This window comes from Amia ocellicauda, chromosome 8 (genome assembly GCF_036373705.1).
Source record: "Amia ocellicauda isolate fAmiCal2 chromosome 8, fAmiCal2.hap1, whole genome shotgun sequence".
In the NCBI taxonomy this organism is placed as follows: domain Eukaryota; kingdom Metazoa; phylum Chordata; class Actinopteri; order Amiiformes; family Amiidae; genus Amia; species Amia ocellicauda.
The window spans coordinates 13,934,804-14,223,161 of NC_089857.1; the positions used below are offsets into that span (position 1 = coordinate 13,934,804).

The 288,358-nt window shown below is 38.7% G+C and overlaps 4 protein-coding genes across 8 annotated transcripts; 2 read left to right on the forward strand and 2 right to left on the reverse strand.

The window, feature by feature from the left end:
- Window positions 1-7,972: 7,972 nt before the first annotated feature.
- On the reverse strand, window positions 7,973-15,767 carry anxa3a (annexin A3a). 2 transcript variants are annotated; one of them, XM_066712102.1, is made up of 14 exons: window positions 15,684-15,767; window positions 15,395-15,443; window positions 14,455-14,502; window positions 14,169-14,256; window positions 13,709-13,803; window positions 13,438-13,551; window positions 12,885-12,975; window positions 12,690-12,769; window positions 12,525-12,581; window positions 12,158-12,251; window positions 11,979-12,074; window positions 11,518-11,576; window positions 10,995-11,117; window positions 7,973-8,282 (listed from the first exon to the last, which is right to left on the reverse strand). In XM_066712102.1, the coding sequence occupies exons 2-14, from the start codon at window positions 15,407-15,409 to the stop codon at window positions 8,223-8,225; spliced, it is 1,020 nt and encodes a 339-aa protein (XP_066568199.1). In that variant the 5' UTR covers window positions 15,410-15,443; window positions 15,684-15,767; the 3' UTR covers window positions 7,973-8,222. The 2 variants fall into 2 exon arrangements, with proteins under 2 accessions (XP_066568199.1, XP_066568200.1); XM_066712103.1 differs by lacking the exon at window positions 7,973-8,282 and adding an exon at window positions 8,776-9,967.
- A 1,409-nt stretch (window positions 15,768-17,176) lies between these two features.
- Window positions 17,177-144,060, reverse strand: fras1 (Fraser extracellular matrix complex subunit 1). Of its 2 annotated transcripts, XM_066712105.1 has the most exons (74): window positions 143,354-144,060; window positions 137,946-137,977; window positions 95,309-95,416; window positions 94,725-94,817; window positions 93,978-94,137; window positions 93,056-93,189; window positions 92,470-92,553; window positions 90,763-90,864; window positions 89,809-90,000; window positions 88,537-88,626; window positions 86,823-86,861; window positions 86,574-86,721; window positions 81,341-81,484; window positions 80,236-80,370; window positions 76,474-76,617; window positions 75,252-75,392; window positions 74,464-74,604; window positions 73,442-73,615; window positions 71,044-71,184; window positions 70,059-70,202; window positions 66,391-66,543; window positions 65,972-66,118; window positions 65,627-65,773; window positions 64,173-64,313; window positions 63,680-63,820; window positions 63,019-63,159; window positions 62,355-62,625; window positions 61,137-61,221; window positions 55,283-55,603; window positions 51,221-51,377; window positions 50,097-50,275; window positions 48,691-48,807; window positions 48,403-48,517; window positions 46,395-46,532; window positions 45,973-46,005; window positions 44,086-44,217; window positions 43,799-43,924; window positions 43,310-43,557; window positions 42,872-43,023; window positions 41,605-41,767; window positions 41,036-41,168; window positions 40,580-40,770; window positions 40,010-40,163; window positions 37,944-38,207; window positions 37,617-37,805; window positions 37,159-37,278; window positions 36,797-36,976; window positions 35,913-36,037; window positions 35,411-35,551; window positions 34,298-34,525; window positions 33,774-33,887; window positions 32,783-32,933; window positions 31,413-31,572; window positions 30,985-31,153; window positions 30,499-30,745; window positions 29,271-29,615; window positions 28,869-29,029; window positions 28,599-28,746; window positions 27,769-27,974; window positions 27,424-27,580; window positions 26,819-27,019; window positions 26,495-26,682; window positions 25,917-26,192; window positions 25,351-25,583; window positions 24,749-24,909; window positions 24,375-24,589; window positions 22,289-22,439; window positions 21,767-21,874; window positions 21,464-21,623; window positions 21,270-21,386; window positions 20,887-21,053; window positions 20,224-20,429; window positions 19,649-19,795; window positions 17,177-19,500 (listed from the first exon to the last, which is right to left on the reverse strand). In XM_066712105.1, the coding sequence occupies exons 1-74, from the start codon at window positions 143,424-143,426 to the stop codon at window positions 18,910-18,912; spliced, it is 12,030 nt and encodes a 4,009-aa protein (XP_066568202.1). In that variant the 5' UTR covers window positions 143,427-144,060; the 3' UTR covers window positions 17,177-18,909. The 2 variants fall into 2 exon arrangements, with proteins under 2 accessions (XP_066568202.1, XP_066568203.1); XM_066712106.1 differs by lacking the exon at window positions 45,973-46,005.
- On the forward strand, window positions 143,606-156,046 carry LOC136755207 (nascent polypeptide-associated complex subunit alpha, muscle-specific form-like). The gene is made up of 5 exons (XM_066711692.1): window positions 143,606-143,713; window positions 143,962-147,289; window positions 151,035-151,167; window positions 151,515-151,645; window positions 155,922-156,046. Exons 1-5 carry the CDS (start codon window positions 143,606-143,608, stop codon window positions 156,044-156,046), a joined length of 3,825 nt encoding a protein of 1,274 aa, XP_066567789.1.
- A 123-nt stretch (window positions 156,047-156,169) lies between these two features.
- smad2 (SMAD family member 2) lies at window positions 156,170-181,209 on the forward strand. Of its 3 annotated transcripts, none has more exons than XM_066712107.1 (11): window positions 156,170-156,716; window positions 159,817-160,189; window positions 172,434-172,523; window positions 173,341-173,534; window positions 174,113-174,247; window positions 174,655-174,729; window positions 175,428-175,481; window positions 176,315-176,527; window positions 177,109-177,246; window positions 177,667-177,811; window positions 178,844-181,209. In XM_066712107.1, the coding sequence occupies exons 2-11, from the start codon at window positions 159,954-159,956 to the stop codon at window positions 178,965-178,967; spliced, it is 1,404 nt and encodes a 467-aa protein (XP_066568204.1). In that variant the 5' UTR covers window positions 156,170-156,716; window positions 159,817-159,953; the 3' UTR covers window positions 178,968-181,209. The 3 variants fall into 3 exon arrangements, with proteins under 3 accessions (XP_066568204.1, XP_066568205.1, XP_066568206.1); XM_066712108.1 differs by having other exon boundaries at window positions 174,655-174,717; XM_066712109.1 differs by lacking the exon at window positions 172,434-172,523.
- The last annotated feature ends 107,149 nt before the right edge of the window (window positions 181,210-288,358 follow it).

A 288,358-nucleotide genomic window follows, 5' to 3' on the forward strand; every position in this document is an offset into this window, starting at 1 on the left:
CACCTGTTGGCAAGTTCATTACATACAACATAATTATATCCTATTTATTTCTAATTTTCTCAACTAAAAATATAAATGCTAAAATGTGTCCAGTTTCAAAATTCTTTGGAAGTCCTTCATGCCATTGATTTGTCTTTTCACTTTCCTGCGTGTTTCATTTATTCAGGGATGACCAGTTGTATTTATGAACCTGAATATCTTAGTAAAAGAGAAGGTCTTGATAACGCATGTGACACTTGGGTTGGGTTTCTGATAATATACACTTCCCCAGCTGCTTTCCCATATTTCACAGTAGAGAGTTAAATTCCATCTTTTGTCATGCAATGGCCTTGTTATGGAAGTGGGGGAAATGACATGCTTATTTATTCTGTATTCCAGGAGGAGATTGAGTTCTTTTGACATTAATTTGTATTGCAGGTTTCAGTCCAGGAATTATTTTGGTCATTAACCTGAACTCCTTTGCAGAGAAGCAATGTATGCATATGCATATATATATATATATATATATATATATATATATATATATATATATATATATATATATTTCAATTCAATAATTTATTGGGAGATAAACACTTTAAGAAAACACATGAGAAACTGTTAGATTTACTGTTAGATCATGCTTTTTTATCACTGTAGTGTCTGGAGAAGGAAAGACACTGTGTGAAATCTTTGTCCTGGCTCCCCGTGACACAGTTCTGATCTCCATTTGGAGCCTGAGAATTCTGAAAGTATCAAACCCACTTGTGCTGTGTACAAGGAGACAAAAAGAACCCACATTAGACGGGGCACAACAAAGCACTGGATTATATACAGACAGAAAGCAAACAATGCATTTCTCTGAATGGTACTGGCTCACTACAGTAACAACACTGGAAACTTTGTGCTTCCTCCTTTGAACTCAGTCTCGAGCAGGAATGTGTTTACACTGATCTGCAAAAAGTATAATTATGAAGTAGAGCGTTTCTATGTGGTACACCTGGCATCGTCTTTAACAGCAGAACGTTTCAGAGTTCAGAGAACAATGCGTTTCATAATTTTCAGAGTTGTAGAACTCCTGAATAATGTTGAATTTCAGCAAAGGACAACAGAGAGTACTGGTGTTAAGACATGGTTAGCATCCCCAAGGTGTAAGAAGCATTCAAAATTATGTCAAAGCTTAAACAGCACAGAGTACTGATACCTTTACAGAAATGATGTACATTGACTTAAAATTGGCATCTAGAAGCATTATTATTATTATTATTATTAATAATAATAATGCTTCTAGATGCCAATTTTAAGTCAATGTACATCATTTCTGTAAAGGTATTGATGTTAGGCTACTTTTAATCTTATTATCCAAGTGTGGCTAAAAAATAACACAGTATTGCTCCGACAATGTGGTCTGCATATTCATCTTTGTGTTGACGATGTAAGTGTTACGTGACAATCTGTGCAAGTTAGTAAGGTATTATGTTTTTATCATAAACTTAATTTTTCCTAATTTATAGGGTTTTCTCTTATAGTTAAACATTGTTCTAATTCTTCTAAATGACACATCAACCGTCACTTAGGCTAGTAGCCGTCCTGCTTGTAGGCACACAAGAGTCAAAAGATCCTGCCATGGTAAGCTTGTAAACTGAAAGGACGCCACAGCTATTACATCACGCTTGGAAGTGGTTCCTGGAGAAATAAAAAGAGATGAGGCCATCTTATGCCAAAGAGATTCAGAGAATGACAACAGTGCTGGGAGGACAACTATATGAGTTGGCAGCTTCTTCAGGAGGAGCGAAGGCAATCTCTGGCAATTATATGGATTTTAATGAAGATCTATTTTGCCTTGAGGCATTGCTTCACCTCAATAAGCAATAACCATGCTCCTGTCTGGTCTCATCAATAGGGGCTGATGACATTTTGATCATTTCATTTCAGTTGCTTTTTACTTTGGTCTTTATATAATATGTACAGAAAGAGTGTCACTCTAACCACCACAAAGTCTCATGCAGTTAATAATATGAGAAAGTAATACTTTGTGTACAGCTGTTCTTATTTAATTATCTCATATGACATATGGTATCCATTATCTTACGTACCTCTTGCTGTGAGATAAATGTTTAAAACCAGAATTGTTTCTTACAGTGACCTAGGTGTCCTGTTAAGTGTACAAATTCAATTAAATATGAATCCAACTCCAGTAAATAAGTTGCTAGTTCAAAATGTATTTTAACACATTGTCTTTCTCCAAACCTACTTTTATTGAAACTAGAGACACAGGGCTTTCATTATTCCTAAACAGCTGTTTGCTGTTTCATTGCTATGAATACATGCTTTCATTAGGTTTGTATTTGTGAAGTTTTTGTGCTGTTCTTCTTCTGGTTTATGTTGTTTGAAGACTCAAGTAAAATAATAATAAACAAATCTATAAAACAAGAAAATAATTAGATTACACACACACGCACGCACACACACACACACACACACATATATATATATATATATATATATATATATATATAAAAACAAATCATTGAAGAAGACTATGGGTGACATATTTTACTTAACTGGTTGAAAGTTTTATCTAAGCACTACAGTAATGGTAAAACATATGATTATAAAAACTAACATATTAATAGTGAACAACACTTATTTCCCGAACTGACACAATGGTGGACATTTCTTTCTAGGTCAGGTACAGAGGATATAAAATACAATGCAGTGGAAATCCAACCGTCAAAAACTTAAACATATGTTATGTAGTTCACTGATGTATAGGAAAGGGGGTTGCAAGCTTTGAACTTTTCTTGCTGCTCTCTAAAACAGCCAGTTGCCCTTCCTGATGATCTGTATCCTGTAGTCACTTAACAGACTTCCTGCTGCAGACTGCTGATACATGTTCCAGTTGGGGCCATTGACAAAAATACAGCAAACATACATTTTGAACTGTCTTTAACACTTATCAGATGTCAATAAATATCCGCTACTAGGCATCTGTTTTGCAATATAGATGATCTTTTGAGTTAAATATTATTCCTGACAAAATATGAAAAACAGAATTACATAATTTTAATTTAATTTCATTCATTTTTATTTTTCAACTATTTAATTTCTTTTTCCAATTTACAGAAAGACTAAAAAATGTAGACAATACATAAATGGGCCCAGTCTTTCTTTCACCAACAATAGTGTATTTCAAATCAAATACTTTAGATGTTTGTTTGACAGAAGACTTTCCCATCTGCCTCATAAAAACCATTTCATACTGTGTTTTTAATTGATGCCTGGCATGTGTGAAAACTGGGTCCCCAAAATGATTGGGATCTGCAATGTTATTTGCAGTCTTAGTACATTGAATTTTGATCCACATTGTACAGCTGCCCTATCATGAGAACTGATTGCCTGTGGTATATCTGATAGATAAAAATGTGATAAACTCTTAAATTAATAAATAAGAGTAAGACTATATGAAAGTTTAACTGATAATGTTAGGGGTTAGGAGATTTACAGACATACAGCAAAATGGTGTAAGAGGAAAATACTAATTGGAGCTTCCCTTTTACAATTTAGTTAATGAATTAAAACCAGTTTCTTCCTGAAATTTCAGACTGAAGCTTCTAAGGAGCCTGTGTTATATTTTCCATATTCTCAGGAGGCGTCTCTAACATTCTGCCACTAACACATTTGATTCTTTCTATTGCTTTTACACAGTGCTGCTAATTACACCTTAATAACAGTCTTTTGCATTATTCATTGTCAGCGTGTGGAATTATTAGCAATTATATCATTACATTACATTATTATAATTATATTTATGCACCATCATGAAGAAATTAATCAGCATTTTACTTCTGCTATTCCTAAGCAAAATGCTATTGTTGCTCTGTGCAGTAATTTAGATGGCCACTCCTTGCATGGAGGCCTTTGTAGCGTCTAATTGGTAATCACAACATGTAACAGCATGACTCAGGAAAATGGTGCGGTAACGGCTAAAAGCGGTGTCACTCATTTCATGTTGTTGCAGTTAAGACTATTATTATAGCATGAAGGCCTTTTGGAGGTTTATAGAACAAAAAAATCTCTCTCTTCTTCTGGCACATGGAGATCGTACTACACTGTAATTTTCCACTGGCCTTTCTGCATGTCTCCACAGATCATCTCAGATGGACTTCTGCTGCTCCTGTGGAAATTGTAAAGAAATGAACATGCATTCTGCTTTCTTATTGCAAATCATATCTGTGTATTTAATTTATATGATGAAAATACATTGTAGAAATTAACCTCACCATACATTTTGAACCTATTAAAAAATGTTACTGAAATTTAAACATTACAGACTAAAATATATTTCTGTGTGCCATATATTTCAAACCTATAAAAAGGGGCCAGTTAAGGCACGGAACATATAAGGATTGTGCATTTCTACCATATACTAAATATGTTTGTTCCTTATGGGTAATGAGAGCATCCCAGTGTATTCAGAGCATTTGCCAAGTTTTGGAGACAGCATCTCTACTTCAAATGGACGTCTGTGTAATACCACTACATTACACTGATGGGAAAATAATGAACCTCCCTGGTAATGCTCTATTGCAATAGTCTTAAATATTTGGCTGCAGACCGTGACGGGAGATTAATCCAATAGGAGGCCTTGTGAAATGGGATCTCTGTATTAAAACAGCTAGTCTCTGATGAAATTTCCAGGAATACAGATTCAAGTGAAGCGAATTACTGTCATACATTCACCAGCAAATGCATTCCAGAGACAATAAGGCAACAACACTGACCAACAATCAAGTGACAATATAATGGACAATATAATGGACAAGTTATCTTCCCTTTTGGTTTGACACACATTATTTCACTGCAAGTATTGAAGTTGGATTGGGGTATTTGGTTGGTTACATGCATGTCTGATAAAAAGCAAAAAGCAACCCTTCCATCATCCTTCCCCACATTTAAAAAACCCCTAACACAGCACTTCCTTAACCCACATCACAAGTTGCTATACTGGATCAGTTTCACTGTACAGAATCCAAAGTATTACCAGGAACCGTATTTGAAGTCAGCTAATGGGACCACGGGTCACAGAAACACTTCAAAGTCAGTTCTGCCCTCACTTAGCCAGTGCACTGAAGGGACTGAGGCTTTCAATGCAGGTCACATACAAACCAGGAAACCCTAAATACGCTGGCCTGGCATTGACTCAGCCTGCCTAGTCAGAAAGTTGAGACCGCCTTCCTGTTGCTCACTGAAGTTACACTGGCTGATCTGCCACATAAGCATGATTCAGTATTAACCAACATATCTCCTGTTCCTGAGCCAAATTAAATAAGAATTTTAGTTGAATGAAAACTAAGGAGGAACATAGTACATAAGGAAAATACTTTTTTGTCTTTCTGGAAAGCATTTACCATTATTCGAAGTTAAAGTGACGATGCATTCATTTGATTCCATATTTGTAAATGTTATTGGTGGGTTGTCAGGCTGGAAAGCATAAAAACACTGTTAAATAATTATTTACATAGACGTGGAGACAGTTAACTTTGATGAGTTAAGTTAGATAACTTTGGTGAGGTGTCTAGAACAAATGATGAAAAAGATGGATGACATTGTTTAATTGAATATATACACACTATCCCAGCCACATTGTAGTGACATGTGCATTGCTCACTTATAAATAAATAAATAAATAAATGACAATTGCACTGGTTTCTACTGAGTGTTTTTTTTAAATGTTTCCACTTTATTTACAGATTTATTTACTTATTCCACAGTTTTAATCCCTTACTTCTTTCAAACAGCTTCCTCGGCGTGTGTACTGGTCACTCGGAAGTCCAGTGTCCAAACCACTTACCTGCCCTTCTCAGATAAAAATAAAGTGGGTAGATTGTTCAGCTTTAGACGCCAACATGCTTTTCTACCACTCAATTTCTTCTGGCTTCTGCTCACCATCTTCTGAATCCACACAGGTCCATCTGAAAATATGAAAGAGCACTTCGGGGTTCACTTACTACTGTCTCATCATCATGTACAATACAGAGCCTGTTCACAGTACATTTCAAAAGCTCACTCAGGTAGAAAATGTGTTCTCTGAGGCCGCCTGCAACACAGCATTCAAGCAGCAGCACTGCAGGCCTAGGGGAATTGCTATTGAAATATCTATTGAATTTCATCTTATATATATTTGTATGCTGATGTCTGCAAATAAAGTCGAAGCATATATCCCACGAAATGTACTAACAAATACATTTTGGGGGTGCTTTTCAGAGCTTTAAGCATCTCATTACCATAAAGAAATATGAATATGGTACTACAATCTTTAACCCTTTAAATTCTCCATTTGTTTCTGTATCTTTCTTGTTGTGACTTTTTCAAGTATACCATTTCACTGAACATTTCCAAATTGTCAGAAGGTTTTGTTTAAAGTCCTTGATCCTTTTATAGGTCCCCTTTATTAAAAAATAAAATCTCTCCTGTGTGAAACATGCCTTTCCAAAGTGAAAACAATCTGCTTCAACCTTTAAATGGCAACCTTCTGGTTTTAAATACTTCATCAGATCGTCAATTGATTTCTGACTCAATCATCCACATGCTTAACCACTGCACTTTCTGTAGTAGAGTAGAAGGTATAGTATTAATCTCTGGAAAGATGTGCTTTTCATGTACAAGGATGACTGTGGTTCTCTCAAGAGGATGTTGCACTTAAAACGACGAAGGACAGAACACAATGACTAATCAATGGAGCATCTTTTGCAAGCACTTGAAAATAATTTTAGCTCATGTCAAGGTTAAGACTGAATTTGCATCCAGTGGTTTTAAATAGATACTATCAGAATCATTATTTCCATAGTTTTTACTATAAAGTTATATTTATCAGCCCTTTGTCCATTCAGCGCTTACATTTCCTAAAAATGACCTGCTGCTGATCAGACTGATGACCACAGTGGTTATAATGAATGGTTACAATAAAGCCTTAATTGTAGAATATGCAGCAAATGTCCTGGATGCCTTTCTATTTCACAGAACATCCCACCATTTTTACCTTAATTTATTTAAATGTGGCATGTTTAGGTTCATCTATACTAGGCTATATCCAATTAATCTGGGGGGGGGTAATCTTTGCTGAATGTTGAAGTTTAGAGAACAAAAATGAAGTAGAAGCAGGAATCAGAGTATGCAGCTACAAGTTAACACTTATACCATCATGACATGAGAACTTGCATGAAAAGTAAAAAAAAAAAAAAAAAAAAAAAGTGGTAGTTGACAGATTTACATCCTACTGCTTCCTGAAAAATAGAAACTCATCTTTTTATTGAAAATCGAAACAAGTATGTTCTGAAAGTTTCAATTACGCATCCAGATTGCATCGTCCGAAACATGGCTTTTTTTTTTTTCCTTCCGCCATTAGGAGTAATTTTTATTTGAGAGCGGAGGGCATACTGGTGCTGCAGTTTTATATCAGCAATTGTTACCATCGGTGTCGGGGGTTAAGCACTACTTCAGTAAGACATTCCTCTTATTAGTTTGTCTGTAGCGGAGTTAGACATTTTATCAAAGTTATTTAAAAATAAAATAAACACACTACTCTTCATATACACATTTTATACACCCGAGGCATGCATTCAGGGGACCATCAGATCTCCTACACCTACAGAAGGGATAGGACTTGTCCATGAAGTGTATTAAGAAACAAAATGCAGCACATCCCATTTTATTATACTGCATTGATTTCAGTAATGGGTTAATTACTGATCTTCTGAATTCTCCAAATCTTACATTGAAATCCTTTGCAAATGTATGTGCATTAAGATCATATTGTATTTGCTAGATTTGTGAGGTCACATGGAGCATTTTTGGAGAAATATCTCCATCCAGTAATATCTGGGTTCATTAAAGTTTGAAAGGGTTGACATGAGACAATCCCACGCTGATTGCAAAAACCTTCATCCTGAGAGGCCAACTGCGGGGCTCAAACTCACAAAGCACACAGACGCACTGTAAGAACAGGCTTTTATATGAATAGAATCCATTTGGCTCTAGTGTCACCTCCTGGGGAGAATGTGCAATAGCAAACTATGTATATATTTAAAAAATCCAATTCAATTTGTGTTTAAAAAAAATCAGTTTAAAGCAGTATACTTAAGCATACATAATTCCCCATTTGATTTTTCATGAAATAATAAATGAGTAAAACAGGGTTGTCCAATTCCAAATTAACTTTTCTTCCTTCTTGATCGGGAGGTTTAGTCGTCCCCTCTGCAGACCTTTAGTAGAGCCGTGCCATAGTCTCCAGAAGTATCAGACTAGAATTCAAAACAAATACATAAACATTATAATGCTGATTTTGGCATCTACCTCAATTAAGGAAAAAAAAATGCAATGAATTTATAAATGTACCTCAATATAAAGTTAAATCTGGTCTCTCTATGACCTGCATTGCCACGTTAAACAAATCAGCATTACACACAACACGTGCTCAATAGGCCCTCAGTTGTTTTCTCGAGGGGAGCAGCATCTTACTTTTCCCTTTGTGGTGATTATGTACAAAAATAGAGAAACTCAAATAAGATTTCTGATTGGTGAATGATTCCGTCAACCTACTACTACGTCACTTCTATCACCATTGCAGAACGAGAGATGTGTAGTGCTCAGTTTCAAGAATCACAGACTATTTCAGGAATACATGGTAATCTGGACATAAAAATACAAACCTTCAAATACAAAACATGGGCAGTGCAATACAAAGTCAGGGAAATGATTTCGTAAATAAGTCATCAGAATATTATTAATAAGACATCCTTAAAAAGTATTTTTTAATTTGAAGGAAGGTTTATGAAATGAATCATTGTAAGGTACAGAGTACATAGGACTTTTACATTTCTATATCAGATGTACTATCCTAAATGAAGACACACAGGTTTCACATTGATACAGTTGAGCAGGACAATTCAGAATGGCTGCAGCTTCAGGATAATCACATTTGGTCGAGCAATAATAAAACTGCTACATTGGTTTTGCTACACTCAAGAAAAAAGAAAAGAAAATATACAAAAAAGCTATAACATTGCAGTAAAAAGTACGTAGGCAGCACATTTGGACTCCAAAAGCTAGCACAGTAACACCAAATACGAGCAGAGCAAAGCAAACGTAGAACCCCCCCCCCCATTCTATTTATAGAACTACAGTTTCACTTTCAAGGAAAGACTGCAAAATGATTAACTCCGCATTAGCTTCTGGTCAGCTTATAACTGACAATAGTATTCACTGAAGAATTTGGATTTGGAAGCAGATGAAGTGAAGCAAAAGCAAGTGACCATGACTTCAGCTATCGGGCTTTCAGGTCTGGCAACCTTGCCAGGTTGATCACCGAGACAACCAGAAATATCAAGGTCTGCAATGAACTATTCAGCAAATGTTAAGCCTAGAAATACTATGCAGGTGTTCATTCCGTCTATTGCATTTTAACGGTTTATGCTCATCTACCATTGTAAAACCACAGCACACTATAGCCAAGCAAGTAAAATCATGGTAAAGCATAGAAAAGTATGTTAACCAGAATACAAACCATGCCAAGCAAAGATGCATAGGAAAACTGCCACATTGCGGTTAGAAAAAATCATATTGGATTACAAGCACTATGTGATGATAACCTTAAAGGTCTTTCAACTACTCTCGAGCATGTGGCAATGACGGTTTACTGGAGATGTTTGGTTCCACTGGATTCAGAAAGCAAATTACTTTAAAAATAGTAGTGCACCAGTTTAATAGATGGCTTTATTTCCTCATTTTGCTTTGAGTTATACATTTTACACAATTCTGTCTCACAGCTAAAAGGAGTGGGACAGACAACATTATTTTTGCAGATATACTCAAATGATGTCAGACAGCAGCAGTCTTGTAAAATGTTCTGCCGGTTTGATTCGGCAGTTTAGTCATCGCCAGCACAGATCTTCTGCAGACCGGTTCCATAGTCCCCAGAAACATCAGACTGGAATTCAAGCAAGACATGACATTACCCAGAATACCTTGCTGCAAGGATCTTAACCAAGGGACAGAACGGACAACAGCTGTACAGAAAACTTCTACTTGATGTCCACTAAAATCTGTTTCCCCTAAAAATTCACATCCTTTGCACACTGTCTATGTGCTTCTTTACAAACAAACAAAATAACTCATTGTGATAATAAAGAATGCCCTATAGTGAAGTTAAACATAAGAAAAAAGTTTGCTTCGCCTTAAGCAAGGTGAGCATGTAAAACAACCTCAAAGAAGTGCAGAAGATGCTGGTAACTCAAAGTGAAGCTACAAGCACAAGGCATTGTTTGAGAAATGCTGTGAATACTGATTGAAACGTATATATCCCAACATGAACTGCAATTTCCAATGCCCATTCATTGTCCACAAGATCTATGGTATGTTCACAATGAAGCATTGAAACAATAGGAGGACAAATCTAACCAAACTTGGCTGAAAATTAAATAGTTTACTAGAACTGACCAGTCTGACTGGACACTGCCAAAAATGCCAATGAAATCTCTTCCATCAGACCGTGTGCGAGTCACAAATCGCCATAGAATCAGTGATAATACACAAACGCTAGCAAAAACCTACACTAAAAAGAAACAAATTAAGCTATAATCCACTAGAGGGTGATCTTGCCCAAAATACTGAAGGATGCGTGTTAATTTCCCTCCCAGCACAGATCTAGATTCTAGAACTACACCAGCGTGCAACAGAAGCCTCGTTTCAAAGTCAAGCATTCTTCAGGGAAATGGGGTGATTTTATTCTCCAAGGGTATCCTTTTGTTGGAGAAACGAACAGTTCAACGCTCTAAAAAGACTTTAAAAGCAATTAAAATCCCTGTCTTTGAATCACATCAAGTGTACAGGTTTCTCTCATTGTTAGGAAGGAACAGTAAATGAATGAAAGTGGTTGCTTTACAATTGCTTTTTTTTGTCTTCAAGACATTGAATGGACCGTGACTGGAGTCAACACGACCTGCAGAGAGACTCACCTGAATAAAGGAATGCAGTGAAGTGCCGTACAGCTTTTTGAATTCAGTCCGAATCTCCAGCATGTCAATCTCTGAGCGGCAAACCATTATTCTGGTCAGAGTGTCCTCATCTGTCCCCGCACCCTGCAAATCACCAGCAACACCATGGGATTAACACTGCATACAAGAACTCCAAACGTTCATACAAAACACTGAATGCCAGCTTTTGGGAATCATTCAGCATTTGCAGCCTTAACACTTTCACACGGGTGCTTAGTTCAGCTCTTCACCCCCTCAATGAAAGAGGCACAAGAACTGTTAGCCGTATAAAACCAGGGAGGTAAAGAACATGCATTGCATAAAGCCAAGGCAGACAAAATAAGTATTTTTATTGTACAAGAATACATTCTTGCCAAGTAATTGGATTAATCGAACTTGTGCATCAAATTTCCCAGCCCTTTTTTTAACTGAATGAAATAAAGCACTTTCCAAACTAGTAAGTTACTTTATTTGGAAGAAAGAAATTAAACAAGGCAAAATTTACCTTCATACTTTTGTACAGTCTTTCAGCAAAGTAGGCCGGAACATTTTTCACACACTTCACTAGAGAATACGAGAAACAAAATATCAGTTACAATGATTTTCAGTAAATATTGAAATGCTACAATCAATTGTCACAGATCATCTTCTATGCACATGTCTGATCTAAATTAGTCAACTCTGACACAAAACAAAAGCTGTTCAGCTACTTTCAGACCAAGTGAGTATTTTTAAAACATTTTTATAGTTTATCTGAAACAAAGTTCTAAACTTCTCAGCACAGTTTGGATATTAACCTTTCTTTTGTACAATATGCTGGTATTCAAATATATGTTAACAGCTACCTTTCATGAACACAGTTAGTGTGGAAAGGCTCTTAATTTTCTTGATTTAAGACAACATTGCAAAAGTCTCTTTACAAGGCACATGAAGAAAATGAAATTAAGGCATTTTAGTCCATCATACCAACTGCAACAAGTAGGTCCTCCAGCGACCCAGACATTTCTCCTTCAATGCTTTGCTGAAGGGTTTTGCCACTTACGCTCTTGTACTCCACTAATGCTGTAGAGCAAAACACATGTCAGAAATGGCTGGTTTGGGCATGACAGGTATACATCTATAAATGATTAAGTTTAATACTTTACTTTTTCTCAGTTGAGGGATGCTCCTACGGCACAGAATTTCAATAAACTTGCTTTCATCGGTTCCCCATTTCTTCTCTCCGGCCTCATAAAGAGCCTATCAGTTTGACAAGCGAAAGCGACACTAGGAACTGCCCATTTTGAACACACCTCTTTACGTGCAACAATCATTGTAAAGTATTTTTCTCTTTCATCTTTTAAAATACAAGAAACACATTTCGGAAAAGTAAAGAAAAAAGGGGAACAATTAACAGCTACCACCTCCTTGTTGCATTTTAATAAAAGATTACGAAAAGGCTTCCAACTCTTACTGGAAAACAAAATCCTAAGCCTGGGCTGGAGTCAGAAAAAAACTAAAACAAATATTTACCTTTGCATCAGCTTTTGCCTTGGCATCATCCACATTTGTGGTCTCATCTCTTTTACCCTGTTAAGAATGACACAGAAGCACGAACAGACCACTGATGAACACAACTCTACATTGCGAATAGCACATTATAATGTGAACATTCAGCACAAGATGATCAATACTTACTTCTGCCAAAATCAGCAAACATTTCCCATAGTCCCCAGACACTTCCTGCTTCAGGTCATCTAGCAGTTTCCTCTTGGTCTCTGTCAAAGCCAACATACTTTTTAACAGCATTTCCATGATGATGCTAAGGGCTTTAAAGCTTGTATTGGAAACTTTTGAAATGGAAGCCACACGTATAAAACTCAGAATCCACACCTGACTCGTATGCATCAGACAGCTGCCTGATCTGCTGGTTGTTTCTAGAAGCAAAGATTTCGATCAAAGTGGAGTCAGTTGTCCCAGCCCCCTGTAAAAGTAATACAGCAGAAGACCATTTGAAATTTGGAAATGCTAGTACAGACTCCTATGACTGTTTCAACAATCGCTGGAATATATAATCCGCAAAATAAATGAGCGACCAACATCTTCTCAAGATGCCCAGAGTAAGGAGGTGAACATTGTGGATCAAGACTGATATCCAAAGTATTTCTAAACACAGCAAGGGCTACACAGTGCTATGAAAGGTAACTGTTTAAAAGGTTTAATTTCAGTTTATAGAAAAGGGTACAATAATAGAAGGCTAAACTGAAGCAGAAATTATTAACTAAAGGGGAACCACCTCCAGCTAAACAAGCCTGTCCGATACATGTTGAAGGAACTTTGGCAGATTTATTAGGTGTGGGACTCTTTCACAACGTGGATCAATAAAAAGTCCAAGGTCTGTTATACATGGTTCCTTCATTCATAAAAATAGACACCGATGACTTACTTTAATAGCTCGTATGATCTCTTTAGCATCATAGACTGCTGGGGGCATCACCAGGCCAACCAGCAAGTTTTCAAAGCTTCCACTGAGGTCTCCTTTCAGATCAGCAACGAGGCTCTAAGATAAACAAGTTCTTATTCTTAATTATAAAGATTAAAATTATACACACACGTTCATTATTTTAAACACTATCCACAGAATAACCATGAAAAAAATAACAAACGAAAAAAAGTCAGACAGCAGGAATGCCAGAAGTGAATATCAAAGGTTTTACCCTCCCAGTGGCCTCTTGGTAAGCCTTGCTGATTTGCTGACGCTGTGCATTGCTTCTCTGAGTTAGAATATCAATCAGAGTGCCCTCAGTTGTACCTATAAATTAAAACGCACAAAAAAAACAAACAAAAAATAAACAGAGAATACCTACCTCTCATCTTTTCACATGACCCATTGTTGGCTTTTGTTACGTACAGTGTGGCAAAGTAGGATTTATGTATATTATAATCCAATGATTTGAATATTTTTGTGAGGCACAGTAAACTAATGCAACTCCTGGCTTTCAACAACTATGAATGCATGTTTTGTCAGCAAACTAGACATCTCTGCTGGGATTCCCAACTGAAATGATGCATTACATAATAAACATGTATTTGACCAATTTCAAGTTACAGTATTAGATTAGTGAAAGAAAAATCAGTGCAGCATATTATTCGTTTGATTGTTGAAAGGAACTGTACCAATGCCTTCAATGGCCTTCCGCACAGCCTGGACATCACTCTTGGCATCGAAGCTGGCTTTGGCTGTGATGCTTCCTTTCTGCTCACTCTAGAAAGAGTGAAATACAACACATAAATGTAATGTAATAACAGGAAGCAACTGGATTCAAAGTGTGTGGCAATCTCCTGTGCACAAGGATTCACTATTTTTTTTCCCCCGTTCAAACAGTTTCCAGGAAATGCACTGAAATACATTACACTGCCCTTTCACGAGCCACTCCCCTGTGAACTTTCCCTCAAGACTTACCGGTGTCGTTATAGAACTTGGGGAGTCAAGATACCGGTCCAACTCATCCTAAAATTGAAAAATGCACATTATTAATAACACCCCAGGCCCATTTATTAAGACAGGCTTGATTTAAGATTGGTAAATTGTAAGTCAAACCACTGTGCTCAGAATATGCTGAATGAAACCAAAAATAAGTTATAGATCCTGTTTTGATGGTGTAATTCAGACTCCCAACTATGCTCAAGAGTGCAGAAGAGTTTGAACATCCATCCACGTGATCGGTCTCGACTTGGCGAATTACACCGGGCATCAATGCCCAGTTTGGTCCAAACCCAAGAGGGGCATTTCCTCCTTCCCGATGCTCTAGATTTTGAAAAACTTCCTTCACAATATTGGCAACCACTGGCTGCTATCCAGTCCTGTGCCACGTTTCTCTCATAACCATTTTCTTAAGCCCAGCACACATCAAGTAATGCATTTAATACCATCTGTTAATACATCTGCAGCTTGTTCGAGAAGACATTTAACAGATGTGTTGGCTGTTCCTGGCATCATCAGCATTCACTCTTTAGATGGTAATCTAGGTTATTTAGGAATAGAGACATTCAGAGGCATGGAGCCCAGTGGGACCACTCCTCCCATCAGCTGGATCATGCGACTCCCTCAAGATCACCCTGCTCTCCACTTCTGCAATAACACCTCTGTTTTGAGATGCATCGCATTTCCCTCCTTTCCCTCGGTTCAACACACTGTTGCTCCCTTCATTTAGAGATCTCCCAAGGACAACACAAAAGTAATACAGGAAACGCTAAACCAGGATCAGGGTAACGTCGTCATAAATGAGGTTAAAGCTGGATTCATATCCCAGTGAATGCAGTGCTAGTGTATTGGTTTTGAGCTGGAGTGAAAGAGGCGCTGAATCAAATTAATATACACGAAGCTGAAAGTTAGTACTTACCCACACAGAAGACATGGCAAAAGTGAATGTGCTGCTCTTTAACAAATTACTGGAAATAAAGAAAACGGGTGAAATTAAGAACAAGCCTTGAAACCCACAGTAGAAAAACTTGGTGAACTCGTGTGGCAGTGGGTGTGCCGCCTGTGACGGATCAAGCCCAGGTCACACAACGACCATCGACATGGGCGCGATTCGTACTAAAGAATACACATTACGACATAAAGAAAACATATTTTGTTAACGACGATATCACTTGAAAGGAGACTCGTAGAAAGCGAGTGAAACAGACCCGTCTCTCCTCCGACTGTCCGCCGCGCCTCTCCCAGCAAGCACTGACTCACCCGGAGGACATGACGTCACTGCGCGTCGCTCTGCCAGCCAGCACGGGTTTCATAGCTCAGTAATAACCATACAAACACATAACGACCAGCTGAAGCTACAGACCTGCAATCAATCAATCAATCAATCAATCAATCAAATAATCTGTCACTCCCTGGAACAATGCGGTCTCTGTGTGTTTGCTACATCATACTGTGCAGTGATTCGGCTCTGTGTTCGATTGATTCAAATGCATTGGTTTAATCAGTTACACACTGTATTTAAGATGAACAGGAAAATAGAGTTTGAGGTTCCATACAGTACAAAAACTCATTCAAACACCATGTTTATCAAGTTTCAGATTAGTTCATTTTTATATATATATATATATATATATAAATGGCTTGTGTGAGAGAGGCTCATTAGACATTGCCCTCCTCTCTCTCCTCAATGCAAGGATTCTTCTGTACTTAATGAAGGGAAAGCAGTGTGTGCCTCTAACAGGGAATTACAGAATGGATGTACAAACACCTCTCCGCTCACATCTGATCTTTGCCGAATCTGGAATACAACTGCACAAGCTAACACAACTTTTTGCAAACACTGCAGGCCCAAGGTGTTTCCACATTTTACAGAGTGCTGTATTTGATTGAGTACATATTTGCATTTCCTCTTAATCCCCTCCTGCTGTGTATCCTGTTTATTTTAATGTATTCCTTTTTTTTATTGTTCAGTGCAGAAGAAGCAAACACAAATGATGTTTAACTTTCATCCCAGAATAGCGATGTTTGAACAGCAGCATGCTCTTAAATACAGACTACATCAGGATGTGGTTTCATTCTCTTATTAAATGTCCATAGGAGTATTCATTAAATGGCTCCAGCCAGCAGTGCAGTTCTGTTACTTGAATGTTGCGTTTAAACAAAAAAAATCACCTTTTATTGAATTATAGCCTGGAATTCAAATGCATTAAAATAGTGTTTGTTTGCTTTTTCATTTATCTACACATCCTACCCCACTACCAAGTCCAAATCCTTGGTGCTTCCACCAAGTATTACCTCAGAGGTGGGGACTTATCCAATTAGACTTCCTATGGACACTATGCTAAATGATACTTGAGACTAAAGCTTCCACATCTGGAATTCAGCCAGTGTATTCAAATACCTAAATCAGCTGATTCAATACCATGAAAACTCTAGGATACCTTTCCACACAACCTGCAATGTATCAGTGTTTTCATGATATTCAAACAACTGGATTAGTTAAACAACAGTTATGAAACTATATTAACCACGGAATAACAATTTAAAATGAAGGTTGTGGATATGTTCAACTACAACAGTTTGGGATTTTGGAAAGTTGGTGGGTTTGACTTGATGGCTCAAAGCAAAAGGGGTGGCATCAGATGACTCCCACAGGGACTCTCTCAGAGCAGACACCAAGAAACAGAAGAAAAAAAAAACATTTTTAGTGTGTTGATTTTCTTTTATTACTAAAAACTCATGGAATACACTGTTAACAGTAGGCAATGTAATGGTAGCATGTTTCAATTAACAGAAGTAAATATAGCACCAAACAAATATTGACCTCATTATGTCAGCTGCTTCTGTTACAGTTATAACCTGCAGTAAATAAATATACTGATTGTAGTCAGATAACACCAGTAGTTAATAATACAGAGAAAGTAATAAATTCAGTGCTATGGGAAAATCTTTCCATAGGGTTGTTCATTGAAATGTTAAAAATGCAGCACCATAATACGTTCATCGCAAATGTTAAAGATCATTCTTACTGACTTAATAAAAAAAAACAAAAAACATAATACATTATATGAGGATAATATAATATTATACAATGTAAAATAATATCAAGAAGAACATATCCAGAGAATACAATATGGATGTAGCTTCAGTTTCAGGTTTGGATACTGATCAAATACATATATACAACAAAAATCAAAGCCTTTGAGGATATTACAGGTGTTTTGGCAAGACTTAGGTATATTGTCAGGATAATAAAACACTGAAGTCAATATATATATATATATATATATATATATATATAAATAAATGTCCATATAGTGGTTAAACAGCGTAGGTAATGCTTTAAAGCACTTACATGAAATAAAGGCTGCTAAATCAATTAAAACAATGTATTGTTTTTCGTCACATGGTGGATGATATATAATGTATATGTATATCTATATATATATCTATATCTATATATATATATATATATATATATATATATACACTGTATATAGTATTGCTGCAGTGCTAACTTTTGAAAATATTTAAAAAGTTGTCACAGTTGTCACATTTTCAAATTAAATGACACAGAAACAGGCAGGATTTCCCCGAACACTGATCTTCTCTGCTAAACATTAACACAAATTTAAACACCTGATGCAGACCTTGGATTATCCTGAATGCTTTTAATGTCAAATAATTGCACTTAAAAAAAGCAGCTATTTACACAGATCATCCAGTTCCAACCAACACCCAGAATGCGTAATACTTACATAAATCATAGTGGTTATATTCTAGCTTTACAGTTTCAAAATTAAATGCAGGAAAAAACATAACTGAACAAATCATCAAGTAATAAACAAACCAAGTGCCTGAGCTACCTCTCTTATTTGGGGATGTTTCACTTCAATGATCTTAAAACAAAGAAAGCAATAGCCAAAAGAGATGGTCTACTGATTTGTTGTGTGTGTATCTTACTGATAAATCACTATCTGATACATACATAAATCCCCAGGAACCTCAAACAACAATTTATTCTCATACATCAGGGCAACAAATTAACGTAGAATATCAATAAATACAGAGAAAGTGGTGAGAGGAGAGGTGTCACTGATTCTTCCAGGGGATGTTCAATGATAGATTTTAGATGGTCTTTTTTTGCAGTCAAATTATGAAATCTATTAAATGAAATGAAATCTACAAAACATGTAAATCAGTGTAGGGGTGAAGTCTATAACAACACAGTCAGGCTGAAACGCTGAGATCATGCTGTGCTCTGGTGAGGTAGCTCAGTTGTGAAATGGGTCACACTGCATAGCATAACTGATCAGCACTGTACTCGGCTTCCCTTTTCATTTTCATAGTTTTATAAAAATACAGTAATTCTATTTTCCTTTTCTTATTACAAACAAAGATAGAAAACAAGATGTAAAAACATTCTTCTGTCCATCAGACCTCCGTGCCGTCGTGTAAATTGTTGTGAAGCTTGACCTCCAGATTCACCTGCTTCACCTTGACCTCCTTGACCTTGCAGGCCTCTTGGTTTTTGTTGAGGATGTTGACGTTCCTCACAGTGCAGTGTTTGCTGCTGAAGTTCTTCTCCAGGCGGTCCACATTCCTCAGGCACACTTCCACTTTCGTGTTCAGGGGATACAACTCTGGCAGGTCCTTGGCTGGCTTTTTCTTCTTTCCCTTCCGGCGGCATTTCTTAACCAGGAAGCAGGAGGCTAGGAAGACGAGCAGCAGGAGGGTGATGGCGGCCACAGCGCCCCCGACGGAGCCGCCGGCCTGGGAGGCAGAGGCGACTGCTGCCTCCATTTCCAGCCGTAGCGTCTTCATGTTGGTGCCGTTCTTCACCTGATCCCCCTCGTTGTCATAGATGAGCGATTCATCCAGGGTCAGGCGCCCGGACTTGTCCACCAGATCCCGTTGGTGGCGCTTCAGCTGGTATGTCAATGAACGCTGGAACCTTGGCCCTGAAATGGCCTCGGGGCCAATAACGTATATCACTTGCAGATACCACTGATGCCCAGCTTCCACCTAACAAAGAAAGAGAGTAAATTTCTACTTTATTAGAAATTCATGCTTTACTTGCTGTTTGATTGCAAAACAGCAAAAAAAAACACCTCCAGCCTTTTCCAGTGGTTTAAGTATACAGGAAATCCATGTGTGGTTTTCAGGTACCAACCTTATAGAGAGCATCGACCTTCATTGTGAAGCCATCCACCCCAGGCATTGCTGACATGGACTGCAGATCAGGTATCTCAGAGGCAAACTGAGCATCAAAGGGTACATCATGGAAGTACTGGTCACAGACTTCAGGCTGTTTTCGATCCTACAGAAACAGAGGTCTTTCTAAATACAATCCCAGGCAAAATGTACTTTGGTGACTGTAATGCTTTAAAAAGCTAAATAAAAACTAATTTTACAGACTCAAATCAGTACCAATCTTAGTCATTTTGGGAAAGGTTGTCCATTACTAGAGCTAATTGAGGTTTGTGCAGCTACAAAATGTGTAATATTTGTTAAAAAACAATTTTAAGTCTATACAACTTATTTAAATCACATTATTACTCAAACTTAAGTTTCTCTTTAAATTTGTATAACCTGTTCACATTTCATCAACTAAAAAATACTTTATATATTTTAGTTATGGTATGCACAGTGACAAATCCAGAAATAGGACACATGTTTTGCCTTTTGGAACTTGACATTCATTTCTGTATCAGGGTGAAGGGCACCTGGAGATGAGTTGAAACCTACCAGCAGAAGAAACCTGTGTTTGAGGTGCTTGTTGGGCTGAATGCAGCCGTACTGAGGGCCCTCGTTGTAAAGGGTTCCTGTGGGATCAAAGAAAGGCACATAGCCATCTCTCCCAGTGCAGAGATACACCTTCTCCAGCTGTAGTTTGTACGCTGCATTGAGGTTCTGTTCTGGGTTCCAAAGCACACGTCCGTACAGAATCTGACCTGTTGGACGAGAACAGAGAATACTTTCCTTTAAGGGCAGATCCAAAGAAAAGCATATACAGAATGCTGGACAGCCATTCTGGAAAATGTTTGATCTGCTCCACAAAACTAGAAAGCATGACAGAAGAGGCTAATATTCAGGCGTTTGTATTTGTGTATTAGCATTTCTAACAAAAACATATTGGGTTGCCATTTAACAAACATATGACAGGATCCCACATACAAATGATTGTACTATTAGCTCAGTCTGTTCCAGAGCAGACTCACTGACCTTGAATGGGACTAACAGTTGGATGAATCGTTAGTCTGGAGAACTCTCAATAAGCTTTTCTTTCACAAGTCACTTGCATATCAGTATAAGTGTAACACAATCTGATACACAGCTGGGGAAATAGCCAAGTGCGATGGCTAAGGGGGGTTGTAAAGTATTTAAAGAGCATCAGGTAAATAAATGTACCCATAGAAAAAGCTCCTTTGTAATCCATTTCGGCCATGGACATATCTGCCATGCCTGGATCCATCATAAAGATCTTCTCGTTGTTGCAGAGTTGGAACTCTGTGTTTAAAGAATAGACAACTGGGACTGGGCGGTTGGTCTGCTGGAAGGCAATGGGTACCAGGAACCTGGGATGGAGAGGAGAGGAAGTGTAAATCAAAATACACAGATTATAGAAGAAAACTTGCATCCTCCATAATAATGGAGCGCAAGACTCTAACAAACAAGAGATCTATGAAGAACCCTGAACGATGTTTCTATTCGTAGATGCTACAGAAATCCCCTTCTTCCAGATACACACAAATACTAACACCTTTATTCCTACTACTAATATGGTGAATTACTTCTCTGGGGCATGTGCTGTACAGGAGAGTTGTTTGTCTCCTTGGTCAATCCAGGGCTGCGTAGGCTGGACAGTGCAGGGCACAAGGAAGACGGTGTACTCCCCAGAATAGTCCTTCCTGAAAACGCAGAAGAACGTTAGGTCCTGTTGAGCAACACCATTAAAGCTGGGGGTTGTTTCAGGAGCTTCCATCACCTGCTGTAGGAGCTGGTTGCCCTCCAAAGCTGGTAGGGCGAGTCAAAGGACTGTGCACTCCACAGCAGCTGCAGGTCGAAGTCAATGCCACCCAGGTGATCCGGAGCCATGAGATGAGACTTCTGCCCAGGAAGGGTGTGGTGCTCTAATACAAACTGACCTGAAACACAACAGACGGTGAAGTTAATATAATAGCTGCATTTTTTTACCTCCAATTTTTACTTAATGGCTAGTTAAACAATATATCATAGGAACAGCCACACTGTATGCAGTGATACATGTCAGGGAACACATATGTCCTACCTCTGAACTTGGCATGGGTCTTAAATTCAATCACCAGCCGGCCATCCTCTCTGATGTAGATTCTGATGATCTGCAGCCGGGCCGACAGCACACTGTCAGTCTGTATACCTGCCAAAGCAAGACGTGGAAATCAGAACAGGATTCGATTTGCATTTTTATAAAGATGGCAAAAAGAATGTGCTCTGAGCTGAATATAAATTCCTGTGAAAAAAACAACCTGCAGTTGAACAAGCTGGATTTTCTTATATAAATCTGCAAGTCAGTAAAAATCACTCTAAACCATCCTGAGAATATCTAAACGAAACAAGTCAATGTGTGCATGTTCACGAAGAGCATCTAACAACAGCACTTTAACTTCTGCATGACCATTAAAAACCACAGCATCTCAACAAGCATGTGAAACATCGTTTTTTTCTGGAACCAGAAACAATGACACTTTGACAGTTCTTGTAGCCTTTAGTGAGTAGTGTATCTTTAACTATTACAGATACTCTGGTTCAGACATGACAACAGTCTTTGTACCTGTTCTCCAGAGGACAGTGTCGTAGAAGAATGAAAACTCCATCTCGGTGTGGTGCTCTAGAGACGCCCAGCCTCGGGGCGCTGTCACGTAAATATAGGACACATGCAGAGGCACCTGGACTGTGAGGAAAGACTGCGCAGAGTCCCGCACCTTATAAAAAAAAAAGAAAAGAGGAGCAGATTAGCATTGTTTTTATATACTGGCATCACATTAAACTTAACATTACAAATTGCTGCCAACCCTAGTCTCACACACATGGCCATGTCTTCCGCATTAACATTTCCTTTTTGACAAATCCAGCTATAATAATAAAATGTTGCATGTTTGTCCAATGGATGTTTTTAGGTCATATTTAATCTTGAGAAATGTGGAGTGTCATGCCATGTATAAGTTCTTGACATTCTTAAGTCAACAGAGACTAGAACTGGTTGGGCTTGTATAGCCATGTGATTTCAAATCTTCACAGTATAACAATTCAATATAACAGTATAACAATTGCTACACACTCTCTGCTTATTAATTGCACATTATCTACAAACATGATCAATAAGAAACAGTCTATTTTTAGTTTTGCAAGTCAACAGTATGAAGAGGTACATTTTGTGCCTGTCATTTAGGGATTCTGGAGGTCAGATATATGCTAGTACTGCTGTTACCAAACTTGATGAGAAAGGTATTTCTTCTAGTCAGCAAACATTTAAAAAACAGCTTTGCTATATGATGAGTCTACTAGTTTTAGCAAAACAAGGCTGCTGTCCTTTGCTGTCACAGATACAACAGCATTAGGTTGAAATGCGTTACTGTCATTATGGTACCTCTGGGCTCTAGTCTACCACTGTTCAGGAAGCTGCAGTAGGAATATTTGCATAAGGCTGGACAGCCTGAATGTAAATGATATTTCCACTTTGCTTTGGGATTCTCTGGGATTTATTTCTTTGTCTGAGTCAGTATGCAAATCCTAACAGAACATGTTTTTAATCTCCAGCCTAAATATTTCTTCCAGTACAGTTTTACCATGGAAAAGGACAGGAGCAATACTGTAATTTTATGAACTCCAGAATGTATTTTACATTGTCATAAAACCATTGTTCTCCCTCGGTCTCTATACACAGTCCTTTGAAAGGATTTCAGATCATCAGTATTTTTATATGAAGTTTTTATATGATTTTTTAATTTAATTTTAAAATATTTCACCAAAACAAAAGAAAATTACCAGCACAGAGTGCTAAGGTTGACATACAGACAAAACATGATTACCCATTTGTTTAGTTTTATTAATTCTCAAGGTATGAAACTATTTATGAATTGAAGGGCTAATATGGATACAGTTTATTTTGTTTTGTTCTGTATGTCTCTTCTATTTGTGTATGTATCTGTAAAAGCAGAGTCTGTTTTTGTCATTTATCTTTCTGCATAAACTCACAACCCTTATGCACATGTATCATTGTGTATAAACTCACAGCTTTTATACACATGTATCATTCTGCAAGTTCTAGCAACCTCAAGGCTAATCAGGGCTTTCCAGAAAGCCCCACAAGCCAGGTCCTTGTCAGGTTTGGCATCCTGTACTAGATAATGATCTTATAGTTAAAGAGTAAACAAGTCGAGTGGAAAGTACCCAGCCAGACATTTACTATTATTATTCATTGATTAGCCGATGTTCTATTCCAGAGTGACTAACACATTTTACATTAATTACATATTACATTATTTTTACACACAATGACCCATTTATACAGCTGGGTTATTACTGGAGCTACAGCCCTCCACTCAGGAGTCCAGAGCCCTAACCACTACTTCACATAGTGTGTAGTGTGTATCCATAGTGTGTATAATTTGTTGTCTTTGTTTCTGTATTACTCCAATAGAAATTAGCTGAAACCTTTTATCATTACTGTACATAACTGAATTTTAACTATTTAATTTAATATATTAATTATTAACAACATGGTAAACACACTTTGCTTTACAGCTCTTTATAGGAATCACACAGACTGGTATCATGCTTGTGTCTGAGAATAACATTATTTCCCAAGGCTTAATGACCCTCTGGAAAGAATGGAAACTCAACAGTCTCCTGTGTACCTGGAAATCAGCAGTGACAGAACCCCCGCAGACATCGATGAGCTCTGTCATGTCATAGTAGGCGTCAAACGTCCAGATGCAGCTCTTGAGGTTGAGGTGTTTGTACAGTTGGATGGTCTTGGGCTCCCGGACAGTGGGGTTAAACTGGTAGGGCCGGTCAAACCCAGGGCCAAGAGAGATACTGTCATAGAAAATGTCATCTAGAAACCCCGTCTCTGAAAGGACAAGGACAGATCCAGTGTCTATTTTATTGTTACCACAACTACATTCACATATTTCCAGGAACTTGAAAATACTCTAATATTGATATTGTCCTTGTATCACTAAATGTAGTGCATAAATACACCATCCCTGGGTGCTTTCCTTGGACTCACCAGATATGCCCTGGAGGTCTTTCAGAGTGACCAGGTTAGAGCAGATGTGCTGGTGTCTGTAGATGGACTCTGACAGCAGGAAGTGCAGGTTATGCAATGGCATGGTGGAAACCAGGGGCAGCATGCCATCTTGGTGAGGGATCTGCACTGAAATGTGAATCCTGCAATGCAAAAGGACCAGCTTTGACTGAACAGGTAGGTACAGATTTGATCAAAGAACATCAGTGACAACATCAAGTCATATGTCAATCTGAGCTGAAAAGGATGCTCTACCCTTTTGCATGGGAGAGTGTAATTGTAGATAGATCTCTATTGGTGGAATAACATTGCAGCGCTACTGTGGCAACAACTTGATCTCGACTGCTGCACAGTGTATAATGAACACATTCTCTAGCAGGAGGCGTTCGGGGCTGCAGCTTTTTAATACCCCACCTGTTCTTCCTATGAATTAATACTGATTGATAGAGAAGGAAACAGAACTCTTCATAACAAACACAACAAACAGAAACAATGTGCTTCCAACTCAGGGCTTCACTGGTAAACAGAAATACCTCTGAAACACAGACTGCAGATCTATACAGCATCCTCTATGTTCTACTGACCTGTTGGGATGCTCTTTGTGCTTTACATCAAGATACTTCAGAGTGGCTATGAAGGACTGGGCCTGGAATCCGCGGGCTGTGCCAGCCGCCACAGGGGTGTGGCAGATTGAACCCTCAGTGCCGATGGTGACGATGTTGCTGCGCAGAGGAGTGCCCAGGTGACCTGCCTTGTCCAGCGCCTGGGCCACACAGCGCACGTGGAAACGACGGCTGAAGTAAATACTATCCAAGACCTGGAGGAGACAGAAATACATGCATTATGGCTCCCTTGTATGAAAGCAGAGCACTGTATTTAACCTTGAACAGGCTGATGAATAAAAAAACATATGCATAAGCAGGTATTAAGCCTCCTGTTACTGTGCTTTCGACTGTCATTGGGAAACAGGAAGAATACATACAGCTGAAGAAAAAGACATCTATTGGACTCCACTTGAGAGTATTTAAATACTGATGGTGTCTATCTATCTACTTTTGAACCCATAAACAGAAAAACTGTTTTTCGTTAATAATCATTCTATCAGGAAATACAATTCTGACTTTACATATCACAAAAGCTTGGGACTGACCATGTGGTTGACGCTGGTGTACGGCGTGTTGTCCGTTACAGTCTCAAATGGAGACCTGGCCCCACTCGTGTCGGTGGGGGCAGCAACTTCCCAACTAAAGTGCACTGACGACTGGTTAATGCCGGCTTCCTCGCAGCGCTCCTTCATAAGCGAGTATTTGGGGTAATGGGAATCACAGGGAGTAACGCAGACTAGGGGGTACCCTGGAGATGGAGTCTTCTTACTGCCCTCTTTGGACACCTCTTGAACGTAGTCATAGTCAGACAAGGACACAACCTGGTGCAACAAGGAACACAGAATGCAACATAAATAAGAATTACAGGCACAGTATTCATATCCAGTTTCATATTTGAAACTTTTTCTCAATTTTTCACTTTAGATTAGGGTACATTTATATATTCCTTATAACCCAAAATATAATAACAGAGTATAAACAGATTCCTAATAATCTGATAGTAACTAGCCTCTACTATTGATTATCACAACATTTTTAAGCAATAAAACCTAACTCTTCACTAACACAGTACAATAATACAGATAGATTTTATGCGAAACAGTAATTGCAATAAGGTGCTTACAATAGGCGGGGCTGGCAATATAAGACTTCCTGCAGCCTCCTGATCCAGAATGGTCACTGTTGCCATTGTGATTTCTCCAAGCACCGCCTCCACAGGGTCGTCAGGGCCCAGGACTAATGAGAAGGACTCATGCCACTCCCGGTCCTCGTTGGAGAGAATCTCAACTTTGAAGAGAATGTGGTCCATACCTGGCAGAGAACAGGAGAAACAATCAATATCTTGCAGGACACATGCCGAATTTAATATTTTATCAACAGAAATGGTGTATAAACAATAAAAAAGCAGAATAAGAATCATAATGTGATATATGATTGTAGGACTAACCAGGACTAAACTTGAGCACCCTGCTCGTGGGGTTGTAGTCCACTCCAGACTGGGCGGACCCATCTCTGGTACTGCAGCGCACTTTTGAAGTCCGGTCCTGGTCTCCTCTTCGAATCACTTTGATGTTGAGCACTGTGATGCCATCTGGTCCTGGAGGCTCCCGAACCTGAAAAGTTGTCTCTTCAAATTCAATTGTGGGTGCTAGACGACAGGGGAGAAAACATTTTAAGGTTTTGAACAGTACAGCCTGTTACCATCAAAGAATATAATTCCATGAGAAGCACTGAAGTACAACACTACTGAAAAAATACTGAATTAAGTACTAGAAATCAACTGAATTATGCCATCATTTGTAATATTTGAGCAGCAGTTTAAAGCCGTGGGGCACACAATCATTCCCCTGCCACATCATAGCATTCCTGCCTGTATTTGCTTTCTGCCATCTCATTTGCATATCATACACAACTGACAGACTGCTGCTCTATCTTTTTCGATTTGGGGATTTTGTGAGTTCAAATTTGGGACAAAAGGCCAGGGAGTAATAATCGTTTATTTGTGCATCAGCCACATCCTCTTGCTATAGTCAACGGTGCTCCATGGCCTACCATCCTCGTCGTTAGTGATAGTGATGGTGGCGATGTCCTTCGTGCCAACGGTGGCTCCACTCCAGTGGTTCCCAAGGGGGTTACCCAGGTGCACCTGGAACTCCTCCTCTGGCTCAAACACAGAGTCATCGTTGATCAGGACAGTGCAGTTCTTCACCTGGAAGCAGATAAGACAATTTTGGAGAACAGATCCTTCTCTGTGATACGTAATATGTATTTCCCCTGCATCACTGAAAAAACGAACAAAACATTTTATAATGCTAGAGTTACCAGCTGATAAATAAACCCTAAACGATCATGCCAATAAAAGTAGTGTCCTAAAGTAGGCCCACTAAGACGCAGTACCTTTTCCCCTTTGAGGAAAGTGATGCGAGAGTCATCTGTGTTCCTCCTCTCCTCGAAATCATCCATCACCATAGCCGACTGTGTTCTGGTGTAGCATCGCACCGAGGACTCGAAGGTCAGGTCACCTGTGCGGATGATGGGAATATGCAGGACGCCCTCCTTCTCCTTCACTGTGTAAACATCCTTGCCAAACTGCATGCTAGGAACTGGAAAGAGAAAAGTACATTAAATTGATTGCACCAAAAAATAATAAATAATAAATCTACACACACAACCTTCACATCTCACTGAGGGCTCTGTGTTCTGTATAGGACAGCATTTTAATTATTTGGATGGTTTCTTTGTTTTTCCACAAGGCTGGAGACTGTCTGCAGCTGCTTGCGAAATGCCTTTCTACAGACGTAATTCCCTAGTACAGACCCACAAATCCTAGATGACATTTTGAAAGAGATGGCACTAAACTGATAAGTATCCAAACTTGAGGCCACAATGCTATGTTTGGAATGCTATTATTCTGGAAGAAAAATAATAAATTGAAAGTGTAAACCAAGATGAACTGCTTCTTTCCTGCTATATAAAATAGAAACCTGGAAGCATCTGAAAGAAATGTCTGACAAACTACAAAATTGTGAATTGAATTAATAAAAAAAAAATGTTTTTAAATGTCAAATAAATAAACTTACAGAATATTATACAAGTGTCTTAATATTTTAAAGGTATTTAACTGTACTGTACATGTTTTATAATACCACAAGAAATAAAACCTAAATAGCCAAACATGTTAAATACTGAGTTTTGAAAGTGCAGATTGGGCAGGACGTCTGACATACCATCCTGGAATGTATCTGTGATAATGACTGGAGCCTCAAACGGCTCTGTCAGCACGGCTCCCTGCGCTGAGCTGAGAAACACCACGAAAGACTCTGTGCCTTCGATGGTTGGATTCTGAGTGTCATCCAGTATTGTCAAGCTACAGGTCTGGAAAAACACAAACGCACACATTAAGACCTTCAACTGCAAGAAGGATTTCAACAAGAAATTAACAACAAGACGAGATGAGACAAGACGAGTTGAATCAGTTACAGTTACTGCTGCCTCACCTCCTCTGTTTTCCCAGGTTTGAATTCCACTTTCCTAGAACTGGGGATGTAGTCCACTCCTGGTGTGGCAGAAGGGGGATCTGAGAGGCGCGTGGCACACCACACAGAGGTCACTGAAGAGAGGTCGCTGCCGTGCCTCAGAACTGGGATTTCAATGGTACCTGAAGAAACAGATGAATCCTTTTTTGATATTACATCCAACCATACATCCATGGAAATTGGTTTATTTATCGAGGCTCATATTTAAGACCTGCAATATCCACATTTCTTTAAAAAAGATTTGAGTATTATTCTATATAACTATTCCAAAGAAGACCACACCTTCATTGACCAGTAAGGCCTTACTCAGAAAGGTGGATCTGAAAAGTGAAACCTCCCCTCATCTCAATTCAATCTGTTTACCTGCATCCTCGCTGAATGTAAAAGAGGCGTTCCCCAGGAAAACAGTAGAGGCGTCGTTCGGCCCGTCGATCACCACCTTGGCGCCGGTCACCTCTCCGATGCGAGCGTTGTCTGAAGCGTCGGCTAATACGATCTCAAATTCCTCCTCCAGCTCATACTCGCTGTCGTCGATAAGCTTCACGTCACAGGTGGACATGCTCACACCCGGCCCGAAAACCACACGGTTCTCCCTGGTCATTCCTCTGGATATGAAGTCGGAGCCAGATTCGAGAGCGTGCAGGCTGCTGCCTTGGGCCGTCTTGGGCACAGTGTAACACAGAGCAGACACAGTGCTGCTGGTGTCCCCTGAGAGAAACAGAGCACGGCACTGTCAATGGGACAAACAGCTGCGATCTCTATATTTTCAACTTCTATTTCAACTTTTATGTTTCACGCTCCTATATATAGCTAGCTTGATACAATTTCTTGAAGGTGTAAACACTGTAAAATGAAGTCTACCAAGGTCATACAAAATCTCTCCTTATAAACAAATCTCTGAACTGTGCACGATTTACTGCAGTGTGAATTCTGGAAGTGCTGTTGTGAGATTTATCAAGAACAGATTGATCTCAGAAGTCTGACAAACTCCAGGTAAAGAACTGATAACCAGTTAAGTCCCTGATGTTTAGCTTCAAGTAAGAGTTTTATTTTAATCTACAGACAGGTAAGCTAAAGACAAGTTCATTGCTTGAACAGATGAGACCTTTTCTACTTTTATATAGTGCATATATGACAAGAATAGAAAGATAACCAGATAATGAACAGCAGAGAAACTGTCATCAGGAACACGCAGTCTTTAATTCGAAAAGCCTCTTTAAGAAAAACGTTTGGATTAAGGTAGGGTTAAACCAGCAGAACTATTTTATATTCCATACTTATTGTTCAGTATGACAGGGTAAGCTTAAAGGGTAATGACTGCAGCATGAAGTTAAATACTAAAGATCTGATATTATCTTAATAGCTTCTATATAATGTCAGGATCTATCTCTTTCTAATCTCCAAGTGACAAGGGATTTTTATGGTTCAACATTCTTATACACCTTGCGGCAAAATTAAAACGAAGCTAATAATGTTAAATGAAAGGTAATTCCATTGAGATTCAGTAGACAAAAGAAGCAGTATTAGTCAGGCGGTCAAGCAGAAGGACTTTGAGCCAGTCAGTCAAGATGGTCAAGAGGCCCGAACGTACCTTTCCGCTCAATGGGGGCGAAGAAGGTCCCAGTGCTCTCATTGACATGGTAGGTCTTCTTGTCAAACTGCAGTGTGGGCTCATCCTCTGTGTCGTTGAGGTTCACTTTGGCTTTGGTGACCTTCCCCAGCAAGGCATACACAGGCATGCTCAGCTCCACATTGAAGCTCTCGATGTTCTCAAACACGTGGTCGTCATTGATCACAATGGTGCACACCTTGGTGTCTTCCCTTTCATCAAACTGCACCTGCAAGGCATTGTCACAAAAGCAAACCTAATTTAGACACAGCTGAAGGTTGTGGACCCTAAAGAATCTCACCTCAGAGTATTGCTTATTCCAATTGTAATACTAAAAATGATAAAGAGCGACAAAAAACAAAAAACTACTTATAACTGTTGTCAAACCTTGTGTTTTCTGCACAATCAAAGAAGTAATTGCTCATAAAATCTGCAGTTTTTCCGGTCACAGTCAGTCAAGAGGCCTACCTGGCCGGCGTACTCCACATAGTCCTGCTGCCCAGGTTTTGACCCTGTGCTGGAGGTCGATGTGGCTGTGCCTTGCTCAGTGCGGCACAGAACGATAGCATACTGGTTCAGATTCCCACTCCTCTTCACAGTGACGCCTACGGTGCCGGCTTTCTCACTGACATTGTAGCTGCAAACACAACAAAAAGTTAGACAACAGCAAGACATTTAAAAAAGGGTCTGGTTATCTTCATTCAGATTAATTAAAAACAAATGGTATGTAGAACCTTGTATAGTACATGGTAAAAGTATGTAAAATTACAAACTTTCAAACTGGATTAACTGCATATGAAGTTATAAAATAAACTGGAGTATGCACTATAATAATACAGAACTTTTAAGGCTTCATATTTGTAAAAATGTCATGATGGCACATTACAGAAATGTACCTGGTATGTGAAAAGCTGATGAGTGACCACTGAATGTGGAACACATTGTCGCTGACTATATTCGGCTTGCTGTCTTTCACCAGGAACTTGAAATTGTCCTTAGTCTCGTGGATCTTCTCCTCATTGAGAATATAGCGGATCAGTCCCAGGTTAATGTCAGCTGGAGAATGCAAACCAGATGAACAGAGTTAAAAAAATACACCTGGAATGTACACTACCAGTCAAAAGTTTTAGAACACCCGCATTTTCCCAGTTTTTATTGAAATTTAAGCAGTTCAAGTGCAGTGAATAACCTGAAATGGTACAAAGGTAAGCTGTAAACTGCCAGAGGTTAAAAAAAGAAGTTTAGTTCACCAAAATCTGAAAAATTATTTACATTTCGGAGTTATATAATGTGTTGCTACACCCTCTTAAGCATTATTTGGCAGTGTTACGCGCAGCTCCTGTGCATTGACATTAAACTGTATTCCTACAATGCACACATCACTTGAAAGCTTATTCTCTTGGCTACCAGCGCGCTTCATTCTCAAACACATCCAGTTTACAGTTTCCATGTCACCCGCCGTCATTCAGAGCCCGGGGGTAAACACGCAGTCTGCTCCGGGCCGGGAGATTGGGTCTCATTCAGAGCACAGATCACTCAGTTTTGATCAGATTTCTTTGCAAATAGGCTTGTTTTTTTCAGAACATCCTAACGATTATTTGATGTTCTATCAAATACAGAGAAGTTCAGATCCAATTTTGTAAAATCGTTGTGTATTAGTACACTGTAAATAGAGTTTTCCATGTTGACATGTTGAGCTCTCTACAGGTGCTTCTACCAAAACACGGATGGTCTTGTTTTGATCAGTAGACTATCTGGTTCCAGAATATGCCATAATTGTCATTATCTTCTGAGATTTTGTATCCCTACTCACACCAAGTATCCCTTTAATTTCAGAGTACATTGAGACATTAAACTGCACACATTTCAATAAAAACTGGAAAACGGAGGTGTGCTAAAACTTTTGACTGGTAGAGTGTATGTGCAGTATGAATAAGAACAGCACCTTCTTTTGTACTGTTTTGTAAAAAAAAAAAAAAGACAACCTTTTATTAACTCAGTGTAATTCAATGGGTCATGGGTTGTGATTGATGTACAGTGTTACAAATTTGGTAAACAAGGCTGCTTGTGCTATACTGTAATAAAGTCGTGGCTACACTGCTAGTAAAATGTCATTACAATTACGCTTTAAACTGTATTACTGTAATTTATGACGAAGTCACCATTTATTTGAAATAACTAAAATAAATAAATATGTTCTATAACCAATTCACAAAGTAAAGACTCCAATGAACTGTGAACCCGAGCCTCTTGTTTCTGCCAGTACCTTGAGTGAAGGTTGTGACGGGAACACCAAGTTTGAGCTTCGTCTCCAAGTATCCATGCTTTGGTTCAGCTGTGATTTCGTAAACCAGCTGTCCATCCTCTGTGTCAGGGTCCATTGTGAGCAGCTCTTTCTTTGTGATCAGATTGGTGGCCTGCAATGGGAGAAATCCAATCATCGTAGAGTTTTGTTTGTAAAGTATGATCCTTCACTGGAAAGGCTGGCACCATTGGAGCCTTCCCTTTGACTAAGAAAAAGTGTTTTGTCCTCTAATTTTCATCACAAGAGGTTTTTCTTAAGGATGGGTCATTCCAATAGATACATGGTTGACAAGAGAAAAATAGTTAAATATTTTCTAAGTTGTATCACATTAGATGTTTTAATTTTATTTGAATTAGATAACTACCTGATTAAGGGACAAGATATTCCAAAAAGGGAGCATCAAACTCTAAAAAGGGTCAGCTTGTGCTTTTCTGTAGTATTATTTGTATCCATACCTCACTGTATCCAGCAGATGGAGCCACAGTTACATTGAAAATATCCCTACTGTATTGTAAGTGCTTTCACTTCATTCCAATAGAGCTCCCAGTTCCTTCATTGGAACCATTACTTCATCTAGTAAATGATTTTCAAGATATGTGTATATTTGATAAATAACACAGATGCATTGTTAAAGAAGCCAAAATCAACTGAAAAGGTCTAACGAAGCAGAGTTAAATTACGTTTTGAATTTGGCAAAAGGCTCTGTGAGAGCAGAAAAGCTGAAAACAGTGGTACTGCAGGTCCAGGCCTAAAACTAAAAGGCATTGCTTGTCTTCTGGCAACCAAAAATTTGCATGTAAGACCCACCTGCCCAAAATACAGAAAACATCACTTTTGACCACCAGCAAAAACTGGACTGGACACAAGGATAGACAGTAATAGGTCCATCCTTTTATGTCCATTTAATGACATGAATGAAGTTAAATGTACTGCTGTCCCATCCCCAGTTTACCTTGTTATCCATGTACTCCAGCCACTGCAGCCCCAAGTTGGTCACAATCCGAGGTGTCCCATCATCCACGGGTAGGATGTCTATCTTAAATTTCTGGGGTGCAGCTGTCACAATCTAATGGACAATACAATGCAATGAAAGAGCTCCACCAGGTCCTTTATTAGTGTAACAGTAGAACTGATGGTACAACTTTCTGTGAATTGCTCTCAATATATCCTGTTACCAGGCCTGGATATTGATAGATAAATACACTGATAGCTGCTGTAATTGCATTTTAAACATTTGACACAGCAAAGCACTCTCCTTTCACTGATCACCGTCATTCTGCAGTATTATTGTTGACAGGACTGTCTGGGAGGGAAAAAGCTACAACTGACAGATCACTTCAATGAGAAAACATATCCCAGATGATCCGTGCCTTAATAATAATGCTGCAAACCTAAGAATCTGGGAAGCTGGTAGCCATTTTGTTTTTACATGGAAACCTATCCCTGTCCTGTGTGCAGTATATCTTTCCAGCTCACCTCCTTCTCTCCCTCTTCCACCACAAAGAACATGTTGGTGCCGTCAGACACGGTGAAAGTGAAGCGATCCTTGAGGGAGTTGCTGCCGTCGTGGTTATAGCTGATGCGGTTCTGGTAGATATCATCCATGGTGAAGGTGTTGGTCTGGCGGTATTGCTGCCCGTTATTGGTCCTTTCCACTGAGCCATGACGAGGGGCTTGCACAATGGTGAAAGTGATGGATTCTTCCTGTTGGTGATTGAGAAAAACAACTAGTATTTACTGTCTGTGTGTCCCTGAGGAATAGTACTTTAGGGCCATGGTAATTATGACTGGAGTATTGATTATATTGATTATGTACTCAAATACCAGTTGAGATACTGTGGTTGTAGTCAGGGCCGATACTTCACCTAGATTGTGCCAGTAAAAACTCGACTATATAAACAGGTAGCCATGTAAGCTGTATCGAATTATTATGTCAGCTAAAATACACTAATAAGACACCCCCTCAAGTCAAATCCTCAAAACAGCAACCTCATTCAAGACAAATTATTAAAAAAATGCTTAAATCAAGAATTTCCTTTGATCAATGTAATCACTGTCTCCAAATACATAAAAAGATCCAAGCACATTTCCTCATTAAAATATTTAAACAACATCATGAAAACTATCAGAAATCCATGACCCAGTTTGAATAAATCTGAGAGCGCTCATTTGCGTATGAAAGTGCAGTGTGTAATTCTCACTTTATCAAGTGACTGAAAAACAAAACAGCAAAGATTAAAAAGCCTAGTTACGCACTTAACTCTAATTATACATTTAATGCTTCACCATGTTTCCAATTTGCAGAATGAACCTTCTCAGAACTGTGTATCGCCTACTTGTGACACTTTGTTTCACATTTTTCAAACAGACAGTCTGGTGGGGCATTATACGTGGATGATAAATAGAAAGTAGAAATAAGAAACACTACCTCATTGAATTTCTGTGACATCAGTTAAGAAAAAGGTTCAAATGCAGTTGTGTTCATCTAAACAGTTAAACGAATCTCTGACAACTGTATGTCTAAGACTGAATTGTATTGTTCTGTGCCTCCTGGGCCGAGGGAAGGCTGCTCTACGGATAAGCTGGTACCTCTGTGTCAGCATCAGTTGCCTTGAGCTCAAATTCAGTGATGGTCTTTCTCACGCCCTCCTGCACTCTCATCCCGGGAATCTTAACCAGGGGAAGGGAGTCGTCCACCGGCCGGACTGTGATGTAGAATGTCTGGGCGACCTGGAGATTACAGATGGAGCAATGATGGTGAAGACTGCAGTGCATTGTGGGAGCCAGGACCTCAGAGACGGGAATATCTAGACCAAATTAAGGATAGGCTCTGTACAAATATAAAGCCTTCTTAACCACATTTATATACCCTTCTTCAAGTTGTGCAGTGAACCTGAGTAAATACAAGCGACCTTAAGATTATAGATCTTTTGACTTGTGTATATAAATACTGCATATATATATACACAAATATTAGTTGCCGTTAGATTATTGCATAAAATGAAAAAAAAAGATTGGAATACATCATGGACAGCTTAAGAGGTCACAGAGACAAGTTCGTTCTCATTAGTTTACCACGCTGTTCCTGTACCTCATTAGCGCCATCAGATACAATGAACGTGAACTCATCCGCGTGCTTCTCCTCCTCACTTGTATGGACATACTGAATGCTACGGGATGCCAGATCAGCCTGTGTGAAAGTGCTTATCCGAGTTCCTGAAAACACAACGAAACGCAGACATTTTTGTTAGAAGATTTTTTGTATGTTAGTTTGTTTTGAATTTCTGAATAGTAACAGCAGTATGTGTCACCTAGAATTTGTGAAGTAAATTGACTTTGGGAGGTCTGGCAAAAGAACTGCAAGGGAGGCCTGATGAATTATGAAACACACCTGCTTCAAAACACTGATTCTGCTCATGAGAGAGTGAAAGAGCAGCTGTTAATTTGCTCTCTTAGGAGACATGTATAATGTATGACTCTACTAGGTATTTCTGATGGTTTCAAAAAAAGAGTTATTCTGGAGTTTAATTTATTCTCGACCAAAGCTTTTAACTAATTGGTATAGACTTCATTTTCTACCCCCCCAACCCCCCAACACACACCAAAAAAGTTGTTTAATTTCAGACACTAACACAATTGTTCAGTTTTCCCATGTTACTTCCCCGTCATATATATTTGAATGACAAAAACACCATAAGTTTTTACTCTGTCTAGGATGAATCTATGTGGATTAGTCAATAAAAATGATTTAAAATGAAGGGTAGTTGATGTTTTTGCATGCCGAACTCAGCAAAGTCTGTAATCTTGAAGCAATGTTTCAGACTTGTAGGATTTAATTGTGGCTGAGGCACGACTTGGCCAGTCATACATTGCTGTAGAAGGGTGTCTATGATCCAAACATTAAACAGACCCTTGGTCCTTGCTGATGCCCTGTAGTGAGGCTGTCTAGGGTGTACAATAAACCAAGATTCAGACCTGGGGCAACAGCATGCTCCAGGTATCCCAGCTGCGTCTGCTTCGTGATCCTGTACAGCAGGTCCCCCGGCTCACTGTCCTGGTCTGTAGCCGACAGCTCTAGAGTTGTGATCTTCTTCACTGAGTTCTCATTCAACACTAGCCCTTTATTGACAGTCACAGAAGGGGGGAGTCTGTCCTCTGTAGCACAGGGAAAGAGAACGAGAAGGATCAAATCACATTAAGTTCTGCAAGTTAACATACTATGCAAGGGAGCAATTCACATTTCCTGACTGAAGAAAAACAGCAACTGAAGCAATGTGACACGGAAATGCAACGGACCTTAAAAAAAAATTAAGGAAAGAAAGCAACATGTGACTTACCAAGCACACTGATATAGAATGACTGGTCAATCAGTTTGTTGCCTTCAGAATCTGCCAGGTCAAACTTGAAAGCAAAACTGCCTCCTGCTTCACCCTTTTCATGCCTGTATTCCACAAATCCTGTCAAATTAACAAACACAGACAGTATGAATATCAAAAAGTGCTTCACTAATTTGAAAGGTAGCTACCTGTACAGTAAGGTCACTGACCACACTTTTCAAACTTGTATTACAGAGTTACATCTTTTTGTTCTACGAGGGCAGATATTTCAAAGATAATACACCCGCATGTCTTGAATCCCAAGGTACAACAGTCCTTTTCCAGCTGCACTGCATATATGAGAGTGCATATCAAGAAATGTCTTAACTATTGAGCTTCAAACAAAACACTACTAAGCACAATAACATACATGTATAAATAAATACATACAAATTCCCATCATAGTACTTCAAACTTACCTTTGTTGACATCATCCTGGGTGAAGCTCTTCATAGGGCCCTTGATAGATATCTGGACAAGGTTTCCATTCTTGGATAGCTGAAGACGGCCAACAGTCGGGTCCTTTGTCATGATGTATTTCAGCTCCAGTTGGTCGGAGTCAACATCTGAGGCTTTCAAATGTTGATCCGTGATTTTAGCAACAGAACCTGAACAGTGGTTGAAAAATTAAAAAGCTTAAGCATAGGATCAATCTTACAATTAATTACTCAACAAACCACGTATTGCCACAATTTTCAGACAAAGCACCAAGCATGGGCCAACTGCATTTAGCCCCCATACCATACCTGCAGCGAGCTGAAGGCCTCGGTTAACAGACAGCCTTGGGCCTTCACTCTTCTGCACATCCATTGTGAACTCCAGCCGCCCGGTGCCGGTGTACAGCCCGTCAGTCAGAGAGAAGCGCAGCTCATCTGTTCCCACACTCAGGCTGTCAGGGGTGTACACTATCAGCTCATCCAAGACATCCTGGTAGGTGAAGGTGGAGCCCTGGGACAGGACACGGCCGTTCCCAAGAGGCTGAGCGTAGAACTGTCGCCTGCGTAGCTTACCTGTGGGATACACAGCAGATACACAACATTTAGAGGCTGGTAGATGTACATTTACTCAAAATGTTATGTGGATTTCTGAAGTAAACTAAAGTAAAACATGAAGCAAAGCCAAGTGTGTGCATATATATATATACACTCAGCAAAAAAAGAAATGTCCTCTAACTTTCAATTGATTTTATTTTCAGCAAATGTGTAAATATTTGTATGAACATAAAAAGATTCAACAAGACATAAACTGAACAATTTTTTAGTCATGTGACTAACAGAAATGGAATAATGTGTCCTTGAACAAAGGGGGGTCAAAATCAAAAGTCACAGTCAGTATCTGGTCTGGCCACCAGCTGCATTAAGTCCTGCAGTGTATCTCCTCCTCATGGACTGCAACAGATTTGCCAGTTCTTGCTGTGAGATGTTACTCCACTCTTCCACCAAGGCACTTGCAAGTTCCCAGACATTTCTGGGGGGAATGGCCCTAGCCCTCACCCTCTGATCCAACAGGTCCCAGACGTGCTCAATGAGATTGAGATCTGGGCTCTTTGCTGGCCATGGCACAACACTGACATTCCTGTCTTGCAGGAAATCACGTCCAGCGAAGGTGGGTTTGTGCCCATAGGCCACGTTGTTGCCGGTGATGTCTGGTAAGGACCTGCGTTACAACAAGCCTACAAGCCCTCAGTCCAGCCTCTCTCAGCCTATTGCAGACAGTCTGAGCACTGATGGAGGGATTGTGCGTTCCTGGTGTAACTTGGGCAGTTGTTGCCATCCTGTACCTGTCCCATAGGTGTGATATTCGGATGTACCAATCCTGTGCAGGTGTTGTTACACGTGGTTTGCCACAGCGAGGACGATCAGCTGTCCTTCCTGTCTCCTGTCTCCCTGTAGCTGTCTTAGGCATCTCACAGTACGGACATTGCAATTTATTGCCCTGGCCACATCTGCAGTCCTGAGAACTCCTTGCAGCATGCCTAAGACACGTTCACGCAGATGAGCAGGACCCTGGGCATCTTTCTTTTGGTGTTTTTCAGAGTCAGTAGAAAGGTCTCTTTAGTGTCCTAAGTTTTTATAACTGTGACCTAAATTGCCTACTGTCTGTAAGCTGTTAGTGTCTTAATGACCGTTCCACAGGTGCATGTTCATTAATTGTTTATGGTTCATTGAACAAGCATGGAAAACATTGTTTAAACCCTTTACAATAATGATCTGTAAAGTTATTTGGATTTTTGCAAAATTATCTATAAAAAACAGTGTCCTGAAATAGGGACATTTCTTTTTTTGCTGAGTATATATATATATATATATATACACACTAACACACACACACATGCACATAAAAATTAAATTGTATTTGCTACATCTTCAGTGCTGTGAGATCTGTCTTGAGAAAGGGGAATATAAATCATATTTTAATTACTAGTTTATCTGTCTTGGCTGGAAAAAGGAGCTTCTGCTTAAAGCATGGAACACTGAACTTTATAACCACAGTGCTTAGATGTGCAACTTATACAACAAATACACAGATAAACAACAGACAAATAAATGAGCGAAGAAAACGTAGCCACTAGACTGTAGGCTCTGGAATAGTAGGATAAAGTCATCAATCTGAGATGGGGGTGTATGAATCAGCTTTTTGTATTTTGTCTAATGTCAAATTCATTCATCAGCTACACTGCATTGCAGCAAGGATGTAATTCAAAGGCTTTGTAGGACAAAAAGATGAATATACACTGCTTGCGTGAACTCTCTAACACAATGAAGCACCAGCGTCACCCCCTGAGAGACACTGATGTATGGGAACGACTCACCATAGCCGGGCTTTTTAGTGACAGTGATGATGAGCTCGTTCTCAGGAGTGTCAAGGTCCAGGACCACTAAAGAGGCGTTGGTGATCACCACCCCGGAGGCCTCCTCCACGTGAATATTGCTCACAGAGATAACTGGAGATTTATTTATCTTACTCTGTAAAGCAATACACTAACCATTACAAACAAAGTACAAAATGCACTGTGCAAAATAATGTAAGTGTGCATTACATCGACAACAAGAGAACCAACCAAACCCACAAAACATCCGAGTGTAGCTCAATTTGACAGTGTGTATTTTTTTTTTAACGAAAGGCCTTAAAAGATAGCCCTGCCTTAAGACTTTGTCACTAATGGCTGACAAGGCAGTAGTCATTTTATGTTCTTGCTTTTCTTGCTTTCATTCAATGTTTATTTTATTGAATTATTAGTAATACATACACATTTGTTAAACTCAAAGACTCCTTTGAAGGCAACTCGAAAGGGAATATCATTCTCAGCCTTTATAATTATTAATGCCACCTTACATAATTCCCTTAGTTTTGGAGTGAAGTGTGTGGGTGAAGTAACTACCTGAATGTCAATGTTGATGTTAAAAGCCTCAGTCTGGCTGGATCCATCACTAATATAGAAGCTAAAGCTGTCTTGAAAATGCTCAGCTGTATGATGGATGCTCTGCACGTAGAAAATGTTGTCAGATATGATGTCCTCAACAGAGAAAGGAATATCTGGGGTGACAATCTGTCCACTTCCTGACACTCCACCTACAAACAGTATATACAACTGTAAGTTGTTATAAACAGTATTGTGTTGTGCAAAAACATTCAATCAACTTTCAGGAAACAAAAGCAAGATTTTATTATGACAGCCTTTCATTTGTAGTTGTATCACACCACCATGTCAATCTCAATGATCTGGGAAATCGTAATGCTGTATGGCTGATACAATAGCAAGAGCTTTAAATCTGCACAGTTTTGCTTCTTTGACATTGTTCATCTGAATGGTAGAGCACTTCCACACAGCGTTTACCTCTTTTCTTATTTTCGATAAAGCCGTACTTAGGGGTGGTTATTAGCCACACAAGTAAGTCCTTCTTTGGTGTGTCTGGATCAGTTGCCACTATATTACTGGAAGACAACTTTACTCTGCCACCTTCTTCAACCTGGAGACAAAGTGTGTCAAAAAATAAGTCAGTTATATTTTAAATACTTTGATCAAACTTTTAAGAATATTCATCATGATGCAGCAATTTTGGTTGGATTGATTGCGACAGCTTCCTTCCTTATGTTGCAACATCTGTGTTAGCACATAATTCTTTAGCCTTTCTTGTAAACATGACATTTATTTTCTCCATATCAGTTGCCAAGTTGTTAATTTTTTAAAGTGCTGTTCATCACTTTGGTAGACTGCTGCTTTACATAACAGGACAGTTCCTTCCAGCTTCAACAGCACAGAGCATCTTTCACTTCCAATGGCTTTAACATCACGCAAACATAAAGGTTTTAATACATAACAAACTAAGCTTTTCACTTGTGTGTCAATGTCCTTGAGCAGCCATCAAATTTGAGTTTAATGTGAATATGTGACCCATAGCCTACCATGATGCCACTGTTGACTGTTACCACTGGTGGCTGCATCTGCACAGATGTGATGGTGATAGTGCACATCTGGTTGTCAAGGCGATTGTTGTCCCCATCGTAGACAATGAAGTGGAAGATGTCAGTGACTGGCTGAGTCTCAGTCTCATAAGAAGTAGTATACCTGTGACATTGGATAAGAACTCTATTTCAATTTTCATCAGAATGAATTAAACAAAACAAAACAAAAAAACATTTTGTTCCAAACAAATGGGTTGCCAAAAAGGAAAAAGAGCAAAATAAAAACGTAAAACAAAAATCAACTCAACAGTTTGCTTTTTCAAAACAAAAAGTAGTCTTTATGTGATGATATAATGCTTTTTCCATTCTCAAGCTCTGCCCACCATGAACAATTTAGTTACCTCCCATGGTACATTGCATTTGATTAAGTACCATAAAGAGCAACAAACATTTTATCATGAAAAGAGAGAAACGAAACACAAACACAGATACACTGATCAGTTGAGGACAGCACCTGACTACATTTTTGCAGATTTTAAAAGTTGTCAAGGTACAAACAGTGAAGAGATAAATATTGGAGCAAGACATGGTGATGTACAAAACTAAACCTTTAAAAACCTAATGGAACCTATTTTATCTTAGGATACGAAATACATCCTGCTGTTCAGTCTGTAGTGTGAGATCCATTTCAGCATTAAAAAAGTTCAAACAATACATCATCACGGCACAAAAGCTCTTCGTTAATGCTGATATAATGCCATGATTATCCTTTCATAGGGCCAATTGAATAAAGGTCTACTGTCAGTTGAAGTAGTTCTAATGAGAACTGATACCACCAGCATAGAAAATGAGGAATGAGATTAACTTTTCTTCAATTATGTTTATGTAATAGGTCTGCATTATTTCTGAAATATATTTTTAGGCACCATCACAGTTTCTGCCATTGCATCAGTTACTGTTTGCTATGGATCTGTACTCCAAACAATCTTGAATTGCAGTTCAGAGGCAGTATAAATTATCAACTCTGTGACAGTCTAGCCAATTCACAAAGTCCAACATTGATGCTGCAGAGAAGAGGTTGAGCTGTAGTAACTGTAGTTTGAATAGGGCTGCAAGTCAAACTTTGGCTGCAAGTCAATAATAAAAGACAGCTAAACATTATTATGAAACTATTAATTAATCTTGACAGAAATACACAAAGGATTAAAAATTAGAATACCTTTTTACTCTGAACACAGATCTCTCGTGAACTGTCTGATCACATTACCTGATTGTTTGTCTGTTAATGTCTTCCATACTGAAAGACGAATACTCTGTTAGCTCTTCATGTACTGTTGCAGACTTTGTCTTTGTCAGGATACCATACATTGGTAGAGAAACCAGCTGAATTCTTATCTTGTCATCTGGAGAGGTGTTATCCTAAAAACAAAACACAAAAAACAATATCTTAAGTAAATTAAAGGATATTAAATAAACTTGCACTATCCACAGTGGGGGTCAGGGTGAACAACTATGGTGTGTATTTATCAAAGGACATTGATATATTATAAGATTCTAAACTCAAAAACAACAACAGCAGCATTGATGCCACATTTGAAAATTAATCATTTGATAGAAAATGTATAAATCAACTCAATGAATTAAGATCATAAGAGTCATTAAATTGTATCTTCACATGTGTAATGGGCAGCCTGAGCAAACTTACAACATATGCCAAGTGTGACCTTCTGATGATGGTGGTGCTCTTCTCAGACACCTCCATTGATAACAAAGAGCCAGTCGCCAGCTGTGGTCCCTCACTTCCAGCCCCTGACACAATCACCCTCACTGGCAAAGTTGCAGTGGAAACTCCGTCGGTCACAGAGAATTTCATGCTGTCCTCCTCGGTGGTCATGCCATCATGCACGTACTGGAGAGCATTGCGGCTGACATCGCTGAATGTGAACGCTTCTCCTGTGTGAAACAAGGTGTGGACATGTAATTTCATATCTCCCAAAACATCTACTGGTATAGACTTCACGGTAAATGGGTTCGGGCAGTCAGCAAATACATACTGCTCTTGTTAGGACTTGAGGGCTGTGTAACCGCTTGACTGCCACTTTGTCGATTTCACCTTTAAGTTCAGTTTGAATTCTTCACCTAGGGATTTCCTTCAGTTGGGCAGAATGGCGTCTACATCCAAACAGCTACTTACCGTTTACCATGTCAGTCTGGCCACTGAAATCGGTTTTCATCAGAGTCCCATGCAGCGGTGCTTCCACCAGCTCAAACACAAGGTCATCAGGAAGTGTGTCGGCATCAGTGACAGCCAACTGCTGACCTGAACAACAGACAGGGCATACTTACTGCATATGAAACAGAGCAACCAGGCACACCCAATGATGCTAGTCACAATATAAGAAATGAAAATGTTACATCTGATCCGTTTTCAACTACTAAGTATTTCCAATGAGTTTCAGATCCAGAAGAGGTCAGTCTTACCTACAGGAGCTCTTCCTCCCCGGGTGACCTCAATCGAGGGGTCTTCGATCTGGAACACTGGGGGTTGCTGGTGGTTAGAAAGCAGATGTATGGCGAAGTCCATCTCTGGTGTGGTGTGCTCTCCATCCGACACTGAAACATGGTCACAGTGGGGTCAATGCCAAGCCCCCTCTACACAACCATCTTATTCTACATACAGAAACAGTTTTGAACACCAGCCTCATCATAAACAGTTTCTCTCTCAATTACAATATCCTGTATTAATCGTTTCATCAGTCTTCGAGTGCAATTTGTAATAATTTTCTGTACACGCTGTCCCAGAATCCCCTCAGGTAATAATATTGAAAAATGAAAGGAAATACAAGCAAAGACACTGGAGATTGTATAGCTTGGCAATCTCTCCCTGAACTCTTTTAATTTATTTTAGTTTCAGTAAGGTTCTTAGATGTTAGAATGGAAATATATTTTTAACCAATTTTGAGTAGAATATGGAGTAAGCAACTTGAAGCATACTATGTATTGTCATGATTGTACATCATCAATGAAATGTTAACAACCCAAACATTGAGTAGTATCTTTAGCAGTATCCAATACATAAGAAATAAAGTATGAAAATAAAATGCACATTTCTGATATATTCTTGATTTCTGCTTTTTTCTAGCCGATATATTTAACAGTAGTACCACCCCCAATAATATCCCGATTTACCCAGTAAACTATGATTTCCTTCAATAATGTATTTAATGAAAGGGTTACAGATAATATTCAACTCACAGAGCAGCATGCAGTGACTCCAGTTGTGATTTTGTAATGAAATGTGTGAAGTTATTGTTAAAGTGAATGAATTAAAAGAGTATGTACAAAGTGCAGATGAGAAAACAGTGGTGATGTTAGTATTAGGAAAGCAGAATGTTCTTTGGGTACAAAAAGGCATTTTAACACTGAATTATAATGTGATGTCAATGAATCCTAGAGCAATATATCCTTTACCAGCAATGTACTGGAGCTGTTCAACTGAAACCCAGTGCAATATCAATGCACAAATGGACACAAGCAAGAAAACATGCTTCATAAAGCAGTTTTGGAGAGATGCTAATGCACGGCCAGCAGTGCAAGAGCCACCTGTGTCAGCTGTGCTCTGTTATCAGGCTCAACATGGAGAGATAATATCACACTGGCACATTTGAATGAGATCTGCTGGACTTACAATTATACAGGTGAAATGTAAACACTGTTGTAAAGTGTTAACACGTCGAATGTACCACTCAGAGAGAGGGGTCTTTCATGGAAACACAATGCCTGTAATACCCGCACAAAAAGGACTCTACGACAGGGATAGCAGCCTATTACCCATGAGAAGACTGATAGAAGCTGTTACTGCACCACAAGAAATTATACTCCACTGCAATGGAAACGACTTTTAAGATATTCAGATATGGGTGTAGAGATTTTTAATCTCCAAGTCCATTGTAAATATCAATTCAATTAAACCTGTATGGGTTCAGATAAGAAACAATATGTTAAAACTAGAAAACTGGCCAGCTTCAATATTTGAACATTACAACACTATTTGTTCTGCCCTAGTGTTCTCAGTCACTGGCATGAAGAAGCAGGCTTGATAGGTTACATCATCCAAAGCCTCAGAAAGAGGCTATTAAAGCTGGCCAATAGCGGAGGGCTGGGGGGTGGGGATCAAGTGAAAGAGAGAGTGAAATAAACTCACATCACTGAACACATTTACACAGGAGGCGAAGGCAGAAGTAAAGAGATGTTAGTTTGACAAAGAGAATGATTGCTTTAAATGAAACTACAGTCAAAAGTTCTTTTAAACAAAATGCACAGTGAAAGTTGCAAAGTTTGACCAGAGCCCAAAGATTATTATTATACCTGTAAAATAGAGGTTCACTGAATCAGGCAGACCTGGAAGGACACAACATTGTTACTGAAAGACTTGGCATAGCTAGCAGGATTCTCTACATGTTTTTCAATTAATATACTATAGTGTTATAACTTATTCCAAGCCCACTGCATCTAGTGTAACTGTTCACCCAATTTGAGCAGTTCAAAAAATCTAATCAAACTAACAACAATCTGACAATGTGACTTTCCCCCTTGGGCATATATAAATGCTTTTAAATGATCTCTTTGATTATTTTTGAACTTTCTATTCAGGACAGCTTCCAAAGCATCCAAATCAAAATGAGCTGCAACTACTTTTATCTCACTGATGTCACTTTGATCTGAAGGTCACATGTTCCTAAGCAATGACTGAACAGATACTTGAGGAGAGTATGAAGAACGGTCCTCACCAGAAAAGGAGTATTGGTAGAGCTCACTCAAGTGTGAGGGAGCCATAGGAGGACGGTACAAGATCAAGCCGTCATTGATGTCTGCCTGTGTGAAAAAGTCTATGGGGACATAGGGCCGGTCGTGGTGTTCAATAGTGCCTAGAATACATTGAATGATGATATTATCTCATTGGCATCTTTGAATGACAATTAGAGGTGCCACAATGACACACACACACAAATATAAATTTCTGTACTTGCTGGCATTAGCAGTAAATATGAAAATTCCCACTTGGAAGAAAGTTTTTACAGCATAAACTGTTCATAAAGGGTAGGCCTATGGATAATTGATGATTATATTTTCATCTCATTCCTTCAAGTCTTAGTAACTCATCATAAAACCCAATCTCAGATAACATATTCATAAGAGTAACCACAATTAAATTCCAGTACATAAACTATGCTTTTAATTTTATTTTAAAATGCTGACGTAAACATAAGGCTTGCATAAGACAAGTTTATATATAGTTTTCCTCTTTGAAGATTTTAATTTAGATTACAGGGTGCCCCATAGTTGTGTGTTACTGTATAATACACCAAATAAGATTATATATATATATATATATATATATATATATATATATATATATATATATATATATACACTCACCTAAAGGATTATTAGGAACACCATACTAATACTGTGTTTGACCCCCTTTCGCCTTCAGAACTGCCTTAATTCTACGTGGCATTGATTCAACAAGGTGCTGAAAGCATTCTTTAGAAATGTTGGCCCATATTGATAGGATAGCATCTTGCAGTTGATGGAGATGGGATGCACATCCAGGGCACGAAGCTCTATTGGGTTGAGATCTGGTGACTGTGGGGGCCAGTTTAGTACAGTGAACTCATTGTCATGTTCAAGAAACCAATTTGAAATGATTCGACCTTTGTGACATGGTGCATTATCCTGCTGGAAGTAGCCATCAGAGGATGGGTACATGGTGGTCATAAAGGGATGGACATGGTCAGAAACAATGCTCAGGTAGGCCGTGGCATTTAAACGATGCCCAATTGGCACTAAGGGGCCTAAAGTGTGCCAAGAAAACATCCCCCACACCATTACACCACCACCACCAGCCTGCACAGTGGTAACAAGGCATGATGGATCCATGTTCTCATTCTGTTTACGCCAAATTCTGACTCTACCATCTGAATGTCTCAACAGAAATCGAGACTCATCAGACCAGGCAACATTTTTCCAGTCTTCAACTGTCCAATTTTGGTGAGCTTGTGCAAATTGTAGCCTCTTTTTCCTATTTGTAGTGGAGATGAGTGGTACCCGGTGGGGTCTTCTGCTGTTGTAGCCCATCCGCCTCAAGGTTGTACGTGTTGTGGCTTCACAAATGTTTTGCTGCATACCTCGGTTGTAACGAGTGGTTATTTCAGTCAAAGTTGCTCTTCTATCAGCTTGAATCAGTCGGCCCATTCTCCTCTGACCTCTAGCATCAACAAGGCATTTTCGCCCACAGGACTGCCGCATACTGGATGTTTTTCCCTTTTCACACCATTCTTTGTAAACCCTAGAAATGGTTGTGCGTGAAAATCCCAGTAACTGAGCAGATTGTGAAATACTCAGACTGGCCCGTCTGGCACCAACAACCATGCCACGCTCAAAATTGCTTAAATCACCTTTCTTTCCCATTCAGACATTCAGTTTGGAGTTCAGGAGATTGTCTTGACCAGGACCACACCCCTAAATGCATTGAAGCAACTGCCATGTGATTGGTTGATTAGATAATTGCATTAATGAGAAATTGAACAGGTGTTCCTAATAATCCTTTAGGTGAGTGTATATATATATATATATATATATATATATATATATATATATATATATATATATATATATATATATATATATATATATATATAACTGAATCTATTGTGGGATTCAACTGAAATATTCCAGTGACCAATTTCAGTGTTCGTAAATTTTTTCCATCTCTGACAGAGTAGGAGTCTTTACCTTGCCCCTGCGCTAGGGGTTTAGTGATGTTGTAGATGAGTTTTTCACTTGGGGTTTCTGTGTCCACAAAAGATAGCGCAGATGGTCCTATCAATGTCACACGGTCTTCAAGGGCCTAGGACATTAAAAACAGTTACAGCTATTACTAATAGGAGCAAGACAGTTGTTATATGCTGAAATAAATGATTAGCCATAACCAGAAAAACAAATCTAAAAGTGTCTGGCCTTAATTTAGCTCTGTAATTGTTATACATTGTAACACAAACATGTGACAGAAATGTGTCTTACTGTTATCTGTAGATCACTGCCCGGGGCCAGCTGGGGAAACCCTGGGGACTGAGACATCACTCCAATGCTGAAGGAGTGAGTATCACTGAGTGTCTGTGGAGATCCGCCGTTAGACACCTGCAAAACATAAGAGCAGGTAAGATCCCTGGCAACCAAGGTCCAGTCCATTCTGCCCAAACCTGAGGTTCACTCCTGGCTCTCAGCATCTTGCAAACCAGTCAAATCATTTGGGGTTTTACCTTTTAAGCTAGTGACTATTGTGAATATATCAGCACTGTAAATTCCAGTTGAATATGTTTCAATATAATACATATATGTATATATATATATAAGTGAATGGATGGATGGATGTACATATACTTAGGTGGGAAAGAAGCTGAAGATATTGTTTGAATTAAAAGAACAGGAAACTATTCGTTCTATGTTCACGTAACACTTCCAGAATGTTTCCCAGAATTTGACGTCTGTGTTGCATATAGTTTCTCAAACTCTGAATGAATTTTTCAGCATAGCCCAGAACTGGAATGATGAAGTCTGTCAGCTCCTCTTCAAGGCCCCACTATAGGAATATTGTCTTTACACTTCTGTTTTGATTTGCAGCGATACATATCTGGATTTTAGATGGTGTTTCAGGACTACTATTCTTCTGTCACAATTTGTCAATTACACACCACACTTAAATTTACTCATCATATTATTTTGAAAAAGGAACACAGAGGACAGAGACATGGGTTCCAGTTGAGACATGTCCTGCATTTTTGGAAGTGCAGTTAAAACGATACATTAAAAAAAAGATGTGCATGTGTTGATAAATATTTGCATGTAGCTGAAATGCATTTTTCTGCACATGAGTTACAAACGGACAGACACATTTATCTTACATCTAGTCTTGGTTTTATGTGTTAGTTTTTGAGATCAGTCTGTATTCTACAGAACCTGTGACTGATGCATATTATAATGATATGTATGTATTATTGTGGGGGTGGAGTTCGTTTTGATTCTAAACATATTGTCTTGTTTCATATCATCATGTTGAGAGCGAACAGTTTGTACCTGTGCTGTGCTACCAAGCGGTGTGTGTGAGCAGAGACTGTCGAATCAGACCATTATAAAGAAATCAGTCACACCCTTAAACATGCACATTAAGTAAGGCATAGTCTGGAAATTCTTGATCTTAATCCTATTACTTTTCTGGAACCCAATTTTTTCAGTGAATCCACCTGATAATCTGATCAAATACGATATGACATAAAGCACATGATAAAGGAGCTGTTTTCATTGAGCATATGGTGAAGGACTCTGAGGTAGTGAAAGCTGTTATTCTGCTCTAATTGTGAGACGGTGAGCCCGGGTGTAGAATGAGTCTGTCAGCCCCGAGGTCTAATCTCTGGGGCTGGATTCTTTACCTGGAATTGAAAGGTGTCTTTCTGTGACCCAGAGCCAAAGTGCCTGTACCACACAATGCCCTCATTGACATCCTGCTGAGTGAAAGAGGTGGTTGGAGTGGCGGCCCTTCCGTCGGGCAGTAGTTGCCACCCATCAGCTGGACCATCTGCTGGCATAGGAACCAGCAGGACAACATCGCCTGAAACACAATGCCATGAGGTCAACGGAGACTTGTGTACGCCATTCAGTCTCCACGTGTTGTGTTCGTTACATTGGATCTTAATGACAAAAGGCGTTTTGTGTGTGAAGACATAGATTCCACCTGTTTGTGTATGTCAAGCCAAATTGTCATTTAGAGATATCTTAAATTGAACTGCAGAGATCCATTTAAAGATATCTCAAATTAAATTAGAGATATCTTGAAATTGTGGTTAATTTGAGATATCTCGAATTTAATTTGAGATATCTGCAATTGATTTCCTATCCTATTTGAGATATCTTAAAATAGACAGGAAGTCCATACAAAACATACAGCATTTTCACAGGTAGTCAGTTTGAGATATCTCTAAATGACAATTTGGCTTGCCAAAGTTTGTGAGCTGACTACTTGATCACAATGTTTTTCACAACCACATGTGTGCAAAACTACATCTAACATGTTGAAGAAACTATGGTGTTCGGTCACTTGGTTTAATGTGTAAGAGGAGCTGTTAATTTTAAGTTATTATTACATAGACAAAATATAGCATTAAAAGCTTTGATAATCTGCAGTTCACTTCTTTGTCATTATGTGTTTTAACAGAGAGGGTTTGCTATTCCCATGAGGTTCAGATTACATGCCATGAAGTGAACAATTTTCTTCTGTGAGAAGACAAACAAGTTTCATATGTCTTTATATATTACAATCTATCAGTAATTATATTTCACTTTTACTTATGCTTCACAGCCTGCATGATTCAGTGAAAGCTAATATATATATATATATATATATATATATAAAATATGGATTTTTATTAAATATTAAGAAAATGGTAGGAAAAATATTTGTGAAAATACAGACATGAAATAAAGGTAGTGAACATGTAGAAATACAGACACACAGGCAAAAAAAGAGATTCTAGTACAGTTACAAGCCATGATGTACCATATTTGGGGTTTTCTTCAGGAGTTATAGTGTAGAGAATCTCAGAGTCACTGGAACCGCTGTATTCTGCTTTGAGATATTTTCTGGTGATCTGCAGCATCCCACCTTCACGAACCCAGGTGCTGGGGTTTGAGAGCACATGAGGAGTTTGTCCATTCTACAAGAAAACAAAAGAAACATCAGCAACAAACAGAAAAAAAAATGACATTGTAAATTCTGAGTTTTGGATGAAAAAATACTGTTATGCTAACTTTGCTTTTGTAAGTGAGTCACTGAAAATGTTCTACATTTGCGTTCCACTTGACTCTCATGTGTGCTGTGATATTATTACCAGCCATTTATGAAAAAAAAGCGTAAACCTTACAAGAAAAATGACAGCACTATTATCTTAAAACTTTCACCAAGAAAATAGAACAAGCTCTAAAACAAAGGTAAACATCTGCTTTGTCTTTTAAAGTTGGGCAAATATTGAGCAGATAGGGGAATGACCTATCTTATAACACACATTTCTCTTAATCGGTTTCTGTATTGAAGACTGTCAGCATCAGCCCTTAAAGATCCACACATCTTCAAAATAAGGAATGTTACATTTTGAGAGACATGGACAACTTTTTATCAACTAATTATCTGGAAACTCGGATGATATAACAACATAGCCCTCTGAGCTTTACACTAAATATAAAAGACCAGTCACTTGTGTCTTCACGGTGCAGATTTTGGGCTGGGTGCAAAACACTGCTAGAGCAGAAATCCCATCTATACCAGCTGCTCAGCTGAGTCTCCCTGCAAATTCATCATTATCTCTGTCCTTGCGTGTTGAACATTTCAAACAATATAATTATCAAGGAGGCATATCAAGGACATTCAAGGTCACTTGCAGTGGAAAAGGTTGTCTCTACTAGTGTGGAAATCATATAAAGGAAACCAGAGAAAACATTTAGAGATCTCTCTCCGTTCAGCTGATGTATTGCTGGCTCCCCTATGATTTTATCTCTGCGTATTCAAAATATTGATAAAAGACTGCATGCAAGTATGTTTTCACATTTAATTATCTTTATAAAGACTTTGTACTTCTTAAGTATCTGTTATCTTAAATTTATGTTCAGGTGTGAGACTTGGCAATAAATTAGTTGTTGACACCTAAAACGAGAGTGTACTAGCCAGAGGATTATGAGGTGTCTACTTTGGTTTTGAAGAGCTGACTCTTTGTTATTATTATTATAATCATTATTATTATTATTATTACACAACCATAATAAAAATGTTAAGGAGAACAGACAAAAGTGAAACAAATCGGTATGACTGGAAACACTGACAGCTACATTCCATGGTTTATTATCTTGCCTTCCACTAGTTCAGCAATACTTTTGAAATAAGGGAGTAATGTTAATGTGTGAATCATTTGAATAAAAGATATGCAATGCCCAAAAGTCTGCACAATAACTAATACAGAGAAAGAAGTGTGACATGCTATAAATGCTTTTATATATATGTCTCTCACTGAGGATAAAGGTGATCTTTTTCAAGGGCAGATCTAAATCACAGGGATCTACAAGGTGAGATTAAGGTGCTTTCTGTATTATCTTTAATTATAACATCTATCCGTCATCTTTTCTCCCCCGTACTCTCTATTGTGAAAAAAAAAACAAAAAACAAAAAAAAACTATGTGCCGCATTGCATGAGCCAAACTTGCATCTAAAGTGAAATGTGCTGGTGAAATATCTCTTGCTCTTTGCATATGATGTCCAGGAGGTATTCCTACAAAATGTTGTTAAACAGCAGCTCCCAAGACTCTCTCTCCCCCATTAGCAAAGGCTGTGTCAGGTGTTGTGCCGTTCATATCTTAAGGATATTCTGTTTTCTTCTTACAGGAATGGTTTACAGACTAAAGCACTGCTCCTCAACACTTCTCAATGTTACTTTGAAACCACCCTAGTGCTAAAGTGTGAAATTAGCAAGCTGCATCAGTAAAGCATAAGTCTGCCATCTCATATGGGAAGGAAAGTGATGTTGACATATTCTGCTGAGATGGGAAAAGAGAGCCCTGACTTGCACTACCTTCAGCAAAGCAAACAAAGAAAAGACACAGAGGACTGGTTTCACAGACCCAGATGAGCACTAGTATTGATCTTCCCAATATTATTTTAGGTGGTGTAGTCCAAGAAAATTGCTAATCGAGATCTGTAAAACCAGCGGTAAGTGTTACTTTAGTTAATAAGGTGTAGGTTTATTCACATCCATATGCAAGTAAGCTTTATTCAGTAGGTTGTTGTGAAATGTACATACTAAACCAGTATTTTGTTTTCCACATACAGGGCAAGCGGATTAAAAACAATGATTACATGGAAATATGTAACAATGCACAGCTATGAATAATCAAATGTGAGAAAAGTCAAGGGTGACAACATCCTTCTTGTAAAAATAATGGATTAAAAAATATATGTTTGACTTTGGCGGGAAAACTTAACTTAGGTAGCTTTTACTACTAATCCTGCATAAAAACACTTCCAAAAAGGAGTAGTGTTATGTTTTTTTATTTTTATTTTTTGTTTTCTCCCTTGGCATCAAAGTGAAAGTGAGGGTAAATGGGGTGTACAACCTGGAAGCCAGTCCAAACCCTGGTTTAATCATAGCTGGCAAGGAATAAAAGGTCAATGATTGTTCAAAAGCCTGCAAGTACTAAGATTTAATGCAAACACTAATTGAAAACCGGCCTTGGCTGTAACGCTACAATGATGACCACAAGATTCCCAGGGTGGAGAAAGGCCTTCCCTCATGAGGAATTCCATCATTTAAATCCCAGCCACTGTACACTTCATTCAATAATCCATCTTTGTAAAGGCCTTTCATCAGCAGCAGGACTTGGCAGGCCTGGTTTGCTATTTCAGTTGCAAACTCAGTACTTCAAAGACATTTCCAGTTTGAATAGCTTCACTGAAACAAACTCAATACAAATGTATTATAATGTGCTGTACTGTATACATTCTGATGAAAGACTCCTCTTTCTTTGGCCATTAACCCATTGATGCCTAGTGTCCCATATATGGAGAGGTGAACACGCCATTTGTGGCAATGCAAACAATAAAAAAGAACTAATGGAAGTTGAACTACTGCTCTCCAACAGTTTTATTTGTCCTCCTTTTAACTTATTACATGGTAATTTCTAGTCCTCAATTACAAAATGTTTTTTTTTTTAATTGACTTCCACATCCAAGGAGGCACCTGGTGATTTGTAATGAAGTGAGTTTATTAAGTTGTGAGTATCTATTCTTTGGTGTGCATGAGGGCATGTTGTGCTATCTGCCTTAGCTGTCAATATCCATCAGGTGATACTGATTTCCATCAAACTGAAACGAATGTCCCTAATGTGGCACATGCACAAGTTACTGCCAATGTGAGAAGCAAGCATGCACACCTATAGGAACATCTTAAGCAAAGTATAAAAATGAGTGGGTGGCATTTATGGCACCATGTTGGGTGACCGTTTTGCTAGGTTAACTAATCTGCAAAAGGGCAACGAATATTATGCGCCTTAAAATTTGAAGTATTTAAAGGGCATATCCTTAGAAATTACACAATGGGAATCATATGGGGGCAAGAGCCAAAGGGGACAAAAAGCAATTAGTACACATAATGTGTTAAAAGCTTCAGGAGAGCCATAAAACAAGAGGGAATATCGGAATGAAATTGTGCCTGTGGCCAAAGCAACACTGGGATCAATGGCAATCTGGATGTGGCCCAAAAGACTGCTCATATCTGTCTAGACATCACCTCTTTAGAAGCAGGCCCTGCCATGTTCCTGTTCCCTAAGGCACTTGGAGAGAGGTGATAATTAAGGAAGAATGAGTCCTGGTGTCTTGCCAACTACCCATAACTTTAGGTTATCTCTCCAACATGCAATAATAATGATAACAATAATAACAACTAAAACAACAATAATAATAGTAATAATAATATTCAGTATTCAGTATTATAAATACGAATTCAATGCCTTTAAAGACTGACAGTTAAAGAGTTATTATGAAAGAGATACCAGCAAAGAATAAGTGTCTTAGTTGTACCTTCTGAGCAACCATAACCTGGAAGACTACATTCTGGTAGCTGTGGCCGTCATTCATCTGCAATAGTATAATATCCTGTTGTCGGTCTGTCCCATCGTGGACGTACTGCAGCTGCTCGCGCTCAATATCCTCCAGTCTGAACTGCTGCACTGGCCTGCCGCCATGGAGTCGGACAAGGCGGCCATTTTGAGGAGGGTCAAGAACCACGACCAAAACATCCTGTGGGTTATCATCATCTTGAATCTTCAAAACCGATCTCGTGATTGTAACCGACTCCCCTCTGCTGACCAGCAAGGCTTCATTTGTCAATACATATGGAGCCTATATGAAAAACAAATGAAAAAAGATGCTTTAATCATCTAATTCACACACAGACACATACACTCACTACTGAAAAATGTTTAAATAAGGTTAAATACTGGCCTGTTCTTTCTCTTTAAGGCTCTGATTCTGCCAGTGGCTAAAGGTTTATTCTAGTCTTCCAAGTAAAAGTTTAATCGATGGTTTTTATAGACAATGGTGTAATCTTGTTTTTAATATGCATAGCAGACCTTGTAACACAATGTTACTACATGGGAAAGCATTATGGTAATGGCTGATACACTGATAGATCAATAACAAAAAAACACAACAAAAACTTTACATTTTTTATATACATATACACACACAGCACTGTGCAAACGTTTTAGGCAGGTAAAGTTTTAGGCTGTAAAGTAAGAATGCTTTCACAAATAGACATGTTAATAGATTATATTTATCAATTAACTAACTAAAGAAAAATCTAAATCAAATAAATATTTGGTGTGACCACCCTTTGCCTTCAAAACAGCATCAGTTCTTCTAGGTACACTTGCACACAGTCAGGGATTTTGTAGGCATATAGTCAGGTGTATGATTTAACAATTATACCAAACAGGTGCTAATGATCATCAATTCAATATGTAGGTTAAAACACAATTATTAACTGAAACAGAAACAGCTGTGCAGGAGGAATAAAACAGGGTGAGGAACAGCCCAACTCAGCTAACAAGGTGAGGTTGCTGAAGACAGTTTACTGTCAAAAGTCATACACCATGGCAAGACTGAGCGCAGCAACAAGACACAAGGTAGTTATACTGCATCAGCAAGGTCTCTCCCAGGCAGACATTTCAAGGCAGACAGGGGTTTCCAGATGTGCTGTCCAAGCTCTTTTGAAGAAGCACAAAGAAACGAGCAACGTTGAGGACCGTAGACACAGTGGTCAGCCAAGGAAACTTACTGCAGCAGATGAGACGCATCATGCTTACTTCCCTTCACGATCGGAAGATAACCAGCAGTGCCATCTGCTCAAAATTGGCAGAAAACAGTGGGACTCTGGTACACCCATCAACTGTCAAGAGAAGTCTGGTTAGAAGTGGCCTTTATGGAAGACTTGTGGCCAAAAAGCCAAGCGACTCAATTATGCACGAAAACACAGGAACTGGGGTGCAGAAAAATGACAGCAGGTGCTCTGGACAGATGAGTCAAAATCTGAAATATCTGGCTGTATCAGAAGGCAGTTTGTTCGCTGAATGGCTGGAGAAGTACAAGCAGATACTTATCCATCATGCAATACCATCAGGGAGGCATCTGATTGGCCCCAAATTTATTCTGCAGCATGACAACGACCCCAAACATACAGTGACAGTCATTAAGAACTATCTTCAGCGTAAAGAAGAACAAGGAGTCCTGGAAGTGATGGTATGGCCCCCACAGAGCCCTGATCTCAACATCGAGTCTGTCTGGGATTACATGAAGAGAGAGAAGCAACTGAGGCGCCTAAATCCACAGAAGAACTGTGGTTAGTTCTCCAAGATGTTTGGGCCAACCTACCTGCCGAGTTCCTTCAAAAACTGTGTGCAAGTTTATCTAGAAGAATTGATGCTGTTTTGAAGGCAAAGGGTGGTCACACCAAATATGGATTTGATGTAGATTTTTCTTCTATTAATTCGCTTTGCATTTAGTTCATTGATTAATATAATCTATTAACATGTCTATTTTTGAAAGCATTATTACTTTACAGCATTTTTTCACACCTGCCTAAAACTATTGCACAATACTGTACATATATGGTCCTTTCAACATTTTTTTAAAAGTGAAATATAGCTTTTAAATTGCACAGCCAACAAAATGGATGTGAAAGCCCTGGGAGGAAATAGAAATAACATTTAAGTCACAAAACGTTTAATGGCATTTAATTCATAAAACATTTAATGACATTTAATTCACAAAACAACGTGCAATCAATTTGTTTCCATTTCTTGGAAAAGGTGCATCGATCACATTTCATGTTTCTATTATCTTAATGTTAACAACATACAGAATACCATTTTTTTTTTTTTTTTAGGTGTAGAAAATGATGGAAAACTCAATTTGACCATTTATTTTTTCTAAACCTATATATCAGTAGAACTTTTACATTCAACTGAAAGATGGAAATGTCTGCTCATGTCCTTTATCTGAGCCTCCAGTGCTGTAGTTTATTATGACCCATAACAGATAACTGTTTGCAGTGCCTGTTACCTCTTTGGCAGACCACATGAAACAGGCTAAAGGCCTTATCATTCCCCTCGAGGAGAACATACCTCTCCCGGTGCCAGACTCCAGTGGTATTTATCTACAGTATAGGGCTGTCTTGTTGTGGCTGAGAATCTGCATCACTGATGCAATTATGAAAACAATGGCATGCGATCTACACGCCACTACCTGAAAGCAGGCCCCAAAATGGCAACAAAAAAAAAATTATGACATATACACTACCGTCTAAAGTTTGGGGTCACTTAGAAATGTCCTTGTTTTGCATGAAAACATACATGAAATGAGTTTGAATAGGAAATATAGCAAAATGAATAGGAAATATAGTCACTGACAAGGTTAGAAATAATTTGTAATGAAATAATTGCATCTTTCAAACTTTGCTTTCATCAAAGAATCCTCCATTTGCAGGAATTACAGCCTTGCAGACCTTTGGCATTCTAGTTGTCAATTTGTTGAGGTAATCTGAAGAGGTTTCACCACATGCTTCCTGAAGCACCTCCCACAAGTTGGATTGGCTTGATGGGCACTTCTTACGTACCATACGGTCAAGCTGCTCAATAGGCTCAACATTTCAAAAAAGTTATAAATTGATTTGCATGTTAATGAGGGAAATAAGTATAAGCTTTCCAAGGATGTCAGTGACAAGATTGTAGACCTACACAAGGCTGGAATGGGTTACAAGACCATCGCCAAGCAGCTTGGTGAGAAGGTGACAACAGTTGGTGCAATTATTCGCAAATGGAAGAAACACAAAATAACTGTCAGTCTCCCTCGGTCTGGGGCTCCATGCAAGATCTCACCTCGTGGAGTTTCAATGATCATGAGAACGGTGAGGAATCAGCCCAGAACTACACGGGAGGATCTTGTTAATGATCCCAAGGCAGCTGGGACCATAGTCACCAAGAAAACAATTGGTAACACACTACGCCGTGAAGGACTGAAATCCTGCAGCGCCCGCAAGGTCCCCCTGCTCAAGAAAGCACATGTACAGGCCCGTCTGAAGTTTGCCAATGAACATCTGAATGATTCAGAGGAGAACTGGGTGAAAGTGTTGTGGTCAGATGAGACCAAAATCGAGCTCTTTGGCATCAACTCAACTCGCCGTGTTTGGAGGAGGAGGAATGACCGCAAGAACACCATCCCCACCGTCAAACATGGAGGTGGAAACATTATGCTTTGGGGGTGTTTTTCTGCTAAGGGGACAGGACAACTGCACCGCATCAAAGGGGCAATGGACGGGGCCATGTACCGTCAAATCTTGGTTGAGAACCTCCTTCCCTCAGCCAGGGCATTGAAAATGGGTCGTGGATGGGTATTCCAGCATGACAATGACCCAAAACACACAGCCAAGGCAACAAAGGAGTGGCTCAAGAAGAAGCACATTAAGGTCCTGGAGTGGCCTAGCCAGTCTCCAGACCTTAATCCCATACAAAATCTGTGGAGGGAGCTGAAGGTTCGAGTTGCCAAACGTCAGCCTCGAAACCTTAATGACTTGGAGAGGATCTGCAAAGAGGAGTGGGACAAAATCCCTCCTGAGATGTGTGCAAACCTGGTGGACAACTACAAGAAACGTCTGACCTCTGTGATTGCCAACAAGGGTTTTGCCACCAAGTACTAAGTCGAAGGGGTCAAATACTTATTTCCCTCATTAACATGCAAATCAATTTATAACTTTTTAGAAATGCATTTTTCTGGATTTTCTTGTTGTTATTCTGTCTCTCACTGTTAAAATACACCTACCATTAAAATTATAGACTGATCATTTCTTTGTCAGTGGGCAAACAGGGGATCAAATACTTTATTCCCTCACTGTAGATCTTCAGTTTCTTGTCAATTTCTCACATGGAATAGCCTTCATTTCTCGAACAAGAATAGACTGATGAGTTTCAGAAGAAAGTTCTTTGTTTCTGGCCATTTTGAGCCTGTAATCGAACCCACAATTGTTGTTGCTCCAGATACTCAACTAGTCTAAAGAAGGCCAGTTTTATTGCTTCTTTAATCAGCACAACAGTTTTCAGCTGCAAAAGGGTTTTCTAATCATCAATCAGCCTTTTAAAATGATAAACTTGGATTAGCAAACACAACGTGCCATTGGCACACAGGACTGATGGTTGCTGATAATGGGCCTCTGTATGTCTATGTAGATATTCCATTACAAATCAGTTTCCAGCTACAATAGTCATTTACAACATTAACAATGTCTACACTGTATTCCTCATCAATTTTATTTTATTTTAATGGACAAAACGATATATATATATATAATTTTACCTAAGTAAAGTTACTGTGGTGCAATTTCCATCATATGATTCCTCAATATTTCAGATAAAGCTGTATTTCATATTCTGGTCAAAAGACAATATATTGCTCCCAAAATCAGTTTTTAGAAAGAAAACTCCATTTATACTTTACTCATTTAACAATCAGTCAACCTGAAAAATGTCTGGTTCTCAAAGTAGTGATTTAAAATTGGTTGACAGCATGAGGACTATGAAAATAGATTTCATAGATGTTTCCTTAAACTATTCAGTCTTTTTCATTATTCGAATGGCATTCAAAAGGATAGCAAAGTCAAAATCCAGTGTTGTGATTTTCAGAGGTAATAGAACCATGTATTTGAGGTGATTAAATAAAAATAAATCTCATAATTAAATCTCAGTCTTTGTTATTCTTCAAATAAATGTTTCCTGAGGCCTGAAAGATGTCACTTCTGAGCAGACATCGCTATTTCAGGCAAAAGTGTGGCGCCAAGCAGCATGATCGAAAGGGGAGTCAACAGCAGGCGCTGCATCCCCTGAGAGAGCAGACTTCACTGGCACTGTTTTAAAGATAGATAATCAAACCATCTTAGAAAATCCAAAAAAGAGCTAACAAAAAAATAAAAGAGAAGAAAAAGAAAGCGATAACAACACTTTTAACATCCCCTGATAATACCCATCTGTTCAAAAATTGTAGCCACGTCCGAGCCAGTTGATGCCTTGAAAAACTTACATCTGCCTTTCCTTTGGTCTCTGTCTCTACATTTCAAGTGTGTGCATATTACCAGATCAATCCATAATAAATAAATAAATAGATAGATAGATACATAGATAAATAAATAAATATCCTTTGGCTGACACCCTGAACAACATTCCTGTGTGCAGCCCTCGTGATGAAGGTGCAGGAGCTGGAGACAATGTACAATCAGCATGTTCCACTCCGTCATTGTCTGGCAGAACAGGGGAAACACCATTTATTATCTCAGCTTCCCATTCGAGTCTCCTGCCCAAGCTCCAGAACAGGCTGCCTTTCACTTTACCTGCAGGGACACGGCCTGGGTGTTAATAGCCTCTGGCTGCGAGAACAGCTGGTGATCTCCGACTCTCAGGGAAAACTGGCCATTCCTGCAACAATTCAAGACGAGATGTTAATTAGCTGCCTGCTGAATACAGTTTAATAAATCACCCTCATCAGAAACGTACAGGAACTCTTGTCGAGTCAGCCCTGTTAACAGACAGCACACTTCAGAGAACCCATCCTCTGCATATACACTCCGTTACAGCACAAAGATGCCTAACGGATGATACAGACGTTTTTCAAGAAGACCTACCAACTAGAACTAAAAATAAAAAAACAAAAAAGACCTGAGAACTGGGTTAATACAAAAAAGGTCGAAGCACAAAGGGGCACTGAGCCCTCGATGTGATAGTGGTAATTAAAGCTTGCGAACTGTCAGGACTCATGGAGCATTTGACAGTAGATATGTTTCTTTTCATAGATGTTAAATTAATTGTGAGGTCCTAACAAAACCTAACAAAAAAGTATGTTAGTCCAGACAGTCGACACACTCTCAGCTTCACTGCAGTTCCTTTTATTTAGTCATGTTTTACAATTTGAAATATAAAAGAGATTAGTGAAAATTTAGTACAATCTCTCTCAATCAAGTTTATTTTTTGTCTTTTTAGGTTTACTAATGATACATTATTCATTATAGCCCAACCCCAAATATATCACTTTTTTTTTCAGATGACGTACAAATGCTTTTTTCATTCAGTATGTTTGTTAATTACTTGTAGATGAGAATATCAACAGAAAACGTTGTATCATCATCACCTATTCTTTAAAAAAAGAAAGGAAATAAATGATTGAGACCTTCTGTAATGGATGGACACACATATTTTACTTTTCTATATTCAATGTTTTTATATTCCTGGTGAGCATTATGAAACTAACATGGGCTGCAGCATTTTTTCCTCTTACTCAGAATGCTTTGGATTACTTCAAAGAACCACGCTGATATTTCAATGTCTTTTCAATTAAATACCAGTAAATGACAGATGCTGTAGACACATTAAAACAGAGGACCAATGTAAAGATCACTCATCAGTACCTTGCATAGAGTTGATATACTCAAATTGACAAAATAAATAAAACTTAAAACTTTTAAGTGATTTTAAGTGACACTGTATGCAACAGTCTGACAATCAGGACAGGAGCTGAGAAGGAACTTCAAGTACACACTGCACTTTAGACTCACTTTGATTTTTCCTTGGCATGGACAAAGCGCACCACCTTTTCCCTCAGGTCAGTGAAGGTGAATGTATCTTCCTTGTTTAACTTCACTTCCTTTCCATCAACTAGCTTCACCAGCCTCCCATTGCTGGGGGGCTGCACCAGCTGGAAAATTAGGTTGTCCGCAGCAGTGTCAAGGTCCTGGGCGCTCATGAAGGAAAAGTCCAAAGGCTTAGTTCCCCCAGGCTTCACAATCAGAGACCCATTCACATGCAGAACAGGGGCGTGTGTGTTTTCTGCAGGGAAACATGTAAACATCAGCATGGATTCTCCCCAGAATCAGAACACCACCATCAATAAGACATGCAGTAGAAGCCCGTTACTTTGAACTGCAGATATACTAAAGAAACAACACAAGGTGATGAGAATAATGTGATTGCTTAAACAGTATTGTATAGTTGGGTAGCTAAATTGTAAAACTCCAGCTAAAAACTGGACCACTTTCTCAAAAAGTGTGCTGCTGTGATGCGTTTCCTGTCGTTGGGCCCCAGGTCAACATGTTTTCAGTTTCATAAAAACCAATAGCGAAGCACTATTGTGTGATAATGTGTGACATACTAGTACTCAGGTGTCATAGGCTTGACAAACAAAACTAACAAACAAAAACTAAACACAACAAGCAACATTACCGTCACATGTTCTGCTCTTCCCGTTGCTATAGAACCCGTGTCCACAGTCTGGCACGCACAGGCCGTTCCTCAGGTAGGAGCTCTTGTTGCACAGTCTACACTGGTGTGCGTTCTCACACTGCAAGCAATCGCTGGAACAGTCTGAACAAAACACAGAAACACAAGCCAACAGGCCCGGGCACTGTCTTCAATACTAGGAGATTACAGGATAGACAGACCGAAACGATTGGATTAGTCCCCCTTCACAAACCCCTGTTCTTTGTTCAAATCCAACTGCGTTATGAAATAATTACTGAACATTTTCCATAATATTGTGATTATGGAGCTCTGCCTTTCTATTTTTGAAAGGGATCTAGTTAAAAAATTGCCAAGTAGGTGAATTACACTGGGATTAGGTTGTATTTGTTGCCCCTACATCCCTAAGCACTGCTGCTCTTTCTCAGAAGAACTCTTTTGAAAGTGTTTCAAAGATGCCTCATAAAACAGACCCAACTTTAAACAGAATGGACTGTAAGACTGATGTTTTGAGTAACTGGGCGAGCATAAAGGCGTGTGGGGGACATTTCTGAATTAAATATAACCTAATGCTTATATAATTTCATACAGATAAAATGTGTTGTGTTTTTAAAGAAAGGTGACCATGTATGCACAAAATGCTTACCAGTACACTTCTGGATAGACTTGTCCAAGAAATGCTGCTTGCCACACTCTCGGACGCACTGTCCTTCCAGCACAGCGTACGGTTTCTCACACTTCCTGCACTGGTTTATCCCCTCGCACTCCTTACAATAGTCATCGCACCCTGGCACAACAAACATCATACAACAGGATCAAACATCAGACAACTGGATCAAATTGAATGTGTAGGAATCTGAGCACTGCAGTAAAAAAGCTCTATATCAGGCTTGAAAGTATCCTGGATATTTTTCTTCCATCAAATCCCTTTACTCCCTCAAGCAGGTCTCTTAAAGAAATTCTCCACAGGACATTAGATGCATACAGAAATATGAAAAAAATAAAAAATAAAATAATAATAATAATCCTAATAATAAACAATATATGTGTTTAGGTAACAGCTTTAAAACATGAGACTATACATTTGTATTACACACAATATGATTAGTTATTATCTGCAATATGTCTCCGATACTCACTCTGACACGTCTCTCCTGCTCTGTAAAAGCCAGAGGAGCACTGCTGCACACAGGCCCCATCCTGAAGCACGTAGCCATCCATGCACTGGAGACAGTCTGTGTGCAGTGGGCCTTTACAGGCATTGCAGGTCCAGTCGCACTCTGTAAATGTGGATAGAAAGACTGAATAAGAAACTGCACTCACGTCTGAATCTATAGAGCAGTCCCAGCTGTTGGAAAGGTTTGCAGTAGATAATAATCCTTGTGGACAGAAACTGTATGCCTGATTAGTGTTTAGGCCAGGTCACATCAGTGTAAAACCCTTAATAATGAAAGAAAGTATGAAAAAACATTTTTTTCCCTTTACATGTCATCCTTCCTGAGCACAGCCTTTTATGGCAAAAATGAAAAAATTACCCTGCCATGCATATGAGAAGTATATAAAATATGGAGGCATAATGAAAGGAGATCAGAGGATGGGAACTGACTAATTTAATCCAAAAATTAGTCAGGGTGGAGGTGAACTTTGCACAGCAGGTTTGGTTATCTATTTTAAAACACGATTCCTCCCTTTCTTGTGAAGTGCAAAGATCAAAATGCTGTTTCAAATCCAGTTTCAGAACTGTGACAGAACATGTCCAAGACAAGGAAACAACAAATCAAAAATTCCTTTGAAGTTCACATTACTCAAGACAACATGGTTTCTAGGTAACTGTTTTTTTGGGGGATGGAAAGAAACAGCACGGTTAAACAGCTGCCATGGATCCTGGTGGAACAGAAGTTGTTGCTAATTTAAAATTCTACCGGAAATACAACTGTTTTAACTCCCTTAACTGTAAAATGAAGAATAGCACGTTTTTCTTCAGAAATTAATTAAATTGTCTCTTCATTCCTGTCAATGCTGCAATACTTCCGAGACCAAAGCAATTGAAAAAAGAATGAAATAGTAATTTAAGAAAACTCAATTAAATAAATATGTCAATGAAAAATTTGAGCCTTACTTTATTCTTTACTAAACTGCTGGGAAAAGTTAATCTCTCTACTTATGGAGAAAATCTTTCTGAGTACCAAAGGTCACCATTCTCAATGAACAATGAAGACCACTAAGTTTGCTCCGTCTTGAAATTCAACTGAAAACAACTTAATCCTATTCTAGACTAAACCAAACAGATGATTAAAATCTGTTTTTACTTCTTCAAAGTAGCTGAAGCGTGAGAACAAGTAGATCTTTCTACAACACAACCAGTATATCAGTGGGAAGGAAACAAAACTTCAAGAAAGAGAACAGAATGCTTATTTTTAATTGGGATACAAAGTAGACCTTTACTGGATAAATAACCTCTGATAAAGCACCTCTGCACACTGTACTGTATGTATGTCATCACATATTTCCACTCAGCACAGTTTTCTGCACTAGTCTTGAAGTCAGTTCAGAGTCACTCTAGGCTATGGTTTTCAGGTTCTTTCAGTCTTACCTTTGCATGTTCTGGTGGTGATGTTCAGGTAGTACTGGTGGGCACAGCTCTCATATTGACATTCCCCAAAGAGCAATACTTTAGCTGGATCTCTACAGGAGGTACAGACCCCTGCCATCTCACATGTCAAACACTGCCTGTCACACTCTGTAAACGACACACACAGAACAGGTTAGAAGTACACCTTGTGGATCTCAGATATACCATGTAAAGTCTGAGTAAACTAAAAATATTGTTTTAATATATTGGTATGTGGGCCACAATTGAAGTCATCATTTCAAAGAGTGATTTGAAAGCTTCTTTAATACGGTGGATCCCAACACCTGTTCAGCTGCAGTCACTTACCCTGACAGAGGCCACTCTCATCAGCATAGTATCCTGGGAAACAGCGGGGACTGCACAGGCCCGTGTGAGTCAGCACCAGGCCGCTGGGACAAGAAGTACAGGATGGAGCTCCTTCGCCTCGGCACGTCTTACAGGAGGAGTGACATTCTAGGGTAAGAAAACCAGACACTGCACTGACACCCAACATCGTCAAACACCACAGCCTAATTGGGTAAAGGGGGTTCTTCAAATGCACACAAGTAAAGAGCATTGACACTGACAATATAGACACTTTAATCACAATCTTTTTACAGATTTCAAATATTTGTATCTTCTTATTGTGAAAATATATTACAATCTAGGATGGATGATGTAGGTTCGAGGTGACCGTTTGATGTGCCTCAGCAAAATGAGAGTGTTAATGTAATCGTTTCGCTTACTTTTACAGGCCCCTCGGTCTGCATAGTGCCCCGGACGACAGTGCGGGACACACTCCTCTCCCTGAAGGAGCTGTCTGGGATTCTTACACCAGAGACAGACGTTTCCGCGGTTCTGCCGGTCTGCCACACACCGCTGGCACTGAGAATGGCAGTCTGTGCAAGTCATAGATGAGAGATGCCAGTCAAAACAAAGGCACATTTTTTATCTTGATAATAAATCACAACCATTGAACGCTGAAAATTCTTTCCTTCATCTCAGTCTTATCTATATCGTTCTGATAAGGACTCTGCTTGTTGGTTGGTTGGAAAGCAGACTGTGAAAACAACTGTAGGACAACCAACCTCAATGGAGACTCGGGGTGGTATGGGCCAAGGGGAAGAAAGGGTTAAAGAATACAAGGTACAATTATCATTTATTTATCATTTAGCTCATACTGTTATCATTTCCGTAGCCTTTGTACTTCCATTTTGGAAACCATGGCCTTCTTCAGTACTTGTATTAAGAAATATCGCATTCTCAGGTCCATATGAAACGTTTTCTCACTTTAAGATCCACATACCAATTTTCTGTATAAATACTTCAGCATAAGGACATTTGAGAGAGACAGAGGGGCAGTTTATTAAATCGCACAGCAGATGTGTTCTTGGTGGGGAATTTTATCACAAGAATACCAATGCACTGAAACTGTTTGTTAGCTGAAAGTGCTGCTAGGAGACAGTGACATTACAAAACAACTTGTTTTCCAGCAGCAATTTGCTTTGCCTACCTTTGAAGAAAAGGGTGTAAAAGAAAATTAGCAACACTGTATGTAGAGCAACCTACAATATTATTCAACAGACTGAATAGACAGTAACAGTAAACAACACCACAGAATTTTCATTTACTTCGATGATTTTTTACCGTTTGACCCTTCTGGGGGGACAATAAACATTTACTACAATTAATCTGTCTGGATTACCTATTCTAATCAATGTGCCAAGAACACAATTGCTTTCCTTAAGTTTCTAAAAGGAATCTAATATATTGTTGTAAAAGACTTTACAGGAGTTGGAAGTGTACATCAATACTGTAATCAGTGTTTTATGGTATGGGAATGAAATGTGAATACTAATTTTGTTTTAACCCCCTAGAGAAAAAAGTGAAACTTCTTGCTGTAGAAGCTTAGTATTTTCAAGTTCTCTACAGTATTCACTGTGGGGAAAAAAACAACACATTCATGCTTGGCTTAACATAAAAGTGTGAAGCAAAATAAGTGGTTTTGGAAAATTATGCAAATTAGAATCAGTGGCCCACAACTGTTAAATAGGGTATCATCTTCCTATTTCATCTATTCAATTTTGTGAACAATACAGCAGAAGAAGAAAAACGCTTCTTTTGAACAGAATCATTGCTCACGTCAATTTGAAACATGATAGATGATCAAGTTCTGACTAGACTAAAGTAGCCTCTTGAATTCTGTACAACAATCAAAGGGCTAGACCAGCACAGAGATAACTTTGATTCAGAGTAATTTGTTGGAAATTGTATTGGAGAGAAAAAATCCACAAAGAGGATAATGATTCAAATAGGAGAACCCACACAAGAAATCATCTATTGAGTCCCAGCATGCCAGTGCTCTGAAATGTGACGCACGGCTTTTACAGTGACACCTGCTCAGGTGCTACCCACCTCCCCCCACCCCCTCTGCGCGTGCGTCTGAGATTTCTTCTGCATTGAAATTCACCAGTGACAAGTCTGTGCCAAGCCACTGGAATAATGAAACCTACCCACAGACACCATTAATCTCTGAAAAGACATTCAACAAATGCCCTGCAAGTGAACCTTGATATTTCAAACTCCACCGACTCTGAGTGGCCACAATAGAGGCATGCAAATAAATCACTGCAGGTGAAACAGTGACAATAGCATTCAGTATAAGCATTTATTCTGCCAGTCTGCTGTAACAGCATGTATATATAAAAGCAGCTGTACCCTGAATAAAGAACCAGGATATTTAGAAGAAAGTATTACTCTGAAAAGAGAAGAGTTAAACCTAAAGTAAAGTCATACGTTTCTATAGACAGTATCACACATAAATACACAGGTTTTATATGCCTTATTAGCAATGCCTTCAGTACACCAAATCTCAGCCTGTTACTACTGTCTTAAGGACTATGATCAGTTTTGGCCGCTACAGACAGGGAAAGATGCACTTCTGTGTAGAGAACGCCAAACTATCTGCATTCCCTGCTTTTTTCCGGGGACATGCTGGAAAGCAAAACAATGCAGTTCCATTGTAGCTTAAACCACCACCATGCCTGGATTCTGATTAAAAATGTAAAGTGCAATACTCTAGAGGGCAAATCTCAGAAATAAGAGCCATCAGAAAAGATTTAATGCAGTTACATTAATTCAGTTTCACCTTTTAAATATTAAACATGCACTCAGTTTAAGAGCTGTTTACCATAATTTATCTCATGGGCAGGTCACTACAATCATAATAAATTGTTACAGCCCAGATTCAGGTGACTTTTTGACAGTTTAGAAGACCAACATCGCTTAACCATCAACTTTGATCACTTAACTCGCCGGCTACAGCCTTTATGTTCTGTAAAGTGGAACATAAGATCACAGGAGTTAAAAGTTGTGATATCTTTTGTTGTAAGTTTATAAGACTTAGGGCTAGACCAAATCAAAACGTGAACCTACCCACAAATCACAAAGTACCAAATCTATGTGCTATTACAGTATAATTTATTGTCAGAAGCAGTGCTATGGTGGTGACTGAAGCAGTGGGTATACTCTAGTGGGGGGGTGATTTGGTCGAGGCCTTCATTTCTCCTTTTCTTGTAACTTCTGTGTTATTCTTTCAGATGAAGTGCACTTATGTGGGGTTTATATCTTACTTCATCACTGCCTATAACCACAACCTGACAAAAGAATCATCCAATAAAAAAAAGGAAGCAGAAATCCCATATAGTCAGTTCCGCCGGATTTCAGCAGTTACTAACAATAAAAGCTTAAACTCCTCCAGGGTAAAATCCACGTGGCATCATTTATTAACAAAAGCATTGCACTGGGAAGCATTAGTCAGAGAGAAGCTGTGAAATATCTATAGGAATTCATCTTTTGAAGGTTAAAGCCAAGTATAATAAAGCCCACCATAATTTAAAAAGTAATTAAGATTAAGGTGCTTTGAAGGATATTTTTTAATGCAAAAGCAACTGCATTGGTTTCAAAACATCTTCATTAATGGAGTTCAGTTAATCTTTGAAGAAGGGAGAGTTAATTGCTTGTTTTATTACACAGCTATTTAACCAGCACAAAACATTCAAAAGGTAATAAATGCATATCTTAATTTAGCAATTTAAAGAGCCAGGTGAGGGTTATATCATTGAATAATGTTATGAAAGACAGAAAAGATGATACACTAAGCACAGGAGTATTTCAAACCTGTTTATTAAAGCATGAAACAAAATGGTTTCGAAAGCAGTAATCAACCTTGTGTATTCTATTACAGTATGAAAGTTTCCAATATAAACATATTTACTAGTGGGCTCACGATAAGCACAGCACATTTCAGAGGTGGTTTTCCTCTGTACCCTGCCAGTATGAGGGTGGTAGCGAATTTGATTAACAAAAGGTAAATCCTCACTGGGAGAAAACGATGGGTGATAAAAACACTTACCAACACAGTATCCAACAACATTGAGGTACTGTCCCTCAGGGCAGCTGGTCCTGCAGTAGCCCTCGTGTAGAGTAGCATGGGCAAGGCAAGCAGAGCAATCCGCTTCAGAGGGACCACTGCACTCTTTACAGGATGGGTGACAGGCTAAGGGCAGAGAACAGGTGAGGCTGAAAATCTGTCCTTCCTCAATGTAACACTTGTGTGTATACCTATTCTACCACAGCAACCATTAATGTGGGTTACGGGGTGGGAATCTATACAAAATAATTCCCAAAAGTGTGTTGGCATTGCATCAAGTTTCATTCATCATTCAAAAGCAGCAGCTATCCAAGAACACTGATTGTTTGAAAAATGCATTCTGCTATAAGATTGATAAGGTTTGCTTAAAGCTGGGCACAATGATGATACCTTTGCCATCACAACAACAGGAAAATGACTTCTAGCCTTTAACAGCATGAGATCCGTAACAACATGTGACCAAAGAGAAAAAATAAGTATAGTGCTTTGCCAACAGTTCAGACCTTAAATATGTCTTACAACTCTAGGAAACTCGATCTTTCTTTCTTCTAAAATAACTGACTGTCTGAAAATGCAGTCCCATGGATATTCTATATAATCCTTGGCCCACATATGGGCTACATTAACAAGATAAGACGAAGCTCAGCCATTCTAATCCTCTAAGACTTTTCTGACAACTGCCCTGAGTATCACTTTGCTTGTTAACCTTCTATCCCATTTTAATATCTTATCTTAGTTAAACATAAGCTAAAATGATGGCAACAGATGGGATATCACAACTGCTGTACAGCCACTGTTGTTTTATCTAAGCTATTAAGCATCTGAAGTCTGTTCACATCATTTTCTTTTTCCCCATAGCTACCGGTGTGCCATAAAACACTTGCACACATACTGCTAAGCTTTGCCTTCCTGTTAACTGAATTACATTAGGAGATAGGAGGAACTGGAAGAAGAGGAAGGGACTTACTGCCACAGACGTTATCCTGACTGTAGTGCCCTTCTGGACACTTTCGGGGGCACTTTCCATCATGAAGAACGTTTGGGGGGGCACACGCTGTGCAATTATGGGAGCTTTTCCCCGTACATTTCAAACACATGGAGTGACACTCTGAAAGTTAAAGGGAGAAAAAAATACATGAAACAAGGAAGCTTGATACAGAAACCTCATGAGAAAATAAGGACATCATTAAAGATGGTAAAAAAATAAAATAAAAGATGACTTCAAACAAGAAGAGGGAGGAGACCAGTGACTTTGGAAGGCAACACAAACTGAGTGAGAACTAACAAGTGCGCTGTCATCCTTGTCTGATTTATAGAAAGCTCATCAGAGCCTCACAGAGCCAGGCTAAAGCTGAAGCACTTAGCCCTCTTGGCTTTTCATACCGGACAATTTGACACCTGATCGTTCAGCAAATACAGACAATAGCTACATGCTGAGATTCTTTCGGGGAGAATGTGTCAACGCAGTGACACGAGGACATTCCGTTGACAGTGTCTGCAGGATGACAGCATGTTTGCTTTTTTTTGACGTCTTTTTCTTTTTTTGGCAGCTTAAACTGTCAATAAACAGGAAAAAAGCTATTTAAATCATCAAGATTTTTCTTCCCACCGTAGCCTCAAGGAAACAGCACCAATATACATGGGGACTTGATAATTCACAAAAATCTTAGCTTCAAACAAAGGTCTGCCAATACAGTTGCTTTTGAGAAATTTCAATCTAGACTTTTCGGATTATTGGCTTACTAGAGAAATAACTGGAATTGTATTATTATAATTGCTGTGCCACAACCACAACTAAGACAAGCACTCAGGGGACTGTCACACATCAACCCTTTAAAACAATAAAACAAATGTCAGTGAGGTAATCCACGCCTCCACTTCCAGGTGAACTATTGCAACCCAGCGGCCTCAAAGAAACAATATACCCGTCTTAACATGTTTGCCTACAAAAATGTTAACAATACACATGATATGGTACAGTATTATTATTACAAAAAGAATAGTACTACTCGTAACTATTTTATTTTTCATACGTGTTTTCCTAAAATGATAACAAGGCAAATGAAAACAGGGAAGCCTTGGCTTGTTTCCCCCATTTCCATATTGTAAATAAAGCAGGATTATTATTCTACCCTTGTTTCTTTATATCTCTTATTATCAACAGTATAATATCAACACACGGACATGACTCTATCCATCTCTTAATTAATCTCTCTCTCTCTTGATGCATCTGTTTGATTCCTTATGTACAGCAATATGCAGTCTTCAGTTTTATCCAATCCACAATCTGTCTGGCAAGTTGTATTGTATTTCAGTCTGTCATTTCCAATTTAAAACTGTTTACAGTTAACATGCATGTTTGACAGCTTCTATCTAATTCTATAAGGTTTTGAGAAGAATAAATGAGTGTATACTGCATCAGGATATAATAACCCTAATATTTGCTGTAGAGTGCTGTGTGATTTTGTTTTTGCTCAGATGTATTTTTATCAACAGAACATTGGTTTCACTGTAATAGATCACACTGGGGGATTTACTGTTCCCCTTCATAACCAATCTCCATGGTTTGTCAGAATGTCAATGGGTTTATGGGAAAATAAAGAGTTTTAAAATAATGCATCTAATTATTTGCTTTTCCTGCAAGGCACAGCGTTAAAAATGTCAACACAAACTCTCCCATAATAATAAATGAATCTCAATTCACTATCTCACATGTCAGCATTAATCATAATCACTTTTATGCTGATTTTTTTTTTTTTTAAGGCAGATGTTGAATGATTGTTTCCAGGCTTGGTATCCCTAAGCAAAATGGACAATGATCTCATGTCAGAATGACTTCAGAGGAATGCATTATCTTTTCAAGGATGTGATATCAAGTTTTAAGTATGATGTCACCCAGGTGGTTTACAGTGACAAACAAAAAGTTGACCCTGCTCAATTCAGATTATCTAGCGAGTTTCAAAATACTAATTAAAATATGAGTTCTTACTGCAACACACTAACACAAACAGTGATTGGTTGCTCTAAATAATCAATTGAAAGATTGATTAGATTAGGCAAGAAGTAAAGCAAGTCAAGGTAATAACAATCCACACTGAGACAGGTTTAATACCTTTTCAATCACTCCTTCCGAATTACAGAACAGCTGATTTAAACAGTGGCATTGTACCTCTCTTTTATTTATTTGTTTATTTTTAAGAAAAGCAAAGTATTTCTCAATTCAAATAGATGATACTGTATGGAAGCAAGTGCCACAGCAGGGTGTAACTTTGTTATTCTCAAGAAACATTACTCTGTTACCTTTCTGATGTCAATTCACATGCCAATCAGTGCACTTCAAAACACTGGAACTGACAGATACTTGCCTTTGCAAATCCTGTCAGTGTCGAGGTAGAACTGTGCCTTGCACTCTGAGACGCAGATGCCATGGGGCAGGCCAGCGTGCTCCTGCTGGGAGTGTAGCACCTCTTCTGGTTTCAAGCACAGGACACAGTCTGAATGCTTGGGACCGATGCAGGAACGACAGGACTGGTGGCAGTCTAGAGAATGCAAAAAAAAAAAAATCTTAGCTTGGTTTTCTGCTGGGCAAACACAGATGGGGGTCAATAATTGCACTAGACTGCTGAATTTCCCCTCAACCCAGCAGACAACTGCGATTATGTGCACTGAAGACCAACCAGAGCTTTTCAGAGTGGCCACAAAGAGTCTTGTAGAGCAGTGCTACTGGAACCACATCTCTAATTAGTGTTTCAGCACCTAGATATTGTGGATTGAGGGGTCTACCTCTCCAGTTTGATGAGAGTGTAGCTCCCAAACACTCCAGTTTAGTATTAATTGGTTATTTATTTATATGTGTACTTGTAAACAGAGATGGCCCAGCCAGAGCCCAGACTTGAACTGTATTGAACATCTCGGAGAGATCTGAAAATGGCTGTGCACCGACACTCCCCATCCAACCTGAAGGAGCTTGAGAGGTCCTGCAAAGAAGAATGGGAGAAACTGCCCAAAAATAGGTGTGCCAAGCTTGTAGCCTCATACTCAAAAAGACTTGAGGCTGTAATTGGTGCCAAAGGTGCTTCAACAAAGTATTGAGCAAAGGCTGTGAATACTTATGTACATGTGCATTTTTGTTTTTTATTTTTAATACATTTGCAAAGATTTCAAACAAACTTCTTTCACATTGTCATTATGGGGTATTGTTTGTAGAATTTTGAGGAAAATCATGAATTTAATCCATTTTGGAATAAGGCTGTAACATAACAAAATGTGGAAAAAGTGAAGCGCTGTGAATACTTTCCGGATGCACTGTACATAGACAGGTAGATTAAATAGATGCAGGGAGAGATGCACAGATAGATGCACACATCGATAGCCGGTGCTTTCTTACTTTTGCAGACCCCGTGTTGGGAGTAGAAGCCTTCTCCACAGGCATCCAGGCACTGTCCCTGGTGAAGCGCTAAACTCCCCGCACAGACACTGCACTTGGAGACAGAGGGGCCCGTGCAGGAGACGCAGGAGTTATGGCAGGCTGCAGGGGACCCACGCAACACGGTCAGACAACACTTGCAAACTAACCTAGCTTACTCTGATAAACAAATGACATTATTAAATTTAATTCGGATATGCTTGTATGGTTTTCCATCACTCTGCTGTGAAAGATTTACATCATATTTATTCTTACACTTAGTCACTGCGGGTCATTTATCATGCTACTCATGCTGGTATTAAAACACATGCAGTGAACAATATATATATATATATAACCTGTCAATCCTCTGATTTATGCAGTAAGATTAGTACACTCTTGCCTGAAGATCACAATTTGTGTCTGCCAAAATGAAATGTCTGACTTAATTTTTTCAACCCTTTTATAATGAGCTGTCTCACCTACAATCTAAAGATTAAGAGCATTTGTTTTTTATCTTATTTTTTATTTTTTTACTAAGCAGAATGTTGCGAAACTATGCTGGAAAACTCATTTAAAAATTGAAATATGAGTGATGGAGTGAGTTGTGACTTTGGTAGCCATGCCCAGTTAATAAATTAATATTTACAGTGTGTTCTCCCATTTGGGAAATTAAAAACAAAGACAATACTATGAAAGCAGTACGACATACAAACATAACAGGAGTCAATTTTTAAACACAATTAATTGAAAGTGAAAATCACACTCACCACTGCACCTGCCAGTGTCATCTTGATAATAGCCATCTGGACATTGAGAGATGCATTTCCCATGATGCAGTGCTCTCCCCGAAGGACAGCGTAAGCACTTTGGGTTGTCGGGATAACATATTAGGCAGGACTTTTCACACGCTGCAGTAGTGCAAATTAAAATGTGTAATATGTTTTAGTTTCATGATCATAGATACAAATAGGAGCTTGGAGTCTATGCTAATATACATCTCTGACCTCTAACAGTGTGGCGAAGCAACTGAAATATCTTTTGGAATAACTGGATATAATGAAAAGTAAAAACTATTGAATTCAAATAAATAGTGGTAACACATTAATGTATTAATTTTATACACAGCCCTACTGTGTCTGATTCTTTTTGCTGTATTACCAAAAAAGTAAACAGTCTGGAAGAGAAAGAGAAATAAGAATAAGTCCGTGACTAGAAGGAATGCAACATGCAGACAAGTTTAAACAAGCACAATTTCTTTAGCCAGGAACAAAGAGAGATTTGAGGGGATATGATTGAGGGGCTTAAAAAGCTGAGTTTCATAGACAATGTGAAAATATACAGCTGCTACCATCTCAACTCACATGCTAGGGGAACCAGATGGAAAATATGAAGTACATGTTTATTCAACATAGAGAAGTGTCTTTATTAAAGTATTCTGTGGATGCTAATGGTCTAAGATTCTTCAAGAGACTATTCTCGTTCTGAATGTAATTATGGGTACGTGTGCAATGATTAGCTTCCGTAAATTACTCGCATCAAGTTTCCAGGCAACATTAAATTCCACAGAAGTTAACAGAAACTTTCTTGTTAATGATGATTAGTTGAATACATACAGGGCAAATGTTTATAAACTAAACCTATCCACCAAGTAGACTCCATCTAAAGTTATTATCATTAATATTATTCTAATTATTATTATTTCTAATGCAATCTTGTCTCGTTTTGCTTAGAAGGCAGAAAAAGTTGCCAGTTGGACAGCATTCAAAGGCACTCTGTTTTCGCCCCATTAAGTGTAAACCAGCACAGTATTGTTTTCAGCCGGGCAGATATATAAAAGCGTAGGAGCTTTGGACTAATGAAAAAACATGTTTCATTGTCTATCGTAAGCTTTTTGATGACTTCTGTGTTTTCCTAAGTTTCACAATCGGTAATACACATGCCCAGTGTAAAATGTGTTTTGGAAAATGGGACACTTAATCAGACTCTTACCAAAGCATGTGCCTTGTTTGACATAAAAGCGTTGACCACAGTCAGACACACAGCGGCCATCTTTCAGCAGGTGGGCGGGGTCAGCACATGACAGGCAGCCCTGATCCCCAGGCCCCTGGCAGGAAGCGCAGGAGTTATGGCAAGCTGTAGGGCAAAGAAACAGAACAATTCAGGGCCTTCCAGGGAATACAGGAAGGGTCATAATCATTCAACGTTAACATCATTTCAAATTCACCAACCTTTTATTGAACATTTGAAATTATACACCCAGTGGACCAAAATAAATAAAAAACAGCCAAGATTTATGTGACATCTTTATCTTCCCATAAACACTTGTTCTCAAAGAAGGGTTTTAAGTTTAAGTTGTCACAAGTAGGTTTTTCAGAGCTGCAACCTACTATTCTTACAGGGATAATCAAGCACACTACTCAGCTCTCACTGTGAAAACCAAGGAGCTTCCCGGGGTTTCAATTAACGCAACTTCTAATGCTCTCATTATTGAAAAACACTGAATGAGCTGACAAAGGGATAAGGCCAGATGAAGTACCCCTGGGCTACACATAAATTGTCCAGGATAATAATTTCCAGGAATAAAGTCTCGGGGAAAGTCTGAGCTAACCATTTTGTAGACAATTACACATTTAATTTTCCATTTGGATTCACAGAGACAACATAAAAAATTAATTATTTTTTAATTGCATTTTTTTTTATATACCCTAGAGCTTGTAAATTAAGTTTGATCCTTCTGCTGGTTTGTATATAGGATGGAAGAGGAAGAGAAGGACATGTGAGAGATGAAAGTACAGGTTTTCAATTGTGATCCAGTTGTGGAAAGCGTGCTTGTCATGTACTGAACAGTGAACAATACTTCACTAAGCTCTTACAAAGCCTACTCACATTTATCATACACAGCAACGCTGCACATTGCACACAGACAGACTGCGAATGGAGCATACATTTCAAGGCTGTATTTCATTTACTGCTAAAACTATTCGTTGTTTTTCAAGTATTTCACTTAAAACTGAATTAGAGAAGGGTCCCAAATGAGATGCCTAATATCTACGTTGGCTTTTTAGCACGTATATCACAGTTCTGTACAGAGACCAGGTGTCAATGCCAGAGAGAAGCTGTCCCCAGAAGCAGCTATCTTATGCAATTACAGCAGTTCTGCTTCCCCTGCACACTTTCATTTTAAATAAGCCATATAAAGTGAGTTTAAGACCAATCACTTTAGCTTTAAAGGCAGTGTAATGGTTGTGCTTATACAGCCTTTCTTTCTTTGATAGCAGCATTCACATTACAGCCAACCACAACATGTGCATTGCAGTGTAATGGGGGTAGCTGTGTTGCATTTGTAATGAACTGTGTTCTGAAGAGTGATAGGTGATCCCTGGTTTATTCATTTTTCAAATTTGAATAGTAACCTGACAGATAATTTTGTATCCTTGCTATAGTTCAAAAATAAAAGACACCTTCTACCAAGCCTTCAAGCTATAATGTATATAAAAACTTTCCAAGTCATCACTCACAGTGAATTCACTCACAGTCAAACACATAGCACTCCCCTGCAGAGCTACTGTCTGTAAACAGTTTGTACCTTGCATTTAATAACATATGATTCACACCAGAGGACACCGATTTATAATTTACATAAAACTGCAGTCAGACCTGGAGACCTGAACATGACTTCTAAGAAAATAGCTGCAATATCCATACAAAGCTTCATAACAAAACTGGTTTATATCTGCTTATCTATAAATACCAGATTTGGCAAACTACATTAACCAGTTTTATCTTTCCAACATATTATTCTACATTCTTTTGTTACCTAAATAAAAAATATGGTCACTGAGACTAAATCATGTAGATCGCTGATTTGGCCAATGCAGAAGACAGCAGGTCTTGGCACAAATACACCTAGACAAAACAGATGCACAAAGAGCACTTGGGTGCCATTCCCATGAGTCACAACCGTGGCATCCTAGAATTACTGTAAACTCCAAAAAGCTCTGGCCTGTTGCCAAGAAATCCTGTCAGTTTTACAAAAGTCAAGCAGAGTCGGATCTTTTCCCGAAATAAGATTTCTCATGGCTGGTTGAAAGGAAGTTTGATGGGAGTACATTAACATTGACCCTGATACAATGTAGACTCCCACTGGTAATGTCCTGTGCAATGAAGTCTGGCAGCCTAAGCCACACTGAAACACAACACCACCACATTTGTTCAGGTTGGAACCTTCACAGATTTTGCTCGAGCTGCAAATGTTTCTGTAGCAATGCGAATAATAAAACAACCATTCAGAACAAGACAGAACACACAAAACTACATTAGCATAGTGAGGAATCTTTGATCTGGTAAAGCAAAGTTTGGAGCAATAAGTTTGTATCGCTTTGTCGTATCCATGTCAAACACTGTCAGCTGTTTCTCCTCGTCTCTCTCAGTCTTTGCACAGAAACCTGTTTGCACGGAAGCGTACATAATTTGAATTCTTATAAAGACACTTCCTCTTGTCTTGCAGGATGGCTCCAACAATTTAAAAAGGTAACACCAATCTAATGGGCTGCACAAACCTGATACACCTCCTTTCCTGATTCATCTCAATTTCAACTGATTGAAATTCATTGCATTAGTATGTTCATTAAAGTGTGAAATTAAGCCATAAATCCATTAGATAATTGCAAGCAATGTGTATGAATCCTAATGCTTTGTTTTGCAAATTCAGCAAAGTAGAACGCAGGGAAAGATTGAACTTTGATCGAATTTGAAGATAACAGTCATTTCCTGCTCATCACTATAGGCTTTTCGGAAGGATCATTTACTGGTGTTGGCTTGAAAATGTTACGGCCTTTACGTGTGTAATGAAAAACATTGAATCAGACTCAATCAATGACATTTAAGGAAAGTTGTCTTGGAAAAAGAAGACAACCAGAAATGCATATAGGTCAATGCTTCATTTGAAAGAAGAGGTTGCAATTAAAATTCCTTTTGTGAAGAGACTTTGATGTGTCGTCTATCTCAATATGATTTCATTTTGGTTTTGTTCTGCCTAACGGTCCCAAAATTGCCTTCAGTTCCACACAGTGCCTGTCTTATTTAGTTTAGTCACAGCTGAATCAGCTGCAAATGGGTGGCAATCTCACTGGGAAACTGACTGTAATAAATAACTGAAAACTGACCACATTACCTGATTTCTTATTAAAACAAAAAATAATATAAAAATTCAGGCCTTGGAAATGTTTGTTGGTGTTTAAAGTAAACAAAATAAGCATGACTCTTTAAAGGGGAAAGATTGATCACCAAAAAGTTATTTTACAGCCTGATTTATGTAACCAAATTATTTCATTTGTGTGTGACAAGGTCCACAAGTGCATATAAGATTTTATAAGTGAGAAGAGGAGGTTTTTTAAATTACTTTGCATCCAACCGACCAACCTACATCTTATTTTCCCCCCATTTGAAAATCTTCCCGAATGTCTCTTTCAAGATATCAATACTTTTATAAGAATATTATAAGTTTTATCTATATGTAAATTGCTCTTCCAGAAGTAGACTCGTTGAGGTTCCCCAATTTAAAAAGAGTGATTAATCTTACTGATGAAACTCTTAAAGAGAAATGGCATGTTTATCTTTAATGGTTTTGTAAAGCAGGAACAAATTTGCCATAAACCAAAACATTCTGTGAAGTACGGGAACCCTGCTGGGTGTGTTTAATGTGAAAGCAGGTCATAAGCCTATAGACTACATACAAAACAATGTGCTCACCTGCGCAGTGTGTGTGTTCCTTGTAGAAGCCCTCTCCACACTCTGGCACACACCTTCCTTTCTTCATCAGCAAGGACTTGGCACACACGGTGCATTCAAATTCCTCCTCACAAGCGGCACAGGTGTCTCTGCAGGCTGCATTATGGTAATCACAAAGAAAGCAGTTAAAAAGGTAGATTAGCATAAATGTTTTCCCATTCCCTTACAAACTCAATACTCTGGATAGGTGACCTTCCCTAATATATGGCGAAAAAAGCATTTAATTATGCATACATTTCTGTAAAATAAATACTGCAGGTGGTATTGCTCCGAATCGCATGAATCCGTTTCCACAAGGGGGGGAATTAATGCGAGCTCCCAAGCTCATGTGCTCATTTGAGTTATAGAGTAATTCACTCCAGAAGCAGCAAATCAAAATATAGCCAAAAAAGGCTTCTCGGGTAAATGTTATTCATGAAAATTACATTAGCACTTCCCTTGTTGATTTGGTTTAAAAAGCCTGCAAATGTAACACGAGGACAGCCGCTAATAAAATTACTAGGAATCGTCAGAAGGCTCACTGTGACTTACACTATCACTGACACTGCTCGGCTTTATTAGTAAATATCAACCATCCCAAACACTACAATTCCAGCCATTGTGATTTTAGCTCCAACTCTTCTTGGGGCCTGTTTTCATTGTCGGGGTTACAGAGAGAGAGTTACCCAGCACCCCTTCCGTGCAGATTGGCACCTCCCAATGTATGGCAGCCATGAACCCACCCCTCTGCCAATTTCAACATTCAAGTAACACTTCAGATGCAATCTGTTGTACTTTCAGCACAGGCCCCATTTGACTCCGGCACTGTGGCAGGATGGGATCCAAAGTTAACAACTTTATCTATCAGATAGCTTCAGAGCCTCAGAATGTATTCAGCCCTTGTGTTGTTTTTTTTGGCACATGGTAATAAGGGAAGGGTTATAAAGTGTGCTGAATGTACTAGACGGCCATCACTGCACTGGCTGAGGCAATACATTTACCTTTAGTAAGACAGCAATTCCAACAGGAAAACCAATGACCGCATAACTATTCCATGAGTTTGACATTAGAGGTGTGTGTTTGGTACCTGCACAGACTCTGCCGTTCTGGTAAAATCCACGCTGGCATGTCTGGACACAGTGGCCTCTCTGCAACAGTAATCGTTGATCCCGACAGGAGTCACAGTGGTCAGGGGACTGGGAGCAGGTCAGGCAGTCTGGATGACACTGAACTGAAAGAACAGGACATGAAAATTAATGAAGACATATAATGGTATGCCCAAGCATGCCCTTTACTGCTCTTATCAGTGTAAGATAAAGGCTGATTTGAGCAGGAGAAACTGCACTCACTGGCAACAAGCAATTCTCATATATATATAGATATATTGTGCCAATGTGTCCTTTACCATACACATGAATAGGGAAGATGAGTGTTAATATTCATTCAAATATTTACTGAGTATCCCAGGTAAATTGCAATAAAAACAAATAAATAAGCAGGAGAAGAATTGCATAATATTACAGATAATATTAACTGTGATTTGGATTCAAAATATGAACACAGCAGCTTTGTATGTATTTGTGTATTTTACTAATTGTCAGAATACATTAATTTGATCAGAACTCCTAGAGAAATGCAAATGCAGAATGCAGCAACACCTTAAATGCATTTTTATTTCCCCAACATTCAGAAGCCAAGAAACACATTGGGAAATAAAAGCAAAAGGAGCAAGGAATATGGATTTCCACTGAATTATACGCTTTCTTCTTATTTTAAATGAATAAAACCTTCTGCACTGAAACCAGTCTCCACTCCAGCTCAGACTGAGCCACTTTAAGCTGTAGAAAATGAAATATGTGTTTGAAAATGCACATGAAAGGACCTTTGTAAGCTATTGTTTTCAATGACATATAATTCCATATTTCAGCAGAATTTACCATTTACAGTTTTAGTTACAATGCATTTTCCTATAAGTTAAAAAACACATTTTCCAGTAAACACACAGGTAAATAAATGTTTAACACTTTGGGCACAGACACATAAATCTGTCTGAAAGTGAGTTGTCTGGCAATTGAGATTCTGAGAGTGTGCTCTGGATTTTAAACCCTAATGGCATTCTAGCTGCAGTGTATTAATGTGTGAAGCACCCATTAACTAAGGAGAATCGGCTAGCTTTTGGCTCAGCTGGTTTAGATGTGTGCCAACAAAAATGAGTGAGTATACCTGCTTGGATTTTAATTTCTCTCTAATGATGTTACAGCTAGTTCACCAATTCCATAATTGTGCAGCTACACACACACAGATCTCCAGATCACTGTATAATCTGGCCAGCTTTGTGTCTGACAAATCTGACAGGCCAAAAGATGAGAGAATGTGAAAAGAATAAGTATAAATAAAAGGCTATTTTAAAATGTGACATCTTCATACAGAAAAGCCACACCACCACAGTTCAGAAAGCAATATAAGTTACAGAGCAATAAACTCACTCTTCACTGCAGTGATTCTATTAGGTAATTTGTCCCTACAGAATGCAGTGCTTTCACCAGTCTACCATTGCAAACAAGAATTGTGCAGTATTGGATACACTGAGTCTGTAACTTACCATGATGAGCACTAGACCCTTACAAAACATGGGAAAACTCAACTGTGAATAATTTACACCACCTTCCATCAGACTAATCCCATAGGGGACAAAAAATAATGATTCAATCAGTCACACACTTCACAAACAGTGTAATCTACTCTACTCTCGCACTGAACACGCCTGTTAGGATTTTTCTTTCATATTGAGATTTATTTGGAACTGGACTTTCTTCAGTTTAAAACAAGCTATTCACTTTCAGACTCATTTCTGCCTACCGAGCAAGAACTGCACTGTCAGGACTTTTCTCAGCTGACTCCAAATAAGGTCACATGGAGATATAGGGAACAGGAATGGTTTCTGACTCCAGGGAATTAAACAACCCAGCAGTGGTGTTATTTAACAAGACAGAAATCTAATACTGCCCAAAGAAAGAGGATTTCATTGGATTTCTGGCGTATCGTCTGGTCTTCACTGGACACGTTTACACAATGTATCATGTAATTATAAAGAAAATAATGAAATCAGTGAATTGGAACATTGGTATATAACATTATAACATAGCATTGTATATACACTTACCTAAAGGATTATTAGGAACACCATACTAATACTGTGTTTGACCCCCTTTCGCCCTCAGAACTGCCTTAATTCTACGTGGCATTGATTCAACAAGGTGCTGAAAGCATTCTTTAGAAATGTTGGCCCATATTGATAGGATAGCATCTTGCAGTTGATGGAGATTTGTGGGATGCACATCCAGGGCACGAAGCTCCCGTTCCACCACATCCCAAAGATGCTCTATTGGGTTGAGATCTGGTGACTGTGGGGGCCAGTTTAGTACAGTGAACTCATTGTCATGTTCAAGAAACCAATTTGAAATGATTCGACCTTTGTGACATGGTGCATTATCCTGCTGGAAGTAGCCATCAGAGGATGGGTACATGGTGGTCATAAAGGGATGGACATGGTCAGAAACAATGCTCAGGTAGGCCGTGGCATTTAAACGATGCCCAATTGGCACTAAGGGGCCTAAAGTGTGCCAAGAAAACATCCCCCACACCATTACACCACCACCACCAGCCTGCACAGTGGTAACAAGGCATGATGGATCCATGTTCTCATTCTGTTTACGCCAAAGTCTGACTCTACCATCTGAATGTCTCAACAGAAATCGAGACTCATCAGACCAGGCAACATTTTTCCAGTCTTCAACTGTCCAATTTTGGTGAGCTTGTGCAAATTGTAGCCTCTTTTTCCTATTTGTAGTGGAGATGAGTGGTACCCGGTGGGGTCTTCTGCTGTTGTAGCCCATCCGCCTCAAGGTTGTACGTGTTGTGGCTTCACAAATGCTTTGCTGCATACCTCGGTTGTAACGAGTGGTTATTTCAGTCAAAGTTGCTCTTCTATCAGCTTGAATCAGTCGGCCCATTCTCCTCTGACCTCTAGCATCAACAAGGCATTTTCGCCCACAGGACTGCCGCATACTGGATGTTTTTCCCTTTTCACACCATTCTTTGTAAACCCTAGAAATGGTTGTGCGTGAAAATCCCAGTAACTGAGCAGATTGTGAAATACTCAGACCGGCCCGTCTGGCACCAACAACCATGCCACGCTCAAAATTGCTTAAATCACCTTTCTTTCCCATTCAGACATTCAGTTTGGAGTTCAGGAGATTGTCTTGACCAGGACCACACCCCTAAATGCATTGAAGCAACTGCCATGTGATTGGTTGGTTAGATAATTGCATTAATGAGAAATTGAACAGGTGTTCCTAATAATCCTTTAGGTGAGTGTATATATATATATATATATATATACAGTGAGGGAAAAAAGTATTTGATCCCCTGCTGATTTTGTACGTTTGCCCACTGACAAAGAAATTATCAGTCTATAATTTTAATGGTAGGTGTATTTTAACAGTGAGAGACAGAATAACAGCAAAAAAATCCAGAAAAACGCATTTCAAAAAAGTTATAAATTGATTTGCATGTTAATGAGGGAAATAAGTATTTGACCCCTTCGACTTAGTACTTGGTGGCAAAACCCTTGTTGGCAATCACAGAGGTCAGACGTTTCTTGTAGTTGGCCACCAGGTTTGCACACATCTCAGGAGGGATTTTGTCCCACTCCTCTTTGAAGATCCTCTCCAAGTCATTAAGGTTTCGAGGCTGACGTTTGGCAACTCGAACCTACAGCTCCCTCCACAGATTTTCTATGGGATTAAGGTCTGGAGACTGGCTAGGCCACTCCAGGACCTTAATGTGCTTCTTCTTGAGCCACTCCTTTGTTGCCTTGGCTGTGTGTTTTGGGTCATTGTCATGCTGGAATACCCATCCATGACCCATTTTCAATGCCCTGGCTGAGGGAAGGAGGTTCTCACCCAAGATTTGACGGTACATGGCCCCGTCCATCATCCCTTTGATGCGGTGCAGTTGTCCTGTCCCCTTAGCAGAAAAACACCCCCAAAGCATAATGTTTCCACCTCCATGTTTGACGGTGGGGATGGTGTTCTTGGGGTCATTCCTCCTCCTCCAAACACGATGAGTTGATGCCAAAGAGCTCGATTTTGGTCTCATCTGACCACAACACTTTCACCCAGTTCTCCTCTGAATCATTCAGATGTTGGCAAACTTCAGACAGGCCTGTACATGTGCTTTCTTGAGCAGGGGGACCTTGCGGGCGCTGCAGGATTTCAGTCCTTCACGGCGTAGTGTGTTACCAATTGTTTTCTTGGTGACTATGGTCCCAGCTGCCTTGAGATCATTAACAAGATCCTCCCGTGTAGTTCTGGGCTGATTCCTCACCGTTCTCATGATCATTGAAACTCCACGAGGTGAGATCTTGCATGGAGCCCCAGACCGAGGGAGACTGACAGTTATTTTGTGTTTCTTCCATTTGCGAATAATCGCACCAACTGTTGGCACCTTCTCACCAAGCTGCTTGGCGATGGTCTTGTAGCCCATTCCAGCCTTGTGTAGGTCTACAATCTTGTCCCTGACATCCTTGGACAGCTCTTTGGTCTTGGCCATGGTGGAGAGTTTGGAATCTGATTGATTGATTGCTTCTGTGGACAGGTGTCTTTCATACAGGTAATGAGCTGAGATTAGGAGCACTCCCTTTAAGAGAGTGCTCCTAATCTCAGCTCGTTACCTGTATAAAAGACACCTGGGAGCCAGAAATCTTGCTAATTGATAGGGGATCAAATACTTATTTCCCTCATTAACATGCAAATCAATTTATAACTTTTTTGAAATGCGTTTTTCTGGATTTTTTTGTTGTTATTCTGTCTCTCACTGTTAAAATACACCTACCATTAAAATTATAGACTGATCATTTCTTTGTCAGTGGGCAAACGTACAAAATCAGCAGGGGATCAAATACTTTTTTCCCTCACTGTATATATATATATATATATATATAATATAGTAGTACACTGTTTTATTGACAATAAGCCTATTAAAAGTTATTAAAAAGCAATATTATTATTATTATTATTATTATTATAGTGATCATCTATCTGACACCTTCATCCAAGCCATGTTTATTAGAGGATGCATTTCATAGGGTCAAACCAGGTTTATAGTGATAATGGGGTGAAAGCTTTCTCAGCCCAATTCACAGCTCTCATTGTTCAAAACTACTCTTTAGAATGAAATAATTAATGATCCAGGTGAGTTCTGGGAAACTGCAGCAGGCATGTATTCGATCACATCTTGTATAGTTCTTGTTTACTTACCGGAATGGCATTCTGGGCAGCACTGCCCTTCCACGGTCACAGCCAGTGAGCCAACAGCACAGGTAGGGCAGGAACGACGGTAACACGTAACCTGTGAATCTCTGCACTCGCACTCCTTGCAGGGGCCTTCCTGCCACCTCTCCAGGTTCTGGGGAAAACAAAGGAACAATTTGGGGATTTCCACTGCATCACAAAGGCGTCTGAGAACGTGAAAAATGGGCACTAATACTGTGTCAGGGCTATACTCACAGAAAGGTGTTTCTCTCCATGCAGATCAGACTGCAGACCCTTGTAGAAAAACAAAATGTGGAGGAAATACACAATCAAAAATAAATTACAGATTTTTAAGATACTATAGGATTACAGAGTATTGAACAAAAAAAGACTAAAATCTATTATTGATTACAATTGTATCTTTGCACATATGGTACAAATGTATTTATTTAGTATAGCAGTGATATATTAAATGGATGAAATTAATGGGATTAATTCTTAAAACAGTAGTGGGATTATTCACTAAAACAGAAAAAACCAGAACAGAATTATGGTTTCATGTTTGTGCATATATCTGCCTTTTTCTTTTCGTGATTTCACTACTGATGAATCAGTACAGGAATATGATGCCTTACAAATGGCGACAGCAATCACTCCTGAACAACACGCCATTATTTTTAGAGTGAGCCTCATTTTACTCAACCTGTAAAACTCTTGAATGTATGACATCCCTGAAGATTTCCAGGGCAATGACATCTATTACTCACTTCAAGTATTTACAATTGCATAAATTATCTGAAGTAAACTGGAGGTGTTCCGAACCTTTTTGCCAAGAGAATTTATAGGAGGGAACGGACAAAGACAGCAAATTGGCCCAGTTGGATGAGATACAGCTGGCTGAGCTGATTTGTGAAGGGCTCTTTTGTTCACTTGACTCGTGGAGGTTTGGGAGGTTCTTTCTCAGCCACTGCACAGATTAATGATTGGGTCACATGACTGTCGGGATACAAGTACATGGCGCCTGAGAAGCCCAGGAAGACTCCTTATTTTAGGTATGTTACGACTCTGGCACATCCAACCACAAACAGGAAAAAATAAAAAGTGCCACCTGAGGGAGAACGAATCCCACCCGACAGTGAACAACTAAATTATAGTTAAATACAACTTTTTGTCATCAACAGCAGCTAAACTACCCTTAATTTATTAAGCAAATAGGACATTGACTACAGGCCGGCAGTTTTTGCAAATAAGGGCTACTTGTTCTTCAAGAGAACAGTTACTTGAGAAGAAAGTTAAGGTACTATTTATCCTTATTAAGATAAACCACGTCTCTATATAATGTCTGGAGAATATTGTGTCAATTTAACCGAGTCTGCAGTACAGTGTCAATTCAAGGCACACACTTGTTGGTTTTCTCCTGCTCAAGATGAATGTCAGGCTCTAATTGTGAACTGAGCTTCTGACACCTACTGTCTTCACCAGATCTATGCTACATTTTTCTTATTGATGGCAATGTGTCAAAATAAAGTGACCATTTCAACTGACATCAGCTACACTTGGTGCATGCTTAAATTTAAACTGAGTAAGGCTCGTTTAGATATTATTATGCTGGATTTGTTTTGCATTTGTAGTATTTGCAATTAAGACATCTGCAGCTGAGAATGGAAAACAAATTAGCGTTACTTCAGTCTACCTTAAAATTAAACTCAATAGCTCTATAAGTACATGGTTTAAGAGACTGATTTCCTACCAATTTAACTGAAAAGGTATTTGTGGGACTGATTAAAAAACTATTAGTTCATCTTTTTCAGTTTTATAGATAATTCAGCATTTGTTAGTCAGTAAGTTACACACAGTCCAACATAACATGACAATAAATTACACTCTGCCACACACTCACACTGCTAATCACAGCAACACATGCGTGCACACTGAGGTGTTCTAGATACAATAACTATTATATCTTTACCTCTTTGGCTTTCTCCTTGTACATACAGAAACTGCTCATAGACATGCATTCTGGGCAGCATTTCCCTGGTAGATGAACTAGTTCTTCTCCCTGTTGAATAATTAGAATAGTCTTTACACGGTTGTGTTATGTTAGGCAGCTAAAAGGAAGGTTTCAGCACATTGACAGATCAAATAACTCCCTTCATCAATAAACTGAACTTAACAAACATAAGTCATCATTTACAAAAAAACAGAAACTGGATCCATCAACAAACAGAATGAAGAAACTAATGTGAAATGAAGAAGGAGGGCACCAACGTGGTTGATGTTGCCCGCTTCATAATCGCGGTTCATAATCAGCTTCATAATCATGGCTTCAGAGGAACACCTGCCAAGGGTGGAACATTCCAGACCACACAAGTGAATCATATCTAATGAAGAAAAAAAAAAAAAAAGCATAACAGGGGCCTATTGGATTGGCTGGGGATATTTCATTACATATCTGTCTGAGCACATCTATAGAAGCTCAAGGTAGCTAAAAAGGGAGATAATTGTTGACACAATAGACCCAATGTAACTATAAACAGGGACTACAGCCTTAAACAATCTAAATAATTTCTAGATGTGTTGTGTGCTGACAAAAAGAAGAGCAAAATCTGAAACAACTTTCTTTTCTATATTTATATACGGGAAGTCTGCCAAAAACTAGTTTGTAATGAATGACTACAGTAGTATTATTGAGCTGTACATCTATTAGTATGATATATTATCATAACCACATTATATTTTGGAAAACAAGAAATAAAAACTCCTGTTAAAACACAAAACACATTTTCTCATTAAGGTGCAACTGCAATGCAACAAAAAAGTTGAAGAAAGGGTAGAAAATATAATCTTAAATAGTCTTTTCACGTCATTTACAATCCTATCGGGTTATTCTAATATAAATTCTCAGTCCGGCACTCCTTCTGAATGTCAATACTGCATTCATATCAGTCTTTCAGGGCCGTTGTGAAAATCCAGCCCTGAAAAAGGAACAGAGTTGGAATGTTATGGATCGGTACTAAAAATAAACCAGTTTGGTCTTGAAAGGAAGTGTTATCTTTGTGTCCACTGCTTTATATACACACGCTCATGCTTTTACCTCTTTAGGCTTATTAGAGTGCCTTCCTGCTGTGATGGGAACGATCATTTGAATAATCTTAGGACACTTAATAATGCATGCATATTTTAATAACCGCTAGTGTTTCATGGACAGGATTAATGTAAATGTAGCGAGCGTTACCCTTACCCATGCGCACTGCACTCTGGCACACTCTGCCTTCTGGCACAGGACCTGTCCTCGCTCGCACATGCAGAACTCGCAGCCCGTGCCGTTCCACATCTCGCCATGGTAACGGACCGCGTTCTCGAACAGGCAGCTGCCTTTGGACGACACGCATTCCTCGCAGCACTGGCCGGCGCGCTTCACTTTGCTCTGGCCCTGTGCGTCAGAAAAAGGGGTTTGTTTAGTTTCCCGACCGGCCCTGTGAGAGCATCCTCAATAGCACAACTCATTATGGATTTAGAACAAAGTGCTCACAAAGAGTGGCCCATTTCAGGATATTTCAGAGTACAGTTTGTAACAGAAATCCAAATTTATATCAAATGCAGTTGTAAAATTACTATCTTTATTTCTTTCAGGATCTCATCTCTCAGAGGGAATCTGCTAGTGATGTATCTACTCCACTTAGTGCTTGAACACATTATAAGTTATTTATCCTTAGTAAAGGAGGTTATTGTTTGTAACTTTATCACCCTGACACACTGTCTATTAGACAATATGGAGACCTAAAGACTGAGCAGTCATAACAGAAAGAAGATAATATGCCAGGGTATTTAAAAAAAATAATAATTAATAAATGCAATAACTATTTCTGTGAACAGCTGAACAAGTGAATGATGCCCAGAAGGCCCCACTAAATCAAATGTACTGTACTGTTCTGTGTCTTTAATCCGCTTTCAACTGGTATATTATATTATATACTTGTAAAATCTCTTAGTAATATTGCTTCTCATTATTTTCCAGATGGCTACACTGAAATTAGCCAGGTTGCTATAGTAGCATTAAAGAATTCTCATTTATAAGTGAGGCCCAGCTTAAGACTGTGATAATGAAACTCTCATAAAAACCTGCTAGAACAGCTTGGCCCAACACATGTTTAAGGAAGGTACTTAAGGGGCAGAGAGAGAGACTGTTACTGACCCTCTCGCAGCTGATTGGTGGGCAGGACTGGGTGTGACAACGTGCTTCCCCGCGGTCACAGATACACGCTGTGCACCAGTTCTTCCTCCATTGCTGGCCATGCTGCAAAAGAAAAGGACAGTCAAATCAAGGAACCCAAATGCATAACACCAGCCTTCACAGAAAACCACAATGTTCTGCATAAAAGAAAAATCCCTTGCCAATCTCCCACAACCTCACGCAAACCATAATGAAATTTCTCAGCATGTGCAGCTGAAGCCAAGGGAGCTGAATCAATAACAAGAACGGGGAAATTGTTATGCGTTGGGAAGAATAAGAAAATGGTAAAATGTCTAGAACAGGACAGGTCCCACTGTATTAATTTAACACATTTAGGAATTATATTTCAGTAAGATAAGTATATCTCTCAAGTAAAAGTACTGACAAGACATACCTAAGTCAATTACTAAAACTTGCTATGCATGGCAGATTTTGGAATAAACATTTAACACTTAAATTTAACATCACATACAGACCAGCATTAATAGAATGTTAAAAATATCTATATATAATTGGCCAGTCCATTCCTGATCTTGTCATCTATTATCCATTGTACTGAAAACAACTAGGACTAAAACTAATTCACTAATAAAACCCCAATTCAAACTGAACATTTTGATTTCTCAAATGTTCTTCAACGTTCAAATCTTCAGACAGTAGGTTATTTACAGCATGTTAAGCAGTAACAGAAGCCTGAACCCAAGCCATACAAATCTACATACAATTCAGATAGCCCAGCAGAAATGCAACCCTAACCGTAATAAAGGCCTAAGTTTACTAGGGACTGTAACCCCAGCCCTAGCCCGAACCAAAATGTAACCCCAACTCCATCACTTAACCTCAATTTAGTGCAAAGTCACAGTCAAATTACTCAAAATAATACCCTCAAAACAATCTAAACATAACCGTAAAGCCATTCCTATTATCAACTGCACCCCTAATTAAAACTTATCTTGATAACATTTTCTATTGCTGGATTTTCTTTTTTTTTCTCATGAGATTATTGATGCATTACTGTTAATCACCTGTATACATACATACATACATACATAAAAAACACATTGTGCATTACTAAAGTCAGTCAGTATGTGCAAGTTGAGCAACAGATATGTCAGGTATCTTTCTAAACTGTATAAAGACGAGGATACTCTGCATGTAACAGATGACAGTCCGAAAAAAAAGGAACAAGGAAACAACGGTTCCATGCTGAAGTGTATTTCACAGAAACAAACATGTCCTTGTAAAACCTTGTACAGGATCACACATTCGGCAAGAAAGCAGGATAACAGTATCAAAAAGCAGAAGTCCCCCTGATATGCTGTGCAAGCAGGAGAAGATGGATCGTTTATCAGTGAAATTCTCTGTCTCTCGCACAAAACCTAACGCCTAACGAATCTGCTGTCTGCTGGAGTGAAAATGACGGGCTTATCAACTCGCTGGCTTCCTGCCAAAAAACTTTTGGAGCCAAGGGATCCATCAGTGATTTTAACTTCTAACAACTCTTTATTCCAGTTTTCATGCACCTTCAAAGCCTACTGTGCCTTGTTATCTGCTTAGGCTGGGAGCCAGGAGACAGAGAGCAGCAGCTTTGTTTCTGACACATACACACACACACACACACACACACACACACACAAAAACCTTTGAACTTAGTTTACTCAAGGTTACCTTGTACTCCTTCCCAGACACTAGACAGGAGTTTGGCACACATTGCGGACAGCACTTTCCAGGGTATATCACCAGGTTCTCATGCTGCAAGAAAGGATGGAAGCACAAAGTGTTAATGGTACACGTCAATGCAACAGACCATATGGGCAAAAGATTTCATTTTAGAATAGGGAATTGGTCACTGGAATTCTGGCAGCTTGAAATGGATCGCAGAATTATTCTCAGACGGCCCATATGGTTGCATCTTTAAAAAACAGTCTGCTGGTTAACCAATTAACCGTTAACCAAAAAATAACAAATTGATCGGTCAATCCTATTGGTTAAAACATGTTAATTTGAAATAAACAATGCTAGAGATTAGTATTGGGGGTTTGATCATTCAAGTTATGAGAAGTTTTTGAGTTATACAAATGAGGGCACAATGTTTAGGCTTGTCTGTTAACAGTTAACTGCAGACTAATGAGCATCAATTAACAGTAAAAAACCCACTACACCAACAGACATTTTTGGCCTAGTAGTCTCTTCAGTAAATAATTGCCTCCCAGCCTCTTCAGCCGCTGATGCGCCTGTAAGACAAAATGCTCACCGGCTTGCAGGCCACAGGCTCACACTCCGCAGCATAGCACTGCGTCTCTCCATCTCTGCAGACACATTTCGAACACGGTGTGGGCTGCCACTCTTCCCCATCCTTGTACTCCTGCCCTTCGAAGGAGCAAGACACTGGAGGAGGGGGAGAGAAATAAATACATAAAATAATTGAAGTGGAGCAATTATCTGAGGGATGAACTTGACCACAATTCCTCCTGTTCCATTAGCAGGGCCTATCATGGAGTCACCGCAAGAGGAGATCGGCATTAAAAGGCTGCGTTAACGTTACACATGAGGGCAACCACCTGGCTTAATAACTTTACCTCCAAAACACACACAAATTAACAACAACAACCTTATAATTAGAAGACCTGTCCAAGCACATTCTTTTTTTAATTCTCGGTCAAGTGCGGACAAGGAAATTAAAGGGATGTTTTTACAGTCAGGGTTATTAAGAGCATGTATGGCATGTGAGATCTGTAGAAAAGAATAACATGTCAAAGGCTGAAGGGCAGTGACAGTAGCATGAATGTATATGTGCTTACAAGATGTAAAGTAACTTGAGAATGCTGTCCAAGTTAATATAGGTAAAGTGCATTTGACATACATTTTTTGTATCATTCTTATGAATTCAGGCTAAAACATTGATCTGAGAAGGCTGAGAAATGATCTTCGGTTCGATTGTCAGTTTCAACTGCCAACTGGTATTCCTAACCACTCTGACTGCAAAACCCAGTTCCAGATCATAGAGTGAATTTCATGACGAAAAAATAAATTGATAAGATAGGTTTCTGCCTATTCGTAACCGCTGACACTGTTGAAGATGAATGAAAAGTTATTTGTTCAGCTCTTCCCCCCTGTCTCAAACCAGTGCACTTCCTATCGGTGGAGCATCCGTTTCCCATGGCAGCGTGGCTCACCTCCGCTCCGCACGCACTTGGGGCAGCACTCTCCGAAGGCGGTGAAGCGAGTCTCGTCTCTCGCACAGCTGAGGGGGGAACAGGGTTTGGGGCTGCAGTCCACTTTCCCTTGAGAACAGGAGCACCCGGTGCACTTGGAGCTGCTCCACTGGCTATCATGCTGGAGCAAACCATAAGACAGGGAAGAAGGGGGAAATTACCTTTACCGGTAGGCTGCTAGCTTGAGAGCCAATAGGAATCGAGAAGTCAGCAGGGACGTTTTAACAGAGGAATGCTGCTAAATTTTTCATCATGTTCATGATTTTCACTCCATTAACTAATTTCAGTACCTCAGCTGGGGTACGACCCTATTGTGTTTTTTTTTTTCCTTCCTAATAAGTAGTCTGGGTGGTCGAACCACACCCAGATTCTTTGAATTGTGAGTAGATATTTTAACCGTTTTTTTTTTTTGACATATTGTTTGTCTACAGGACTGCGACAGCTTGCTTAGTAACACAGGTTTTCTGAAACAGCAGGCTAATTCTTTCAGTAAAAGCTGTTTGAATGTGTAGGAATGCCAGCAGAATTGTAAATAGATTTTTAAGTAGCTTGTTAAAGACTGGCATGTCACAGAGAAGGTTTCCTTTGCAAATAAAAACAAAACTTAATGAGCAAGAACAGATACATAATAACAGCCACAAACTGTGTGGCACTATTTTTTTTTCTTTCCTAATGTAATAGTGCTGATAAAGAGTCTGCATCCCTTACCCCATAGATTTGTCCTTCATGCTGACAAAAGCCTCTGGATTGAGGGACACACTCCGGGCAACATTTATTTGGAGGTACCCTTAACCGTTCCCCCTTAGAAGAAAGTTATAAGTTAGCATATTTACAGCATCATTTCTCAATTTATAAAATGCTGTTGGGATTAAGGCTTTTGCAATGAATACTACATTCCTGGAAGAAAATTTATTATTTTGCCATTTGTTGGTTTATCTAATGTTCACCAGAAGATTTGCACTGGGGTATGAACCGAATAATAAAAATAGACCTGATCAATTATTTTTCAGTTATAAACAAAAACATCATGAATAAAGTAAGAGCATGCTTTGTAATGCAGAATAAAGAGTGTTTATGTGGAGTTCAATAAACATTCGGTAGACTAAAGACCCAAGGCAATGATTATGCACAATGCTACAAAACTGATTCACTGTATAATATATCATTGAAAAATAAAATAACTAGTGTAATGGGAAATGACTCCTCATTCAATACACGTCCAATCTGAAGAGAGCATGGGGTAGAGGAGGGATAGGGGGTTACATAATTTAATTTATCCGGAAACACATTACCTTTTGGAAGTCGCACTGGGGATTTTGGCAGTGAGACGTCTTGCAGATGACAATATCGCTGAAACAGCTGCAGTCTTGGCAAGAGTCGGGCTTCCATACGGTATTATTCTGCAGATAAATCAATAAAACCACAAATCATTACCAGGACCTATATGCAGTACCTACCACAGGATACAAGCTAATGCAGCTAAGATCTATCAGGTGAAATATACAACCCTGAAAGAAAAATCATAATCCAAGAAATAAACTACTTTTAATTGCCTACTTTTAACTTAGTGCCCAAAACTGGTATAATTATCTTTTCTCTAAAAAAATACCAAGTATGGGAAATTACCTGGAAGAATGAAGAATGTTGTTAGTAAGGCACATTGATCATATGCAGATTTTACATAATTATTATTCATTTTTATAAATCAATTGTGAGAAAAAACAGAGCTTGCATAAAAACACACTTATTTAATCCTATATCTTGAAAACAACATGAGGAGAATTGTCATCTTTATAAGAAATGGCCATCCACATCTTTCCTCAGGTGATCAGGTAAATTAATCACTTCATATTTCCTAAGAAAAGCAGAAGGCCTCTGGGCTGTGTCTGGCCTTCTGACTCAGCAATCCTGGTCAAGACCCTTTTACACAACTGACTGGCCAGAGGTATGCCCAGCAGCAACACGAGCAGCGTGGAATCATGTAAGACCAACATGTTTACAATGGACACAATGCCATTAGCATAGCAGTGTTTCCTTTGGGTCAGAGAGCTAATTACAACGATATTATTCCAGTTCCAGCAGTTTCCATTGTTGATATGCACATATTGTTTAATCTGGATTCGGTTTCCATACTTGAGGAATAGCTCATCGGTTCAATTGATCCAGGTATCAATCACACACTACAGATACCAGCTGAAGTCTGCATACACTTCTCACAAAACATGACAAGAAGTTGTTGCATTTTGTTTTAATATGCAAACTTTTGTTGATTGTTTCCTAAACCTCCTAAGGCTAGAGGAAACCCTAATAGCACATTCCAAGGAAAATGCTGCATGGGCTTCAAAAGTACGGCCTCCAAACCAATTCCCCAGAGCCTAGGAGGGGAAATAATGAGATCTGTTAAATGTTGCATTACGATAGATGGGACCTGTTCCATGTAAGGCTTTATATACCATACAAATCATTTTAAAATCTATTCACTCTCAGATAGGGAGCCAATGTAGATCTCTTAAAACCAGAGTTATATAGGGCCACAGCGTAGTCCCTGTTACAAAGGGGGTGCCATATTTTAGGCTATTCAGCTGATAAAATGGAAGACCTGAGTAAAGAGAATTACAATAATCTAGTTTAGGGTTGACAAGTGTTTATACTACTCTTGCACTACAGTCTCTTAAAAAAAAATATTGATGACTCCTAATACTGTTTGACCTAATAACCAGTATCACATGGCTGCTTATATTTTGTTGACCTGAGTCTCCTTTGTCAGTGCTTATGGATGTAAAACTCCTGGCAAACTGAATGGAAGAAGTACAGTTTATAAAGCACACATATCACACTACAGATTACTCACATTGAACAACGTGCCATAGAGTACATCCTAGACTGTGATCAAACACGGGGCTGTTGTCAAGTGGTAATTTTGGACAAGCGATGACAGCCATACATTGTAAAGGCCTCCGTATCTGAGATGCCAAGTAGCATCAGTATCTTAATGAGCTTCAGTGAAACCCCTTGTCTTTGTACAGTAGCTGGCTATGATAGACGTGGAGGCACACTTTGAATTCCAAGAGTTTCTCTGGCTAACCTACTGTAAGCGCCTGCTGCAAGCGGTTTGTCAAGTTTGATCCTTGCTATGCAAGCTTGGGATACTTTGTACGAGAATGATGAAATGATACGTGGCATCCAGTATCCTGGATAAAAATACTTTCCAGCAAGCTTCCTGAATCGATTTTCTCAATAAAAACACATGACAGCGGCTTTACAACATAACCATAAAAAGAATCTGAAAACATGTCACCCGTCATAAAAAGATTAGTCAATTTCGCTTGTCATCTGAACCAAAAATTGATTTAAACAAAACTATGACACACCAACAGAAGATACAAAGCTCTACTTTTTTTTTAATGTATTTGTGAGATACTTATTACTGATATTAATAACTTTAAATTAATTTAATTAATTAATCTGAATACAGGTTTATCTTTTGTTATAAGCATGGGGGTCAACTTTTGACACACACAACAACAAAGAAAATTATTTAAAATCTTAATGTTTGTTGAGAATTTTATGTTATTCACCACATAATCATTGATACAAAGTAAACACCAAACATACATTACTTAAAATAAACATCAAGATGACATTCATAAACATAATTCATTAATTTATATATATATATATATATATATATATATATATATATATATATATATATATATATATATATTCGGTTCTATAACATTACTGGGAAATGGCAATGATGACAGGTACTCACAATTACAATTAAATATGCATTTGAAAAGTAATTTGCCTGCAGCATAAACATGGCCATAGTTACTGTGGAAGAATGTGCATTTCCTGAATAATTGAGTAATATGTTAGATGCTGTAATTCTTATGTACAGATTTTAACGTTCCAACATACCATAGATAGCATTTTGATTTAAGTTTGTAGGTTAAGTAGCCTTTGATATGACCTTCTGCAGAGAATGACAAAAACAGCTGAAAACCATGATAGTACTAGATCCTTTTATGTGCACTTAAAAAGCGGCTTATGACACAGACCATGAAGCATTTAAAGACACAATAACTGTGGCACTCTCTATAATTCTCCATTACACGATAGGCTAATGTAGACTAATGAGTCCTGATATAGAGCAGCATTCTCCACATGCCTTCCGCACAGTGAAAAATGAACTGAGTTACTAAACATAAACAGAATGTCTTAAATAAAACTTGCCCATGTTACCCTGCCTTTAGCTGTACTCATGCACTCGTGAACCCTGTGCCCTAAAATAAATGGATGGGGAACACACACAGAGTACTGCTCCCCATTGAGGAATCTTAAGTGTTCTTAGAGGCAATCCCCTGAAGAATATTATTAAAAATGTCAATTTGCCATCAGTGGTTTGGACCAAAATCCTTGCCATTCATTCACCAGAATTAAAATGTTTTTTGTTCCAGCTGGCCAGATCAGACACCCAGGTGGACAAGAGGAAATAATTATTTTCTTTCTTTCTTTCTTTCTTTCTTTCTTTCTTTCTTTCTTTCTTTCAGTTTGCCTTTCTTCCCAAGTCCCTACTTCCTGACAGCTCAAGAAGTAAAAGTATGTTATGTTAGGCACTGCACAAGACCTTATAAAGTTTATAGTTCTAATAAACCATTAGTGTACTGTATCCCTCATTGCTTCTGTTTGGATAAATTCCAGCCATGGGCCAATCTGTTAAGCAATAGGGCACTACAAACCAAGGCAAACCACATATTTAACAAGTGAGATGTTTCGACTACCTAAGAAAGATAGTTTGGAACCCTTAATCTAAAATACTGTTTGATTGTTTTTTATTTGTTTGTTTGTTTGTTTGCCGTCGTGGATATGAAAGTTAGTATGTACTGTATTTGACCAATGTTCATTATATTTCTTTACCATTGTAATATACAATTACATGAAGTAGTGTGCTTTTTCCAGGCTGACTCTTAACAGCTTGAATATTCTGAAAGAAAGAAATTGAAGTTTCAGAGGGAGCAAAGCACAACATCTAAGAAAAGAGAAATAACAATAACATCCAGCTTTGAAAATCGCTCCGTTAACAGGAATTACCATGATTTGTAAAACTGGAAGGGAGATTCAACAAACTATACAAGATTGCTTTGATCTGTTCTCACCTCTGTTTGTCTTCTTTATGACAGGTACTAATTTATCTTATTATTGATTTACATCCTGTTAACTTTCCTAATTGACTATCAATGGTTGCTACTTTATAAAGATGAGGATTTCAAAAAAATTAGGAGGGGGGGTGTAGATTCAAATTGCAAGTATGCCAACACAATGAACTCTGGGTTTGTTCCCATGGATGTCCATGCTGGAGCTGTCAATGTTTCATTCCACCATTCCCAGGTTTCCTGTGGCACTCCTGATGAGACCTAAGCCACCGAGAAGAACACTGCCAGCTGTGATCAAAAGCAAAAAAGGATTTTGAACAACACAGAGAACAGCTCAAGCTTGCTTAAATCATTATCAAGGCAATATAATCCAGGAGATGTAATAAATCATTTTCTCAGGCATCCTGCTGGCATGGAACAGTAGCTGAATGACAGTCTTACTCGACTTACAGTATGAGAGGCCTGAATTTGCTGACGCAAAAATTTAATGAAAATCGTCTTGAGCAAGCATATCCATAGCATGGAGTTGCCTTAAAATAGTATTTGTTAAAATCTGTCTCTTAAAAACAATACCTTGCATTTTATATAGATCTCCTTTCATCCATAGCATGTGAATGTTAGCAAAGAGTAAAGACGGGCTTATGACAATGTAGACTGAGTATTTCGGCAGCAACTGTGGACCTAAGCTTCATGCGATTTCAATTTTGAAATACCTGAGGGAGACTTAACTAGTATCAGTCAGTTTGAAATTTCCACAGTTTATCGATCAATCAAATACACACATTGTATCGTTGCAACAGAATCGGATTGGCTGAACAGGAGGTGTGTGTAACCCATCTTTTTCAGATGTTCTTGCAGCAATCCACCAACACAGACATTTCTCTTACAAGAGATTAGGGAATCAGTAATCATATTGGTAAATACCATTACATTTTCTTTTAATGCCCTGGAAAGCTACATAAAGAAAAATCACAGTGGTAACTGAATATATTTGCTCATGTCATGATCTACTTTTTTTTTTTTTTTTTTTTTTTCCATAACAGGTGAATTAGTGAGCTGGCGAGTTTTGTTTAGTTATATGGGTCATTCTACAGGAATGGGAGAAATTGGAGTTCCAAATATTTTTTAATTTATGTCATTTTTTTTTATTGAAACAATCTGAATTAAGTATTTCAATGTCGTATCTGTATGGAAGTTTACTTGGCTGAGCTGAAATTATAATATTTGTATATATTTGGGGGTTTTAATTTTTTCAAACTTATGCATTTGTCATTACCAAAACACTAATAACATATCTTGTATAAAGAAAAATACACACACCATATTGATTAAATATTATAATATTAATATTAATACAAAATAATCATTCATATTTAGAACATAAACTTAGATTATTTTTAATTAACTATGTATTTTTTTCAAGTGCATGAGGTTTTGTATAGATATTTTTTTATCGTAAAGTAAGTGAGCAGTGAAAAAAACATACGAAACTTCCTTATTATTTCAGACATGCATCTCTGAACCCCTTGACAGTATAACCTTCACCCCTGATACTGCAGCTGCAGTTTTATTTGTTAAAATAGCCTTTGTTGCGGTGATGACGCAATAGTTATGAGGAGGAGCTGTTATTAAAATGAAGAATAATTTGCTATAGTAAGCCACATTCAAAGCAGACATTATGCCAAGAAAATAATTGGATATGCAACTAATAATGTCTGCCTCCACCGTCACAGGCAGCGAACTGATAAGGGAGCCTGCCCCGAGGTGACACAACTCCAGACAGGAGCCACAGATGCCCCTTCAGGCCAACCTGGGCTGTCCAGGAGTGAGGACCACAGTCACGTTCTACCGGGAACTGTCTGCAATCAGCATGTAATAAAAAGTAAACTCTTATGCCCTCCGTTTACAATAGCAATGCTGGCTGCTCTAGGATCGAGGCCGTAATCTACTTGCACAATATATGGCGTGGGCAATCAAGCAACTTGTGTGCCCTCTGCGCATAATGTGGCAGTGGACCCCTGATCCTGCAGTAGAGGCCTACAAATCCTGAACTCTATTTATTTTGAAGACAGAAACCATAAAGTAATTGACATTTACATTATTTAAAAAAAATACATGTATTTAGTATGTTAAACCATGTTACAGTAATGACAAATAATAAACCCATGATTTTCTCATGACATTTGAAGTAATTCTTAAAACAAGTGTTTGAAAGAGATCTACTCATCATGTGCACAAGTTGGAAAATTATAATACCTCTTCTTATTTTCACATGATCAAGGGGTATGACCTAATGCACATTTGAACTTGGGAGCAAAACACTGTTTGTTACAGTAGTGACATATAAAACTATTTATAAAACATTCCCATAGAATGACCCACATAGTCAATATAATATAAAACACACACTATAATATAATATATAATGGTTAAACAGGGTCTCTAGTTCCCCTGAGGAAATTAACTATAATTATCAGATTTTCAACCAGATGTGTAACAGAATAAACATTTAAAGGTTTTTAAATAATTTTCCATATGCATATTGCCTGTGGCATGGCTGTATATCCCTGAGTATGTTTTTGATTCGCTTATTTAGCATTTTGTGTGCTGCATAATATTACAGACAAGCAGATGATAGGTGATATCCATAGACTCTGAAACTTTGCACACACTTCATTGAAAATACATCCTGATTTCAAGGCCTTTCAGTGTTTTCATCTTTACAGTGTTGCAAAATTAATTTTCCCTTAACTCCTTTGATTTTTATGTATTTGCTAACACATGTACATTTCTTGCAATGTGAGCAGACCTGGGGGAAAAAGTTGTAATGATTTGCAGGTTCTAGAAACAGCTGTCATGGTGTTCATATTAGGGTTGTGTTTGCACTTCCAAATTTAAAAATACATTAAATATTAGAGATATTAAAATCAGAAGACTGAACACGACTCACCAATAGAAAATGTATTAGGAAACTGAGTGAAAACATCCTACTTTCTTCTTTGACTAATGCATTTTCTCTAAGAATTTAATCACTAGGGACTAGAGGCAGTACCAACACTGGCTTCCACATTCTGTCTCATTAGCGAGTTTTCTCTCTACGCTATGGCTTGAATCTGAAATGTAAACTGCACACAGGTTCAATTTTAATCTTCTGGCACATATACATAAAGTACAGAAAACATTACATGGATCTGACTCACCAGCTCCAGAATGCAATACATCAGTCATGTCAAACTACAGCTCGGATAACTTTAACACCTTCCATAACTCAATTTAATTATGATTATCAATAACTTATAACTAATAAGTCAGTAGAGCTCCCGAGACATCTGGTATTTATTATTGAGTAGAAATAGATCTGCAACAGGATCAATAGCCATTGAAACGTAGCAGGTGCTCGCTCACACAGGTTCACTAAAGCTTTAATACAATTTGAGGGAGCTGAAGTCAACGCAAGATTCACAGTTCTACCAATATATATTTTTTATGACCTACATAGACATAATACATAGCTGGACTACATATCTAATTTTAACCTGAAGAGTAATTCATTATCTTATACTGTCCACCAGGTTTCACAGATGCACCCTGGAACTTGTCTCCACTAGTGCACTGTTAGCTCGTAATGCAGGCAGATTTATGGGACCATGAGAAGTGGGAAGCTGGCCAAACATCCGACTTCCTGGCAACGTTGTATTTACTTTAATTGGAATTAAAAGTATGTTTTGCAGAACACTGATTAAGAAACTGTTGACCGAATTAAACTCCCAATCAGTTCTCCTGTAGCTGGTTATGTATACAAACCTAACCAATAAGTCGCCTGATACATACATATGTGGTGAAATTAACCAAACTATGCTGAGGATGTTTTCATGAATCTGTCGAGAACCTGCTCAGTGTTAATACCTTATTAAAACTGAATTTTGAATGCTCCCCTTCCTCATGTAAATTTCTGATATCCTCAGGTTACTACTAGATCTGGGACAAATAGAGCTGTTTGGATATTTTACCCGTGATTTATTTAACTAATTTAGTTGTATTTAAAAATATTAACAAATTGAATTCAAAGTAAACAAGAGGGAAGCCGCTTTGAATTCAGGCCAAAAATTAGGCTTAAATTGCTATTTGGTACAGTGAGATATTTTAAATTAGTAGTCTCTTTGCTGCTGGTTGTTAAAATGTACCAGTGTATAGACCTCAATTTATATTACCAGGAATATGAACGTTTGTATAACATTGCTCATGTATTTTGGTTGAATAATTAAATAGAGCTTAGATTAAAGTCGATGTTGATGTTAAATTATGTTATGTGTTTGTTTAGAAATAGTAACAAGTTGAGAAGCACCAGTAAGGGGGTTCAACATTAGGAAACAGTACAGTCTGAACAGTAAACTCGAGAGACAGTATAAGAGAACATGCTCAAAAGAAAGATACATTTATGCTGTGTTATAAATCAAGATGGGTGTGGCCCTATATCCCTGTATGGAAACGAAGACACAAGCAGCACGTCCAACTGGAGAAACCAACCAAACGTATCCCTCTCCATTAAAATCCACTTAAGTCACAATTCATCTCTACAATGATGCTTAATAATAGAAAATATTTCAAGTGCTCAAAATGTATAATTATTGAATGCGACTCTCAGGATTAACATAGCTTTGAGGCATGGATTATTAATTAATTAATTTATTTGTTTACAGTTCCATAATCTATACATTGGAGAAATGTGTGGCGGACATAGTGTTACTAATGGAAAGCAGAAGCCCTGAAATTGCCATAAAATGTCCATGGATTTGTGAATTACTGAAATGGATGGATCTTTAGTCAGTCAGCAAATGTACAATAACTTTCAGTACTTTACCCGCACCTGTTAATACTTTGATCTCCTTGTGATTCATTTAAATGGAAATCACATATCAAAATGATTGGGTGAACTGGCTGCAGTTTCTTCACATATACACTGTTTAATGTACTGCAAGGAAGTTCAGTAAATGTGAGCTGCTATTATTTTACCATTAATCAATACAAAAACCTGGACAGAACAAAAAGCTGTATAGGTTGGATAGTTGGTTGCAAAATTGTAGCCTATTTGATTTGAAATAGCATATTGATTCCCTTTTGTGAAAAACTTCCAGTCTTGAAAATCATCCTATACAGCAGAAAAAGCAACATCTGCCAGGAAGCAGCATATACACGTGCTGAGTTTAAAAACTGTTTTAGCAGACAGGACTGCACTGGTAGATTTATCTCACTGATTGCAATTGTATAAACATTACATACAATTGGGTGAATTGGCTTGTATAGCGCAGAATGGGGCTAGAATACAGTAACTGTTTTCTCCTACGCAACAAGAGAGTTAAACCCAGCTCTGTTCTTCCAGTCAGGAGTTTGCCTGAGAAAGGTTAGTATTGTGTATCACAAGAGCTACCGGCTAGAGCTTTGTTAACTCCAAATGGTCAATTGGAAGCAATTACATTTTTGGTAAAATTACAGTAGCAGAAGCTACACTTTAGTGTGGGATCTTGGCAGCAAAATAATATGGCTTTAATTTCAAATATTCAGTCCAATTAGTCAACAATGGCCAGGCGAGTGAAATTAAATAGCAGGAAGGACCTGGGAAGGTCGAGAGATTAAGAAACAGCTCAAATAATAATTAATGAAGAACAAGCAGTAGGTGGGAGTAATTTAAATGTGTACGGCTTTGACCTTTTCTAAGATTAAAAACACTGCACATACACAGTATCCCAGAAGGCTTCTACAATGAAAGCACCTCAACAATGACTCCAGAAGTCAGCATTTTTACCTCCACAAACAAGTAGGATTTTGAATAATTTATTTTTTTGTCTCCAATACAAGTTCATTCTAATGAGATATAGAAATAGTTGTTTTTTTTGCTTCATGTTTATAAAATCTAGCGGGCATAATTCAACAAGATTCATGAGGCCTTTCAGTTGAAAATGTACCAAACAACATCTCCCTTTTGGAAAAGTTAAAGATATCCATGGAAACAATATATGCCCTTTAGGCACGTCACTATATTTTTAAAGGAGTGTTTCCTGGATTTGGCAGGGGTAAATCAAGCCTTGTAGGCTGACTGCTTCATTAAGTTCATGCAGTTGCACAAAAGGTCAACTTTTTCCCCCCAGAAAAACACACCGGCACAATGTTATTTTAGGTACACATCCCCTTTAAATTCTTACTGAATTATTTTTTCTATGCCTGTTTTGTAATGTAATGTTAATGCTGTTTGTCACACTGGCCTTTGCCACAACACGCTGCAGGCAGAATAATCGATTTAATTTATGAAGATTTTAATTTATGGTACTAGGGTGGAGGGGGACAAGTTTCTGTAGGAGGGCAGTTACCAACTCGCCTTTACTACTACTACTTCATTTGCCTTCTAATATGCCTGACACTGACAATTTCACCAAAAGGAAGCTGAAATGGACTTCTTCATTATATCCCATACTGCACAATACTGACAAGGTGCAACGTCTTGACATTCTCATTGACTTGAGTTCATTTTTGTTCCATTTATTAAACCACCATATGAGTTTTGTGAAGTGCCCAGAGTGCAGACAGTTCCAGTTCCCTAAAGCAATACATTATTTTCCCAACAAAGCAAAACCATAACTAATAATTTTAATTTTGACAAGAGTTGTCAACGAGTGGAAACAAAGCAGGCCAAACATTGTTTTTAAACATGTTAGGATTTATGGAGAGGTGGTGCTAAGACTGCTGGGAAACCATTTCAAGCGCTGAAATGCTTGTTTTTAGTTAACAGAAGTAAATTACATCATAAAGCACAGAGGAAAGCAAAACAGCCTCCAATGCTGTATTCTTTGATTGTTTGTAATTGCCTATAAAAAAACAAGTCCCTTCACACATTTAGACATAACTGTAAACATTTGTATGGGTCTTTCTGTATGGTTCTTTTAAACAGAATCAATTTAGGCTTTCTTTTCAATATACTATAATTCTGTAATACAAAATTACTTTTTAGCATCGTTCATTTACTGATTTAGCTGAGCACTGTCCACACAGGACTATGCAATAATCACTTCCAGACAATGTTCCATGTAATCAGAAAATATAGTCTAATTAATTAATTACAGAAAAATCACAGGGGATACAGTCTTCATGCTCAAAAAAGCATGTTCATACATTATGCAACTTTTTCATCTTGTTTCTCTCTTGCGATGATCTCTGCTTACATCACTCAGTTTGAATCAGGATTTACAACACCAGAATACTCATCCATTGTAGTTTTAACATGGCAGCAGAGCAGATATTAAATTAATCTTAAATTGTTAATGAGGAAATCCCAGTTAAGACCCAGACATTATCTAAAATAAATGTCAAAGTCTATTCATCAGCTTTGTGTCTCCCTAAAGAAATCAAACATGGCTCAACTTTGCAATTCAAGCTTCAGATAACAAAAAGTATTCAACATTTCATTACTTTCATCAGTAATATTATCAGTAGAATCCAAACTTCTCATCTCTTTCTTTCCTAATGCTGTGTTCACGTAGTGTCGCCTGCTATTTAAATGCATCATGACATGCTTACCCGTTTATTAACGAGACTTTTAAAATAACAGAAAAGGGCTGCAGACTGTGAAACAGGTTAGTGTTAAAGGTTAATAGACTAGAGCAAGACTCCACTGGCTAAACTAAACAGACAGAAGAGCTTTCCGATTGATTAATGGGGCATACAGTAAGGCATATCCATGCTGCTGAAAATACTTTTATTAATGGAAGAGAAAAATTTTTGATTAACTAAGATTTGGTACAATACCGTGGCAATATTCTGACAAGTATTCCATAAAAAATTGGGAGGAAAAGAAAAGTGCTGCCTTCTGAGAGTCTAGACACCATCACACCCAAAGTGCCTCAGTAAAAGTGTAGTGAAGTGCACCGCGGTAAAACCACAGTAATGTATAGATAGACAAAGTGAAATCAAGGTAAAGCTCAGAAAGGTATAGTAAATCACAAGGCCTATGACAGCTTTAAGAGACTGACACAGGAAGTGGCTGGCATGTCATGATCAGTGCAGCAGGTGGAAAGCAAAAGTTCATTCCACGCTTGAGCAGTCAAACCAAATGGCAGCAGATTTTTACAGCGTTATAAGGTTTACCCAGCGGGCGTCCACAGAGGTGGAAATTGAAAACAGATGGAGCCGTCAGCTCGCTGCAGGCTGACTGCCCCCCATTCAACGCATGACAAAAAACAGAGCAAGCACCCAACCACCAGCAAGGATTTTTCCCATCAGGGCTTAAATGGGGTACTAATTTATTTTTTCTGTTTTTAAGTTGTTTTTCTGTCCTGCATTACATATTAATTGCTTCATTAAATTAAGAGTTGTTTCTTGCTGTAGGACAGTATTTAACCATCACAGAATAGGTAGCATTGCATTATTTGAGGGGGGGGCAATCAAATGTGACACTATTTGGTTTTCCCAAAACACTAGAAGTTAGATCAGAGACAATTTTCTTAATTACTTCTGTGAGAACACTAATTCAATAAGAAACAATAAGAGAGAAGCACACAGAACACAATTACAAGCTTTGCAACAATTAACACAAAAGTGCAAGTGATGAAAAGGTATTCTTTTTGTTTGTGCAATTCAGACATCAAGCCATGCCTTAATAATGAATAATGTACCATGTGACACAACTGCATATGTGTATGCTGTGTTTTCAAATGATATTCAATTATATACATTTTAATAAAATCACTTGGTTTTACATTTACATGTTACATCATCTCTATGGCTGGTAGGTAGTTTAAAAAAATATCAGCCATGTAATTCATATTCACGTATACCAGGTAAAGAGTTATTTTTATGCAGAAGCAAGTTCACATGTTAAAGAAACTCCAGGCCTTGGGTGATTTTCAGACACTGAACAGCCCCTGACCAAGCCGGGGATAATATGAAATAGAGCTTCAGAAACCCACAACAGGGCAAAGACTGTACTTTATGACCAAACAGGACAAATCACCGCTTTCACAGCTTAATGTCAACACACATGAAACTGACTCACACCACTTGTGATGAAAAGTGGCGGAAAAAAATGGTCATGGCACGCTGCAATAGTATACCGATAACACAGCCATAATATGGGTATGTCCTCTGCAGTCATAAAATATATATAAATACATTTTAATATATCAACGTAGATATTTGTAAAACATTTAGTGAAATACCAATTACTTACCAAGAATCGAGAGTGGACTAGATATTTTCAACATGAAGTGATCCAAAGAAGTTTTGGGTAAGAACAGCGCTGTTCATTGTGAAAGGTTTCAATTCACATTATAGTGTCACACTGATCATCTGTCTTGTGGGCGGCAAAAATGTTTATCTACCACACAATATGTGTACAACAGCGAAACAGATCACAGCACACTGCAGTATAACTGTGGAGCTCTTATCTTGTAAATTGCATTTTTCATCATATTTGAGAGGGGCTCAAGAGAGATACAGGATATCCTCTAGGGAATGAAAAAGTAAGGGTTGTTTTCTTGAATTTTGTTTATGGCTTTCTGTGTTCTTGGTTGGGCAGCCTTTGAAGGAAATGGTAACTTTGCATAGCTTCACTGCATTATGAATATGAATCATCTCCAAACGTATTTGCTTCAAAGCAGCATCCTGCACAATATACTATACATTGAAGTGTCAATTTGAATTATTATAATCCCAGGATTTGAACTATTAATATTACATATCCTTTTTTAAGAGATATTTTATGATAACATGAATATTTGATGCTGTAAATGTTAAATATAACAGAATGTGAACACATGCAAGTAGCAACAGGAGTAATTTTACAAATAGCTTGATAGACAGCAGACAGAACTTTTTCATTAGCATGAGTTAATGAGTGCAAATGTAGAAACTCCTCATAAAATGACGAACTACAGGTGAAGGAAAAGGAGAAGAATATATTTAAACTAAGACTGAACTAACACAGGCTCCAAAATTGTGTATTGCCTTATCTGCAAACTCACAACCAGACCCAGTTCACAAGTGGAAAGGAAATCTATTTGTGACCATCTGAACCCATTTTTAATTAAACATAAAGCCTAGGACTGTTTAAACTATTGGAAGATAAACCATGTCAGTCAGAAATATATACTATAGATGTAAGAGAAAACTGAATTGTATCAAGCATAGCTGCAAGAAAAAAAATAATCAGCAAAAGGGTCTATGGATTAAAATTTTCGTCTTTCCACAATAAACTTTTAAAACCAGGGTGAGAGCGATTAATTTCTTTACCAAGAATATCAATTGATAACGATATCTCAGATAACGTCAGAAAAGATTTTACACTAAAGTACAGTCCATCCCTGATTTAACTGCCTTTCAAGCTGACTAATTTGTAATTGACTTCCACAGCAAGTTCGAACACTTTGCTCTTTAATTACATTTTTATTGCAGAATGTTAACACAGTCTCTCTAAAAAGCTAAAGTATACCTTACAAGTGCCAAGTCATGTAATCGTGTCTATAATGGAAGCTGCATCTGTTGGCCCAGACCCTATGCAGCAAAACAGCTGTTTAAAGTGTTCTGTGCCCTAGAGCTGTTCAATCCAGAACACAATTACAAGATTACAGTTTCAGTGTCAGCTTTGAGGCAAAATTAAGCACCATAAATCTGTTGCTTTGACCAGTTTAGAGGGAATCATGAGCAGAAGAAAGGCACAGATGGGAAATATAAAGGAAAGGTTTACAAGTCATGGCAACTGTGCTAATCAAACCAAATATGCTGAGAACACAGATATTTTAGAATAGTTCTTACTCTAATCAATGGAGTCATAGTCAAATGTTTTTGTTGTAACTCAGCTCACTCAGCAGAAATATGTATAGCTTTGTCTAGGCTGAGTCAGCATTCAGCCAACTCTAAAAATGTATAATTGATAAATGTGCACTTTAATGAACAAAGTTTATCAATTGAAACCATATATAACTGTTCCAAATGAAGGATGTGACTTTTGACTACAACTGTACATCTTAGAGGTCATAATGTGACGTGATATAGAAATAAACTTTCATTTGTTTCCACACAACAAGTAACAATGCTAGGTGTCAGACATTGATGATAACTGCACATCATTTTCAGCCATGACAGCTCTTGATTAGTCCTCTTAGTTATTCTTGTAGCATCCCAAGTGGCAAAACCCATCTTCTAGGCTAGTGTTTAGAGCATTGAAGTTCCTGCTAAATTCACCCCAGGAAGGTAGACCGTTCAAGGTATTTGGACAGTGATACATTGGGATAAAGGTGTCATACACATGGTCAGTCAGGGCATTAATAATTCAAGACTGTACTGATAACATGCCCAGGACTCTTGACACCTAAATCTACTTAATTAAGACATTTTACATGATACTGTTTGAGCTACACATTTCTTGAAACTGAACCTATTGGTCTTGGTCCACTTATATAAGATCAAGATTTAAAATAATTTACTGTCTTTCTCTCTGTTTCCGGTTTTCTTTTTGATTTTACACCCTGGACTGATTTCTCACTATTGTACATCAGTGAGGGGCCAGCATGGTCCAGTCACAATCACATACATTTCAGCTGTTATACTTGTCAAAAACTCATGATGATGTATAGCTGTAGTTATGTTCAATGCGTGTAGCTTAATGCATTTCATTATTTTTAAACTGATTCTATTAACATGCAATGCCAAAGCATTTTGTAACCATGCTTGAGGAAGACCAGGAAAAAGTCTACACAAAACACAGTAAGAGAGGCATACAGTTTAGGAAATACAGCACATATTTCAGTACAACATATTTCACATTCCATTTTCCAAAGGAATGCAATGCCAGAAATAGAAGCACTGTTCTGTTCAGTGATTTATTTTCTTTCAGATTTCTATTCACTCATTAAATAATACTTCTACTATTCAAATAATAATCATCATCATCATCATCATCATCATCATAATATTATTAATAATAATCATCTTTGTCATCATCATCATATTTTAAACAATGCTTCTCATAGCTCAGATCATTATTTAATTTAAGATAAAATGTTCCCCTTCAGGCTATGAAGTTACTCTTTAGTCAAAGCAGGTGTCCCTTTATATATTTAATTCAGGGTCTGTCCAGATTTAGCAGACCCACAGATACCCCCCTTTACTGCCTGTGGCATAGTTTATTTTGGTGTTCAGGCTTTTCAAGGCATCAAGAAAACAGCTGCTACTGGCGCCAAGCTCAGAATGTGTAGAAGCCTATTTTAACTATGTTGTAACTGAATATTGAAAGAAACCATTGAGTGAACAACTCCCCTGTCCCCACCCCTTGCTATCCCAGTCACTTGGCTAATGATCAGACTGGCCATTAAATCGATCAATAAGGGTTGTTAGTTTAACTGTACAGTAATAATAATATTGCATTTTGTTTATATTAAAACCATTGATAAGTTACTGTAGTTACACTACACAAATAATATATAGGGAACATTTAAATATAAGGTAACTCAACTGAATTGTAACACTAACCCTGTTCCTGAAGCAACAACCCTCACCCTAAAGATGTTATCTGGTAAACAAAACAAGTTCCAGAATGAGGGGGAGATGCTATCATTTGACATTTTTCTGCCACTACAGGTAATTACATGTACATTTATTACCTTTTTCTCAATTAGACTGTATAGAAGTCTAACAATGTTATCTCTGCCCTGAGCTCTCAAGATGGCAGAAATCCCACACACTGCATAAACCACTGTTTTGGTTGAGCCGGTTGGGCGCTCCGTGTGTGTGACTCTGGTTCTCTGGGGTGGGCCGGTAAAGTCACTTCAAATCTGGTGTCCAGTCACTGACTACAGAATCAAAGAAATTACTCCAAAAATGTAAACAACTGCAGAGCAACGATACCCTGGCCATGTCCGACACCAAACCTGCCTCTGTGTCTTTGTCTTGAGTGGAATGTAACTGAGTTCATAAAATCAGTGAAAGGAAGACGCATTAACAAAGATGTAACTCCACATTCCTTTTGAATGCGCCACTGCATGAGTAAAGGAACTAACATAATAATTTGTGTTTCTTCTATAAAAAGGAAAAATAAAGCAAAAAAAGGAAAATACAAATGTGTTAAAACGAATTAATTTATCTAACTTCAAAGACAACTCATTATAATTTTTGTAATATTGGAAATTATACATTTTTATACACTCTTCCGTAGCTTATATCAGAGCAACAAACAATAAACACAAGCTAAAAGCAGCTCGTGCAAAAAGCAAAAAATACCTCATTAGGTGACTTGTGTGAGGAAAACTGGAGACTGAAATTGGAGATTGGTGCAATGAGTTGTTCAATATTTAATGCCAAAGAACCAAACTGCAAGATACACATCATAAAGAACATCTTAAGAAAAAAGATCACTAGGCAGCAAAGCTGTACAATGTAGCCTTAGTTTTAATAGTGTTACTTTTCATCCTAGTCATGTGAATGAACTTCACAAACAAGGCCCATTTTAGGAGCTTAACAATACCATCATCTCTGCTTGATCTTTCCAGTTGCCTCCTGTCTTCACTCTTATAGGCGAGATTCCCTGAGGCTAACAACTTGAAATATATTTTCCCAAAGTTTACATACCCTGATTTATAAATCATGTTAATATTAATCCGTGCAAGAAAAGCCACATCTCATAGTCAGAGGATAGGTAATACTTATAAGATTTGATGATAAGATACACTGTAGACTGTTTATATATACATTTGTATACGGGTAGGTTTAATTTGCTTCTACTATAACCTGAAAATCGTTTTCACACTAAAACAGTTGAATGTCTGAAGGAACTGCCTACAGAAAAAAACGTTGTACCATGAATAGTATATTGAGGGTTTGTTCATGGCTTGACAACCACTATCTCAAACAAGATATGGAAAAGAACCACATAAACGTGCTATGATCTGTTCAACTGGAATTTGATCTTCTGACTAACAAAGAGGATTTACTTCACCTCCCCATTCTCTGTGTGTATTTTAATTACTCCAGGTTGTACATTCAGCATTTCTGCAAGAGTTGAGCAAACGTTCAACCTCTCCTCCTACCACTCAGGTTCAGCTGTGAGCTTTGTGAGTGTGCACTCCCTATCTCAATAATATAAACAGTGATAGATCAGCCAGAGCAAAAATACACTTCAAACTGGGCTGTCTTTCACCCTGTCTGGCATGCTCTTGTTTGCTTTGTCATGCAGGATGGACACCATTAGCAGAGCGGAGGTAGAAACGCACAACCGTTAGGACTGCAGCAGACACCTCGACATCTGCTCAAATCTTTCAACAATCGGGGTTGTGGAGTTTGAGACATAAGATCACACATAGAGGTTATGACACGAATGTCAGAACTTAACAGTACTTAATCCCCAACAATAACAACAATAATAATAAAAAAAAACTCCCGTGAAAAATGTAAACAGTGAGGCATAAAAACTGCTTCAATGGAGGTATTAAAAAATGGGCATACTATCTAAGAAAGTGAAGTCCCTGTGATACAAGGTTATTATAACTAGAAAACTAATTTATACCTTTGGGTTCTGATTTGGGTTTATGTGCCCATTCTTGATTATGTGGGACCAAATTCACCAGACGTTTGTTATAGTTTTTGTATTCTACAGCAATTTTAGAAATGATTGACCCGAATTTGGAAAAAGATTTCACCTGAAAATTTTAACTCCTAGTTAAAAAGTAGGTTATTCATTTATTTGCATAAACATATGTATTATATATACTATAGATAGATGGATAGACAGATAGCAATCATTACCTGCTACTAGACATGCTAGTTTATGTAAAGATATGGGTAGTCAGAATATTATGAAAAGGTATCACATGAATTGTTGATGAAGTCTTAAAGGGAAACAAACAGCTAAGGAAAAAATGACTAATTGGTAAAAAAACAAAACTAAAAATAAAACAGATTTGTCTCACACTGAATAATTCAAAGGTTGTTTATATTTTCCAATTACGTTTCACAATTTCACATTATAATTCCCATTCTTGTCCCAGGACATCTGGTACTGCAAACACACAGGAGATTGCTGTTGTGCTGAAGGGATGGAGTATTACAGTTAACCGCACCACTCCCAGTCCTAGATGAAATCGAACCTCATGCTATATGCAAGTTCTGGGTCAGGTACTGCACTCCAGTCAGAGGGTTTTCAATAACCATCTTACTTTAACAATCAAACTGCATTAACTCAATATTTATTGCTTTATTCTCGAGCAGTTTTAGGAACTCAAAAGTCTGGTGAAAAGCTAGGTGGGTCCTCAATAGCTACTACAACGTTGTCTGGCCCAAACAAAGGTCTATTTTGTCGAACTTAATCTGGGTGTGTCAGGTGTATTGTGAAACACACAAACACACATACACTCACCTAAAGGATTATTAGGAACACCTGTTCAATTTCTCATTAATGCAATTATCTAACCAACCAATCACATGGCAGTTGCTTCAATGCATTTAGGGGTGTGGTCCTGGTCAAGACAATCTCCTGAACTCCAAACTGAATGTCTGAATGGGAGAGAAAGGTGATTTAAGCAATTTTGAGCGTGGCATGGTTGTTGGTGCCGGGGGGGCCGGTCTGAGTATTTCACAATCTGCTCAGTTACTGGGATTTTCACGCACAACCATTTCTAGGGTTTACAAAGAATGGTGTGAAAAAGGAAAAACATCCAGTATGCGGCAGTCCTGTGGGCGAAAATGCCTTGTTGATGCTAGAGGTCAGAGGAGAATGGGCCGACTGATTCAAGCTGATAGAAGAGCAACTTTGACTGAAATAACCACTCGTTACAACCGAGGTATGCAGCAAAGCATTTGTGAAGCCACAACACGTACAACCTTGAGGCGGATGAGCTACAACAGCAGAAGACCCCACCGGGTACCACTCATCTCCACTACAAATAGGAAAAAGAGGCTACAATTTGCACAAGCTCACCAAAATTGGACAGTTGAAGACTGGAAAAATGTTGCCTGGTCTGATGAGTCTCGATTTCTGTTGAGACATTCAGATGGTAGAGTCAGAATTTGGCGTAAACAGAATGAGAACATGGATCCATCATGCCTTGTTACCACTGTGCAGGCTGGTGGTGGTGGTGTAATGGTGTGGGGGATGTTTTCTTGGCACACTTTAGGCCCCTTAGTGCCAATTGGGCATCGTTTAAATGCCACGGCCTACCTGAGAATTGTTTCTGACCATGTCCATCCCTTTATGACCACCATGTACCCATCCTCTGATGGCTACTTCCAGCAGGATAATGCACCATGTCACGCAGGTCGAATCATTTCAAATTGGTTTCTTGAACATGACAATGAGTTCACTGTACTAAACTGGCCCCCACAGTCACCAGATCTCAACCCAACAGAGCATCTTTGGGATGTGGTGGAACGGGAGCTTCGTGCCCTGGATGTGCATCCCACAAATCTCCATCAACTGCAAGATGCTATCCTATCAATATGGGCCAACATTTCTAAAGAATGCTTTCAGCACCTTGTTGAATCAATGCCACGTAGAATTAAGGCAGTTCTGAAGGCGAAAGGTGGTCAAACACAGTATTAGTATGGTGTTCCTAATAATCCTTTAGGTGAGTGTATATTGAAATAAAGTGAACACAGCATGCTGGTCTGCAACACTAACCTGACCCTCTGGAACTCATCGTGAAACACAAAAACTAAAGAGTAAGGTCTGAATATTTGTTTATTTTGTATTCATCATATGGTGAACAACGTTGCACATGTATTGATGCTCCGAACAAGATCTTCAGAGTATCTTTGTGCCATGCTGTCTGTTGGATACCTAGGTCTGTACATCTGCTGATGCTGTGTGATATCTCCAATAGTTGGAAAAATTGTAAAAACTAGCTTCCCTGCTTTAATTCTGAGGAACAAACTGGGCCACTAATTGGATGTGACGACGGTGATGCATTTTCCTTGCAGTTTGAAATTCAGGCCATTCAAGAGCTATCACACACACACCATGTGGAAGAATCAAACTTAAATCAAAGCATGATTTATTCGACAGAAGTTATTGTACTTTAAACAAGTTCTTGCCTGTTTGATTTCATTTTAAAAGTATAATTTATTATGTTTTGGGCCAAGAGTAAACATTATTATAGTAAATCTGATACCTTGCAGACCGTGTGGAACTCTTGAGAGTAGACATGCTAAGCACTAGGTGACTGAACACAAACACTGAAGCTTTTACAGGGTATTCACATTTAAACCAACACAATCTCCTCTGCAAACGGAAGGATGCCAGCAATGACAATAAGGCTGTTTAAATGTCCTATACACCTCCCACACAAAGCGTGACCACAAAGTAAAGAAAGCAGTCTGGAAAAGAAGACCATTCAGGTGCTTAATTTGAAAAGCAAACTAGATGCCAATAAAGACATCATGCAGGTGGAATGTTTTGCCTTTCAATTTAATCCTTGAATCGTAAATTATTCCACTACATAATATTGAGAAATCAAAAGGGCTCAGCAAAATGTGATTGTCTTTATAAATATGTATGCACCTAAAAAATAGTCTTCTTTAAATGGAGCAGGAGAAAACTGGGGACTCTGAGTGGTTTTCTGTTGGGTCAAGAGAACGTTTTTCAGCTGTGATTCAAAAAAACTGTGAAAACAGCATGGCTGGTGAAAGCATTGCTTATCAATTATTCATATTCTTATCCTGCGATTTCAGGACAGAGCGTGCGCTAATTCCCCTGTTGTGCTTCTAAAATTTATTTATTTTAAACTAGAGAAGCTTTCATCAGGTTACGCACATTTTATAGAGAAATGTGAACAAAAAACATGTTAGAAACAGTCTTGCTACTTACATTCAGCTTATGGGTTTGTACAGTTTACCGAGGCTGTTATCTGGAGAAAAGCAACTAAGGTTCAATACAAATGTTCAAAACTGCTAAGGAGCACGTTGCCATTTTTAGTGTAATGTTTGTGAATGCAGTGAGCATAGCTGCTCAAAAGGAATAACATAGAATTAAAATAGAATAAGTTATGTGTGGCCCAGCAAGCTCCACAACAGGATGCAAGAAAACTCAATGAAATGCACGGTTTCCCGAGGTCTATGGATTGAACTCATGCCATCCGATTACTGTACATGCCCCCCAGACCTCTGGCACTGCATAAGGCTAAGTGGCTTGCTCACCCCCAGAACTCTAGGCATCTACTCTTAATGGCAAACATCAAAGAGCAGCTCAGATCCCGCTGGCTGGGCTTCACAGTAGAGCCTGTCAAGGTCAGGGCTAACTTTGAAGCACATCGTTCCTTTTATATCACAGAATGCATTGTTGGGAAAAGTTCCATGTAACCCTGACTCGCAGACAGGAGAGACGCATACCGGATAAGCAGCACATACCTACTCTTCTAATGGTTTTATTTTTATGGTCTGTTGTCACTCACACCCTGAAGGTTAAGAGAAAGGAAACAGTATGAGATACAAGATGGGAGCAATGCCAAGCCTTCACCATCTAACTCCAACTCAGGTCCTGGAGATCTGGAGCTCATTTAATTAGTCTAATGTGCTGAGTAACTGGATGAAATTAATACTTCAAGGCTGCAGATGGTGGTAAAGGTAATGCATCAAAAGAATCTATGAAGCCATCAACCGTGAAATACCTTACACTGATGTCATGTGTGTCTAATTGTTAAAATAACTGGGTTAATTAAATAATGTGGGGCTGCCCTTGGAATCTACAGGGACTTCAAATTAAACTGGGAAACTTCCTCATGAATGGGATCATTTTCAAATTCAAACTAGCTGGATGATTATTTCCGGTTTGTTTTTTGATTATTATTATTTGTTTTGTTTTGTACCTTTGCTTGAAAAACAGACTGCTCGTGTTCATGTATAACTTTAGAAATGGAAATCAGCCACCTATTGCATCACACCGAGAGCCTTTTCAGGTTTTATAAAGTGTGAAATACTTTAAAACAATGCAAGCCGACATCTGAAAGGCGAGTGAGGTAGACTTAATGCTACAAATCCCTATACTGCTTTAAAAAAGACAGGGTACTTGCAATACATTTAGAAGCACAATGCAACACTGGTCAGAATGCCTCTGCACCCTCAGACAGACTTCAGATCAAATTATGTGAACGGCATGACGTTTCCCACCTATCAGTTGAGTGGAGTTTGGTCACACTTCAGAGAATATGCTGCTACTACTAACCTCTTAGGATACATAAAGAGTGGCTTCAAAAGCAAGAGAGAACAAGCGCGGCTAACAATGGCACATTTTGTACTTTTCACTTCCTTTGTAAACCGGTAAGGAGCCCAACAATAGCTTCATTCACGGTTTCCATAGGGCTCACTGTAGCTGGATTCTGGTCATAAGTCATCTTCAAACATCCTTTTGTAGGAGATATGTAGTTAATGTAAACTGACACGAAGCTCCTCATTCCTCTTTCAATGCCATGCAAATTGTTTGAAATGTCTTACACAGATCATCCTTCTGGAGAATGGCTGAACACCAATTAACTCTGAAACTCAGTGCCTCCCATTTCTATACTCTTAAACAGGTATGAAAAATGTAAAAATGTGAAATAATGCTACTTAGTGGGGTTATTTCTGGATTATTCTGATGGCACATATTAAATTCCAGACTCAACATAAATAATGTGCTTGTATATTCAGTGGATTTTCATATGTACCAGCTAGTATTTGATCCCCTGCTGATTTTGTACATTTTGCCCACTGACAAAGAAATGATCAGTCTATAATTTTAATGGTAGGTGTATTTTAACAGTGAGAGACAGAATAACAGCAAAAAAATCCAGAAAAACGCATTTCAAAAAAGTTATAAATTGATTTGCATGTTAATGAGGGAAATAAGTATTTGATCCCCTATCAATCAGCAAGATTTCTGGCTCCCAGGTGTCTTTTATACAGGTAACGAGCTGAGATTAGGGGCACGTGCCCCTAATCTCAGCTCGTTACCTGTATAAAAGACACCTGTCCACAGAAGCAATCAATCAATCAGATTCCAAACTCTCCACCATGGCCAAGACCAAAGAGCTGTCCAAGGATGTCAGGGACAAGATTGTAGACCTACACAAGGCTGGAATGGGCTACAAGACCATCGCCAAGCAGCTTGGTGAGAAGGTGACAACAGTTGGTGCGATTATTCGCAAATGGAAGAAACACAAAATAACTGTCAGTCTCCCTCGGTCTGGGGCTCCATGCAAGATCTCACCTCGTGGAGTTTCAATGATCATGAGAACGGTGAGGAATCAGCCCAGAACTACACGGGAGGATCTTGTTAATGATCTCAAGGAGGCTGGGACCATAGTCACCAAGAAAACAATTGGTAACACACTACGCCGTGAAGGACTGAAATCCTGCAGCGCCCGCAAGGTCCCCCTGCTCAAGAAAGCACATGTTCAGGCCTGTCTGAAGTTTGCCAACATCTGAATGATTCAGAGGAGAACTGGGTGAAAGTGTGGTCAAATGAGACCAAAATCAAGCTCTTTGGCATCAACTCAACTCGCCGTGTTTGGAGGAGGAGGAATGACCGCAAGAACACCATCCCCACCGTCAAACATGGAGGTGGAAACATTATGCTTTGGGGGTGTTTTTCTGCTAAGGGGACAGGACAACTGCACCGCATCAAAGGGACGATGGACGGGGCCATGTACTGTCAAATCTTGGGTGAGAACCTCCTTCCCTCAGCCAGGGCATTGAAAATGGGTCATGGATGGGTATTCCAGCATGACAATGACCCAAAACACACAGCCAAGGCAACAAAGGAGTGGCTCAAGAAGAAGCACATTAAGGTCCTGGAGTGGCCTAGCCAGTCTCCAGACCTTAATCCCATAGAAAATCTGTGGAGGGAGCTGAAGGTTCGAGTTGCCAAACGTCAGCCTCGAAACCTTAATGACTTGGAGAGGATCTGCAAAGAGGAGTGGGACAAAATCCCTCCTGAGATGTGTGCAAACCTGGTGGCCAACTCCAAGAAACGTCTGACCTCTGTGATTGCCAACAAGGGGTTTGCCACCAAGTACTAAGTCAAAGGGGTCAAATACTTATTTCCCTCATTAACATGCAAATCAATGTATAACTTTTTTGAAATGCGTTTTTCTGGATTTTTTTGTTGTTATTCTGTCTCTCACTGTTAAAATACACCTACCATTAAAATTATAGACTGATAATTTCTTTGTCATTGGGCAAACGTACAAAATCAGCAGGGGATCAAATACTTTTTTCCCTCACTGTATTCATGCTTGGCCTTACATATCTGACCTGTTTCTTCGAAGGATTTTCCTGGATTTTGTTTGATTTCATACAAAATGATCCTGCTGTCCATTTCGCCAAGCCTATCTTAGGAAGTGACAAACATGTAAGACCCCGTTCACAATTGAGATTTAGGCTGCTTTCGATGCAGACGATTGCACACTAATGCAAAATATTTTTTGTGATTTAATGTGGATGTCCTAATAAAGGTGCTTCGCTTTCGGGTGGATTGTATAACAGCACTTTTAGACTTGCAGAACCGCAGATAGACATTTGAAAAGGGAAATATATGAATTAGATTCCCCATTGAACCAGCACATTTTTAATTATTTTAGAAAGTTTCAACTGCAAAGGGTTAAGATTACTTTCAAATAAAATATAGAACCGAACAATAGCCAATCGATATTAATAAGTTGTGATTATAAATACAGCGCATACACCTGTAAGCAAACCTAATGTCCTGTATCACTGGTTTGTTTGAGCAGATTTGTTTATTCCCGGCATGCATTTCGTTGAGGCCGGCTTTTCGCCCGCATATGTGATGCACTAAAACCGCAAGTGTGAACGGGGTGTCTGAAAAAAGCCGGACTAAATTTGAGGTGCCCAGGGCCGGCATAATAAGTGTTAACCTTATAACAAGCACAAGTCCTGTTGCTTCATGTCCCTCAAGCTAAGAATTTCTGCATGAATCACTCAGGTAGTTCACTCAAACCATCTGCCTCACAAGATTGTAATGTAAATGTATAGTTAACAGAACAGATGTCACATAACTCATAATGTTGTCAATAATTGTTCCTAGATGTGGGTAACACAAATAGCTAAGCTGAAGCACACACTGGGACGCATGTTAAAACCATGTAAAAAGTAATTAAACTGCAGTATCACCTTCTTCACAAGTATTGCTATAATATGTCCAATCTAGATTATTAAATTACAATAAATATAATAAGTGTTATTATTTCATCAAAGTATCATATGCCTGTGCTAGCCACACTTTTCTAAAAGATTTAAAGGGTAACATTCTGAGATGTCTCGTTTGAGATGTCTGTGGTGTTGTGTGACTTATGAAATAGAATAGGACAGTCCTGAAGAAGAGTCTCTTATAGCAGTCAGTGTCCTGTCTGAGAGGAAACTGCAAGGCGTTTCCCTCCTTTTCAAAACTCTCCTACCCTGTTTAGTGTAGAATAAATGTCTTCTCTTATTGAGGAACAATGAACCGAGTCTCTTGTATGAATTTCTCATGACTGCTGTTGTGGCTCACCTCCCTAATCCAAAGCCATTACCTTCCTTATAATCAGTGACTGCAGGAAACATGAATGCCAAGAGCCAATAGTCATTCTCTTTTCTTTTGTTGAATGTGAAAATCCTTTTGCTTACTTTAGCCAGCAGGCTGATTCTCAGTAAGCCCATTAGAAACCCAGGATCATCCCTATCATATGATGGAAGTTAGGTTTCTCCACTGTGATAAGAATGTTCAGTCAATTTCCAGGTTCTGTCGCCCCGGGGAAAGACTCCCTGGTTCCGCTCCTGCACTAAAAGTTACAATGAAACAGTCAAAAGTGGGGCTGGCTGTTCTTAAGCAAGACTTCTTCACATAACAATACTACCCTTAAGCTAGACAAAAATTATGACCCATCATTATTTTAATGGGATTCCATACATGTGATTAACACTCATGGTAAAATGTGTTGATACATTAATACTAACCGTGCTGACAATATATACCAGTATATTGTTCTTCTACAAAGAGCTGGCTACTGGGATACGTGCCTGTTTTATTGTATTGAAACCAAGCTTGTGTTACTTTAAACAGTTAATGTGGAGCATGCAGAAGTGTTGACAAAATGTGTTAGATCAGATTACATTTCCAGCATTCCAGTTTGCTCAAAGGTTCTGATCTCCACGCTTTTACATTATAAAACCTTATTAAAAAGATAAGTTTGCTATGAAGTCATTTCTGTATCACGAATAGTCTAGGTATCAAATAAGTGCCGCCATAAAAGCAGGCGCCTTTTGGACAGCTTTCGGACTTTTTATCTTATTTGAGATTACCTCTGGAGCAAGCTACGCGTTAAAAAAACTACTTACACTCCGGAGACATTTGGAACAGGGCCATTCTTTTTACTGTATGAGATTTAATCTGTTTCGTTAAAGTATTACTGCTTTCCTCCCATCAGTCAATCAGCTGCATTAACAGTGCAGCTAGCTGAAGCCAGTTTGCTCATTCCTGTGACCCACTTTTCATACCTTCTCCTGAGATACATTATTTTGACAAACGCCACTGCAAGCATTCTTGAATCATAATGTAAGCTGCCTACTTGTAAAGGTCAGACTCTTGCTCTTTCACAGAGCATCCACTATCAGCAGTATTGAGGGGGTACATTTTAAATGGGGGTATATATCTACAGCATATACACATGTACGTATTAAGTGCTGCTGTAATGGTTGTAGTATGCTGGGCTTTCCCGTATTAAACAAACAAGACCTCTCCTTCCATTATTCATTGTAATTTGAGATTCCAAATTCCAAAAACAGCTTTGATATGTTTAAAATTTTAAGAAACACATATGTGTGAGTGTTTCAAAGTGATGTAATTGTCTATATGCATGATCAAAAGCAGTAGGTTGTTACTGGGAGCATGGAGAAATCAGAAACTTTAGCCTGCAGAGTTTTTTAAAAAGCAACCCAAAATAAAGCTTTAGAAATATGTAATGTGCATTTGACACAGCCAAAACACTGCAGTACAATAACACCAGTTAGCCCGATGCCCACTCTAAACCAAGATATTCCTGCAATGCGCTGCAATGATGCTCTATAAGAAAACACGGACGCTGTATCTCTTTAACTGGTTTCCCGAGACTCAAGTCTAATGAGCTACAAGACAGCCCATTGTTATTCTCATAGAATCTGACCAGAGCCAATCCTCTGGTGATTTAGTTGCTGCGCAGTACAACACAATGCAGCTGACAGCCATTTCACAGAAGGAATTAAGGTAGATCAATATTTCACAAGCAACTATCACAGTTTGAGGGGAAAAATACAGGAAACACATTAGATAGAGAAGAGAATTCAACTAATTCTGGCAGAATGAAGTACGTGGTTTGACTTTCAGACAAACAAAAGCAAAAAAAAAAAACATAAAAAAAACTGTCCTCAAATTGCCATTGTGTGCCTCCGAATAGACACCTTGTGAGCCCTTGAATTCCAGTCCCATTACTGATCCTTGGGATTGTGCCTAAGACTTTGAAATTTAAATGAAAGAGCCCATCTCATAATAACAGATCAGGGCTCAGCTTAAAAGCAGCAAAGAGCAGCTTGTTTTTCATATTGCACACAAACTTTTGTTTTTTATTGCTCTTCTTAAGGAAATTATAGTTTGCCCAGAGGTTAATGCCTGGGGTTCAGTGGTTACTGAAGACTTTGATTCCAGGTGTTCCTCCCAAAACGAATAGCTTTCCTTTTTCCATTTTCCCCAGCTGGAACCTAATGTGTAATTTAAAAGATTAAATAATAAAATTACCATATTTTGAGGGGGAAATAATCCAAATAAGATGATTCCTATAGTATACAGCATACTGACATGTGTAAATAAAAATTGCGGTGTGTTTTTATATTTATTTTGATTTCAATCTGTTCTGTTCCGTTCATGCCTACGAGGGGTAACACTTGCAAGACAGACATTAAACTGTGCTGAACCAGACTCATGGTCTACTTCTGACTACATGTGTACATCGGTATATAAAGGCATTCATTGTCTTCTATGTGAGAAAGGAGGTATAGCGAATGAGCACAACACTACCATCCTGTCTCCCTGCCTTTGTGAAGCACGTCAAACACTCAACTATTCTGGCCATCTGCCAGGGAAGACCTGAATCACAACAGTGCTCGAATGCAAAGACAAGGATGTTGCTTTGAAATAAAAGCAGTAGATTGTGCTGTCTTTTTCTGTTCTTTCCTGTGGCAATTGTGGGCCACAGTACCAGAGTATTGATTTGGTTTTTTTTTTAATTGTTGGAGTCAAATGTTAAATGTGCACTGTAGTTAAGTAAGCATATTTGAACAAACCATTTACAAAATATTTGTAGGCAGCCCTCACTAATTGAAAATACTAGATCTCATTGGCAATTTGGGTTTCCCATGTTGCATTTTATGTGCTGCAGAATAAGGAATATATATGTAATTCAGGAGCCAGTATGTGTGAAAGTGAGAAGTGCTTTTCTACCATATGGAGCATCAAAAGAACACAAACCATTAGCATGACAGGGAGCTGAGTCTTACAAGCAGGCCTGTCAAGAGACACAGAGCTGGTTGTCTCCACCATCCTGTTTGCTTATGTTCAGTTGAGTTGATACAATTTATACAGTGGAAAACAACATCTGGAGACCACAGTTCTTTACAGACATAGAAATCATATTGATGGTCATACAAATAAAAAAATAACTTTTGGAGTTGATCTGAGCTCAGGACCACAACATCCCCATAAAGTTTCCACAGGCAGGAAAAGCAATTGAAAAACAATATATTTTCAATATGGTTGCATGATTTGGTTGCATATATACACGATGGACACCTAAATGTGAGAATTAAAATTCAGAACGGGACTCTTTTCACCAAATGACCCTGTTTGGTCTTAATGGTCTATATTCTGTAGGCTGAGATTTTTATTTTCCTATTCATTCTTCATTCTACAATTAAAATATTAAACATTTTTGGAGGGACATGCAGAGACCTAACCACAACACTGATCATATTACGTGTACTGTTTCATAGAATTGACTGAAGATTCAGAACATAGGTGCAGACGCCTATTAAAACATGTGGTTCTTCAATTGTGAATATTAAGAAGATTCATAACAGCTGGGTTAGATGCAGGACTATTGTGCATTGTTGCCGCAGTCAAAGAACTTGATCTGATGCATCATAGTGTCACAAGTTCATGTCACTAATGAACTGTTCCCAAGCTACCTAGCCCAGCAGCACATCTGAAGCTCAAGGGCTGTTTACTCCTCATACCGCTAACAGAAACCAGAGCTGCTGACTCAACCCCTGCACCACAGGCAGCAGGGCAGTCCCTGTGCAGTGGACAGATAAGGGCTGTTTGCACATGCAGAGAAATGAATAGTATGTGCCAGGTTAATTTAACGCCTTACTTCAATTAAAGGCAATCAGCTACTTCTAATGCCACAACATGCAATATATTGAAGCTCCCCCTAATGCTGAAATCAACAGCCCCCTGAAAAAGGCTGTCTTTCTGCCTTGTCCTTTTTTATGTCTTTATCAAAGAGCTTAGTGGCAGCTTTGTAATTGTTCAACACAAAATAAAAATACGACTCAGAGCACTGAAAAAGCGCCTTCAGAGGCAGGCTCTGTGAAGTTGGTAGCTAAACCCATATATCTGGGATAATGAATGGACGGATGGATGGATGGATGGATGAATGGATGAATAAGACCATGATTTTGAACAGACTGAAGGTGTCCTTGTTGTACTGAAAGCTCCAGCAATCTTCAATTTAGAGACTGGGCACAGTTCAGCATCTTTTATAAGCAACAAATTTACTACCACCCACAAAGCATTCTGCGGCTCTCTCACATTTCATGCACCTTCCACCCAAGTAAGATTTAAGATCAACTCACACAAATGCGTCACTTTATGTCTCCAGCATAAAAGAGTCTGAGAATCTGTTGTATTAAATCACATTCTATGAAAGTAGGTCCCTGTGTGTGTGTGTGTGTGTGTCACATAAAAGGAAAGCACATTTAAAAGCAGAAAGCACTTGAAAATAGTAGGAAGCACATAACTGAGCAATTCAACAATGTGCAAATGTATTGTATTATTATTTGTATTAATTACATATACTTTGTATATATACGTAATTCTTGAGGAAATGTAAATTTTAACACTTTTCTCTTTACTCCCATACTGCAGTTCTGTTCCTTGGCACAACTTAGAATTAAGGTCACAAACCTCTGCTCACATCACTTAACCCAAGACATACATGGTCTCATGTTCTCACTTCTGAGGATAAAGGTTTTAAATTTCTCTCCAAAAACATCCTCTTGGGGTTTGGTGGGTTCACAGGAGAACTGCAGCATCGGAATGGGTGTTTTCCAGCTGGTTCCAGCTGGATTGAGTTACTCATCTGAGCTGTAGTGAATTTTAACAACTAATTGGTAATTTAAACAAAAATGACACTTTAAAATGCTCCACAAAGGATATGAAGTTATAAAACCTCCATATGCAAAAGGTATAATCAAAATAAGCTCTTAAATACTTATTTAGAAAATACACTACTCGTCTACCAATAAACGTGAGATCAATTTTCATATTGTTCACAAACTGGTATATAATATATACATTATTTTTTAATGTTCTTATTTTACTGGACACAGACCTTTTACACTCACTGATGAGGGAAGTAAATCTATTGGCAAAGCACAAACAAATAAATATTGACAAAGGAGACCTCTGGAAGAAATCCACTGTTTGGTGCAACTTTCCTAAACCAATCTCTTATGGAATTTAAGACATGTTGATCTGCTTAGGTTTAATTGAGCATATGGGACCTACTCTTACATCACAGATTGCCCAGTGAGTGTACCAACACTGCAAATGTTATCAAAGGGCAAGACCAAATCAGAACTTTGACCTTCCCGCTAATCATAAAGTACAAACCTGTGTCCTATAACTTTTGCATTTATTGTACTTTCTTCTACTTATAAATCCCAACACAAAAGGGTATAAGTTTGTAATTGACATTTCCCGGGTAGGTCAAGGTTTTGATTTGGTCTGACCCTAAGTTTCAAATTTTTTAATGTTACAAACCACTTGTTCATTTGGTTGCTAGTAAATTTGAGATCCATTTGGTAGTACAAAAATCTTCTGTGGATGAAAGACTGTTACAAAAGCCACTTCTGTTGCCATTCTTAGGCCAGATGACCCTTACAAATGCCCTTTAGTGATTAAGCACAGACAGTCCTATAATAAAATGAGTTACAACAAGTTTTCAAACTAACTAGAGGGCAGAGCACATTCAAAGAGCCAGGACTAGCATACAGCAATTCAGGTTTCTTTGTTGTAGTTAAGTCTAATTGTCTGAGAATGTGACAAGGTATACATTCTCATGAGCAAATTGTTGTTGTTTTTTTACTTTAAGAGTATTTGTCCATATTGTTTCCTGTATCAGTGCTATGTACACAACAAAACATCAGATTTAGATATTGCTATTGCAAACTCCATACACTACAGAACTACAGAATCAGCCGTATACATATATATACATATATATACAGATACATACACACACACTCATTGTATTTGTTAGTGTGTAGATGTTTGGGGAATCTCATTGTTATCAGAAAGGTAAGGTGTGTGCTAATCTTGTCCTGCTTGCCTGTGAGGCAGAGCAGATGAGCCGAGTTTTTCTTCTTTTCACGCGGTGCACGCAAGGGAACCCGCACGAACACAAGAGCACTGGCAGCCCTCATCTGGCTCCAGACTGAGTGAAAAAAACATTGATCTTTTATGTCAGCCCACTTCTGGGGACTAAACAGTTCACACTTAGCCGACTCCTGTGTACGTTCCTTTGTTCTCTCCTCTGCAGGATCACTTGAGGAAAGAAAAACAGAAAAGAAAACAAGCAGCAAAAATAAAATTAAGATTGTAAACAGCAAAAAATATTGCAATGCCAAAAGAATGGCAATGAAAATGTGTTTGAGGTGTATTGGAAAAATGAAATATGTCTAGCAGTATATATAGGAAAGAAAACTATCTTAACAAAAAAACAATCTCATAGCATGCAAAAAAGCAATAGAAAAACAAATTGCCCAGTATCTCATGGTAACTTTACCACTTTAGTGCACTTTTTACATGATTTTGCTTTACTATCGTTTTAGATTGGATTCCTATGGGATCAACATGCCTTCATTGCAGTTGTGAATATCATGAAATACTGAAATAAATGTTCCTAAGGCATATTTATTATAGTACGGCACGGCTTCCTCATGGTGCAGTGTAGCAAAGCACAGTTTAGGTATACTGAACCCGTGGGAAACGTTTACCTTAAAACTAGTGTAAAAACCCAATGTTGAAATTAGCAAGGTAATGTTCAAGGTTAAAATCACACCAAAGGGAAGAACAGCAATGGCCTGCCGTCCATCAGCTTGATGCTGACAGATTTCAAACTTAAGCAAGGCTCAGCTTGTTAACGAATGTGATGAGAGATGATGCACGAAATAAACGGGAGCACAGGTCATCATTATGGCACACAAAAGCAGCGCCAATGCCTAAGGAAGGTGGTGAATTCTCACATTACTTTTGACTCCCACTGCAGTTTACCAACAGCTGTTTTATGAAACACGGTGGCATAAATTGTCTGTTTGCTAAGTTCAGTTCCCAGAGTGTTCCCAGAGTAGCTTTAAGTGCCTTTACCTTTCATTTGGCTGGGAGTTTGTCATAAAGTGCTTTGGGATCCTTAAAATTAGATGAAAGGCAAATGTAAATGTGAGTACAGTCCAGTGAGTCATATACGCTGTTAAGAACGAACTATGTAATTAAATATGTGAGTAAGTTAAAATAAAACAGACAGTCAAAGCTTTAATAAAAATAGCACACTATCAGACTGTCTTGTTATTCACTTTGTAATACTGTACACTGAAATGTACAATGTGGGCAGTATCAGACGAGACAGTAGAAGTCAAGGAAAGAAAGTGTTTTTCTACCCAAGAGAAAGCAGACCCATGCCTTAGTAAATGCAGCTCTAGGAGGTCTTGGAAAAATACAACAATATACTTCTGCCTGTGTGGCTGCAGCCAGTTAACAAACACAGTCATATTGTTTACAGTAAAAACTTAAAGACTTTATCTGTTTATTTTTAAGATCACTTTCATAATGGTCAAATTGGCAGATAGTTTTTCTTCGCACATCACCTCACCACAAAAACATACACATCCTCAGAAATGTGCAGTTAGGTCATCCAAGAGGTTAAAGGGCACATGGGGGGGAATCAGTGAAGCTACGTTTTTAATGAATTTAACTTCCTGTTTTAAGGTACAAGGAACCTTCATTATATTGGCATCTATTAATGCAAGATTAAATTGCTTTTGTTTGGTTTATATTATCCTGCCACTGTGCCCACAAGAGAACAATTTAACAAGATTATTTGAGATAGATATAATATTACAGTTTCCATTAATGAGGGTTGGCAGATGGAAAGGATATTTGGTCAAACAATCAGAGCACATTTATCAGTCTTCTTTAAACACTGCACTCATGGTCTGTAGCAGAGTAGAATTGGCAATCCAAGACTGTGGAAAGAACTATATGAAATACATAAACACGTATCAACAGCCACTGTTGATAAAACGAAACGAAAATAAAACGACAGATGAGGAAGGATGAGAGTAAGAAAACAAAGTGCGTCAAGCAAACACTCCACAAATTAAAGCATCACACAATAAATATGTTGGCATGAGAGTCTGGCTCTTTTATGTGTTTGTCCATTAGACATGCGAGTTGTTTGCCAAAGGTTCCAAAACACAAAGATGGTTGGCTTTCATTTGACAGTGCCTTAGTTCCGGTCACTGAAAGCTGCACACAGGCTGTGAGCCATCATTAGCAGAGCTTGTAAATCAGTAGCTTCACAGGATTATGAAGCACAAAGACACCTGCGCAAATGCTTATGTCTTTCTTTGCTATCAAAACATACCACATTAGTAACTTTTTAAAAGCTCTCTCTATTCATTATTTTTCGACAAGTTGAAAAGAAATATGTCTCACTTTAGCCAGTTGAGGTTAATGAGTAACAAGCTTTACCTTGTGCAAGAGGGTCTGCATAACATCATCATTTTCAGGTCAGTTAGTAATTAATAACAACAAAAGCTCCCCAGACTGCAGTGCAATTTGTAATTCATGGCATTCCTGTCCTTAGAAATGGATGCAACTTTGAAACAAAAGACAAACAGAAAGCAGTAATATCTTGGAAAAATGTAGGCCATACTTTGCACACAGCAGATTGGGAATGTCTCAGTTTCTCAGTAAAACATCTCCTTGACATCTCCTTGTTTAGTGCACAATTATCAGACTTTTAAGAAACCTGTAGAACAGATGGAATTTGCAAGACAAGCAGACAAACAAACAAACATATCTGTGAGGCAATGGCTAAAGTTATTGAAAAGTTTTCTTTCAGCACATTGGAGTGCACCTCTTAAAGAAAAACAGTTTTCTGAGGTTTGACCAAAGTCATTATTATTGGTAGCTTTAGGCTGGCTTTACTCTTGACATTCGATGCTAACAATAACTACCATCAGTAACGGCTGGCAGGTTTTTGCCACATTTTCTAAACTACATTTATCAATGTAATGCTGGTATTGCTGTACTAAATGAATCTGGTGACTGGAAACTTTGATTATTCAATAGCAAACAGAGATGAGGATTTGATATAAAGCAGGCTAAGCACTATGCACAGTAAATATTACACAGCAATACGTTCTCTGACACTTTTTGGTAACATTTCACACGACGTTACTCACTATGTTACACAAAGCTAAATATTTACTATCAATACCAAAGTCCCAATTTTCACCCCACCTTTAGTGAGCATCACAAATGTTTTGGGGTAAAACAACATCAGAGAGACATAGGTAACACAGGCACAAACAGGATATCCAATTAAATTGCTTTAAAAACACTCCTATTGTCAGCCTGCAATTGTTATGGACCTGACTTATTCATAAACATGCCAAGGCTTTGTGAAGTTATGTCTGAAGTCTTCCACCTACAGGGATTCCTTCTATAAATGACTGTGTAGGAGATATCACCATTACGACAACAGCCTGAAGCAAAGAAGCCTCAAAGAAGTACAAAAGAAATAAGAATTCAATAATACAACTCATGTTTACATTTTTACGATTTGAAAGAAATGTGTACATTTTTGTAGATCTGGAATATTGAATACTGTTCACCACACATGAATTGATTCACTTACAGCGTGACTCTTCGAATGTATAATGGTCATGTACTGGCAGATGTTAGACCTCACAAAGATCAATGGTTTCAGGACAAATAACTGTGAAAAATGTGTCTCATTTCAAGGGAGGGGGGAGATGGCAACTGTGGTGCTATGACTGGGCTTTTATTTGATGTAGGGCTGTGCGATATGACGATATATATCGTATGACGATAGAAAAACGTCTATCGTTTCATATTATGCTATATCGTTTATATCGTGGTGTCGCAAATCCCACTGTTTACGGCAGTATTTCTCGTCATTAGAACGCTTTGCGTTCTTCCCGGTTCTTCCACACGTGTCGGATGCGGCAAGAAATGAGCATCAGAAACACAGAGACATGAGGAGAGAGACCCGACACACAATAACCAGCACAACCAAGAGATGCTTTAATGCGCATGCGCACACGCTGCGCCCCGCTGTCGTCGCCGGGCTGAACTCGATCTGCAGGCATCTCCACCCCCGCTAATTTATAAAAATAATAATAACGTTTGTTTGCATTTTAATAAATTGTAAAGCAATGCAAACAGATGCAGAAAGTATCATTTTGTTTTTATTAAGATGGTGAAGTGGTAGAACAGTTTTTATTTGTATTATTATAACTGTTTCGTATTAACACGTGTGTAGTTGTAAGTAGAATCGAGACGCGACAGTCAGAAAGAAATGTCTGTCCAGCAGATGTTAATGCGCCGCTATAGACCCGGCTGCGCTCAATCTGCCTGAATCTGGACCTTTACTGCGCATGTGCTGCGTGATCACATGACTTGTGTTATTGTGCTTATGTGACAGTAAATCATACTGTGTGTATGTATATATGACGAAACGCGTAAGCATTATGATGTTCACTTTTTCTCTAAAAAATCATTTTTGAGACATCGGTGAATATGGACTGTTTTTATACGGGAGCTGCTGTACTTCCTTGACCGGATAATTGTTCTATATAAAATCCCTGGGATAAGGCACCCCGCCTTTAACATTTATTAAAACTATTGTAATGCCAGCTATTTTTAAACTTATGTGTGTGTGTGTGTGTGTGTGTGTATATATATATATATACACAGTGAGGGGAAAAAGTATTTGATCCCCTGCTGATTTTGTACGTTTGGCCAATGACAAAGAAATTATCAGTCTATATTTTAATGGTAGGTGTATTTTAACAGTGAGAGACAGAATAACAACAAGAAAATCCAGAAAAATGCATTTCTAAAAAGTTATAAATTGATTTGCATGTTAATGAGGGAAATAAGTATTTGACCCCTTCGACTTAGTACTTGGTGGCAAAACCCTTGTTGGCAATCACAGAGGTCAGACCTTTCTTGTAGTTGGCCACCAGGTTTGCACACATCTCAGGAGGGATTTTGTCCCACTCCTCTTTGCAGATCCTCTCCAAGTCATTAAGGTTTCGAGGCTGACGTTTGGCAACTCGAACCTTCAGCTCCCTCCACAGATTTTCTATGGGATTAAGGTCTGGAGACTGGCTAGGCCACTCCAGGACCTTAATGTGCTTCTTCTTGAGCCACTCCTTTGTTGCCTTGGCTGTGTGTTTTGGGTCATTGTCATGCTGGATTACCCATCCATGACCCATTTTCAATGCCCTGGCTGAGGGAAGGAGGTTCTCACCCAAGATTTGACGGTACATGGCCCCGTCCATCGTCCCTTTGATGCGGTGCAGTTGTCCTGTCCCCTTAGCAGAAAAACACCCCCAAAGCGTAATGTTTCCACCTCCATGTTTGACGGTGGGGATGGTGTTCTTGGGGTCATTCCTCCTCCTCCAAACACGGCGAGTTGAGTTGATGCCAAAGAGCTCGATTTTGGTCTCATCTGAGCACAACACTTTCACCCAGTTCTCCTCTGAATCATTCAGATGTTCATTGGCAAACTTCAGACGGGCCTGAACATGTGCTTTCTTGAGCAGGGGGACCTTGCGGGTGCTGCAGGATTTCAGTCCTTCACGGAGTAGTGTGTTACCAATTGTTTTCTTGGTGACTATGGTCCCAGTTGCCTTGAGATCATTAACAAGATCCTCCCGTGTAGTTCTGGGCTGATTCCTCACCGTTCTCATGATCATTGAAACTCCACGAGGTGAGATCTTGCATGGAGCCCCAGACTGAGGGAGACTGACAGTTATTTTGTGTTTCTTCCATTTGCGAATAATCGCACCAACTGTTGTCACCTTCTCACCAAGCTGCTTGGCGATGGTCTTGTAGCCCATTCCAGCCTTGTGTAGGTCTACACTCTTGTCCCTGACATCCTTGGACAGCTCTTTGGTCTTGGCCATGGTGGAGAGTTTGGAATCTGATTGATTGATTGCTTCTGTGGACAGGTGTCTTTTATACAGGTAACGAGCTGAGATTAGGGGCACCCTAATCTCAGCTCGTTACCTGTATAAAAGACACCTGGGAGCCAGAAATCTTGCTGATTGATAGGGGATCAAATACTTATTTCCCTCATTAACATGCAAATCAATTTAAAACTTTTTTGAAATGCGTTTTTCTGGATTTTTTTGCTGTTATTCTGTCTCTCACTGTTAAAATACACCTACCATTAAAATTATAGACTGATCATTTCTTTGTCAGTGGGCAAACATACAAAATCAGCAGGGGATCAAATACTTTTTCCCCTCACTGTATATATATATATATATATATATATCCCATAACAATATAACACAGATAATAGTAATCACGCAACACTTGCGCTGTAATGTGTTGCATTCTGCATATATTTACCATGTCAGCCTGCATGTAGTATTTGTTAGTTTTGCTTATTGAAGGATTAACAAAATACTTGTAGTTTGAATGTCTTTGGTCTTAATTTGTGGCTTGATTGTATAAAAAAAAAGAAATATCGAGATATATATTGTGTATCGCCCAAACTTCTAAAAAATATCGAGATATTATTTTTAAGTCATATCACCCAGCCCTAATTTGATTCTTTAAATGAGATCAAAACATAAATCTGACAAAAGTCATCTAACCAACATGAATTGAACTAAAAATAAATCATCTCCCTCTAGAAAACAACCCATCACACAGAAATTAAAAAATAAGAGTAAAGTTCAAGCATTTTTCATTTAAAACCTGTCCAGAAGCTTTTAGGCGGCAGACCTTTTTATGCTCATTTTCCTATCATGGCTCCTCACTTCATCTCCCCCATAAAATCTGATAAAATGTTGATATACCAAATTTCTGGATAGTTTGATTTTCACTCCTGAAGGTAAAAAAAAACAAAAAACAGTAATAATAAATAAAACCAAAGGCTTCCTCACTGTGTAAAGGTACAACAAGATAGGTTAACACCTTTCAAACCAAATATGTATTAATTTATTTTTATTGCCATTGATATAATACTAGTACATTAAGGGATTCTGTTTTTTTACTTTAAGAAAACAGTTTGCGAGCAGCACATCCTTAAGGAAAACTCAGTGTCACAAAACAGTCCTGTTACTCTCTAAAGCAGGAAAGTGTTCATGCTTGTTTGAGAGAACTCTTAAAATAATAATATTCAAATATCAGATGACATTAAAGTAAGTGTAGTATCGGAGTCTCAGTGTTTTAAGATTTTCTTCAAAATAAATACAATAAATCTAACCACAAAAATTTGCCTTATTTAAATGAGTAGACCAAAACACTTATTTAAACCAGCAAAACAAATTCAAGCCTAATTGTTTTTAAACTACCTCCTTTTTCTACTGTATTTTGACAAACTGTCCTCTTGTTGAAGATTTACAAATCTCTCGTCTCAGTTTGTTCCGACTTAGAAGGAGATAAACACTCATAGGATAACATTATGAGAGTAACAGATCAAGTAAGGTCTTGAAAATATAATTATCATTATTGTATTTTGAATAGCTATCGAGCCACAGTCAATGGCTTAAGTGCAGTTAGCCCTCCTTGGTAGGATAATATTATGACTCTCAGCTCATGAGCTCCCATTATTTTAACTGCCAGAGTGTTTCCATTATAATGTATGGTGCTACCCAACTGCAGTGTGATAATATCCCAGAGTCCCTGAAAGCTTTCACATCTTAAAACAAATAGGATTTTCAAAACAGTAAATCTCAAGATTAAAAATTCAACCGTGGCAATACATAAAAAAAAAACAAAAAAAACGTTGTACTAGGCCATCCTGTGTGCTGACAAAATTAATGAACAGTTTCCTCTGTGCTAAATGCTTAATTTATGTTTTATTTGAGATGCCTTGGATTAGTTTAATGTCTAGTTGCGACTTCAATGTGTTCTCGATGGTAAAAACATCTAGAAGCCTAAAAAGTAGACACTTTATTTATGTATGGAATAAACATCCACGTTTCAATAAATCACCTTTATACTTTCCCAAGTCAAAACACACCTATATATCAATTTACAGGGTACAGTACGAAAAAATGGAAGTGGGACAGATCCTTTTTAACTCTGGCCTATATTTAAATCCCTGAAGGAAATACTATTCACAAAGAAATGTCAGGAATGCATGGCCTGGGGCACCAATGAGAGATCTGGCTATAGTAATAGTTGGGTATAGTAAGATGAAGAATTGAGCATAAGCACTATATATTACAAAGAATGAACAATTATGGGAGGATGCTGGACTTCACTCAACCAGACCTCAGTTCAATCATAATCAAAGGCTGCATTACTTTTTCATCTCAATTATACCTTTCCACGTGTAATCACCTCCTTGACCTCTGGACACATCCAGTCATTGTGTCTGCTGTGCCAGGTGTATGCATTATCGGCGAACATGGCATATTCCGCAGATTACTTTTGCTTTCTTGCTTTGTGTCGATGCGTCACTGGCGTTCGCGTTAAAAGGTTATCATGCAGTTTTAAGTGCTGCTAGGAAAATTAAGGTGTCAGTATTGGAAGCCATTACACAGTAGGGATAATTGCAAATGTGTCCTATGGTAAATGTCAGAGAACTGTCCTCTAACTTTCTTTTTACAAAATATAAGTATTTGAAAGCGGGATACAAATCCTCAGTGTACTTCCCAATGCCATTCTGGACTTCCTGCCTAGAAGACTCTGTTGTCCAGTGTCTGTCATAACTTTCCACCTCGTTAGTCAGAGCACACCTACCCTGATGATGAATTCCTTCCTGGGGGTATTTGGATTTCCAGTGCAGTTTCAAGGGAGTTTAACAAAAGATGTGTGAATGTGAGGAGATACACAGGTTGAGAATTTCAAGGACCTATTGTTACTGTTATTTATTTGTTTCCCCCCTCCAGCACTATCCATTTAATGTACCAGGTGTGTGCATCTTTCACAGACCCCTATTAATCTCTGAACTCTGAACACAGCCTCTTCCTGCTTATGCTAAAATACACGCAGTCTCCCACCTGCCTGCCTCCCCACCCCGGTATCATCACTGTATGATTACAGCCGAAGGAGCCACTGTAGCACTGAAGAGGAACATCACACGCGTGTTACCGAACACACTGCTCTCAAACCCGTATTTAAAAAAGGAAATCGAAGACTCCCCTGTCTGCTCCTACTCTTGAAATAAACACGGTGGCAAAAGAAAGAATTTGAAGTTACCTGTTATTAACATTTTTAACCATCTTTTCTGCATTTGTAACAGTCCGTTTTAACCTTTTGAAGTTCTGTTCTTTAGAAGGAAACACTTTTCTTTCTTTTTTTCCCCAAATGAAAGGCTTTTTTTTAATGCTGTTTTCTCTTTGTAATTGTACTTTACACTACACCACGTATTTCCCGTTAACCACATTTTAATTACAAGCTGCTGAATGACTATTTGGAAAGAAATTGTTTTAAGACCTCCACTGAAGTTTTTACATAATCTCCAAACAATCTGAGCTGAAGGTATTTTTGTCATTGTTTCTGGGGGGCTGTTTAGGAATCCCCTTCTGTGATAATCCCATGGTCATACAATTTGAGTAATTGGTTTAAATATGCTGAAAATAATCTCCCTCGTTCCTCCGAGTACTGTATATAAGTAATATGTGTGATTGAATACTTATTAAAACTTCATGTTGAGAATCTATGTCATTGAGAATTACCTTAACCAACTGGGGAAAAAAACAAAACAAACCAAGGTGTTGTCTTTCTATAAGGCAATGAAAATAAAAATATCCAATTACTTATAAGCAGTAAAATATATGTGACCTTTTAAACACGGAGCACAGTGTCTCTGAATTTCTACAAGGGAAAATTATAGATATATCAAACGAAATGATCTAGTACTGTTTTTATCCCATTAACATTCACAAAGTCAGCAGGAGTGCATTATTTATGAAGCACATCTACTCGCACAGATCTGAAGCAACTGTTATGTCTAATAATCTTGATTGATAGTACATGAAGCCACTGCTACTGCCTTCCGAAATAGTGCAACGATGTGCCAGTGCATTATTTATGACAAACAAAACCTATGAGCTTAGCAAATCCCTTAATATCATCATTACTTGCCAGTAAATATAACAGCAATCAGAAGTCTAGGGGAAAAAGTATGAGTAAAAGTCTAAAAATAATATTTATTTTTATAAACAAGCAACAACATACCGCAAACAGGGAACCCTGGTAGAGACATGCTCCTGTAAGAGAGGAGAGAGAGGACTATTAATAGGTTACATTGTGAAAACTTTCAAAAGACTCCAAACATGTGGGCTAGCCCTGTGAATGGGAAAGGTCATTAGTTCACACAGAAATACCCGGGCTCAGCAGTGACCAATGGTTCAGTGCTGATTCACAACAGGTTTAAAACATGTTGCTGCTCTAAGGCCATAGGGTCAAGCAAAGAGGGGTTTCGGAGAGGGGTATTTGAACTGCCTCTGAAAGATATTACAATATCCCGCTCAATACTTTAGCTAGTTTACTACACTGAAAGAGAATTCCACCATTAAAGGATCCTCTAACTTAAGGTTATAACACCAAAAGACATTCACTTTAATAGGCAACTTGTCTTTTTTAAGTATTTAAGCAGAATTAAACAACCATGTGTTTCACTCTTTCTGTTACATTGGAATAATCACAAGATGCTTTTGAATCAAATAAATGGGCAAATGCATTCAGACTTATTCACAACTTTTTAATTCTCTAAGCTGCTGAAATGCGATCTCAAATGCAGGCCAATAATCATTAACTTGCATTAACTGTTTATTATTCCAGTGGTCAAGCGTAGCATCTTAATTTTCACTTAGTGTTATTTTAACTTTAAATACAAATTTAAATAAACACACATTCATTCATTCATTCGGAAAAGGACTTTCCATTATATAAGTGAGGGTTTAATCGCATTGTGAAATAGCGGAAACATATGCATCTCCAAGAGCAAATGCAAATATCCATATTCTATTTGAATATAATTTGATTAAGCCAAATCTTAAGCAAAGTGCTCTAGGCTGTTGATTCATCTTAATATCCCAAGCAAGGTTTTAACTACAAGTTCTGCATTATAAAAATAATAAACAGCATTCGTATTTACAGAAATCCTAGAACGCAAGTCATTTTTCAGGCTTTAGGAGACTAGAAATTGGTCTTAAAGTTTAGTACACGCTGCCTGGTGGTAATTTAAATCTCTTCACATTAGTGGATTTCAAACAGCCCTAGAGGCTTAATAGACTGTCAGATACACAGTTATTATCATATGAGCAAAGCCCAAATGTCAGTAGCAATGGTGTTAAAACGGTACATGAGAGTACATGAGCAGTTGATATAAATGAGAAAGTGTTCACGGGAGACAGACCATTTTAATTGTAAATATGTAGCAGCTAACAAAGGGAAAGGAAAGGAAGAAAAGCTTCACATTCAATGCTTAACGAAGACCGAGACATGACTATGGCAGGCATTCACATTTTTTGCATACTTGTTATGATATAAACTTCAACACATTCAGTCTATTCGGACGCGGGGAACAGAACAAGACACTAAAACACAGGAATGTGCTGAAGACGTTTGAAGATTACTTGCCACCACATAAGTGCTTTGAGACTGTATGCTCACTGTCACCAAACAGGAAGAAATAGGGACCTTTCTGGCACTGGTGATTTACAGGGACCACAGCTTGATGGGTCTGATATGCATCATCTGCATGTGTTGAGGGTATATGTTAAAGTAGTGGTTCCCCATTCTAATCCTAGAGGACCCCCTAACCTGTTAGTTTTTGTTCCAACCAAGCTCATTACTTAATTGAACCTTAATTGAAGTCACAATCTGCTTAGATTTGACTTTTTAAATGTGTAATAAAATAGTTGGTTATTTAATAAGCTATTTATAAACTTCTATACTTAACTTAAAACCCCTACTGTATAAAATAAATGTAAAGGGTCTGATTTATGACATTATTAATTCAATTAAGGGTTAAATTAAGTAATTGAGAGCTCAGTTGGAACAAACAACAGCAGGGTAGGGGGTTGGGAACCACTGCCTTTTTTCACTGGGGTTGTGGGGCTGGGTCTGCATGGAAGTTTACCAGGGTAAACTTGCATAAGGGTGTTTTGGTGTATTTCATGCATAAGAACATAAGAACCTCCCAGTGCTTTTCAGTCCAGTCTCGTCACTATATATAATGAACTGACTGAGCACCTTTGGGACTTTTCAAGAGCAACATCATCTGTCGCCACCACAGGCTCTTCAGTAACTGGAGGCAGTTCTTATCAGGGAGTGGAGCAGCACACCCCTGGCTATTTTTCAATCACTCACTGGATCAATGAGGCGGTGCAGTCTCCTCTAATGGGCATGAAATAGAGTAGTGATTTGTGACAACTATTGAGGCGATCCAACATGTAAGATGAGTCACTGGTGATCAGTGTTCGTCATGTCATTATTTTGATTCTAACTGGGCTTTAGCTCAAGACAACATTTTGCTCAAGCATGATACACTAGAACAATTTCACCAGCCCTGCAAACATGTTGGGAGGAATTCCATCTGGGCAAATGTTATATATTAGGCCTACCTCTAAATGTATTAATACATCGATTTAGACATGAAAATGCCGGTGCACATTCAGTGTTCATTTATTTTTCAAATTAAATGTGTAACAGTCAGTTCTGTGTATATATACATTTCAAAAGCATATCAGTCAAAAATTGTGTTCTAATGTATTGATTTTTGTGTAAACATATGGAAAATAAATGCTGAAACTGTGGCTGTTTCAAAAAGCCCCTGGAAGTTATTATAGAAACAATCCAGTCAATACCATTTGTCATCTTGTGGAAAGGTATAACAAGGTCTCATGAAGTGATTTCCACAACTATACTAACAAATGCATATATGCAGGCTAAAGGAGTGTTTTTCCCTAATGTTCGATCACAGGAGGGTTCAGGAGATTACTGGGGTTCTTCAATAAACTCTGGCAACACTGATTTGACTTCTCCAGGGTTACCTTGTGTCAATCTGTTGGTCTGTGGCAGAGTTCCTTGGAGGAATTATGTGGCTGCCAAGTTAATCAGCATCTTGTTTTGAGGTTGGATGAAACAGTTGTATTTGTATATGTATTTATCACTGTTTGGATATAAACAGCAGCTATATGACAGGCAGAGATAGCATTTAGCTGAAATTGAGAATAACGGCATCTCCTCCGTGAAGCATGAAAGTGGATCGGTTTTGGTTTGGCGCTGTTTGGCATCCTCTAAACCTTTTATACTTGCCTGAATTGAGGAATAAGTGGATTTCTGGTAATATCAGTGTATTTCTACATAATAAAAATGGTACCCTCTATCTAGAAGCTTGGTTGTACAAGAACTTTCCAATGAATCTAAACAATCAAAACTGACAAGAAAACAGCATGACAAACATTTTTGAATGCCCCTCACAGTAGAATGTGTTTGGTTCGAACTGAAGAAAGAAGTTCCCAAGTGCAAACTTTGAGGAGTGCCAAAGGAGGATCCAAAAGTAGTCAGGGAGGAAATTCAGACATTGTGTATGTATATGTAATAATATTTGACACAAATGTAATTGATTAACATGGATAGTCAATATGCTGCACAGATGCATCTCGTTTCAGATCAAGGTACTTAGAAACACTGTACCCATGTAACTGAATTTCCAAGAGTTAAAAAAGTATCCATTAGGTTTTAATATGTCATTAACAAAACATATTGATATCCAAGTGGTTTGTATACAGCCAGTTCAGCAATTACTGTAAACAGGTATTGTGCACCTATGGATACACACTTTAGAAAACCCTTTAGTATGACATTTTAACAGTAGGGTAAGGAAAGGATGGTAATGCAGGGGAGCTGTATACTATATTATTAATATAACTTAAATGCAGTAGGTAAACAATTGCAGGCATTACTGAGTCCATATTGCCATCCCTTCCCATGGTGTAATAGATGAAAAGACACATCTTCTGCATGCAAATTCTCCTGTGGGACTGGATTATGTGATATCAGATTACAGCCAAATCTGATCCCTCAAAACCGCATAATCATATTAATAGGAAATTCACCTTTGACTACAGAGGTGCTAGAGATGAGGTGTTGCTGTGTTATGTGATATATTGCTGTTAATAACATCTCCACTGAGACAAAGAAGTCATGGCTTACAAGCTCGATACTTGTTAGTTGAAAGGGATAGATTTACTTTACACCACGGTTAAGAGGCAACAAGGGGGCGACTGAGATGGGGAAATACTGATTTTATTTTTAACAGACACCGCATGGCAGTTTTCATGAATGTGAAGAAAAACATCAACGTCTGAAATGAATAATTTGAAGACTATTGTCAAAAATCAACGCTGAACTCAACACTCGTCTAAACTGAATATAGGGCAAAGATGCTAAATCTCCCATCACTTGTCAATCAGTACCTCTGAATCTTGAAGTGACATTTCAGTCACAAACCATGAATGGAGCTGAAGCCCTGAATGAGTGAAGCCTGTCTTTCCTTTCAAATTAATTTCAGCACCGGATTCTTTGGCATTCATAAATAATGCCAAGGTTATTGGAGATGTTATCAAAGTAAAGTAATGGACTGTATTGAATAGTACACATGCCGTCATATCAAAATAACTGGAAAAGACACTGCGTGGGATAGAGATAGGTGGTGCAAGGATTTAATATCCTAACAATTAAAAAATAATTTAAAAAGTGAATTTCATTATAAACCTCTGATTATATAGCTATTAATGGAAGTTATTTGTAATGTGCGCTAGTTCACCAAGCTCTAATGCTGCTCAGTTCACCACTCTACACACTATTGTTTTGCATAATTAAAATTAACAATCACTGGCTATAAAATAAGCGCAAATTGACGAGCAATTAATCCACTTCCAATTAAAGATAATTGAGTGGCGTTACAGGGTGGGAAAGGGCGTGTGAGCAATACAATACAAATCGTTACGCTGTGGTGCACAAAATGAAACTCAACAGCCCCGATCAAAGAAAAAACGTGACATTTAAATTCAATGAGAAATGTTTAATATCAGCAGTGTTGATGCGGCCAGCACAACACAGACAAACTACCCTGGGAAGTTTGGACCCGAAAACCATCCATCCCCCTTCTAAACAGGGCAGTCTGAACGCAATAAGATCAAATGCAATGTCCCACTAAACCAACTGCAGACTGAAATAAATGCAGCTTCCAAGCAAGTGTCTCTCGGTCCGTTTGCTCACGTCAAAGTCACGGTAATTAAAAATAAACAGCCTAATGAGGTGCTAAAAAGCCCAATGCTGTTTGCTCGATGTCGAGTCCTACACGAAAACGAAGTTCTCACGACACAAGACGGGCAAAGGGAGATCTATATAAAAAACGACACGGGTTGACATTAGTTATGGATCTTCACATACAGCCTGCACTCTTGGTCCACGTTTCCGTACATCTATTGCACTGCACTGAGCTATGCGCTTTATTCTCCCGGTTTGACTGCTTCTAGCTAACCTTAGACATGCAGTGTTTCCATTCCCATTCCCATGCTTTCGGCTTTCCTCCTGTGATTTTAAAAGTATTTCATTTGACTCATACTAACCGTGTGTCCCTTGAGGTTTGGTAACGCAGCCAACCAGGGCAGCCACGGCGATCCACACATTCAGGAAGTCCATGGTGGTCGGTGGGGAAAGCCGCAATACATCCAGGTGGAACAAAAGTAAAATCCCGATCTAGTGCAAAGGTGAAAGGCACTGGGTAAAAAGCATGCTGAAGCTGCTGCTTTGATCTAACGGTGTGTAAATATACTCCCAACCCGCAGACAACCGTGGGACCCGAGGGGTCGCGGATCGCTATGCCGGCTGCACGGAGCTGCGCGTTAATAGTGGCTGCTAAGTTGGATCCTAGCAGCAGCGGAAGGCGCCCCCACGAACCCGCTCACTTCTCCAGGGCAGGTGGCAGCGTTAGTCCGATGGGTTTCTGCTGCAGTTCACTTGACACGCTTGCATGGCACTAGTGTGTAAGCAGATCTGTGAACGACGAGCCTATTTCTAATCTAACGCAACTCAGAAGTGCGGGGGTCTTCCCTGTCCGGACGTCTCGTGTAGTCAGGTGCTGTTTTGTGTGGAAAGAAAGCGAGCCCCTACTTTTCAGCGCTTCACTCCGGCTGCAGGTCGTGTCTGGGCTGATCCGGCTGTTGTTGCAATATAGTTGTGCCCCCAAGCTACGCGGTTTGGAGAAGCGGGGGGGTTAATAATACGCGGAACAACGGCAAAAGAAACCAGAGGAGGAAAGCAAGCGGCGCTGCGAATGAAAGGCTCGCGCAGGCTCGGGAACACGGGCAGCGCGAGCCGGGGCCGGGATTCCTGCGGGTCACGTGGGAGCAACCCGAGCCCAGGACCCCCGCAGACCGGCCCTGTGCCCCCCAGCCCCCCAACCCCCCAGCCCCGCAGACCCGCAGACTGGCCCTGTGCCCCCCAGCCCCCCAACCCCCCAGACCCGCAGACCGGCCCTGTGCCCCCCAGCCCCCCAACCCCGCTACCCGCAGACTGGCCCTGTGCCCCCCAGCCCCCCAACCCCCCAGCCCCGCAGACCCGCAGACTGGCCCTGTGCCCCCCAGCCCCCCAACCCCCCAGACCCGCAGACCGGCCCTGTGCCCCCCAGCCCCCCAACCCCTCAGCCCCGCAGACCCGCAGACTGGCCCTGTGCCCCCCAGCCCCCCAACCCCCCAGACCCGCAGACCGGCCCTGTGCCCCCCAGCCCCCCAACCCCCCAGCCCCGCAGACCCGCAGACTGGCCCTGTGCCCCCCAGCCCCCCAACCCCCCAGACCCGCAGACCGGCCCTGTGCCCCCCAGCCCCCCAGCCCCCCAACCCCCCAGACCCGCAGACCCGCAGACCGGCCCTGTGCCCCCCAGCCCCCCAACCCCCCAGCCCCGCAGACCCGCAGACTGGCCCTGTGCCCCCCAGCCCCCCAACCCCCCAGACCCGCAGACCGGCCCTGTGCCCCCCAGCCCCCCAACCCCCCAGACCCGCAGACCGGCCCTGTGCCCCCCAGCCCCCCAACCCCCCAGACCCGCAGACCGGCCCTGTGCCCCCCAGCCCCCCAGCCCCCCAACCCCCCAGCCCCACAACCCCGCAGACCCGCAGACTGGCCCTGTGCCCCCCAGCCCCCCAACCACCCAGCCCCACAGACCCGCAGACCGGCCCTGTGCCCACCAACCCCGCAGACCCGCAGACTGGCCCTGTGCCCACCAACCCCCCAGCCCCCCAGCCCCGCAGCCCCCCAACCCCCCAGCCCCACAACCCCGCAGTCCCGCAGACCGGCCCTGTGCCCACCAACCCCCCAACCCCCCAGCCCCCCAGCCCCGCAGCACCGCAGACCGGCCCTGTGCCCACCAACCCCCCAACCCCCCAGCCCCCCAGCCCCGCAGCCCCCCAACCCCCCAGCCCCACAACCCCGCAGCACCGCAGACCGGCCCTGTGCCCACCAACCCCCCAACCCCCCAGCCCCCCAGCCCCCCAACCCCCCAGCCCCACAACCCCGCAGACCCGCAGACCGGCCCTGTGCCCACCAACCCCCCAACCCCACAGACCCCCAGCCCCGCAGCCCCACAGACCCGCAGACCGGCCCTGTGCCCCCCAGCCCCGCAGACCCGCAGACCCACAGACTGGCCCTGTGCCCCCCAGCCCCCCAACCCCCCAGCCCCGCAGACCCGCAGACCCGCAGACTGGCCCTGTGCCCCCCAGCCCACCAACCCCCCAACCCCCCAGCCCCGCAGCCCCCCAACCCCCCAGCCCCACAACCCCGCAGACCCACAGACCGGCCCTGTGCCCACCAACCCCCCAACCCCCCAGCCCCACAGACCCACAGACCGGCCCTGTGCCCACCAACCCCCCAACCCCCCAGCCCCACAGACCCGCAGACCGGCCCTGTGCCCCCCAGCCCCGCAGACCCACAGACCCGCAGACCCACAGACCGGCCCTGTGCCCCCCAGCCCCGCAGACCCGCAGCCCCGCAGACCCGCAGACCCGCAGACCCGCAGCCCCCCAGCCCCGCAGACCCGCAGACCCGCAGACCGGCCCTGTGTCCACCAACCCCCCAACCCCACAGACCCCCAGCCCCGCAGCCCCACAGACCCGCAGACTGGCCCTGTGCCCCCCAGCCCCCCAACCCCGCTACCCGCAGACTGGCCCTGTGCCTCCCAGCCCCCCAACCACCCAGCCCCACAGACCCGCAGACCGGCCCTGTGCCCACCAACCCCCCAACCCCACAGACCCCCAGCCCCACAGCCCCGCAGCCCCGCAGACTGGCCCTGTGCCCCCCAGCCCCCCAACCACCCAGCCCCACAGACCCACAGACTGGCCCTGTGCCCCCCAGCCCCCCAACCCCACAGCCCCACAACCCCGCAGACCCGCAGACCGGCCCTGTGCCCACCAACCCCCCAACCCCCCAGCCCCCCAGCCCCGCAGCCCCCCAGCCCCGCAGCCCCCCAACCCCCCAGCCCCACAACCCCGCAGACCCGCAGACTGGCCCTGTGCCCACCAACCCCGCAGACCCGCAGACTGGCCCTGTGCCCACCAACCCCCCAGCCCCCCAGCCCCCCAGCCCCGCAGCCCCCCAACCCCCCAGCCCCACAACCCCGCAGTCCCGCAGACCGGCCCTGTGCCCACCAACCCCCCAACCCCCCAGCCCCCCAGCCCCGCAGCACCGCAGACCGGCCCTGTGCCCACCAACCCCCCAACCCCCCAGCCCCCCAGCCCCGCAGCCCCCCAACCCCCCAGCCCCACAACCCCGCAGACCCGCAGACTGGCCCTGTGCCCACCAACCCCCCAACCCCACAGACCCCCAGCCCCGCAGCCCCACAGACCCGCAGACCGGCCCTGTGCCCCCCAGCCCCGCAGACCCGCAGACCCACAGACTGGCCCTGTGCCCTCCAGCCCCCCAACCCCCCAGCCCCGCAGACCCGCAGACCCGCAGACTGGCCCTGTGCCCCCCAGCCCACCAACCCCCCAACCCCCCAGCCCCGCAGACCCCCAACCCCCCAGCCCCACAACCCCGCAGACCCGCAGACCGGCCCTGTGCCCACCAACCCCCCAACCCCCCCAGCCCCACAGACCCGCAGACCGGCCCTGTGCCCCCCAGCCCCGCAGACCCACAGACCCGCAGACACGCAGACCGGCCCTGTGCCCCCCAGCCCCCCAACCCCCCAGCCCCGCAGACCCGGAGCCCCGCAGACCCGCAGCCCCCCAGCCACGCAGCCCCGCAGACCGGCCCTGTGCCCCCCAGCCCCGCAGACCCGCAGACCCGCAGCCCCGCAGCCCCCCAGCCCCGCAGACCCGCAGACCCGCAGACCCGCAGCCCCCCAGCCCCGCAGACCCGCAGACCCGCAGACTGGCCCTGTGCCCCCCAGCCCTCCAACCCCACAGCCCCCCAGCCCGGCCCTGTGCCCCCCAGCCCCGCAGCCCCCCAGCCCCGCAGCCCCCCAGCCCCGCAGCCCCGCAGCCCCGCAGACCGGCCCTGTGCCCCCCAGCCCACAGGTTTGTTGGCAACGCCACCTAATAACAGAAAAATATGAAAACTTAAATCCAGCCGTGCCTCTGTCGCATGCACCTTACTGAGATGAGTCACTCCAGTGCTATAGCCATCCACCCGGGCTGTAATAAACACAACGTGCATGTCTTGAAATATCTACTCATTTCTCCTTCTAGAAGACTGGGTGGGTGGTCCCGGTCCCTGACTGGATTTTGTCCTGATCAATTATTCTGAATGTACTGATTTGTTATTGTTCTTTCTGTAAGTGTACTATAATAATACTAGCTATCTCTATTATTGTAGTTATTTTGAATCTATAATGATTGGCGTTTGCAATTTAGGAAAAGGAATTTGTTCCACTGAGCTCAGTAAATTCAACTACCTAAAATGATTGTTGTGAACTGAAATGTTACTTATTTAAGGGGCATGCCGCTGGTAAATCGTTCAAATCACGTGATTCAATTAAACAGTTTTAACCAAACCAAGGATGTTTATTAAATATGGTTTCACTAGAACACATGACTGTGTTGGCATTTTTATTCTGTAACCCTAAAATGCAAATCACATTTGGCACTGAAGGAGAGATCAAAGGTTTAGTTCAAGGTCATACCTGGATCAAGCACATAGGGTTTTCTATTTTTGTTGTATAGTAATTGCCACCACTAAGGCCTAAAAAAGCCGTCAATATCCCATGATCCATAATCCTGAGCTGAAAACAGATAGCATTTTTGGAAACTTCATACATAGTTTCCTGTCTTTGTTCCATAGTAATATTACCCATGTTTACAGCATCCTGGAAGGAGTAATGAACTCTCCAATATCTGAGGGTACATTGCAACAGAGCCAACATGCAGTATCTGGCACTGGAAAGGTCAAAGGTCAGACATAATGATATATTCTGAAAGATAACCTATGCTTTCCTTTTAGTGTTCAATTGTAACTATGATTTTTTTTTTTAACAAAGTGGGCCTTGTGGGCCTGTGTCTGTATTTAATAATACAAATTATAATACTTCTAAATGTATTTCTATTTGTGGTGGCTCCTCTAAATATCTGTACACCTACTGTACAAATACGTACTGGAGCTATTGAATATGTGTACACAATAAACAAGACATAATGTAACACATGAGAGGTAATATTGTTATTATGATCAGCTGCAGGCACCCCCCCTCCCAAGCATGGGGAAAATATAGGTTGTTCTCAGCCACAGGGAAAAGTACCTGTTGCTGTGATATTTAACTACCAGGGAAACTTTGCCTGGTAATTATTTTCTTAATCTTTAAAATAGTTTTCTTCCTGCCGATTGTGATATAGGCATACATTTGATTAGACAAAAACATGAAGAAGGCAAATCATTATTCCCATCAAATTAACAAGGACATCCTTGATTTTAATACTTTTCTCTGATTATATATTGTGCATTAAAGCAACAGAAGTGAGATTAAGCCATTAATAAAAACCCACTCTTACGAAATGCAGTTTTTAAGAAGACATCAATTGTGCATACAATCATTCAAGCTCGCTCTATACAAATAAATAAGGCCAGAATAACAGCTTTCAGTCAATCCATCATCTGCAGACAGAGCTTAAAGCAAAACATCTGGGATCCCTGGTTTTGAAACCTGCAGAAAGTAATTAATATAATTTCAGAAAATCGTTTTTTTAAACCTGGGGATTTCCTCGTTGATATCACACAAAGCAAAGGCATGGCTCCAGCTCATGAAATATTTACAATCAAATTGCATCCCGCCTGCCTATGAAAATAAGTAGAGTGAGTGCTGCTTTGAAGTTAAAATCTCCTCAGCAGTTTTCATCCAGGCCATTTTGTACATATCAGCACCAGGCAGCAGCCCCCATCACAGACCACTTCAATGTGTTTAAAACTCTTACGTCCAGCTGCTGAAGGATCAGTCCACTGACCCGTTCCCTTGCCAGTAAGCAGGACAGCATCAACAAGTGAAGGGCTGTTCTACAATAAAGAGCTATGTAAAGATGTCTGGAACAAATAATTATTGAAGCTAGAGTTATGTAATATTTTTCACCATTAATACCCACTATGTTTTGTTTTTTTCTCAGAGAGAAAGGGAGAAATAACCTTTTACTTCTCTGCATTATAAGTCCAAAAGGAAACAGTAGCATTAAACACCCTTAAATAACTGCAGTATTATATATGGCAACTTTTCACATTTAAACGTATCTGGTAGTTTGTTCAATACCTCTGGATCTCAGGGAACACTTAAGAGGAAATGCAATAAAACGTATTTCATGCATCTGCTCACAAGGTTTAACCAGACATACAGGCTTGACAGGTGATGCATATTTAAATATTATAGGTTTCATCTTGCGTGGCTTTTATTAAATGAATGGACTTGACAACCAGATACCAGAGGCATTATAATGTGTGGCCAATTGAATATATGTGATGTGTAATGAATGTAACTAGTGTAAGTAGCACACATTGTGAATAATGTAAAATTAAACATGTATGTTTTAATAGAGACATTTGTTTTTATTGTGCATTGATTTACCAGTCTATTTTTTTTAAGATTTAAAAGGGCAGACATTATGAATTAAAAAAGAAGGCATTAATACTTAAAAATAATATGCTAGTGTTAACTTGTAACTTGTAAACTTTAATGTAGATAGTGCCATCTAGTGTTGCATCTAAGTACAGTTTCTGTATCATTTCTGATTAGAGCAAATTGATCTGAAAATGCATGTTTATTGCAGTAGTTTAAATTAAATTACATGCAAATTATCTGGAAATACTTTATTTGCATAGGACAATACTTTTTGCATGAATTATGATTGAATACGTATTATTGTGTATGTTAGTATGACTGATAGTTGAGCAGTTGAGGTACAAGTTAGTTTAGGAGTAGCATCAAAGCAGAAAGTGTTACTGTCAGAAGCAGTATACACGGTATATAACAGATTTTAAATCCCTGTATACAACCCATTCAAAATAGAACAGACAATAAGTTAAGAGATGGAGAAGGGAGGGCAATGACTCTGGTTTATTCACAGGGCACAAGTTTATTATTATTATTATTATTATTATTATTATTATTATTATTATTATTATTATTATTAATCCCATTACCTTAGCTGAGGTTTTTCTAGATAGTAAGTAAGCACAGTGAGAGCCTCATTCATCCAACGTTATTATAATGATTACTATTGATATTATTAAGCCATGTTTAAAGCATAACCCATTTCATATACAAATACCCAATAAGGAAAAGACACAAAGTGTGGTACAGGACAGCCAAAAAGTGTCACATAGGAACCAAATATATCACATGCAACCAAAAGGCGTCACTCACAATAAAAAAAATGACATACACTGCTCAAAAAAATTAAGGGAACACGTAATCATCACAGTATAACACCAAGTCAGTTAAACTTCAGGCATATCAAACTGTCCAGTTAGGAAGCCTAAGTGATTGTGAATCAATGTCACCTGTTTTGGTGCAAATGAAAGTGATAACGGGTGCACTGGAGAGGCAACAGCAAGACACCCCCCAAAAAGGGAATGGTTTTGCAGGTGGTGGCCACAGACAATTGCTCTCTCGTTATCCTTCCTGACTGATTCTTTTCTAGTTTTGTGTTTTGCTAGTGTCCTTGTCACTACTGGTAGCATGAGGCGGTACCTGCAGCCCATTCAGGTTGCAGAGGTAGTCCAGCTCCTCCAGGATGACACATCCATACGTGCCGTCGCAAGAAGGTTTGCTGTGTCTCCCAGTAGAGTCTCAAGAGCATGGAGGAGATACCAAGAGACGGGCCGTTATACGAGGAGAGGTGGACAGGGCTGTAGAAGGGCATCAACCCAGCAAAATGAGCTTCAGCGGGCTACTGGTGTGCATGTTTCTGACCAAACTGTCAGAAACAGACTCCATGAGGGTGGCATGAGGGCCCGACGTCCTCTAGTGGAACCTGAGCTCACAGCCCAGCACCGTGCAGCTCGATTGGCATTCGCCAGAGAACACAAGAATTGGCAGGTCCGCCATTGGCGCCCCATTCTCTTCACAAATGAGAGCAGGTTCACACTGAGCACATGTGACAGACGTGAAAGAGTCTGGAGATGCCGTGGTGAACGTTATGCTGCCTGCAACATCATCCAGCATGACCAGTTTGGCGGTGGGTCAGTGATGGTCTGGGGAGGCATATCCTTAGAAGGTCGCACAGACCTCCATGTGCTAGCCAACGGTACCCTGACTGCTCTTAGGTACTGGGATGAAATCCTCAGACCCATCGTCAGGCCTTACGCTGGTGCAATGGGCCCTGGGTTTATCCTGGTGCAGGACAATGCCCGGCCTCATGTGGCCAGAGTGTGTAGGCAGTTCCTGGATGACGAAGGTATTGATGCCATTGACTGGCCCTCACGTTCCCCAGACCTGAATCCAATTGAGAACCTTTGGGACATTATGTATCGGTGCATCCGACACCGCCAAGTTAGCGCCACAGACTGTCCAGGACCTCACTGATGCCATGATCCAGGTCTGGGAGGAGATCCCCAAGGACACCATTTTGGTGTCCAATGACCATTGTTATGTCATTTTGTTCTCAACAAATTACACAATGTACAGTAAAGATTTTGATCTTTAATGTATTTCATTCATCGATATCCGATGTGTGATTTAGGTGTTTCCTTAATTTTTTTGAGCAGTGTATATGACAAAATAATGTCAAATGCAAGCATGCAAGGAAATAGTGTCATTCACAGCAAAGAAAGGTCATATGCAACCATAAATTATCATAAGAGACCACAAAAAGGAAATACAGGAGCACAAAATGCAATAGGGGTCTAAAACGTATGATATAAAATATATGTTATATGTAAAAAAAGAAGTGTCATACAGGGCCAAAAATTGCCATAGGGGACTAAGAAAGTGTCACTACAGACAAAAAGTGTTTAGGGCACAAAGTGTAATAAATGTCTTTACTCTCATTCACTGTACTATAGTAATATGTGCTGTACAGCAGTGTGATGCAATGTCCTGTAATGTATTGCATTTTACTGTAATATGCTTTAGAGTTTACAGATTACAGTCCACTGTAGGAAGTTTCGTCTATCTAGTGCAAACGCTGTGGGATTAGTTAGTGATTGAATAATAATCACAACAACAACAGAACAGTAGTGATGTTACATACAGACTACTATAACCCAACAAAAGTGTTGTGTGGGACAATAGTGTGTTGTAGGGGACAAACACAAGTGTCTCCTCATCCAGCTCTCCTTAAATAACTCTTATTATCTGCCAAGCCCGTTCCCTTTACTGAGTTTTTTGCATAAGTATAACCAGGGATTTTGGATACTGCAACACTGATAACATTACCACCAGAATTGCTATATATAATCAGTCCACACCAGTGTTTGTCAAAGTGCGGTCCACACCCCGTCCAGGGAGTCCACCAGCTGATGCAAGTGCAGGTTGATCAGAAAATAATGACATCTGTGTACACCTTGTTTCGCACTTACATTTTTTATATTTAAATCTACGAACTTGTCTGAAGAGAAAAGAAATTGGTCAATGCATACTACCAGTGGTCACAGAAACAGCAGACGACACAAAAAGCATGGAATGATGTGTGCTTGGAATAACAAGAAGAGATAGAAAAATAAATTAATTGATCTGAGAAAAAACAAAATACACAACATTATTGAAAGAGTGTAAATGTTAAAATGGCAATGGACCGGACACACTGCAAGAAGAACAGATCAAAGGTGGATAATGGATTGAATGGATCCCAAGAGATAATAAAGACCTAGAAGACGATCATATACTTTGCAGGAATGACATGGAAAAGAGAAACAGTAGATCGAAGCAAGTGGGCTTTCATCCAGCAGTGGATCGATATAGGCTGATGGTGATGGTGATATATCTATATAGTAGCTAGCGGTATTTAATATATATATATATATATATATATATATATATATATATATATATATATATGTTCCAGTAATATGAATCATCTTCTATTGCTGTTTATTTATAGATAAGCCAATGGTTTTGTTACCAAGGGTGAGGGACTGGGTGGTCCGGGGACTGAATGGTCTGTGGATGTGTTTGCATTGGCTGAGTGGGGCAATAAAGTTTGAGAACCACTGGTGTACGCCAACCTAGTGGAATGACACACTGACCAGGCTCTTCTGAGATTAACAGGGTGAAGAGCAAGAGAAAAACAAACAGTTATTTATATCAATAACTGATGTTTCTGATGTCCATCCCAATTAATGGTTTACACATCTAGTACATCTGAATGTGTGTGGAATTTAAACTGTTATTGGGAATTGTATATGTCACTGTCAGTAAGGAATGTTTTCTGATAATTGTTGATGGGATACAAATTCATATACTAGTAAATGTGTTTTTTTTTTCATTTCCTTTCACACTCTCCTCTGTATTCTACAATTTATGTTTTTACTTAAGTAGTTACTTACTGTAGTGTTGAAACACAAATCGCTCCTCTCAAGTTCCTATAAACAAAACTTGACTGTACTGACACAACTTGAAATGTTAACTAATTAGTTCTACAGTAGCAAAACCACACAGCTGACATTGTAGTCTCTATTTAGTTATACGTAGTATAGATTTTGATCCACCAGGTGTCTCTAGACTCTAATTTAAGTAGTAATCCCTCCCTTTGTCAGAGAAAACCACAACCACCTAATCTTTCCATGGCCAAACTTCAGTTCCTTTACATTTCAGCAGTATTACAGATCTCCTAATTATTGGATTATAAGAACAGGGTACATTTTATTCTGGATTTGTTATATTCCAGTAGGCAGATGACGTGTAAAAATCAAAGTAGGAAGGAAGGAATCACTGTACAACAGGAGATGAACACACTTCTAAAAACTTATAGTCATGGATGTCTGTGCACCACACAATAGCTTGCCACAATACACATGGAGTACATGCTAATTTCTCCTTATCTCCTGACCAGACTTTGAGAGTTCACAGGTATGCAAGTCAACAGATACTAGATGAAAACAATGAGATAGAAGTACGGGGGGGGGGCTTCTTCTCCACACAAAGAAGGGTTGAAGGGATGCTTCAATATCGGGGGGAGTGGATCTGTTACTAAGCAACACTGAGCGGGGCTTGCCGCAGACCCAGACTGTGTAAGAGTTTGGTTCGCGTGGTGCCTTCCACAAGCCAGGGTAGCAGACTCCACCCAAAAGCACACAGTTTCTCAGCCACAGAATGCCAGGACCTCGTCAGTATTTTATAAACAAGCACAAACATCACATTACAACTAAGGCATTCAAGTCCTGGTTATTATTTTACACAGGTGCGAACTAGAAAAGAATGACGATAAAGTGTTCAATAACCTTGACAAAACAGGGGCTGTTACAATGAACAGAGGAATTTAAAACAACATTTCTCCAGGGCCTGGTAGTTTTTTTTTCCAATTAAAAATCAAAGTGAGGGCTGTTATTTATAGACCATGAACTAAGATATTCAACAGATGTTTCAAGCAAAGGATAACCATCAAACAGAGAGATTTTGAAACATTACTTAAACTTGAATTAGGGAGCTGTCCATATGGTAACATTATTCAATGGAGTAACAAGGCAGGTCTCGTGTAAGTAACTTGTTAGGTTTCTTCAAACAATCAACTGACAATGGATACCAGTACATATTTGGAAAAGACACCTTGGATAAACAGGTCTGCTAAATGACTAAAACAACTACAACAATAGTACTGTTATTATTAGTAGTAGTAGTATATTTAGATTTCCAATAGGTTTCTGATAAAGTTGCCCATGAAAGAAGCATTGATTATCTAGCATTGAATACTAGAGCAACCAAATGAGCATCATGGGCTGATCACTTGTGCGTCACCTTTTCTTCACAGCAGTATCCCTGAGGAAACAATTGAATGAGAAGATCTATGGGAAAGGCATCTAAATGATCTCAATCATTTACATATGTTTTCACACTGTCTCCTCTCTTGTAAATGGGGTCATTTTAACACATCATGAATTATTTAAGCCTAGTGAATGATTAGACTATTGGGTCAGGGAATGGTGGCCGTGCAAAGGAATTTAACCGAAGTGCTACTAAATGCTATTGGAAAAATGACCTTTCTGCATTGACTAGTGTAATTGTAACGTATTGTACAGCACAAAAACAAACTTATTTAGAGCTTTTAAGTGGTCTAAATCCCTGGGAAGATCTTATCAATATGCACTGAAACGTTTAAAAAGCAGGCTGCTCCAGCACAGCACCCTGTATCCTTAATGTTTTGTGTTCAATAATTAAAAAAAGGAAAAGTAGATTATGCTTTTTTTTTTTTGGATCCCCACTGTTCTATAGGATGTTATATAACTATCGCATAGTTATTATCAAATAAATCAAATTCAAATGGGTGCTTTCATTGTTACCAATGCACACAGACACAGACTTCAACTTCCTCTCCGGAGCTGCATCAACCACGTGTCCTGCCTTTTTTTGTCAAACTTCCTATCCTGAAAGAAAGCCCTATTTTGTCTCCGCAGTTCGGCGGAGGAACACAATAGTGCTGCAACACAAATGTTTTGAGACGATTCACCATAACCCACTGGCCTCCTAGCCCCACCCCCGTATGAGCCCCATCTATTATGATGTCATCTGATCGACAGCTGCAAGGGCCAACCGCTACCCGCTGTTGTGGGGCTACCAAAGACTGACACCCCACGCCATCGAATCAAAACGTCGAGGGGGCGTACACATCGGCAAGTTCCGGCTTCCAAACAGAAAAGTATGAGTGACAGCTCTCTAGGCCAACGCGAGGAAGGCATGTCTCTGAGCCGCTCGCCTCGGATGCCCGTGCTATCCAATGGGCTGGCAGGAGGCGGGACTAAGCGGGGAAAGTGTCGCGTCGTGAGCGCTGGGGATAGGTAGGTTGTTGTGTGCGAGGCCGTCCGTCTGAGAGAGTGTCGGTTAGACTAGGGGAAAGAAAAAAAAAAATCTGAAATATTTTCTTAACAATTTCAAAACCAGTCGCTTTCCTTTTATTAGTCTTTCGCCCCCTAATCCTTTTCGCATGGTATGGGGAGGGGGGACTATATAATCTGGAGATAAACAAGGGCGGGTTGGAAACATGTTTTAAACCTGTTTATTTTTCTCTGCCAGAAAGTACCGTAACCTATTATTCGGATTTTATTGGATTGGCATTTTATTTAAATGGAGATCTAACCATAAAGCAGCCAGCAGCCCAGCGGAATCTAGACAGGGTTGTTGTGTGGTTGAACATCGGGGGCGGTTATGTGTTTATCTCCCGGGTTTATTGTTTCATTGTGGCTCCATAAGTAGCTGTAGGATTGTGGGGCTAATCGGACACAACCTGATTAAGATCAAGCAATTTTATAGAGCAGCATATCCACTTTAAACGTGGGACTTGATCCTGTATCAGCCTTAAATATAAACCAAACGAGGTGAGTGGCTTTTCTTTTCTTTTCTTCCCCCCTTCATTTATTCCTTTTACTCTAAGCATGATGTATCTAGTGTTGGCCAGTGCACTTTAGCAACGGCCCTGGCCTATTTTCTCTGCTTGGCTAGATACTTCCAAAAATAATCGTGTTTGCATGTTTAATTGAACTTATTCACTGATGCATGTTTTTCTGCTTCTTGTAGTGTAGCGTCAGGCTGTGTTATTTAATTGATTTAATGTTGTTTTCCAGACAAAGTCCATGCTTAGTAGGTAAGCTGTAAGGATACGAGCTGACGATGCCCGTTACGTAACGGCAACTGTTGCTGATCGCTAGGCACAAAAAGGATGCAAAAAGTTACGTTTCTTTTACATCAGTGACTGCTAAGGGACTTAACTCACGGGCAGGAGTCCTACTTGGGTGTCAGTAGTTGAAATGAAAGCCTTTAACATGTTTGTACTATTTTGTGACCCATGCCTGCAGGACATTTTTAAGATTACAAGGAAAAAAAATGAAATAAGACAAACCATCCAGTATCCTAAGCTGGTGGGCTACTTGCTGCTGTAGTTTCCATTATCTGGTGTGTGTTGTGTGTTGCTGCTGATTTCAAAATACAAACCCTAGTGAGAGGAAAGTCGCATCGTGACAGCCCAGCGGGGTCTAGATCATCAGGTGCAGGCAGCGTGTGTTCTCCCTAACAGACCGGCCATCTGCATTGCATATTTAACATGCATTTCTTAGTGTGCTCAAATAATGTGATTTGAGGCAATGCAGATGAATTGCTTCTGTTATGGACAATATTGAACACTCCACACAGGGCCAGATTGTCTCTAAATGCTGCAGTTAGTGGTCAGATTGTGTGTCCCATGAATTGTATTCAGGCGAGGTTGCTTGTATGTCAAAGGCTACTATCTGAACAATTGTATTTAGTCAGTGACACCCGCTAATCTGTTTTGCGGGGGCTTAGAGCTTGTGACATTGAAGGATGACGCTCTTGTGTGCTGCTTAATTAAAACCCGTCTTGTCTTAAAAGTGTAATATGAAATGTGGCCAAGAGCTTTGTTGATGCAGTCCAAACTTTGTTTCATAGTAAAAATGCCATCGGGATGACGCAATAACCACTTTGTCACTGATACCAGCGTTCTTTCCTCTTTAAGTGTTCCACACTCGATTCGGAGTTTAGGCTTTTTCACAGCCTTCATGACCATACAGCAATTCTTATTGTGCCAAAGTTGTTATCTTCCTTTTAATGGGCTTAGAGTGTTCTGTAAGGCATTTAGTCCAAAAAAACAAAATTAAGGAAAATAAAACAAAAAACCAGTATTACCAGTCATGCCTGTTATGTTTTGAACATGAAGGGACATAACTTAGTTAACAAAGAAATTACATCTTACAGTTGCAGATGGACATTTAAAGCTGTGTACTTCAAAGCAGAGTAGTCCAATGTATGTAAAAACAAAAAACTTTCAGAAATGCATAGCAAACATGTTCTCCATTACTAAGGTCCATGTGATATAGTTAGCCAATTTTATAATCATAATAAAACAAATGTTTGAACATTTGTGTGTGTGTATGTATATATATATATATATTATATAGACTTCATTACATAGACTTTTTTGATGTGTGCACAGAAATTTAGCTTCACTCTTGAGTTTAAATGCATCTTCCATTTGCTTCTCAGTGTTTTGTCCTACTTTTTGTAACATTCAAGGAGTTGTCGGCATTTGTACTGTATTGTTTCTCCTTTCATCTTTGCAGCTACGTTTGAGTGCATTGAGATTGGTGCATTTCCTGGCAGCTGCAACTTTCTTCAAATCCTCCCATAATATTTTAGTGGTATTCAGGTCAGGTGGCTGTGATTGCCAGTCCAGCGCTTTGATCAATTTCCTCTCCAGGATGGCTGTTGTTGACTTGACTGTGTGCTTGAGATTGGGGTTTTGCTGAAATATGACAATACATCTGAGGAGCTGCAACTGCCAGGTATCATTACAGTCAGTAGTGTGTCTTCGAATGTGGCAGCATTTTAAGTTTTCCTTCCTCCCTAAAGAGGTAAAGCAGATGCACCCCCACACTTGCAACTGCCATCCTTCCTGATAATGGCCTGATAACCTTTTCATTTGAGGCCTCTGCATTTTAGTCTCTGTGTGAGTTCTGATTCTGCTTTGGATTCTCTTTAAGTCATTGTCAGTGTCTTGGGACACTAAGCTCTGAGTTCTTGCATTCATATACTAAAACCTTTACCTTGGATCATGGAAATTGTGCTTTATCGGGTTTCTTTGACTTTTCTGGTATGAAAGGAGGTTTCAGATTCTGCAAAATGATGTAGGTTCTGGACGTAGGATCTGCTGTTAGTTCTGAGTTGTTGCAGGCCTCTGAAGCAATTAATCATCTTCCCTAATGTGCCCTTTAGCCCTTCTAGAAGAATCATAGCACAAGTTATTTTTTAGTTTTCTGTTAATGTTTACATTGAGTCCTGATTTGTCTTATCAGTTCAGGGATAGGGACAATAATGACCCAGAAGTTTGTTTAGTTTTTCGTGATGAAAATAATGAGATGCACCAGATTGGACTGTAAAAAAGCCAATGTATACATTATATTTACAATAGAAATAAACTCAAAATTAAGTCTAAAAATCTAGTGTTTTGGAAAGTTTACTGCTGTTGTCCAGGACTTTAGTATGAAATGATTGATCACAGTCTTTCTTTCTATTAGTATGGTTTTTAACCAGGTCTTAAAGCCTGGGCTATTTTTAAAAAGTTGATGATTGAAGAGCAATGGGCCTGAAATAACTGATACTGACTGGAACTGAAAAAACGTAAATGCAGACTGTGGGGAGTTTAGGCTGTATGAGTTGGTGGGAGGCAGGGGTGACTTAAAAGTTTTGTGATGTGTTTTTGTTACAATAACTTGAGTTTCCTGAATGTCAGCAATATTTTCTTGTAATGTGATGTGTGTAGTCTTCTTGAGGAGGAAGGGGGAGGGGGATGATGAAAAAAACAAAAAAAAAAAACAGGGTAGGACATGCAGCAGAGCAGTGCTAAGCTTTTGAGCCTGGATTTTGGGACATATCTCAGCTTTGTGGATTTCTTTTGTCTCCACTCAGGTCCCCTCCCCCCTCCCCCTTCCCCCCTCCCCCCCAAAAAAAAGAAAACCCACAAACAAACACAAAAAGCCGGTGCCGAGAGGGCAGGCTCACCTCTTCTGGTTGCTCGTGTCTCTGCCTCTCGGGGAAACTCTACCATGTCCTCCATCCTGCCTTTCACCCCCCCTGTGGTGAAGCGCTTGTTGGGCTGGAAGAAGTCGGCCAGTGGGTCGGGCGGCGCGGGCGCAGGCGAGCAAAACGGGCAGGAGGAGAAATGGTGCGAGAAGGCGGTGAAGAGCCTGGTGAAGAAACTGAAGAAAACAGGACAGTTAGATGAACTGGAGAAGGCCATCACCACTCAGAACTGCAATACCAAGTGTGTCACCATTCCCAGGTAAGGACCGTGGGGGGCCAGGGACACTTCTTGGGGGCTGGGATAATGTTTGAGAAGGGCTGTGTTTTGTTTTTTTGTTTGTTGTTTTTTTTCCCCTTCTTCTTGTTCTTTGCTGATTACAAAGTCTGCAAGTAAAATTTAATCTTAGCTGGGCAGCTTAGTTAAGTGGAGTGGAGACCCCTTCTGCAATCAAAATCTTAAACCGGATTTCTTCAACAATCTTCTTAGTAAATGCATCCAAGGCCCATTCTACCTATTAGCCAATTAGCCAAATGCTGTCCTTATATCCTTTTTAAACTGCTTTAATAAGTAAACTGGTTTAGACAAATGTATTTGTTAAAAAAAAAAAAGAGGAAGAGAGAAGGGGGGTGAGTAGTATGGCTGGCTGACTGGCTAATATGTCTGTGCATATTAAATTACTGGACCAACATTATGTTCAGCCTGATTTTCTGGTTAATCCTTCTCTAAGACAGAAACAAGGCTGCCTGGAAAGATTGTCACGGGACTATAACTTGTATTAATCCTGTAGCAGTCTTTACAAACATCTTTTCAAGGATATTGTGTTTTTCAGGAGACCTGTACTGTTTCTGTCTGCATCTTTTTTAATGCAACTCTGCAGTTTCTACATGCAGTTGTAGTTGGAAATATGCACCCGTCTGTAGAAAAAATGTATTCTGTATTAATTTAGTTTAATATTTTCTATTAACTGTGGAGTGGCACTCACACTTTCTCCTGAAATTAACTGGAGTGTTTAGTTTCCTCCAGGCTGATGTAGGCTTCATCAAACTGAACAGATAGTTTTGTTTAATATACATTAAACATTACTTATATTTATCACATGTATTCACATGGAATATACAAAATGTTGCTGCCTGTAAACTTTTCAAACATGCAAACAAAACACGGGGGGACAAGGAGTGAAAATATATGGATCAAAATTGTAATGCATGATGGGAACAAACGCAACATATACTAGAATGGAAATGGGCATTGCCCCATCTTTGCTGACTTGATTGCAGCAGTTCCCTCACTCATCTTTGAACCAGGATTATGGCTGCCAATTGTAACCAAAACATCTGTGACTTCTCATTTTAAGGAAACAAAACCACAAATGTAGGTGGCAGTCTGATCCCCTGTTTGCCAGGTGTTTTAACTATACTTTTAATGCTGTTTGAGATTTTCAAGAACAGGTATAAATATGTATTCCTGAACATAATAAACAAAGAAACATTTCCGTTGTGAGTCTTATCCTTGAAACCATCTCGTGAGGCTTTTACAAAGTCTTCCGTAGGTCCTACCACAAAGAGTGCTCTTTATCTTGGCTTAAAAGTAACCCAGTGAGGTAGTATCTCTTCAAAGAGAAATCTTTAAAAGGTGCGAGGCACCATGTTTACCGGGCAGCTTTGACTATTGAGAGATTTATCACCTTTTCCCCTTAATATGTGCAAATCTTGTTTTCCAAATTGTGGTGATGAAATGCGATGGTGACTAACATGCCTGATTAAAGAGCTTCACATTTCTCATCAAGTGCATAATTTGTGGTGATTACAAAAACAAAATTCATACATGAAAACCCTTTGTGTTTTTTTTCTTCAAAAGCAATCTTAAGCACTGTGATAATTGAAGTATTTTTCTTCCTATCTCCTAATTTTTAATTCCAAGCAGTACACAGAATGACTGGGGATGTTGGCACTGCCAGCTTCCTTACTGTGAAGCACAACATTTTGCTCCAATGAAACTTGATGCTGGATTACAATTAAATATCCTTTCATGTCTGTACATTTTTAGAGATTATTATTTTTTTTTGTTCTCTCCCATGAGGATACTTTTTAAAATTGAGCTTTGGCAATTTCAATAGGTCTTGTTTTATTTCATACCTCTGTTGGCCTTGTGCTGTGTGGACACCTCAGAAATGTTGTAAGACTTTAAATTGAACAATACAGTGCTTTGTATTTGAAGAAGGCATGAGTGATGTTGTGCTTTTAGGAGTGTGATTTGCACCCCTTGACTTCTGTCCTTGCTCTCTATTCACAGTAAATTATGTTGTAAAAGAACCAAGTACATAACATAACTGTTCATGAAAAGTTTCTGTATTGAATTCCGGAGAAAGGAATATTGCATTACAAAATTAAAAGCAAAATGAATAACTGCTTTGTGAATTAATGGTGAATGGGACTTATTCTAACATAGCTTTAAAAATTGAACTGCCAGTAACAAAGAAAAGCAAAAAAATATATATATATAGTGCCTTTCCTGAGGCATGCAGCCTTTTGATCTCTTGGCATATTTCTTCTCTGCTTGTAAATTCCAAAGATCCATGGTTAACCATGAGATGTGAGTATTTGTTTTTCTGTGCTTTCCTGTTCTTCCATAGTTGTTCTAATTGTTATGGAGGAAAGTGTGTGAGACATAGGAAGGGAGTGTAAGATGATTAGAAAACCAACAACAAATTGCAACAGAAAATGTTATCTTGGCTTTTAGATTCAGTGTGAGCAACTCTTAGTGAAGGAGTTGTCATTGTGAATTATGCAGGAACTACAGAAGTTTGGAAATAGGTGTTGTCCCTTAAATTAAACTGTCCCATTGCAATACCTCTTTGGGAGCTAGTCTTGAATATGTGTGACACTGCACATTGTTCTCTAGTTTTATCGTACTTTCCTATTACTTATTTAAAGTAACCTTGAATGTATACAATCCGTATAGGGGGAGCAATTTCCTGTACTGCAATTAGTTTACTGCATCTAATCCTAAAATTAGCCCTAGAAAAGAGAGGGAGAGAGTGTCCTTTAGGAATTGGTCCAATGACAAAAATGACTGTTGGAAGGATGACGAACCCCATGCATCCAATGCAAGTCAAATAACTATAGAGGTGAGGTTTTCCATTCATCCTTTCACCACTTTTCTCCTCTTTCATCAATGCTCGAGTTGCAAACTAATTTGACTGTCTTCTAAATTGCGCGTTTTTAATCAGGAAGTGGGTGGATGCGGTGCCACTGAAGGAGATGATCACGGAGTCAGTAAATAATAGCCAAATCTAACATTTTTGTGTGTGTGAGACACCTGTCCTTTGTAGCCATGACAACAGGGTTAGCTGGTTGAATCGCCACCCTATTCCTCAGTCTGACCAATTAGGTGTAACGGGTATGCTTGATTACAGGAGCATATATTTTAGGTCAGTCCAATTGCCATGATATGAGCTCACTTGTGTAATTTACACCTGTTAAACTATTGATAGATTTCAAGTGCTATGATTGAGCTAAAGAGGATTGTTTTTGTTCTTTGTCAAAAATCTAAATGACTCCAAGCCTGATGTTCTATGAAAACTGATTTAATATAGTTACTGTGTGACAGAGTATAAAATAATCTTAGTGTTAGTTATAATTTCAGCTTTTTGTAATCATATACTGAACTTATGTCTGAGTTTCAGTGGTTTTCTACCTTGTATGGGAAATGCTGGTTTGTGTGTTAAAGTATAATCAGTCATTTGAACACTGCAGGTTTTATTTCAGGCAGCTTTGCCAACAAGAAAAAACCAAGACCATGTGCTACACTTCCCTTTGCTTATGATTGGAAATAATGTCCTACTACATACTGCTCTATATTCAGGACAATATGGCTTGCATAACAAACAAACAAAGAAAAGCAGTTTTGCAGGCAATGATATCAAAACCAGATTATGGTTACTTAATATGGGAAGGAATTTAACAAAGATTTTTTAAATCTTTGATCACCCTGATGTTTGAAAAACTTGTACATGAATAGGCCACTGGAAAAACATGAGGCATGATACAGCATGAGACTTTCCACCAACGGCTTGCTGACATACAATCTTAAGAAATGGAATAAAGAAAAGCACAATTGCACCCCTCCCCCCTCAATTAATGCTGCACTGAGATCTTCAATTAGATGTATTTTTGTAATATGTACATGTCTTACTTTATTTCTGGAAATTGTCTGAAAGGCACTCTGCCACAAAATTCAAAACCGTATTTCAAAACAGCTCTGACTGTAAAGAGATAATTATTGTATCGCCCATGTTCAGAATAAATGGTCTGATTTACTGTAAGTAGGTTTGGTCACTTCTCATAGAAATTACTAGATGGCAGTAGTGACTGGTTTAACAATCTGTTTTTATTGGTACAGATGTGGAATTTGAGTGAAACCAGCATTGATGTGGAAAACTTGTTTTTATTTACCTTAGGGTTATAGAAGGCCCAGTCATTCCTCATTTTACACATCTTTATTAGGACTTTCACAGACATGGCTTTGAGCCTGGTCAAGTTAGAAATTGTACTGGCACTGTACATGACTGACTATAATATTTTATATTTTTTATGGATGTCTTATGTCTAGATTCTAGATGTGTAGCAGGATGAACAAAATAACTGACTTTTAATGATACTGACATCATATTTGGCCTTGAGAGAAGGTTGTTACAGTGCAAGTTGAGTGACAGTATGGAAGGAAAAAATCTGTGGTGTTTTGGAGATAATGTGAAGATTTAAAATATGAGAACCTATGGATGGCCAGGTGTGCATCCAATATTCAACCTCAATATGTGTTATTTTTGGTAAATGGAATTAATCAGAGCCTGCATACAGTGAATCTTTACTCTTTCTTCCAATGTTTCCAATGTTTTAATGTTAAGATTCATTGTTCAGTCTATTGTAATTGTAATCTCAGTGCTGTGGCTTATTTTTTTATCCCCACTGTAGAGAGTGTGTCCACCTTTTATATAGTTCAGAAAAATTGGTCACAGTGGATTGGCTAGCATACTCATTACTGCAGATTGTCCATCTAATTAACAATGGGTTATTCTGAGTTATGTATGTATAAAAACTAAAACTAAGCACATTTAAACTGTATGTAAATCACCAAAACTTGATTTCAAGTAAATTCAGAAGGTTTAGTAGATGCAACAACTTTTTAAACCATGTTAGTGGTTTGTAAGAAAGTGAATGTCATAAGTATGTATTTTCTTCATACATGTAGCTAGGCCCATCAGAGAGCTTCTTCTCCATCAAGACACTGTACCTAACAGTGATGAGCAGATTAGAAATTCTCATAAAGAAATACAGAATTCCTTTTATTAGTCTGGAGTTTGGAAAACCTTAACCTCCAGGGTTAACAGTAACCTTCAGGGAATGATTATCAGAGAAGCCCTTTGGATTAAGGATATTTGGGAACCATGGCATTTCTACAATTTTTCAGGAACAAGATTGACATTCAATAAACTACTGATCATCAGACAGACTACATTTGGGAGAACACTTTCACACATATTGCCTTTCTTGTTTTACTGACAAGCAAAAACCAGAAGCTTCCACAAAATACAAGACTGGATTCAAAATGCTCATTCATTTGAAAATGACTAATGAAGCCTTGAACAATTCATTTACTGTGTTTAAGGCTTGACTGCTGTTGTGTTTCGTTTGCTGAGAAGACTCCACAGTGTTACCAGTGGAAATTAATGTTTGTGTACCGGTTTAATATCAGAAAGTGCTAATTTCTGCATTTGAAAACAAAACTACCATATACAGAACTGAATAAGATATATTTACCCCCCCTGCCAAGTACTTGGATGCAGATGATTTTTGCAGTTATCTGTAGATGTACCTGGCCATTGTTTCATGAAGTCACTTTTTCTGGATCCATGTTTGCAGAATGGATGGAATTAATAGAATTGCTCCACAGTCCTTCCCAGCTGCTTCTGTGGTTGATGTAATCCCACTTATGGAAAGCTTTATTTATTCATGGCATGTGCTGTGGTTACTGTATTATGCATAAACAAATAGAGAAATTTTGTCCAAGTTCAGATGCTACTACCCAAAAACATAAGTGTGCATATGTATATATAGGCCTGTATGATATTGCAGGGATTTTCCCCCCTTTCTTCGCTCCAAGGGACATTACTAATCAACTTGCTTAATGCCTCAGTAAACCATAGTATTTGCTGTGTGCTGCTGACTGTTTGATGCCGTATCCATTGATGAAACTAAATCTTTCTCTGTTTTATGTCAGCGTTGGCAAGCCTTTTAACCATTCTAGAGCAAAATTAAAGCAACCTGACCCGAAAATGTACATATTTAGTCATGTGTTATTCGTGAAACCATATTTTTAGATTATATGGTTTGTCCTCCAAGATTGTTTGCAATTAAAAATCAGTTCTTTACAATACCATCAAGAGCCAAAGATATTAATCTACATTTAAAGTTCTTATTTTTGTATTTATTGAAAAATCAGTGAAAGCTCATTTGGCATTTAAAGTTAATATATCAGTTTTCTGCTAGGACTTTGTCTGATTCCTTCTTTGATTGAAGGAATTGCTCTCAATTATTTTACTGATAACCTATATATTTAAGAGAAACTGAAAGCATTTAATCAGGTTGAGAATGGTTTGCCTTTTCATACCAAGACTCGAAAATAGGATGCCAAAAAGTCAGTCAAGCATTTCAACATAAAAATACAATTTTGATCCCTCTGTCCTTTCTCTAAATTTAAGCACTGTTACTCTGACAGTGTGTTGTAAACAAGAGCTGCTGCTGCTGCTGCTGCTACTTAGATGCAGTACTGTGACTCAAGACCACAGGATCGATGCTGCAGAGATTTACCTAGTTTCTTCCGTGAATGATATTCATTAATCCTAGCTTAGTCTGCTTTTAGCAATCAAGTTGCTACTAAACCCATAAATTGTAAGTTTTATGCTGCTAAGCAACTTGAAAGTCTTAGATCATCACATTGTTAAGCCTGTGGTCCAAGGCTGATTTATTATCATGACAAAACCTTTTTTTTTTTTTTTTTCTAAAATGCAGAAATGATATACACCTCCCAATAATTAAAATCTGTATTCTTTTCCTTTATTGGGTCAGTGCCATTTAAGTAATGCAACTGAAAATGATTTCACATTGTAAAAAAAAAAATCACGTTTTAACTCTGGCATTTCGAACAAGCTTTACCCTAAAATTGTCTATATATAAAAAATACATTTAAAGGTTTCTGATTTAGATTTTAATCAAACTTTAAATGTGACTTCCAGTTTTTACCAAAATTACTGGAATAGGCAGCTCCTTCATGGGAGTTTTTTTGGCATAACCTTCAAGTGCTAGAACTGTGAATTTTAATTTTTACTTTTCTGCCCAGAAAAAGTTTCAACATTTCGTTTGCCAAGTTTACTTGTTAAGATCCTAATGAAGTCTTTACACACAATACCAAGGAAGAAGCCTCTTGCCGTGAAATTGTTAAAGGTTGATCTGAATGTCATTTTAAGATTAACTCTCCTACTGTACACCCAGAGGTGGGGGGTGGGGAGCATTAAGCCTGGCTTCCTCCTGAGAGGCTGTTTTGAATGAATTGACAGATTTGTTCACTAATTGCCCTTCTCCAATCGATCAGCTTACCCCATGGCAAGCCATAATGAGCACATCATATGTTGACACAGGCTCAGCACTTTGCAGAGATTGCCCTGGGTGCTTAGGCTGACTGCCTTGCATATCTAGGTGCTGACCTTGTAATAAATGGCAACACGTTAATTGAAATGTGTATTAAAATTAGGACAATTCTGATTTTTTTTTCATTTTTTCGTTTTCCTTGTTTTTGTAGGAATTAACTTAATGTTTATATTCTCCTGTAACTTCTTAAACATATGTCTTCCTGGAATAGTTAATTGGCTTGCAATATTTACTTGAAATGATTTAACCTCTGACTCCCCTTGTCGATTATAATATTGGATAATGGCAGTGAAAAGGAGTACCTTCTTGTTGCAGCTTCACCTTACATTTCCTGTGTCTTAGCAGTCCTCAAAAGGTATGGATTTAAGGAATGGTTTACAGCCAAGATGCAATCTACTTATTCTCCTGAAGAAAAGGTTTAGACTTCTAAAGGGACTGTTAGGAGTGATATTTATTTTTAAGCTCAAGATTTTGCAATCCATCTTGTGGTCCTAACATTGATGCAGAGCTCCAGGTAAGAGGAGCATAAAGGAGATGTTGATATCAGTGGTAAATTATGCATCTAGTGAGGAGGTTCTTCAGTTCACTCCAGAGAAGAGTGGTATGTGGAAAAGGTCAACATCTTGACATGAACTTTCTGGGTTACTTCTATTTAAGAATATTATCGGACAGTGTATCTCCTCTATAAAGGCACATTTGTGTTTTGAGGGAATGTATGAGAAGCTGGGGCAAAACTTCCTGTTTGACTTGTCATGTAGAGACAAGCTCAACAAATGCAACCAGTTTTGAAAATGGCAAAACTGTAATGCACTGGTTGCTGCTAATAACAGATGGAATAGCGGTGTGGTGTAGGATCATACGACAGGGAGTACTTAATTCCCAATAAGTGGGTCAGCAATCTGGAGCAGGGGCCACGGCTACTCCGTCGCTGTGATGTGAGACGTCTCAAGATTGCTGGGTTGTGGTGAAGCCTTTCATTTTAGTTTATTGACTGGTTACATTTTGTAGAAAGAATAAATGGACTTCACAACCATATACTAACACAGAACCATAAAGGTTTCAGTGGCATTCTTATTTTTCTGGGTGTTTGGCAATCATTTCTATAAAGTATAACTTGAAAACCTTGCCTCAGTTGTTGCATAAGTGTAAAATGTAAATCTTTCAGTCTGTGAAAGTCTCGCGACCCAGTAAATCCTCACTGAAAGGTTTCACTTCTCTGCCAGCATGGATTTTTCATCTTCCCCTTTGCTTTTCTTCTGATTTTTTACAGTCTTAACTTGTCAGCAAAATCATATAATGAATCCAATCAAATGATTTGTCTATTTAGAGGTCGTGCCGAGTACAAAATGTGTTTTCTGTCGGTGCTCTTACACAAATTGGGTCCACAATCAATAGTTTGGTTATGAATGAAAACAAATTCCCCTACAGGTTGTGTTTGGCAATATATTTTTAAATGCATGTTTCTTGAGGTAGGAAGCTATTACTTGCCCCCTTTTCCCCCCAGTTTCTTTCAACTGTCACTTGGTATTTAGTTTCAGTTGTGCAAGTTTAAACTTTGTATACAATCATTGCCATTTTGTTTCTGATGCAACATCCTTCATCTCAGCCTTTTAAATTTATTTTCACTGCTTTAGTTTAACCAAGTAGCATAGGATGTGGTCTGCCCAGTCAACATTATTAAATGTTTTGTATCTATGTGCTTTTGTTGAAACTATTCAGCCAAAACTACTCAGGATTCAGTACACTACTCATTTAATATTAGTTGCCTTTTTAATTTCTAAGCCCAAGAATAAACTTCTTACTGCATGAGCTAGATGACATGCACTGATCTCTGGTGTTCTGGTGATTCTAGTTGGCAGATTATTTTAAATTTGTATGTACTAAGGACCACACCAGGAATAACAAGTAAACTACTGTACATGTACTTTTGTTAGTCTTCAGTAACATTTTATGCAGCGGATTATAGTACAAGTAGAAAACTATACTAACCTTTACCACAAAATTATATCATTTACTGGTTTGCTCTTTTAAGTCTTGCATCTCATGACAAAGGTATTATAAATAATAATAATAATAAGGCAGAGCTATAATCAGTTTTGTCTCCATTCATAGCAAAGTGGGCACTTAATCATAGTTCTGCAAATTGTTCTTCAGGCATCTTTGAACCGGGATTGCATGGGACAAAACCAAAAAGGGTGCTTGTCTTCTCTTAAACTGGATCATTTATGTCTTGAAAATCTGTAAAAGACTAGTTTTCAGCATTCTGATTTTAGGATTGTTTAAAATAATAAATCCTCCCAATCAAGGATTGTGCGGATACTTCGCATCACTACTGTAACAAGATTAATCTATCAGTGTTTCATACAGTAAAAAAAAACCAAAAAAAACAAACTAGCTTGTGTTTACTTTTGTTACTCTTGGTTTCACTTGCTTATTCGCAGTGTTTTGTACTTTGCAGAATCGGTATACATGTACGGTTTGGTGTTCCTTACACATGAATAAGCTGTTTTTAAGGAAACCACTGTTTGGTGGTGCTGCTGGAAGTTAATTTGTAAGTAGAGGTTTGAGTAACATGCTTTAATCATGCAGACTTCGTGGCTTATGTTTCTTAGCCCTCTAAAAGACTAATTGTTTCCCCAGTCCCCCCCAGGATTTGCTGTATGTAGGCTTTAAATCACACTGGACTACTTTCCTATTCCACCCTGTTTGTGCTGTGCTGTTTTTAATAAGGGAGCTGATATACATTTCTGTAGAAACCAATAAGCCAGTGTGTTTTTGTTTCCCAAATTCTTCCCACAAATTAATGGTCACTGGCTGTTTGACCTGTGGTGAAAAGTCCTTATTTTCAATGAGAGCGGGGATATATGGTAAAACATTTGCTGTTCCTCTGACTTTGTATTGGTTTGCCAAGGCTACAATCCACCTCAGATTTAAATGAACCGATTCAATTTCCCCCCCTTCCATTACTATAATTTTTAAACCAGGGAGGTTTAAAACAATTACAAATTTGAAAAGCATTTTGAAGAAAATTAGTAATATCACCCTTAATGTTGAGGATGGAAAGAGATGCACTTTAACATTTTAAAGCTATTTTTAGAATCTGCACTGTGTGGCAGCTGCTCTCACCCACCTTAGAGGAACCTGGGAACCATTATGCCATTGGAGACTGGGTTGACTTGGTGTATTTTATTTATTAATGAAAGTGGTCTGTGGACAGAGGCCTGCAATGCTGTCATCAGACCAATCGGGTTTGGTGCTCAGTTTTTTTTTTCTTTTTTAACTAGCAGTGCATTGAGAATCTTCGTGTCGTAGGCATATAAAGTGTATCTTGGGGGTCTCCACTTAGTTGAACAGACACATAATTTGAGTGTTTTGTGTATTTTACACATGCATGTATTATGATTTCTGTGTTGTGGTTTACAAGGACATAAAACGTCACTTTCAGGGGTATAAGTTAAGCTGAACGTGAGATTCACCTGGTGAATGGATAATCTCATAAAGTAAGGTGGATAAGTAAAACCTTGGCTTTCAGTTTGAGGAAAACCATGTGATGTGAAATGTTGATGTGCAGGTATTAGTTAATGGCATCAAGATACATGATTGTTTATTTCTGCTGCTGGGAACTAAGAGTGCAGATGGTGTTCATAGTTCCCAGTACAGATGGATATTACAGGTCATAAAGATGTAGCTCAAAACAAATGGAGGAACTGTTCTTTGGTTTTCAGGCATGCACTAATGTATATCACTAAAACACTAATAAATACAAGCCACCCCCCTCCCCCAATACCAATACTGTTATTAAAAGAAACACTTTAGAGATTGGCAATTAAGGCCATTAAGATTTGGTCACTGTAAATGCACTGCGTGAATCCATGTGTGAGCTGCAGTGGGAATTTCATCGTAGTAGGGCTTTTGGTCCATTTCAAAGTTTATGGAAATGACACCATCTTACCAAGCTGATGAGGTTTAAATTCAGTCCCATTTCAGAAGCAGTGCCAAAGACCTTAAAATTAAATGAGCTGTGAAGGGGCAGGATTTCATTCATTATATATCGGATTCTGACGATATACCCTCAAGTACATTTTGTCATGCAGCCATCCAAGTGTTCTCAAGTCTTGTTTTCCATTCCATATTTGTTTTTTCGAACGGCTCTCATCTCAAATCATAACCTGTTTTTTCTGCACTTCTGGATCTTGGATGTATTTATTTCTCTTTGGGGAGTATAAAATTACCTTCAGTTGTAATGATAGTTGTTTTTCTGAGGTTGCCTCATGATGGAATGGATTAATTTTTTTCATGAATGGTTCTAATTCTTGAGCAATTAATCAAATACAATCAACCGTTATTTTAAACACTTTGGTGGAATTTGGTTGTTCTTTAATTGACTTTGAAATAGTGTCTATTGTTGGAACTGTGCATGATTTTTAAACTGGATAAGTGAAAATGTTCAGCAGAATAAACCCAACTACAAAAATAACCAAGAAAAATACAACTTTAGTCTTCAAGTTGCAACATGAGTTACAATGCAATGAGTACAAAATGTCAGTCATGAAAGTTTTTTTTTTTTTTTTTTTTTTTCCATTTTACTTTGTTGCGTGTTTTTTCTTTTTCCATTCTAATGCCTCTTTTATATGAGATTGTCTTCCTCATTGGTAATATTTTAAATACAATCTGAAATCTCAAATAAAAGAGGCCTATTTGTGTGTTTTCTTCATGTTTTAATCTCATCATGGTATTTTTGAATGAACCATGCCCCATGTTTACATCATTTTTTTTTTTCGATTTTCTGTGCACAGCAATTGCTCTGAAATTTGGGGACTGAGTACACCAAATACGATAGATCAGTGGGATACCTCAGGCCATTACAGCTACCCTGACCAAACCAGGTGAATATTCTCACGTACTATGTCACATACTACAGATGAATGGGTCCAGAGTGTAAGAATATGGAAATGCCTCATTACTTTGCTGGTTAAATAATATATATTGGGTTGAAAAGATTTTATTGAAGAGGGCTCTTTAAGATACTTAATTTAATCTGTTTTTTTGGTTGTTGTTTTTATCAGATGTCTTTTTTTGTGAACATGTTTACTCTATATAGAGAACATTCTCAACTGACCCAAAAACTGAAAGCACTGAAATCAAAAACCTGTATACATGTATATTGTTTAAGGTATTTCTATTGACAATTTGTTTTCATTTAGTGAGACTCATTGTCTTACTGTTTCTTAGTTCTGGTGAAGCTGCTAGATGTAAGAATGTAGAAATGGTAGAACTCAATTCTTTGCCAAAGAACATTGCAACTGTTTTTGTTCATAACATCTAGGCCTAGCTTTTAATTAAATGACAAGCCTTTAGTTTCAGATGCCATGTATTAATATGCTTTGAATAGAAATTGTTTGTCTTTTATATATATATATATATATATATGTGTGTGCACAATAGTTCAGCCATGGCAGCAAACTGCTGATTGGCTATCAAGTGACCAATTAGAGTTGCATCTTTTATAATGGGTAATTAGAAATTCTTTTCATGAGACTGATTCCATTTGCTTTTGTCTGGGTGAACATAAGTTCACTTCATTTTTAGAATCTGCTTTAAAAAAGTTTTGTTCTGAACATAAATTGTGGTGTTTTGTGTTTGTGTTGAACTTTATCTTTTCATTCGATCTTCTGTTCTTTTTCCCTGGTCTTTCAATTCCAGGTCTCTCGATGGCCGTCTGCAAGTGTCTCATCGTAAAGGCTTACCGCACGTTATCTACTGTCGGTTGTGGAGGTGGCCAGACCTGCACAGTCACCATGAGCTGCGAGCGATCGAGACCTGTGAATATGCGTTTAACCTTAAGAAGGACGAAGTGTGCGTCAACCCGTACCATTACCAAAGGGTTGAAACGCCAGGTATGAGGACTAGGGCGAAGCTGCCTCTGTTCAGAGATCACACACAAACAAGAACTGACAGACAATATTTATAAGATAATTTCCTAAAGAGTACTTGAGGTATATGAACAGGGACCTTGGAACTCAAATTTCAATTTTTGTCTTTTAAAATTGAGTTACTAGAGTACTAGGGCATCACCTTATTCCAAAGCTCAATCACTGTGAGCCATTGAAGCTAATTTCATTAAGCTGTTTTTTGTTCTTTTCTGTAAAGCACACTCACAATGAAGTATTGACTGCAATCTAAATTGTGGATTGGCATTGTTTGAAGAGTAAGGCTGACATGCCATATGCTTTTATAATTCCTGATTGTAAGCTGCTTGGACAGTACACTGTGGTTCTCTTTTTGAATATTACTGATATGCAAGACTCAAAAGTGTAAGATTTTGGTTGAATAAGTACGATGGGTTAATCTTACTGTATGTAGGGTTACGGAGGTTTTGGGCAACCTTATTTTCCTCCAGTGGTAATAAATTCATGGTCATTAAGCTAAACAAAGTAGATGTTATCTTACATGGTTTTATTTTGTATTTTTCCAGTTTTGCCACCTGTCCTCGTGCCAAGACACTCAGAGATTCTAACAGAGTTGCCTCCACTGGACGATTACACTCATTCCATCCCCGAAAACACAAACTTTCCTGCAGGAATTGATCCACCAAATAATTATATACCAGGTGATGCTCAAGTCTTGTTTTTTGTCCCATTTATTTATGTAACTACATCATACGTTCATTGCCAAAATAAATTGATTTGGAAAAGGTTATTGGAACTTTTTTTTTTTTTTTTAATGCTTTTAGATGTTTTCTATCCATTATGCTGTGTGCACTCGGAACATCTCCTAATGTAAGATTTTAATCTTGGCAAGCCAGTAACTTACATTGTCAAGGAATCTCCAGATTTTAAATTATTAAAATTCATTGTAATTGAAAATATTAATGTTAACATTTTAAGTTATTCCTTCCAAAGCATCTTTCATGTCTTCACCTGGACTGAGTAGATCCCTGATTTAGGTTTTGTTTGTTAAGTACAAACTTACAGATGTGATAATTTATATCCCCTCCCTCCCTCATCCTCTGTGTAGAAACACCACCACCTGGATACATCAGTGAAGATGGGGAGACGAGCGATCAGCAAATGAATCAAAGTATGGACACAGGTACATTCCCAGCTGTGCAGTTTGGAAATGCATGTCACAGCTTGGAAGTGAAATCTAGATTTAGACTTCTGTCAGAACATGAGGCATTACTCTAAACAACCTCTTTAAAGGTGCAGTAAAATAGTGAATACTGAAGTATCTCTGGGGATTGAGGACTGCGTACATCATGCAAACATTTTAAATATTAACAATGCATGAACACCAATAAATTGCAGAAATCAACAGAAGTTAATTTGCTTCTTAGACTGATTGAACCACTACTGCATTTCTATTCCAAAACAAAAATGAAACCGGTTCCCCTCAAATATTTAAGTTCATATATTGTAAATAGTATGACTACATGCCCTAGGGGAAAAAAACTAATAAAAACAAATTTATGTACCTATGAGACCTATATTTGTTTGTTTTTCCCTCAGAAAGTGACTCGATAGGGTTAATTCTGTAGAATAATAATGCCTTTAGATTTCTATTTTTCTGATTAGCGGACCATGAGAACAGTCACAGTTTAACAGCGTAATCTTCAGAGGATTCAGAAGAAAGCACAACCAGAGGGATCACTGGGAGGGAAATAGTCTCAGGCATTTGCTGAAGCATTTTAATTTCTTCTGCTTTGGAAGGCATTAGGCCTAAATATAAACTCTATAAACTGTATTAATCCTGGGTATAAAAATAACTGCTAATCTGTCCCACCTTCCCAGGTTCTCCAGCAGAACTGTCACCAAGCACGCTTTCACCTGTCAATCACAGCATGGGTAAGAACAAAACATGTCTTTTGAGCACTTCCTTTCATATTTATTTTAGGAGCAAATTGAGCAAATTCCCATTTTTAAATCAAAACTAGAACAACAACAAAAAAATTAATGAATTTAATGTGAGAATGGATCCGTCCGTGATGTTGGGTTGTACAGTCTGTCAGCTGTCTGTCTTGATTGTCGAGGATATTTTAAAACATTGATAGCTGTCACTGGGAGTAGAGTAGCATTAAGGGGGGGGGGGCATGACTTCATCAATATGGTAGACGGCGGTTATTGGCAGACATGATAAAGCCAACTTTCAGTTAGAAACAACTTTTTTTTTTTCTAAGAACCAGCCCCTCTCAAATTAATGAGTGGATTCCTGACACAGATCTTTAAAGCCCCTTATTGACAAAGCTAACCGTTCATGCACGTTGTCACTCATTATTTTATACCATAAATATACCATTTATAAAACTATTTCTGAATGAAGCTTGCAAGCACCCTTTACCTTTTTTACGTCCGACTTTCAGCTACAAAAATGAACCCATGCCATGATGCAAAACGAGTATATGAAACATTACACTTTATCTTCAGACACCCAGTGTGATTACATCAGATTGGGAATTGCTACTTTTAAGTACTCTTCCTGTTTTACTTGGGGAATTAGTTCAATTTTATAAAGCCCATATAGTGATATGCCCTAATATACTTTGATTTAATATTGTAGTTTTAACATCCATACAAAACTATATATAATAGATGGGAATAAATCATTATGCAATTGAATACCAGCCATACTTCTTACATGAGTTTGTTCATGAATGTATGCGTTTTCTCCTCCTGTATAGATCTTCAGCCTGTCACATACTCGGAACCAGCCTTTTGGTGTTCAATAGCATATTATGAATTAAATCAGCGAGTTGGAGAAACTTTCCACGCATCCCAGCCCTCTTTGACAGTAGATGGGTTTACAGATCCGTCAAACTCTGAAAGATTTTGTCTGGGTTTGCTCTCCAACGTAAACAGAAACGCGACTGTTGAAATGACCAGAAGACACATAGGTAAGATTTTTAGTTTTTGTTCCCTCCTTTGAATAAATATTTTTTGATTAACAAGGTTCCTAGTTTTCCATGCTCAATAATTTTCTGATAGACGATCTGTATTATGGACATCTGTTCAGCTATTTAAAGAGAGGGTATAAATCAGGCTGTGGCATGACGGTAAAAACAACAGCAAAAGGGACTAGACCAGTTAAAATACCAAAGCATCAATTTTATTGCGTGTTTTAAGATTAGAGCGCAGAGTTACTGTGCCCAGCAGGGTGGGAGCTATTTTCAGTGCAGAAGAAGCACTCCTGCTCTATACTTTGCAGCCGTACAGGCCTCTAGAGTGAGGGCTATGGGGCTTTACAGGAACATGCTCTTTAGTTTAAAAAGAAAAAAAGAAATGAAAAATTGCTTTGAAACCATGTCTAGTTGGTCATGGGTATGAAACCACTCCTTGGTCCATCATCTGGGTCAAAATCGACCTTTAAAATTCCCCAAATGCATCATTTTATGATTTTCTTCTAATGTATGTTTAATTCCCTTAAAGTGAGTTTGAGTTTTAGAGGTTTAATGGGCCTTTCCTCTTATTAATCCAGGGAGAGGCGTGAGGCTGTACTACATCGGCGGTGAAGTTTTTGCGGAGTGCCTGAGTGACAGCGCTATATTTGTTCAAAGTCCAAACTGCAACCAGAGATACGGATGGCATCCCGCAACAGTCTGTAAAATTCCACCAGGTAGGCAGCCGAAAAAATCTGGGCACAAACCTTCCCGTCTGCTGGGATTGAACTCTGAGTGACCCTGACATTTGCAGGTGGTGAGGTGAACCAAGAAAGAAAGACAAGAAGAGGTTCTCCGCTAGCCTGTGTGTTAGAACACATCTGTGCTCAATATTTAAGCTGTGATGCAAGTGCAAGCTCTGCTGCAGTGATGGGGCTTTTGGAGAAGAGACTTGATCAGTGTTATCTTTCATTTTCCTTTTATATCTTGGAACATATCATACAAAGTCTAATAGTGTGAGTGTGAATTGGAGAGGCTAAGATGTGTTCGGGAAGTCACATGTTTTTATGATGCAGTTAAATACAGTACAATGTTGGCGTTCTCATTTCCTGTCTGTTCTGAGTGGAGAGTTGATAGTTTCTTTTCCGCCTTTGCAGGATGTAATCTAAAGATCTTCAACAATCAGGAATTTGCTGCACTACTTGCTCAGTCAGTCAACCAGGGCTTTGAAGCAGTTTACCAGTTAACCAGGATGTGCACTATCAGAATGAGCTTCGTGAAAGGCTGGGGTGCAGAGTACAGGTAAGACCAACGCAAAGTACCGAACGATGTGTTAATTCGTAGATTAGCACGGTTTGATCACCAATTCAGTGAATTGGTTTCACAATTTGTGTACCAAATACCTAGGCACTGCTGTGAATTTCCCCTAACCAAAAGCCTAAACCGGGGAATGCAGCGAGTTGGAAGCTGTTCCTATCTGTACATCTTTAGCAGTTGACTAGCATTCCTGGCCTTTAAAGAAAATAAATGTTGCAAAGCTTCTCAAAGCTCAAATTTCAGAAAAGGAAAAAAAACTTTCAAATAAAATAGTTTGTATCAAGGTGTTCTGCTGAATCACTGAGCAGTCAATACCCACAAATAAAACAATGGTTACTGAACATCTTTTTATGAAATTAGCATTCTGCTAATTTACATAAACACGATAGATCCCTTCTGTTCCTTTCTTCTAATAGAACTACTTACACCCCCCCCTGCCACAACATGCAGTATTGATGCATTGTGTTTGAGCAGGGGCTGGCCTTGTCTGGATGCTGGCCTTGCAGGCTTCTGCTGTATTGCTGAAAAAGTACTTGAAACATAAATGGAAAGGCATATAAGCATAATGATAAAACCATAAAGCATGAATGCATCTTTAAAAATTAAATTAAACAAAATAGCCCTTCCACATGTACATTTTCTGTGCACTTCTTTCAGAGCAGCCAGTTAACCAGTCACTGTCTGTAATGATTTTTGTTTGCCAGTAGCAGAGACTTGTGTTGTAGCTGGCTGGCTCCTGTCAGTCATTTTGGCTGACAGTGACAGTGACTCACTGCTAAAAAATCCCACCTCTTCGAGATACCGAGCCAGGCTTTTCCTGCTTTAGCTGCTGTATTTTTCCACTTGGTTAAGACATGTATTTGGTATTCAAATCGTAAGGTAGTGTTGATGCCTGAAATACTGACTCGTATTGTGCAGATAGGATCTTTTCACCAGGTATTCACAGGGGAAACCCAGGGTCCTGCAGAGTAAAAAGTTCCAGCTAATCCATTTTCGACCACTTTGTCTCCTTTCCAGACGGCAGACTGTAACAAGCACTCCCTGCTGGATTGAGCTGCACTTGAACGGACCCCTCCAATGGCTGGATAAAGTGCTGACACAGATGGGCTCCCCGTCAGTGCGCTGCTCCAGCATGTCGTAATGGCCTCCCCAGGACAGGGACAAACACCATGGAGTCCACGAATAAAAGAAAGGAAAACAAAGACTGGCTCTAACATGTCTTTCATAGTACTTGCGACCCCACAGACTTTCACTGTTAAAAACAGAAATGGCACTTGATGTCCCATCAGCTTAATGCACCTTGTTTAATTCTTTCCCCAATACCTTGAATATTAAATGTATTAGTCTTAGAAATCCAATATATCTTGACTTTAGAAGTATGGGGATGGATTGTAGGTGGGTGGGGAGGGGGGAGTAATATGGGAAGACGTTTAATACTTGGCATAGCATTACTTTTTTGAGTTTTGGGTTTTTTAGTTTCATTTTCAGGATTTTGGCCAGATAAGATGACATTTTGATGGTCATTTGTGATGACTTCTTTAAGAGAGAGTTTGAATATTGTAACTGTCATTTTAATTAGCTGTACCAAGTTTTTTTGTTTTCTTTTTTTTTTTTTTGTTTCCACTCCTAGCAAAACAAAAGAGGAAAATAATGATTTAGATAATTTATGAAACAAAAGTATTGTGGCCACAAAGATTGTGTTTTGACAAGAATGCCAAATGACGAGGCGCGGATCTCTTGAGGATTTCCTTTCTCTTCCTCTTCTCCCCACTACTAGAGAATGTTGCCTTTAATTCCTGAGGTGTGCTGTTATAAGACATGCTTCTTTTAACCTTCGGAGAACAGATAGGAATGTCGTAAGTGACCGAGCGCAGGTTTTCGCTGAGACTAGGTGCGTTGTGGGTGGACACTGCAGCCGCTCTGGTACCGGGTGGCGAGTATCCCTCTGCACGGCCGGGTCACACACAGCTGCGGTGTCTGGCTTGGTTACAGGATGTTCACCAGATGACCTCCGTGTCCTTACCATGTCCGGTTCTTTTCAAACTAAGTATTTCAATCAAATCATGAAGGGTAGGTGTACCCCCAAATGCTGTAAGTGAGCTTCAGGTATATCTACATTGGCAAGATTTTATTTTTTTATTTTTCTCTCCAGCTACTTTTCTTTTTGTATTGTCATGTATTTTTATATACCTTTTTTTATTATTCTATAGCTCACTTCCTTTTTAATAAAATTAACATTTTTAGACCACATCCTGTTTTTGAAGGAATGGAGCTTATCAGTGTGAGAGTCCAGTAGCAAAATAATTATGTAAGCATGAATCATCCTCAGATATGGCTACTTGTTGGTTTTCTCACAGATTTACAGTTTGGTTCCTGTAGCACAAGAGATGCTGCCCGAATCGACACTTCCCCCCATAACTCTGAAAACCTAATAACCTTTTTTGAAAGAATTTGCGCAGAGTGAGTTTTTGTTTGGTTTTAAAAATATATATATTGAAGAGGTGCAATAAAAGTCTTTCATAATTAGTACTTTAAATGCCTTTAACCTGAGCTTTCCTTTTCCGTAATATAGGAGAACTTTAAAAAAGAAAAAAAAAAAAAATCCTGGGTCATGTTGCCTATGAAGTATGTTGTTACAGAACTGTGATAATTTGGCAATTAAAGAGAATCGTTCCATAATCTTCACACAGTACATTGTTGAAGTCTTGGGTGCCGAGTGGGGGAAGGAGGGAGGGAGGGAGGATCTGAGCAGTGTTCAACCAGCTTGCATCAGGGAGGGAGAAATGAGACTGCAGAACAGGGGGGGAGGGCAATTATGTAACTTCTGTATATATATATATATTTAAAAAATTCTTATGTACAACTTACTAACGACTCTGTGATCTAGCTGTCTGTCATTCTTTACTTGTTGTGGCAGTAGCAAGATTTTTAAATGTCTTTCCTTTTCTCCCCTCTTCCTTTTCATTGTTGATTCCTATCTTATTACACTAGCAATTGTACTTTGTAAGTGCAACTAGTGATTAGCTTTGAGAACAAAAATGTGGCCAGTGTTATAGCTTTGAATTGGCAGAGGCCATGGAGGCCGAGTGAGGAGAATGTTCTGCTTGCCATAAAGGTTTGTTGGGTGTTGAATCGATACCAAATAGAAATGAAAATGGGCAGACTAAGATATATGTATACATATATAATGCATATATATATATATATATATATATAATATGCATTTTATTTTATATTTTGGCAAAGCATTTAACAGTTGGTGAGCTTGTTTTACCAGTAGATGGATGTATTGGTAGAACATGTGAACTTCAGACGATAAGCTTTCAGGCGTGTTGCATATGCAGACTTCATAAATACACTAATAAAGGTTTTAATTCTCATGACCTTGCTGTTGTCTGAGTGTTCTTGTTTGAACTACAGAATGCTTTGACTGTAAAACTTCAAATCAACAGATGGTTGCAAGCCATTCAGGATTTTCCCTGGGTTTTAGACTTTTGTAATGACTATAACGTCACTTGCAGGATAACTTGGGTGGTCATTATCTAAGGTGGTTTGCAGCACGGCCTTGAGAGCTGTTATGGCTGCTGTGCATTATAGTCCTGCTGAGCTTCACACTGAACCAGCTTCATTGTTCTATCTGAAGATGTTGACCATTGATGACCGCGAACCTCAAGCACTATTGATACATTCATGCAGGGATGAAGAAATGTGTAAGAGATGTCCACTTTAGAACAGATTCCATTGTTTGTTAGATGTTAACTTAACTTAACTTAAAACAGGAGCACTACACGTTAAATCTTAACCTCTTGGCCCAGCTTTACCTCCCAGTATTGCTTTAAATTTCTGTGAACGTCATTGAACTTTAATCTGAGGCTGTCACTGTGTAATTTACAGGAGGCAGATCTTTCCACATTTCAAGCATTTCTGTATTTGTATGCTTTCAGGTTTAAAATGAATAATTTTTTGATTTATTAATTTTTACTCTGGTGCGTGTCAGTTACCAGAGTCTTCCTGCGCAATATTTGCTGAGCCCAATGTTCTCCAGTGTGATATTTCATGATCTGCGTAGACCAAGCTTTGTAACTTTTCTAATACAGTAGTTTAAGAAGTATTTAAAAGAAATAATAATAATAATAATAATAATAATAAAAAAGTAGAATTTCTAAAACCATCGGGAGATCCAATGGTTTTATCCTCATGACCAGTCTCATCAAGTGAGTCAAGTCCAAAATAATCTCTTTACATTCTACTACATACATGTGTTGTGTTGTCATTGTCCAAAATGCTGACATAAAAAGTAGAAAAGCAATTTACGGAAGAAAATCAGTAGTGTTGTAAGTGCCACACTGGAAAAAATAGAAAAGAGCATTGCAAAATCTGGAATGCTGAAATCAGTGGTGGCTTCCTGTGATTCAGCTATCAAACAGCTTCCAGCAACGCACAAGGCAAGACACCGCAAGAAGCAAAAAAAATCAGACATCTCTCAATAAAACTAATAGTATCCTCATCTAGGAAATAAATACAAATTACTCCTCTTTCAGCAAAGTATTTTACTATGAACCACTGAGTGTGTTTTACCCTTTTAAAGAAGTGTGTGGTCAGTTTAGACTGTTATAGTTGAATGAATATGACTTGACGTGTTTGTAAAGATTATAGGATTGCAGTCAGAACTCTTTCACTGTCGAATTCCAGGAGTAAATCTGTGCGTACTTCTGAAGACACTTAATATTTGGCATAAACCGTGTTTACACTATAGTAACGATTACTTACAATAAATGACTTCTATTACTGGACATTACAAGCCTGGTGACTTGGCTGACACACATTTCACAATGCTTGTAGGGCACCATGGGAAATAATAACACTTAAACCTTGGCAATGTGTTCTAACTTTTCCAAAGACCTTGTGCAATGCAACAGTACCCTCTTATGGAGTGTGCAGTGTCCAAGACACGTTTAAATGCATTATGACCACTAGAGGGAGGCAGATATTTTAAAATGAACAGGACACAAGTCATTTTTCAAGAAAATATCAATTATAAAAAAACACTGTGCCAGGGAACCAATTATGTATTAAATAATCACAGTTAATAAAGTGAAAATAGTAATTACGGGATCATTTTACAAGGAATTTCAAATTTAATGAAACATGGAGCTTGTAAAATGTGAATAAAAGCAGAACTTGTTTTAATGTTTAAATAAACCCTTGTCAAGTGTTTGTTAAAAGTTGAAAAGTTAAAAGTTGTTTCCTCCTCGCTTTTGTAAGTTTCCAAATCTCAGGTATTATAGGATTGTTTCACGAAATGATCGAGTTCAGTGAGAAGCACAGCTCGCAGTCTTCAATGTCATCTGACAGGTTTTCCAGCTTTTTAAAATAGCTTAATGCGAGTTAAAAGGAAAGCATTAGCACTCGCTGTTGGGATCAGGTTTATGAAAACAGTCGTACATTCCTCATCTCTATAATTAATGTCTGAAGGACAGTGTTTCGCATTGTTTACCAGACCAGAAAAGGTCATCTACAGTATCTGTCTTATTAAACCCACGGCGGTCTCCATGTATGGGGCAGACAAACAAAAAATAAAAAGAAAGTACATTTAAAAACAATAACAAATAAAAATAAGATTGCATTTTTGGAATATTTGCTGTGTGTAAAGCGAAGACCTCTGTAATTTTAAGTTAAGGGTGACCATCGGCCAGTCTGAAACCAGGTGAAGTGTCCTGAAGAGACTCCATACTGCAGAGCTGTGTGGGCAGTGCTCCACTTGGTGGCTCCAGTCACTCGTTTGTACTGTAGGTGTAACCGTATAGTACCTTTTATACATATATCTATATCTATATACATATATATAAAAGACATTACTATGTTTGTATGCCTGGTATCAATGGTATGATCAGTAATTGAACACAGTTGCACAGATAACAGTAGAGAGGGTGCAGAACTGAGAAGCCATGGCATTTACGATCACTAGCCCTTGATTTCTGAAGTTGGTCTTTACAGTGTGTGTCACCCATACCTTGAACAGCTCACCCCCCCCAGCTTTTCACATGATAGTTTATATATGGATTTAATTACTGAAAAATTGGCATACCAGTCAATAATGTATGAGCTACCTTTTGCATTCTAGGAGTTAGTCGCTTTTTCTGTGCTGTCGTTTCAGTATTTGTACATAACATACCTATCAACCTATGCACATTGCAAGTGCCTCCTCACGAGTTTTAATTTGTCACTTTGTGTTTGTACAATCAAGGTGTTGTGTATTCCTCCCATTTCGTTTTCTGTACAGTTACCTTTAGACTGTTGCTGTCACAGACACTATACATTTTATTTATTCGATTTCATTAGGCCAGCCATAGAGAATACCAGTCATTGCCATTGGTTTCTTTTCTGTTCCCTTGTGCCTTGTCTGTTATGTAACAAATAGTAAAAAGGCCGGAAAAACAGAGTTCAGAGAGCATGATGGAATTTCTTCAGTAACTAAAGATTGAAGATCACAAATGTGTCCTTTGGACCAATTTGAATATCTCTCAGGAAGAGAAGGCTACTCTTATCTCTGTTAAAAAAGTAATTGGTGCTGCTTATTATTTTATGTTATTTTAGGATGTGTAATACTCAATGGCTCTCATGGTCGTAACATCAGTATATGATACAAAACAAAGCATAGTGTATAACTGATGACAGCAGCCTATGAAAGTAAACCGCTGACTAAAACGTCTTAAATATCACATACAATGATCTTTCCTGAAACATTGTGTATCAGGCTTACCAATCAATTCATTTCCCAGATAACTATAAACACCTACCCTTATATGTGCCTCACAAATAACGTATCATAGCTCTCTTAACATGTCTGTCTCTCCTTATTTTAATATGCTACATTTAAGACCTCAAATATACAATTTTTTGAGTTTTTAATTACATTTAATTACTCTGCTTTGCCTTTGATGTACATTTCATCCATGAAATGTGATTGTTTAATATCAAAGTAATATAGCCACATATTTGGGATAAGAATAATGGTCTCAGCTTAATCCCTGGGACGTTGTGACCCCTCAGCCAGGCAGACCACTTCGTTAAAAAGTCAAAGGGTCTCTGAATCACCAGAAAACCTGCAGTCAAGTGCTAATTATTTACAACAAAGGAAAAGGACTTCTTATTGACAGGATGGACGGCTCTACGATCACTCTCCTCCCTGCGTCCATTTCAGAGGCTTCTAATGTTAATTGACAAGAAAAAACGAAACAATCAAGCTGAGAAGCAGGGCATGCTCCCTAGTTAAACAGCCGCCACAACCTTAATAGTTTGTTGTTGTTTTGAAGAGGCTGAGTGCAGGGTGTGTCTTGATAACAAGCTCATGAGGCAGAGAACTTCAGAATATTTCTCCCCAGGACCTGGTTTGAAAAAAGAATTTTCCTTCAATTAAATATTGAACTCTACCATCATATATAATAGATTGTTTTCAAAATATAAATGGTTTGATAAACGCTATTGCAGAATTTCAACTAGTTTGACACTACATGGAATATAAATAGTGGTGTTAAACCCATTTGATATATGGCGTAGTGTATATTAAAGAATTAGGGGAATTATATGAAGGATGAATTGTAGGTTCATAGACTTGTGGAGGGTATAGGCCTATAAACTCCTAAAACATGGAACACGATCTCGGTCTGACAAAGAGCATTGTCGGGGAGAAATCCCATTCTGATGAGCTTCCAGAATAAAATTTGATCTTTGAGACAGAAACGGTGGAAAGCCAAGAAAGGGCTTTGTTGATTTTATAGGCATAAGGAAGAATCACCATCATGTATAAGTTATAACTCCTAATTAAAACATTGTCATAACCTATACTTGACCTGGGAGAGACTACAATAGTGCCTCTGGACTCCTTTGTACCTTGCCTTCTGCCTTGGCCAGTGTCAAATGTTGGATGTCATTGGGAGGCATATTACTGCCCCTCTGGCAAAGGTGAAGTCTTGTAACCAGAGTCCTCGAGCCCACCAAAAATTAATTAGGCCTAAATGAGTTTTCCACTCACTGCAGCCCTCCACAAAGACCAAGCACTTCCCGACACAAAAAGTCGCACAGTCAGCCATGACACGCATCTTAAGAAACCTCAGAAGAGTGTCCTTTGCAGATCTTTGAAGCTGTCAGTTACCCAAGTCACGTTGCTTGAGCAGTGTGTCAATCAATCGATCAATCAATCAATCAATCAATACACGCTTCCACCATCCTTCCAAAGAAAGTATACTGTGGAATATAGTGATATCTTTTGTGCAGGTCAAGTAAAGTAAATAAAGTTGAATTCTACAATATAATTTTGAGGTCATTCCTTGTTCACTGCAGAAGGTATTCAAAACAGAAATAAATAATAGAGTAGAATAAAGTAGAATTATAAAAATCTCTCTCCCTCTTCTTCTATAGATATACCTCAGGCTATATCCATATCCTGATTCAACACTCGCACCCATTACCCCTCCTTGCACTTCTCCAGTAACACCACTAGGTGGCAGCCGCGCCAGGTAAATGCCCAGCCCGAACAAGCAGGGGGCAACATCTGCGTTGTGAGCTGTGATTGTACTGCACTCTTCATTCGCAGGGCAATTTGAAGCAATTAAACAGATAATTATGGTTTTGCTAATGAGCGATTTTCTTAGCGAATTAGAGAGGCTTTTATTAGCAGCAGCTTGTCTCTGCCAGTTTGTTCTCCAGTCTCCTGTACGCTGTATCTCCACACTGCCCTGGTCATGCTCCCTCTGACCCATTTCAATTAATTAAATCCTTTGTTCTTGCTTTCCTTAATTTTGTTTAGCCGGTTCACTTCTGTTACTGGTTAGTGCTGGTGTGCAGTTCTTTTAAAAAACAGCTCCTCAGACATCTTTGGTCAGGGACTCTATTTCTGGACCTGTATAGATTAAGATGGACATTTGATCATGCTGCAATACTCCAGAATGGCTCTGAATGAGTGGAAATATGTATTGTGTCATTCTTGAGGCTGGAAACAGACTTTTATATTCCAGATTGATATGCATTTAGAAAGGAACTAATCTACAACTAATTAAACATTGCAGACATTGTAGAAAAATCGTTTTTCTTTTGCTCTTCTAAACTCATTGTGATTGTGCTTAGTACATTTTTATTAATACTTAAAAAAATCTAACGCTTGCGATTATATCGGGAAATTCTAGATCCAATGAAAAAACCTTTAACTGGAAGGATCCACCTTTTTATATTTAATTCTAAGCCTGAAGCAATTGCTGGAGTTCAGAAGGATACAGAATTGTACCTTATATCGTATTGCCTCAGCATATTGCTTAGGCTATATATATATGTGTGTGTGTGTGTGTGTGTGTGTGTGAGTGTGTGTGTGAGTGTGTGTGTGTGTGTGAGTGTGTGTGTGTGTGTGTGTGTGAGTGTGTGTGTGTGTGTGTGTGTGTGTGTGTGTGAGTGTGTGTGTGTGAGTGTGAGTGTGAGTGTGTGTGTGTGTGTGTGTGTGAGTGTGTGTGTGTGTGTGAGTGTGTGTGTGAGTGTGTGTGTGTGTGTGAGTGTGTGTGTGTGTGTGTGTGTGAGTGTGTGTGTGTGTGTGTGTGTGTGTGTGTGTGAGTGTGTGTGTGTGAGTGTGAGTGTGAGTGTGTGTGTGTGTGTGTGTGTGAGTGTGTGTGTGTGTGTGAGTGTGTGTGTGAGTGTGTGTGTGTGTGTGAGTGTGTGTGTGAGTGTGAGTGTGTGTGTGTGTGTGAGTGTGTGAGTGTGTGTGTGTGTGTGAGTGTGTGTGTGAGTGTGTGTGTGAGTGTGAGTGTGTGTGTGTGTGAGTGTGTGTGTGAGTGTGTGTGTGTGTGTGTGTGTGTGAGTGTGAGTGTGAGTGTGTGTGTGTGTGTGTGTGTGTGTGAGTGTGTGTGTGTGTGTGTGTGTGTGTGTGTGTGTGTGTGAGTGTGTGTGTGAGTGTGTGTGTGTGTGTGAGTGTGTGAGTGTGTGTGTGTGTGTGAGTGTGTGTGTGTGTGAGTGTGTGTGTGAGTGTGTGTGTGTGTGTGTGTGTGAGTGTGAGTGTGAGTGTGTGTGTGTGTGTGTGTGTGTGTGAGTGTGTGTGTGTGTGAGTGTGTGTGTGAGTGTGAGTGTGTGTGTGTGTGAGTGTGTGTGTGAGTGTGTGTGTGTGTGTGTGTGTGAGTGTGAGTGTGAGTGTGTGTGTGAGTGTGAGTGTGTGTGTGTGTGAGTGTGTGTGTGAGTGTGTGTGTGTGTGTGTGTGTGAGTGTGAGTGTGAGTGTGTGTGTGTGTGTGTGTGTGTGTGTGTGTGTGTGTGTGTGTGTGTGAGTGTGTGTGTGTGTGAGTGTGTGTGTGAGTGTGTGTGTGTGTGTGAGTGTGTGTGTGAGTGTGAGTGTGTGTGTGTGTGAGTGTGTGTGTGTGTGTGAGTGTGAGTGTGTGAGTGTGTGTGAGTGTGTGTGTGTGTGTGAGTGTGAGTGTGAGTGTGTGTGTGTGTGTGTGTGTGAGTGTGTGTGTGAGTGTGTGTGTGTGTGTGTGTGTGTGTGTGTGTGTGTGTGTGTCTTTATTTTCATTCTTGTCGTGACGAGTTGACGCACTTGTGTAAGTACAGGGCCGAGTCCTCAGGCTGGAGGCACCTATAGAATAGCGACATTTGAAAATCGCCTAGGAATTCATTAATCGCAGGAATAACCCGTTTTAACAAGAATGGATATATTTGTAAAATTCAGCAGGGCATAATAATAATAATAATTTACAATACAGGGTACGCCTGGACCAAGCCGACAGATATATAACCGCTTTCAATTCAGTAATGTTAAGCTGTGTTGTTTAAATATTGACTCCCGCTGCAGGACAATGCTTGGACATTAGTTATTGCGCATTTTTTTTGGCGCATTTGCACCCGTGTACAGAATGGCTGGCTGAAGCTGCGCAGGAGCCCGCAGACCCCGGGTAGCAACTGCACGTTGCAGGACCGTCACGTAACTGGTGTGACGACGCGAATGTGTAGAGTTGTGCTCATGTTGTCACAACGTTGTCACACCGTTACTTGGGCAGCAACCATCCTGCACCCTGGCAGCAGCAACGTCGTTAGATGTTGCAGACACGTTGTGTGTTAGCAGGGAGGGCGCATATCCGGCTTTACTCAAAGCTAACACCCATGTGGTTCGGCAGAGCCCTTTTCCACCTAAAAAATTAAAAGGAAAAAAAAACTGTTACATTTAATAATTGATGTGCTGCATTTCAATCAATGTTACAACAGAGCGAGGCTAATTAAAGGTTCCCTTAGATTCCCTGTAGTAATTTACTGACTGGAAAAAAGTTTTTTAATTCAGGGGATTCTCTATTTCAGGCACCAGCTCTGAACCGCTCTGTCCTGCGCTCTCCCGAGGCAGGAGACTAAATGCAATTAATACCGCTGCTTTACTGGCTGCTAATTATTACATGAAAAAATTAGATCCTTTTACGCCAGACTAATTTAAAGTTCACAGATTATGGTTTTAATTAATTAAATAAGAAAAGTACACTTTAAGCAGGACTAATAACGGCATTTGCGTATCAAGGTTATAATTAGCCAGTGATAGAGGGTCTCACCTTGCTCATCATAAATGGGCCATTTCAACATGATGAGCAATACCTTCCAAATTATATATTCAAGAATACATTCAGGGTGAAATGTGTGGGATTCATGAAAAATACTGCACACAAACATTCGCTTTTTTTTTTTTTTTAATAAAGACACTGCTTTTCAGAGTGTGAAAACTGTTAGGATTGACTAAGCATGCAAATTGATGTGTTTGCACTTGATAAGCAATGTAAGGGACACAGAGCAAGCTGTATATGCTGGCCATGCACGCTGTATGCTTTCTAATAGCATGTTGTGAGTGTGATCAGACTCGGGGAACACAATCAGCCCATCCTGTCATCCCCTCAGGTCCTCAAGAGGGAGAGCATCAGTGCTTGAGGGTGAGTGGGTGGCCTCTTGGCATATCAGGTTTGCCTAGTCTCAAACTACAAGGAACGGGAACTCTAGCAGATCCTTTCGATGCCAGTCTAAGTGTGGGGTCCATCCTTGTGGCTTAAGTAGGCCCATTACATACACAGTTCCAGACCGTATGTGTGGTACCTTCTTAGGAACCATCCTCAGACGTGTATTCATTTAGTATCAACTCAAATACCTTGGTCTCCAGTTTTACAACAAGAGCAAAGGATGTAGTACAGCCTTAAAGAGCAGATGCTAGAGATCTAGAGATGGTTGTGCCTAATCTGGAATGCTCTCAGCAGGTAATGAAGATGATAAAACAACATAAACAAGCGCACACACAATTTACCGATTAAATAAGTGCAAAGACTGGTTTACAGGGAAGTATTTTGCATTTAACAAACAAATGAAAAAACAAACGAACCAATACATAAATACAACACACAAAACCGGTGTGCTGAAGAATGGCTGTAGCATATGTTCTTCATAAACTACGTTTTTTGTTTTTGTTTCAGTAAATCATTGTGTTTGACCAAATGCCAAAATTACTATATTATGATTCCCATGAATATTGTGCCTTTAAGCAACTGGATGACTAAATTGATATATAATTAAATAAGCAGCCAGCACATCCCCATTTTGATAGATGGTCCTTGTCAATATAATTAAGAGGATAAATATGTATAATATTTAGATCAGAAGACTACAGGGTTTTAAGAAAATACAATCACAAAATGTTTATTGACTAGAAATGTCTGCCTCAATGATTTTGTCAATATAATGACAGGGTTTTATGATATATTTAATGATAATGATATTTTAAAGCCTTTATTAATTATTTAAAAGGCTAAGATCTTCATGTAGTTTCTTACTTTTGTTTTAGTTGGGAAATTCAGCTTTAAATGAAAGAGTTTCTTATCTTAACTTAATCCAGAATGCATACTTCAGTAATTAGTCTAGAGACTGTTGTTCTAATTTAACACAGTGATTTGGTAACACACAGTAATGACAGCGTGGACATTTTGGTGCAGTTGAAAACGCTTATTCACTTGCTATGCTTATTACCTGAATGTGGGATTGTGCACAGCTTGAAATTCATGGTTTAATTTTAATGCTGTACATTTCCATTCATCGAATCATAATGTATTTTGACTTTTTTTTATGGGCTTTAAAAAACACTTGGTATCCAGTCTTTTTGGGGATCTGGTCTTAGGGTAGAGTGGGAAGAAAATAAAGTGTTTTAAAGTTTAGAGAACAACATCAAAGAAATTGACGAAGAGGTCTTAAGTTGGTACACACCATGTCTGAGATGAAAGAGGTCTGTTTCTTTCTATGAAAAATACCTCAGAATGTTTTTGTTTAATTGTCTCTCGGGGAAGAAAAAAAAAACAGTTTGTCGGTTTTCTCTCTCAGCTAAATGGAAAAACAAAATGTGTGCTGGCAAAATAAGACATGAAAGGATTGGGTTGCTGAAGAGTGTGAATAAGGCTCTGGTGGTCTCAGGTGGTGGAAGATACACCCATTACGCTCTGAGTATTAAGGAACAGGTTTTCTATTAAGCTGACAGCTCTTGTTGTGGCTTTGATGAAAATAGCTACTTTTAAAAAAAAAATTAAGGGACAGGTAATGGAAAAAAGAATAAAATAATGAAGACCCATTTACACACTGGAATATTAAATATAAATGAGTTGTTACTTGTGTGTTTCCATTGTTTTCGAGTCCTGGGCTTCGCACAATAGCCTGGGCTCTTTCTTGGATAGTCTGTGTTTCTGAGGAGTTTTTACTTGATTAAACAGCAGCGCATTTCAAGGCTGTTAAAAAAGAGAAAGAAAAAAAGGCAATTCTCTTTATTTACAAACTGCTTCAATAGTGGAGGTCATTGCCAAAGGTTATGGAGGAGATCTAGAAAAGTGGGTAAAACAGAGATATTATAACCTGTGTTGTTATAGGATGGATTTTCTCAACCACAGCGACAATAGGCTAAAAAACCAAGGCTCCTCTGAGGATTTGTTTTATTGTAAAAGTCAAAATATATTATATTTCGATTTTTACAAACTACAACTACTACTAATACAACTATTACAACTACTACTACTACTACTACTACTACTACTACTACTACTATTATTATTATTATTATTATTATTATTATTATTATTATTAGTATTATTATTCATAATAATAATAATAATAATAATAATAATAATAATAATAATAATAATAATAATAATAATAATTAACTATTGGAATTGCACCATATAAAAGCTTGTTTTACATTTAAAGGTAATATGATATGAAAACTGCTACATCTTCATGGTTACATTATAATGATTGATTTATAGTAACATCAACTTTATTTTAATGAGTTATATAATTGAGTGGGCTTTAGTATTATTATAAAAAATAATAATTGATTTTCCACTTTTATACCGATCCCTCTTGGAATGCATTATTGCTTTGTTCCATTCATCATTTCTGAGCAAGTATCCATATTGATCTTTTATATTTATTTGTGTGTTTGTTTATTTATTTATTTATTTTTCTTAATAAATGGCAAATGTGTGTACTAAACCAACATATTTTATATCTAGTTTTTAGGGAAAGGTATGATTTTATTATGTTTATATTTATATCAGATAAATGATTAATCCAATAAAGAAACAGTTCTCTCTTCATCTCTCTTCACTCTTAATTTTCTGAAAGTAAGTAGGTGGGAGAGAGATTATAGTGGGTGATACACTATAATACAGAAACCAAAGGTACTGAAAGGTGAATATATGAATTTTAAACTCATTTAAATTGATTCATGAAATGGAGATCCTGCATGAGTCCTTCAAATACAGCCATTTTCAGGACATCAAACATAAGAACACAAAATCATTTTGTTGTTGTTGATCTGATGGAAAATTTAGTATATATATACACTCACCTAAAGGATTATTAGGAACACCATACTAATACTGTGTTTGACCCCCTTTTGCCTTCAGAACTGCCTTAATTCTACGTGGCATTGATTCAACAAGGTGCTGAAAGCATTCTTTAGAAATGTTGGCCCATATTGATAGGATAGCATCTTGCAGTTGATGGAGATTTGTGGGATGCACATCCAGGGCACGAAGCTCCCGTTCCACCACATCCCAAAGATGCTCTATTGGGTTGAGATCTGGTGACTGTGGGGGCCAGTTTAGTACAGTGAACTCATTGTCATGTTCAAGAAACCAACTTGAAATGATTCGACCTTTGTGACATGGTGCATTATCCTGCTGGAAGTAGCCATCAGAGGATGGGTACATGGTGGTCATAAAGGGATGGACATGGTTAGAAACAATGCTCAGGTAGGCCGTGGCATTTAAACGATGCCCAATTGGCACTAAGGGGCCTAAAGTGTGCCAAGAAAACATCCCCCACACCATTACACCACCACCACCAGTCTGCACAGTGGTAACAAGGCATGATGGATCCATGTTCTCATTCTGTTTACGCCAAATTCTGACTCTACCATCTGAATGTCTCAACAGAAATCGAGACTCATCAGACCAGGCAACATTTTTCCAGTCTTCAACTGTCCAATTTTGGTGAGCTTGTGCAAATTGTAGCCTCTTTTTCCTATTTGTAGTGCAGATGAGTGGTACCCGGTGGGGTCTTCTGCTGTTGTAGCCCATCCGCCTCAAGGTTGTACGTGTTGTGGCTTCACAAATGCTTTGCTGCATACCTCGGTTGTAACGAGTGGTTATTTCAGTCAAAGTTGCTCTTCTATCAGCTTGAATCAGTCGGCCCATTCTCCTCTGACCTCTAGCATCAACAAGGCATTTTCGCCCACAGGACTGCCGCATGCTGGAAGTTTTTCCCTTTTCACACCATTCTTTGTAAACCCTAGAAAAGGTTGTGCGTGAAAATCCCAGTAACTGAGCAGATTGTGAAATACTCAGACCGGCCCGTCTGGCACCAACAACCATGCCACGCTCAAAATTGCTTAAATCACCTTTCTTTCCCATTCAGACATTCAGTTTGGAGTTCAGGAGATTGTCTTGACCAGGACCACACCCCTAAATGCATTGAAGCAACTGCCATGTGATTGGTTGGTTAGATAATTGCATTAATGAGAAATTGAACAGGTGTTCCTAATAATCCTTTAGGTGAGTGTATATATATATATATATATATACACACACACACTTCATTTTTTCCTGTTAAATCACCTGTCACATTTGCACCCAACATTTTAGCATGTTTTGTGCTTTACTGTGATTATTTTTTAACGCTCACCAGGTGATTTGCTGTGCTTGACAGAATTTCGCTCTCAAACGTGCCGATTGGTTAGACTGTATACCTTTCCTTCACTCTCCCTTTCCAGGTGTTTTTCTATAACTATCTTTAATGGAAATAGAAGACTGTTGGTTGTGTGGTCGCTCCTCTACAAACTGTGCTCTTATTGGCACAGTGGATGGCCAAGTCCCCTGAGCCGATTTAAAGATCTGGGACTGAACTTGACAGTATAGTAACAAGATGGGAAATGCTTTGGACTGAGTGCTAAAAACACTCAATAGCTCCACTACTGAAGTTGTGTGACAGCATGTGTGCACTTGTAAATGTGCACCTGTGATTGGTAACAATCAGGCCAGTTTTAATTATAACTGTTTTCCACAAACTGCCAGTAAAATATGTACAGTTTTCATAATGGGCAAGATGAGAATTTGCTGGAAAGACTATTTCTTAAAATGTAATGAATGTATTTAAAAGGTTTTGCATAAAAAGTATCATGTAAGTACTTTCTGCATCTTAAGAAATAATGTAAAAAAGCTATTTGGTTACATGCATCAGGCTTTCAGAATCAATCACTTTGTGACCAGCTGCTCATCTTGTGGAAAATCATCCTGTTTCTTTTGAGATTAATTTATTTTCAGGCATCTCAGGAGTTCTAAATCCTTTGTAAGTTGTATTTCAGCAAAAGCTATAGGTGACTTCATGATTTTTATGTGGAGATAAATAATAAATATACTAATAAATACACACACACACACACATATATAGATATATATTTACCCACATACATATACCAGTTTATAGATATATACATAATATACCTTACATATAATCAATACCAATAAACACATACCTTTATAAATAATCAAAAAAGCCAATAATAAAGACTGTTAATTTCAATCACATTTTAAATAGTGATACACAGAACAATGCAGGAGCTCTTGTTGTCCAGATAGATGATATCACAGCGATGCTTCACCACAGACAAGACTTTCTGGAAGGCTGCCAGAGAGCATTAGATTCAATTACAACTTAAAACATTCATGCCACCAAAAACATTATTTAGACAGTGAAAATGAGGGGAAGTAATCTGTGCTATTATTTGGACAGCTATTAACATGCTGCTGTTAAATAGGATGAACCCACACTGAGAGAATTGTTACCCAAGACCATATTAACTCAGTGTCATATAATTAGACATGCAGCATCTTCAGCTACATCCGCTTTGCAAAGACATTGTTAAACCAGTCGCCTCAACTTTTCAAACAGCTTCCTAATTGGCCTTGGATCCACGGGGGACCTCTAGAGTGCTCCCGGACTAAGGTGACGGTGGTGCTGGGCCCAGCACATCTGCTGTCTAGCACCTATATATCAGACTTTCAACAGGAATTGTATATCCTGAAACCCTTACCTGCGGTGGCCGATTGGCACAGCCAAGACACACCCTGTTTGGGGTTCTTCTATATTTTGAATCTCAAATTAACTTACCACTGTCTTTGCCTAACCATAGGAGGACCTGTCTTTGTCCATCACCTCTCTTAGAATCCTAGAAATAACATACGATCACATTCACAGCTACTCATTATGAATTACACGCTTACAGAAACTGGAAATGTCTTTCATCTTCCTGACTAAACCACTGTAACCTGGCGACAACCAATGTAACCAATGCTACTGCCGAGCTGCCCTGTTTTTTGAAAGTTATAGTATTTCACTTGGGGCAGAGCTGACAAGTAATGGTGCATTATTTGAATAACATGCTTAAGTATAGGTATATAGGTAGACATGGTACACTTCTATGGTACACTTGCATTTGCAGAGTTTACATTGTGTATAGTGGAAGCTTATAAAACAATATATTAAAACATAAATAAAACAATGACCTTGATGCTTTCAGCGGTTGTGTTCTCTTACTTACTCTGGTGGCACACATTCATTTTTCCTTATTTTATTTTATTTTTTACAACTGTCTCCGTTCCTTTGATTGGTATGAGTTTTGTGTTGTGTTGCAGCGAGCCCAGTTACAGGAAGACAGCGCAGTGGCACCTGGAGCGCTGTGAGGGCGCTCCTGATTGAGAACGAGCAGCAGACCGAGCCACAGTGAAAAAAAATAAAATGAAAAAGCCTGTGACCCCCCTCCACCCCCCACCCCCACCCAAGGAAGGGGTTAAAGTAGCCTGGGCTCTGCCACTGTAGTCCAGGGTGAGAGTTATGAAAGATTGGTGGGCTGTAATGGTGTGCGGAGCGTGGAGATGCCCACCAGCTATCCACAGTGTCCTCTCCCCTAGAAAGGGATGCGGCATCCGGCGCGAGCGTTATTGATGCTCTTGCCTGGGGGACCGCAACCGGATAATGGATGTGGGATGCAGGCCGTGCTTTGTCATCAAACGAGTGGTCTGAAAGATGGGCGGCGGGAATATTATCAGTCATTTGTTGATCAAGATGTAATACTACTGTACCGCTGCTCCTCTCTCCAGTTCGATGTCTTCCTTTCCTTTCTTTCATTCTTTTCTTTCTCTCTTTCTTTTGTTTCTATAGTTTTAACAATATCCTTCGAATGGCTTTTGCCTGTATGTGTGTCTGTGTATGAGCGTGTGTGTGCTTGTGTGGATGGCTAAAACCATTGACCCTCTTAATGCTGATGCAAAGGAAACCGGAACCTCCTTGGCTTCTACAGTTTCAGTTTGTTCAGCCTCAAGCCACACATGCCCCCCCGCACTCTCCCTCCTTCATCCTGGTGTCAAACACATCTGTCTCTATGGCCTCACATACAACAGCAGCACGGCTGATTGCGGTGCATCAACAATACTGTAATGGATGTGTCTTCTCAAAGCTGTGGTTTTCGGAGGGCTTCTGTGGTAATGTCTTCTACAAATGCTGTGGTCAATAGCTATTCTAAAGTTCTCCACATAATTTAGAGAAGAACAAAACACTTTGTGTAAGGTTTTGATATACAATTTGATTTTGTTTTCTCTTCTTTTCCATAGAAACTTGATTTGACTTGACTTTCAACTTTGGTTACCACACATTTTTCAAAAGAACAAATTCTCTTTGCAGCCATTGAAGGGAATCTGAAGATTGGAATAGTTCACACTAACATAAGTAGGCACTTGTTACGTAACACTTTACTTTATGTAAAAATGCTCCCATAGACCCCATTATGAAAAATTCAGATTTACAAAAATTTTACGCTAGATACGTAAAAAGCAAGGAGCGCAAGTAGTCAATTTTCCGACAAAAAATGACTTGCGTAGAGAGTTTGCAGAACAGAATATATATATTGGTTTGTTAATTAGCTCAAATATACTGATACTAATGGAACAGCTATTCTTTCTTGCATTAAATCAGTTAAGAAGCAAAAATAAAATAACAAAATGCACTTACACAGTACATAAATAAATACCAAGGTTACTTTTTGGCCATTTTGACATCTTCCTGTACAAAATTGGCTTTGATTTATATGGTGTTCTGCTGAAAGAGTGAAAGACTCCAAAGCTGGAAGTGTGCCTCAGCCAGGACTGGAGGACTGTGCATTAACCGAGTCCATTAAACACTCGGCTACATAAAAGCTTAAAGCAGGCAAGCCATTCTCCTGGTTTATAAGGAGCAATTTATGTATTTAAAAATAAATACCTCCCAATATTGCATAGGGGTTTACCTCAAAACTAAGGAGTCTGAAGCCCAGACATGTTGTTCATCAATATTGACTAGTGTAATTTTATCTGCTTTTTCAATCCAACCTCCTTACTTATTTACTTTTTTACCCTTACTTCACAATAAGGTCCAACAGATGCAGAACATGCTTCCTCTTTAAGGTATTCATTTAATTATATAGCATGTCCATGGATTAAATTGGTCTTGGGAGGACAACAGTTCTCCCTCAAATGTGTTGTCACTGGCTGTTTACCTCGATACCGTATTGCATTTTTAATCCTATTCTTTCAATTTTGAGAACCAAATTTGCAGGGCAAAATTATATTGTAAAAATCTGAAACATTCCTGCAAAACCGCTAGTGAAGACAGGTGCATAGTTCAACTCAGCTGAGATGCCAAAGCTGTTCAATGTATTAATCAACACTGGAGAGTCGCAATTTTAGCAGATAGCAGGATATTCCTCAACATGCACTGCACCAAGTGAGACAGTGGGGGTGGGAAGAAAAAAATAGAAGAGTCCTCTGTTTAAACAGCATTAATATTTGTGTTAGGTAAAATCCATGGCATAAACGCTTAAATAAAAGGAATATGCAGTAACAGTCTGCCTGTTATGCTATAACTCTAGGGTCTCTGAGGACCTTTGCGGTTCATTATGCCGACAGAGAGTAGTCCCAGATGCACAGTATACTCTTATGCCTGCATGGACACCTTCCTGTCTGTTTCTTAGCATTACACTTATTTATAGGAAGCTCTGTTCAAATGAAAAATCCATGGCGAACCGAGCACTGAGCAGATCTTGCCGATATGCACCTCTGTCACCTGGGCCTAAGCAATATTTGTTTTACAGCGTAATGCTATCTGTCTATTAGACCAGAAACTTCTTTTTATGTCCGACCCTGGCAGCTGACCTATTGTAAACACAGTGTCATGTTTAGCCTTTTTAAATAGCATGGGCCTCATGAATGTTTGATAGCGGGGGTAAATATCATATGCTGTTCACTTATTTACATCCGCACAAGGAGCGCTGAAGCCTTGTCTGCATGAAATATTAATAATAATTTTAGCGAATGTAGTCCTTTGTCAATACAGCTCATCGTGGATCCTGGGTATGGCCGCCCCTCCAGCCGCAGCGGGGTTCTGGTGTGTTGTGTTGTGGGAACAGGGACATTATAATGAATTACACAGGCAACTGTCTTTGGAAAATCTTTTTGTGAAAGTGAATGATTTACTCAGCGTTAGCAAGCAGAGGGGTATCAGGGTGGGACTCTGTTTTGAATTCTGTTTTACAGTTTTATTTTATGTGTTTAAGCCTAACTCAGATTTTTGTTGTTGCCGATTCTCCAGGGATTTGTGAATGTATTAGATGGCGAGGACTTGGCACGATCCCTTGCTTTGCTTTAATTAGGCAAAGCATCGCATTGTGCTGCTCTCACTGTCTGCATTGTGAGGAAAGAACTTGAAAACAAATCACTGCAGGTAAAGTTATGAAGAGAAGCACAAGAGAAGAAGAAAAAGTGTATGTAAACGCCTGCTTAAGTTGGAGAATTTGCGGTCCCCTACAAATAGTATTTTAATTCCCATAATATATGTGACAATTTAAATTTAAATTGCAATTCCAATGGCAAATTAATAATATGAATGAAAATCAGCCCACATATTATACCAGGTTTTTGACTTGGGCTCCATCCATTGAAGGGATTTGTATTTTCATCTGGTAACCGTGTGATATTTCTAAATATGTGCCTTTCTGGAACCTATTTACACAATAACTCGTCTGTTCGGCATGTGGTTGACAGATCTCATATTCAAACCAAGAACTGTTTATTCAGTAGAATCGACCATGTATTCACCGAAGAGCAATACTAATGTTGGGTCCTGGGCCGGGTCACCCACAGAGCAGCCCCCGACAGTCAGAGTTCTCTTGTACTGCTTTCACAGAGAACCTTAACACACTGTGGCTCAGCCTAAACTGTTGCTTCTGACACACTTGTTCATTTTTAACCTCAGTCAATGCTTTAACAATCGGGCCTAAATACCCCGTGGTTTAAACCACAAAGGAAGCCGACACTAGATTGCCGGCTTTCTGTCACCGAGAGGTTTCACACCCACCTCTTGTGCAGCACTCTCCTTCACAAGCCATTCATTTCTTGAGCCCAAAATTTCACCCCCCTGGAGTCTCAGGTGTGAGTCTGGAATCAATACATAAATCAATTTAATTAGTTGTACATTGCACCCTTTCTTTCTCTCCATCCTTCCTTCATACAAAGACCTTCTGCTCTCCTTCCCCTTCTTTCTTACCCATGCCTCCCGCCCTCCTCCAGCCCCATCGCCTCTTATTAAAGATGCCAGCAGCCTTCCAAAGACACACACAATACCACATTAAAACGCAGTACGTTTTCTTTCCATTGCAACGCAGAGTATACGCATTCATCCGTCTGCTGGGTACAATTTTAATGAAGGCTGTAACACAATGGAGTACCCTTATCAAGGCCTGCAACCCAAATACAAACGTATTCTTTTGTGGTCAAATATCTATATATCTCAGACATTAGCAACACAGAAGTCATTTCCAAATCAAGCATGAACCATAATTCTGGTCAATATTTTTTATATAGTATTAATTCAAAATACTGTACCAGTTTAAAGTTCTTGTGGACGCCAAACTCAGTTTACATGAGATGGTGGTGTATTAATCCATCCTTGTGAAAACCTTTACCTGGAGCATCTTAAATCAAGATTAAATGGACGCATAAACTGACATCCAATAACATGTAAACATATGCAAACAAAGTGAAAATAATTGATGTATAGCATGTGAACTTGATATTCCATTATGAATTTGGGTAAGTCCAGGAAAAGAGAATTTGTACAGCCTAATCCAAAATCTAATTCTAAACGATCATCAATCTGAGTTGTGTGAAAAACAAAAAAGGGGATTTGTGGTAGATAAATAAATCAAATAAATAGCTCCCTTCTCCTAGCTGCACTTACACCAATCTCAGCGATGTCCAAACTCCACAATCTCTTAACTCCTGTACCTACTCATTATTATTATTCCCCTCCACCCCAATAATAAACACCTACTGTAATAATAACCACAGAACTGTCCATGGGAGAGTTATCCTGTTTTCAAACCCAACACTAATCTCTCCATTACGGTCTGCACCCCCCCCCCCCCCACCTTCATCACAGAGGACACGGCCCATATTTACTCTCAGGGAAATGGCATTATGTTACCATTAGCGGCTCAGGGGGCGATGACACAGAACAATAACGACCGCAAAGATGGTGTTTTTTAATTGCGGAGGATTCCACGAAGTCTGGGGGTAATGCCCCCTTGGATGACCTGCCTCTTGTGATTTTAAGACCCTTGGCGGATTAACACCATATTTTAACTGAGATTTAGATTAATCTGTATTTACAGTCAAGATAATGAATGACGGGTGAAGGCAGGGAGAGAGTCTTTTGTCATGTAAAACCACTTCTGATTGATCTCTCCTCTGCTGGTGGAGAGCAAGAGAAAGTCGAGTAAATAAGGCACAGCATGGTGATCACGGTGGCAGCCTTGATGGGAAGTTTGTGGAAGGGTGTTGTGAGTTTCCAGTAATTAGACGCTTGTCATCGACATGAGAACTAGACTGCAATTACTGTAAGAACATGAATTTGTTGTAAACAAAATCAACTCCCTGCACAATTATGCAATTATATATACTGGTACAGCACAGTTTTCTGCCACCTAGATAAGCATTATTATTATTATTATTATTATTATTATTATTATTATTATTATTATTATTATTATTATTATATTTCTTAGCAGAGGTCCTTATCCAGAGCGACAATTGTTACAATATATCACATTCTTTTTTAAATACAATCACCCATTGATACAGCTGGGTAAAGTACCTTGCTCAAGGGTACAGCGACAGGAGTTCAGACCCCTAACCACTACTCCACACTGCTGCCTTATGAATTAAGTTATTAAGTCAACATCATTCAATACTCTGTACTTTACTGGTGTGCACAGCACAGTGGAGTGAGGGACACTGGTGGATTTGTTCGAGATTATCATTTTACAAATCAAGAATGAGTAACTCTGGGCTGAGATTTCTTGGAAGGTCACCAGTTCTTATGGCTCATGTATAGATGGTTTCTATACATGAGCCATAAGAAAGGTTCCTACAAAATACATTCAAAGGGACTTAGTGGCTGAATTTGCTGCTTAAATGGCATGAGATCCTTTATTTATTCATTTTTTATTCCTGCTTATTGTGGTATTTAATGTCATCTCCCAGGAGGAAAGAGACACTTTGTATCACCATATTCCCCTTCATGGCTGCGAGAAACCAAAGCTACAGAATTGACCACAACAACTTTGTGGCAGCAAAGAGTCCTGTATTATTAACTCTGATGCTCGACTTATTTCTAAAGATGAAACTTCCCATGATCTTTCCAGAGCTGGAAAGAATGACCTCAATATTAAGATCTTAAGAATTGAGCTACAAGCTTGATATATAAGCACTTAATGTGTTATGGGGGATGAGGAAGTAAAGATGAAAGGACAGAGTAGTGCTTTGACCATCCCCGTTATTTAAATTAGGAGATTTGTCATTCTTATTATTATAACAGTGTACAAATATTAATATAAAAGATTTGTTACATTAGGAAGTAATGGAAAAGTATCTTGTATAGTGATCCTGTAGTCAACACTACAGCTTTGTCCTGCTTGAGTGTATTTTATATATCGAAATGTATCTTAATTCTTTTGAGGTATAAGATTGAAATGGTGGGACAATTAGGCCAAAACTAACCTACTGCATCTAACCTTTAACAGAAGTGTACAAATATTAGCGATTGATAGACTTAAACTGGAACACTTGTGTATCATTTTCAGCACATTGAACATTTTGGGAAGAGTTACATACAAACTTCACAAATTACATTCATACCACTCTTTTGTAACACTAGTAAAATTTGTAGTAAATTTAATAAAACAAATGAATAAATCAATAATAATATTAAAGAATGTATAAACACTTTATTAATCCAATGTAAGATAAGATAATGTCTTATCAACTCAATGCTACTGCTTAACCACTTTCTCCTAAGTATATTCCCGTTTAAGTCTGTAAATCGCTTTGTATAATTTCCATTAAAAAAGCACTTTCTTATTTATATGCAGAAAAGGGGTATTACTCTATTTCTCATGAATGTCTTTTTAAATGCTTGCAAATAATCCTTGTATATTGTGTCTATAAAAAGCTTCTTTAAAAAAATAAAGGAAAGAAAAGCTTATCTTGGTTGAATCTGATTATCTTTTTGAAAAATCTATGTGCAGCGATTTGCCTGTTATTTTATTTTCAGAAAAAAAAATAGTACACCAAAGACAAACATAATGGCTTGTAAGTACTTAAAAGCTTATGGATAGGAAACTTAAAACTCTGCAGATTCTGACCAAATCCTATCAGATTTTCTTGGTTGCTCTAAAGCTTTAATCAGCTCCCATGGGGCATTTGGTGAGCCATAAAATATGCGATTAGAAGATACATGAACTACTAGAATTATGACAAATTGACAGAAGGATGATGTACTCTTATTCAGCCTAAAGGAAAAGAAGATGACAGTCCTAAAAATACTTACAACATCGAAAGCCCTACAGGTCGCTAGGGAGAAAGACTGTAATGCAAATCTGTTCAATATTAAGTAAAAAATTTGTTTCATGTTGCGTATGGTTTAAAACAACCAACAGCGACACAATTATTATAATTTAGTCTAGTCTATAAAATGGTAATTTCAGTCACTTGCTGTTCCTTTACCTATGGTTTTGTGTCTGATTACAAGTCTAATTTGAATTTGGTTTAGGTGTGTGGTCTTCATTTTATCCCTTGGTTGTGTCCCCAAAAGGGTCCAGATTCATATTTTGACCCACCTGCAAATAGAAAACTATAAACCTGTACTTGCCGGGGCAGCCTCATTTTTTGTCAGATGCTTCTTTATTTTCTCACAACTGCTATCAAATACACAACTGTAGTTTCCTATTAACGGTTGAGTTGCACGTGTGATGTAATTTGTCCCATTGACTGTGTAAATTTAGCAGATTCTCTCCCAGAATGCTTTGCTGGAGGGGTGTCACTATATTTTACCTCATTCTGTGGAGCCATGGTAACCCACTGTATAATACTATAAGAGACCATACTTTCCTGGGAACACTGTCTTTCCTCCTGCCACACAGTGTCCAGTGCAGAGGTTTGTCACTGTGATCTATTTTTTAATTCACTGGTCCAGCTCAGTCCAGAGGTGTTCTATGGGATTGAAGCCAGGACTCACAATATACTGGTATATGTGTCAGTCATTCAGTGTATTTCATATTTTCATGCTGTATTTCCTTTTTGTCATTTTGTTGTTGGCTGACTCTCCCCATTCAAAGCCAGTGTCAGAGACTTGCATATACACAGTACATTGTGAGAGAACAGCCTTCCTTTCTGGTTTAAAAAATTGTATTTTAACCATAGTGTCAAGAATATAGAAGCAGCTGCTGTGCGCGTAGGGAGGGCTGCGGGGGGAGCTGATAGTGACTTTGTTGCAAGACGTTCCAGTCCTTCCCGGATCCGAGGTAATGTGTGACAGAGGCAAAGTCGATGCAGCCCTGGGTGAAATTATGATAATAAGAGAAAGGAAAGCTATTACTGCCACTGTGCTTTCATTATGCAAATGCTATTAAGACAGGCCGCATGGATCGCCCTTGGCTACATTATAATCTCCATGCAGTGATTACAATGTGTCAAACTTAGTCATTTTGATTATGACATGTTAATTACATGCCATCCTCAAACAAACTCAGACGATACGTGCACTCAAAAACAAAAAGGAGGAGGAAAGAAAAAAGCCACAAACAAGGTGCTTGTTAACACTTTGAGTTCTAAATAAAGAAAATCTTAATTAACCAATTAATTGTTTCCAATTACTAATGACTGGGTTGGATTAAGAGGAACAATTGAAGTGAATTAAGGATTCCACCTCTGCTAAGAGGAGTGTTTATTCAAAGTCTGTCCTGTTATGAACACAATGTATACACATTTGAACATCTTATTGTGCAAATAAAATAAAAAATCATAAGAATCCTGCACTAGGGAGATGATTTAATTAGAAATAATACCATATCCATGTGATAGCATCGTACAATCATTATGTAAAATATGAAACAGTTTACACCTCCTCACTTCTTTGTAGATAGTTTGTCCATGATCAATTGAATAACATCACTTTGAAATATTCAGACTGCAATTAAAGGTGGTCTAAATATATATATATATATATATATAAAACTCAGATTTGTTAAACAACTACAAATAATCATACAATAAAAAATAATCTTAATTGTATTCTCTCCCTGTGTATCTATATGTCTGTGTATCTATCTGGGAAGGCAATCTTTGTATACAATTCAGCAGGGGCACGGTGAAAAGCTTCAGAAAGATCGAACATTTGTGAAGAGCTAATGACATTGGTCCCTGCTGCTAATAATTTACCACACTTCTATCTTCCCTAATTATTTTATAATCACAGAAAACAAAGCATGGGGAGACGGAACGCACAAACACGACTAAGAGGAATTTTTCACAAATATGACTTTTAAACCTAATTGGTTTTCCTTCCTGCAACGCCGCTCTCTGCAGCGCTCCTTGCAAATGCTAATGTGTCAGTCAGACAGTCATTCACGGTGTACAGCCATTCGGAAGTGCGAAGGGCTGGAAGGAGGTATGTTTCCAATCAACAGAGTGTCTGACTGTGTTTAAGCGCAGCCTGTGAACTGCTGGCATTAATGTTTGGCTCATCACAATTAGGTGGTTACTGTTAGCGCAGAACACTTGCTTGATGTGTTACAGAGCCTCAATGGTTCTCGCAACCCACAGTCCATATAGCAAACAGATTGTTTATTTGTGTTTTTATGCCACAGTTCCCCTGGGTTTCATAAATATTGATCGTACTAAAAAATGGATGGAATCTTGATAGTAGCTTAGAGCAAGGGAATAAACTCGATTTCTCTAATGAGCTGAAGTCCACACAAGATGGGATTTGCTCTTCAAAATTGTTTCTCACTTTGTCCTGCACCCCCCCCCCCTTTCCCTCTCCCTTTTGTTTAAAATCCCCATTCCTCCCATTTGCTAAGATTCGGCAGACAGAACTCTTAACCTTTATTGCTGTTCCCTTTCAAAAGTCACATTTTGTAGACCAAGGTTTCTGTCAGGGATATCAAAGGGACAATTCATTTGATGTGTTGTGTCAGCTTTCAATGGGCTGGCAGCAACATAAGCACCTACTGTAATTTTAATGAACCTACGGGTCTTCCAAACTGCGGTAGCCCTTGTGTTCGTGTGTGTACTGCTAGTGCAATACAACATATTTGCATATTTATACCAAAAACTAAATTATGAGTAGATATACTTTACTATTCTTCTAGGCTTTAAAAGATCAACAGTACTGAACAATAGAATACATCAGTGTCTACAAATAGTGAAAGGATTTTTTCTTTTGTATTTTTGAGATGCAGCCTAAACAATATCTGTGTTAAACTACTACAAAGTGTATTAAACAATATAAAATGGAAGATATGGTAAAAATGTAGGCAACTCCAGGAATTTCTCAGAACACATTACCTTGTTTCCACCTGAACAGGGTAGCTTCCGTTCTGTACATCTCACTAAAAAGACTCAATAAAGACATGGAGTGGAAACCATTGAATTTTATTACGAATAATAGTTTTCATTAAGAAAATGCATTATCCATGTAAACCATGTTCTTGTAATAGCAGTCAAATACGTAAGTTATAATATAAATAGTCAAATCTGCCACCAGTAAGAAAATGACACAGAAACAGGCTTTCTAGTGTTTTAGTTAGAGATTAGAGACACAGCAGGGCTTTGTGTTGCAGATGTGCCTTGAAAACATTACATCTGCAACAAACCAATTCCTCTCACTGACACTGTAGGCAAGTTGGCTGTGGGGAGCAAGTTTGTGTTCAAGTTCGGGCTGGTAGTGTAATCACATTCAAGGCACACACGGGCTCAGTATCGCACAGATCACTAGTAACAGATTTGGTTTTACATACACCTATTAAAGTTTCAAAGGCTTGTTTTACCTCACTTGTACCATCACTATTCGTTAATACTAGTAAACTCCTTCGTTACCGCTTTTACAGCCGATTTTCATCTGCCGCCAAAGACACTTAAGAGGATCTGTTAGATGGAAGATTAATGCTTGCAATCACTTTGCTATCTGATGGTTAAATTCAATTGCCATGGAATAACCACCCTCAGAAAATGTATTGCAAGTGTGTTTGTGATTTTCTTCCTTCTATGGGAGGTAATACTATTAATAAACATTTGATTATACATTAATGATTTAACACATTTGTCTATAATATGTACAGTATCAAGTATCAAATTTATTAAATGATGCTATACGAGAAGTGAGTACAAGTGAGTGAAAGCTTCACATTTGTTCTGTGCCAGAAGAAGGAAAACAAAATTAATATTAGTAAATTTGTGTATTAAAAATACTTGTTATTGTAAAAGCACTTATTGTTGTGAAATACGCATTTATTACAAATACAATATAAAAACATAAAACATCATAAAACACAAAAGTATCATCATTCCATGAGCAAAATTAAGGTATTTACATTCAGCCGCCTATTATGAGGTCTCCTAAAAGAAATTATTTCCAGAAGTGTCCCATAGTGTCCCACAAATGAAATAGCCGTTCTCTCTCTTTGGAAAACAGGCCGTCACAAAATGATCCCCTTCATAACCAAAGTGGGAACTGTCTGCAGAGAATTCGGTCCTAAACGGCAAAAGAAAACCACTTATTCAGTACCTGTCACCTCTCCTTAATAAATAAGAATCTCTTTTTAGCAGGCTGTTGTCTCTCGCTCCGACTGGGCCAGCCGTGTGTAAGTGCTCTGCCGATTAAACATCTTGTCTAGCAAGGCAGGCGCTAATGAAAAGCAATAGAGATTCACTGCCTTTTAATGAACAAGACACAGCTTTTTACTGGGCACAATTTATTGGGCCAATTCACCCTGTCCATCACCCTGGGGGACTGTAGTGATTTTCCTCCCTCTTCTTGATACTTTGTCAGGCGTGTGTAAAATTGGGCACTGCGTGGAGGGGTGAAGGCTCTGACTCAATTTGTACAGTGACATCTCTGATCTTGCTCCCCGGATCAGTAAGCAATTCTGGCAATGAGATGCATGGAAATTAATTACTCTGCCTGCAAGCTTCCCACACGGTCCCCCCTCTGCTGATAATAGATCAGTTTACATATGTTTAAAAATGGACCGCCGTGTCACTTTCTGTTTGCAAACACAATGTCAATTGGAATTTTCTACAATCCTCAGTCTCTCCCATCACCCCCGCGTCCCCCCTGCACCTCCCAACATCCTCCCAAAGTGATACAGATTATATTAACCCTGTCAGTGCTGGGGTTTGTCCAGGAGATAAAGGCAGTGAAGCAGAAGGCCTCGCTGTGCACGAGGCTGTTAAAGCAAGAGAGATTAGCTGAAGCACTTAATAAAAACCTTGAATCCACAATAATAATAATAATGATAATAATAATTATAATAATAATAATAATAATAATAATAATAATAATAATAATAACAATAATAATAATAATAATAATAATAATCAAAGTATAAACAATCTTGCGAAATGATTTATTTATTTGACTTGCAGAGATGTTTTTATTTATGTTGAACTCCTTGCAGTAGCTATTATTATTATTATTATTATTATTATTATTATTATTATTATTATTATTATTGTTGTTATTATTATTACTACATACTGCTACATATTTTTTTCTGTGTAAGCAGTTAATCTTAAAATAGTAGACAAAATCAGCTCAAATGAAGCAGGCTTGCGGAGGAGTAATCTCTCTTTTGCCATTTTCTTTTACAGATGTTGACCAGCTGTTTAGGCATTCATCACATGGCAGTCAGAAGCCTGATTAAATACACTCTGCAACAACTTCTCAGTTCACTTTCTTCTGGTGAAATCACCCCAGTTATGGAGTGTTAAAAAATCCTTATAAAACTGTAAAAGTCCTAAATATAATCACAGTAATAAGGCAGAAAAATACACTAAAGTAAGCAGGGGATGCACAGTAGTCATACTGCACGGCCACAGGGCAAAGGGGAGTGTGTGGCTGCATCCCTCTGTGTCTTACTGAGCATATGATTATTATTATTATTATCCGATTTCTTAGCAGACCAGGGTGACTTACAATTGTTACAACATATCATATTCATTTTACCCATTTATACAGCTGGGTATTTACTGGAGCAATCTAGGTACAGTACCTTGCTCAAGGGTACAACACACACTGCCAACTTTAAATAAGTCTAATGCTTATTTAAGAAGGAAACAGGGTGACCTCTAGTTTGATTTTATCTATTTAAATGTATCCACAGCAAAATGTAATCCCTATCTTGGTTGTGTCTTTAATACTAATACTAATACTAATACTACTACTACTACTACTACTACTACTACTACTACTAATAATAATAATAATAATAATAATAATAATAATAATAATAATAATAATAATAATAATAATAACAAGCACAGAATAGTAAAACTTCAGTCAATGTTATTAATTGCCTCTTTAGAAGTTCCAGGTGCATGGTCTTACACCTCAGTGAACCTTCAGGGTAACTTGAGAGATACTTTATCTTTACTTATTCATTCGGCAGACAACACAAGACCATATCTTTATCAAGTGAAATGACACTTAATGAGATACTCCATATTAACGAGGACAATGCTAACACTCTGGCGTGCCTGGATTTAAGATGGCAACAATGAGGCCGAAGGGAGACCTGTCTGTCCCTGGCTTTGCTAAAATTGTCCCTTTATTGTGGCGCACTGATACAAGCAGAGGTCCACATAATAGGTCCTAATGATGCTGGAGTGTAATTACATCACAGGGTATAACAAAGCAAGAGCTCCTCGGTGGGTATCGTATCGTAACTGTGTGGATGGGCCATTAGGTGTCGTGTTGTGAGGCAAGGGTGAGCAACTTCCTGCATGCAAAACCATACTGACTTGCAAATATAGTAAAAATAGGTCAGGCTTCAAAATCCCTTTGGTAGAACACATACAGAAGAGAGGAGATGGAGACGCAGGGCGCGCTGAGGCCCAGCCGTGTCATTTCACCCCATAGATAATGGCGTCACACTTCATTAGACTTTGCCACAGTACATTCCACACCTAGTGACACAATATACATGATCAGAAAGCATCCCCCATTGGACACACAGACCTCTTCTTTTGCTTCCATTTCCTTCCCCAGAACATACTCCATTATTATCGCCTGAATTTCCAATTTTGCAGATATGAATTGGATGTGCAGTTCAGTAAAAAAAAAAAAAGATTCATATCCTATTCATGTTTAGTTAAATCAAAGCATACTCAACCGGTTTGAGATGGAGATTTCACACAGCTGTTATACACCTGCCTTATAAATGTTTACTGTAGTATATCACCGGAGAACTGCAGTAAAAGTGTTGGAAAGTAAAGTGAAATCATAGTAAAGCATGGAGAAGTATAGTTAACTATGATACAAGACTATGGGAAAGCAGTGTAAATGCATGGTTAACATACTAAAACCATGGGAAAACTAACTCTTTAAAGACTTATTAAAACATCTTTTGCTTGAACATCATGCCGGCCCCAACGCTGACTGCTTTTCAGTGCCTTCTGAAAACGTATCTGTTCAGACTGCCTCTGTCAATCCTGCAATCCGTCTCTCTGTTTCGCAACCCATAAACCCAAGTCAGCAGCTTTATGCAACGTGATGCCGCTGTGATACTATTCAGCTCATCTCATTTTCTGTAGTTGCTATTCCATGGTAATTTCTTCAATGTAAAATGAAGCGCACCCAAATCCCTTAAATCATATTATCTACTTATCTAAATTAATTTATTTAACAATAGGATTTATAGTGCAGTGAATTAAAAAATAATAATAATGGAATTGAAGAACACTTTATTAAGTGATATATCTATAAGAAGTAGGAGGGCTTAGAGAGGTGGTTTAGAGCTCATTATTTTTATACATTGTTTCTTATGAAATAAAAAATACCCTTTTCTTTACCAAAACATTTCTCAAATGCATAGCATCGATCCCAACCATCCCACAAAAATACATTTTTAACCATGCCTCAAAAAGAATCGATGAATCAAGTTTCTATAGGATTCACATTAATTAAATAAAAATACAATCAACATTTTTTTTTAAAGAGACCATTCTAGGGAGAGGCTTTTACATGCTTTTTGGCAGGGGTCAAGAAATGGGGCCCAGGTCACTGTAGGATCTTAAGTAAAAATCCCTGGTTTAATGAAACTGTTTTGGGAGCACGTAAGTGAGTGTGTACTATGCTATTTTTACTTTTGATTTTGTTTGAATCCTGCACCTTTATACAATTCTCAATGTGTGCGGATTGCTATTTTATTGTGCACTGTAGGAGCATCTCCTGTATATAATTTTCACATCCTGCGTCCCCTCATCCCAATCCCACCAGGACCTTTGTCCTTCCCTGTACTCTCGGTATTTGCAGGTGAATTATGTCCTACAGAACGCGTTTGACCCTCGCTCTAGCACCAGCAGCTTGGGCTGGTTGTTTCTGACAGGCCGTTGTCGTGTTTTGTGGCCTCTCAGAAAGCCGTGTGTGTGTTTGGCAAACCGGCAGGTGTCTTGTGTTCCGATGCCCTGGCAATCAAAGCCTGGCTTCTCTCGTTAGGCCGGCGGCCACCGATGCGTGATGCACCGCGGTGGGGGATCCGTCCACAAGAGCATTGCGCCTACATGAATCAATTAACCTTACGGCGAGCTCTCCGAGATTGAGCTAACGAAGACCCTTTAGTTAATTGGCAGCCTGGCTCAGACAATTAAGTCTGATCAGAGGGAGAGGGCAGGAGGGACAGCCTCATTAGCATATTCTCTTAAAGATTACTGGGCGTGCTAAACAAAGTCTTCCGGCTCCCCAGTACAGTGTGAAATGTCTAGGTAGGGTCACCCACAACATGAAGACATTGATTTAGGCTTTCAAATCTTCTGTGATACAGTAAGCCTGCTTTTCACACACATACACACACACACACACACAAACTTGCTTTCATTTATCTTAGCAGCAATCTGTTTAAATAGCCAGCTGCCACTGCCAATTTATTCACAGAAGAAACAGATAATCATTACCAGTTCACCGCATTTAACAGCCTGGCTAATTACAGCTAAAGAGGAAATGTTACCTTTCTCAATCTTTTCCTGATCCCCCCTTCCTTTTCCTAAAGTCTACTTTATTATTTAAGGGTAGGTCTCATGGATTCAATTACAGTTCAGAATCCGGAATCTAATCATATTGGAAATCAACCGAACTGAACATCTGAAGCTGATTGGATTGAAAGCAGTTTCTGCCTCCAGGTCTGTGGTCTTCTCCATTATCTACTCAGTCTTGAATAATGATATCATGCCACCTTCAGTTACATGAAAGACGTTTTGAAATATTGATTCTACATGCCCTATGACCATGAACTCATCCCGTGGATAGAAATGACAGGAGAGAGAGTTGTCTTTCTCTGTCTGTATCATTCCAGATCATTCAGGGTACAGAACCTATAGATGCAAAGTTGCATGAAGTTAATTTCACTGCAATGCTGTCACTGGGACGGCCCATACCTGTGTGATGGTATTAATCTCTGGTGTGGTTCCAAGTTATGGCACAGTTGGGATCCACTGACTTTTACTTCCTCTTTTTGCTTCTACTCAAAGTGTGAGCTTCAGTACAAATACTGCCCTCTTTGGACAGTTGACCATTTTCTTAGACAAGTAGAAATCTCCCCTTGTCTCGTTGATATAGGCTATATAATATATATATATATACACACCTGACTGGAAAGATGTATTGAAATCCATTTTGAAAATATCATGATGTGTAAGCATATCTTAGCTAACATGTATACAAACACACACACACACATCTATCTAAATATTGCAATACAGTTTTGTAAAATTAATTTTGATATGATATAATATAAAGTAAGGTTACAATTATTAAGTTACTATATATTTCAAGTCATACTGCTTCCAAAAGGAAAGTGGATAATGCACAGGAAAGTTGATGTAATGACCTGAATTCATTACCAAACTACAGTTCATATTTCAAGGTCTGTGACTATGTGACTGAGCGAGGGCAACCCATTTCATTTGCTTTAACTGAGAGATATAGCACGCAGGCCACAGGAAGATATTAACCCAGACCTTTCTGTAATTTTGTATTCCTTACAGAAAATAAATAAATAAAAAGAACAATATAAAAAGGTCTCTACATTCAAATGAAAACAGTAAGAACCACAGGCCAAATCTCCAAGCAAGTCATTTCGCCCAGAGCAAAACTCTCTCTGCCTCCACTGTAGGCTTCCCCACTGTTTTCCATCAAATTCTGGGGCCACTGGCATGAAAAATTACATGAAATTGTTAGATTGTCTTTTTGCAAGAAGAAGAGAGAAAGAGAGAGACATTTAATATTTCCAGGGATGGCTGAACAATCCTTCTGAACTTGAATGGCTTTAAGGAATAATTTCCTGCAGAGAGGTCATCTCCTGTTTATATGATTCTGTTTGTTTGGATTAAAACAAAAAGTAAAGAAAACAAACAAACAAAAATCAGAATGTTTTATATGAAAAAACTATATAGCATGTCAAATATAGCTTCTGTTGCACATACATTCATTTCTATACATGTATAAAAATATTTTTTTTACAGCCCTGCCATATGCAAATGACCATTATAAACAACACAATAGCACCAAAATACACAGCACAGAATGGAGGGTGCACAAGCACATTTGTATCTGGCGGATTGGCCTTTTTCATCATACTGGACAGTCAGTCATGCAGAAGTAGGTGACTGAGTTATAATTACTAAGGTTTCTTTCTATTGGATGCTGCCCAATAGAAGCTTATCAAACGCTGGCTGATGTTCTGATTAAATCCAGTACATAAAATGTTTTATAGCTACCAGTATGTATCATATGAATCTAATTTGGATTTGTGAGATGGTACAACACAGTCTAAAATAACATTTCATATTTTAAATGTTCTCTAAGCTTCATAACAATAAAAATACTAATAAATGCACCGCAAACACATTCTGTTTTTCAAAAGCAAATTAGGGAGACTGCTATTTTTCTTAATGTGCAAATTCAAATGTAAATAGATTATCTGAGGGTATGCGGTGAAGAGAAATGCTACTGTAGTGTCTATGTTACAGAATAGTAGATATTGTCCCCAATAAGCCTGAACGATATTAGCAGCGTTCAGAAATAGAAAAGGCGCTGCTCATCTTCTTGAGCTGTGAATCCTTACGAGAGAATAGAGACTCTGACAGCTTTACTGTCCAAAGACGCCAGTGTTTCAGCTCTAATGTTGCTATAGTACACACTCGGAGACAAGAGGCCCCCTCTCCCATGCAGTGAGCCTAATGGACTCCACTAAGAAACAATTTGCATAAAGGATAAATAAGAGAAACACAATGTGAAGTTTAGTCATTTTTAAATCCTGCGGCGTTCTGTACGAAGGCCAAGCTTGTTTTGCTAGCTTTTTTTTATTTTTTATGGTGTACCATTAATGCTCAGAGCTCTGTCTAATGCCTCTACTGCTATTGCAGGGAACGCATAATGTGCATGCTTCTCCTTGGCACATGAGTATCGTTAGCCGGCGTACAAGTCAGCTAGGGAACCAGGAAGCGCATATTGCATTATCCTCCTCCAGCCGTACACTAATTTGCTGTAACAGAGCCAGCACTCGGCATACCAAACATATTGATGTCTCAGAGGGCTCGGAGGAGATCTGTACCTTTCCTTGGCTAAGTAAGGAGTCAAATTTCCCTGAAAAGAAAAAAAAATAGACGGAAAAGGAAAACTGTCTATGTCCCAGTTCGTGGCTTTTGTAACGCCAGCGTTGTGTTACAGCAGGCCACTCTCTGCTCCGATTTCCCTTTACAGGAGGACTCGTTAAGCGCAGCTCAGGAGAAGCACTGCCACTGCTCGTTACCACAGCGCAAGATATTACTGGCGCTCAGGCCAGTACACTCACAGAGTATCTCCACCTGCATTCAATCACCCCTGGCTCATTTTCCCAGATTGCACAAGTGATGCGGGGAAAAAAGAAAAATTATAATCACTGGAAAACTGTTATATGCAAATCTGATAAGCGAGAGCCCGGATTCAGGCTGTTTGGTGGCGCATTATCTTGGTATAATCATTCCATACATATATTTCCATAGATGTTTACACCGCACTCTTTCAATACACATTCATATGTATAATGAATTTTCTGTGCCTTTACTTATACTGGGTTGTTCTGATCCCTTTTGTCCTGCATTGCCTTTAAGGGACAAATAGCCAAACAAGCTGAAAAGATATAACCTAGAAACTACAGGTTAATCAGACTTTTATGATTCATATTTTGAATGCTGACTTCAACATTCAGAAAGGAAGCTTGTACAATGTGAACATAACCATGACTTTTTTATTTATTGATATTGTACAGACAAGAAAAGACATTATCTATGGCCTAATGGCCTTGTCTAATAGAACACATTATGCCACCTCTTAAATTGAAGGAAAAAATAAAAAATAAAAACATTAGGATAAAGTCAGTAGCCACTCAAGGTCACTACCTCCCTAAAAAGTGAAGACAAGGAAGGTGGAGAAACAAAAAGAATGTCACATGTTAAATGACAGGGTGGCATTTCTAAAGTGTGTCTTGTGATACAGTATTTGATCACAGCATTCACTCTCCTCTAAGAAAGATTTCAATTTTCAAAGATCTACATCAAAGTAAACAATAGAAAACTGAACCAAACTTTTAATTTGGAGTAAAACATTTTTTGGCAACAGCAGTATAATTAATAGGGGAACATTTTAAACATACACTATTTATTCATCTGCATTTTCTACAAAAATGTATTTCAAGCTTTTCATGACGATGCAAGTTTGTAAGTGGCTTTTGATGTATTCTGTATGTTGGACGGGTGTGTGTTTCTCATGACGTGCCCTGTGAACACATGTAATTATGCAGCAGCTTAAGAAAATTACTTTGATTTTGTAAATCTGTTGATCGGAAAAAGAGGAGAACTATATAAACTGAAATATTACTTTAAAGTATATCCTGTTTTGTATTCTTCTTTGGAATTTTTAAGAATCCCCACTAATTTAAAAGGCTGTCTAGAGACACATGAGACACTTATTATTCACTTACTGCGCTGTGCTCTTCCCTCTGCATGAGTGCCCTGTGTAACTCGTCCCATTTGACTTTTTGTGTGGCTGCCCTTTCAGTAGAACAAGTCATTGAGACCAGTGAGGCTCAACAGTTCGGACAACACTCGTGGATACATGTTAAATTGTTGTTTTCCACTGAAAACATATTGATTGAGAAATGTAGATTTAATGTAAAATTAAAAACGCTAGTCTCACACTTTACAACTAAACTGTCCATAAATACATACATAAACAAATACATACATACATACATACATACATACATCTCACAGATTATAATGAGAAATGCTTACTGCTTCAAATGGGGATTTGCAGGAAGGTCTTAATTTTTTCTTGCTAATAGCCTCATGCTTTTAAACACTTAAGTTAATATGCCGTTAAATAACAAAATTATTTTCCATTTTAACAATACAACAGGAGGGAATAAGACAATTGAAATGTAACAGCGGGATCTTTTAATGTAACATTAATTATCTTACAAATTAGTAAATTGAATCAAAATTGTAACAGATTTTGAGAAATGTTTTTGAGTAGCTATGTAAGCCATTGTGAGTGGTAGAATATATGGTATGTTTCAAGAAGATTCATTTGTTTAAAATTGAGTTAATAATCAGGATAAAACAGGTAGATTTCAAAATAAGTAAATACTGCCAAAAAATTAAATATGAATTTAGACTAATTCATTGCCATACACATTGTGTAGTCAGTATACTGATAGGCTATGTGTACCACTATTCTGTACTAGAAGATAGCACCTCGAAGAGAAGCACTCAGTTACATATCCATGATAAAATACATGTGCTTATCACTGAGTGTGAGGTATTCTATCAATGGAACAAAAAGCATTGCTTTTGTGATTACAGAATAAAAAGAATAGAAAAGCACCACAGCATATTTTGAAACCCCTATAGTTATTTATATGCATGTGTGTGTTTGTGTGTTTGTTTGTTTCACTTGGACTCCGGTGCTAGTTTAATTTTAAACACAATTCTACCTTAAGACCCAGCCTGATCACTAACCCAGAACCGGCTCACGTCTGTAATGTAATAAAATAGCAGTGAAAAGTCTCAGAGTAATTAAGTGGCTGATGCACAGAAGAAGCCTTCACAAAGATAGACTAAATTGCCCATTCATTAGCAGCGCTGCATGGAAGGAGAATTCCAAATAGACAATAGAGCCTGCAGTAATTCAATCTAAGCTTGTACTTACAGAAAACAATGAGATAATGAACAGCAAAATTACAAAGCGCATATTGCATTTTGTAAGGGAAGGGTGGGGGGGCGGTTGGGTGGGGGGGGGGGTTAGGGGGCGTAGGCGTTCTGGCACATGCAATGCTAATGGCGTCGCTCAAGCTGCGAAAATGTTCCTACAACACAATCATAGTTTTCAGTTTAAGAGCCTCTGGGGAGGTGAGATGAAGCAGAGTTGGGGGGGAAAAAAATGTAATTTATAACGCGTCTGTGGAATAGAATTTATCATAGGATCCGCTCTACGCCGCTCAATTGATATGTAGTTGATTTCAAACAACCCCCCCCAGGCACTCACAGGGGACATTTTTAGATTTTACGCTTGGATATATCTGTTTAACTCGCCATTTACCAAAACAACGGCTCATGACAGCACAAACAACTTACTCTGGGAAGAAGGGGGGGGGGAGTAGAAGGCTTAGCCCTGGAGGTCCATTGAGAATATGTTAAAGGAAGGGAAAAAAATAGGGAAGAGCATCTTTTATGTTTTAAAGGATTCCACCTTGCTTGTGCAGCTCTTACTCATAAGGAGTGCCGTCTCCACAGAGCCTTGTGTTTAATCCACTGAGGGACTTCGCAGAGGCCTCGGTCCGCCAGCACGTCGCTTGTGCTAATTTTATACCACCCAAGGAATACAGGCTGTGATGCAAATAAAGTAAACCAATACATAAATAGATTAATACTTTAAAAAGTGTTTAACATCGAAATATATGGCATCTATATTTTATCTTTTAAAAAACAAAACCTAACAAATGTGTAGGTTATTTATTTTTAATTCCTCCCCAGGCGTGCAGTATCTAGGATTTTTGTAAGCTTGAGTGTAACCTGTTGTAACACATTATTTTGATAGTAAGATATACTATACAGCCAAATGTGGTCCGGTTTGTTTGCTACAACCATTAAAAGAGCAAATAGCAAAGGATTTGAAACGGGTGCATTATTCCACAATAATTATTACTACTGTGCATACATGATCTTCCTATTTACGGAGATCAGAATGGTAAACTATACTATATGGAATATGTCTGTAAAATACTTAAAAAAAAAGGTTAATGAAAAATTAATTGCATAAAGTTTACAATTAAGTGTACAGTGGTATATTCTAAACTGTATACTTTAAGAAAAGTATTCTCACTAAATGATACAGTTCATAAAGGGGAGATTTTGTTTTGTTAATATTCTTAAAATAACTCAATCATAAACAGTACAGAGGCTCAGATTGTGAACCCATTGTTGCACGGATTAAACCTAAATAAATAATAAATAATAAAATAACACACAATCTCCTCCACACAAAAAAACAAAACAAGAAAATTCATGAATTACTGTTACATTTCTTATGTATAACTTCAAACCAACAAATCACCCAAAACTCTGAAATACAATGGAAAAACAGACATGCAATTTAAAAATCGAAACTATATGACCATGAAATGTGGTTAGAGCTAGAATGATATATGAACAGAATTTGGTGGGGTTCTACGGTTTCTGTCAGCTGTTTTGTGATGAAATATAAAGCACAGTGCTGCGACTCAGTCACTTCAAATGGACATTGAGTAAGGCTTGTTAAAATGTTAAAAGGCAGGGCATGAAACTCAAAGAAAACATTAGAGCAGCCTGCAAGATCAGTTAATATGGCAATGCTACTTATTGTGTGTCTACTTTCCATAAAATTACATGTACATATGAAACATGTTGTAAGAACGCGTGTGCACCCTTAAACTTATTACAATGGTTAATGTAAAGATTTACTTGTACACTGTAAATGCAGACATCTAAAGGATATAAGTTTACCTCATTAAATTAAGTCATTGCTATGTGTCTTTTCTACCTTCATGTCTCTCTCTCTCTCTGTCTGTCTCTTAACAAGATTGACATCTCATTTGCAAGGTAGGTTTATTTGAAGTGACAGCTTGATAACCAGAGTTTTTTTTTAATAAATATATATATATAGGAAGTGACCCTAGGACTGACCATCGATTTACAATGGATGCAGCGTACCAGTAGTGTCAATGACAGGCGAGGTCAAAGGTTAGCCTTTAAATTCAGATCAGTGACACAATAGCCCTGAATTTCTCTTGATATACAGAGCAGACTCTGATCGATTTCTCCACAATACTAATCAATTCATTGTTAAGCAGGATTGAAAATGTTATACTAAGTTTAAGATTGTCCTAATATTAAAGCAAATTTTAAAGCAATTAAAGCAAAGTTAATGGTTTTTCAAATAGTTAATGGTTATCAAGTTTTTAACTTTCTCAGCATTTTTTTGATTCTTTAGTAATGTTTTACATTTGAAATACACATCTCTGACGTTATCAACACTTACCGTTTTGACAAAATACTTAAAATCATAAGGTTTTGGTCTCAGAGCCACAGTAAGAAAATAAGGACACTTAATGCTTTGCATCGAAAAGCATCTGAAAGTGTTTAGTTAACAAGAAAGCCAAATAATAGATATAGGAGGCATGTCTGCAGCAGTACAATCCATTGACTTTAGTTTATAGTATTTAATTGCAAGATTTCTCACCATAGTGACGTGGAGTGCCAACTAACTCCATAACACCTTGTGACAAATTAATTGATCTGTGTCTGTAATCTGATGTTTTGATTTGGTCTGTGTCTGTTCGTCATCATTAACTCTCCTGCATTGGGAAGACTGTGGACTATCTGTAAATACTCGGGCTGAGGCCAATTGTCAATATCCACAGTCCCAAAGGTTTCATGTATCTATCAGTGGAAATCGTCATCCCAGCCAGTTAAGCACATTGTGCCTTCCATTAAGATAGCAGTGGACTGAAAACCATGAAGCTGTCAAAGTCTCGATAGCATTGCACATAGCTTTACCATTCCGCAGATTCATCGTTGGTGGTCTGTAAAAACAACAAAAAACTGAAGCTGAAGGTCCATCCCAACTGTTTTGTTAAAGGTAGATTAGGGAAATGAAGGTAAATTAGAAACAGAAAAGTGATAATTTTCCATTACAGGCATGGCCGGGCCACGAGGAACAACACTTTCTTAACTTTTATAGGATAGTATGTAGAAAATGTCTTGGAATATCCTTGGCACAAGATGTACCACTACACTAGCATGCTAAATCCACTGCAGAAACCTGACTGGTTTAAAAAGGTTATTATAGGTTTGGTTAGCCTTGGCTAGATTGCAAGCTTCAAGTCAAGGTCTCTCATTTCTGAAAACCACTCTTTTCACTGTACAATGGACTGTATAATGAACTGCATCCCTTAAGCTTGCCACAGTGTTTCCCCAGTAAAACCCCAGATTGTATTAGAGCAAAAATAAAGGCCTGACTTTGCAATCATCTGGTACCGTACATTACCGCTTGGAGCTGTGACAAAAAATTGCTTTCTTATTAGGAAAATACAAAGAGATTTCATGTCCTATTGAAATCAAGTGTATTAAATATCCACATAGTGAAAAACATAATAAATCTAAACCATATTACGATTCATTTTACTGTAACTGCAACAAATAAGCTCAACTGAATGTATTTATTGAAATGATATAGTATGATTTACTCAATTTGATGTGAACAGTGACAATATATTATATGCTAACTGGATATAAGATATTATAGGCTGGCGTCTTTTTATTTTTTTGTTGTTGCTATGATTAAAAATGCTTTTATTTGTCTGCATGACAATCTTAAATTTTACTTGATTTTCCCACTTTGCCCATCCAATGTATTACAAATTATAAGATGGAAATCACTATAAGAAACTAAAATTGCTCAAGTAGTGCAGCATATGGTTTCTCACTAGCACAGCCTAAAAACATTTGTTACAGAGAGAAATCCCTGAGGTAATTTGCAAATCTCCTGAAATCCCGAACAAGCTTTGATTTAACAGAGGCTGGCCATGGCTTTTATTTACTGTCTATTGTCGGCAAAATGACATCTTATAAAGAGACTTTATCCATTACCACAGATGAGATAGCTACGTCTGTTGTAGGGACATTTTATCCCACTCAAGACAAGGCAAGATACGCTGGTGTGTGTTATCGTGAAATGTAAAAATCAATAAACAAGGCTCAAATACATTTAAAATTTCATTTGAACAAACCACAATTTCAGAAATGCATTTTTTTAAAATAATAATAATAAAAGACGAACGGGCTTCCCAGAGCTTTCAGTCAGAAATGTAAACCAACTCATTGATGCAGTACCACTGACTGCTAAGATTGGGCCCTTGGGCATAAATGTGATCTAACTATATGTTTACAGTTTCTGTTACACTATATGGGTGTTTGTGTAATGTTTAAACTGTAACGTCTAGAGTGAGAAAAAGGGTTTTTTTCTTTTTTATTGTTGTCCTTACTCAAGTTAACATTAATATAAGTGCTGGGGAGATTGAACCCTTTAATTTTTGTCCTGAGTTTTATTGCAGTATTTTCCCTTTGGAGATGACAATCATTCATTGCAGTGATTTCCAGTGAAAAACAAAGGGGGGGGAATCTTATCAACTGCCATTGTGTAATTAAAATGTTATTAGTTGCTTCCTCTCTATCCAATAAGATGTGTCATTTTAGAAACAATCAACTGGGATATATGTGTAGTTGTAATTGATTTTGATATGTTTGCTTCACACGATTTTGCAACTGACAATAGGATAACGGAAAGAAATAAACTTGAAAACTTGCCGCTTCTGTCTGTAAAGTAAGGGATATTGCACATTTCAACATTTATTAAAAGGTGAACCTGATTTTGAGATACAGATTTAAGTTATTTCTTTATTGATATTCAAAATCTATACTTTCCTCCAGGAACTTATAAAAGTGCTTTACTATTCTTATAAGAATACTGCAGTTCTTAGTTGCAAGCTTGGTGCGCTGTTTAATTGTGGGATGAGGAATCCTGCATGAACAGAAAATTAATATATGAGAAACAGCCATTTTCCAAACCTCCTCCGAAATCCCACTTTCTTGACATATGACACCAAGTAACAGCATATGGCTGTTGTAGGTACACATGACATTGCAGCTCTCAGAGCACATAAATAAACACACTCTGATTGTCAATAGAGTTGCCTTTTTCTGAGCAGTTCATGTAGATCCATGTGGTCTATATACACACACACCTGAACATTAACGGTTGAGTTTTCTGGCAATGATTTAAAATAGTAGCGGCAAACACTTACACTGTACATGTGACTAGAATGCAGGGGATGGATGTTATTGAGTGTATATTTGAGTGTTATATTCAAGGTATTCAGTATAAACTAATTTTTCAATTTGTTTTAACATTGTTTTTGAAGTGTGGTATTTTCAAGAGGGGCAGAATATTTGAAGAGCTTGTCCACTTAAAAAATATGCACATATAGCAACATACTCATGATTCCTGACTGAATAGCAGAGGAACAGCAATGGTACATCTTGTCCAGTTCATCCGAGCTCTCAAGATAATGCTGATCAGATGGTGGATACAGAAAGCTCTACTGATTTAATAAACTGGTCTTTTTAAAGCATTGGCCATTATTTTATAGGGCATCAAACTATTTGGACCAACACATTTTTTTATTTTATTTAGATTCCCCATTTCAGAAGAGCAGTAATTCTGCAGGGAAAATCAATCCAGAGAAGTACTTTGATATATTAATTAATTTGGAATCTCTGCTTATGTATTCAGTTTGATTTTCCAGTTGCTAAGGTTCTCTTGTTGAACCTGTTTTCCGTAATACTTTCTTATATTTCTCTTGTTAACAAAAAGGAGACAGAAAGAAGCCCCTGCTTTTCTGCAGAGGTAGCACTTTTCTGTGATGGATACCGTGTCAGAAGTTACTCAATTAAGTAGTGTTTCGCAGTGCATAGATTCCTACTTAAAAGTCTGAGGACCCATAATTATTTATTGATGTCTTTTTCAATCTAAATCTGACTGAGATAAGGGTCCATTGTGCCTAAAGGAACCCGTTTTCAATGTGCACTTTTTCATTCACCTTCCACTGCTGTAATAGACTCGGTGGGGAGGAAGGCTGTTGTAGCGGGAATACATTGAGGTTGCGTGGCACTGCAAATTACTTTCTAGTGAAACCCATTAGTGTCAAGGTGGAGAATAAGATCCAAGGAAAAATTTTAAAATCCTTCAAATTAAAAAAGAGTAGGCATTATAAGGAAATTTGAGTTTTCTGCACACTTTTCAAATGTCTACTAAAAAAAAAAAAAAGATGTTGCAAAAGTATGAGGCAGGTTGGGACCGACAGATACTGCTTTACCTGCATGTACCTGTTTTCGCTGTATGTACTGGATTCTGATCTGCTCACAGACTATCCTTTTATTAACACATTTTGCCAAACTAGCATAATATTAACTAAATGCATCACACTATAAAGACATTTTCAAAATGTCTTCTCTCCTCAAGCTTCCTAATTTCTACAGTGTGTCAGCAAACAAATCTTGTCAAAAGCCTTCTAATCCTGCTTCTCTCAGCTGATTGGCAAGACATACAAGAACAGAAAATGTGTGTCCCACAAATGTAATGGTAAAGCACATAATATATCTCCCGATTCATCTGGGAGAATTACTTAATTTCAGAAACTGTATTTGGTGGCAAAGTAAATCTGCACTTGAAATAATATTCAATAATGGAGGAATGAAATGAATATAAATTACAATTAATGTGACAATACGCTCTGCCTAGAGATAAATATCATTACGTTATAACTTATTTATATATAAATAAATGTATAACTAAAATCACTACTTCTCTCTGATTAAACTTTTTCAATGTTTTAATATAATGGTGAGCCTTTACATTTCCAGCATTTAACCACTTAAACATGTTTTAATCTGTCTCCAAAATAAAATAAAATAATCTTAATATAATATAATATAATATAATATAATGACCAGTTTGGCCTCAGTCTAAGACAAGAACATTGTTCCCAGTATTCTTGAGGATGAGTCAATCGACACCAATCCTGGGGTCATGGGGTTTCTATACTTGAAACTGTGGTTTGGCTGTCAAACTCATTTCTACTGTATACTGTATAAACTGGGACAGCTCTGGTCTGAGCACAGTTGAGCAGGTTTTCCAGGTTTCTGTCTCTCATTCAGTTTGAGGTGTTGGAAAGGGCATACACTGATCTAGCTGAGCAAATAATAGGTTAAAATAAGAAAATTAAGTTGATATGAATAACAGAAGACCTTGCAGTACTCAAGGACAGGAGGGGGCCAGCACTGTGCTTTTATTTAAGGCTTGCTTTTGATGTCTATTGTATGCATAATCACATGCATAGTTTTTCAAGTAAAATTATGGGGTGCCGTTCAGGATAAATAATTGGTTTGTAGAAATATACATTGGTTCAGTTATATATATGGGTAAAATGCATTCCACATAATATACACTACCGTTCAAAAGTTTGGGGTCACTTAGAAATGTCCTTGTTTTCCATGAAAACATACATGAAATTATTTTGAATAGGAAATATAGCAAAATGAATAGGAAATGTATACACCGACAAGGTAATAATGATTTTTAATTGAAATAATAATCATGTCCTTCAAACTTTGCTTTCGTCAAATAATCCTCCTTTTGCAGCAATTACAGCCTTGCAGACCTTTGGCATTCTAGTTGTCAATTTGTTGAGGTAATCTGAAGAGGTTTCACCACATGCTTCCTGAAGCACCTCCCACAAGTTGGATTGGCTTGATGGGCACTTCTTACGTACCATACGGTCAAGCTGCTCAATAGGGTTGAGATGCAGTGACTGTGCTGGCCACTCCATTATATACAGAATGCCAGCTGGCTGCTTCTTCCATAAATAGTTTGGAGCTGTGCTTTGGGTCATTGTCCTGTTGTAGGAGGAAATTGGCTCCAATCAAGCGCTGTCCACAGGGTATGGCATGGCATTGCAAAATGGAGTGATAGCCTTCCTTCTTCAAGATCCCTTTTACCCTGTACAAATCTCCCACTTTACCACCACCAAAGCACCCCCAGACCATCACATTGCCTCTACCATGCTTGACAGATGGTGTCAAGCGCTCCTCCAGCATCTTTTCATTTGGTCTGCATCTCACAAATGTTCTTCTTTGTGATCTGAACACCTCAAACTTAGATTCTTCTGTCCATAACACTTTATTCCAGTCTTCCTCTGTCCAGTGTCTGTGTTCTTTTGCCCATCTTAATCTTTTCTTTTTATTGGCCAGTCTGAGATATGGCTTTTTCTACGCAACCCTGCCTAGAAGGCCTGCATCCCAGAGTCGCCTCCTCACTGTTGACGTTGAGACTGGTGTTTTGCGCGTTCTATTTAATGAAGCTGCCAGTTGAGAACCTGTGAGGCGTCTGTTTCTCAAACTAGACACTAATGTATTTGTCCTCTTGCTCAGTTGTGCACCGGGGCCTCCCACTCCTCTTTCTATTCTGGTTAGAGCCAGTTTGCGCTGTTTTGTGAAGGGAGGAGTACACAGCGCTGTACGAGATTTTCAGTTTCTTGGCAATTTCTCACATGGAATAGCCTTAATTTCTCAGAACAAGAATAGACTGACAAGCTTCAGTTCTTTGTTTCTAGCCATTTTGATCCTGTAATCAAACCCACAATTGTTGATGCTCCAGATACTCAAATAGTCTAAAGAAGGCCAGTTGTATTGCTTCTTTAATCAGCACAACAGTTTTCAACTGTGCTAACATAATTGCAAAAGGGTTTTCTAATCATCAATTAGCCTTTTAAAATGATAAACTTGGATTAGCAAACACAACGTGCCATTGGCACACAGGACTGATTGTTGCTGATAATGGGCCTCTGTACACCTATGTAGATATTATATTACAAATCAGCCATTTCCAGCTACACTGTATTCCTGATGAATTTTATGTCATTTTAATGGACAAAACATTTGCTTTTCTTTCGAAAACAAGGACATTTCGAAGTGACCCCAAACTTTTGAACTGTAGTGTATTTCTGAAGCAATCTATTCCTACCAATAAATATATTTATGAACCGATATATATATATTTATGAACCAATATACACTCACCTAAAGGATTATTAGGAACACCTGTTCAATTTCTCATTAAAGCAATTATCTAATCAACCAATCACATGGCAGTTGCTTCAATGCATTTAGGGGTGTGGTCCTGGTCAAGACAATCTCCTGAACTCCAAACTGAATGTCTGAATGGGAAAGAAAGGTGATTTAAGCAATTTTGATCGTGGCATGGTTGTTGGTGCCAGACGGGCCGGTCTGAGTATTTCACAATCTGCTCAGTTACTGGGATTTTCACGCACAACCATTTCTAGGGTTTACAAAGAATGGTGTGAAAAGGGAAAAACATCCAGTATGCGGCAGTCCTGTGGGCGAAAATGCCTTGTTGATGCTAGAGGTCAGAGGAGAATGGGCCGACTGATTCAAGCTGATAGAAGAGCAACTTTGACTGAAATAACCACTCGTTACAACCGAGGTATGCAGCAAAGCATTTGTGAAGCCACAACATGTACAACCTTGAGGCGAATGGGCTACAACAGCAGAAGACCACACCGGGTACCACTCATCTCCACTACAAATAGGAAAAAGAGGCTACAATTTGCACAAGCTCACCAAAATTGGACAGTTGAAGACTGGAAAAATGTTGCCTGGTCTAATGAGTCTCGATTTCTGTTGAGACATTCAGATGGTAGAGTCAGAATTTGGCGTAAACAGAATGAGAACATGGATCCATCATGCCTTGTTACCACTGTGCAGGCTGGTGGTGGTGGTGTAATGGTGTGGGGGATGTTTTCTTGGCACACTTTAGGCCCCTTAGTGCCAATTGGGCATCGTTTAAATGCCACGGCCTACCTGAGCATTGTTTCTGACCATGTCCATCCCTTTATGACCACCATGTACCCATCCTCTGATGGCTACTTCCAGCAGGATAATGCACCATGTCACAAAGGTTGAATCATTTCAAATTGTTTTCTTGAACATGACAATGAGTTCACTGTACTAAACTGGCCCCCACAGTCACCAGATCTCAACCCAATAGAGCATCTTTGGGATGTGGTGGAACGGGAGCTTCGTGCCCTGGATGTGCATCCCACAAATCTCCATCAACTGCAAGATGCTATCCTATCAATATGGGCCAACATTTCTAAAGAATGCTTTCAGCACCTTGTTGAATCAATGCCACGTAGAATTAAGGCAGTTCTGAAGGCGAAAGGGGGTCAAACACAGTATTAGTATGGTGTTCCTAATAATCCTTTAGGTGAGTGTATATATATATATATATATTTCTGAACCAATATATATATATATATATATATATATATATATATATATATATATATATATATATATATATATGAACCAACGTATATTTTCCTGAACCAATGTATATTTCTGAACCAATGTATATATATTCAAAACTATGTTAATAGGTCCAATCCAATCAATCTATCTAAACCAATATGTTTCCGAACCAGAATCGACACATATTTATGTAAATCAATGTACATATTCATAGAATAATGTATTTTTTCTCATTCAGATATATGTAAATCAGTTCATAAATGTATATATATCGGTTCATAAATATATATATTGGTAGGAATAGATTGCTTCAGAAATATATTATGTGGAATCCATTTTACCCATATATATAACTGAACCAATATATATTTCTACAAACCAATAATTATTTCCTGAACAGCACCCCATACAATATAACCCATACGAGTATGTTTCACACATACGCACAACAAAGCTGCTTCTTTTTTTAAGCACTTGCTTCTATATCATTGAGCTTGTAGGATCTGGCTCAGGCCCGTTCTGTTTCTTTTCTTTCCTGCTTGTACTACTAAACATGCACGGGAGGGAAAGATCCTGTCAAAACTGTACGACTGTATTTCATTTCCAAAGGAGCAAATAAGAGATTTTTTTCTTTTTGCACATAGGCCAAGAAAGACTCGTCACTCCATCAAACATTTAGTGCACAAGGGTTGATTGTTCCCTGGTAGCTACAGCCTGGTATAACTTCCAGCCCTTTTGTCATGTTAACTGCAGCCGATCAATGGATTGAGGTCAGGGCTTCTGATGTAGGTGAGAGCTTAGAGGGAGAGGGGAAAAAAAAGTCCCCAAGATTCATTTTTTCTCATCTCGTAACACGCCGGTCAGTTATTTTTCTTCAGTTAGCCCTCACCGCTCTAAGTGGATATTGATCAGTTGCTTTAATGCAAACCTGTCAAATTAATTTTGTAGAAGCAGGCTATGACTGCCCCACAATTGCCTCTGCATCTGTGCTCTGCTTGGAGCCTATGAATTTTAATCATCATCAGAATGGGAAGCTGGCATTTTCTCTCTCTTTCTCTCCCTCTCTCTCTCTCCCCTCTTTTTTTTGTTCAAAAGTTGAATGGAAAGGGGCTTTAACTGGGATTGCTGATAAATGGTTCTGCATTATTCCTTCCAGAACCTTGTGCATCCAGGGTCAAAGAAATAATCGCTGGTGTGTGTGCGCCAATTGTGATTCAGAGGCTTGTTAGCATTTTATAATTTCGTATTGGCAATGAAGGAATGAGCTCCATTTCCTCTATGTCTAGAATAGCTGTGAGTTACTCTTATTTGCTTTATCATACTACTACTACAACTTATACTAATATTTCTGATCATTCACATTTCTGATAGTAACTGAGGAAATTTCAGTTTATATCCTTTTTTTTGCAGTACTAACAGAACTGTAATTATTTTTCAATGACATGTCAGAGTTTTGTATCTTGTAGCTTTAAATCTAGTGAAACCAAATACAGATGTTTACACCTCGAGTTTTTGGTTAAACCAGGAATGTAAATCTAAGACACTTCACCTTAATTTCAGTGTTGACATTGTACTTCAGAAATATAAAGCCAAACCTCTTCTGTATATAATATTTATATATATATATATATATATATATATATATATATATATCTTTCTCTCTCTCTCTCTCACTTTCTCACTGTTTAACTTCACACAACTTGCACCGAGTTTCAGCTTTGCAGAGAAATTAAATTAATGTAATCCTCCAACAGATTAGTTTCACCACTGATTAGTCCAGTCCACATGAAAATCCAGATAGCTTTTAAGAACAGGAGTTTGTCTACTCACACTTACCTTTGGATTTGCCCTAATTAAATGAGACCTGTACTGTTTAGAAGACCTTCAACTGTTTTACACCTGAAACAATCCTGTTTTCTGAGCTTTGACCAATATATTGTCTTATAGGTTTGCACATTTTCTGCCTTGACAGCAAAACTCAGTTATGAAAGCTCAACCAGAAAAGCCTTCAAGCTTTTCTGTGGAAACAATAAACCTCCAGCTGAGTGCCAGTCTGATTTAATGTATTGAGAAACAAACTGATGTCAGGCACTGATCCATGCTTACCCTCAGTGGCGTAAGCATAATGGAGCGCATTAAACACTTAGACAACAAACATTTAACATCACTGAATTGTCCAATTGAGCCAAAAGTCACATTTTAGCCCTGTGATCACGCAATCATCCACCAAAACACAAACAACTTACTGCATGTGCGGTTTTAAAAGCCAGCATGTATGCTCTTATTCTAAAAAGAGACATTTCTTTACGTAAACCCCAGAAGCCTTAATGTTGGATGTCAACTCATATATTTAATAAGGGTACTTCTATGAATAAGCCTAAAGAAAAAACATTTTTTTCTTTCCTGGGCAAAGTAGGACACAGAACAGGAAGAAAAAACAGATGAATGAAAAATGGATCATATCCTCTTCTTACACTGAAACATAAAAATGAACAAACTCTAAAGATTCCCCTTTCAGGGTGTTTTTAGTAGATTTTTTAGGAGAAAAGCCCTTAACATCTTATTAAAACTGTAAATGCAAATTAGGCAATACACATAAAGGTAAGCATTTGATGAGACACACCATAGCTGTGAAGATTTAACAACACTCGTACGTAGCCTTTATGATCTGAAAAGGAAATGGCGACACTTAGAAATGCCATGGCCTGGAAATGTGACTCATCCTGGTATTTTGCATTTGAGTGTAAGGAGTGGGCTTTGGATCAGATTCAGTTTAAGAGTTTAAGGGCTTCAATTTTTACTCTGCAGAATATAAGACAGTCTTTCATTGATCCTTGTATTCCATGCCTGTGTTATATAATAAAGACATAACCCCAGAATTATTTATTCATGGACCACACTGCTGGTCAACGTTTTTGCACGTCACGATACATCTAATGTGTATTTCGGTATGATTAATCTCATTACCACTATCATTAAATCACACAGCAAAGCACTTAGAAACATTTCAGCATATTAATATTTCAAGCTGAATTAAGTCTTAGAAATGTAACAAACAGGTCTCCCTGCAGAGCTAAACACACTAACTTTCACTAACTGGCTCCGTCAATGTTCAGAGCACAAGTGCAGACCTATAGTCCAGACAGCACTGGTTCACATCTCAAATATGTCATAGCCAACTGAGATAGAGATTTCCCATGGGGTAGGGCACAATCGCCTGAGCGCTACTGGGGTGGGTTAGGTCTAGTGGAGTCGGTCAGAGATTAAACAGCAACTCCTGTGTCTTACTTGTGAGGGTGCTGTGTTTGCAGTGAGAGCTGTGTCAGTCCACCCTGCATCGCCACCGCGCTCCTCTTTGAGCTGCAGATTCGCTGACTTGTTATGATGACTTGTTGTACTGGTGACTTGAGTCGATTAACAATTGCCATTTCCTCATTGTGGGCATACAAGCGATAGGGTGGGATTATGTACAAGGAGCTCTCGTCAGTCCAAACTAAACCTTCAATCAATAAAATAAAATAAAACACAGGCCAGAGAAAGGGTTAATAAAATACTTCATTCCTATCAAGGTAAAATGACTGAGTTGCAAACTATGAACAGCTGTCGACCAAGGTTGCACAACACCCCAAATGTATACATCTATTAACATCTTGTCAGGCCCCATTGCATTCTGACACCAAAAGTCAGAGCAGAAAATGATTATTGTTGTTATTAATACATATGTGAGCAATCCCATATTGCAACAGAACACTTCCAATCCTATACTGAGTCTTATGAATAAGATGTAACTGTAACTCTTCTGCATTACAATTCCAAATCAGCTCGAGAAATCCAAGGAGATATTTTAACCCAAACATCCCCCAACAGACATTGTTCTTTGTCCCTTTCATATTGACTGCATTTATTATATAACATTGTTTTCTCTTCCCCCAAACACAAACATCACCCTTGGATAAGTTACGCTGTCCTGCCATTAGAAAATCATTTGCCGGTTTCTTTTTCAGGTTGGCAGGTTCTGGTTTATACCAGTGTATGATATTAAAGTTTCTTCCATGGGCCTTTTATTGCAACAGGAATAATCAATATATTCCATACGGACCACACAAAATCCACTATGAGATGTATGTGGTGTATTGGTGCCACTGTTACATTTCCAGGCAGTATAGCTAAGTCAATTCCGTGCCTCCGAAGTGATTCTTGATTTAAACTCTCCAAATTGAACGCTCATTTTAGCATAGATTTCCCATGCAATTGTTCTGCGTTTGCATACTAAGGTGCCTTTCTCTCCAGGGTGTTGGAGTAAAAGGGCTCATTTCAATGTTAACATTTGCTGTGAACAAATTGCAATTTATTTTGGTGGAGTGAAGATTGCATCCTTGTCAGATGAAAATTTCCATTACATTTCTGCGTTTCATTTTCACAACTTGAGTGCCGAAGGGAATAGCACTTTGCAACTTACGTCCCTCATATCTACTTTTGAATACAAAAGGTAACAGATAGGCCTCCTAAAATAATTAATTTTCTGACATGCGCATTGCTGCTGCATAACATGTCATGACTCCAGACAGTTTATGGCTGCTTGCCTTCTGCGTGTCAGGCATATTGTGGATCTAAACACTTCCAGTGATTAAAAAAAATAGATAATGTAGTTCTGTAATCTGTAGAAAAAATGACAGAAGTTAAATGCTAAGGGGCAGGATTATTACAACTTTTTCGTACTAGTGAGATAATTCAGAAATGGTTCACAGACCTTGACCTTGACACAGACCTTAGCACTTGACATGGACTACCCCACATAAAATAATGATGGGTAGTCCAACACTAGAGCTGAGTAGAGGCTGTGAAATCACCCTCTTAAAGATACAGTTATGGTTAAAAGTTTGCATCACTATAAGCAGTGTTTGAATTCAACCACAATGATTCGATTCAGGAATTACATAACAACATCCCAGTGCATATCTATGGGCATCTTCTATTCCGACAGTATAAAATGTTGTATAAATCTGGCCTATTTAACTTTGCTCTACTCTAAATCATTATTTCCTCAAGCTTGTTCTTTACCTAGTTGCACTTTAAAATGATTCTGGTATACTGAAATTCATTTTTAAATGTTTCTCCCCTTTTCCCTTTTGGAAGTGTGTTGATTTGGGTTTTGGATTCAGCCTTGTCTTTATTTTAATTTAAAAGAAACAACTTGACATTCTGGTATTTTTCTATGTCATTTGTTTATAAGTTAACAGGTCGTGTGAATGATGTCTCTTAGTGTATAAGAGATGTCATCTCTTGCAGTTTTGTCTGCACTTTTGACATGACCTATTAACCTATACTAAATCACACAGGTAAGGATTAAACACACAAATCTTAACAATGAAAACATATAATCAACCCATTTCCTCTCTGTCTGAAAATGTTTTGGTCCAGTATTCGTGTAACTGACCTACAGTGTTTTTCTGCTAGTTAAATATAACAAAACAATTCAAAACAAATGTTCATCCTGTGACACTAGCACCACTCACATTAAGTGTCCTGAAACATTGCTGGTAACTGAAGAATTTTTAAATCCTTAAATTCTTTGAACGTAATGACATTTATACACAGGATAAGAGGTACAGGAATGTCTGGAAATGCTGCTCTGATTATCCTTTGAAAAACAAGTTGCATGAAAAGAACTGAGCTTAAAGCTGTATTGATTGAAGCAATCACACAATTTACTTTTAGTCACCATTTCATTGGATTCAATTGTCTCTCATTTAGAGACCTGCATGAAGGTGTGCACCTCGTGGTATTCTTAAAAGGAATATCACTTTATGAGCAAATGACTGAGCTTCAGTGCCTGTGATTTGTAGTTCAATATAGATGTAGCTTCAGGGTTTGACTACACAAATATACTGCTGTCAGGTTACCAGATCGGGAAGTATACTGTCAGGCCTGGCTGAGGAAAATAATAAAATACATCATTTATTTCTGAAAAAGTATGATAACACTAACAAAGTCACCGATTCCAGATTAATTCATTTTGAATCAATGTCAATTAATTTGTACCCGCCTAAACACAATTCTTACAATTTATTACTGTAAAGGAAATCTGGTAATACTTTATAATAAGTGTTCACAATTCCCAAGTAATTATATCTTGCATAATATATTATTTCATACTGAAAGAGTATGAAGTTAGTATTTATTCATGTTCCATTTATTTGTGAAATGTATCTAATTCAGTATTAATCAGTTAAAAAAAGAGAGAGAGATTGAGAAAACATGGTGTAGAGAAGCCAGGTTATTATAGAAACTGCAGAAAGTATACAGCACAATAGCAGTCCAATTGCCATACTCTCCATATGCTAAGGGTTGTAAATAATATCTTTCTTTCTCTCAGATTAACTGCTTACGAAACATGGCGCCTTCATTTATCATGTTGATCCATGGGGTTGTGTGCAGGAATAAGTGATGCAAACTTGCAGCACACTCGAGGAACACAAAATGGTTTGTTTTTGTGTTGTTTTGTTCCAACAAGATGATTTAAACTTGTCAGTTTGCACCCCCTGTTATACTGTACTGAAGTGTGACTTCTATATCAAGTCATTTCAGGGAGGAGGGGGGAGTGCTTTAAAGAAAGAAGGAAAGAAAGTAAAATGGTGGGAAATGCTGAGTCTTCACTTCATTGTCACGGTTTCCTTACCTTTCACCTTTGGCATTTGAGTGTCCTGCCAAACTGTGTGAAATTCTGCTTTTTTCTTGAAGTCTGGACTCATGTATTCTACAGTTAAGCTTGATTGGATCAACTAACAGGTGCAACCCCCCCACACCCCAAAAACAGGGCACAGCAGAACATAGGTGATATTAAACAACTTGCAAATAGAAGTACGTTAATATTGATACTGTAAAAGTGAACAATGACAAAAACAAACAAACAACAATATATTTTTCTCACTTGCAAAACAAAGTGAAAAGCATTACTTTGTCCTGAGCCTTATGGAGACTGACTGCAAATGAAACAGAAAACTAGCACCCCGTTATGAGAATATATAGTTCCGTGGGTTTCCTTGACATTGTGTTGTTGAATGTAATAACACTTACCATGACCCCTATCATTTTGTCCAGCCTCATCAACACCCAGCCTTTTGGTGCCTGTCACCCTCCATTTACATCAATGGGGAAACTGCATTCAGGGAGATATGACATAGCTGTAAAGCAATCTGCCTGACTGAAGGAATTAATTTGAAAAAGCTGTCCAATGAATCAAATTCAAATGTATACAGGCACATGTTCACATGCTTCATTGTATGTTGCCCCTGGCTTCCTTTAAAAGGTGGCATTCAAATTTAATGCTTCAGATGAGTTTTTGCACTCCAACCTTACATATGCAAAACGCAGTGTATTTATTCATGGTCACAGCCACAGCATGGCACAATAAAGCCTCCGCAATCAAAAATGTAATTTGTCTTGAAACCTTTTATTTCAGACCCAGATGTCAGCGGCTTACAGTTCCGGACACTAATTTGCACGCTGTTTGCAGAAAAGTGTGATTTTGTACCTGGAGAATGCTTAAAAAAATGCAATTGTCTGTCTGACTTTCACTTCATTTATATTTTGCGTGAATCAGAAATATTGCCTTAATTACCAGCGTCATTTGATCTTGGTTTACAAGATCGAGAATGTAAATGGAAGTACATTTACATTTAGACAAACAGCTGTACATGAGTGAACAAAAATCAGCAACAAAAAAGTAAAGCTGGAATACAGCTGTGAAAAAGATTTAGGACACAAGAGGAAACATTCATTACATTTGAAGCAAATGCCTTCAAAAATACAAAGCATATTAAAGATAATGTATCATCCTTAAAATACAACATAGTTCACAAGTTTTATCTTTATTAATGTAGAGTTCCTTTCTTTATCGTCTTTTAATAAGTAGTAAGGAGTCTTCGTACTGAATCAGGCTTTTACCTGTCGTACAGAGAGAAATCAGACTGATGATACTGACTCAGCACGTTAAGTCTGTGGCAGAATGAAAAATCACAGTCTTCCAAAACTGGTTGTTTGGTGTATGTCTTGCTTTGTTGAAACTGAAAAAGTTTCAATGGTGAGTGTTCCATTAAGTGGTGCCCAAATTATTATTATTATTATTATTATTATTATTATTATTATTATTATTATTAAATTGATAAGTAACACAGAAAATTATATAAAGACATTGGAGAGAGAGAGAGAGGAAGATGGAGAGAGTATTGAATTAATACATGAGTTTTTAATTTAATGTCCTTGTCTTCAACAAAACAGATAAATACATTTGTGAGGTTAGGTTTTATTACTATTGTTAATCGGGTACTGCACACCCTATTCTCTCAACAGTCAGAAGTGAAAACCTAAAGGTTGAAGGTCAGGAGGGGTATTTCTCCTTTAAATATTAAAGGTATTATGGTGTTAATAGTCCCATGGAAATAGGATAGGCTTCATTTGACTCATGCCCACATCATTGGAGAGTTTGTCCACATTGTTCCTCAGACTTCATCTCCGAAAAGCCTCTAATGTCTTTAGAAAATAAGACTGCACACAGTGTGCTTGGACTCTATTTACAGTGTCTATGCCAGATCCTTTGCAGCCATCTGAACGTTAAGCATGTTGTTGCTGCCGTAGCTGCTCTGCATTTAAAAAACTACTCAGAGATAAAAGAGACAAAAGAGAGCAGACACAATCAAATTGAGACCTACCACAGGACAGATGGGTCCCACTGTTTATTGTACCTTGGTCTATTCAGATAGCCTTCCTTTTTTTTTATTCCATCAGAGAAGGAGATGCAGCTTTTTAGACCTCGGATTTGATGGTTAGGAAACCAGGTGGATGGATTTCAAAACCATTATGGATTCAAATGTTTTATAAAGGAACTGCTTTTTTATCTTTTAACTTTTTTTATCTAATAAGAACTTTTCCTCATTAGACCCCAGTTAGTGTAATTACAATGTCTTACTTTCTACATCCTCAACTTTGTTCTTACCCATACAATACAACAGAAGTGCAAAAAGCGGGAAAAATAATTGCAAGGATGAAGTAAAACCAACAGATGTGTTTCAACAATTCCTCACATTGTTATCTGCCAGCTTACATTGTACACATTTCCATTTACTCGTTATTACAGTCTTCTGCAATATTGTAATTAATGGAACAATTAAAATCTTACTTTTTCTCAGAGGAAGCCAAAAGACAGATTTCTAGAGCTGTATATTAATGAAATACACCAGTCCTGTACAGGAGGTTTTAATCTTGTCTGAGACTACAGCCTGCCAATATCCCTTGACAGATTGCTCTACAATAAATCGCTTTTTTGTAATGTTAGTTGTGAAGTTGTTTTAGATATATACATCTAACTGATAATGCCAATCAAGCAGCACCTTTAAACCTTAGACAAGAAACATCCATCAAAACATCTTCCGATATGTTGTTTGCAAATTTCCGTCGGAGTCATGAGAACTAGTTCCTTGTCTTATAAGGGAAGTGGGATTGAATTTCTGAGAGCTTCCTGTCCTGTACTCAAAAGTAACTGTCAATCTAGATTGGATTTTCTTTCTTCTTCTGAATTCTGCTTTTTACTCTAAAAAACCCATCAAAATTAGGCTAGAACCATTATATGGAGATGGAATGTAGCACAAACCCTGTATTATGTATTGAGTTTCAGAATTCCAGTCATCTTGTTTTTGATAAATTGTAATTGTTACGTGTGTCTGCTAATCACTAATTAGCAACCTATTAAGAGAGCTATAGGGGAGAAAACAATTGATGAATCAAACTGAGGACAAGGTGAACTATATTTTAACGATGTATTGATGAGATATAAACAGGAGACATGGGGTGTAAGACTGATGTGGAATGACCAGAGCAGTGATGGTACCCCGTCATACCTGTCTGCCTGCCAGTAACAGTCATACTGCTTTTTATCAGTCACATGATGGAAGCGCAATCTTCTCCATACTTCAAATGAACAAACATAAAATATAGGAAGAGGGCATTTGGCCCACCTTGATCATGTGGTTACTAACAGTTTTATTAATCTGAGCATCTCATCCAGCCATTTCTTGAGTGTCAACAGGAATGAACTTGAACAGCATGGGAGTAGCTGGTTCCAGACACTTTCGCTCCTCTGCATGAGAACCCTTAAGACCAGAGGAGTAGAAGGCACATGTCAACAGCCCGGTTGTTGAGGTGTTATTACCACCCTCTGAAGTGCAGCCCCCCAGGATCACAGTTAAGCAACACTGTTTAATTCCCTTACAAGCACGCCAAAAGGAAAAATAATAATGATCAACATCTGCTTATGAGCCTGGTAGAACATTCTATTGGCATATGTTTTACAACTACTTTTGAAACTAGTTTTTTAAAAAGGGTATTGTTATACCTCAGGCCATTTATAACACAAAGAAAGAGAAACACCAAAACCTACTGTTATGGAATAGTAAATTATTCCTGAGCTACAATGGTATCACACTAAATTTACGCTTGAAATTATGCAAATGCACCTCAGTTGATTAATTGCTTGGCTATTTAATTACTACATCGTGGTTCAAAGCAACTCAAATGGCACTTTATCATGCTTATTGTCAGAAGCCTCATCAGTCTGCCATTTGTGTGGCACTTTTCTTCTTCTTTTTTTTTAATTAGGGAAAATCTGTCAACTATCTGCAGCTCAGTTGTAGAACCTGAAATTTAAACACAGTGCACTTATGCATCTGGGGCCCATGTGGTTTATGTTCAATGCACACTACTCAAGCATAGGACATGAAGTGCTATTGATAAAAAATTCAAAAGCAACACATGAAGAAGCTGACAGGCATCAAATACATCCCCTAGACTCCCCTAGAAGGACATGCACAACTTTGCAGATATGTTTCTTTTCTTTCCTACTTTATATTTTACCGTGTTCATATTTCTTATGAAGGGCAAAAATGATTTTGTCTGCCACGCACCTTCACACATTTGGGATTTGTTCCTGATATATGTCTCAAATGGTGATCATTTCTCTGGGAATGTTAAGCCTCCACACATAGTACAGCAATATCCTCATGAACTACACAGATAGCCACCTATTTTAACTGGATATAGAATTGTCTACATGACAAACTTAAACACATTATTAATCCATGTTGCAGTTATGATCATGCGTCTCTTACAACAGATTCTCATACGAGAAGTGAACAAACTCCAGCAGCTTTTGCTTGGAGTTTCTTCCGATAAGCTGTGGCTGAAATAGGCTTTTCTGTGACAATTGTAAGTGGGGGCTGAGAAAAAGATTAAAAAAAACAACAATAAATGCTGTATTAATTCAAACTGTGGTGAAAGAAGATATATGGCTTGCAAATCACTTCTGCATACCCCAAAGCAGATTTAAGAGTCGACATAACACTTTCAAGTGCTCCGCTTCCTGCTATAAGAAGATTAAAACATTATCTATGTTGGTTTATTTTCCCCTTTAAAGATTAGTATTCTGTCAGAGGATGGGGCAATTCGATGTTTGTACTGTGGAGTGATTTAGTTGAAATAGGGGCACTGGATCTGACACTTCAGGTACTGAGTGATGCACTGTACACAGCATTGGACTAAGTCATGCCTAGTTCACTTTTAACAACAGAATGTAAGCCTTCACTAGATGGGAGTTTGATAACTGCAGATTAAAGGATGATCAAGAGAGACAAAGCAAAAGTTTAAAATCAACGGATAATAGAGGTTTATAGTGGTAAGTGGACTACAACTGGACCCTTTACTTAGGTCAAGTGAAAAAAAATCTATCTGTTGCCCCAATTATGATCTGTTCCTGACCCAATCTTGGAATTACACACACACACGCACACACACACGCACACACACACACAAACACATATACACCTATGTCTAGTGGAGCCATAACATTATGACCACTGACAGGTGAAGTGAATAACACTGATAATCTCATTATCATGGCACCTGTCAGTGGGTGGGATATATCAGGCAGCAAGTGAGCATTTTGTCCTCAAAGTTGATGTGTTAGAAGCAGGAAAAATGGGCAAGCGTAAGGATCTGAGCGACTTTGACAAGGGCCAAATTGTGATGGCTAGATGACTGGGTCAGAGCATCTCCAAAACTGCACTCTTGTGGGGTGTTCCCGGTCTGCAGTGGTCAGTACCTATCAAAAGTGGTCCAAGGAAGGAAAAGCGGTGAACCGGCAACAGGGTTACGGGCGGCCAAGGCTCATTGATGCACGTGGGGAGCGAAGGCTGGCCCACGTGGTCCCATCCAACAGATGAGCTTCTGTAGCTCAAATTGCTGAGAAAGTTAATGCTGGTTCTGATAGAAAGGTGTCAGAACACACAGTGCATCGCAGTTTGTTGCGTATGTAGCCGCAGACCAGTCAGGGTGCCCATGCTGACCCCTGTCCACTGCCCAAAGCGCCTACAATGGGCACGTGAGCATCAGAACTGGACCACGGAGCAATGGAAGAAGGTGGCCTGGTCTGATGAATCACGAGTTCAAGGTGTTGACTTGGCCTCCAAATTCCCCAGATCTCAATCCAGTCGAGCATCTGTGGGATGTGCTGGACAAACAAGTCCGATCCATGGAGGCCCCACCTCGCAACTTACAGGACTTAAAGGATCTGCTGCTAACGTCTTGGTGCCAGATACCACAGCACACCTTCAGAGGTCTAGTGGAGTCCATGCCTCGACGGGTCAGGGCTGTTTTGGGACCTACACAATATTAGGCAGGTGGTCATAATGTTATGTCTGATGGGTGTATATTGTGACACAGTGTGGGGTTAGACACGAGAAACAATAAGCAGGTTATGGTGCAAAAATATGTGATTTTATTCTATTGTTCAGGTGCTTCCCTAGTAATTCCACCCCCCCCCCACCGTGGGTTCAGTGGTGGTCTCTCACCGCTCCATCCTGCATGGCATCACAATATATATTCAGATTTTAATTATGGTTTTCAGATGACCTTGGCACACATTAGGGGTTATTTCAGATCTTTTCAAATACTAGTCTATTTTGTAGCACTTTCCTTTGAGTGGAGAAGGGGAGGGGGATCCATTAAAAGTAAAAATTGTTGGTAAAAAGCTTTTGAATTTAGTTTTATACAGCTTTGTATGTGTGTACTAAGTTTAGGCTATATTACTGGTATGTTGATTTTAGTTTATAAATAGTGAAATGTTTAAAAGGTCAGGGTTGATAAGTCCATTCACTTTTTTATTTGAATTACATCAAAGTGATCCTTGTTTAACATCTCTTATTTATAATTATTATTATCCAGGGCGACTTATAAAACATGAGAGCAATACAAAGTGCAGAATAACTTAATAATTATAACCTCTCTCTCATATTTTGGTTTATTAATTATTACAAACTCATAAGCAATAGAGACAAAATGCCCATGCCAGTGCTAAACAATGCATTTAAGGGCAGGAAGACAAGAGAAAAATCGAGGCAGACTTTTACCACAGATTGATAAAAATATTCAAATAAATCACCAAGGATAACATTTCTGTACCTCTTTCCCTCTTTGATCTGTCAAATGCTGGCGGGTTGTGACATCCTCATCCTCAAGGCCAAGTCATCGTACCCTGAACCAAGAAAGGCCACAGTAAACTGCATTAATCTTTTACTGTATACGTCTACTGCGGTTGTCCAAACTTCTTAATGGGAAGTTGAGGTTCCCTGAATCTCTGTGGGCAGTGTATGCAGTTTGCCACACCACATTTCAAGTAAATGAGAGCAGAGACTGAAGTCACAATACAGTGGATGTTTTCCCCTCTCCTTGCTTCTGAACAAACAAATGCACACTCAACACAGAGATATGTTCTTTGCAAATGAGGATATACTTTAAAAAATACAAATAAAATGGCAGCTCTAAACTGACACACATGAATCCGATGGTTCTTATGACACAAGCAACCCAGCGGAATTGCCTTCCCTGCAAAACAGAAATACTCAAGAGCATTGACTTAAACTCCTTCAACAGTGTCTGAATGAGTGGCGTGTCAGAGTGTTGACAGTGTGTTGTGCTTGTAAAGAGGCCTATCACACATAAAAAATTAATACTCTGTAAGAATCAGTTCAGCTTTATTAAGCCCCATCAGTAGGAGTACAGGCGACAGTAGGGGGTGGTACGGGAGGTCTGTCCACCCATCTGGCAATTATTCACTCTTCAGTGCATTTACTCCTAAACTACAAATCATATCAACATAAAATGTGTTGGCATGTCACACTAAAGACAGTAATTATGTGAAGAGGAAATTGGCTAGATGTTAACTTGGAGGTACAGTTGTCTTCTAAAGAGTCTGGAAAGTACGGTAAACAGCTGACAGGAAATCAGCATTGTGAGTCTGGATAAAGCCTGTCAGTTTAATGTTGATATTTTTACACTGACAAATATACCCGTTTGGTTCAAATATTGACTAATGAAAGATCTGTACTGTGGAAACTATGACTTTCACATAATATCCAAAAAAACATATAGGTCTAATCCAAAGACACTGCATCTAGTTAATTGGTAACACTTTAGAATAGGTCTCCCAAATTACAGTGTATTAACATAATAGGTACTCATTAAGTACATGTTAGTTACTCATAAGGACAGTGTAATTAAGCATTTGTTAACATGTAGCCTACTTAATCTGTAAAAATGATTAACTGTATATTTAAGTACATATTTGTTTGGTAAGGATGCCTTTGGAGCTATACTGGGCATCATAGGCATAGGTTTAGAGGGGGAGGGGGGGTACATCTTAAATTGTCCCCCCCCCAACATTGTATGCCCGGCTCCATAGGTGAAGGGGACACATCCTCCCCAATATTGACAGTGTCCCCCCAGTTCTAAAATGAAACCTATGCCCCTGCCGGGCATGGCTCACTTCTTATGCATTAAGTACATGTTAATAAATGCTTAATTACACTGTTCTTATGAGTAACTAACATGTAGTTAATGAGTATCTACTATGTTAATAATCTATCATTTGGGAGACCTATTGTAAAGTGTTACCAGTTATTTGTGTCTGTAGAATTCATCTAGTCTAATATAGTTTCAATGCGATAATAAAAACATAACTACGTTAATACATCTTTAAAATATATATAAAAGAGGCTGAATCACAAATCCCCACTGTCTTAATTCAGGTCTGGGTGCACATAAAGCTTTTAATGATAAAGCCCCTGGTGTTTAATCACTAATGTTAATCAGAAAACATAACCTAAATTATTCTCTGGAGCAATGTAATGCTAAATGTGTATCCCTTATTTCTTCCTGTTCAACTGAGTAGCACTTATTCTTTCTCTAAACGAAAATGTCTTTAATCTCTCAAGTTCAGAAAAACAACTCCCCCATCCCATTAAAAATGCAGTCAGTACAAGGAAGAAGTTTATATCAATTAAGAGCATGGGCTGATCTTCATACCAGTAAAACCAGCAAGGTACTTTGGGTACCAGTTGTTGGCTTCAGACCACAGCTAAATGAAAACATGAATTTAGGAAGGCCCTGGGTATATTGATTGAAACCAAAACACTAACAGTGATACATAATAAACTGTGATTAGCCTTGCATCCTCATCATATGTAATGTTAAATATTGCATTACCTGTTGAGGGTGAAAAAGTAATTCCGATTAGTTTTTCCTCTAGCCTCCAAAATGCTTGCACAGTGTCCAAAAATGTTATTAGTAACAAAGGGGGGCATCTTTACAATAATAAGAAATGATCAATCTGTTTATCTTAACTAAACAATTTGGCTTGTGTTGCTGTGTATGTTATTCATTATTTTTTTTATTTGTTTGTTTATTTATTCATTCATTCTGTACCACAGCCTGCTAATGGAAACCTTTGGCTTATGGATAAGAATCCACAAAGCCATTATGGTAATTACAGTTTTTTTTTCCTCTACAGGTAAAACAAAAAGACAAATGTATCTTTTTTAATGTATAATTCACCGGGGTAAGAAATAAGAAAAGACAGGTTTATCCGAGATATTCTTAAAGTCTTAATGTGAGGTGCAGACAGCCCCGAGACTTCTGGCAGGAAGAATAGCAATTCCACATTTCCCTGGCAAAAGCACAGTGAGCGAATGGAGGCCCGAGGACGCGAGGTAGAAAACAAGTTGTATCTTTCTCTCTCTGCTGTTGTCTTTTTTTCTTGATAAGAACTTTATTAAGGAAAGCAAATAGCATTATGCTTTTTATGTTTGACAGCTTAGCATTACAACGCGTTAAAAGGATCTATTTATTTATGCCACCGAAGTGACAGTTTGAGAATGGGGCTGCAACAGAAGGAAAAACATTTCAGGCATTTGAATGGATGAACAGAGAAACACGCATCCAGCACCCAGAGGGATAAACCCAGTGATAGCCTTTTTCAGCTGCTTAGCAGATAATACATGTGCTGTTGGGATGCTTGTAATGTGTTTTTTACTTCTTCTTATCTGGAGGAATGAATCAAATATAAGAAGAGCTGAAACAAGATTTTCGACCCATTGCCTTTGATTAAGTGATTTAACATGCTGGTCCTGAGACCAGCAATAATACTAATGGAGCGGAAAGTAAAGGGAGAGAGAGCGAGAGGAAAAAAAAATCTATGGTCAGCCTTGCCCAAGCAACATTATCCTGGGATAAAGGAGAAAGTGATTATAAACTTAAAGAGGCCTCCTCTTAGTGATCTACATAGGAAGTTTAGTTGGAGAATTATGTTAAATCCTGCTTTGCATTCACGCAACAGCTTTTAACACAGAAGCCATAAAAAAGCTTTTTCAAAGTAAATTTACTGGAACATGGACTTGCATGTCGCAAAGTGCAGGCTGTATTTTAGAGTAAAACTTTCATTAATATTTGTTAGATGATGTAGCTTTAAAAATATATAACATTTGGAAGATTTTCCCTGGAACATGCCAAATCAATCCCCTGGAAAGCAGGTCGTAATCTTTAAAGTGTGTTTCAGACCCGAATGTGGGGAGAACGTTATCTTACATTAGATCCTTTACGTTACATTAGAAGGCTTCACACTCAGAGAGCATTGCAGGATTATTGACATTCCTGGAAATTACACTTTAGGAGGGAAATTAAATTAAATCATATGTATTTATGTAATAATTATTTGTCAGGTAATTCTACTGGACATCTGCAATTTCAAAATAAGTTAGATATACCTTTATACTATGTATATACAGTTTAATTTTTAATTATATGTATCATGTTAAGTGATAAATGTTATATTTTCTGTTATACGAATAGGTAACTGACATTAAAAGAACATTCAATTATCATTGGCAGGTGTAACAATACCTGCTGTAGTCTTAATTTACAATTATCTATTATATATATATATATATATTCTACTTACAATTTATACATACAAACATATTTTAAAGCAAAATAGACCTATATTATAGTTATAATTATTATTATTAATAGTAGTATTTTAAATCATGTTTGCTTATTTCTCTGGTTTAATGTGTCAAAACATATATATCTAGTTCTCTAAATTTGATGATGATTATGTTGATGATGATGATTATTATTAACATCATCTCCCAGATTAATATAAATACTCAACATATGTCTCTCTATAAATTATACTTCCTGGATTAAATAATGAGATGCATCACAGAAATAACCTTTTAAGACACACAAAGCAGCTTTGACTCATATTTTCTAGCTTTCACATTAAGAATAAAATGCAGAGTTCACTAAGTCCTGTCACGGGAGAAGAAACCTCTATGATTTGATTTTTAGTGGGTTCCCAGGACTTTTTTACCCAAATGAGTAGGTCCATTGTACCAGTGTTTCCCAACTAGTATGCCACAGCGCAGTGGTACACCTTAAGGCAGGAACAGCTACCAAAAAACATATATCGAAAAAACACTTTTCACTAATTTAAAATATGTTTTTGAGATTATCACATAAAGACTGGTGAGGTCTAAAATATTGTCATATAAATAAGTGTAACTTATTAGCCATCTACAGTGAAATCTTCACTAAAATAACTGTGACCCTGCATTGTGTAGATGGAGAGTTTTGCTGCAGCCCACAACTACATTACTTCAGTAGGCCCGAACCCTGCCTGAATGAAGCTCTCGATTACAGCATAGCTTGCTCAAATTTAGGATTTTCCCTATTTCTTTTAATCATGACATTTGTAATTCATATCCAAATCTTCACATATCACAGATATGGCATAAATTAGCCAAACACCAAAGAATAAATCAGATTCTTTACTCTGAACTCTGATATTGCATTGCATTGTCAACAGCATAGACTCTTTTACTGTAACCCAATGTATTATGTCAGTAGGGTGCCAGTCCCTACAAATTTTCCCAAACCAGTCTAATCACCTATATTATGTTCAAAACCTTTATTCTGAACTGTAATACCACATTGCACTGTATCCCATTGTATTAGATTACAGATTACCTGCCCCAAAATTAATTTTAGGAATGTCAAAGATTCTAATGTACCACTGAGTTTTGGAAAAGACACACATAAGAAATACAATATATTAAATAAAGTAGGTTTCCCTGAGAGTATGTAAAGTTTAGTTTCAGAGATTGTAATGGGGTGGGCGTGCAAAACCATATTTAATGTTAAATAGTGTGCCTTAGGCTTGAAATGGTAGCAATACATTGTTGTATACTGTATATCTGACATAAGATAATAGGCATTAAATCATATGGGAATGTTTGACAATGAGGAAGTGAAATTCTCTATGGGAGGTTTCCCCAGGTTTGAGATTTATTTAGGGGAACTGGTTCTCCACCTGAATTTCTGATCTATATTCCATTGGTGTGTTTCTATATTCTGAAACAGTAACACCTACTGTAACACTATGACAAACACTGACCGGCTTAAACAGCAAAAACAATGCCTTACCAACAGGTTATACTTTTGTTTAAATGTTATATTAAAACTTGGCTCCTGTGCACAACACAATTTACAATTCCCCTTAATTCCTCCCTGAAGCGTCCCTTGAGTTCAGCAGTATGGCACAAAAGACACATAACACATCCAAGTCAATAGACTACTGAAGGGAATAGCCGCGTGGTTTAATAATTACACTGTTTACATCTGGCACCTGGTCCTTATATAAAAGAAGATTTGAATCTCAGATCATCTTCATACGACTTTCACTGGCAGAAATTCAAAACATGGCCTTGGTAATAGGCCTAAACCTTCAGTTTAGTTGAGCTGGACCTTGTTTCCATCACCCAATATGAGCTAGATAAAAGCCATATGAAATGTTCCCCTGTTTCTCCAGTGCTCATTAAGATCCCTTTCTTTCCCTTCACTCTCATCATCCAATGCCCGCTCCTTCTCTTGCTCGCCTGTGGTGGAAGCAACTACCCAAACACATTCTCCTGCACCATCTTTCACTACTTTCATGCACATCCTCCAAATTCACCTCTTATGCGGGGCTTGTAGACCTTATAATCTCAAACACCCTTTCTGTGGTACTGCTTGGCAATCCCATTTTGCTATACATGTAGGCTACTGTATATTTGTAGCCACACTATGTAAAACACTGACTACACTGATTTAGCTTTAACTCAATACATTTCTGTGCTTGCAAATTACAGTTGAATCTGACATGCTTTAAATCAGAAATGTGAAAATTACACATACAGTAATACTAATACAATTAGTGTTTGACATTTGTTTTTCTCCTCAAAGTAGTTGGGATTTACATCCATAAGCAGCATCATTCACTGTGACAATAAGGTCTTCACAAAGTGGACACTGCCATAGGTTACAGGAAGATCAATATTCCCTTGAATTGCAATTTAACCTGCGAGAGCACCACTGAGAGAAAGCATTGAAATTTATAAGTGATAGAAGCAATAAGACTCCTTGTTCTTTTGTTGTTGTTGGTTTAGTTTTCTTTTGCTGCTGACACAGTTTCTTCAACATAGTAAAATTGTACACCTTGAAACAGAACAGTTGTGAAAACATGAAGGCAAGACAGTCAAGTCACAAAACTGATATCTGCGAAAATTAACAATGATGAAATACTAGGACATGTATTTCACTGAACACAGGACATAGGCTACAGCTCACAGGGTCCAGTAGTAAGCATTTTCAAATAACAGAACCAAATATTCATGATTTACCAGATAGCTGAGGAATTGGGAAAAACAAAAGTAAAAAAAAACAAATATGCATTGTAGCCTTATTCTTCCATTGCTATCAATTTTCTCTTTAATCAGAGGAGGTGAGCATCTGTGGGAACTTGTGTATTCCTGATGTAATTTCCAGTAATAAACCAAGTCTGATCATTGAGATGATTATTATATGTAACACTGAACAGCTTGAACTATCCACTTTGATGATAACAGTAATTATTTTCTGAGGAACCCGATTCTGCATGGCTGGATATTTCGACATTTCTAAGATCCACACATCATATTATTTTCTTTATTAAAAGTATAGGCTATATAAAATATATATATAAAACAGAAGTGCCATATCCCTAGTGAAGATCAAAAAAGAGGTTGGCCATTACCTTTTCCTTTAATTCAGTCGCTTCACATTAGCCACCGTGCATCTTATTCTCTCTCTCTCTGCTTATGTAAGACCATTGAAACAGTTGTTAAGCTAATGCTACCAGGCCTCAGTAAAAAGAAAATATTGAATTGAGATTTAAATTAAAGCATTTTGTCAATATCATTTGTTAGCCTCATGTATTCTGTATTAGACAATCACTGATACCTTCCAGATACAGTACTTTTCTACAGGCTATTATATAAAAGCAAAAGTGTCTTGAAAAGAACATTACCGGTAATTATAGCAGGCAATAACTGTAATGATCAAACAGGGACCATTAACACTTAGAGGAACAATTAGAAGTTAATCAACTAAAAGGGAGAGAATAATTATAATGGCATCAAGAGGGGTTTTCTGGAATACTTTTACCGTTTCGCATCCAGACCTCTCAAGCATTGCTGCATTGCATTACGACACTCAATTCTCAGTTTAATTTTGAAAGTGTTTATCTGTGCTTCCCACAATGTGGAGGATTCAAGCCAGTAAAAGTCCCTTTATCTCTCCTAAGTTTAGCGTAAAAAGGTTCCTGAAATGTAAATTGACTTTTTATTCTGCACAAATGTAAGCCATACTATGTGGCACTATTAGTATTATTATTATATTAACACCATGAACATTTTAAATATTTTAAATATACTATACTTTACTATAAAAGCAAAAATAATTAGACACTTCTCCCTCCACCTTGTCCACCTATACGTATTGTGACAACTTCTGCCTCCTGCCAACACTGATTTCATTTTTCGTCGAGATCCTGTACATCTGTCGGGATGTTTAAAACCCAGGATTAGCAGTGACTAAAGGAGGACGGTAGCTAAAATATGTCATGGAGTGTTGATCTTAATCCCATAGAGCACCTCTGGGATGAACTGGATGTGTGAGTCAGGAAGAGACCTAAGAGAACATATTTTCTTAGTCAATCAAACCTTAAAATATAATCTTAAAATATATAATGTGTTGCATCTTATCTGTAGTCAAAGGCATGAGGATGAGGATGATACAATGTATATATTTCATGTGAAAAAGAACATTGATTAAACTACAACTCTTCAAAAAAAATTCTTAAAATAGATTTTAAAGCCATTGCAGATATTGCCTTTGTATCCAAAGAGGAGATAATGCATCCTGTGTAACTGTAGAGAAAAAAACAAGCAAACAAGTATTTGCTTAATTAAGAATAAATAATTTGCATGACATTAACCAGGAAAAACCTCATGTATAATTTAAAAATAGGTTATGCAAAGCAGACAGTGCTCAGCTGGCTAATGGGGGCCTACCTGTTGTGTGCGTATGCTTGATCACCTCCTTTACAGCGTCTGACTCAGAGGAGAAGATCCTTTAGGGAATGCCAGTTACACTGCTATTGCTAAATGGGCGGCAGTGCGGAGTAGTGGTCTGGACTCCTGAGCTGGGGGGCAGGGGTTCAGTACCAGGTGGAAGACACTGGTGTTGACCCCTTGAGCAAGGGACTTTACCTGGATTGCCCCATTAAAAACCCAGCTGAATAACTGGGTGATTGTATGTTATAATAAGGGCACCTGCTAAGAAATATAGTAATAATTAATGTGAAGGATTAACCCAAGTATTTGTGTGAGTGTTCTTTGTACTGCTAGTCATGTTGGTCTGTGTAGGTTAGACTCAAACACCGATGTTCATTTCTCTCCACTATGCGTTTCATTTAACACTTGGGGCGTAAATTATCATGAAAGAGGGTTTCAACTGAACACACAAGGTTTGCTTTCTTCAAATTGGGTCACAAGAACAGTCCTGCCCGAGCACATGAAATGACAGCACGGAACTGTACAGGTGTGACGTGTTCCTTCAATTACGCGGTCTTACCCTCAATTGTAAATCTAATCAGTCATCAGCTTTAAAAGGCACCTCCGTATATAAACATTTTCTTTAGAGATCTGACCGTCCTTGTACAGAGCGACGCAGCTAAGAGCAAGTCATGTGGCCCGCGTTTCTGAGTCAGGAGCCTGCCGTGTGCCTTGTCAATCAGAAACTCTCCTTTGTGAGGCTAAAATTAAACTTTGCTGTTTTGAAACATGTGGGAGCACTTCAGATTGTGGCACACAGGTTGCATTTCAAATTTATTTACAACCAGGAATATATGAACAGATTATTAATAGGTTTCAAATAAGCAGACAGTACCTGATGAGCGCGTTATTAACACAAGGTCAGGTGTTCTCATATATAAATATTTATTGGAAGTGTGCTGGGGATTAAATTAAAACATCAGTAATTTGCCTATTTTTAACACTTTCCAGGGTTTTCATTTGCAGTGGATTGATTTGCAGTTCTAATACATTTGCAATGTATATATATATACAAATAGATTCATATTTATTTCATTTTTTTACCATATTATTGTTGTTATTCCTGGGAATTTGCATGCATCCTGATTATTTAGTACAGCCTTTTATGTGGAAAGCTTCGGGAGGAAACCAGTCATTGTCCATTGCCTTTTAATGAGTCAAACCCAAGACCACTGTCTACTGTTTGAGCAATCATTAACCACATCGCTGTCATTGTACTTAACAAAAGGGGTGGACACTAATGTCATGCGGGTAAGGAAGAGAAAGGCTGACAACCACTCCGATTTCTGTCACGCAAGATGTGTGTTTTCCAACCACTGATCAATACTAAATTGTCACCCAGGTTTTCAGGAGTACTTTTTTCCACCCCTTTTAAAAGTAGTTTATGAGCCTGGTTCTAGGGAGCTGCAGGCTGCGGCCTAATGAATCTGTCACCGCCTGTATTGACTGACATGCCAGTGTAAGTGATACATGTGATTCCGATTGACTCCCTAATTACTGCTACTGTGATGTCTCCGAGACTGCGAGGGCAAGGGTTAATAGTCTTGATGTTCAGCTATTGCCTTCTCTGGAAGCTCGAGTTAAACTAGCTCCTCAGAAGTCGATATTTGAATCAAGTTCTCAAGGCTACAGCCGAAGCTGATCAATTAGAGCCTAGTTTCTCCTAGCGCTACCTGACAGGAGGGTTGATGTGTAGGCCTGTGAGAAAGTCAACACTTAAGGTAGCTCTCTTTCCAAAAAAAAAAAAAAATGTGCAAGGGATCTGGTTTAATCAAGGCAAAGTGTAAGAACAAAGGAAGACCAACTGTTTATTCATTCTGAACAATGTGATAAGTATACCACTGAAACAGGTTTCACAAGCATCTTTTTATTTTAGTTTCAAATACGGCAAAAAGGAAACTGCTGCCAACTGCACTAATACTGTACTAATAAAAACATTTTAAATGACATGCTGCTGCTCATATATGCATCTCCTCAAAAAACAAGCCCACGCATTGTGTATGTGTCAGGTGATGTCTGTACAATAAAGTGCACCACTATGAGAGAAGGTACTGAACCCTGCTATCATTGGATTAACACAGACAGGCAGACCAACACTGATTTTCAGTATAAAGGATAGAGTGATCCATCCTTATAAGATACATTTTGTATGTATCTTAGTTCCCATAAACACCTTTCTTATTTTACAAAAACTGAAAATCATATGATTTCTGTATTTGATCTGTTTTATACACTGTTTGCAAAGTCAGTTATGTCAAAGGTTTCATTACAATAAGTCAGCTTAAAAGAGTTCCTGAAGGTCGCCTGTCTTTTCTTCAACCTTTCTATTAATTCAAGGAAGATTAGACCACCTGAACTAATGCCTGGAACTACAACTGAACCTCCAAGGCACATATACACTGATAAGTAACTGAATAAGCCATCATATCATAATATTCAATATCCAAAATATTTTGAAAAGGTCCATAAGCTAAAAAAAACTCACTCTGCAATTGACTTGGGAAAAACCTGGCTTATCGAGTCCTCACAGTTGAATGCAGCACAGTTCATATTTCAGTTAATCCTAATAACACCTTAACAGGTATATCAGACCCGGGGCTATATATGTTCTGATAAGAGTATGGAGACGACAAAACAGAAACAAGTATTGAACCGGCAGAAATGTTCCGAGTCAAAAAAGGGCAATTTTCTTTGTGCAAAATACAAGAGAAATGTTGCTTGAGAGCCACCGCGCGTTGACCTTCAGTATAAGAATGATATGTCAGCATTGTCTCTTTTTTCATAATCGAGTGCCAGCTCTAAATGATGCTTAAGCCTTATCTGCCACTCTGATAGAAAACAATGCCCGAAAACGGCAGCTCGTTAACTGTAGCCTAATCCTGGAAGCTGAATCCTGTAACCCTGAAGCCTTGACTAATCATTTTAATGTCAGGAGTCGTTGTACACTTGTCAGAATTTAATTTTACACTCTGTTCACAGGTTTTGGATATAGAGATACACATCTGAAAAACAAAATACTAATATATGTAGCCCTGTAGTCCTTTAATTTCTGATATCAGAAGGTTATGCTATAATATATCATGAAGTTTTTCCTATTTAACTACCATTTCTCTTTACTGATCCTTTTTTTTCTGTATTAATAACTTCCTACACTTAAGATTTCTTAATTGCGGCAGTCTTGGTCAAAGTATAACTCTGATGATAGCAAACCTCCAAGGATCAGGATACAGTATACTTATAGAAGAACTCGAGAAAGGTAATAAATGGGGGAAAGCTTTAGTTTTATTGGTCCATGTTGCTTGTTTGCTGGCCAATAGATTGATCTTCTTTAAACGTCTATTGGAAGATCTCTTGATTGAAAGCTGATATCTCTTTTTAAAAACTATTTTCCACAAGCCAGGACACCTTGAACCTTAGGCATTCAGTCGAATATAGTTAGGTTACCTTGGAAGGATTAGACCAGGTCAAGTAAGCTACAAATAAATGCATGCACACAAACACTAAATTGCAGAATTTGTATCCAAACTATTTTAAACTTCCATAAGAAGGTGGGAAAACAAATCTAAAAATGAAGTGTAATTTTAAGGTATTTGATTTAGAGATCAGGGGTTTTACTGCTTTGAGTACCAGTAATTAAATTTTTAATAGTCTACACTGTTGGTAGTGTTAATTAATTAATTTAAAACAAAGCAGAACAATCTATACATCAATATACATAGGCATAAATAATAAGCATCCAATTAAATATTTTCAAAGAAGTTGTAAAGTTAATGTGGGGGACTGACAGGTAAAGCAACAATTAGAAAATAAGCAACAAACGTGACCTTTCGTAGGGTGAGTAATTGAATGTGGCTGAAGATGCTTTTGTGTCGTAATTGTGTATCGTGTTATAAGAGCTGCTCTCCCCGCAAGAGCCACACCATTTCCATGGCTGAAAGCAGGAATTGCTCATTGAAATCTGGAAGGTGGCGACAGACCAGTAGAAATGCTTGGAAGTGGTACAATATGAAATGTAGGCTACCATTTGTGACAGTAGTCATCGTCTCATCAAAAAGCAGTGACTGCAGTCAAATCAAATCTGAGATCAATTGACCATATATTGCCATACAGACATTTCTCAAATGAAAAATAATCAATTTATTACACTTTAAATAGCCTGTTGTAATTCACAAACAGAAAACCACTGTCATAATTATTGAAACTACATGAAAACTCACTTCTTTCCTTTATACATGCAAGACAAGTAAATATGTCTGTGCCTGAAAAAATAATTAATTGATTTAATGTTATTGCTAACTTGTTTTTCTACTGGAAAAAACAATATAATTCCTTAAATTGATGTCTAATATATCTCTCGTGGCCCCCAACAATCATTTACTTTATAAAAAAAAAAAAAATCCTTTTACACTGATTTCTATGCACATAATTTTCAATTTGTGTTGTCATCCAGAATCTCTATCTTTCAAGAATGTTTTTTTGAAACTGTTATACTTCACACAAGGTATTGCTGCCATCTCTGTTGAGACATACGTATTTAAGTATCCAATTATTAAACAAAGAGGCAGACTTGTGATAAACTAAGGCTTCAGTGTTCAGTGAGAAGTAATTTTAACTGAAGTCCCACAATACTCTACATTTCACTGGATGCTCTGAGATTTTTTGCATTTATGAAATATGATTGTTTCATAGGGTTTTGAACAAAACACGGCAACACTTTCATTGATGTCCTTTTAGAAATGTATTTTATCCAAGTGATTCAACCTGAATTATTAATTCACATAAGGTTTATATATGGGGACAACTGACCTTTTGCTCAAACCATGCGATGAATCATTAGCATAAGGAGAGGTGCTACCAGTTAGTCTATTAACACCCCCCTTGATTAATTCAGAGTTATACAGAATTTACAAATGCATTTTCCATACCCCAAACTAAAGCAGTACCCTAGCATGCTGAAAAGGGAACCCATAGAAAAGTAAACTTTGAAACTCACTGACCCGTGTATGAAAAGCATAATTAATTGTGTTTTTTCCCCTTTTGTATAAATATCTACTAATATCCAATATATGATGACCACATTCTCATTACAATAACCATTACCAGCCTATTTGGGTCAGGCCTCCTATTTAAACAAATACAACATACATTTTCTGAGCATGACCTGCTAAACTGGATTTTCAGAAGGTTAATACATGGTATTTAAAATCAATACTTTATGCTGATTCTTCCTCACTTATTTGTGCTTCAATAAAGATGTCCAGATGTCCCTGTCATTTTGACCAAATACACTAAGAGCACGTGAACACAAAGGTTGCGAACAGAAGCAGGTAATTTGGCCCGTCTTGCACTGCTGTTTGCTTTAGTATATAATCAATCAGCAGCATTTAATCATTTCTTAAGATATTTTAATATCTGTCCTACCTGAAACATTAAATATTGCTCTGTTAAAACTGAATTGGAGTAAGCGATTTTATTTATTAATTTATTACTTAATTAAACTTCAGACAGAAATTAAGCTATATTCACACCTTTTTTATATAAAGTAATATATGTCCTAGTTATTTAGATATATTGCCACTTCAAAATGAGAGCTTTTTGTGGGTCCCATAGAAGCTGTAGTATCATATTAGCGATAAGGATCAATGAACATGATAGGAAAAAAGGCTCTTTTATAATAGAAATGAATGAATGAATGATCAAGACAGGAGATATGTTGAACACCTGCAAATGTGAATCTGTAGGACGTTTTGAAAGATCAGTCTTAAATTGTGACAGTTCTGAAAACTGCCTTATAGAACAGGTACGATTCAGAAAGTTTTTGATTTCAGATCAAGATAAAAATGCAATTTTTACATCATCATAAATCAGCATAAAACCAAATGTCCTGTTCCTATAGAATAATCCATTGGACATCTGATTCTAAGTTTCTACATCAACACCAATTACAAGAAATATATCTGAAGCCACTTTTAAATCCAACTGCTATATACATACATATATACACACATTGAGTTACATTTCTTTGGGCTTTATTAATTTGAATGTTTTTTTGGCATATGCATGCCAGTTCCAGAGGTCTGGGATGTTTCTGGTAAGTGTCATTTCTATTTTGTTTGATTTATTGTAAGTGTGGTTGCCAGTTCCATGACCCCAGTGCGGTGTACAGCGACTACCCCTCACTTTACTGTAACCGCTGGCTCTCAGCAGCACATCACACTGTAGGTTATGAACTACCTTACCGCGAGGGCCCTTGTCCTTGGGTTTATAGGCAGAGAGTTGTCAAACACCCTGCTTCCAGCATCTAAAATCAATTTCAATCAGCATGGAGCGTAATATTATCAAATGTCAAGCACTGCGGCTGTGCGCTTTGAAAATTATCCTTGACAGCTTCTTGTCGACTTAATTAAGTGCTCAAAAAAGAACGAAAAAAAAAATCAAAATATCTCAATCGCTTTCTGTGCTTCGTCGGTTCTATTGACATCCCACAAAATGATTGCCTTAGGGCTTTTTTTTTCTCTCCCTGTTTTATTGATAGGTCTCGCCAGCCAGGCTTGCCTGATATTGAAATGATTCCTGGGCAGATAAATCACATTTAGATTTGTTTGTAATTGAGGAGAATTGATCGAGTTCTCAGGGTGGTCTTGTTGGGAGGGTCCTGCTCTCCAAAGGGGGGGGGGGGGGATGTGTCTGGCTTCAAGGGTCTCTGCTTGAAGGATCTGTTAAAGCAAAGGGGGATAAGGGTCTAATTGCTTGTATAAGTAAATATAGATACTTTGTGGGAGAGAACATTGAAAAGAAAGAAATCTAGAGAGAAGCCCCACCCCCTTCAGCATGCTCCAGAAATTGCTGTAAATATCTGCACTTCAGTATGACAGGCTGTCTCAAAGCCAGCAGTGCAAACTAGAAGGAGCAGCCAGGAGTGAAAAGTGACTTGCTCGCTGTCCTGAGCAGTCACAAGGTGGCAGCGTCAAATACTATTGGCAGCGTTTTTAGGGTTAAACACTTGTGTGGAAATACAAGGAGGCTGAAACACCAGACTTGGCAGAGGATGGGTGGGATATTGTTTAAACCTCCAGCAAATGACCCACTGGCTAATGAAGGCTCAGGAAGAATGTGTATAGCTGGACGGCTCCCCAATAGCATAATGTTAGTCTTTAGGAACTCATATCATAGTGTGAAATACTTTTGTGCTCAGTTGTGACCTCTGTTTGTTACTGAAGTATACTATTCCCTTAAAACTCTGTTTCTTAGGTTTTTCCAGATACACCAAGGAAATCCAGAGTACAATCCTTTCACATTTCAATAGCAGAGTCTATAATTTAGTCTATTATCAGAGTCTATAGATAATAGTAAATCTGGCAATGAGAACTAAACTTAAGGCTTAGCGATAATTGCACATTCAGTTTGTCATTTTTGCTCTGGTGAAGTCAGTTATCTGAATTTGAACTAATTTATTACAATAAATGCATTTGAAGACTAATCGCACATTTCTGGTGGAGCAATATGCATTAACATTCTATTATAAAGTATCAATTCCTATTTAAAACACTTGTGAAGTACTTAATCTGACTGATTACTGCCTTTTATTTTAATATGTTTCTCTAAAAATACACTTCATAATATTTAGGGGAAATACTTTAAATCCATTGTCACTTTTATCCATCTCTCTGCTGTGCAACCTATTCAGAGGTTCATATTAGCCTCAGAATGCTGTTGGTTACAGTCAGGATAAAGGTGTTACACAAGTCTATCCCTGATGTACAGGCAGAAGATAATCACCCCTACTTAAACCCCTTGATCATTATGATGAGGACAGTAACATATAACATTTGTTCTTTGCTTGTTACCACTGTGCACAGTGAGAAAACACTGAGGTCACTGGACTTAGAAATAGATGTTTATTTTGTATCTTTTTTATTATTATTATTTTCTTTTATTATTAACAGCAACAACAACAATAATAATAATAATTCATGATTTGTATTTATGTATTCAAATAATTATAATAATAATTGAATGTCTGTATTTGTTTACGTATTTGTTTGGCTGACACCTCAAGGAGAGTCTCATTCAAAAACACTTTTGACACACAAACCTACAAAAAAATTGCATAAATATATGAAATGGAAAGGTTACATTGAGTTAAATGGTTTTGTGAATGCAACAATTCAATGGTCTCCAGTGAGGCAAAATAATGTTCAGTTTATAGCAGTTTTGTGTCTTGAAAAGCCCTCCATCTTTTTTTTTTTTTTTTTTTTTTTATGTCTTGCCCCCAATTGGCTGCGTATCAGACCATTGGAAGGGTGTCTATGGTCCCCCTTGTACCACACAGAGGGTCTGTGAGTTAAACTGTTACTGTCACATCAAGAGCATCATGGGAATAGCAGGTCCTTTTCTATAGCCTCACATCTTCTAAACATTTGTGTTGATAACTCCCATTCAATGCATAGCTCCCATTCAAACCAGTCGTTTCACAGCCAGGTATTACAGCTGCAAAAAGTCACAGCGACAGACGCATATAAAACCTTAGATCACAGCTTAACATACATTAAACACATAAAAAGGCAAAGCGTATAACAAAAACAAAGAATAAAACTGTCGCTTTTGAATTAATTCTGGAGATCGCTCTCTAAACCCCATTACAGTAAAATATTGTTGTAAAACACTGGATTATAACAGTACAGGCTGAGCTGATAAAATGTGACTTTCAGCCTTCAGAGATTTTCATTTTAAAAACTCTTCCATTTATTAATTGAGTTTTCCACCACTGGGAACTCAGGGATCAAATCTGTTATGTCCGTATGCTTTTTTCAGCTTCTTTCGCTATTAAATTCAGACTCGACTGTAAACGTATTGTCATCCGCCAAACTTTTAATCAATTAATTTTCCAATAAATGTGTCTTTCAAATGTGTCCTTTCTAAGAATGAATATTCATAAAAATGCACATCTATATATAAGCTGTCTAATAGAAGTTGAGACTCAACCTGTTTCAAGACAAGGGAAATTGTATGGGTGTTACTCCTGTGTAGACAATCAATCACTATATAAGATTAAACTGTCACAAAGTTTGGTAGTTTTACAGTCCTAATCTGAATTTCTCTCTTTACATTTCAGCCTGATTGCCACTATAACATACTCATGTGTATCTTAGCAACAAGGACAGGTTAATTTATTCTAATGGAAAGTCAACTGTTGCTTAACTAAAGTTTCTTAATTATATCTCCCACTTCATCAGGCCTATATGTTAAAAAAATATATTATATATATATGTGTGTGTGTGTGTGTGTGTGTGTGTGTGTGTGTTTTATTAATTGATTTTAAGCGGTTAGACCAATAGTATAGTTCATTCTATGTAACCAAAATATTTTTGTTCACTGTACATAGATAGCTGCATTGGATAAGTCTTGTTTTTGCCTTAATGGCAATTGATTACATCTTTAAAGGTAGACAACGGAGAAACACAGAAAACAATAAGCCCTCAAACATGATGTATACGTATATTAAGTTTGAACAGTCGACCCTGTCTACGGGTGTATAAATAGTTTTTTAGTTAACAAACAAGAAGGCAGTGCGGCTGAACTGTGGTTCAACTTTCTCATTCCCAGCCAATCTTATTCCACAGGGACAAGGCCATACTTGGCAGTGCTGATAGCTCTGTCAGTTTGACTGCCACCTGCTGAACTGACAAGATGTCAATGAGAAGAGGGAGAGGTTATCCATCTCTCTGTTTGAAAGAGGAGTTTCTGCACTGAGGTTATATCATCCTATTTCCCCAAAGCCCTGGTGTATATACCAAAGTTGGAAAGAGATCACAGCCTGAGGATGGGAAGACTTTATTCCTCTCTTGCCTCCCATAACGCAATGCCAACCCCACCCCATATGGGCCTTGCTTATGGCCTGTATTCCTCTTTACATTAATGAATGGTGACTTCATTAGCTTCAAAGACAATATAATCAATACACACATACACATATGTTGATATTTTTGTGGTGGTGTTCAATAATCTTTTCCCTTTGGACCTGAAGTATAGTAAATATAATTGTGAATATAATCTCTTAAATGCAGGCACTGTGTGTGTGCGTGTGCGTGTGAGCATGTGTGTGTGTGTGTGTGTGTGTGTGTGTGTGTGTGTGTGTGTGTGTGTGTGTGTGTGTGTGTGTAAAACCTTGATAGAAGCCCAGATTAATCAATTTGTACTTTCTTTCCCATATGTCCTCATGCTAACAGTGGTGGCACATCAAAACAGAATATATATGTATAGGGGTTTGAATGTATAGTCCACAGGTTTACCAGTTTGTACAGGTATACACATGTCTCTGTGTGGAATACAGCTGGCTTGGAGAGCTATTCAGACACCTTAATTGCTCTGAAGGTAATTACATTGATTACCCAAAGACAGTAAGTTAGCTTATTTGAGTAAGTAATTGCAAGGAAAATCAATTGATCAATTTAATTACAGAACTCTGGCATTCAAACCCCATATATCCATTCCATAATATTTATATACTAGCAACACGTTACAGTGAGAACGAAATTATATATATATATATATACACTCACCTAAAGGATTATTAGGAACACCATACTAATACTGTGTTTGACCCCCTTTCGCCTTCAGAACTGCCTTAATTCTACGTGGCATTGATTCAACAAGGTGCTGAAAGCATTCTTTAGAAATGATGGCCCATATTGATAGGATAGCATCTTGCAGTTGATGGAGATTTGTGGGATGCACATCCAGGGCACGAAGCTCCCGTTCCACCACATCCCAAAGATGCTCTATTGGGTTGAGATCTGGTGACTGTGGGGGCCAGTTTAGTACAGTGAACTCATTGTCATGTTCAAGAAACCAATTTGAAATGATTGGACCTTTGTGACATGGTGCATTATCCTGCTGGAAGTAGCCATCAGAGGATGGGTACATGGTGGTCATAAAGGGATGGACATGGTCAGAAACAATGCTCAGGTAGGCCGTGGCATTTAAACGATGCCCAATTGGCACTAAGGGGCCTAAAGTGTGCCAAGAAAACATCCCCCACACCATTACACCACCACCACCAGCCTGCACAGTGGTAACAAGGCATGATGGATCCATGTTCTCATTCTGTTTACGCCAAATTCTGACTCTACCATCTGAATGTCTCAACAGAAATCGAGACTCATCAGACCAGGCAACATTTTTCCAGTCTTCAACTGTCCAATTTTGGTGAGCTTGTGCAAATTGTAGCCTCTTTTTCTTATTTGTAGTGGAGATGAGTGGTACCCGGTGGGGTCTTCTGCTGTTGTAGCCCATCCGCCTCAAGGTTGTACGTGTTGTGGCTTCACAAATGCTTTGCTGCATACCTCGGTTGTAACGAGTGGTTATTTCAGTCAAAGTTGCTCTTCTATCAGCTTGAATCAGTCGGCCCATTCTCCTCTGACCTCTAGCATCAACAAGGCATTTTCGCCCACAGGACTGCCGCATACTGGATGTTTTTCCCTTTTCACACCATTCTTTGTAAACCCTAGAAATGGTTGTGTGTGAAAATCCCAGTAACTGAGCAGATTGTGAAATACTCAGACCGGCCCGTCTGGCACCAACAACCATGCCACGCTCAAAATTGCTTAAATCACCTTTCTTTCCCATTCAGACATTCAGTTTGGAGTTCAGGAGATTGTCTTGACCAGGACCACACCCCTAAATGCATTGAAGCAACTGCCATGTGATTGGTTGGTTAGATAATTGCATTAATGAGAAATTGAACAGGTGTTCCTAATAATCCTTTAGGTGAGTGTATATATATATATATATATATATATATATATATATATATATATATATATATAATTATTACTCATTGCATGAAATGTATTATAATACTTAAATTCAGGTATGGCACTTTTATTGTGCTAATGGTTCATCTACATTGACTTAAAATACCAGGATGTAAAAATCACAAGTGATAAACATAAGGGTGAATTTCATGATTATATCCAAAATATGGAAGGGTAGAGACATGCTTTTGAGCAAACACTGTCAGACAATACTGCTTGTAGTATATTACTTCACATTGTAATTCCTATTGGACTGTGTTACCCAAGGACAACTGATAAAAACCGTACAAGCCTGTCCTGGTGTTTTCATTCAATTTGTTTTCGCTGGTCTGTGAGTGCTAGTATGTAGAGTTGGCCTATTGGAGGTCTGTGCTTTTCTTTTGCATGTAAGAAAAACCACTAAGGGCCTGATTTCTTTGGAGCCACTCTTTCTAAATGAAAAGCACAAAGGGAATCCAGGCACGCTGTGTACATTTCACCAGGAGATTTTGTAACCCAGGGGTTGTCTGTGTAAATAAGCAAGCTTGCTGTCCCACAGGCAAACCAGATCAAATATATATCATACCCTCCTTTAGGTCATCTCAAGGGACAGAATTTACAGTTGTCTGTATAGCCCATAGCTAGCAATTTAGTAAATGTTCTGCAGAGTGTATTTCGAATTTGTAACACTAGCCAGGCCTACCACAGTGTTTGGCAAGACAAAACAGTAGCCAGGAGTCTACTCCATAAGGATTGCTATTTTGTTATTATAATTTTAATGTATTACGGCAGGATAAGATTGCGGTCTCTGAGAGGTTTTCTTTCTTACTGTATTCTGTTTTCTTCTCATCTTATTGTTTGTTTTTGTTTGCTTCTATATTCCTTTGAAAGGCAAACATCGAGTAAGGACATCTCAAGGTATGGGATAAGTTAACGTATGTATAAAACCAGTATATTGCTTAAGGTCTGAATTTTGACCTGTTGAATAAAGTGGATCAGAAACCAAATTAGAAAGCTGTGGAAAACACATGGAAAAGGACAGCAGAATATGAGTGCTCTGTTACAACTTAGTCAGAAGGTGGTTTACACTGATTGAAAAGTAATTAAAGGATTACATCAATAGAACACACAATCCTTATAGTAAATATGTATTTAATGTCAAGTGTACTTTGCGATTTGCAGGTGGGTCAAAGTTTGGACTTGTGTTAATTTGGAAGCACATATGGATTTGCTGTTGTAGAAAAATGTCTTAATTGCAGTCAAATTGTTTCCTTTATTTGCGAGGAGTACCCAAGGGCCCAAGGCAGGAACTTGGATTCTTGTTTACATCTTGTAATGGTGAAGAGGAGGAAACAGAGTCGTTGGATGCATTTCCATTTGGAACAGGTTGCCGTGCATCTCTGAACAGCCCTGCGCAGGCTGCCAACGCTAAATGAGCATCTCGATACTGGAGTCTCCAAGGAGGCGGCGTTGTTAATAAAAGAACATGAGAACACAGGAGAGGTTACAGATGAGAGGTGGTCAATCACTCCTTCCTGCTCATCTGGCTGTTACTGGCTTAATGATCCAAGAACCCCATCAAGACTCCATGCCAATGCGCCCAATGACTCAGCAATAAAAAACTCAGAAAGGTCACAGATGGGAGGAGGCTTTTTGGTGCGCCAATAGGTTCCCTCTCTCTGATGTATTTAGAGCTCTAATGAGCAGCTGATAATTGTTTAACATCATGCTTGTACATGGAGGAATACACAGGAGTCAGCAGCACACATTAACACATGCTGTTAAGTACACGAATAATAATAATAATAATAATAATAATAATAATAATAATAATAATAATAATAAAAAAGGCTCAATTGGATTAACCTCGTCTCTTAACACACAGACACTGCCTCACAAATGGTTTTGGCCCTTCCTGAGCAGATCCTCTTAAGTCAAAACACATTAAATTACACATCAAAATATTGGTTTTCATTCCATTTACAACAGTATTTACAAGGGATCATGCTGTTATGTTAAAAGCAACCAACATGGAAAGCCACTTTAAAAGTGAGAAAACATATTTTTTGTATGAGTTGTTGGGATTTACCTGTAATCTATGGACACTCAAGTAAGGACCCCCAAATGCTTTAAAAGCAAACGCAGTACATTACTGTGTTGCAGATTTGTTTTGGTTAAACAAAGGAAAAGGCAATCTTGTGAAGCGGCTTCAATGGACAATAGCTTGAATTAGAAACCATAGGCACATTATTTTATAGCAACATTCATTATTATTATTATTATTATTATTATTATTATTATTATTATTATTATTATTGAGGAACTTCTTCTAAGCAAATTAAAGGTAACACAATAAACACTATGGATAACCCAACTTTATGTGATATATGAACTGAAAAAATGCAGAAACAGCTGCAACAGAATGAGTAAAATAAATAAATAAACAGTGATGCTTATGGGCAATTAACACCAAAACCTTTTTACCAATCAGCTCATTTAAATGAGCTCATTAAGTTAATAATTTACAATATATGTAGGGAAATGCATCGTCCGTGAAAACAGTAAGACAATGTTTCTGTCTAAAGCAAAAATAATTATCCTCATTTGAGGTAACCCTTCAAGTAAATCTTATTAGCTGTGGTTTCATTTCTGGCACTACTTACTGACCACGTTAGTCAGGGTGTCTTGGTAAAGATGAAGCCCATTCACTCTGCCCTTGCATTAACCCATACATATTCTCAAAGCACGTCTTATCGAAACACAGGGGGAATTAACCAATTTCTCTTACAATTCAGGTAGGGTTTGGTTCTTTGAAAGGTGTTGGCCTAGAATGACCAAGATAAGTCAGTGTGTTGCAGTCCAGGATACTGTTGTGTTAATTTAAGCAGCTCAATTTGTTAACTATAATGTTAAGGAGATGAAGAGACACCAGCTGTTGAGGTTCTACTGATTTACTGTCAGTAATCTTAATGGCCATGGATAGAAGAAGTCCACAAATGCATCATAATAGCACTGAACCATGCTTTGTGCTCTGCAGACCCAAGCAATTCTGATTTGTACACTCAGGGCCATATCTGCTCACCTTAATCCTTTGACACATGATTCTGAATACAGAATCCTGTTTGTTGCAGCGTATAGTCCTCCTCGGTGCAGGCAGAAATGTCAGACTTTTGCTTTGTATTCTTTGCGGTCGTGGTGAAATTGTTTTATGTATTTAAACATTTTGATGTAAGATGTAAAGTCTCGATTTTCAAGGGCATCCTGCATTATTAGACTGATCTCATGTGACCCGGTCAGAACATTGAAATCCATTGACCGTCAGAATGATTGTGTTTATTTGTTGAAAGCAACTTTCCATTGGCGGTTTGTTCCCTATGCCGTGAATGGTTATTGTTTCTTCCTGAACTATTTTGCTTTGGACAGAATTATTTGTTAAATTAGTAATTATATACATATATGTGTGTATTTGCAGACCCTGATTTCCCATAAGATTTATTAAGTGACAGTTATGAGTTGTCAGAAGGGATTGGTTTCATTTTGAAAATGAAAGCACATCTATTTCATGAGATTCAGTCAAAGCTAGCTTGTCCAACCTTATAGAAGTTACTGGTACTAGTAACATGCCAATCATTCATTCCAAATTTCAAAATTTGAAACAAAGTAATCCCAATGGCTAAATAGGTAAATTATAAGTGTAAATTGGTTTTAAAATAATAATTAAAAAGAAAGCAATTGAATACCATGTCATATATTATCATTGCACTAATGGAGTTGGTCCATGTAATGATCAAACCATTCCCAAGCAGTGGTCTAGTTGTGTAATTGCTCCTCAGTCTTAGCTCATCAGTTACCCCCTGTGACCTTTGCCCTGGATATATTCATTGTCTCATTCAGATCGTTAGCCTTTGGTAGCTTATAGCCTGCCACATGATCACGGTCTGTGTACAGTAACCCTTGTGAGTGTGAAATGGCCTTCTTCCACTGTCCCACACCCGTGAATGAAATCCCCCAGTGTCTGCCGGCCTTCTGCTCACTGTGGGATTTTAGCACTTACAGCATCCATTTTAGCACCACAGCTTTCAGCATCTTGCCAGTCTGGAAACAGCCCTAATGGATTACCATGCATTATCCCCTTCATTAGTGCTTAAAAATTTATCAGGCCATTAGGTAGGGGCTGGGGCTCAAATCGTTGCTTTAGTGCGCAAAAGGGTTAATTACAGATGGGGGGTAAATCTCTCTGATTTAAAGTTCTTAAATGTGGATCTTCAGATTAACAGGCCCTGCGTTATTTACATTAAAAAGTAAAATAAGCAACTGGGGATATCTATTAAGGCCCGGTTTTATTTTAATAGGATGCCTTTGTAAGCCAACACCATTTCCCCGTTTACATTCTTTTGTTAGATTCCTTAATTTTGTACCCTAAACTGTACCGACTTCTTCCAGACATGGCTTGTGAAGGAGTGTGGCATCCATAAATACACTCCTTTAAACAGGTGTTAAGACATATTTACGGTAACAAGTGCATCACTTGAAATGCTCCTGGGGAGCTCTTTTTACAAAACCTGATACAGCAAATGCTGTTCATTGCTAACAGGAATGGTGGAGTTGAACATTTTAATTTTTGTACTGGTTTAAGGCCAAAGTAGTTAATCATTTCTAACAACAGCATACCACAGAATGCATGTTTCAACAGCCCGAATGTAATTAGCACATGCTTTCAAAAGTCACATTTTAAAAACTTGCTTCTGAGCTTCATAAATATTTTGGAGCTGGTGTGAAAGTATTCTTCTCAATCTTGAACTTTTATGACATTTCTAATGTCTCATGAATGGATGGGAATCACATCAAGGCTCGATCCAAAACAGAAAAGCAGACATATTATTTGGCAAAATATTGACTTCTGGGGCACAGTTACTGCTGATCCTCAGCTCCCCTGCATTGCGTTCACAATCGTCTTAGTGAGTATCATTTTGCAAGCTCTGGCACCCACACAGATAATGCACATCAGAGAAGGAGTGATATATTAAAACTCTTAAAAAAAAAAATCAGATCTCTATATTTTTTTGCATTAAGAATCAATATTTACTGTGGGTTCTAGAGTACTGCTACATATCTCCAGAACAACTATCATCTTAATACAGTGTTCCTGTGTCTGGGAAGGCCCTTTCCTAATTCCATTGCTGATAGGCTATTGATCCAGGAACCTCATCAAGCAGTTGATGAAGGCAGAGATTTTATTTTTTTCCCTTTTCAAAATCTGACACTTTGTACTGTAAGTGATCTTACTCATCTACGTGATCAAACCCCTTTGTGTCTGAGTCTCAGACGCCATTGTGTTTGCTGTGGAATGCACTCAAAACACAGATGAAACCACATGCATCTTCCACACAGTGTATAAAAAAGTCATTGTTAAGTCTGCCATTTTCCTGGCAGTAGGGGGAATAAAACTAATTTAAGCGAAATCTGCTCTATATTATTCGCACTCATAAGGTTCTTATGTGTATTACTCAGCTTCTGCATCTATGTTTTATTAGCATTATATAAAACGTGGTAATAACAATTCATAAAAGAAAATGTAAAACCTCTGCCATTACTTCTATTTGTTTTACAGTGCCACCATTTAAATCAAATGGCAGCGTAAGTGACAAGATTGGTATTATGTTTGGTGGATGCTTTGTATTATGCATGCAACATTATGTGCATATTTTATATTGAATTTGTTGTGAACCTACTGCGTAGATGTCTGAAGAATTACAATGGAAATATCCTGGAATTTGTTGCATTTCAGAAACATCTCCATTGGCATACTAAGTGATCCCTGTTGTTACAACAATTGGCTTGACATCTTTGCATAAATATATATATATATATATATATATATATATATATATCTATATATATAAACAGCATTTAACTATTTTCTATTTCACCATTTAAGAAGGGCATTTGCTCAGTAAGTTAATTTCAGATCATTTGGAATGAAAAAAACTCTCTGTGACCTGTCACCATGTTAAATTGCACACCGAGTTATTGCTTAACAGATCAGTGAGGGTGATGCCTCCATTGTAGCAGTTTCTGGGCACAATGGAAATATGTTGTTTTATTTCTGACAAGCTCAATATCAGTTTATACTGAGATGTATTCTTCACAGGTCCCTTCATCATGAAGATATACACTACAACAGTTTCTAATATGATGTGCTGCCATCTTAACCAAATGTGCTGAGCACAAATTAAACACTTCATGATGTTATGGCATTCTGTGGTTTTCTGTACACTATCTGTAGCCCTATATACACACAAATATTGAGACAAGAGACCGATACCAAAAAGCAATGCTGATTAGTATGCATTTAGTTCCATCATTGGTTTAAATTTGTAATAATTGTCATAATAATAATAATAATAATAATAATAATAATAATAATAATAATAATAATAATAATAATAATAATAATGGTCCCCACAGTCTATTCCCTATTCCCTATTTTGGGTCATCCCACAGGTGTTCTATGGTGTTGAGGAGGCCATGAAATGCTTTGAATGTGATTCTGTTTTTGTGTTTCATGATGCTGCACTCTCTCGTATTTGTAATGGAATATAATGTTGACATTATATGTTTAAAATATCACTATGCTTACTGATAGCCATGGTGCCCTTATATATAAAAATAACAACAACCTCTAAACATATAATATCTGGAACAATGCATTACAATTTTAGGTTTATGCCTCCAGTATCTCTTATGGCTCGTTAATGAACAAGGGTTTTCCTTTAATAACATTTTAAATGAAGCTTTTACACCAGATGCGCTCAAATGCATATTCAGATAGGAACACAAAATAAAATGTATGATTGGAGGCCTAATCATTTCAGGAATAAACTTTGTTTTAATTTCTATGAATTTCTATCTGACCGCTTTCCATTCTGGTTTCTTTCTGTGTGTACAATTTCTTCACCACCAGCAAAGAACAGGAAAATACAGATAACTTAAAACACACAAAGAGGAGGGTTAAACTCTAAAATGGATACTATTTTAATGTTTTATCATTATTATTTTTCTGTGTCTACCTCACCACTCACATTATAATCTGAAATCCCAATGAGGCGTGGTATTAAAGACTGTATATCTGTACATTGGGCTTTGCTTAATTGCACCTAAGAGCTCTCCATTCGAAATTTCTTATTGTTATATTTACACTAGAAAGCATTACTTAGAAGAAGCTTTTAAATGGCAACCCTCAGGTTTTTACGACATAAACACTCTGATTGTTTTTATCATGTTTAAATCTGTCACCAACGTCCAGCTCTGCCTCCTTAAGTGGACTCTGTTGTATTACACAGCTTCAGTGGTTAGACCAGGCAGAAGTCTATCTCCCTTTTATGTTCTTAAATATTCATAAGTAGCTTTGCAACATTAATATCTTAGATGGCTTACAAGAACACTTAAATAATATCTAGCCCCCCCAACCTCTCCCTTTTTTTTCATTTGTGTAATGCATTTGACCGTTTTAAAAATTGTTTGGGGATTAATTCAGTGGCTCTATAGTTTAGTCATACCGTGTGTAATTATTATTAAGAATGCTCTTATCTCACACTAATCCTGGCTGTTTTACAAGCAGAAAAGATAAGATTGGTAAGAGCAGCCAGAGACATGGGTTAATGCACAGGGATTTCTGTGCGATGTCTGCTGCAGTTCTCCTCTGTCTTTTTTTCCAGGAGGGTTGTGGACGCTCTAAAGGAGATTAGTGTGTGTTTTTTACCCTCATCATATGTTTTATTTTAAACTATACTGCTGCCATGTCTACAGGCCTGAGTGACGTAACCTCATAGCATCGGTTATGTACACATCAAGAGCTTGAACTATAGTAATAAAATATCATATTACTTCTATTACATATAAGAAAATACATAAATCTGCAGTTGCCTTCTGAGGTGTACACACGTTGCTGTGGGGAAAAAACATACATCCTTTTCACAAAATTAATTTAACACTTATCAACAATGACAACAACAATAACTATTATTATTATTATTATTATTATTATTATTATTATTATTATTATTAGTTGTTATTGTTGGAAGTTTTTGTATTATTGTATTGTTGTAAGACCTGATATTATTACACACCATTCTGTAGTGTTGAACAATATTTATTTTTTTCTAAAATATAAATAAATTATTATACAATTTGTCTGAATTGAACAGCCATTAATGAAAAATACTGAGCAATATTAACACCATATACAATAATAATTATTATGATTATGTATCATGTTAATATTGCTCAGGATATGTATTTATTTTGCCTTATAAGAAACAATGTCCTACCAAGAAGTTAGCGTATTAAAGTAAAATATCCCCATTATTCATATGAAACTTCAAAACAGCCTTAAACAAACTCCTTACAAGAGATGTGCAGCACAGCAAACTCACATGACCAAACAATGATTAAATATATGAACAGATTGCATGACTAGCCTGTTCTTGCCCTGTCTTGTCTTATATCTGCACCTGTCCAGTGAACTGGATAACCTTGAAGTGCTGTCTAAATACTATTAAGGGACACATAATTGCTTAGCATGAAAAAATAGCTTGAAGTACAATACAAGTATGAAAGTTAAATAACTAGTTCAGGAAAACACAGATTACATAGAATCTTGAAAAAATCTAACATGGTCTTGGCTCTTTCAGAGTTATCATTGACTGAACATTAACAATGTCACAGAACGCCATCAAGAGAAGTGACACAGAGTACAAATGTGATGGATTCCTTTTCAGATGAATTGATGAGGAACTTTCTTTTAAGTTGCATTAGGCTGTAAACTGTTTGCAAAGTAAGCTTTCTTTAGCAAATGCAACTTGATCTTTCCATAATGCTGAGGTCTAAATCTTCTTTTCTTTAGGATATAGACCACACTGTGACTATGAGTGTATAATACCCTGGATTAAACTATCTTCCTTCTGTAGCTGCTGACATGATTCTTTGAGCTGTAAGTCATTAATAACCTATATTTATTAGACCAAGACTTTCACTTGCTTGGTCTACAAAACCATGGATCCCTACAGAAGGTCAAACACTACTTACTCGGATTAGTTTTAGTGCCAAAACCATGGCTGAAGATCACAATATCTTAATCACATCCTTCAAGCATTCAATATGGAGTACAGCTGATTTAGTCTCTAAAAGGGTTGATTTAATCCTGCCTGGAGGCAACTTTAATGATGTTTAGTCTAAGTAGTGATATTAGTTGCTTATCTTACTGTACTTGGACCTTTTTTATGTCTATTAATATTACAGATTCAGTGACAAGGTACATGGTTGATAATTGATATCAAATAATAAATGTTGGTAGAGGGAAATACATTTCAGCATTTTTTTTTTGTCTCTTTCAAATGCTTTTTGTTGTTTTGTACAGGGGTTTCTTGTTTTTTGTTATTGTTTTATTTCATTTTGGTAAAAATACATTTTTAATTTTATATATAGTATATTTAGTGAGTCTTTGTGAAATATGTCACTGTTTGTTTGTATAAAGCCTGTGCAGACATCTCAGACATCCACCATCTAAGACCTGATATTGTGCCTGACATCATAACTATGAGTCACTTTTCACTACAGATGAGTTTATAGATAGAAAAGGAATACACCAATAAATAATGGTGCACGACATGATTGGTGTTTTTCTCTGACAGTAAATGGAAAAGCTATAGAGAAATTTCCCCAAATCAGCCACCTGTTCTTGTCTTAAAGGCACACACTTATTTTTGTAAATCGATTCAGTCTCCAAAGCAGATATATTTTGCCTTTACCCCTCTGCTTGTCATCTGATGGCCCAAGGATGACAAGGGATGAGGGGAATGAGGTATTGAAGTGGCTTCAATTAATTTGTAGGGGACTGGGGGTACAGCCGCACCCCCCCACCACACACACACACACACACATATACAGACCCGCACCTCAAAGAAATGTCTAATACCACACAGATTGTGAATACTGAAGCCATTAAGATTTCACTGAGGATTCCTGCATTCTGCCAGTTTGGAAACAGAACAGCAAATACAGGTAACAATCCAGCACGTGCAACTTATAGCAGTAGATAATACCAAGCAAGGGAATTTGGGCATTTCCAAACAGTGATAATAGGATATATTTGGTAGCTTTTGTAGGATTTTTTGTTGGGAGTTGAGGAGTAAATGTGAGGCAAGGAGTACATTTGTGTAAGGGTGCACACCATTTCAAAACATTGCCCTGTTTCTAGAGTTAGGCCTTCAGTAATTGAATAAGACATACAGAATGCAGTAACCTTCATGTGGACTTCTACAGAGATGCTAAGAAAGCATCTGTTTACACATTTCAAATGACTATTATCAGAGTTACACCTTCTTCTGCAGATGCATTTTAATTCATATTTTTCACGTGTTCACTAGCCTGTTCCCTGTTCCAAATTCCTGCAGTTAGTTTTTATGGTTTCCAATGCTTGTCTAATGCTCTCTATGCAATCCTCTCTCTCTCTCTCTCTCTCTCTCTCTCTCTCTCTCTCTCTCTCTCTCTCTCAGGATTGGTTTTGATATACATGTATCCTCATTTTAGGCCTGACTTCTAAGGCCTAGGTCAGTGAGAGATGCAGATCTATTTAACCTGTATATTTATGACTGACAAGACAAAGACACATTTCTTTTTAGCTCAAAAAGCTGACCTTCCCCAGAGTTGTTTAAAATGGAAATGTACTCCTGTCTTTCACCCTGCGTTTCTGTTTTATAGAGCTTTCCCATTCCTGTTGACACTTGGACATGCTGGCACAGCATTTTCTGAGGTTGGAGTTGGTAAATTGTACAGACATCGCATAGAGCTTTATAGGAAGTGCTCGAGTGTGCTAATTTATAATAAAATAAAATAAAGAGATGCTATTACTGTGCATGATAAATACTGTGCTCAACAATGTTTAATACTACTATTATTAATAATAATCATCATCATCATTATATCTGTTTTGAACAATTTGACTTTCCCCAAAGAAACATTTTTCATATATATCCAGACATCCAGATATGAAACTCAATTAGCTGTATTAAAATTCAGCTTTATAACCTTACACAATGCTGCCTTAATGCACCTTGTTTTTATAGATTATTATTAGTATTTGATCCCAATCAGTGAAGGAAGCACAGCGAGGCACAGTGTGGCCCTGCTAAATAATTGATATGCTTTAAGAACCATATGAAGAGCCGATGACAGCGTTGTCAATTATAGTTTTATGGAACAGGGAGTTAAGTGAACTCTAGGCAGAGGGGGCCACTTATTAGAATGATATGTATTAGAGCGCAGCTTCCTTCAATAAGACAAATTTGTGTCGGAGTGGCCATGCTTAGCTGAGGAAGCCAGATGGAAAAGAATGATAGGGCAGCCCCAGTGAGGTTCATCAAAGTCACTCCTTTCAGTGCAGCTCATTTTTCAGCAACTGAGGGGATATGTACCTGGAGTACACCTGTAAGGTATATTGGACAAATTGAACGACAAGTCTCTCTATCATATTTCACACCTCAACGATTTGGTGTGATGGTCGGGGGCTGCAGGGAGGGAGGCAGACTCGGCTTTCCAGGCAACAATACATTTACAATTGTATCCCCCCCACCCCACCCAACCCAACACATTAGACAAGTATTTAGTTTTTAAGGTATATTCTCTCATGTTACTGTAAGAAGAGTAAATACCAGTTCCTTTTCTTAGCTTTTCACTTGTTAATATATCATAAGTACATTGAAACTGTAGCTGGACAACATTAAGAAACTGAGCTGCCTTTTTAAATACCTTTCAGGTGCTTAATGATGCTTTTTCCTTTAAGATGGACGCTGTCCTGGTTCAATAAAAGTACAGCATCAACAACAGATGGCAGATTTTGTTCTGTCCGGGCTTTTATGTTTAAAAAAATCATTAATGCTTAATATTACCCACACAGAATGTTGCTTTGACTTGGGAGGTTGGGTTTGTGGCCTTTGAAAGTATTTGACTATAAAGTTAGTCAGAAAAGCAGTGTGTTTATAAAATACACATAAACTTACAAAACACGTTGTGGGACTGAGTATGTATACATTCCCAGTAGACTTAAAGGAAGGTTTTCAAAATGGCCTGGGAACATTTGACTTTTAAACCATTGTAGAAGTAAAGTTCCTGAGCCGTCAAGTAGTCATCTAACTGTGAAACATCACGTTTTATCACAAGATTATTGATTGTACTCAGCACCTGATCTGAGCCTCGGGCTTATAAATACACGATGGAATAACACACTGAGACAACAAGGATGTTACAAACAATCAACAAATATCACTCTATTGCTGTCAGAAGCAGTCACCAAATCCATCTGTCGCAGTAAGGACAGCATTGGGGGTGCTCGTCTGTGGAAAAACTGAGCCGGAAACTACAAATCCCAAATTATTAAGCTCTTATGGTCAGTCAGAGATAATAAAAAGGCTTAATTTACAGTTTGATGCCGTCCAAAATAGTTGCTTAAGAGAAAAGGTGACATTTAAACTATTCCTTGAATAATGTTCCTACAAAAGGTCTAAAAGTAAAATCTTCCAAAGAAAAGCCTAACATTAATATATTACCAAACTGTTTAAGTTTCTTAAAAATATCAATGTTGGGCCACAGTTTCCAGCAGGATTTTAAAAATTCAGCTTAATATGAAGATGATGTGGATTTAATTTAGAGGGCTACAGGCAGCGTTTTCCCTCGATATCAGTGAAGCAGCTCTTTAAAACCCATCAAGCAACCTTGCTAAACATGTTTGCATAAAACACTGAAAAAAGCCACATTCCACTCCGGTTGTAAACATATAAATGTTCCATTGTTGTCATGTTAATCAGATAGTTTGACAAGCGTAAGGCCCAAAGCAGTCAATTCATAAAAAAAATAATCCTAATGAAATGTATTTATTGTAAAATTGTATTGACTGGGTGAAGTCCTAGAGACATCTCATTCCCAAGGACAGCTGGAGAGGCTGGGAAAGTATTAAATTAAGCTTAATATGAAGAACTGAGATTCAATACTTGATATCCAAAAACCTGCTCTCAAACATAAAATGATGAAAAATGGCAATTGAAGGGGCTGTTATGTTAATAAATAAAAGCAACACAATCATACCTAGAAATTACTGCAAAAGGCACAAGTGATACCTGGCTTTTTCATGAACACTTTCATACTAAATAAGGTATGTGGATCTGAGTTATGTCTTTTGGAGAATGTATTAATCATAATTATTTGAATTATTATGTTTAGTAAACTGTGAACATCTAGGAGATGTGTGCCTTGTAAACACACAGTGCACATTCACAATTTTAAAAAGCACAGTTTATAGCAGTAATACTCACTCCTGATCCAGAAAAGCCACTATGTCTTCTGGTTTTCATTAAAACTTAACTTAATTGAATTGTTTATTTCTTAATTGGCTTAAATTACCCCTGTTCCAGTTCTTTAGCCTCTGAGAGTTTTAAATTAGCTATCAAATATTCAGAATTGTGGTGCTGGAGGAGCAATAAGTAACATTACAGGTGTTTTTGTTGTTGTCGTTGCTGTTATTATTTTTGGTTTTGTTTTAATTTGTTCTGATTCTAAAGGACTGCACGCTTCCAAGATGGCTGACAGTTATTTTCTCTACATCAGCCCTGGGGAGAACTGACACTAAGCCCTAAGCCTGACCACCGCTCAGGATATACAGGCCTTGGAGGAACCAGCTGCATGCTGGGAGTTTGTGGGAGGAGTCAGTGGCGGCGGGAGGTTTGGTTGGAGTGTGTGTGTGTGTGTGTGTGTGTGTGTACTGCTCTTTTTCTTTCGTTTCTGGTTTTTATACATACTTTTAATTGCTTGTTGGTTTTAAAGAATTCAGTTTTTAGGGGGTTTGTATTTCGTTTTAGTGCGACACGGAGTTTGAAATCCAAGAAATGCTTTGAAATCTACTGATGATTAATAGTATGTATTTTTATATCTTTTTATGTATTTTTATGTCTTTCTCCTGTTGTCTCACATTGTTTTCTTCTAATCTTTCAGTAACCTTCTTTCTCTTGACAAAACTCATCAATATTAGCATCAATATTAACTGTTTTATTTGATATAGTATTTTACATTACAAATAAAAACATACAAAAATGTAATACTTTTGATTAAAACATGTAAAATCCATTTCTAAAAAACATTTAAAATCCTGATATAACTCATAACAGAACTTAAAACAAAACCAAGTGATGAGTGTATAAAACAATAATTACATTAAACTAAATCAAGTGCAAAAAATAATTCAGCTGAACTCAAGTCAATGAAAAGACATTCTGGTGCATTGAAAACTTAACGGTTAATGCATTGGATAAACAAAAACATAACAAAACCATCAAGAACCAAACAAAACAGTCTAATGCATTTAAGGAAAGAACAACAGTCAATGCACCAGATAAATCATAAACAAAACAAAACCACCACAAAACAAAAACAAATCAGTATACCAAATTAAAAGTTCAATGCTTTAAAAACAGTTAAAATTGTTTTTAAAAACAATACTTTTATTGGATAAAAGAATAAAAGCACTTGGACTCGGGCTCCAGCAGGGGGATTATCCATCCCTGGAGGTGGCATCCCATCAAGGGATTCTAAGCTCACCCAGATCTTAAAGGTTTCCTCGTTGCCCCTCTGGTGGATCTCCAGTTTGACATGGTCTTTCACCAGGTTCATGCCCCTCCGTGCGATGGGCTTCGAACCTGGCTCCTGCTTATTGAACAAACAGATGTGCCGTCCCTCTCACAGGGCCTGTTTAATCCTGCAGATGACATGCCACCAGCACCTCAGAGTTGGTGTTGAGAGTCCTCTGGCTGGTCCACAGCGAATCTGCTGGGCGGTCATGAACGGCGAACCTGTGGAGGTACGGAGAAAACAGGAGCCAGACCCTGCAAGTGAAGGGGCATTCCTTAAAAATGTGAGCCTCCGTCTGCTTTCTCAGGCAACCCTTATAGGGGCAGATGTCCACCAGGGCTAAACCCCTTCTGTACATGAACACTCGAGTGGGGAGACACCGACTCCAGGAGCCTTCCAGGAGACATCTTTCTGCATATTTGTGAGGCAAACGTGCGTAGTGTTATCCCAGATATTTCTGCAGGTTTCGGGAGGAAAATCTTCTATTCTGCTGGTCTCCTGGGTACATCTAATCTTACTACTGACGGTCTTGTAATCCCAGGAGACCAGCGAGGCTTTATCGAGGCCTACTTTGAGTGCAAAGGCTCGGAGCACCCTGTAGAACAGCAGGGGATCCCATGAGTGCAGCCTGTTGTTTTCCGTGAAACTCACTTTCTTGCCAGCAGCCTGGATGTTCTTAACCAGCCCCTGCGCCTTGATGAGCTACACAATGTCAGGGACCCCCATACCTCCATCCAGGGTGCCCTTCACCATCAGCACTGGTTTCAGCCTCTCCATTTTACTCCCCCAGACAAACCAAAATACAATTCTATTGATGGTTTTACTCGTATGCCTGTCTGGGGGAAATATCATGCCTACGTAGAGAAGAATAGGGAAGAGGATGGCCTTTATAACCAGCACTTCACCAGACATCGTCAAGGTCCTTGTGCTCCAGCCGTGGCACTTCCTTTGTACCTTGGTTAAGGCTTCCTCCCAGCTCTGGGTGTCCGTGTTGGTCCCATCGATCGTGATCCCCAGAACCTTGATCATCGGCTTCACAGGGAATACGGTCGGCGGGCCCCGGCCAACAGGCCATGCCCCAGAGAGATAGACCTTGCTCTTGGCCTTATTGACAGCAGCCCCCGTCGCTCTGCAGAAACCATCCAGCAGTTCTTCTACCCTGGCCACGGACCACAGCCATTTCGTCCATGTAGGCCAGGGCTTTCAGTTGCTCTCTGCCGGCGCCCGGGAGATGGAAACCTGTCACCCGGGCATCCCGGCAGATCGCCTGCATGAACGGCTCCAGACAGAGGTCATACAGCAGGGCCGACAGGGGACAACCCTGTTGAACCCCCAACCTGACCGGAAATGGTTCGGTCAGGTGGCAGTTCACGAGGACCCTGCTGCTTAGGCATGATGATGCCTAACCTCATCATCACAAGCTGCAGGTATTCGTGGCCCACTCTGTCTCCTGGTCCAGGCTGATCAGGACCAGGGGAAGCCCTCTCTCATTCGAGTAGGCCATGACATCCCTGAGCAGCATTGCGTTGTCGGCCACCAATCTCCCCCGGGCAGCACAGACCTGGTAGGGACCCATGACTTGACAGAGTGGTCGCTGTAGCCGGAGCGTAAGTGCTTTGGCCTGTATCTTGTAGTTGGTGCACAGGAGGCTGACTGGCCGCCAGCTCTTTAGATCCTTTGGATCTACATTCTTATGGAGAAGAAGAGAAAGAATACTCCCCTCCATAGAAGGTGCCAGTCTACCCTCTCTGTACACCAACCCCAAGACCTGTGCTAGATCTTCCTTAAGCACCGAGCCCTGGACTCTGGAGATTCAGGGGCATTAGAGGACCTCAAAGCTAAGCAGGAGGTATTGTCAGAGCTGCTGGGGACGCAGGCTCGAGGGGCAATGGTGCACTCACGGTTCCAGAGCCTGACACAGATGGATGCGTTTTTCTTTGGGATGGATGTGATGCTCTGCCTGAGGACGGTCAAGGGCCGCGTGCTGCAGGACAGGCTGGAGATGCTCAATCATGCCACCCAGTTCTATAGGGAGCTGTACTCCACAGAGCTTGGCAGCCTGGAGCAGCAGCAGCAGTTTCTGCAGGGTCTGCCTAAGGTCCCACATGATGGGGTCCAGGGGCTGGAGGTCCACTGACCCTGGCAGAACTGACCTGCGCAATGCAGGAGCTCAATAAGGGCCTGGCGCCGGGGCTGGATGGATGAGCTCATTGCGTTTTGCGTCTAGTTTTGGGCTGAGTTGGGCCCAGACCTGCTCTCAGTGCTGCAGGAGGGCCTACAGGCCGGGCTGCTGCCCATTAGCTGTTGCAGAGCCGTTCTGACCCTGACTGAAGGGGGATCAGTCCTGCATTGAAAACTAGAGGGTCCATCTTTGACAATGTTTTTTTAATTTGAGATATATTCACTGCTTCTAAGCTCTTCAGTTTTCAGTGTGGTCTGATCTCCACAGATCAGGAAAAGGCTTTTGACAAGGTCAATCACCACTACCTGTTTCAGGTGCTGAGAGCTGTTGGTGTCGGCCTGCAGTTCATAGAATTCATTCAGTTTCTGTACTGTCGTGTGTTCAGTGTGCTGAAGATCAATGGCAGCCTGAATGAGCCTATCCCCATCCATAGAGGCATCAGACAGGGCTGCCCCCTGTCGGGGATGCTATATTCCCTTTCTATCAAGCCACTGCTGCACAGGCTGAATCAGCTGCTGGCCAGTCTGTCCATCCCTTGCCACCCAGAACAGGCGGCCAGGGTGTCGGCCTACGCTGATGACTTGACTGTCTCTATGTCCAGCCAGTGAGACGTCCAAGTCCTAGGGGAGTGTCTGGAGGAGTTCAGCAGGGCCTCCACTGCTAAGGTCAACTGGGGCATCATCTGGTTGGGGTGTGGGAGGGTTCTGCACCCCCTGCCCCCCCTGCGGGGCAGCAGTGGTCTCGCTCAGGCCCCCGGGTGCTGGGTGTATCTTTGAGGGAGACGCAGAAGAACTGGGCTGGCCTGGTGGAGAGGGTGTAGGGCAGGGTGCAGGGCGTAATTGTTATTAATAACTTGGTAGCATCGATGCTCTGGCACACTTTCACCTGTCTGGACCTCCCCAAAGGCTCCAGGAGGGGGGGAAGGCGTTGGTAGATCTTTCTTGCAGTGCCTTCCGGCTGCAGGCAGCTCAGAGGCTGCTGTATCCTCCATAACCCCTGTGTTCCCTGCCCTGGACACTTCTTGCCATTCTGCAGCGGGGGTGGGGACTGTGTTACGACAGACACATTTTACTTAAGACACCTCCCCATATCCTTCCTGTCCTGTTTTTTATGGTTTGGTTTTAAAGGTGTGGCAGCACTTCTCCCTGGGTAGAGAGGTGGGGGGCAGCAGTCTGTATTGGTTGTTAGGAGCCACTGCTGTGGAACCCCATGTTTAGGTGCCCACTCCTGCTCTCCAGCAACTTCAGGTCAGTCCTGCTTAAGGCCGGCGTGATCCAGCTGGGAGATTTGTTGGGTTTAAACAGCGGCCAGTGGGTTGGTGTCGACCGGTGTTGGGTGTGCAGTTGCACTTCTCTGGGCATTGCAGAACGCCCTTCCCATAGGTGCTGTGGAGCAGCTCTCCCAGGCCCTCATGCAGCGCTGCTGGCCCCAGGACCCCGACCCCGTCTGTCCCCTTGTGTGTCTGTGTCTCCCCCTGGACACTCCCTGGAGGGAGCACCTGGCTCTGGGGGAGGACGCCCGCCAGGCCTGGAGGAGCCTGTACAACCCCCCGCTCACCAGTGGAGGCTTCTGCATGGCGTCGTCACATCAAACTCTTTTGCACACACACTGGACCCCCAAGTGAGTGATGCCTGGCCCCACTGCGGGGAGAGAGAAACACTTTTTCACTGTTTCTGCCACTGCCCTAGATTAGAGCCGCTGATCACTGCGCTGGAGGGGCTGTTCAAGCAGCTGGGCCTCTTTTCTCTCGCACTGTGTTTATTTTAGGAGTGCAGTACAGGCAGCGCTACATACATGTTTGTCAATTAGCAAACTTTCTAGTGGGGCAGGCTAAGCTGGCTATCCTGAGCAGTAGGAGAAGTGGGACTGAGTGCGTGCAGCAGCAGTGTGCGCTCTCCCTCTTCAGGTCTCTCATGTGCTCCAGAGTGCGACTGTATTACAGTTTCTACAGCCTGATGGGAGACCTGGATGATGTGGGGGGTCGCCCTCTGTGTCATTGACTTTGGACACTCCAACCAAATGGTTTTATTAATTTGAATCTTTTATTGGTAGCACGTGTGTACTGTTTTTTATTGAGGGTTTTAAGAATGGGATTGGGTTTTATGTCTGAAGTATATTACATGTTTGTATGTGTTTCTAATTTGTTTTTAGTGTATTGTTAGTTTATTTGTAAAATAAATCTCTAATAAATAAATAAATCAAAATCTCTCTCTCTCTCTCTCTTTCTCTCTTGCTCTCTCTCGCTCTCTTTCTGTGTCTCTTTGAATAAGTGTCAGTAACAGTTATTTGCATAGAGAAGAGATTTTCAGAATCCGCAGTGACTAGGTTTCACCTAACCGGTTTTCCTTATACTAAATTAATCACCAACTAACGTGGTATCAAATGTGGTTTGTGAATGTCTTTGACTCACACTTGCAATGCTCCAACCTGTACTTGCCCTGTGCAGTATTACACAATTTAATTGACCAACTAATACAGTCTACCGGTAGGTTACACAACCAGAATAATTATCTATGATTGTTTCTTACTGGGGCCAACCTTGGCATGTCCAGTACATTTAATTCCATTGCAGTTCTTTTTACATTTAACTGACCCATAATTACTAATCTGGCTCTGCTGTCGAAGATCCCTTAAATAATTAAGAAGAATTTAAAACAAGACTTACAATTCAATAGATGCAAGTGCCAAGGTTGCCTCTAATATTTAGATCCCCTTTCGTAGTCCCTGGTGTGTACTGGTCTACATCTACTCTCAAAAGTGCATCAAAGGACTGGCTTGGGAGACAGATCTCTAGAAAGAGGTAAAGAGTGGTGCATGTGGAGCTCTCAGATCTTACATGCTTGGCACTTAGTCCATGTAAGTTAAGAAAAGAAAAACAGTGGGTCTCAAATATTGCATGTTATATCAGGGATATAGTAAGAAGACGATATATGTATAAGTGTGACTGGTTGTTTTTGTGTTTTTGTGCTTCAAGTGTTTCAAATGTTTATATTACTCTCAAATATTACATTGAAATTAAAGAGGTTTTTGTTTTTAGTTTTTTCAGATCCAGGACTTAAACTGAAGACTAAAGAAAATAACCCCTCTCTGTAGTGGGCAGGACACAAATGTTGTCCTTTCTTCATTTCAATTAATTAAAAGCCTAGGTCAAATCAATAACCAGCATGCATTACTTCCCCTGAAGATTGGATCAGTACGACCTACCTTTTATCTGTCTTTCTGAGCTGCTCCTCCCAATGACCTTTGCCCTCTGATCTCAACACCTCAATGCACAATGCTATTGGCCACTTTTTATGCAGAAACCGAAAATCGTCTCTTGTTCAACAGGACTGACCGGAGGCGTGAGCCATAGAGCGGGCCACGGAGGAAGACACAGTGAGGTCAATGTCACATTTATATCTCGCATGTGAACCGTTTAAAGATAATGTGGAATTGACTGTCCATTAATTGATCAATACACTGCCACTTGAGAGGAGGGGTGGGTTTCGAGGTTAATGATTAGATGTCCTGAAATCAACTAGCTGTATCTCCCAACTTAATCATGCTGCTTCACTGATCACCCCTCTGGTGAGTGCAAGCTCATTTGTGGTGGGGTTCAAGCTGTGGGCTAGGGAAAGGAGAGCTCTTCACACTTTTTACCCTCGTTGAACAATACTGATTTGCATTACAGGAGATAGTAATGTCTAACGTGATAAGGGCAGGACACAAGGTGCATGAATAACCCTGGAAATAAATATTTTCTTTGTTTCAAGACACATCTCACTTTTGTTTTCCTGCAAATGTAAGAACTTCATGTTCATTTGCTAAACATACATTTTGCTTTTCATTTTACTTAAAAATAATAACACTAATCACAATAATAATATATCATTATTGGTAGAGAGGAGTTCAATTATTGTCATGCCATGTCTGGACAAAGGTGAAAAAAAAGTCTTAGGAAGCATTGTGGGTTTTTTTAAGCACTAGTCCCCCTGCTTTTTTCCTATTTTTTCTTCCTGGTGAGGCTAAAGTTTTCAGGCCTCCATCTGCACAGATTCTATTATGTCTGCACATGCCACCTTAAGGAACGTCTGACATGTACAAACTGTTGCCTGCGGGTTGCTGTTTGTTTGATTTTCTGCAGCGTGAAGGTTGAGTTGAGTCATTTTGCACCCAATTACTTTGCAGTAAATTTGTCGGATGGCTCTTGTCGCGCTGTATTGATCCAGCATGTCACCTTGAACTTGTTTATTGACACATCAAAGCAGCCTGCTCAATTTACTGCCACCCAATTATGGCATTTATATGATGTCACAGCAGCTGCTTGTCACTTTAGATTAGAACCATTTTTCCCCCCACTCTCTCTTTCTCTCTCTCGATCACCTGAGACGCTGCTGCCTTCCTGAGCTGACCTTTCCCAAGACGGATGGCACTTTGGAAAATACATCATTAGCACACATGTCATATTACCCTGCCTCGATTTTTTTTTTTTTTTAAGTGAAAGGTACTTGTTCAACAAATGGATTTTCAATTTGCTTGGCACAGACAGTTTGTCTAAACAGTTTTCCTTAGCGCTGAGAAAAATTACTTTGAGCAAAAGAGATAGAGACATAGAAGCCCAGTCAAAGAACCATTGATTTTTTTCCCCCTTCTAAGACTGAGGAATTTTTATTCTATCCGCCTTTTCAGATTTTTCTTTCTCCTTTTCGATTCTAATTTACAAACTTGTATTGGCAAATTGCTTAAAATTCATATGAGAGATTTAGCTTAATAGAATGCAGGAGTATTCTCTTATTTGCCTACACCACGGCCTAGCACTTGTTTTAAGGTGATTATCTATGCAACTGTTAGGTTTCACACTCCGTAAGGGGCAGGTATCAAATTGCAGGAGCACACATTTTAAAAATACTATTGCAAAAATAGTTCCACCTGGGATTTATTAAATAAGAGCACTACAGTTAGGTATATATATATATATATATATATATATATAATTTCTTGTTGGAGAAAAGAAAGCTTTGAAAAATCCAGTACTCTGTTAAACAAATAATGAAGATCTTTGTCCTATTTCAATAATGCCAGTAAAGCAATATGGTATTAAAAATAGTTTTTGTTATTCCTTTCCTTTCCAGTTCTTATCAGATGTATACACATATACTTGTATGCTGCCTTACACCTCAAATATATTTGATACCAGGATGCCATTACAATGTATGAAAGTAAAGGGCATTTAGTTAACAACAATGGAAATACATCTTCTTCAACAAAACGTATCTATCTTTGACTTCCTCGCAAAAGATCTATTGTATGACTTTAAAACGGTGAAGGACACAGCTATGAAGATTATTGCATAGAAATGAATCGCTCTGTGTGTGTATATATATATATATATATATATATATATATATATATATATATATATGTGTGTATGTGTGTGTGTGTGTGTGTGTGAGAGAGAGAGAGAGAGAGTGTTTTTATTTAATTACACCTTGTATCTTTTGGATAAAAGGATAATACTGACACATTAGAAGGGATGTAAAATATATTTTAAATACTACTATTAAATACTAAATAGGTATTCATAACATGTAATTATAAATACATTAATTAATCAGAATACTAATTACATGATAAGCTTGATTCAATTATATAATGTTCCATTTGTCTGAGTTACATTAGTTCTACTGTTTAAATGGAGCTTCTTTTATTTCAAAGCGCTACAGATTCTGAGCTGAGGCTTTGAAACGATGACATTTCCCTTTGATTTATGAATTGAAACATCCCTTTGTTACATACTTAAGCTGATACTGTAATTATCTTTCTGCAGATAGGATGTGTTTTTTTTTCTCTAATGCCTTTAATGAATATGTTAAGTACATCACTTTTAACTCAGAAATACCTCTAATGCTACAGTATAGGTCATACAGCTATACAGTTATTCTGTTTCTCTTTTGCCCTGTGATTAAAACCAATACAAGTTGCTGCTGTTCTTTTTTTCCCCTTAGTGAAACTCAGTTCCACTCAGATTCCTGTCTCCAGTGTTATAATGCTTCCCCAGGACTAGGTTTTGTTAAGACTGCTTTACACATACAGCAATAGGAGCAATGTTTTAGCATTTAATTCGCCCTCACGCTTAACACTGGTTTGAGAGACACACTTTACCCACATCACTGTTGTTGCTTTCAGAGTACGCCTGTGTGGGGTCTTAATCAAGTCATTAATATTTCATGCTACTGGAAGTGATGTGTCATTCACAGTCATTCCTAAGGTACACTAAGGATGTTGCCCTTGCTGATACACCTTGACGGCTGATTTCTGGGAACAGCCCACCAGCAATACAATCATCTATTCATGCACAACATGCCTCTTATGGATACCTCGGGTATAGCAGGCTACATTCTTCGTCCAGTTGAACAATGTATGCACAATACAATCACTGTTGACAATAAAGTCCAAATCAATAGTATAGGACCTCCCAGACAGACATACACTCTAAGTCTTCATAAACAAATCGATGTACAATGCAGAAAGTTATTAATTGAATAGGGGTATGAAGTAAATGAAACAATAAATATAAATATAAAGCCAATGCTGCCAAGATTCCCCCATTAACCAAACATCAAACATATCAGTGAGGAACCCACCTGAACACAATTATGTCGGCCTTTATTATGAAAACTATTTTGAGAACTAAAGGAAATGTAAGATACGTTTTGTTTGATTGTTTTGTGACAGAAGTTTTGATTATATTGAGTATATTTAATATGGACTATACGTCAGTACAACCAAAATGTCTGTGGTGTCCCAAGAGCCTTACCCACCCAGCAGGACAATATGGTTGAATTCGGTTGTGCACATTTACACATAAGGGCCCCCAATCTCTTATGGGATTGGCTGAAGGTTTGTTTTAGATTTTTGTAGCTTTGGTTCATTTCTCAGTTTCTCTTCAGTGGTGTTTGCACTCAGAAGCACAAGCATCCTTTGTATGAGAATGAAGTGACAGCAACACTGTGCCAAGGGCCTCCAGGGACAGTTGCTTATGCTGCTTCCTGTCTTTCACCGAAGTAAATGATGACAATTTAATTTTCAATTTAATTAGACTTTAGTTATTTAAATTAATCAGTTAGTTAGAAAGGATTAGAGCTGACAGGTTGTCTGAGTTACTTTAGTGAGTAATCATGGGACGGAATGTGTACAAACAGTGCAAAAACGTTCACTCCATTAAAACCACACAAAAAAAGAGAGGGAGGAAGAAAAAAGGCTGGGGGTGGCTTCACTTGGTAATATTTAATCTTCTGGCCTTTCTGTAAATAATATTTAATCATCTTTTCAATTCTCATTTCTGTAATGGCATCACTTAGGGGAAGCTTATAATGTGTTTAAATCCTGAATGTCTCTTGCCATGCTTTATTATGTTTTTTTTATTATTACAATCATTTAGAAGGGGCTTTTTCATTTTTTAACTCCAGGCCACAAGGTTTTTATTTTTATTTTTGTTTTTTAATAACCAGTGATGGTAAGTAAAAAATACCCTCATTCAATATCTTTAGATTAAACAGAATGCATTTCTGTTTGATTTTTATTAAATTCGATTATTATGCAGCCTTATGCCAAAATGTATTTTTTCCAAGTTCCCAGGACAGAGAGCAGTAATAAAACAATAATGAAACATGCCGCACTTCGGCAGCCTGTTTTATAAGTTATGTTAGAATCACCTCTTTAATTAAATGTGGCCAATGCAATGCTTGTCGAAAGAGATTTACAACTTGTATACATGCATTGAAAATAAATGGGGCAAAGTGTGCTATCCTGCATCTATGGTTACAAAGGTATGCTGTTGACCAGTCTAACAGGACATTTTGTCTGTTCTCCGTGAGACAAATTGCACGTGCAAGTTAATTCTCTTGAACACAAACCAGAGTGGCCCAGGTCAGTCATCTAATTGCCACTGAAGAGTAGTTTGGGAATTGTTTGTTGGAGGTTACTTTAGTTACACAAATTGAAGCCCCCCCCCCCCCCCCAATATTGTAAAGTACAAAAAACTATTATTTGTATATCTGCATTTGTTTTAATTATATCAAAATATGCTAATTATTTTATGTCAGCTGTGAACTATTAGGCATTCAACCACTTCCTTCCATAGTAATGACAATACAAGGTTCATATTATTTGTTTTGGGCAAGCTCTGTCCTTGAACATGCTGTTTGAAGGCATCTATGCCACACTATTTACATGTGGTGACAGAGAAAAAGAAAGAAAGAAAAATGTACTGTTTACACTGTGTGTTGCTATGCGTGCAGTACAGTACCTTCTCATTGCTATTTGTTTTCTTTATTGAGAAGATGTGTTTGCCTGCAGGGCTCACAATCAGAAATGTATGAATCGCTTGCCAGTCAATGGTGGAGATCAAGCTCCGTGACCACAGCCGATCAGCGCTACAGTGCAGCACACTGGTGCCATGCCTTTGCAATGGTATAAATCATCAAAACATTAGTCACACAATACATGTTTTTGCCAAGCAACAATGGATGTTAAAATAAATGGGGGTGGTGGCAGGGGGGTATATCCTGTTGCTAGGTGACCGTAAGTCCTTTAAATGGACAAGGTGGGTTCATCTGCTGGTGTACAGCATTTCACATTACTATGTAAGTAGGTGACATCACCCCTTTTCTGGAGTTCTGTCTGACTCGCTGTCCAGAAGCATTTAACACGGCTTCAGAGCATCCTGGGAGATGCTTGCTTACTTACGGCATGAGCTAATGCAGTTTGGAAGTCTTCAAATGTATCTTACAATTGGGGCATTCATGACAAAGCAAGTGAGTAAGAGAGAGAGAGATAGAGAAAAAGAGAGAGAGAAAGAAAGAGCAGAGTATGGCTTTGTGCCAGCTGCCTACTGTGAAATAATTTATCTTGTTTATTGAAATTCTAGGTTAAAGAACCATTTGTCTAATAAAATGATCATAAGGATTCCAAATGCATGTGTACATAGACAGATTGTTGTATAATAACATTAAGACACCTCAGGGGTTGATGCTCTACCATAAAGCCCTGCACCTGCAGCTAGAAACGCAATCCCTTCTTTATTGCAGGTTATAAAACTCAAAGTTAGACTATATTTTAATTCATTAGCATACCCGGGTGCGTTATGCAACACTGAAGAAACAGTAAATGCATAAACACAATAAAATAAAATCATTATATATATATATATATGAATATGTAGAACACAAACTACGTAAATTGCAAATTTAGTTTGCAAATGTACTGCAAACCCGCAGTTTTGCCTTCCCCATGCACTGTAAAGTATTGTGTAAGAGGAGGCACACACAGACAGCACTGTGCCTGAATGCCGAACTACGATTTCGAAAGTCTCCTGTTTCCATAGAAACGTCTTGACTCACAAACACCATGGCTGTGTCTTCCTGCCCGCACACTCTTGCCATCTTTGTATTGCATGGGCAGTGATAGCTGGGTTCCTCTATAAAAACATGCCAGTGAAAACATACAGTTCAGAGGTCAAGTTTCCTCCTGGATAAAGTTTGTTGTATCAGGTAGAATATACAGTCCTTCACAGACTTTCATCTGTGACTGTCCATTGGCTTATATTGCCCCCACACATTTTAACAGAGAGACTAATATTTTTTCTCTTTTGTGGCATGTAAAAGGCACTTTAAAAGTTCCATTGCTGAACACTGCACAAATTGGTCTGATTACAGGAGTTTCTAATAGGCCACATAATTACTACAACCTGTGCCGTATAGCTGTTGGGAGAATTGACGATGATTCTGAAGGTCTCCTCTCATTTGTACACTTGTTCCTTCCTCTGAATGCATACACAATACAGCACCGCATCCATAGACAACCACTGTCTCAAATTGGGAATATATAGACTCACAGGAAATCAATTACAGTTCTGAAAAGCAGTCCATGATTGACATTTTTGTCACTTTTTCATAGGCAGTCGTGTGCTTATCATGTACCTATTTGAATGTAACTGATGTGTGTTTAAATCATTTGACTTTGGCATAGAAGTCAACCTAATAACTGCCTTTAAGAACATACGAATATGCAGTATGTATATATAGTGATGAAGCAATACTAAGAAGTGTATTTTTGTTAAAAGCATCACAGCTTTTGGACCCGGTGATGAATATAATCTTTGATTTCCATCTACTCTCAATACCCACCAGCATAGTAGATAAAGGGGCCTGGGAATTTGTTTTTATTTAACACAATTATACAGTAAACCTGCTCTCTCATAAATGAGATTATTCCAATACTAAGAGAATGCTTCCCACTGGGCTCTATTAACTTTGATTACTGCTAATTATTTACTTACAGTGAAAGC

Bases quoted from the DNA above. Each gene is read 5' to 3' on its own strand.
- fras1 (XM_066712105.1), bottom strand. From the start codon at position 143,426: ATGGACTTCCTGAATGTGTGGATCGCCGTGGCTGCCCTGGTTGGCTGC. The intron at 55,604-61,136 runs GTAAAGTGAAAG...TTTTTCATATAG, and splicing joins CCCAGGCCGTGTCCCTGCAG to GCTCCATATGTATTGACAAA. The intron at 34,526-35,410 runs GTACCAGCTTAT...AATCACCAACAG, and splicing joins CAACTGATGCTGACACAGAG to GAAGAATCCATCACTTTCAC.
- LOC136755207 (XM_066711692.1), top strand. From the start codon at position 143,606: ATGCCGGCTGCACGGAGCTGCGCGTTAATAGTGGCTGCTAAGTTGGAT. The intron at 143,714-143,961 runs GTTAGTCCGATG...GTTGCAATATAG, and splicing joins TCTCCAGGGCAGGTGGCAGC to TTGTGCCCCCAAGCTACGCG. The intron at 147,290-151,034 runs GTTTGTTGGCAA...GTCTCCCAGTAG, and splicing joins CTGTGCCCCCCAGCCCACAG to AGTCTCAAGAGCATGGAGGA.
- smad2 (XM_066712107.1), top strand. From the start codon at position 159,954: ATGTCCTCCATCCTGCCTTTCACCCCCCCTGTGGTGAAGCGCTTGTTG. The intron at 173,535-174,112 runs GTATGAGGACTA...GTATTTTTCCAG, and splicing joins CCAAAGGGTTGAAACGCCAG to TTTTGCCACCTGTCCTCGTG. The intron at 175,482-176,314 runs GTAAGAACAAAA...CCTCCTGTATAG, and splicing joins ACCTGTCAATCACAGCATGG to ATCTTCAGCCTGTCACATAC.
- anxa3a (XM_066712102.1), bottom strand. The intron at 12,075-12,157 runs GTAAAGTATTAA...TTTGCTCTACAG, and splicing joins CATCCCTCAACTGAGAAAAA to CATTAGTGGAGTACAAGAGC. The intron at 11,577-11,978 runs GTATGATGGACT...CGTATTCTCTAG, and splicing joins GGACCTACTTGTTGCAGTTG to TGAAGTGTGTGAAAAATGTT.